At 39.3% G+C, this 229,387-nt stretch overlaps 2 protein-coding genes across 3 annotated transcripts; one reads left to right on the top strand and one right to left on the bottom strand.

The window, feature by feature from the left end:
- Positions 1–98,119: 98,119 nt before the first annotated feature.
- EIF3H (eukaryotic translation initiation factor 3 subunit H) lies at positions 98,120–220,811 on the bottom strand. 2 transcript variants are annotated; one of them, XM_050801499.1, is made up of 10 exons: positions 220,071–220,811; positions 207,406–207,473; positions 207,120–207,251; positions 176,845–177,001; positions 115,628–115,795; positions 114,035–114,134; positions 112,679–112,828; positions 102,035–102,155; positions 99,721–99,853; positions 98,120–98,391 (listed from the first exon to the last, which is right to left on the bottom strand). In XM_050801499.1, exons 2-10 carry the CDS (start codon positions 207,445–207,447, stop codon positions 98,294–98,296), a joined length of 1,101 nt encoding a protein of 366 aa, XP_050657456.1. In that variant the 5' UTR covers positions 207,448–207,473; positions 220,071–220,811; the 3' UTR covers positions 98,120–98,293. The 2 variants fall into 2 exon arrangements, with proteins under 2 accessions (XP_050657456.1, XP_050657457.1); XM_050801500.1 differs by lacking the exons at positions 207,406–207,473; positions 220,071–220,811 and having other exon boundaries at positions 207,179–207,262.
- Positions 220,812–221,049: 238 nt separating this feature from the next.
- UTP23 (UTP23 small subunit processome component) lies at positions 221,050–227,408 on the top strand. The gene is made up of 3 exons (XM_050801504.1): positions 221,050–221,345; positions 224,718–224,892; positions 225,989–227,408. The coding sequence occupies exons 1-3, from the start codon at positions 221,158–221,160 to the stop codon at positions 226,373–226,375; spliced, it is 750 nt and encodes a 249-aa protein (XP_050657461.1). The 5' UTR covers positions 221,050–221,157; the 3' UTR covers positions 226,376–227,408.
- Positions 227,409–229,387: the final 1,979 nt, after the last annotated feature.

The raw sequence follows: 229,387 nt of genomic DNA, 5'->3' as shown, positions 1-229,387 counted from the left end.
GTGTCAATTCAAGAAGAGATTTGGGTGGAGACATAGAGCCAAACCAAATCATGAGTATATCAATGGAAGTTTGAAAAGTGGTTGGGTTCTAGATATATTCTGAAGCTAGAGGTAAGGTGTTTGCTGATGGGCTGTGAGAGAAAGGCTTATTTCCACACTTGATATTTCCACACAAACTGCCTCACCCTTCTGGAACACAACTAGAGTTCATTCTTACACATCTTCCTAGTGCAAAAGCCATGCCTGTTGGCAGGGGCAGCCCCCTTCTATGCACCTCTGGGATTCAGAACCTGCCTGTTCCTCCATCCAGTCCCTATTGAGGAGAGAGCAGAGACAGACTTGAGGAAAAAGCCTTGAAGAGGTGTGAACTTTGACATGAGAAATATCATTCACTGAATGTAAAGAAAGCATTAAAAGCCAACCCTATCTCTTCAATTGCTTTTATTCAAATCCACAGAGATTCTGAAGGGAAATTCATCGTCGTCTCCTCCATCTCCACCCCTGCATAATAATCAAATATTTGCCAAGAGGAAGAAGAGAATTGTGCAACTAAACACAATATACTCTTTGAAAACTTTATCCCTTTCCGTGTTTCTCTAAAAGACACATTGCATGCATCTGCCTTACCAAGCCTATTCATAGGCACTAATTATTCTGGCAAGAGAAATAAAAAAAAATAAAAAATAAAAAAATAAAAAAATAAAAAAACACTGGCTCCATTCCTATCTGGTGTGAGCCTCTAAGTTTCTTCTTCCTTACTAAACACTCTGGCTAACTAAGGAAGGGAATCTTTTGCCCCAAACCCCAAGCCAGATCTCAGTAGTTTGAACAAAATTTATATTCTAAAGAAAAAAAATCACACCATCGTGTTGTATCTCTTTCATCTGAAAGCATGCCCTAAAATGGACCAACTAGCCAACCAGTTTAATATTTCAGGGGAAAAATAAATAAAATACAAAGAGCCATTCTAGATAAGTTGGGTGGGTTGTGGGGGGAATTACTCCAGGTTGCTGGCAGGCTGCCACTCTGTGTTCATTTTTACATGTTTAAACAGTACTTACCCAATGCTCTCCTTAATCCCATTAAATGAAAACATTTTCTAATTTTAAAATTAAATTTCCTGTATTTCCTGATAGGCTTCCAAGTTATTCTCCTTCCCTCCTCCTCTCTGAGTCCCTTGGTATTTCTACAAGAAGAGGGGCATTAGCCCTCTGGACAGATTCCAGTTGGCACAATTGCCCTCAGCCTCGTTTGACTCCCCTGGGGTTTTCCTTTGGACAGATTGGTTCCTCACTTCCTGTTCCAAAACAGTGGAAGCGTTGCCCTAAAGCACGTGGCTCATGGCTGTGACCTTCCCCTCCCCCCACCACATGAGGGCATACTTCAGTCATTTACTCTTCAATAATCTAAGCATAGTACTCCAAACTTCTTTGATTACTTACCCCAAACCTAAGTAGATTTTGAGCACATACCTTCAACATGCATATATTTATGAACTATGCCTTTTGATACTATACAAATAAGTTGCATAATTTTATAAAAATATGACCAAAAATAGAAATTAAAATAAGAAATATTCTTTTAATAGTTTGCATTTTAATAATAGAACAAAATAATTAAATTATTATTATAATATTTTAGTGCAAAGTGACAGAATATCTGGCAGCACCTTAAAAATCTCGGTGATGTCACAATTCAATGATGCATTTTTCAGAGCTAAGAAGGATGACTCCCACAGATTGTACTTTCCAGTGGAAGATAGTCATCACTGGCTGTACTTATATTGCTATGCTTATGTATTAAGCATAAATTATGCTATGCTGTTGGTTGAAATTCATCTGGTAAGTAAGTTTCCATCTGCCACATGCTACTCATTTTTGCTTGCAAAGTAACTGGAAGATGCTTGATTCTGGATTTCCTGTTTTTTAATGTGCAGATATAAAAGTCTCTGTAGACAAATACGTAATTGTTTTTGAAGACAAAAACACATAAAGCACAACCTAGTTTCTTTTTTTTATATATATATATATATATACTTTAAGTTCTAGGGTACACATGCACAACATGCAGGTTTGTTACATATGTATACATCTACCATGTTGGTGTGCTGCACCGATTAACTTGTCATTTACATTAGGTATATCTCCTAATGCTATCCCTCCTCCCTCCTCTCACCCCATGACAGGCCCCGGTGTATGATGTTCCCTTTCCTGTGTCAAGTGTTCTCATTGTTCAATTCCCACCTATGAGTGAGAACATGCGGTGTTTGGTTTTTTGTCCTTGTGACAGTTTGCTGAGAATGATGGTTTCCAGCTTCATCCATGTCCCTACAAAGGACATGAACTCATCCTTTTTTATGGCTGCATAGTATTCCATGGTGTATATGTGCCACATTTTCTTAAGCACAACCTAGTTTCTAAAGTTGCATCTTTAACGTTCTTTCTTCATAGCAAGAATTTATTTTGAAATGCAGTATTTCTTAATTATTTTCCAAACACCACATTTATCTGATGGGACAGTGCTATGGTTTAAGTGTGTATCCCCTCCAAAATTTCTGTTGAAACTTAATTCTTTTTGTGGTGATATTAAGAAGTGGGACATTCAGGAAAGTGGTTAAGTCCTGAGGGCTTCAGCCTCATGAATGGATAAATGCTCTTATAAAAGAGGCTTCAGAGAGAGTTCACTCCTTTTTGCCCTGTGAGAATGCAACATTCCTCCCCTTCAGAGGACACAGTAATAGGCGTCATCTTGGAAGCAGAGACCAGGCCTTCACCAGACACTGAACCTTTCAGCACCTTCATCTTGGACTTCCAGTCTCCTCAACTGTAGAAATAAATTTCTGTTCTTTATAAATTACCTAGGATAAGGTATTTGTAATAGCAACATGAGTGGACTGAGACAAACAGATTATACATTTTTTCTAAAAAAAAAAATCTCTTGGGTAGCATTCTAGTGAGACCCACTCAATATCAATTCAGAGTATTTGTGATTTTAAAAAGTTAAAAATCAGCAATTTATCTTTAAGTTTGCTAACTCAAGAAATTTGTAATAAGATCGTAGTTGTCCTGTGCAGTACAAAATATGGACACTCACCAAGTCAATACAAAATGTTAAATTTCTATTCTGGTATATTTTCCAGAGGAACAAAACCAATAAGACATACAGAGAAATAGAGAGAGAGAGAATTTTAAGGCTTTGGCTTACACAGTTGTGGGATTGGCAAGTCTGAAACTCATAGAGCAGGCCAACAGGCTGAAAATTTAGGTAAGGTTGATGTTGTTCCCTTGAGTCTGAATTCCAGAGGGCAGCAGCTTGGAGGCTCAGGAAGGATTTTTATGTCACAGTCTTGAGGCAGAGTTTTTCCTTTGGAAAATCTCAGCCTTTACCTTTATGGGCATTAACTGAATGGATAAGACCCACATCCCTCATGGAGGGTAATCTGTTTTACTCAGATTCTACTGATTTAAATATTAATCACCTCTAAAACATACCCTCACACTATCATCTAGACCAGTGTGTGATGAAACAACTGAGCACCATTGCTCAATTGATATATAAAATTATCATCATATGTGTAGAAGTCCTTTTAAAAAAAAAAAGTTTATTTATTTATTTTTTGAGATAGAGTTTCTCTCTTGTCGCCCAGGCTGGAGTGCAATGGCGGGATCTCAGCTCACGGCAACCTCCGCCTCCTGGGTTCAAGCAATTCTCCTGCCTCAGCCTCCCGAGTAGCTGGGATTACAGGTGCCTGCCACCACGCCTGACTAATATTTGTATTTTTAGTAGAGACGGGGTTTCACCATGTTGGCCAGGCTGGTCTCAAACTCCTGACCTCAAGTGATGTGCCCATCTCAGCCTCCCAAAGTGCTGGGATTACAGGTGTGAGCCACTGTGTCCAGCCTAAATTTTTGTTTATCTAGAGACAGAGTCTCACTCTGTCACCCAGGCTGGAATGCAATGATGCAATCATATCTCACTGCAACCTCCAACTCTTGGGCTTAAGCAGTCCTCCTATCTCAGCCTCATTTGTGGCTGGGACTACAGATGTGCACGACAATCCTAGCTTTTTTTTTTTTTTTTTTTTTTTTTTTTTTTTTTTTTTTTTTTTGAGACAGAGTCTTGCTCCATCACCCAGGTTGGAGTGCAGTGGCACGACCACGGCTCACTGCAGCCTCAGCCTCCTGGGCTCAAGCAATCCTCCCACCTCAGCATCCCAAGCAGCTGGGACTACAATTGTGCATCACCATTCCTGGCTAATTTTTGTGTTTATTGTAGAGGTGTGGTCTCACTATGTTACCCAGCCCAGTCTAAAACTCCTGACCTCAAGTAATCCTCATGCTTCAGCCTCCCAAAGCACTGAGATTAAGGTGAGCCACTGCCCTCGGCCTCTTTAAAAATAAATGTATGTGTGTGATTTTAGAAATGTAAACACTTTCATAAAATCCATGCAATTAAAATGCATCATTTGGCAACCCTCTGGAAGCAATTAAGGCCACCATTGTCAACCACCTGTATTGAGAAATTTCCAGTCTCATTCAAGATGCCATAACCGTCACATGTAACCTGTGACTATATGACCTAAGTGTGCAGAGCCAAGCTATGTACTGAATGTAAGTAATGTTCACTTTCTCTCTTAATTAGATCAAAAAATGTAAACAGAAATTGAAAAATACTCTTATACATGTCCATCTAGAATGCACTGGTCTTAAACATGAGGAACCTATGAGGAAGAAGATCTCAGACCAATAATTTCAAACTTTAGAACACCAAAAAAACACCTAAAAATTATAATAATGCATATTTCTGTAAAAAAAATTGTACCCCATAAACATGTACAAACATGCATTAATTTTTAAAAATTAAAAAAATAATAATGTCTATTTCTAGAATAGAGATACTAAAATTCTGAGTCAAGAGAACTGGGGTATGTCCCAGGGATCCGCGTTTTTTTTGAGATGGAGTCCCCCTCTGTTGCACCCAGGCTGGAGTGCAGTGGCATGATCTTGGCTCATTGCAACCTCCACCTCCTTGTTTAAGTGATTCTCCTTCCTCAGCCTCCCCAGTAGCTGGGATTACAGGCACGCGCCACCACGCCTGGCTAATATTTTTTATTTCTTTTTTTAGTAGAGACAGGGTTTCGCCATGTTGGCCAGGCTGGTCTCAAACTCCCGACCTCAGGTGATCTGCCCATCTCAGCCTCCGAAAGTGCTAGGATTATAGGCATGAGCCACCGCACCCACCCAGCATCTTCATTTTCAACCACTGCACTAGGGATTCTGATAAAACTGTGTGGTCCAGCCATCACCCTCAGCCTGCATTGTCATAGACTGAGAACTTAACAGCAAGTTCTGATTGAGTGTCCGCTAAGGCACTGCGCCAGGAGAACATGATGCATTCCCTCCCCTCCAAAGGCCTCAACTGGGACTACTCTCAAAGAATTAAGTTTTATGGGATTCTTGTCTTTTTTAAAGCACAAGCCATTGTGAAGAAAACTAGTAAGTAATCTTTTGGAATGGAAGTCTAAAAGGTGGCAATTGTTTAGTAAAAATAGTTCTCACTTTTCCACCCTTCCATGCGGCAGCCAGAGAAAGTGCCCTGGTCAAGGACAGAAATCCTGGCTTCCAGTTTCTGCTCTGCCACCAACTAGCAATGTGACCTTCGGCCAGTTATTAAATCTTTTTATATCTCAGCTTCCCCAAATATAAAGTGAGGGGGTTGTGCTAGATTATTTGTACAGTCTCTTCCAACTCAAACAGTCTAAGACTCTGCCTGCACTTGAGAAATCAGTGTAGATCTTTCCTCCTAACAAAGCAAGATACATTTTCAAATAATCAAAAAGATGGATGTCTTCACTTGAAATTTGTACTCTTCATTCATTCAATTCAAGTTGATCTGATTGGTTTAAAATGAACCAGGCTAGCAATGCAGGTCTGGCCTATTTCAATAGGGCGCCTGTTTTTCAGAGTTCAACCATGTCTCAGTCAAATCTATGTGGAATAAAGTGGAAAAGTGCAAACTACTCAAGGCCAATCTAATTCGCCAGCCTAAGGTGTGGATACTTTGTTCTGAGTTAACCCCATGCCAAAATAGGTGAGCTTTATCAATTCCATGGGTGGTAAAAATCACCCCACATTTTTTAACATTCTAGATATAAAGCTACCTCATACATTAAATTGTTTTTTAATAAAAATAATCTTTCCATAATGGGCCCATTTGTCCCACCATGCACATTCATTTTAACCTTTCTGCTATTATTTGCAGAATTATATAAAATGCTCCATGTAAATAAAGACTCATCAGGCTGTCTTTGTACTTACAAGCAGCAGCCCAGAACAAACTTTTAAAGTGAGCAATTTGTCTCCAACATTCTTCCATTTTTTACCACACTCCAATAATAATAGCTATTATGATTATTATTATAAATACAACATGTCTGGTTAGTTCTTAAATGATGTAAAGCACTTTCATTTGGTTCTGACAGCTACCCTGTGAGTTAAGCAGAGGAGATACTATCGTCGTTGTACAGATAAGAAAGCTCAGTTGCAGAGAAGTAGCTTATCTGAAGTTACATCGCAAAGAAGCTACCTCTGACTTGCACACAGCTTCCCTGACCCCAAGAATTAATGGAGTCCCGTGGTCATGGTGCCCCTGGCTGATTAGTTCATGCATCTGTCCCCACCAGCATTTCTGCCAATGTGAAACCTTGCCCTCACATCCAGACTCACTTCTTCTTTGTCCCATTCCCTAGAGTCCTTCTTTCTGAGGCCAAATAACTAAGTGAATCCTCACTAAAATGTGAATGGAGACCACTGAGTTTGCATTTTTCTCCACCTAGATAACATTTAAAAATCTAATAAGGGCTATCTGAAGATAGTGTCTTCACTCAGAGTGCTGTATTCTAATGGCAGAAAACTTCTAGACCAGTTAGGAGCTGGAAAGCACACATACTTTAGAGCAAGGGAGCTTTTGTTAGGGCCTGAGTTATAGTCACAAAGGTACACAACTTGCCCTAATATTGCCTCATGAAGGCAGACCTACCAGGCAAACATTAGTACAGATAATGTCCCATATCACTCAAACCCCAATTCTGTGTTCTGTAAGTCAACAATTATTGAACACCAACTACCTATAAAGCAATGGCCCACGTGCTACTGAAAGTCAAGCAGCTAAAGAGTAAAAGCTTTCATCAGCTACATCCAAAGAGGTTGTTTAACAATATTGCAGGAAAAATGAGAGCGTTAGAGTTTGTAAACGATGGGGAAATGCCATTATTAGCATTAACACATTCTGACAAAATAAGAGGCAAAATAAGATTCCCTCCCAAAGCTGTAACTTGGGCAGAATATGAGATGCAATGAGGAGCATAGAGACAGCAGGCAGAGAGCCCACAGAGAGAGACAATAAACTGCAGGGCCTCGAGGGAGAGGCCACAGCTGGAAAAGAAGTAATTAGTGGGAGCATTAAGCAATGAAAACTGGAGGAAAGAAGTTTCTTTTCAACAGAATTGATTTGATAAAGCTCTTGTACTTAAAGTATCAACTTTAAACAATAGTAAACCAAGACACTGAGAATTAACTTCCAGTAGTTATAAAGGTACCAACACAAAAAGCAAACCTGATCTAGGTATCATAAAATATGCAGAAGGAGGTCTGTAGAATTTGGATCCCAAAGAAAAGAAATCTAGACTTAGAACAGAATAAACCCAATTCTTAGAAGAACTGCCTACGGGCTAAGGGTTTTCACCAGATTCACAGTGAGAAAAACTTGGAAATTTATATCAAGCCCTCACTGTAATTGTACCTAATGATGCTTGCATTAATATACAGCAAATTGTATATATTTTCTATTACATTATATAGGGCCCTGTATGAAAGAAGCCTTTCAATTGATGTCATTGATAGATCTCAGGACTAGATAGATTTTATCTGGCTACTGCAGCTCAGAATTTAAGACCCCAAAACACTTGAACAGTCGCGTCTCAAAAGAGAATATGAAAAAAGCCAATAAACATATGAAAAGATGCTCAACTTCATCAGTCATCAGGAAAAAAAAAAAAAAAAAAAAAAAAAAAAGCTAATTAACACCATAATGAGATACATGACACACTCACCAGAATGGTGAACATGTAGAAGACTAGTCATACCAAGGGTCAGCAAGAATGCAAAACAACAAGAATTGTCTTACGCTATGATGGGAGTGTAAATTGGAAAACTTTTTGTAGCACTTATTAAAGCTAAATATGCTTGTGTCCTGTAATCCAATAACTCTCTTCTGGATATAGTTCCTACAGAAAAGAGTGTACATGTCCACTCTCTTAGTTCATTTTGTGCTGCTATAACAGAATACCTGAGACTGGGTAATTTGTAATGAACAGAAATTTACTGGATTTGTGGTATGAAGGCTCAGAAGTCCGAGATCAAGGGGCCAGCAACTGGTTAGGACCTTCATGCTACATCGTCCTACAGCAGAAGGCAAAGAGAGGGCAAAAAAGCAAGAGATCAAACTCACAACTTCAAGCCCTTTTATAACTGGCATTAATTCATTCATGAGGGTAGAGCTCTCATGACCTAAACATTTCCCTTTAGCTCTATCTCCCAACACTGTTGCATTGCAAATTAAGTTTCCAACACATGCTCTTTGGGGACACATTCAAACCATACCATCCACCAAAACATATACATATACAAGGATGTTCACAGCCACTTTATTTGTAACCAAAATCTAGAAACAATTTAATTGTTCATAAAAAGTAGGAAGTGTAAATAAATTGTGGTGTATTCATACAGTGGAATACGACTCAGCAGTAAAAAGCCACAAACCCTACTGATAAACGGAACAGTGTAGATAAATCGTACCTACATGAGGTTAAGTGAAAAAGTAAGACACATTCAAGTGTGTACTGTATACTTCTATTATATAAAGTTCAAAAATAGGCAAAAGTAATCTGTGGTAATGGAAGTTAGAATAGTGGATGTCCAGGGTAGGGAAGGGGAATTACTTACCAGGAGGGTTCCAAGGGAGAATTTTGGAATTCTGACAGTGTTCTGTGTATCCTAGTTTGGGTGACAGGATAGACAGGTAGATAGATGTACAGACAGATGTATATACGCACATATATGTAAAAATTAATTAAGTTATACACTTAAGATTTGTGTACTTTTTAATATGTAAGTTACTAATGATATATATATCATATGTAAGTTATATATATAACTTAATATGTAAGTTACATATTTTATATATATATATATATATATAGCCCAAGATGAACAAACCTAGATGAGAGTACTTTAATAAAATGCTCCCTTGGCTGGACTTTTTTAGTCTAGGTGGGTCTCACACCTCTGTCTTTAAGAAGCCCACAATCTGGCCAGACGCAGTGGCTCACACCTGTAATCCCAACACTTTGGGAGGCCAAGGTAGGCAGATCACCTGAGGTCAGGAGTACAAGACGAGCCCGGCCAACATGGTGAAACTTCATCTCTACTAAAAACACAAAAATTAGCCAGGTGTGGTGGTGGGCTCCTGTAATCCCAGCTACTCAGGAGGCTGAGGCAGGAGAATCACTCGAACCTGGGAGACAGAGGTTGCAGTGAACCAAGATCACACCACTGCACTCCAGCCTTGGTGACAGAGTGAGATTCTGTCTCCAAAAAAAAAAAAAAAAAAAAAAGAAGCCCACAATCTAATCATGCATGAGGGAAGGGATGAATTCACTGTTGGGATGACACTGGACTGTGATATATAAAAGAAAGGCTATAGAAGAGAGTAATCTTCACCGTAGATACAGTAAAGCCTTCAAAAGAGGTGACACTGCAGCAGGATCACCTGGATTATGAGTAGAATTTAAGGTGGGTTTGAAAGGTAGGGCACCCCAGCAGTGAGCACAGCATAAGCAAAGCCATGAAGGCAAAAATATAAATGGCTTCCTCTAAGGGAGAAAAACGTAATTTAGTATGGTAGAAGCGTGGCTTGTGAGGCCAATCAGAGAGGTATAGGAGACAGAAAATAGGGATGAGGGACACACATGGTGGGCCTGGAATGCTATGGTTAGGCATTCAGCCTCTGGACTTGGAGCATACAGCCAGGGACTGGTTTATGGAGAGTATATGGAGTGAAGACAGGGAATACATGTAGGCAAGTCTGGGAAACGAACTGCTTAGTTTAGCTCCAAACCAGCTTATTCACTCCAAAAATTTCTTCCATTTCTAAGATCAAACAGGACTCATGACTCTGTCCTAAAAGAGGCACAACCTTCCTATCCACCCCATTCCCCCATTAAAGGAGTGCTGAGCCCATCCCTCAGCCAATTTTCTGGGAGTACCAAAAATGGCTTTGAAACTGATACCTTCAATTCCAACATATACCCAAGGGTTCAGACCCAAAGGAATGACCCACCAAATACAAAATTAGCTTCACGGGGTTAACATCAGACCCAGTCGAAGCCCCAGTTCTCAGCGTGTTCATTAATGATGTCTCTATAGAGAAACATAAACAAAGATGCTTTTAGCAATTCAGCCCAAATGCTGAATTTGGGAGTTGTTTATATTGAGTAAAAAAGACTTTGCTACTGCAATGCATGTGAGCAATTTCTCTTACTCAAAGTATGTGTTATTCAGAGTTGCAGCACATGGTAATTAGCATGCCCTTTAATATATGCTTTATTTAAAAAATTTCAGAGGTGGCAATTTTCTAGCATTGGCCAGTAAGTCTTCATGAGAAAAAAAAAAAAAATCCTGTGAGTTTCCAGCTTTAATAAAGCTCTGAGAATTATTTGTTGATATTTTTAGTAACAAAGTTAGAGTAGTAATTTGTTATCATATAGTCCCTTTCATACCAACAGAGTTAAAACCTATAATATTACTGTGGCATAAGTTATGCTCATTCATGAAACATCAACATTTACACGAAATAGATCATGGAAAGTATTCACTGAGAAAGTACATGAAATGGAACTAAGGCTCTAAAAGTTTAAACCAAGTTTAAACCCAAGAGCACATAGGAAGTAAGAAAAAGCACTGGGATTTTCACCCCCAATTTCCCAAGGCTGGTCTAGTTGTTATTCCACTTGAAACACAGAACACCCAAGTCACTGGACTAAGGTTGGCTAGCAATGACTGAGGCTGAAATAAGCTACAAGGGTCTCCTGTCATCTTTTTCTTTCTTTGAATTTCCTGTCTCCTTGCTTCCAGGTACCTGATGCTTTGGTTCTGCTCAGATACTACCCAAAGCTGCAGGTGAATCCCATTAAAGCCTCTTCTTCGCTCAGCCCTCAAGGGGGTATCTCTGGTACACAGTGAGCACCAAATGGAGCCCGGGACTCATCAGAAGGCCACTATAGGGTCAAGGATCCATTTATCTTCCTCTCATTTGTTTGAAGTCCTCACCTTTTCTATTTCAGCAGAGTAACACTTGGCTCTCCCATGACTAACTCCATTATAGCACAAACATGCTATCACTGCTTACTTGATCATCTTCCCCAACAGGCAGTTTCCTTCCAAAAGGAGTTTAAGGGTTGGGCACAATGGCTCATGCCTGCCATCCCAACACTTTGGGAGGCCGAGGCAGTTAGATAGCGTAAGGCCAGGAGTTCGAGACCAGCCTGGGCAACGTAACAAGAGCCCAACTCTACAATAAATTTTAGCTAGGCATGGTGGCATGTGCCTGTAGTCCCAGCTACTTGGGAGGATGAGGTGGGAGGTTTGCTTGAACCCAGGAGTCTGAGGCTGCAGTGACCTATAAATGCACCCCTGTACTCCACCCTGGCCGACAGAGTAAGACCCTGTCTTTTTATTTTTGTTAAAGTGGTTTTAAAACCAAACAAAACACTCTTACATTTCTCCTGTAAAACCTCTCATTGCTTCTCAATTACCACCCTCCTGTTAAGAGATACATTGCAGTTATTCACAATACTTGAGTGTATATCCTATATTTCTTTAGAAAGCATGTGGTACAAAGAACGAAACATCACTCAATGACCCGAACTTTTAAGTTAGCAAAGAAAAAAGGAGAGGGGGCAAGAGAGGGAGACGAACAGGGGGTGAAAGAGCAGAGGCAGCAAGCAAACAAGAGCAGACAGCAGAGAGGAGAAAATGAACTCCACTCGGGCTGACCCCTGTCTTCCTCCTGCGTGCACAAATACACAGCTGTGACTTCGCATCCCACCAAATAACCCAGTCCCACCAAAATACTTGTGAATAATGCCTATTTTGCTGCAGAATTCACAGGGAAGAAGGAGCGAGGTGGGGGTAGAGGGGTTTACATTGCACGCTCCACAGCGCACAACTTCGTATGTTCAACATGCCTGGTCCTCCAAGCCTCTCTTTCTTTAGCTATACTGTATTATATATGTATTTTCTTTTTCTTTTTTTAAAGGCGTGGTCTTGCTCTGTCACCCAGGCTAGAGTGCAGTGGCACTATCATAGCTTACTGCAGCCTCGAACTCCTGGGCTCGAGCAGTCCCCCCACCTCAGCTTCCCAAGTAGCCAGGACTACAGGCATGGGCTACTATGCTCAACTTATTTTTAAAAAATATTTTGTAGAGACAGCATCTCACTATGCTGCCCAGCCTGGTCTGCAACTCCTGCCTCAGCCTCCCAGAGTGCAGGGAGTACAAGCATAAGCCACCATGCCTGGCGTTACATATGACTTTTCTGACCCCACCACAGTCCTAGATACTTGCTTTCCCTCTAGAGCAATATGGTTGTACCCAACACTTTCTAAACAAGTGTTATCCTACTACACAAAGAGCCCTCCAGTACCAAGATCTATTCTCCCTTGAAGGTCATAGGAGATTATAAACAGCATTTTTTTCCCTTGTCACTGATGAATAGACCACAGCTTAAGTAATTAGAGAAGGAAGCCAAAAACTTGAATGTTCAAGCACTTACTATGCACCAGCAACACACTAGAGCTTTTATATATATCTTGCCAATTGCAACACTTAAGATTCCTACACTTGGTGAAGTGGACACAACAAAGGAAAGACATTATCCATGTTCTCATTGTCTACCCAAGTGGAATTTCCATCTCCACCCCTCTGAGAGATGTGGAATATGCCTAAAACAAGAAAGTATGTAGCATTAATTTAAAGAGAAGTGTTGACATGACAGAGAGATGAGGAATGCATCCTGAATCCAGCCAACTCAGACCATCCTTTGAGGCTTCAGGATAGTTTGGGACAGGCTTCCAGTTATATGTGAGATGTTGAACAGAAGAAAACGAAAAAGGGTGGGGAGCTGGACAGGAAGGAGATGCCATATTGAAATCTATCATTTTCCAGTGTTGAACAAGACTTTTTTTGGTCGACTCTGAATGACAACTAATTCCTTCTGCTTAGAGAAGTTCTATGATTTGCCTGTGACCACCCTCCACGTCGACATTTGGTGGAGCCTGGGAAATACACAGAAGGAAACACTGTAGTGTTGGCAGGGCGGGTGGGGAGACTCTGGGGCCACAGATGAATGACCTAATACACACATGGCTTTGGTGGACGGAATAAAGACCAGTTCTCTGGAAGCTGGGACAGCAAGCTTAGCCTTAGAGTAAAGGTTATTTTATCAGGAAATAAATCAGAGGCCTGTAGCATGACCATTTTTTTCCAGGCACATCTTGGTGATGAGGAGGGTGTGTGTTCAGACCACAGGAATCTCCAAACCACCCGGCCGCCCCATCGGCTCTCAGGGACGCCAGGCGCAGGGCTGTTGAGAGCCCCAGACAACAGCATTTCTGAGTCTTCGCGTTGTGTCTTTCTGAGTGCATGTGGTTTCTTTCGTTTGTGTTTGTATTTGGCCTTTTTTATTTGTTTGTTTGTTTGGACGGTCTCATTTGGAGGCTGGTGGTTACCGTCCTTCCCTCTGTGTGAAGTTGCTGCCAAGAAACCTGGTGTCTGCCATGCTCTGCCTCAGCTCCTCTGGCCAGCAGCCAGGCCTGAGGTGCCGGCTGGAGTTTCTGCCGGCCTGGCTTGCAAAATGCATTCCGGTGGGCACCAGGAAGGCAAGAAAAAGAGGAGCACTTAGGGGCAGGGAGCGAGGCAGGAGCCTACCAACCTGCTAAGCTGTCCCGGGGGAGAGGCAAGTGTCTGTCATAGAGATGTCCATTGAGAGGGCAAAAAACACCAAGGCTAATAAAAGTAAGCAGAGGCAGGGAATGGCATGCTCTGGCTGGGAGTCCTTTTATATAAAAGTAACCCACACTCCTATGGTAGGGACAGAGAGTGGGGTTTGGAGTTCTAGTAGAATCTGTGAAAGGACAAAGGGAAGGGATAGAGTTGCAAAGGCAGTTGGACAGTTTCCCTCGTTGTGGCCCAGAGGTGTGTCCTACCTCAAAACCTGAAATAAACTCAAACACCCCACCTTCAGAGAGATGGAAGTTATTTTTTAAAAGACAGGCTTTCGCTTTGAAGCTATTTCAAAAGACTAAGATATAATTTAGTTTGGGGTGACGGGGCGGGGGGTGGCGCAGGGAAGCAATGAGAGGAAAAAAAGTAAAAACACAAGTTATAAAAAACGAAAATAAAGTCCTAGAATTAAATTTTGCAACGAAATATAGGCCTTTGGGTTCCTCATCAATCACAGCTCTGTGTTGCTGTTTTGGTGAATAGATTTCTGAATTTTATTTTGAATGGTATAATTTTCAGATTAAGATTTTAAAAGAAGTACCAGCCCAAAGAAGGATAAAAAATGGAAACTAGTCCACACAACTACTTCATACAACTGAGGGCGTGTACACGAGATATCCCTAAATGAATGTTTCTTAAAATTCTCCACTATTTTCGTGCTCTGTACTTTCTCTATACTCTATAAGTTTTCTTTGCTCCAAGATCTGGGCCTGTCTGCATATTCTCAGAGATAACATCAGGTCAGTGCTTCAATTACCAAATCCCTGTTTGCAGAGACTTAACTCAGGTATAAAATGTGTTTGGGACTCAAACTTGGCAGATAACATCTCAAGTCAGCCGTTAATTCTCTAACATGTTTTCAAGGGCAAACATCTTTTAGCTGCTTATTTTCCAATCCCAAAGTGCAAATAAACAGAAGGCCCTACAGCAAAATTATCCATAGTATGTCCCGACCAGGCAGGCCCTACCTCATTGGATTCTGAGAAGGCTGTCTGTAGAACAATGCTACTTTTAAAATTGAACATTCTTTGTAGAAGAACATTCTACAAGCAGAGAAGGGTGGTAGACGGAAGATCAGAGCTGCTGTTATGAACATTCTTCATAGTTTGTTTTGGGAATATTAAGAGTCAACCTGAAAGGAAGGGGGAAACCAACGTCTTCTTCATTTCTTCTCCCCTGAAAGCTGTATGAGGTGTTACTGTATTCATGTATAGAGCTGTCTGGTTTTTAAGAGCACAGAATTCATGTCACGAACACTGACTACCTTTGTGTTGAGCATTCGTGCTGGGGCTGGGGTCACTAAAAGATAAAAGTCATGGCCACTGGCTTCCTGGTCTCAGGTCGAGAATATAAAACAAATAAAAAGGTAAATAGTGTGTGGTAGTATCAGCCACATACTAAATATATTGGCAATAAGTGCCAAGGCATGGGGAGGTAGAAAAATAAAACAGTCTATGAGGCCAGGCTTGCTAAACAGGGTTGTTAGGGTGGGCTTTGGAGTCAAACTACCTGAGATTTAAATTTGACCCCACCTTGGATAATTTACTTAATCTCTCTGTGTCTCAGTTTCCTTGTTTGTATCTCAATTTCCTTGTACGTAATATGGGGTAAAATATAATACCAGCCTCTTTGGGCTCATAAAGAACTTGGAACAGTGCTTGGTGCACAGGAAGTGCTGAGGCTGATGCTAGAGAAACCTGAAACTAAGGGACGAGAGGTGAAAGGCCCAGTGACTGCACTGCTGTGGTCCTTTATTTTGTTTTCTTGGATCTACGATTATCCCTAACCTATTCCTGAAGGTTTCTCAAAGATCCTGGACAGCTTTCACATTACTTTTATGGTCTTAACAGGGCACCTAAGAAGAAGGCCGCTGGAGACAAGGCTTTCTCTCCTCCCTCTGGCTTGCCATACTTGGAACAGATTCAATCCTGCAAGTACAGGGTCATGTGGCTTACAAGACACCCTAGCTTTGCTGTTCCCAGTTTCCACACATTATAGGCAGGAGTCCAGATTCTTTTGGACGCAAGTAGCAAAACTCAAACTAGACTTTGCAGAACGATTTGTTGGAAGGAAGCCTGGTAGCCTTCAACCTTGAAGCTTGGGAAGGCAGGGACAGAAGCATCTCTGGAGGCCTGGGAGCCTCAACTAGTCAGGCTTTCCTTCACCTCATCTTGCTGCTCCTCTCTGCTGTTGGCTTTGGTTTCTTCAATCTGCTTTGTCAAGGGGTAGGAATCATGTCCACCGGCAGCACCTGCTCACATCTGCCTCCTCTGTAATAAGAGAGAAAGGGGCCTATTGTCTTCATTTCAAGCTGCAAAATTCCAGAGAAGGACTCTGGTTGGACTTGGATCACATATCTACCCCCTGGACCAATCCTTATGGCCAGAAGTAGGGCTGAAATACTGGGGTTGACCCAAATTTCTTCCCTAGAGCAGTTTTTATGGCCAGGTACCTGAACATGGTAGCTGCCTTCACATTCGGACAACCTGTTGCGATTGGAGATGGTAGAAGCCGTTCCCCAATACAATAATGTGTTGTTCCCTTAAGGACAGAGTGGTGCCAAGAGGACAAACCCATGACCATCTTTGACATTATAGAATGACATTGTGGAAATAGTATTTTTATAGATAAGATTTGGCAGAACTGGATAAAGTAGTTGTTACCTCTTTCAAAGATTCCTCATGTCCTTGCTGCATGATAAATCAATTATTTCCTTTTATTTCAGAAAAACAAATTGTTTCTGTGTGGTGATACATCACACAGTTCCAAAGGCCTTCACTTCCTTTGTTTTGTGGAAGTTAGAATGTAAAGTCAGTGGTATTCTTGGATATCTATTTTGTGCCTTGTCCATGGTAGCCATTCAATAAATGCTTGTTGTTTGAATATATGAATAAGTGACCATAATGTAATTTTCTTTCTCAAATACAACAATGAAATTGCAGATAGATCAATCATATGCCTATGTTAAAATATAAGCTCTTGGCCTGGTGCGGTGGCTCACACCTGTAATCCCAGCACTTTGGGAGACCGAGGCAGGTGGATCACCTGAGGTCAGGAGCTTGAGACCAGCCTGGCCAACATGGCAAAACCCCGTCTCTATTAAAAATACAAAAATTAACCGGGTGTGGTGGCACATGCCTGCAGTCTCAGCTACTCGGGAGGTTGAGGCAGAAGAATCACTTGAACCCAGGAAGCAGAGGTTGCAGTGAGCCAAGATTATGCCACTGCATTCCACCCTGGGTGACAGAGTGAGACTCCATCTCAAAAAAAGAAAAAGCTCTTTTGCCCTAGCCTAAGGCAAGTCATTTAATTAATGTAAACCTCAGTGTCCCCATTTTTAAGACACAAAGATGGCCAGGCGCAGTGGCTCACGCCTGTAATTCCAGCACTTTGGGAGGCCGAGGCGGGCAGATCACAAGGTCAGGAGATCGAGACCATCCTGGCTAACACAGTGAAACCCCTCTCTACTAAAAATACAAAAATTAGCCAGGTGTGGTGGCAGGCACCTGTAGTCCCAGCTACTCAGGAGGCTGAGGCAGGAGAATGGTGTGAACCTGGGAGGCGGAGCTTGCAGTGAGCCGAGATCATGCCACTGCACTCCAGCCTGGGCGACAGAGTGAGACTCAAAAGACACAAAGATAATTATTCCTTCCCCTAAGAATTTTCTCAGGATCTAAACAAGGTAACAAATACTGCAGTGAACACATATTGCTTGTATAGCTCTTTTCCTATTTTTTTGTTGTTGTTGTTGTTGTTTTTTCCTTCACCACCACCTATCTCCCTTGAGGAAAAACAAGGTAGCATCTTGATATTGAAAGAGGAATTTTAAATAACTTGGTTCAATATTTTCATGTACAAATCACTGACTACTTGCTGGCTATAGAATGTATTTTCAGGAGCCTTTGAAAACTAATAAGAACTTATAGAAGACACTGTAGTGATTCCTTAAGGATCTAAAACCAGAAATACCATTTGACCCAGCAATCCCATTACTGGGTATATACCCAAAGGATTACAAATCATTCTACTATAAAGACACATGCACATGTATGTTTACTGCAGCACTATTTATAATAACAAAAATTTGGAACCAATCCAAATGCCCATCAATGATAGACTGGATTAAAAATAATGTGGCACATATATACCATGGAATACTATGCAGCCATAAAAAAGAACGAGTTCATGTCCTTTTCAGGGACATGGATGAAGCTGAAAGCCGTCATCCTTAGCAAACTAACACAGGAACAGAAAACTAAACACCACATATTCTCACTCATACGTGGGAGTTGAACAATGAGAACACATGGACACAGGGAGGGGAACATCACACAACATGGTCTGTTGAGGGGGTGGGGAGCAAAGGAAGGGAGAGCATTAGGACAAATACCTAAGGCATGCGGGGGTTAAAACCTAGATGATGGGTTGATAGGTGCAGCAAACCACCATTGCACATGCACACCTATGTAACAAACCTGCACGTTCTGTACATGTATCCCATAGCTTAAAGTAAAATAAATAATAATAATAAAATCATTAATTAGAAAAAAAAAACTGAGAACTTTTAAATTTTGTCTGCCTTCCTTTCAAGAATAATGTTAAAATTAACAGAAGCATATTGTAGATAAATTGGATGACCATCTTAAAAGCAAACATTACCCCCAAACTCATGTTGGTACTTAGGACATTTTGGTGATAAATGATTGTCTGAAGAGACTAAACTTAAAGATTTTCTTTGACTCTCGTAGCAATAGATAGATGGGTGGATAGATAGATACAGAAGATACATGGGTATAGACAGAGAAGTAGACATACACGCATACCATTTGTTAAGTGTCTTCTTTGTGTCAAACTCTCTCCTGTAGACTCCACCTACATGTTAGCTCAGTTAATCCTCTCTACTACACTACAAAAATAGATTTATTACTCAGATTCAGATTTATGGAGAGATAGAGGCTCAGAGAGTTTAAGTGACTTGCCCAGGGTTTCAAAGGCAGAAGTGGGAAGCCAGGACGACCCTCGTCACGAGTACTATCAAAAAGATCTCTGGGACTGTAGAGAATCAGCTCTGTGTTGCTACCAAAGCTCTCCAGCTTCCTCTTTTCAAAAAGTCTCCTTTTTCTCAGTCTTTCAAAATCTCATCTAACACAAGGAAGAAACTACCACTGAAGAAAGATAAGAAGAAAAGTTGTGTGAGGGGCCTGTAGTGCAATGAATAATGTGCCTTTTACAGATCAGAAAAAAAGTTCTGTGCATGTGCAGGTGTGCTGGCTGGCTGGCTGGATGAGAAAGTCAATGGAGTTTTCGCTATACTCTTATCTTCGCTATACCTCTTATCATTTGCCTCATTTTCTACTTTTCTGTCTATGGCACTTGTTCCAGAAACAAAAGCCTAGAATTGCCGATTTAACTTTAAATCGCTTACAAAAATTGAGAGGCTTATTAGACTTGGTATTATACCTGTTAAGCGCTTCTTAGAAGCCAAGTACTTTTAAAAAATGATTCAGAAGGTTCGCAATTACTACTCGCCTCAGAATGGAACAAAGCATTTTCAAAGGGAACTAACATATTCTAACATATCTTATAATTTAGCACCACAGAGCCAAATGTGCTAATGTGTTTTCCTGTTTAATCCTTGCATCAAGGCTGCAAAACTGATACTGTTATCCCCAGATATTATTATCTCCATATTTTGCAAACAAGGAAACAGAAATCCAGAATAAATAACCTGCCATAAGTTGGATATCTAATATTTGACAGAGGATTTAAACAGACTCTGCCTGGCTGTAGAGCCTACATTCTTTCTATTTAACATTGAATCGGTCTTTGTCACAATTGCCATCTTTCTCCATGAAATTTACAGAAAGTTCAGTCCTCTCACAAAGAAGAAAGTGAAAAATTATTCTGCATGCACAAGATCACTAAATAGGATCATCATTCACATAACAGCATGTGTTACAGGAGAAATTCCTACTCTCAGGAAACGTTTATCTTAAAAAAAGATGAACAGATTTTTAAATAATTTCTTATAGCATTATATGCGAAGAATGCAGTGGATTGCATCAGCAGATAGAAGTTAAACCCCTATTTTAGATCTACCATTTGATTGCTGGATTCAGCAATCAAATGGTAGATCTAAAATAGGGGTTTAACTTCTATCTACTACTGGGTATCTACCCAGAGGAAAAGAAGTCATTATGTGAAAAAGATACTGGCACATGCATGTTTATAGAAGAAACCTGGATGGAATTGGAGACTACTATTCTCAGTGAAGTAACTTGGAAATGGAAAACCCAACACTGTATGTTCTTACTCATAACTGAGAGCTAAGCTGTGAGGACACAAAGGCATACGAATGATACAATGAATTTTGGAGACTCAAGGGAAAGGGTGGGAGGGGGGTGAGGGATAAAGGACTACACATTGGGTACAGTGTACACTGCTTGGGTGACAGGTGTACCAAAATCTCAGAAATCATCACTAAAGAACTTATTCATGTAACCAAACACCACCTGCTCCCTAAAAACCTTTTGAAATAAAAAAATAAATTTTTTTAAAAAGTTAAATTTCTACTTTAGAGAAAGCACAGTGTGAAAACTACCAGTCAAACCTCCTCATGACGCCAACACAAGGGCTTTTGTCTTTTGGCCTCTCCTTTTCTCTCCAGCTTCATCTTTGGATATGCTTCAGCTTGTACTCTATGTTTTAACATTGATTTTCACATCTCCAAACATTCCATGCTGTTCTATGATTCTGTGCCTTCCTTTACTCTGCTAGCTCTTCCTGGAACAAGTTATACACTTAACCACATAACCTACATTCCCTTGTCCATCTGGAATACTCTCAGAAAACCCAAAGGGATAAGTCTGTGGAACTTTCTAGACCCTCCCCTTTCCCTACCCAAGTCATGCCTTCCTACACTACCTCTAAGCTTCCAGCATCTTCTGTAGAGTTTATTATGATGTCCTGTAATTATCTTTCTCACAATTGTGCACTGTGCTAGACTGTGGGTTCTTTTAGGGCAGATAATAGTGTTTTATTTACCTTGATATCTCTCACACAGTGCTAGATCGCTAGGGATGCTTAATACATGACATTGGATTGAAACAAACTGAATTGATTAAAAAACAACTAAAATTTTGTAAAGTGTAAATTTGAGATTTTCAAAACTTAAACTCCCTATAGAGCCATCTTTTCATTTCATGTGTCCCCTCTGCACACCGGCTGCCCCCTGGGCAAGTTGTCTTTGCAAGTGCTCTTCCCTCATCAGTTTTATTCCTTCATTCAACAAGCATTGATTGAGTGCCTGTGGTGTTTCAGGCGCTGCATCAGGAGCTTGGGATAGAAAGAAGGATGAGCCAAGACTCCTGTCTCAAAGAACCGACAATATAGCAAGGTTTTCTAAAAGTTCAGGGAAAAAAAAAAAAAAAAAAAAAAACATAAAACAAAGTAAAGAGGGATTATTACCATGTAAGAAATGCAACAACATGCCTTTGGGGTGGGAGGCAGAGAAGAGCAAAAGCATTCAGAGAAGGGCCAGGGGACACCACCCAAACAAAAAGATGTTTGCATGAGGCCTTGAGTAGAAAGAAGGGTTTTGAAAGAACATAGGCATTCTCTAAGTTCCCCTAAAAAAAAATTCCCAGCCATTTTTTATAAGTAAAATTGCCCTTACCTGAAAAAATTTTAAGCCACATTATTGCCAAGTTTCTTTTCTATGTCTTCTAAATCTATCCTGAAATCCCAGAAGACATTTCCCGCCAACTTTGACAGTTCTTTGGCAGAAATGATCTCCATGTTAATAAGCTAAAAGGATATGACAGCACTGAAATAGCCATTATGGTGTTGCTGTCTTGCTGGGATTGGTTATATCGTGTTAACACTGCCAGAGGACATAGCCAGAGTGAACTAAACTTAGAAACAAATGTTCAGGAAAACAAAACAAAACCAAAAAAGGCTTTAAAAAAATTACATTCAAGGAAAAAAGAGAAATGATGAAGACACCAGCCTATGAATGGGAGAAACAGTGTCAACAGGTGACAGAAAACATGAAACTCTGGGTTTTGTAATTAACCCAGAGTTAAGAGCTTTGCTTATATCTTCTCTTAAAAAAAATGCATTATAAATAGCAGAACAAAAATGAGGAGACAAATCACAAACCTGGTGGCTGTTCTAGGTAATTCAGGTCTCCATGAACAATGAATTTTATAAGGAAACTAAAAAAATCCCCTAGGTGAATGCCATTGGGGATTTCTGGGGAAAATAGAAGTGGGGAAAAAAAAAAAAAAAAAAAATGTCCATGGGCCACAATTTGGTCTACTGGTGACATACTCCTGTAGTCTCAGCTACTTGGGAGGCTGAGGTGGGAGGATATATTGAATTAGAATCTTCTAAAAAATAATTTATTGTGGCCAGGTGCAGTGGCTCACGCCTGGAATCACACCACTTGCACCCAGGAGGTGGAGGCTGTAGTGAGCAGACATCACCATTCACCATTGCCCCCCAGCCTGGGCAACAGAGTGAAACCCTGTCAGCACACAAAAAAAAAAAAAAAAAAAAAAAAAAAAAAAAAAGAAAAAGAGAGAGGAAAAGAGGAAAGAGAGAGGAGAGGAGAGGAGAGAAGGGGAGGGGAGAGGAGGGGAGGGGTAGGGAGGGGAGGGAGAATTTATTGTAAGAAAAGAAGGAGTCATCAGACAAAACCTGGTCCAATAAAAAAGCTTTGGCTATTGAAAGAAATGAGCAATTGCTAAGTGTTAGCCTATCACCTGCATTTGATCAGGAAATTGGCAATCTCATATTTTGATGGGAGTGTGCACAGGCACAACCACCAGTTTGGAATCTATCTTCCCTTTCAAAGGAGTAGGGTCCAGGAAAAAGTAAGCCTGAAGGATGGTTATATGCTTGTTTGTTGGTATGTGTTTAATGAATCCTCTTTCTGAACTTGGACTTAATGCTAACCAAAAGACAAGGATTAGAACCCTGAGCACTGAGGGGAATGAAAAAGTGCTAGTTGTGTTAGATTCTAAAATTTGTAAAGAATGGCAGAAAAATGATGATGCAATTAATTTATTTATGCTTGTTCCAGATGTTTTAAATTTAGCTTTCACAATTTTTCCTTCTCATAGGAAAATGCTCTAGTCCACATTGGTAGTTTCTCTCGAAACCCCAGCACTGAGCAGAGTTTTTGTTGATGGTTTTAGCATGCAGTGTTGAGAGACATGAGCAACTGAGCTGCAGGAGGAGTCATTTTGCTCCTTTTTGGAAACGAGGGCCATTTGGAAATCCGCTCTCCCTCCTTCCCTTCTCCTAGAAAGGGCAGAAACTCAATCACGCTCAACAGCTTTAAGTGGGGCTGATATTTGTCAGATACACCTGAATGCTAGGTCTGTTGTGTTTCTTTAAACTCAATACTTCTAAGAGAATGCAGTGAGAAGGTGCTAGCATTTGAGCTTTGCCTATGGGGTTAGACTTAATGACCTTCGAGATTCTTTCCAGATCTGCAATGTGTTTATTTTGAAAGCTTTATAACCCCTGATGAGATATATAGTCATCATAGGGGGATTCAGAACCATTTATAAATTTGCGTTGAACATGGTAGACCAAAGAATGTGGGCATTCTTATCAATAAGTAATGTGCGAGCAAATGGTGGAACTTCTCTTGGGATTTGTTAGAATGAATCAAAAGTCTTTAAAATATGCCTAAGCTTTGACATAGCAGCACTTCTTCTAGAAATCTAACCTAAGGAAATATTTAAGAGTGTTTTCAAAGAACTTAGCTCTAAAATGTTCTGTTTTTTGAAATAATTTTTAGAAACCAGAAAGTATTTAAATGTCCAACAATAGCAGATGACTGCAGTAAATTGTGGCTTGTGCGCACTAGTATACTGTGCAGTCATCAAAAATGAGACAGTACATGTGTATTTATTCTAGTGACAGAACAGATTATAAAAGTAGCATTACATTATGATTTCGTATTTGTAGCAGACACACATATGGACATTCAAAAAAATTCTTGATAGAACTACATCAAAATATTAACAGTTATATGTTATTACCTATGGTAAAAGCCGATTTCTATTTTCACCTCTTTATATGTATTTTTTTCTAAATCTTTACTGTGATTAAAAATTTGTATTGCCAAAAAAGTTTCAAAGACCTACGTATGTATCAATATATGTATCCATTTTTGCATTCAATAATTATTTATCAAATGCCTCTTATTCAGCATGCTTTGTGCGTATGTTAGCCTTTCTATCAAATTCGTTGTTAACTATTTGATCATTTTCTTAGTAACGGATGAGCAGAAGAAGCCTAGTAAAGTAGGGGAAAATCAACAAAAAGGTTGAAAAGCTTATTTAAAGCCACATAATGAATTCAAAACAGCAGCCAGGACTTGTAACCTCAGATCCTCAACATTGAACCCCTTAAGCAGAGGCTGTGCCCCCATTCATCCTCATTTGTGTTCACTGTCTGTTGGGACTGAAAGGTACCTTGAAGAGGTCATTTGAAGAAAGCATGATGGTTTTAGCGTGCAGCATTGAGAGACATGAGCAACCTAGCTGCAGGAGGAGTCGTTTTGCTCCTTTTGGAAACGAGGGCCATTTGGAAATCTGCTCTCCCACCTTCCCTTCTCCTAGAAAGAGCAGAAACTCTGCACAGTACTCTGCAGCTGCCCCCATGAAGAAAAGTAGTACATTTTCCACCCCACCTCCAATCTGGGCTGGTCCATGACTCGATCACGCCAGTTCTTAGCCTAGGCCACCAGAGACCTTGCGTCTTTCACTTTTTTAGAACCTTTGACCAGCACATGAATCACCCTGGGTTACCCTACTGGAGAATGAGCAAACTAGTGAAGAAAAGTTCCGGTCATCCCATCACCCAGACAAGGCCATCATAAACCAGCTGACCAGAGACACATGAGTGAGCCCCTCTGAGGTCAGCAAAACCACCCAGAGGTATCTAGTCCTAAATGCCAAGCCACAGAACAGTGAGCTAAATAAATGTTGGCTGTTTTGAACCGCAAAGGTTTTCGGGTGGTTTGTCATGCAGCAAAAGCTGACACATACACCCAAGCTCATCTCATCCTTCTCATTTTTCAACTGAAGAAACCAATGACATAAAGGAGGTGTCCCACTTAGAGTCACACTGTAAATCCATCAAACTGAGAGAAGTGCCAGATTCTCCTGACTGCCATGCACTGAATGCTTCAGGAAGGAAAAGGTTAACACAGTTCACACACTGTTCACAAACACAGACAGAATTAAAACCTTGGCAAAACAATATGGCAAATAGGCTCAGGTCACCATGTGCTCCGTGTCTTCCTGCCAGTTCAATCATTTGGCTGCAGGAGAAAGGAAAAAATACCACATTCTGTTCTCCTCCTGTCCCACCCCAGTCAATTCCAGTATTTCCCCGACGCACAGACCACCTGGGAATTAGGCCCCTGGAGCCTCTGAAGTGTCCACTCTCCTGCTGTCTCTTCTCTTTTCTTCCTTTTCCTCCTCTCCTCCCTCCCTCTTCTTCTTTTCATCAATCTTTCTTCTCCTTCAATCTCTCTCTCTCTCTCGCTGTTTCTTTCAAAAACCAGAGACCCCCCCAACCCATTCCTACATCTTTTTCTGACCTCACCGACCTCCTACCTACACAGAAAAATCAAACTGACAGAAAAACGAATCAAAATTCACAACCTCAACTGCACCTCAGGATTGCCCTAACAACTACTCATCATATGTGCCAATTCAAAGTGCTTGGCCCCAAACGTTAGCCAATTAATCCTCACAGCCACCCTGTGTGTTAATTAGGCCTCATTATTCATGAGTTACAGACCACAAAAACAAAGCCAGAAGAAATAACTGCCATACCCAAGGCTCAGAAGCAGGAGAAGAGCCCTGGCCCTCCTGGCACTGGGGCGGAGGCCGGACACAGCCCATGAAGCCACAGCAGTCCGCCTGGTGCAGACCCAGAGGCCGGTGCCAAGAGGCGGCTCAAGCCTTTCCTTTTCCATTAGCCACAGGTGTGTTTTACCACAGCCTAACTAGCAACTACTATTTATTCTCTGGGATTTTCTAAAAACGTGCTTTTGCAGATTTTCAAGCCAAAGGCATTCCCAGCATCACTCTTTATTAAATCAACCCACAGAAATGTATTGAAAATCACGAGCATTTTGAAACATACTGAGTCCTTTATGGCTGGAATAATCTAATAGACAAGCTGTTGTTAATTTACAACCTTAATTTTCAGACACACTTCTTGAGTCAAAAGTACTTCCTGCTCCATAATTCCTGTAGGGATACAGGTGGCCTAGGACTAAGTACACATCTACTGTACATTAAAATGTATTTCTTACTTAACTTAAACATTTCTGAAATCTCAAGTTTATGTCTAGACTATTTTAATCAGCTAAATGTCATAATAAGCCATATGTTGGTCTTGATCGGTTACATACACCAGCCCTACTCATAAAGTATCAAAAGGTGTTTTTAAAAAGAAGTCTGTGTTTGTTTTACCAAGAAAATGGTACTTTCAGTCTATCATATCAGACATGCTGGCAAGCAGAAAAGGACCTTACGTAACTGGTGGAAAAAATGGGGTTTTTTTCCCTCTTTCCTCTCATTTACCACGCCATCAATACCACTTTTAAACTTCAGAGTTTAAGAGCAGTAAGCTTCTATTGGTTGAAAATGGCACTTGACCACTATCCACAAAACATCAACACCAAGAGAAAGCAGAATGGTGTTGAGCAAGTATTTTTGTTGCTGCTGTTCTCATTTTTACAACGGCTCTCTGCTTTCAGTTTCTTCCCACCTGAGTTGGCCTACAACTCTCAACCCCCAAAACAGCTACCAAGTCACCCAAACATAGGATGGGAAAAAGTAAAAGCATTGCTGACTAAATCAATATCCAAGTCTTTAATGAGCAGCTTTCAAGCCTAACATGTTGTGTTAGAACCTGAAGCCACAGCCATGACCAAGGGGGTCCTGGCACCTGCTTCCACAGAGCCTGCAGTTTTACTGGAGGAAAAGATATTAAACAGATAATTCCACAAATACTCATAGACATGCATTTTCACTAGAGTTCTGAAGAGAAAGTGCTAAATACCATAAGAGTTCACACCAGAGACACAGACAAGTACAAAGGAACGGAAAAGGGTTCCTCAAGGAAATAGTAGGCTTTGACCTTAGGAATAAGTAGGAGTTGGTCAGGTAGAGAATTCAAATCTGTGGCTGGGTGTGGTGGCTCACACCTGTAATCCCAGAACTTTGGGAGGTCAAGGCAGATGGATCATTTGAGGTCAGGAGTTTGAGACCAGCATGGCCAACATGGTGAAACCCTGGCTCTACTAAAAACACAAAAATTAGCAGGGCGCACCTGTAGTCCCATCTACTCGGGAGGCTGAAGCAGGAGAATCACTTAAACCTGGGAGGCGGTGGTTCAAGTGAGCCGAGATCACACCATTGCAATTCCACCTGGGCGACAGAGTGTGTGAGACTCCGTTTCAAAAAAAAAAAAGTTTCAAATCTGTCAGCTTCTTACTTTTATGACAAGCTAGAAAGCATCAGAAACTGCCTAAAGTAACTTGTTTCCAGTTCTAAAGAAGCATAATTGAAAGAGCACTTATTAATCAAATTAGAAAACACAGGCTTTCTTATCAATCTAAAGAGGGCTCTTAACCCAAATTACGAAGTCACAAACACACACACACACACACACACACACACACACAATGATACTTCAGGGAAAATAAGTAAATTGGGTTTTAATGTTGACACTTGATAAAACTTTATGAACTGTGGATTAAGAATAAGAATTCTTGCATGTAGACTTTTTTTCTGGAGATGAAAATGGTCCTAAAGTTTGGTTATGTTAAGCCTAGACAGAAACACAGGGAGCGTTTGTTTCCACCATACCACGCAATCACATAATTGCTCTTGGTTCACATAATCTGAAGAGTAGGAAATACTTTGTAATGACAATTTTTGTAAATGATGATGTTTCTCTGGGCAACTTCTCAGTGCATGCTCTTCCTCAACTGGAACGAGTCGAGTCACGGTGGGGAAAGCATGTGATAGTTCTGTTTGTGTCTCTCAGCTGTGTCTGCAAACTGCATTTTGAGTTCATGGTCATCCCCCCAACTGAATCAGGATCTACACTCTGCTTTAGCCTGCTCAGCCATTGGAGGAGTTTCAGTGCCGTTCATCAACTCTTTCTCATTCCTCTCCTTCCAGACAGATGACTGTACTTCTCCGCACTCTGGAAATGAGGCTTGCCCATCTGACTCACTTTGTCCAATGAATTATCAACAGAAATGATGTGAATCACTTCCAAGTGGAAGCTTCAAGTGCTGGTACAAGATTTACCTCTCTGTATTTCCCTGTTGCTGTGATCTTCTAAGTACAGTTGGCCCGCCGTCCGTATCTGCAGATTCTGCATCCACAGATTCAGCCAGCGTTGGATTGAAAATATGAAAAATTAAAAATAGATGGTTCTGTCTGTATTGAACACATACAGACATTTTTTTTCTTGTCTTTACTCCCTAAACAATTAGGAATGACAACTATTTACATAGCAGTTACATTGTATTAGGTATTATAAGTAATCTAGAGATTACTTAAAGTATATGGGAGGATGCATGTAAGTTATATGCAAATACTATGCTATTTCATATAAGGGACTTGAGCATCTACAGATTTTGGTGTCTGGGGGCATCCTGGAACCAATCTCTGGAGGATACTGAGGGACGACTATACTTATCAACATAGAGCTGTGTCATTCTGAAACCTGAGTGATTGTAGAGTGCCATTCTGGCCTACACTGCACATGTAGCATAAGAAATAGAGTGTATCCTGTTATGCTATAGAGATTGGGGGGTTATTTGTACTTATACTATAACCCAGTCCATCCTGGCTCCGTAAGAATTAATGTTTGGATTTTTCTTTTCTTTTTTATTTTTTGTCACCTAGGCTGGAGTGCAGTCGTGCGATCATGGCTCACTACATCCTCGACTTCCCAGGCTCAAGTGATTCTCCCACCACAGCCTCCCAAGTAGCTAGGCCTACAGGCACATGACACCATACCCAGCTAATTTTATTTTTTATTTTTTGGTAGAGACAAAGTCTCACACTTGCTATGCTGCCCAGGCTGGTCTCGAACTCCTGGGCTCAAGTGGTCCTCCAGTCTCGACCTCCAAAAATGCTGAGATTACAGGCATGAGGCACCATCCCCAGATTTTTTTCACTTTTGCCATACTACCTTCTCTTATGTCACCCTTGCACTCAAAATTATATTTACCCCTTATATAAATGCACCTGGAAATTCAGTGCCAAATGGATATTTTTTGAGACTCAAAAATTACTGCTTCCAAAATAGCTATCCCTAGAAAATAGTGAATCACCAGTAATTGGTAACTCTTCCACTTTGGACCCTGCTCAGGGTGGAATGGGGAACATTCCAGGAGATACAGATCACATCACCTCCAACCTAAAGCTATAGAGAGGACTGGCTAAAAGCGCACATATACCCAATATGTGTGGACTCAATTCCTGGTTCTGTCATTTATTGTCTATAACCTTGGGCACATTGTTTATGCTCTCCCTGCCTCAATTTTCTTATCTGTAAAATGGGAGATCTTCAGAGTGCTTTATTCGTAAGTTTCATGAAGGAATCAAATAAGGTGGTGCAGGTAAACCAGGAACAGTGCCTAGCAAATGCTTAATCATTTGATCCATCATTATCATAATGTTAAGTCTTGCAACACTCTCCCCTCACTTCTCGTCCTTGCCACTACAGCATACCACATAGATCATTACGTGGCTCATATATCATTTTTCACAGTCGGTATAGAAGACTCATACAATCTTCAACTCATTAGAGTACCTGAAAACTATATTGCCTCCCCAATCTTCCTCAACTGCTTTCCCTACAATTTCCAGAGTAATTTCTCTCTGCTACAGTGATGACTTCCCACCTTCTAAGGAAGACAAGATGTTGTGTTCACACACTAGGCTAGCAGTCCTCAAATGTCCAGCTGAAGATGGACTGCACTGAGACAACGAGGCCAGGGGCACAAGAAGAACCAGCAGAGGCAAGCGTGAACTTGTGGGCAGGAAGTTTTGAGAGGCTGCCCTGCTCTGATCAATAGGACTTTGAAAGAACTACATGGGTAAGAAGAGTGCACTGTGATTCCCTTTTCTGATTATTTGGAACTGAAGTAAAGACTTTAATTGCTTGTCAGTGTTAGATATCAAATTTATTTTTTCTGGCAGCCACACTCAGACTGCTCACAATGCAAACCCACTGTGTAGGGGCTGTGCCCACAATGAGGGCTTCCACAGTCGTCCTCTCCCTAGGTACCCCTTTGATGTTTTCCTTTCATCCTCACACTCCATGAATTTTCTAAGGGCCTGTCATGTTTAATGTACTTCTTATCTTACTCTGCTCCGGCTGTTATCATAAAATACCATAGACTGTTGTGGTTTTAACAACAAACACTTATTTTCCCACCTATATACACCCAGTCTGGGTGGACTCAATTCTTGGTCATGCCGTTTATTGTCTATAACCTTGGGCACATAATTTACGCTCTCTCTGCCTCAGTTTTCTTATCTGTAAAATGGGAGTTCTTCAACATGCTTTTTTTGTTTGTTTGTTTTGTTTTGTTTTTTATTTTACTTTAAGTTCTGGGATACATGTGCCAAGCATGCAGGTTTGTTACACAGGTATACATGTGACATGGTGGTTTGCTGCACTCATCAACCCATCATCTAGGTTTTAAGCCTCACATGCATTAGGTATTTGTCCTAATGCTTTCCCTCCCCTTTGCCCCTAACACCCTGACAGGCCCTGGTGTGTGATGTTCCTTCAGACGTGCTTCTTTCATAAGTTTCATCATGCTTCTTTCATAAGTTTCATGAAGTCATCAAATAAGATGATGCAGGTAAACCAGGAACAGTGCCTAGCAAGTGCTCAATTGTTTTATCCATCATTATAATAACATTAAGTGTTAAGTTGCACCTTGCCTCAGTGCAGCCCATCCTCAGGTGAACATCTGAGTGCTGCCAGCCTACCATAGTATTCCAGTTCTGGAGGCTAAGAAGTCCAACATCAAGGTACTGCTCAATATGGCTCCTGGTAAGGAACTCTTCCTTGTTTGCAGATGGCCTCCGTCTCACCGTGTTCTCACACAGCAGAGAGAAATGTCTCTCTCTCTTCCTTTTCATATAAATCCCACGATCGCAACATGGGAACCCTGCCCTCATGACCTCATCTAACGCTAATTACCTCCTGAAGCCCCATCTCCAAATACCATCACATCAGGTAATAGGGCTTCAACATATGAATTTGTGGAGGGACATAAACATTCAGTACATGATCTCTCTGAGGACAGAAATCCAAATTGTGGGCTAAGTCTGACCTTCAAGATTCAGGAAATCCAGCCGGGTGTGGTGGTTCATGCCTGTAATCCCAACACTTTGGGAGGTCCAGACAGGCAGATCGCTAGAGCCCAGGAGTTTGAGACCAGTCTAGCCAACATGGCGAAACCCCATCTATACGGAAAATACAAAACTTAGCCAGCCATGGTGTGCACACCTGTAGTCCCAGCTACTCAAGTGGCTGAGGCAGGAGAATTGCTTGAACGCAGGAGGCAGAGGTTGCAGTGAGCCAAGATTGTGCCACTGCACTCCAGCCTGGGCAACAGAGAAACACTCTGTCTCAAAAAAAAAAAAAAAAAAAAAAGATTTGGCAAATCCATCTGATTCTAAGCATTTACAAAGCATCAACTACACAAAAGACACTGCTAGAAACCAGTAAGAAATACTAAGGAGATGTGATCTTTACCCTCAAAGGGCTTCACGGTCCAACTGAAAATCAGAGAAAAGTACAGAAGAAAAACTAAAAATACTACAAATTTCTTTAATTAAAAATAAGTCTATTTAAGTAACAAAGGAGTGAAATAAAAGAGTACTACAAGGGGTTCAGAAAAAGCAGCAACATATGAGAGGTGAGAACACAGGTTTTGGAATCAGGTGGAGATAGATTAGCATCCTGGCTCTGCATTTTCTTGCTTCTTGAGAACATTAGCTATTGAAAACCTGTTTCTCTACCTGGAAAGTGGGTCTAATGGCATTACCTACCTCATAGGGTTGTGATGATAATGCCTGTTAAGCGCTTAGCACAGTGACTCGCATGGGGTAATCACTTATAACCATTCATTTAAAAAGAAATGTGAGGGCCGGGAGCGGTGGCTCATGCCTGTAATCCCACCACTTTGGGAGGCCGAGGTGGGCAGATCACCTGAGGTCGGGAGTTCGAGACCAGCCTGGCCAACATGGAGAAACTCTGTCTCTACTAAAAATACAAAATTAGTCGGGCATGGTGGCACATGCCTGTAACCCCAGCTACTTAAGAGGCTGAGGCAGGAGAATTGCTTGAACCCGGGAGGCAGAGATTACAGTGAGCCAAGATCATGCCATTGCACTCCAGCCTGGGCAACAAGAGCGAAACTCCGTCTCAAAAAAAATTAGTTAATTAAAAAAATAAAAAATGCATAAAAAGAAATGTGAAGAGGGAATCATTTCCAAATAAGACCTGGGGAGGGATGGGAATGATTCCCAGAAGGTGGCAAGATCTTATCTGAACATTAAATCCTGGGGTTAGGGGAGAAGTTCGGTGGGCTGTGATGGGTAAGTGTATCAGGCTAAAAAGCACTGAGTTTGGAGAACTGTAAACAGGTGTGTCTGGGTGGAATGTTAGGGAGGCATAGGGGGATGGGCTTGGACCCTGGGTATCCTTAAAATCCAGACCACTTTAGGTTTTGTCCCATGCTCTACCTTATTCAATAAAATGCATCACCTCGTCTTCAGTGCTCATGAAAAATGTTTTAACTCAAAGTACGTTGTTCCAATAAACCCAGATACAATCATGAAAAAAAAAAAAAAAGTCTGCTTTTCCCTTCACAGTGTTCAGGAGCAAATCCCAGTTTGATTTTATACTCAGGAGCTTGTTCTGCCCTAATGTAAAAAATACATAATGGGACTCAAGTGGAACATAAAACTATTTCAAAGGAATTTTTTGATCAAAACAAAGCCCCCTTTAACCCCTGAGACACCGAAAGTTAAGCTAATTATTAGGCTTTTTTCCCCATATTTCTTCTTTTAAGATAAAAGTTTTTCTTAAAAAGTAAATGTTGGCCAGGCATGGTGGCTCACGCCTGTAATCCCAGCACTTTGGGAGGCCAAGGCAGGTGGATCATTTGAGGTCAGGAGTTTGAGACCAGCCTGGCCAACATGGTGAAACCTGGTCTGTATTAAAAATACAAAAATTAGCCAGGCATGGTGGCAGGCGCCTGTAATTCCAGCTACTCTAGAGGCTGAGGCAGGAGAATCACTTGAACCTGGGAGGCGGAGGTTGCAGTGAGCCCAGATCATGTCACTGTACCCCACTCTGGGCAACAGAGTGAGACCCTGTCTCAAAAAAAAGGTAAACATTAACATCACACTAATCTAATCTAATAGGTAAAGTGATTCTGAGTTAGTGAAACTTACGTATTACTCAATATGTTTAAAGCTATCTTAATACTTTCTAGAACAATGAAATCATAGATTAGCAAAGAGTTTGCCAGGTAAGCATTTGTTGTTGTTGTTGTTGTTGTTGTTGCTGTTGTTGTTTGAAACAGGGTCTCATTCTGTCACCCAGGCTGGTGTGCAGTGGTTCACTCATGGATAACTGCAGTTTCAACTTCTCAGGCTCAAGCGATTCTCCCACCTCAGCCTCCCAAGTAGTTGGGACTACAGGCATAAACCACCACACCCAGCCTATTTTATTTTATTTTATTTTTTGGAGAGAGAAGGTCTCACTATATTGCCCAGGTTGGTCTCGAACCTGAGGCTCAAGTGATCCTCCCACCTTGGCCTTCCAAAGTACTGGGATGACATGCATAAGCCTGGCCATTAGGCATCTTAATGAACAGATAATCATTAGTAATTTTGCCTGAATTAGTTCTATGTAAATGCATTCTGCCAAAATGGTTTAAAGAATGAATGAAAAAACTCTTTGTCCCCTTAAATACAATTATACTTCCATTTAATTTGTATTACACACAAAAATGAATTAGATACACTCCCTACCCGCTGGTATCACACAGTCTAATTTAAGCAAATGGCAACAAATAAGCTTCAGAATGTTGCAATAGAAGTAAAATTGAGGTCTTACCAGAGTACTTAACAGAGAGTCCCCTCGGGTCTTTGCATTATTATTTTGTTTAATAAATCCTATTTTTAAGAGTAACTGAAAGTGATGCTGCTATTCAATTTAACTAAAATTAAATCCCACTCCCATTAACCCCAAATTAGTGGATTCCAAACACAAGAGATCTCAGTGCATATAACATATGACACACATTTTCTCGTAGACCAACAGAAACAGTCTTCTGTTCCAAATTTCTTTCTTTGCACTTGCCTTACTTGAAGACTGAACTTTGAAAGCTGTGAGGGAAAGTAATCATCCGTTTATGTATCATGAAGATGAGAGTTTCTTGATGATGAGGATTACAGCTTTAGTCGTCTTTGATTCCCTAGATCCTAGAACAAATGAATAGAAGGTGAGGGAGAAAGAAAATGAGTGAGTGAGTGAATAATTCATAAAAAGGTTTTGTTCAGAAAACACCCATTTAGTGGAAGAAATGTCATTTAATACTGCAACAATCATAAGATAATAGGTAATGATTGAGTATCTACCATGTGCCATGTTTTCTTCTAAGCACTTTATTTGTGGTAGTTCATTTAATCTTCCTTGTCCTGGGGGCTGCCTTCATTTCGCAAGTGAGGAAAATGGACACAGAGAGGTTATATATTGTAGGGAGCTGGGACTCTATTTAAGAGCTCTTTACTGAAGTGCACAGAACCATAGGGACTTGTGGAAACCTGTTCCTATATGTGTATGCTATTGTGTGTGTGTGCGTGTGTGTGTGTGTATTTTCTGGGGAGAAGGGTCATAGTCTATTCAGATACCCAAAGTGGCCTATGACATCCCCTCTCCCAAAAAGTCAAGACACTGGATGTGTTTCCATTTCAACTTAGATATTAATATTCAGTGAATGAAATAGTCACTACACTAAATTGACTATAAATCTGGCAGTCATGTTGTAAAATAAGGGTTTTCCACACTCCAACTCAATTTCCTCCAGGTTTTCTCTAAAAACAAATGAAAAACAAAAAGACTCTTAGAGAGACGAATTCTACCAAACTTCCCTGAATGCCTGTCAAACTTTTCCACAGGACAGAGGAAAAACTAGTAACAAAATCAGGAAAGTGCAGCGGTGGTCACGTTTGCCAAACCCAGCAGCATTTCCTCCGGTCTCCATTTTTTGGTAGTTCCAGATCTTTCCCCACCTGCCTAGAAATCCTGTTCCCTCCTCATTCTCCTAGCTTTACTCCTGTCCAAGTCTATGCCTTTAACTTTCTACTCTTCCTTTTTCTCATATTTTGTCAAAGCTGTCATCCAGTCTCATGACTTCAATGTGAACTGCTAACCCAGCAAACTCCAATCTTTGCAGGTCATTCATGCCCTTTCTCCTAAAGGTTGACTACACACTTTAAACCACACACTGCACATTTCCAGGGGATGTCCTATTCCCATCTCAAATTCGACACATCTGAAACTTGACAGCATCTGCCCCATCGAACCAACACTTTTACTGGCTTCCAGTTCACCGATGATGTCAACATAATTGAGATAATTTGTGCTCAAAATCAAGAAACCACTTGGTATGACTTTCTCTCACATTTGCCCATATCTAAGACTTATCTTTCACAATATTTGCCTTACCTGCCTCTTCCTTTTAATTCCTCCTGCACTCCTCCTAACCCAGAAATTCCTCATCACTTCCTCCTCCCTATCGTGTCTAGTCTCTTAGATTGGTATGTTGGTTTCTTTATGATATTCCCTATGCATCCTTTAGGATTTAAGTCCCATCTCTTCCACAAAGTCTCCTCTAAGAACACTACAATGGTACCTTTCCTCACCGAGTGAACAAACTACTTAATTGACACTTACCATCAAAATTCAACAAAGGCCAGCCCTGATGGCACGTGTAGTCCCAGATCTTTGGGAGACTGAGGTGGGAGAACTGCTTGAAGCCAGGAGATCAAGACCCGCCTGGGCAACACAGTGAGACGCCCCCAAACCTCTTTTAAAAATATTTTTTAAATTAACCAAGCGTGGTGTTGTATGTATATAGTCCCAGCTACTCAGGAAGCTGAGGCAAGAGGATTGCTTGAGTCCAGGAGTTCAAATCCAGCCTGGGCAATATAGCAAGAGCCTAAACACACACACACACACACACACACAACAAAGTTTAGAAAAGGGTGGAACAACCTTGTATGGCTTCCAATGTTATGGATAAGAAAACTGAACTCAAAAAATATTCAGTGACTTGCCCAAGGTCATACCACTGATCTGTGACAGAAGCTCTGGAACCAATGATTACTCCTAGCCTAAGTGACAGTCTCCAATACCAAGCTCTCAGCTCCTCGGAGGGCAAAAGCAAGCCTTTTACCTCTTTGCGGCCTCCTGTATGGCCAGCACAGCATTGTGTACATAGTAAATGCTCAATAAATAAAAATACCATCTAAGGGGAGAAAGAGATCAGGAATAGGAAAGAAGGGAGAGTACAAAGAAGGCACAGCTAGCCTGGCAAATCTAAGAAATCCACTGCTGGGTGCGGTGGCTCATGCCTGTAATCCCAGCACTTTGGGAGGCCAAGGCAGGATGATCACGAGGTCAGGAGATTGAGACCAACCTGGCTAACACGGTGAAACCCCGTCTCTACTAAAAATACAAAAAATTAGCCGGGTGTGGTGGTGGGTGCCTGTAGTCCCAGCTACTCAGGAGGCTGAGGCAGGAGAATGGTGTGAACCCGGGAGGCGGAGCTTGCAGTGAGCCGAGATCGCGCCACTGCTCTCCAGCCTGGGCGACACAGTGAGACTCCGTCTCAAAAAAAAAAAAAAAAAAAAAGAAAGAAAGAAAAGAAATCCACATACACCCCTGGCTGGACGGGCAGCAAGGACCCACCACCCACGCCAGCACTCTCCTGAGAAGAGGAGGAAAAGCGACATCTGGATCACACCTGGAGACCACAGGAACATCGTGTTCCAGCCTCCAAATTGCCAGCTGCCTCAACCCAGCACGGAGGGACTTTCGCAAACCTCTGGCCTGCTGTGTGGCTGGTGACTCAAAACTGTGCCTGTTGTCTGAGGTATCATTTGTAAAGTGCTTTCTTGGAAGAGAAAATGTTTGGGACAGCTGGAAGAGGAGCTCCCTGTCCTGGAGCCACAAGTGGCCTTGTTGTGTGCCGTATGAGAACACAGGCTTCTTATTTCTCTCCCTCTTCCCCTAGCCTGTGTTTATTTAAATCTTCCACCACCATGGTTGGGGGGAGGGGGAGGGGTGTGCCCAGGACTTCAGGCGAGGTCCTTGGAACCACCAGGGAGCAGGCCCAGCACTTACTGCAGGGACCACAGTAGTCAAGGGCACAGGCCCCGGGCCAGGAATCAGGGAGTCTGGCCAGGACAGTGGGAGGCATTGGGAAAGAGTTGTTATTGTGTCTTTGGCAATCCTGTAATTATTGTGTTTGCTGTTATGATTTCTGTCTCTGGTGCCATTTCTCTTGGTAAATCTGTTCCTACTGAGTCTTCTACAGAGAGTCCTTTTAAATATATAAATATGTGTACATTTGATAGCCAGGCTGCTGTGTTGACTTCTCGAAGAGTCAGTGGTAGCTCAAGGGGAGAGTAACTGAAGGGAGGATAGATTCTTCTCATGAAGACTTGCATTTATTAGCAAAACAAAGACCTCAGGTGGGCTCTCACCGCCCCCGAAACCTGCCCCTTTTGCTTAAGTAGCGCCACCCAGTGGACCTACTACTACCAACATCCTGCAACCCAAGAAGGTGTCCAAATCACTGGGAATCCTCCTCCAACCCCACCTACTGTACACCGGCTTCTGCTCAATCAAGAAATCAGAAGAAAGACAGAATGGGCTCCAGAGTGACTTTCCACTCCCAGCCGAGGGGCCCAGGCGTTCCCCTGATACATTTTGGAACAAAGGACAGAGCAACAAAGATATCCCTGACTTACAAGAAGTAGCCAGGCTATTCGTTGCCTGGGAGAGACATATCCACACACACAAATCATGGTGTATATTTATAAAATCATCAAGGTCTCCTTCCTGAGGCACCTCTGTTTGCCAGTGGCAAACATTAGTGAGGCTTAATTGTTTTTTAATCTTTTTTTTTTTTTTTTTTCTGTTGCCCCAAGAGAAGCTCCAAAGGCAAGCAGGATTAAGGTTTTTTAGGGTTAGGAAAATTGTCTTAAGAATCACCATAGTGTACTTTCTACACTAGAGGAATGAAAAAAACTTACATTTGTATCTGCAAAAAGGATATGATTCCACTATGGTGAGAAGATACTTAATTGTAGCCATGCTCTGCATCAGCTTTTCCTAGTCAATTTAAAGCAAAATTCTATTTTTCAATTCTTACTCTACCAGTTTCTGGTAAGGCGTTGGGTATTTATGAAAAGAAGGCCCTGGCCAGTGCGGTGTGGTTCATGCCTATAATCCCAACCGCTTGGGAGGCTGAGTTGGGAGGATCACTTGAGGCCAGGAGTTCAAGACCAACCTAGGCAATATAGCAAGACCCTAGTCTCTATAAAAAATTAAAGTATCAGCCATTGGGGAAGCTGAGGTGGGAAGATCACTTGAGTCTGGAAGGTAGAGGGTGCAGTGAGCTGTGATTGTGTCACTACACTCCAGCCTGGGCAACGGAGGGAGACCTTGTCTCAAAAAAGTAAATAAAAATAAGGCCCTCATTTAAAATAACGTCCTCATTAAAAATAATGTAGTAGATATTTATAAACTTAGCACTAATTTTTTTTTCCTATTAAAATTAATAATGCAATGAACATAGCCTTACAGAATGGCTATTCTTAAAAAGCTGAATTCCGGCTGGGCGCGGTGGCTCAAGCCTGTAATCCCAGCACTTTGGGAGGCCGAGACGGGCGGATCATGAGGTCAGGAGATCGAGACCATCCTGGCTAACCCCGTGAAACCCTGTCTCTACTAAAAAAATACAAAAAAAACTAGCCGGGCGAGGTGGCGGGCGCCTGCAGTCCCAGGTACTCAGGAGGCTGAGGCAGGAGAATGGCGTGAACCCGGGAGGTGGAGCTTGCAGTGAGCTGAGATCCGGCCACTGCACTCCAGCCTGGGCGACAGAGCAAGACTCCATCTCAAAAAAAAAAAAAAAAAAAAAAAAAAAAAAAAGCTAAATTCCTTCCTTGAAATATAGTTCTAGGATCAATATTATTGGGTCAAAGGGTCAGAAAGAATTCCTGCTTGTTATGTGTTGTATATATATCTCCTCATACAGCTTTCTGAAAGTGTCGTACCAAATGGCAATGCCACTAGAAGCGTATGCACTTATTAATTTGTCCAGGTCAATTTAAGACCTGTTGGTGTTAATGGTATGTCAGGTGCAATGCATTCTTTTATGATCCTGTCTGATATCTGATGGAAACAGGTTTCCCGCCCTAACAACTCTTCCCTTTCAGGGTGATCTTTGGTCATATGCCCCATTACTTTTCCAAATTAATATCTTAGAAAATTTTGAAGATTTCCAGGGCAATAATCCTATAGTTATTTTGGTTAGAATTGTGCATCTATGAATTATAAATCTATAGATTAAAAATAATAGACATATTGAAAGATTGTATGTTCCCATTCAAAAGCAGCATTCGTGTATTATGTTGATTTTTTTTCCTCCTGCTCTCCTGGTCATGTCTGCAGCCATGTTGACAGCGTAAGGGTGTGTCAGAGAAAGCCATTGCTCTCCAGGACATTAGCTTCTCCTCTCCTTCCTGGGCCCTCCCAGGAAGACTCCACGTCCTAGTGCCCTTGCAGCTAGGTGCACCCATGTGGCTGAGCCCTGGACAGTGGAATATGGAAAAAATTCATGTGCTGCCTGCGGGCCTGACCTCTCATGAGATACCTCTCATGAGAGCCTCTACACTCTCTCACTTCCCTCTTCACTTGCCAGCGAGATGTAAAGGATCCCAGATAGAATCACTGCGTGGAGGCCTAGTTCCCTCGTCACCATGGAGCAGGCCAACCTTCCCATACTTTACTGGACCATCATGTAAGTAGAAAATAAAAATTTTGCTGTGTTAACCCACTGAGATTTGGAGGTTATTTACCTGATTGTTACAGCAGGTAACCTACTTTAATGCAATAGGGAGACTCCCTAAACTTCTAAGCCAAAGACTCATATCTGTTAAGTTTCTCCAGGGAAACAGAATCAATAGGATTTTACAGAGAGAGAGAGAGGGAGAGACAGAGATGGAGACAGAGAGAGAGAGAAAGGGAAAGAGAGAGAGAGAAAGAGAGAGAGAGACAGACTTATTTTAAGGAACTGGTTCACATGGTTGTGGGAGCTTGCAAGTCTGAAACCTGCGGGGCAGGCCAGTAGGCTGGAATTCAGGTAAGAGTCAATGTTGTATTCTTAAGTCTGAAATCCTCAGAGCAGGCCAGCTGGAAAATCGGGAAGGTTTCTACATTGCAGCCTTGAGACAGAATTCCACCTTAATCCTCAATCTTTGCCTCCTTGATGCCTTCAACTACTAGATGAGGCCCACCCACATTACAGAGGGTGATTGGCTTAACTCAAAGTCTACTGATAATAAATGTTAATCACATCTAAAAAACACAAAATCCCTGTCACAGCAACATCTAGACTGTTGTTTGACTGAACAGTTTGGCCCAAAAGCCCAGGTAAGTTGACATATAAAAGTAGCCATCATAGAAACCTAAGCAGTAACATTTCTAAAAAATAAACTAGAGAGATCATAATGTAATAAAAACAATATTGAGCTTAGACATAGGCAGATCTATTTGAATCACAAGCTCTTATAATTGCTGTGTTCTCTTACAAAATATATATATCATCTGTATAGTTATCTCATCTATAAAATAAGGATAATGTAATACATCATTAAAATTTGTGGTAAAAATTTAAAAAGATGTTTGTGACTGAGCATCTTTGGGAGGCAAAGCGGGCAGATCACTTGAGGTCAGGAGTTTGAGACCAGCCTGGCCAACATGGTGAAACCTTGTCTCTATTAAATACAAAACTTAGCCAGGCATGGTGGTGGGCGCCTGTAATCCCAGCTACTCAGGAGGCTGAGACAGGAGAATCACTTGAATCCAGGAGGCGGAGGTTGCAGTGAGCAGAGATCACACCATAGCACTCCAGCCCAGGTGACGAGAGTAAAACTCAGTCTCAAAAAAAAAAAAAAAAAAAAAAAATTAAAGAAGTTGTTTGTAAAGTTCACAGCCCAGTACTCAGCATGTGAGAGCAATGGTCCTCCTCTTGTTCCACGCAGAGGGGAGTGGTGCCCTCTCTTTTAGCAGTGGGCTTAGAATGACAGCTCAGCTCCGAAGTCCTCTCCAGCCCATTCCTCAGAGGTGATTCACTGGATTTTCCAACCACTTAGTATACTTAGTCTATTTAGGCTGCAAGAGCCACTTCATTATTACATGGAAATCACAAGAACTCAAAAACAGAAAATCTATTTACAGATAGGTAAATTACAGGGACAGTAAAACTAGTGAGATCCTCCACTTGACCAGCTTCACAAAAATGTATATCTTCAATTCAGAAGCTCATCCTGTTGAATCCACTTCTTAGCTATGCAAGTTTGCTGAGGCTGCCATGACAAAGTACCACAGACTGGTGACTGAAGCAACAGATATTTATTTTCTTATAGTTCTAGAGGCTAGGTGTTGGCAGAGTTGGTTTCCTCTGAGGCCTCCCTCCTTGGCTGGTAGACGGCTGTCTTCTCCCTCTGTCTTCACATGGGTGTTACCCTGGGTGTCTGTATCCTGATCTCCTCTTTTTATAAGGACGCCGGTCAGATTAGATTGCAGCCTCACCGTGATGATTTTATTTTCACTTAATCACCTCTTCAAAGGCTCTGTCTCCAAATACAGTCACATTCTGAGATATTAGGGGGTTACGATTTGAAAATCTGAACTCGAATTTGGAGAGAAGACACAATTCAGCCCAGAATACCACCTAATTTACCAAACACCTCCACTCCACCCGCCCTCATACAATGACACGCGCACTGACAAGCTAGGCTCTGCTCTCCCTCTGTGGTGCTTAAAGGGACCTCCCCCTGCCTGTTCTGTTATCGACTTATACCACAAGAAATCATGAAAGATTGGAGCTGATACACACATACACACACACACGCACACACATTCTTTGTGATCAGTCTTCTGCATCCAGTCTTTGACCTGGAACTGAGCCGTATAGGAATTGAATTGGTGACCTTGTTATCAAGATTTGCTAACCACTCACAAATGGAAAGGGAGCATATTGTGAACTAGAACAGGTCAGGGAGCTCCTCTTAGCCTACTTATCTAGGGACACCGAGCATATTGCAGTTTAGCAGAAATAACCAATATCTAAATTAAATGGTCCAGAGTGCATGAACTATATCAATAATCAGCCTGCATTTCAGATGAAAGAAACATAAGCATTTAATTATCACAAAAGGCAAAAGAAAAAGCATCCAAAGACTGTTCTAACAAAGAGGTAGACACCCCTCTGAATTTTGAACAGGTTTCTAAATCAAAAAGGGCAGTAAATCGTGTTACTTATCATTTAAAAATAACGAGGATTTAAGAAATGAAATTAGACAAGTGATTAATGCATCAGCTTCAACCAGAGTTCCTTTGATAGTTGGAAGAAAATAAAAGCCAGCCAAGAAATAAACATTTCAAATTCAGGTGCTTTGCAATCTGTGCTCCAAATGTTTTCCCTCAGCTTGTGAAGAGGTGGCTTGCTCTGCATACACAGCAGCCAAATTGCTGGCTTGAGTCAATTATCTTCAAAATAAGAGCACTGGCAGAAAAGAGGAGAAGCTACAGTCACAATGGTCAAAATTCCATTAGAGAGAAATAGTCTTTCTAGGGCAGGGACCAGGAAATATGCTGGCTGAAGAGGAGGGGTCGTCAAAGTGCTGTTGAGAGATGTTTGAGGTTTTACTTTTTTTTTCCCCTTGCTATTTCCATTTATATTGGGACTCCAAGGATGGGGTAGAGTCTGCTGTACTGAAATTGAAATATGTCCATGATAGAGTAAGAAAAAAATATAGATAACGGGACAGTATGTATAAAGAGAGAAAGAGAGAGAGACAGAGAGAGAGAGAGAGACAGAAACAGAGAGAGAGAGAGAAGTGCTTGGTGGGTTAGAAGGAGCCAAGGCTGCCTGGGCTCAAATTCCAACTCTGCTCTTTACCTCCCCTGTGGCCTTGGGCACTTTAATTCTATGCCTCAGTTTCTCCATCTACAAAATGGAAACAATATAAACAGTACCAATTTCCTAGAACTGTTACTGTTATGAGAATTGAGTTAACAAAGGGAAAGCAAGAAAAATGGTAATTCTGTAGAATTAAATAGTAGGAGGCCAGACACAGTGGCTCACACCTATAATCCCAGCACCTTGGGAGGCCGAGACAGACGCATCACTTCAGGTCAGGAGTTTGAGACCAGCCTGGCCAACATGGTGAAACCCTATCTCTACTGAAAATACAAAAATTAGCCAGGAGTTATGGCACATGCCTGTAGTCCCAGCTACTTTGGAGGTTGAGGCAGGAGAATTACTTGAACCCCGGAGGTGGAGGTTGCAGTGAGCAGAGATCACAACACTGCCCTCTAGCCTGGGCCACAGAGCGAGACCCTGTCTCAAAAATAAATAAATAAATAAATAGATAGATAGTAAGTGCTATCAAAGTGTAAACCGCTCCAATTACAGTATGATTCTTTATTTTGTAAAACAAGCTTCCACCCCATCCCCCACGAAAAAAAAAAAAAACCCTTTTTAATAACAAGCTGTATTTTCCAGGGTCAAGGTTAGGGTGAGATTAATGAGGGACAATAACAGAATTCACCTCAGGTATAAAATTTAAGAAATGCCAAAAAATTCAGTAATCAAGATACATAATATTTCAATGCAATGTTTTTAAAAAGTAAAGCAAAAAATTGATGATAAACAAAACATTAAAATTGTAAATAAAGGCAAGATCTGTGTTACTGATTTTTTTCTTCTGCCTCAGGCTTCACTATGGCTTGTCATGGGGTATATTCCTTTATATCACAGGCAAACATTTGGCAGGTTATAGCCCAAACTTTTATTTTTGGAGTGAGACATTACCTAGGTGTGGTGAGCAGCCAAGGTCAGACACAACCAGATCTGTGCTCATTTGTGTTTTTCCATGAGGTCAGAGTTTTACCGATGCTGTTTCAATCATAAAAGCCATGCACTTGGCTGGGCGCGGTGGCTCACGCCTGTAATCCCAGCACATTGGGAGGCTGAGACTGGTAGATTTCTTGAGGTCAGGAGTTTGAGACCAGCCTGACCAACATGGTGAAACCCTATCTCTACTAAAAATACAAAATCAACTGGGTGCGGTGGCGCATGCCTGTAATCCCAGCTACTTGGGAGTCTGAGGCAGGAGAATCACTTGAACCCAGGAGGTGGAGGTTGCAGTGAGCCGAGATCACGCCATTGCACACCAGCCTGGACAACAAGAGTGAAACTCCATCTCAAAAAAAAAAAACCCATGCACTTCTTGGAGTTCCCAAGGAGGCAATTCTTAGTGTTAGTCATTCACTTAGGCAGTTCTCCTTAGTGCTACTCATTCACTCAGTAGTCAGAGCCATGGGCATACAGACCCAAATCTCTCCATAAGTCAGTCAATATTGCAAACCACATACATGTATATAGTATAGTACCATATAATAGTACGCCTAATCAATATATAAATGTCATAGATCACACATTCTACATCAAACAAAGTAATCTTTAACTTCAAGAGAAAAGGGGGTAGGAAAAAAGGGGTTAACGAACGAACCAGTCCAAGGCGAGTGACCTGTACAAGGATAGTGTCCTGCTCTGATCTGGACCGACGTCACAGTCTTGCAAGGGAGAGTCTTTGATTTGGGCATAGCCTTTGGTGGTAGATGCTGGGCACTGATCATAAGTGATAGCGAGACAAGGTCTATAAAGATGGCCATCGCAAGCTGATAATTCTTGCTCTTTTTATGACCACAGAGTCCTCTGGAGAGGACTGAAAGCTAAGAATTTGCCTGGCTATTGCTTTATCCGGTTGGGTTCTGTCTCTGTTGATTAGGCAAACATCTGGTCCCTGTTGTCATGATGCCTTTTGAAATGTGAGATGGAGCCTTTTTCTAAGATGGAGTTACTTAGGTCAAGGGTTCTCTATACACTAGAATTTCATTTTCTGTTTTACATTTCTGGTTTTGTTTTGGTTTTTTTACTTTTTTGCTATGAGAACATACACTAAATAAATGAGGATTCTTACAATTTAATTTCTCCATGAAACCTTGAAAGAAAAACACAGGATGATACTAAGTACTCATACGTCTAGGCAGTCGATTAATAGACGTGAATGAGGCCTCACTGCCCACAGAGACTACCTTCCTGCATTGCAGAGCTTGCTACTTCATTCTTTAAATCGACAAAAAGAGACTGGGCATGGCTGTAATCGCAGCACTCTGGGAGGCTGAGACAAGTGGATCACCTGAAACCCATGCACTTTACTAGTTTATGGTGAACTCTCCTTGCTTTCAGTGTGTTTGGTAAACAAATGGTCTTTGAAAAACTTCTATCGAGTGTCATGATCCATGGTCCCATCCCCATTGTTTTCTAATATTATAAAATTTTCTTGAAGGTTAAGCTATATTAGGAAAATGTTGTGCCTTCTTTTTATTGGAAATCCAGAAAGAAAAGGAGTTGGAGACCAGCCTAGCCAACATAGTGAAACCCTGTCTCTACTAAAAATACAAAAGTTAGCTGGGAGTGTGGCGGGCGCCTGTAATCTCAGCTACTCAGGAGGCTGAGGCAGGAGAATTGCTTGAACCCAGAAGGCAGAAGTTGCAGTGAGCTGAGATCACGTGCCACTGCACTCTAGCCTGGGTGACAAGAGTGAAACTCCTTCTCAAAAATAATAACAATAATAAATAATTTTTAAAAATCTACAAAGAAAACAGAAATTGAGAACATAAATAAAAGTAAAATTTACTAAGCCTTTCTGGGCCTCATTTTTTTCATCCTTTGTAAAAGGAGGACCTAGCAGGAACCTATCCAAGAGCAACCCTCTAGGTTCTCACCAATGTCTCTCTTGGGCCAAGTGAAGAGTCCTCTATTTTCCTGTTTCCTAGGGAAACCCAGGCCTTTGGGCTGCTGTCCTGCCCCATCTCACTAAGCCCCAAAGCCTGGGAGCTGGAGGGCTCTTCAGAAACTTTATTGGTGAACTGTTGGCAGAAACTGGGATGAGTATGCACTTGTGAATCCAAAGGTCTGGTAATGAGTTTACTTCCACCCATACCCAGCTGCTAGACTTTGAAAGTGTTCCTCCATCTCTCTGACTGTTTCTTATCTGCAAATGAGAAATAATAATACTCACTTCATAGGGTAACTGTGATGATCAAGTGAGAGAATATGTGTAATGCATTCAGTACCTGGTAGGCCCTCAATAAATATAAGTTCTTTCATTTCTTCTTAGGTCAAAGTTTTAAAACATTTCAATTTAAAGGATTTTTGCTGTTAGAGGGAAGCAGAAGTATGTCAAAACCAAGGAGCAAGTGATAAAATAATATAGAGATTTCACTTTGGAGAAAGGTGTGTAGCATCTCATTTGCAGTAGATTTTTCCTCCTAATCTCATTTCCTTTGAACAAATATTAAAATTCTTGGACATCCGATGAGCACAGCTGTTGATCTGAGAAGGTGACCCAAGAGCCTGCTGGTAACAGAAGATGGGCAGTGATTAATAATTTGCTATGTTTAATCCCAAAGCAGATCAATAGAAAGTAGATAGTCAGAAATTTGCCGTAATTTTTTTTTCTGGATTATTTCCAATAAAAAGAAGGCACAATGTTTTCCTAACATAGCTTAACCTTCAAGAAAATTTTATGATATCAGAAAAAAATGGGGATGGGACCATGGATCATGACACTTGATAGAAGGTTTCAAAGACCATTCATTTACCAACAACACACTGAAAGCAAGGAGAGTTCACCATAAACTAGTAAATCTCCCAATATACATGTTGCCCATTTCCCCTCAATTATCTTGTTATTCCTTTTTTAGGATATATCTTTTTATTTTAATAATATTAATGAATTTTTCCATCAGAAAAATTAAAGGCAAACATTTTTAAAATCCCTAATCCTGCTATCCAGGTAGCCTTTGCTGACATTTGAACAATAAAATAAAAAGCAATGCTTTCACATGATTAGAATATTAATTATGGAAAGGTATAAGAGTAAAATAGAAGTTTAGCCTCAACCACACTCCCAACTCATTCTGCTATTTTACCCCAAAAGTAAGCCTGGAGTTCCTTGGAGAGGAGCTGGGCACAGTGGCACGCGCCTGCAATCCCAAGCTACTCAGGAGGCTGAGGTGGGAGGATCCCATGAGCCTAGCAGTTTGAATCCAGTCTGGGTGTACAACATAGCGAGGTTCTATCTCCATCATTATAAAAAAAAAAAAAAAAATGTTAAGAGTTCCTTGGAGAGCATTGCAGAAAAAAGTTGCAATGCCTATACCAGTCTTTTCATATCTTTTAAAACTTTACATAAGAGATTATGCTAATCCCAAAGTTACCCAGCCTTCTTTTTCATCTATATTATAGGCTGAATTGTGTCTCTCCTAAAATTTGTATGTTGAAGTCCTAACAACCAGTACCTCAAAAATTCTATTTGGAAATAGGGCCTTTAAAGAAGTAATTAAAATGGGCCATCGGGTGGGCCCTAATCCAATCTAACTTGTGTCCTTATTAGAAGAGGAAATTAGGATACCCAAAGAGATCGCTGTGTGTCTGCACAGAGGGAGACGTGTGAAGAGCCAGCCAGGGAATGGCCATCTGCAAGCCAATGAGAGTGATCTGGGAGGAAATCAACACTGCCAGCACCTTGATCTTGGACTTCCAGCCTCCAGGACTGTGAGAAAATAGATGGCTGTGATTTAAGCCACCGTTGTCTGTGTTACTCTGTTATGGCAGCCCTAGCAAACTAACACAACCTATGAGCCTGTGTTTGTGATATATCCATGTCGGTGCTCATGGACCAACCCCCTCATTTCATCGTATGAATTATTATAATGGATTTCATCTTTGCCCTATCTATTGACATTTACGTTGACTCCAGGTTTTGAAGTTTTATTTACTAATTCAAATAATGCAGCAATAAACATCTGTGCACGGATATCTTGGCATAATTTTGTTTTATCAGTAGAAGTGAATGAGGCCACATTGCCCACAGAGGCACCATCAGCAAACTACTTTAAGTAGTTTGCTGTTAAGTACATCGATAAAGTAAATTCTCAGAAAGACAATTGCCGGCTTAAAGTATAAGTGCATACATACTCAATATTGATAGTGAAAACCTGCCTTTCAAAAGTTTCCACTTCCACAAAGGTGCATAAAAATGCCACTTTCTTTGGGGCTGAGCATGGTAGCTCATGCTTGTAATCCCAGCACTTGGGGAGGCCAAGGTAGGAGGCTCACTTGAGACCAGGAGTTAGAAACCAGCCTAGGCAATATAGTGAGACCCAGACTCTACAAAGAAATAAAAGAATTGGCCAGGTGTGGTGGCACACGCCTGTAGTCCCAGCTACTCAGGAGGCTGAGGTTGAAGGATTGCTAAGTCCAGGAGTTTGAGACTGCAGTGAGCTGTGATAACACCACGCCACTCCAGCCTGGGTGGCAGAGCAAGACTCTGCCTCAAAAAAAATTAAAAATTTAAAAATATTTTTAAATGCCATTTTCCTTATATGCTTGCCAGCACTAGATATATCAAGTTTTTTCATTTTTAGCAAGCCAACAGCTAAAAAATTGGTGTCTTCTTCTGGTTTGTACCTACGATTAAGCCTAAGTATCTTCGAGAGTTGTTGAGAGCACAGGTTCAGGGCCAGATGCTGCCTTTTCCTAGCTGTGTGATCCTGGACAAGTTGTCTGACTTCTCTGTGCATTAGGCTCCTCCTCTGTCAAATGGGATAACAATGGAAACTACCTCATCGAAAGGGTCCTTACAAGAAGTACATGAATAAATAGATAGTAATCTAAGTGCTTAGAACAATCCTTGGAATATAGTAAGCCCCAGATTAATGTTGGCTACTATTGTTGTTGTTTTTTAAAATAATAATACAAGTATATGGACCATTTGTATTACCCTTGCTGTGAATGCCCTACGTTACAGACTGAATGTTTGTGTCCCACTCAGAATTCATATGTTGAATCCATAACCCCTAGTGTAGCTGTATTTGGAGACGGGAACTCTAAGGAAGTAATTAAGGTTAAAGGAGGTCATAAGTGTGGGGCCCTGATCCAACAAGATTAGGATCCTTACAAGAAGAGACATCAGGCCAGGTGCAGTGGCTCATACTTGTAATCCCAGCACTTTGGGAGGCCAAGACAGGAGGATCACTTGAAGCCAAGAAATTGAGACCAGCTGGGCAACATAATGAGACCCTATCTCTACAAACAATAAAAGAATGAGCCAGGCATGGTGGCATGCACCTGTAGTCCCAGCTACTCTGGAGACTGAGGGTAGGAGGATTGCTTAAGGTCAGGAGTTTGAGATTACAGTAGCATATGATCTCACTATGGCACTTCAGCTGGACTCTGTCTCTAAAAAAAAAAAAAAAGAAAAAAAAGAAAAAAGAAAGAAAAGAAAAGTCATCCGACCACACTTTCTCTCCGTGCATGCTCAAGGAAGAGCTCATGTGAACACACAGCAAGATAACAGCTGCCCACAAGTGGGAAAAAAAAAAAAAAAAAGGCCTCAGAATAAAACCTACCTTGCTGGCACTTTGATCTTGGATTTCCCAGCCTCCAGACTGTAAGAAATAAATCTCTCTTGTTGAAGCCACGCAGCCTGTGGTATTTTGTTATGGCAGTCCTAGCAGGCTAACACTTCCTGATTACATCTTTTATCCATGTTTCTGTCCAGCTAGTCTTTTTCTTATTGTATTAACTTCCCTCAACCAATGATTTCTTAATCTGACTTACAAGGACAGACATGCTGATCAAAGGCCCTGATAGGCAAACGAAGGCATATGGGATTGGCTTCTGCTTGGTCTCCCAACCAGGAGCTGAGCAGAGAACTGCTGCAACCACTGAAGACAGAGAACATGGACCAGACAGTGCCTGAGGTAAAAGGTTGAAGTTTCAATAGTCTGGATTTAGGATGCCATGTGTAAATTCTAGTCCTAAAGATCAACACAATGATGGAATTCCACAATCCCCTCCAAAGACCGAACAAGCAGCAGGACACCTTCTGACTCTGAATATTTTTACACAATCTCCCTCTATTAAAGAAAAGTATAAAGGGCATCAGTTACTTTTTACCTTTGTTCATTTCCACATCAAAACCTTGGTACTGAAATGTACTTTTTCCAATTTAAGTCCAAAATTGTCATTTAATGCAGAGCAATTATAAATAACAGATGCTGGCAGGCTTGTACTTTTTGCCTCCACAAGAAATAAATAAATACACATTGGATCCAAAGTTTTGGATATGACATCCAAATGAAGTTAGGGACTGAAAATGAGAGATTGCTAAAGTTAGGTCCATGCAGATACACTTTACAACTTTGGAAAGTATGGGGAAACATGGGGAAATTGGAAGACTACACACATAAAAACCGCACTATATTTGACAGACAATCCCATCTGATGGGCACATAAGACTCCAAAGTTAAGGCAGTAGAGTGTCATGGTAGAAGCATGGACCTCAGAGTTGCAACATCACTGAACATTGCAGTACTCAATATCCAGTCCTACATCTTAAATAGCTACGTGATCTTGACCAGGGTAATTCACCCTCTAAAACTCAGTTTTCCCAGCTATGAAATAAGAATGATGTCATCTAGCTGATTGAGTTGTGAAGATTATGTGGTTAAGGACTGAAGTTCATGCCTAACGGCTACTAAGAGTTCTGCCAATGACTAAATATCTCTAAGACTCTCTCAATATCTGAACCTTTTGATTTATAAGTTTCTGTCATCCGTCCAATTCAGTTCCATATTCTTCAACCAACTCCTAAGTAATTATTGAGTTCTAAGTGCTACCGGCACTTAGAATAAAGGAGAAGAATAACACCCACAAGAAACTTGCAGCCTGATTAAGGAGACAACATGGGTACATACGGAACAATTAGTGACCAATATAAAACAATGAAAATCAAGTGAGACTGTAAATGCCACTGAAGCTTGAGTTTGGAAGTGTCTGGGTAAACTGGGAAGGGAAGTGGCTGCAAACGGTCCAGGTGGAAGCCATCACCAGTTCTGCATTGCTCACAAGGCTGTACCTGTGGCCAGTGCTCAGGTGACCATAATACCCGTCCTCACAGACTGCAAAGCAGCACTAACAGAGAGTGTCCCAGGTACAGAGTGTGGCAGGGTAGATTCAGCCAGTAGGGTCCCCTGGAGTTTTCTTTTGCATGTGGCCTTCAAGAGGGGGTCTGGCCGTATCCTTTCCTCCAAAGTATTCTGTAGATTCTTTTCCTAGGGCAGTACCTTATGGTATCATTTGTTGCTCTACACATGTCTCCAGGGCAATGGTGGGTCTTACAAGGGTAAAGATGCACTTCCTTGTCTTTCATTCCTCACTCCCAGGTGTCCAGTCTCTTAGTCACTGTCACACCTTTGACAAAACAACCACATAAATATATGAATGAATGGAATTCACATGCTCTTATATCTTGTGTCAAAGAGTGAAACAGGTGGAAATGGGGTGAAATAGGAAGTAAGGAAGCAGAGATCAAAAATCTGCTTGTTTAAAAATGTAGACACCACTTACCAGTGGTCTATTACACTGAAACTTCAACCACACTGTATTCTTTGTTTTCTCCATGTCTCTAGTTCCTGGAAAAAATGTTGCAAGAAGCAAAAGAGCAGTAAGCTGGAGTTTTGTTTTCAGAGGAAATGGCAGGAGGGGAGAGGGTGTTTCAGTTGTCATTGCTGCGTAACAAACCACCCCCAAAACGTGGTGGTTTGAAATAACAATGTATTGTTAGCTCTCATGGCTCTGTAGGTTGACAGGCTCCAGATGGACAGTTCTGGCTTTGGGGCTCTGGTGTGGATAGAGGCAGAGTCTAGATAGGGCTAGAGTCTTCTGAAGGCTCGACGCCAGGGCTGACCCTCCGAGACAGCTGTTTCATTCAGGTGTCTGCACCTTCCATGCTTCTTGGCCTCTCTCCTGGCCTCTATCATGTGGTATCTCATCTTCCAGAGCCTTCTCACTTGGCTTGTGCCTCTCAGAACACAGATGTCCCAGTGGAGTCTCGCTTCCTCCATGGCCACTGACCTCTCAGTGGCTAAAAGCGGAGGCTGCCAGGTGAGGTCAGGGATATGCCTGGAAGTGTCAGTGTCACTTCTGCTATATTCTATTGTCAGAGCTATAATGGGACCCAAGTGAGCAGAGAAACGGACTCCGCCTTCTGATGAGGGAGCGGCAAGTTCGCATTTTAGAAGAGTGTGCAGGAAGAAGATATTGCTGCAACCAAGTTTGGAAAATACAGTTTGCAGGTTTGTTGTCATTGTCATCGCTGAGGCTGTTGTTGTTGTTCTGAAGAATCCCTGCTTGGCCAAAGTAATGCAGAAAACTCCTCAGTCCCTAAATCCCACTGCCATGGTGTTTGATGACTAAACGCCAGCGAGACTAAGATGTTCCTTGAGACTAAGCTTCTCCCATGGGCCCTCAGTGCTTCTCGCCAGAGCCGTGCATTAGCCGATGGAGCTCCTTGGTGTAAGCCACACGACGGTGCCCTTTCCTCCAGGTAGAGGCATGACTCAGGAGGGCAGCTTCAGCTGCCTCTGCCAGCAGCCTCCCGCAAGGCACACCTGCATGGACCATGGCCTTCCTCCTGACCTAGAACTCCACGTGTCAGAGGCTTACAGCGAAACACCGGTCACCTAGTGAATGAATGAGCAAGAAATTACTATGCTTTCCTTTCAACGTGTTAGCCCAGTGAGTGGACAGGAGAGGGCAACAGGGGAAACTAGACCTGAAGAGAGAACCCCAAAACCACTCAGCTCCCACACGGGCAGCTGAAATCCATGTCCCGAAACGTCTCCTCTAGGTGACAGTGAGGATGAGTGATAGAGCATGTGCAGCTGAACAGAACATCATTCAATCACAGCTAGGAAGCCAGAGCTGGTGGCAACCAGCTAACCTCAGAAACTAGAAGTAGAAGGGAGAAGTTTCCTACACCATATTTGGAGCCAAAAAAATTTTTTAAAGACAGAGGAGCAGGTGATTTGTAACCTTATTGGGGTGACATGAGCAAAAAAATATTGTCTAAAGTATTATCAAATCACATAATTTTTCAGATACGCAACATTTTTAGATACAAAATTCACTAGGATGAGTCTTTTTTTTTTAATTTTTATTTTCAGTTCAAGTGTATGAGTGCAGGCTTGTTACATAGGTAAACTTGTGTCATGGGAGTTTGTTGTACAGATTATTTCATCACCCAGGTATTAAGACTAGTACCCATTGGTTATTTTTCCCGATCCTCTCCCTCCTTCCACCCTCCACCTTCCAAAAGGCCCCAGTGAGCATGGTTCCCCTCTATATGCCCATGTGTTCTCATCATTCAGCTCCCACTTTTAAGTGAGAACATACAGCATTTGGTTTTCTGTTCCTGTATTATTTTGCTAAGGATAATGGCCTCCAGCTTCATCCACGTTCCTGCAAAGGACATAATCTTGTTCTTTTTCATGGCTGCATAGTATTCTAATGTATATGTACCACATTTTCTTTATCCAGTCTATCACTGATGGGCATTTAGATTGATTCCAAGTCTTTGTGCTATTTTGCATAGTGCTGCAGTGAATGTGTGTGCATGTGTCTTTATAACGGAATGATTTATATTCCTTTGGGCATATACCTAGTAATGGGACTGCTGGGTCAAATGGTATTTCTGTCTTTAGGTCTTTGAGGAATCTGCGCTGTCTTCCACAATGGCTGAACTAATTTACCCTCCCACCAACAGTGTATAAGCATTCCTTTTTCTCCACAACCTCTCCAGCATCTGTTATTTTTTTACTTTTTAATAATAGCCATTCTGACTGATGTGAGATGGTATCTCATTGTGGTTTTGATTTGCATTTCTCTAATGATCAATGATGTTGAATTTTTTTTCATATGATTGTTGGCTGCATGTATGTCTTCTTTTGAAAAGTTACTGTTCGTGTAGGGTGAGTTTAAAACTCTGCCCTTTGCAGTTGTAAATCACCATTGGTGGGTGTTTGGCTTATCCATTGTCTTATTAAGTCAGACCTTTCCCCCGTTTCCAAGTTCCAGCTATCAATTTATGATTAAATTCTGACAGAGTGTTTGCTCTGTCTCCGTAGTGGCTCAGAATACCAACCCGCTGAAAGTAGAAGCTTTTCGAAGCTATGTGTCTTTAAAATTACTTTTTATATAAACAGAACATTTAATTTTATTTCTATGAATTTCTCCTACTCCAGTTATCAGAAACTTGAATGACTGTTCCCTCCAAGTGCCACAGCAGCCTCTACTGAAGCTCCCCCAGAGCTAATATGGTCTCCAGCCCCCGCCACTAGGAATAACTCAAGCATAAAAATGTGCTTTCCATAGAATCCAGAGTATCGGTTTGCATCAGGTGAAGCAAAACCAGAATCCCCGAAGCTTCAGGGATTTGGAAATCTACCAAATCACTTCATTCTTACCCACCCAGGACTTCTGGGTATGTAAAAATGTAAATATTTTATTTTATAGTTTATATGGGGTGTTTTATAGAGCAGAGAAATCAGAACACCCTTTACGTGACACTGTAAACCCACCATGCTCTCATATCACTCAGCTGTGTTGCTCTCCGTATTCCCCTTATCAGGGATTAAGGGCAGCTCCTACACGCATGAAAGCTTTTGACATTCCTCACCGAAGATCCTGGAGAACACTGGGTCATGAGAGCGAGTTTGTGGAAGTGAAAAAGGCAGTACGAGAGCCCTCCCTTTCCTAAACTTGTAAACTTCAGCTTAAGGAGTTCACATCGAAGTTAGTGCGGGAGCCTCCCATCCTCAGAGCACAGCATCATTGTTAGATGAATAGGAACTCTGGCTGAAATTCAGCAGACACCAGGCAAGCTCTTTATTGGTATTGTATCCCATTCATTCTCACAACCACCTACATCGTGGGCATTAGCAGTAATAATGTCAACAATCGTAGCAAATAGGCATGCAGTGCTCACCATATGACAGCCACCATTCTGAGTGCTTCCTGTGTATCAACTCACGTAATCCTCACAAAAACTCCATGAGGTATGTATATTATTAGTGTCAGCATTTGACGAGGAAACCAAGGTACAAAGAGACGAAAGAACTTGCTGAAATTCTCAGAGATCGTAAGAGAGGGAAGCTGACTCAGAAGCCAAGCACTCTTAACTATTCTACCCATTTCACAGATGAGGAAACTGAGGCACAGAGAGCCAATGTGGCCTCTAGGTTCATAAACCTAGTAAGTGATCAGATGGGATTTCACATCAAGCATGCCTGGCTCCAGAGACTGTGCACACTTGGTTGTTACTGAGACAGAGAAACCCAAGTGTCTTTTGACTTGAAAGTGACTTACCAGGTTTTGCTCCCTGGCACAGCTGCTGCTGTTTGCTTCCGTTCCACCTGCCTCAGCACTACCAAGCACAATACCATGAAAGAATAGTTAAGCATGGGTGAAATGAGGAGTCGCCTGTATCATATGGTTTCAAGAGCATCCAAGAATATGTATGTCCCTTCCTATATTTAGGGAGCTCATCCCTCAATTCACACATTTGTCTCCTGCAGATGTAAAACACTCTGTTGCATCGGGAATCCATACCTCAAACACCTTTACCAGACTTCTCTTCAGAGAGGGAAGAGAAAATAAGGGCTTTTTTAAAAAGAGGAAGAAAAACAGAAAGTAGCCTCATATCTAGTGGGCATCCCAGTCTCAGCCTAAGCTGTATCCACATCTGGACTCAAATACCTCTAAACAGCTTTAATGAACTGGTGGGCTGGGCTGCCAGCAGGACATTTGCATAAGGGACTGAGAAGCCTCCTGGGAAAGCTCTCACCCTAAAGGAAAGAGGGTCAGCAGACCAGCTTGGCGCAGTGACAAAACCTTAGTCACGGGGAAACATGCACTTCTGAGTGCAGCACTTGGTTCTGTCACTCGCTATTTGTTTCCAGTTTGTGTATCAGAGAGGTGGGTTGTAAGGAGAAACCCAGGACAGAGCATGTGGTGGCAGTCTCCACTTCAGTGGAGGGACAGCCCAGGCCAGCAGCATTGGTGGTATTGAGATGAATTGGCAAAAGTGATGGTGTCTGGTGATGCCGCAGCTCCCAGAAGATGTCCTGGCCCTGTGCCCTGTAGAAGAAAACACCCAGCACAGGGAACTGGTATGCAGAAGGATAAAAAGAACCAACCAAACTAATTCACGGGGTGAGTTCCACATTGCCAAGCCCATGAGAATAGGTCCAGGTGCCACAGTCTATAAGAAGACAAAGAAATGTACTCCAGGAAATTCTTTCTTATCTTGTCACATCCCATCTCTTTGTTGAGCATCAGGACTGATTTCAGTCTTTCAAGTATGTATTCTTTCATTCAACAAGTGTTTATTGAGCAACTATTATACACCCTGCATAGGCAAAGAGGATACAGCTATTCACAAGAAAGCTCTTCCTCCACACCCATCCCAGAAGGTTCCCTCTTGCTCCCTGTCTCTCTGCCATGTCAGCTTTCCTTCAACAGTTTCCGTCACTGGCTCTTTCCCTCAGCTCCAACTTTCCCTTCCCATGCCACCCCCACTGCTTAAATCACTTTATCCAACCTTCACATGATTGGCTTCTCTTTGTCCTTGGTCTCAAATAAAAGTCACCTCCCGGAAGAGGCCTTCCTGGCCACCCTATTCAATGGGTCCCCTGTTACTCGCTCTACATCATATATTACAGTTTTGTAATATTTGTGTGTGTTTCACTGTTTGTTCCTCCTTTGCATTAGAAGCTTCCCATCATCCCTAGTTTCAGCTTAGTGTCTGGCACACAGTAGGACCTTGATAAGTACTTATAGCATAAATGTTTCGAATGAACTTAATTTTATAGAGGAAAACCTAAAGTCAGATGATAGTAACTGATTGAATGGAGGATGCAGACACAGGCATCCAGATGGCATGTTAAGAGCAGCTTCCACCTTAAAATACCACCTCCAAGACCTCATCATTGAGTTACGAGACCCAGAAACAATATTTGGAATCCTGTTACAATGGAGGTTTGTCCAAAGCGCCGTGGAAACAGAAGACAGCCTGATTATTTTGGCTAAGGAATAAGGAAAAGCTTCCAAAGAGATGACCCCTGAACTGAGCACCGAAGGAAGAGGAGGACTAGGGGTGTGGAGGCACGTGGAGCAGGTCGTTTGTCCCAGAGGTGTAAAGGGCACGTGGAGTTCTCAGTCTTATCCCCATCAGCAAGCGTTGCTTATTTTGGGCAGCTGCACAAAGGTTCTTCATTTCTTTATTCAATAAGAGTCGAATAGCACTGACCAAAACAGCAGAAAAACCAGACGTGGTCCCAGCCCTCTGAGGGAAAATAGACAAATGAGGAAGGTTGGTCCACAAGGCTCACGGCCAAAGGATTGAAAAGATAAGCAGAGGCTGCATCACAGAGGTCCACACTGAGGAAAGTCAAGGTGCCTCTGTTCACAGACTGTCAACCACCAGACGTGCTCATGAGGCTGACTGACAGCTACTATCCTGCCTGCCTGCTATCCGCACACACTCAGAAGAGACCAGCAAAGATCATCTTCCCTCGCCTACACCAGAGGGACCTCCCAGACAACCCACGGACCCCTGAGCTATAAAAAAGATTTGTTGTTTTAAGCCAGTAAGTCTGGGGAATGGTTTGTTCCTAGCTAAGCAAAAGCTAAATGATCAGTGCATGACGGCACAGTGCTAGGCACTATTGGGGTGGTACCAAAATAATAAGACCCTAACCTCCTTTGTGAGATGATATGGAAACAGAGTTGTATGTAAGAAAATATGAGACACAATGGACCAAAATGAGTTCTCCAGAGAGGCACCAAAATTTGCTCTGGGAGCATGGAGGACAATGAGGTGATCTCTGCCTGGGGATGGGGGCACATTGATGGAAGCGAGCAGGCGATCTGAGCGCAGAGGCACAGAAGTCATCAGGCAGAGGCTGGGAAGGGGGGCAGGCACTCCCAGGTGGTAAGAACATCCTGCTTAAAAGCCCAGAAAGTAGGACAATAGTAAGTAATCTAGGATGCTCAACTGAAATATTTCTTGCTTCTTGCCCCAACCTCTCCCCATACTAATCCACTCTCCCCAATAAATTCCTTCAGGAAGTCCAAGCTTAGACTTCACTTCCTCCGGAAGCTTCTTGCTATGGACTGTTGTGTTTCCCCAAATTCATACGTTGAGCTCAAACCCCCATGTCATGTTATTTGGAGATGGGGCCTTTGGGAGATCATGAGGGTTAGATATGGCCTTTATGATAGGATTAGTGACTTTATAAGAAGAGACACCAGAGCTCTCATGCACTCTGTCTCTCTGAGAGGACACGATGAGAAGGCACCATCTACAAGCCAGGAATAGAGTCCTCACCAAGAACAGAATCAGCTGGCACCTTGATCTCAGACTTCTAGCCTGCAGAACTGTGAGAAAATAAATGTCTGTTGTTTAAGCCACCCACTCCGTAGTATCTGTGATGGCAGCCCCAGCAGACATGCTCACCTCCACATTGGCATCAGGCACCCTTCTCTCATTTCCTCTCCAGAAGCACTTCCTGGATTGTTCGTGATTGGCTCTCTCTTTGTCTGTATCTCCCACCAGGCTGTGACCTCTATGAGGGCAGGGAGCTTGTCTAACTTGTCGGCTTTTAAAAAATCTCCAGTGCTTAGCCCAGCAACATATAGTCAGTGTTCAATAAATGTTTATTGAATAAGTGCTCCAAATTTGTCATTTCATATGACATCTCAAAGAATACACGAAAATAAAACATTAGCTAACTCTAACTTGGCTACAGAAATAACTCACATCCTTTTGCAAAGTTTGCTTTTTCTCTATCATTTCAATTAAAAGAATTGATTTGGAGGACATTTTTAAATTTACTGTTTGTAAACACAATACGGAGCTTGCAAACTAAACCAAATTCCTGAGAGAATATTTTGTCTGATGATCCAGAACAACCTGGTCTCTCGAACCTCCAAGTGGCTTTCCATATCCTTTATAAGGACTCTCCATTCATTTGTGTAGACTTTTTTTTTTTCTTTTTTTGAGGCAGAGTTTCACTCTTGTCACCTAGGCTGGAGTGCAGTGACGTCATCTCGGCTCACTGCAACCTCCGCCTCCTGGGTTCAAGCAATTCTGCCTCAGCCTCCCAAGTAGCTTGGATTACAGGTACCCACCACCACACCCAGCTAATTTTTGTATTTTTAGTAGAGATGGGGTTTCACCATGTTGGCCAGGGTGGTCTCGAACTCCTGACCTCAGGTGATCCACCCACCTTGGCCTCCCAAACTGCTGGGATTACAGACGTGAGCCAACATGCTTGGCCTTGTGTAGACAATTTTTACAGAATCTCCACAGAGTTCTGGAATATTCACTAACATTTACATCATCCGTCTCCGTCTCCCATTTTTTTAACTGATGAAGAAACTGAGGCTCAGCAAGCCTAAATGACCTGCTCAAGGTCATCAGCCACCAAGAAAAAAAGGCTAGAACGTGGGTCTGCTATGGATGAGAACAGACTTTGTTGAAAGGAAAAAAATGGAAAATATACAGAATTCAGAAATGTCCTGGTCTGTCACATAGAATGTGTATTTCTTCCTATTAAGATGGCACACAAGTATAAATATTTTAACGGCTTTATATAGGAAGGAAGAAAGGGTGGGGAAAGTCCAGTGTTTATTACCAGAAGCTCTCCATCCACATTTAGGTTTGTCAATGTCCATTAAGGATGTCAATGTCCATTCTCTTGCCTTTTACGGATGTCAGCACATGACACTTCTGCCTGGACCAAAATGTCAGCATACTTCACATGTTGAGTTAATCACTATATAGGTTTCCTTGCAAGATAAATTGCCAATTTCACTTATAATTTGGATTCCAAGATGACTTGTTCCATGATCTCTGATCTATGGGATTAACTTGAGGGCAAAATTATATATTTATATTCATAGGTGCCATCTTGATTGAGGGATGGAAAGTAGAGGCGAGATAAGGAAAGGCAAAAATTCCTCCTTTTTGGTCTGTCATACACACTCTAGTGATCCTTTGTTTCTATACTTGTTTAAGGTCAGTAACTGAATTAGCCAAATATTCAGAAGAAGGCATCATGCCCCAAATGTCTCCAGTCACAATGAAGCTCCTGGCTTTCCTTCTGCATGGAACTGGGTTCATTGCCAAACACTCCTGTTAAGTGAGGTGAGGAGGCTTTCTCTTAGCCAAATGCCTTACTTTCTTCTTCAGCTATCTGTCTTGTTTCTTTCTTTCCACAGTAAGTCACAGGAAATAGCTCTCTTGTGTGAAAATTCAGTCTTAAGAGACTCCTCCATTGTTCAATTCAGCCAACAGAAATACTTAAGAAGCATGGGCTAGATTACCTAATTATGGACATGTTTGAGAAGCAAAGCATACAGATGACCAATAACAATGAGGAACAAGATGAAACTAAATAGTTGAGTAAAATGATGCATGTCAAAAGCTACCAGCATGTAGCCTGGCAGGTTTTCAACATGCCTGTCTGAATTCTAAATGTAGCACACTCAGCTCTGTTTCTGCCTCACTTCTTGGTCTCCACCATCTCTTCCTTGGTGATCTCATCCAGGCTGCTGGACTCAAAATGGCCTGGAAGTCTTTATGACTCCCAAATTTACTCTTAACCCTGACCTCCCACTCTGAGCTAGAGACTCATTTGTCCCACTGACTACCTGACATCTCCACTTGTGTCTCTTGCAGGCAGCTACAAATTCAACGTCTCCAGTGGAAAACTCACGATTTCCTGCTCTGCTTCCAAAGATCTGTCCCTCTTCCAGCTCAATAAAAGAAACCATCAGGAATCCAAAAACCTAGGAGTCATCCTACGTCATTCCCTTTTGCTCAATCCCTCCCTCCTCCTACCTTTCCAAACACATCCAATCTGTCACCTAGACCCATAGGCACACTCTTCAAAGGAGGTTATGAGCTGGATAATTTATATCCATCTCTCTCCTAGGCCTATGGGATTAGGTCACTCTCCTAATCCAACCACCATTATCTTTCCCTGGACTACTAGAAACAAGCTGAATGGATCTCCCTGCTGCCATTCCTGTTTTCCCATGATCCATTCTGCACAAAGCAGCCAGCCAGGGTCATATTTGTGTTTGGAAGGGGCAGGGGGAAGATGCCGAGTCTCACTATGTTACCTAGGGTGGTTTCAAACTCCTAGCCTCAGGCAGTCCTTCCACCTCAGCCTCCCAAAGTGCTGGAATTATAGGCATGAGCCACTGTGCCCAGCCATGATCATATTTTAAAACAAACTCAGCTAATCTCTCTCTCCAGTGTGAATAAATCTCAGTGGCTTCCTACTGCACTTAAAATAAAATCCAAACTCCTTGTTCTTCCCCTGCATCATCTAAGGTCATCATCAACCGACCATGGGCTTCTCTCTCTCAGTCATGCACCTCCTTTCTCACTAGCTGTAGCCACGTTGGTCTTCTTTCAGTTCTTCAAACATCTCAAGCTTTTTCCAGCTTGCAGCTTTTTGTACTTGCTATTCCCTCTGCCTAGAATACCAATACCAAAGCTCTCCAGCACCTCAAGTAACTGGTTCTTTTGAAGCCTTCAGGTTTTGGCTTAAATTTTACCTGCCTTCCCTGACCTTCTCTAGCCACCTTATTCATAAGGACATCCCAATTTACCCTCAATTACCTCATTACACCCATTTCCTTCCCAGAACTTCATGACAATCTGATACGATGTGGGCTGTGTATTGACCTGCTGGTTTAGTGTCCTCTTGCCCAATAGAATGTAACCCCATGAGAGCAGGGCCATATCTGTCTTCTTCATCATGCTATCCTCAGTGTCTAGAACACTTCCTGGAGTATAGTAGAGGCCCAATAAATAATTGTTAAATAAATGTATAATCTATAAATGTTCTCGCTGATTATAACTTTATTATTAAAATGAAATAAAATAGAAATGTAAATAACTCTGGGAGTGGTAGAGTAAAATGTGAGGGTGTACAGGGCCCCCAAACTGCCTATCTTTGTTTGGTTACCACATGCAATAGACACACACAACATCAAAAGCCCTCATCCACCAGACTCCATGAAGAAGGAACTAGTTATAAGCAGAGATGTGCTAGGAGACATACTTGAGAGACATTGAGCTTGATTGTGAGCCTGACAGTAGTGGATTATTTGAGGGGCTCGATATCGGTAAAGTTAGGGAATAGGTGTGTTAGTTTCTTATTGCTACTGTAACAAATTACCACAACCTTTAATAGCTTAAAATACCACAAACGGCCGGGCACGGTGGCTCACACCTATAATCGCAGCACTTTGGAAGAACGAGGCGGGTGGATGACCTGAGGTCAGGAGTTCGAGAACAGCCCTGGCCAACATGGCGAAAACCCATCTCTACTAAAAATACAAAAATTAGCTGGGCATGGTGGCTGGCACCTGTAATCCCAGCTACGTGGGAGGTTGAGGTAGGAGAATCGCTTGAACCTGGGAGGCGGAGGTTGCTGAGAGCTGAGATCGCGCCATTGCACTCCAGTCTGGGCAACAGAGCAAGAGTGACACTCCATTTCAATAAATAAATAAATAAATAAATAAATAAATAAATAAATAAATAAAATTTAAAAAGCACAAACTTCTTATCTTGTAGTTCTGGGGGTCAGAAGTCTGGAAATGGGTTTTACAGGCTAAAATCAAGATGGCAGCAAGGCTACGTTTTTTTGGGAGACTCCAGGGGAGAATCTGTTTCTTGCCTTTTCCAGCTTCTAGAGGCAGTTTGTATTTCTTGCCTCTTGGTCTATTCCTCCATCTTCAAAGCACATCACTCAGATCCCTGTTTCCATGGTCCCATCCCTTCTCTGACTTTGACCCTCTTGCCTTCCTTTTACAAGAATCTTGGGACTCCCTGGGCCTGGAGAATCCAAGATAATCTCCCCATCTCAAGACCCTATAGCACACATGCAAAGACTTTTTTGCAATATAATGTTACCTCTTCACACTCTCAAAAACCTATTGGTAGGCAGCTCCTGCTGTTACAGGATTTGCTTCTTCCCATCTGGCCCAGTCCCAAGCAAAGGCCTTTATCATTTCTGCTGGGTGGCCATGCTCAATGTACACGATTTCTGGTCCTGGAGAATGCTGGGTAGCTGCTGAGCAGAGGAAATGCCCACAGCCTCCTGAGAGTCATGAGTCTCCCTGTCCTGTCAGGTGTTCTGCAGTACTTTGTGGATGCCATGTGAGGATCAGGTGGCACAGGACAAAACACATGTTTAATTCCCCATCTACCTTGCAGTCCTGGCTTAAAGGAGCAAGCAGAGAAACATCAAAATCCAACAATGAAGAGTGTTAAAGAAAAACATTATTCAAAGATTATTGTTAAAGCACAATAATATTGTTAAGGCAGACTTTATTCAGGACCATTGTAATAGGTATTGGAACCAATACAACAGGATTCTGCAGCGGGAGAGAGAGATTGAGCTCAACTCTGAACACAGCATGGGCAAGTGGAAGTTCATAGCCAAAGAGCATCCAGTTTTTCAGTAGGTGGAAAATTACTGCGATAACATTGCAGTAAGAAAGATTCTGGCTAAACTGACCTACCAGAATTCTTTCTGAAGACAGGCCAAGGTGATCCTTCATTACCTGTGGGAAGGTGGAGGATGGAAAATCTGATCAGATATCAAAAGTGAGCAGATATCAAGAGGATGGATGCTCTTGTTAAACGGATTTAGCAGAGTTCTTGCTAAAACTGGATTTTATAAGGAAGCCCACAGATGGACCTAGCAGAAGCTCAGGAGCCTGACTAAAGTGTGGTCAAGCAAATAATCTTTGTCAAAAGTTAGCTACATGCTTGTAGTTAGAATTTGCATAAGGTCTGAATACAATTTCTAGAAAATGTCAGTGAGTTTAACCAGCAATTCTGTTTACTTGCACCCAAGCAAATGTGGAAAAGACAGGTAATGCATAATTGCTTTCATTTCGTGGTTCACATTTGGGTCCATATCTATGAAGTTCAATGAGTGGACTTCTCCCCCATCAAAGGGCATCTTGATTGCTTCAACTGCATGGCTCAAAATCCACATAAGTCTCAAGAAATGGAAGATTCAGCCATGTCAGGCCTCACACAAAAAGGTAGCCTAAGTAACCATTCATAACTAAGAAACTCCTCATGTACCTGTCTGCCTACTAGTCTATCAAAACACTAAATTAGATGCATACAATTATAAAGTATATTCCAGGGCATAAAAAGGTTGGCAGAGGAACAATGCCAGGTGTGGCAACCACCAAAAATGCAACCCCTAACTGGGAAGTGTAATTGACCAAGTGACTCAACTCTGAAATCCACGGCTGCATTTGTGTTGAGACCATGCTTCTCATGGGCTGTTCTGGTATCAGGAATACCATGGCCAATCTATTTCTTGGAGACACCAAACTCCTATGATAGCTAACTGTGGTTCCGAGACTCACCAGCAGCCTTAATGGGCCTTCCTTAGGCTGCACAACTACGTAGGATGCTTCCACCTGACTTTCCTCCCCTCTCCTTCACCTGTGGGCAAACTTTGTTTCATCGTCTGTCAACTGCCCCAAGATGTTCCACCTCCCTCTCCATTTTTTCTAACACAGGCCTTTCCCCTAAGAAAATTCTTGCACATTTAATCCTGTCTTGGCATCTGCTTCTTGGGAAATCTGGACTAATACGCCAGGCAGGATCAGGTACCATGTTTGGGAAAGAAAAACAAACTGAAAAATTGTCACAGCTTCATCCCTTTCTAGTCATGTCAAGCTACTTCTAAAAACCTCATTTCCTCATCTGCTGAATGAATTAGCAGGATTAGGCATCTATAAAGTCTCTTCCAGCTTCAACCTCTTGGATTCTATAGCTCCCATTCTGCCATTTATGACCACAGGTTACCAGCATCCTAGGAGACAGTGTCTCTCAGCACAGTTGGCCTACTTACTGAGTCTCAGGTGAGGAGTTACATTTCCATACGCAGCTCTTGGACAAGAGAAAGCTGTGAGGTAGCCAAAAACTCAGCAAGTAGAGTAAGGGCATCCCTGGCTAGGCCCCCACAGAGAATCAAGTGAGTGGAACACACCTTTTATAGTCCAAGTTGCAGTATTAGAGCCTCAAGGCCAAGAGCTCACCTTGAAACCAGAGGCAAGGTATACTAGCCAGCTTGAAGAGATCCTACCACATCAGAAGGAGATAGTGTGCTCTCTTCCAAGCCCCCTAAACTCTGTGTCAGACCTTCCTCAAGGCACTTGGCACATGGACTTAACAAGCACCTTGGAGTCTGACACATGAAAGTTCAAATCATTGGTGAGCTAGTGAGAAGTTACGTCAGTTAAGATTAGATATGGCTACCTGTGAAGGAAACTCAAATTAACAATGGCTTAAAGACATTCTATATTATTCTCTCACACACAAAAAAAAGTCCAGAGGTAGACAGTTCAGAGCTGAGAGAGTGGCTCCACAAAGTCAACAAGGACCTAGATTCCATTCGCCTTTCCACTCCACTATCTTTTGATTCAAAATGACTGCTAGAGCTCCAGCCATCACATCCATGTTCCAAACCACAGGATGGAGGACAGAAGAAGGGATCTCCTTTCTTCCTTTCAACACATTTCCTACATTTTTCACCAACACTTCCATTTTATCTTATTGGCCAAAACATAGTCAGGTAGCTTTACCCATCTACAAGGAAGGCTGGAGAATGTAGTCTGTTAGCTGGTGGCAATCTGCTCAGCTGAAAATCAGGGTCCTTATGGTCAAGAAAGAAGTGGAGCTGAATATGAGGAGGTAATTAGTTGTTTCCATCAGAGACTAACAGGAAAAACAAACCTGGCGAGAGTGAAGACAGAGGGCTCGCACAGCAGGGGAATGAATCAGGCATGGAGAGGATGGTCTATCACCATCCATGGGGTCATAGTGTGCATATGCCTCAAATTTTTATCATAACCAAAAATAAAAACAAAAAATTGGCAGTATTTAACCCTATCTAAAAATAAATACACACATGACTTACACTGTACTACCTATACAGCTAACTCAAGCCCCATATTATTTTATGCTGTTACAATTCAGACATTTGTGTGTGTGTGTGTGTGTGTGAGACAGAGTCTCCCTCTGTCACCCCGGCTGTAGTGCAATGGCACAATCTCAACTTACTGCAACCTCTGCCTCCCTGGTTCAAGCGATTCTCATGCCTCAGCCTCCGGAGTAGCAGGGATTACAGGTGCCTGCCACTATGCCCTGATAATTTTTGTATTTTTAATAGAGATGGGGTTTCACCATGCTAGCCAGGCTGATGATTCAGATACATTTTTTAAATGCTTTCTCTGAGAGTCAAGAGTGAAAGTTGTGGCATGAGTTGAGGTAGATCTGTGATTTTAAAAGTAGACCATGCCTCCCTACCACTTTTGCCAGGAAGTGTGATGCCATTGGCACTCAGATTCCCTGGTGCTCATGTTTTTCACCTGCCAGATGAAGACAGTAATGCCTACCAGGACGGGCTATCATCAGGATGCAAAGTAAAGCCCGAAAAGCATCCAGTCTAGAGTCTCGTTCATGATAAAAGCTCGATAAAGGCTATGGTTATTTGTGGTCTCCACTGCTAGCAGGAGGTTTCCAGGGAAGAAGCATCTGTCTTCTTCCTCTTTGCATCTCCTCCTTTTCTCTTTTAAACGTATTGAATTATGGGATTTCAAAAAACTGTCTTTCCATTAAAAAGCCTAGTTGTGTTCTATTGAACATTTGTAATGCTATATGCAGAAATAAATTATTTTAACAAAATTCAAACAGGTTTGAAAACAGAGACTATCAAAATAGTTACTTGTGTGTTCGCTTATTCAACATTTATTTGAGGACCAAACATTGAAGATACGAAGGTGAAAATCACATAGTTCTGTATTCAAGATAATCAATGTAAGAGGAGGACAGAACAATATTATAAGATGCAATAAGAACTACAGTGAAGATGCGCAGTTACTGATGCCGGCAGGAGGGGTCAGCTATGCCCAGGAGAATCAGAGCTTTACAGAAGACGTGAAATTTGAATTGGTGTTTTGAGGGATGAATAGGAATTTACTAGGTGGAGGGAAAGATTAGTTACTAATTTTAAATATTATATCTAGAAATCATGAATAAGCAGGAGGGAAAGTTTGTTTAATGTGTGAATCAGCAGATGAAGAGAAATAAATCTTATAATAAAGAGATATTTCGATTTAGAACAGTACAGATATGGGAATTATGACCTCTCTCTATATATATGTATATAATATATATAAAATATATATCTAATATATATAAAAATAAAATATATACACATACATATATACATATATTCACACATATATATACACATACACGCACACACACACATATATACATATATCTCCAAAGCCAGGTTAGTGATGCTGAAGGCAGTTTGCCCCTCACTAGGAAACACCATGAGGGCTGGATTATTACATGTGTGGCCTGAGCATTTGCTGGTAGAGTGAGAAGGCCCATGTCATAAGAAGATTCACAACTAAAACCTCTTCCAATTGCAGGTATCAGAGATCCATATAGGAGCCCAGCTTCAGCAACAACCTGGTGGCGAGGAAGAAGAGTCCTCAACACAGACATCATAGGTGAACTCTTCCAGAATGAGATCAACAGGATCAGAAATGCCCTTCCACTTCCATTAAGCCCCACAGTTAAGAACACTGAATTGGAGTAAGGAATTAATGGGAGGAGACCTGTGAAAACTCCTATATGCTGCTTGAGAAGAATGGCAGACCAACTAATTAACTCATCCAGTAATTTGTCATATTAAATTATCACAGCAATTTGTGAGAAGCGGGGAGGTTCTCTGGGAAATAGGATCCAGGTCAGTGCCTTCTTACAGAGCTAAACCTCTGCAGTGTACGAAAACCTTTCCAGGGCGGCCCATGTACAATGAATATGGTGCACTGGGGCCCAGAAACCACCCTTCTTCTAATACAGGGTTTGTCAAACTTGAAGTTACAAACACTTAGGAGATCTTAAAAGTCTATTATCGCAACTAGCTTTTTAAAAACATGAAATAGAATGGAATGGGACAGAATGGAACCCAATGAATGGATGAAAGGATAGAATAGAATAGAATAGAATAGAATAGAATAGAATAGAATGAATGGAATGGAATGGAATGGAATGGAATGGAATGGAATGGAATGGAATGGAATGGAACGGAACAGAACAGTGCATTACACTAGTAGAGTTAATATAGTTTTGTAAAACATCGTAAAACCATGCATACATGTGCATGCACACACATACATACACACACACAGACAATCTGGCTTTTATTTAAATGTATGTTTATTGGTTGCAGGCCAAAACCCCACTATCCTAGCATGCCCATTACCCTAGTGCGCCTTCCCAAACTGAAAGACTGAGAAACTTAAAGTGGTATTTCCCATCATCTCTTGCAGTTAAAATTCAAATAGGATTTAGGTTGGCCAAACATAAACAATTGCATGAGATTCAGAAAGTGTGATGAAGGTAAAAGTCTCTACTTGGGTCCGTCCAACGCTGCTGTTGACCGGCTGGTTCACAGGGGCCCTGGGTTTTCCTGCAGTAACAGTGGCAGAGGTCCCAGTGTCCAGTTGCTGATTTCATGGTAGAGTAGGAGGTCTGTGTTCTGCGAAAGTGGACCTGGCAGCTGCAGCACTCTTCTGGAGGCAATGGCTGCCGTGGCCTTCTCCCCAGCCATGGATCACAGCGGGGCCGTTGTATTCCTGGATGTACCATTTGCCATGTCTGCTTCCTGATTTTCCAGCTTCAGGATTGTGGCAGTGGCGGCAGCTCCCCAAGTGGGCTGATGCTGTGGCACTGTTCTGGAAGTCACTCTGGAACACCCAGCCCACTCCTCCAGCCTTCCCAGGATTTTATGAGTGCTTAACTCTCTTCCTGATTAAAAATTGCTAGAGTTGTTTCTGTTGGCTGCAACTAAACCCTGTTGGGTAATAGAAAAACAGATATGGAGGGTCATCAAATGATGCACCCAAGTCTCCTCTGTAATTAGAGTCGAATTAATGGCAAGGCTGGAACTGAAACCCTGTTCTTCGAACACTGAGTCCTCAGTGAGGAGTGAGGTTTGGGGTCCCCTCAGCTGCAGTTGTGCAGGAATGGAAAAAGAGGATGATATTAAACCTAAGGAAGGGGCTTAGGTTTCAGATGAAGTTCGTGCTCAAATCTCACTCTCAAGGTCCTCCTCTCCTCCAGAGTTACTAAGGAAGCAGTCACAGAAGGAACAAACACCAAATAATAAGAAAAACATTATCATTTAACAAGCAGCACAAGCCCCTGGCACTCCCATGATGCAGACGACTTACATGATCTGCAGAGGTGCATGGAGTTGGCCTTTCTCCCACTCGAACATAAATGGTAAGATCTGAACAGCAGACCCCAGGCTTCTGACGCAAGCAGTCAAATAGATGAGGCTGACCAACCTGTAATAGGGACTGTCAGGGATGGTTACTGCACTGTAGGCAAAAGACTTGAAGTAGGAGACTTAGGAAGCAGGCAGAGAGAGGACAGGGAATAGGTTCCATCAAGGCTTCAGCCTCTGTCTACCCAGATTGGAGGCACTTTCTTTTGTATCGGGATGAAGCTAAGAAATGGAGGGTGAGAGGCTGAGCACAGTGGCCCATGCCTGTAATTCCAGCACTTTGGGAAGCCAAGGCAGGAGGATCACCTGAGGTCAGGAGTTCTAGATCAGCCTGGCCAATATGGTGAAACCCTGTCTCTACTAAAAATACAAAAAATTAGCCGGGCTTAATGGTGGGCACCTGTAATCCCAGCTACTCAGGAGGCCGAGGCAGGAGAATTGCTTGAACCCAGGAGGCAGAGGTTGCATTGAGCCAAGATCCCGCCATTGCACTCCAGTCTGGACAACAAAAGTTAAACTCTGAAGAAACAAAGAGAGAGAGAGAGAAAGAAAGAAAGAGAGAGAAAGAGAGAGGGAGGGAGGGGAAGGAAGGAAGGGAGGGAGGGAGGGAGGGAAGGGCGAGATCAACAGAAAGGATGGAAAATTATTCAACTCCATTAGGCAGAGGTGAGACTACAGAGAGAAGATCCTGTACATTCCCCTCCTGCTACAGAAAGCTGACCTGAGGCAGAATTGAGGGTCCTAGAGTCTAGGGTGTCTGGACAATCAGGAAAACATGAGGGGACCATGTTTTAGAAGAATTAGGAAAGAATTCGAGGAAAGAAAGGCCAACAGGAAGATGCAAGACATTAGAGAGATCTTATGCCCTCTTTCATTCTTTTCTCAAAAGTCTTTCCGAATTTAGAGGGTTTTTTTTTTTTTTTTTTTTTTTTTTTTTTTTTTTTTTTGAGATGGAGTCTCACTCTGTCACCCAGGCTGGAGTACAGTGGCACGATCTCCACTCACTGCATCCACTGTCTCCCAGGTTCAAGCGATTCTCTTGCCTCAGCCTCCCCAGTATTGGGAATACAAGTGTGCACCACCACATCCAGCTAATTTTTTTTTTGTATTTTTAGTAGAGATGAGGTTTCACCATCTTGGCAAGGCTGGCCTTGAACTCCTGACCTCAGGTGATCCACCCACCTTGGCCTCCCAAAGTGCTGGATTACAGATGTAAGCCACTGCGCCCAGCCCAAAATTTAGAGATCTTATATGAACTTTGCTGTAATTGCTCATAAATGCATAGATGACCGTCTCCTGTAGATTGAGGCTGGAGGAGGCAAAAGTCTCTCACCTCTTACCGGGCCAGCATAGCTCCATTCCCTTCTAAGAGAGGCTTTTTAATAAGTTGGCATTCATCTTACTCTGGTGAGTTTATTTTATCACAGACTCTCTGAGAAGAAAAAAAAAAAACATTGCGACTTACCACAATAAAGTAAATATCACAAGATAAATGACAATGTTGGAATGGAAACCACTTAGGGACTCAGAACGGTCAGATGCAAACAGTTTCAAGACTATTAGCTGTTAAAGGTTATGCCTTATGTCACCCAAAAGGGTTTTCCCCTAGATTTATAGCACAAACTCATGGAAGATTTATTGCCATCTTAATTTTTCCCCCATTTTCACTTTACGAACAGTCAGCCTGGAATTCCTCCTAAGTCATTTAGAAATGAGGAGCTGCTGGTTTTAAAGAAATGTTTTGTGCCACATTTTCTGCAACTTTAATGTCTTTCTTATGAATTCGATTATGATCAAATCATCTCATGTGCCTCTCCAGATTCACCCTCTGCCCTTTGCCACCCACCCTGTTCTCTGTCCCAGGAAGCTGGCCTTTAAGAGCCACAGAACAAAGTCTCTTGCCTTTGGCTTTCAGATGGGTACAGCCACAACGGGGAATGACCAGAGACTGGCGAAAGGGAAGAGATGGGCTTGAGCTGTTCGTTCCCCCAGATCCTTTCTGCATGCTCCACGGTTGGCTGCAGCCTTGGCAAGGTCTCAGCTTCTGTCAGGCCGCCTTCTCACAATGCTCTCTGCCTCCAAGTTCCAGTAACCACTCTGTCCCAGTGATAGAGTGTACATTTGCTCACAATACTGATTCTTTCTCTCAGGGCCCACCCCACTTATTGTGGCTTGGCCATTTGATTTGAGTTAGTCCATGGAATGTTAGCGGGCGTGACATCTATCTCACGGGAGCAAGAAGCTTCAATGTGCTCTTGCATGGTGTGGCTCTGCCCCTGGTGCTTCTGACCTCTATCATGAGAAGAGCATGTCCCAACGTGAGACCACTGTGAGCCTGCGCTCTCAAATGAGAAGGCATGTCGGACCCAGCCAAGCCCAGCAGAGTCCAGCAGAACCACAGCCAAACTACAGCCCTCATGCAACATGCATGAGAAATGATGTTTGTTATCATAAGCCACTGAAATATCGAGGTTGTTGGTTATGACTGCAAAAGTCAACAGATGCAGCCAGGCGTGGTGGCTCAGGCCTGTAATCCCAGCACTTTGGGAGGCCAAGGCGGGGAGATCATGAGGTCAGGAGATTGACAGCATCCTGGCTAACACGGTGAAACCCTGTCTCTACTAAAAATACAAAAACTTAGCCGGGTGTCAGGGCGGGCACCTGTAGTCCCAGCTACTCCGGAAGCTAAGGCAGGAGAATGGCTTGAACCCGGGAGGCGGAGCTTGCAGTGAGCTGAGATCGCACCACCGCACTCCAGCCTGGGCGACAGAGCGAGACTCCATCTCAAAAAAAACAAAAAACAAAAAACAAAAAACAAACAAACAAAAAAACTAAACAGATGCACTCCCAGTGCCTCTTCAAGACCTAGGGGATACCACTGACATCTACTGCTACTAGGCACAGAGTTTCACTATATGCCTTGTGAGTTCCCTACTCCCTTCCCAAACCTTTATGAATGGTTCCTTTATTAAAGACTCTTCAGTATATCCAATTCAACTATGTCACCTGCTTCTCGTTGAGACTGTGACTGAAACATGTCATATTTAGAACAGCGAATATTAGAACGAACCACAAAGAGGTTTAATATAGCGTGATATTGACTGAACTCTCTTTAATAGCAAACAATAACTAGGAGGAAAAGGAAGGGGGATAGGGAGGAAGCAGAGGGAGACAAACAAAAGGAGAGGAAAGAGAAAGATAAGGAGAGGAAAGGAAGAAAAAGAGGAGGAGGAAGAGAAAAAGGAAGACATGGAAGTATGGAGTGGGAGAGAAGAAAGTAGTTATTGAGGGCTTACTATGTGCAGACCTTGTGAAAAGAACTTAAAGATAATCTTGACAATAGTAAAAAATAATTGAATTGTTCATTTTTAAATGATTAAAAAGTCTAACTGGGTTGTTGAAAACACAAAAGATCAATGCTTGAGGGGATAGATACCCCATTTACCCTGATATGATTATTATGCATTGCATGTCTGTATCAAAATATCTCTTGGAACCCATAAATATATGCACCTACTATGTACCCACAAAAATTAAAAATTAAATAAAAGGTGATCTCATTCTATCCTTACAACAACGCTAGGTACTATCAATTATGTGCATTTTGTAAATGAAGAAATAAGATAAAAAGAAGGTGGGGTGTTTCCTCAAGGTCACCCTCAGAAATGTCCAGAAAAACTGCTTTACAGCCTCAAGAAAGAGAGAACACAAAGTGGGTGGTAGGAAGGCCTCGTGGTGATAACATCTTCGAGGGCCATGAGGGGTGACAGAGTGATGCTAGTTATTCAAAACTCTTGGACAACATATGCCAGGAAATCTTGCTGGCCAATGGAAATACATCAACAACTACAGCTTGCAAAACACCAACAGGCTCTAAGTAGCTCCAGAGTTCATTTGGATTCTGTGCTTTTTTAAAAAGAAGCTCCATTAAATGGCCACGATGAGCTTCCCTGATGCTGGGATTATGCATTGTAGTGCAAAATAAAATCAATTATGAGGCTCTCCTATGAGTGAGGAACTAACACGCAAGTTCCCATTTTCTCTTGGGCTTCATTTCTGTTTCAAGATTGTCAAGCAAAAGTGATCATTACAAAGACGACTCTATCTTGCACTGATTTTTCACACCAGTCACCTGTTGTTCATTCACAGGTCTTGCATGGAGGTCGATCTCTACAAATGCATGCAGATGTGCTATGATTCAATTCTAATGAGCCTTTCAGAGGAAGCCACACACAACTCCACTTTTACCACTTTTACCACTTACCAAAATGATCAACACACATCATTTCTCTTAATTGTTTTATGCAAACTTAATACATATGCTGAAAAGTAAGAAAAATATAACTCAAATTCGGAAAGAGGGGAAGCAAAGTAAAGTTTATTGACTGATTAATAGGTTCAGCTCTCTATCTACAATCTCCTTTGAGAGGAAGATATCATTACTCTCATTTTATCAATGAATAAACAAGATCTCAGAGGCTGAATGTAATGCTTAATATTGAGTATTGAGTATCAATTTGATTGGATTGAAGGATGCAAAGTATTGTTCCTGGGTGTGTCTGTGAAGGAGTTGCCAAAGGAGATTAACATTTGAGTCAGTGAACTGGGAAAGGCAGACCCACCCTAAATCTGGGTTGTCACAATCTAATCAGCTGCCAGCACAACCAGAGCAGCAGAACGTGGAAAGCCTAGACTGGTTAAGTCTTCTGGCCTCCATCTTTCTCCCGTGCGGGATGCTTCCTGCCCTTGAACATCAGACACCAAGTTCTTCAGCTTTTGGATTCTTGGACTTACATCAGCGATTTGTCAGGGACTCTTAAGCCTTCGGCCACAGAGTGAAGGCTGCACTGTCAGCTTCCCTACTTTTGAGGTTTTGGGGACACAAAACCAGGTTTTGGCTTCCCAGCTCCTCAGCTTGCAGACGGCCTATTGTGGGACTTCACCTTGTGATTGTGTGAGTCAATTCTCCTAATACATTTCCCTTCACATATACATCTATCCTATTAGTTCTGTCCCTCTAGAGAATCCTGACTAATACACTGAGTAAGCCCAGAGTAACATAGCTGCTTCATGGCAGAAGCCAGGTCCTAACAGACTCTTGCAGGCTGTCTTCCTACTGTGTGCTCCTGTTCCAGCACAGACCTGGCATGGGCCCATCATGTGCCAGCCACGCCCAAGGCCAAAATCGTCTCAGGGAATGATGAAGCCCTGAGAATATGTACTAGCTGTCTGTGGTCAACCATGTTGATATTCAAAAGCATGCAAAGCCCTTCTTAGGGAAAGATTTGTTTATCTCCGTATTGGCAGCAACCTTGGTTGGACAACTTGATTTTGCCAGAGAAACATGAACAGAAACACGTGGGCTATTTCCAAGTAAAGCCTTTAAAAGCCAGCTCAGAGCTCTTCATGTTCTCTTTTCCTTTCGCTACAAGTAACGTGTCATTCAAGGTAGAGGCTGTTCCACCAGCCTGGGTCATGGAGTGAAACCCCCACCATGGATATGAATCGTGAGTGCAAGATAAACCCTTAGACTGGTAGGTCACTGAGATGGGGTCCTTCATCACTGCAGTGTGACCTAGCTGGGGTTCAGGGTTCTGAAGCCCCAAGGGGCACATCCACTGCCCAATGTTTGTATCTTTTTAAATTTATGACAAATACCAGAGAGGGGAAAGAACAAGTTGGGTTTGAATCCTGACCTTGCCCTTTAGAACCTGAAAATGAGCAATCTTGTGTCATCTTTCTGCACCTTCATTTCCCCATGAGTAAAAATAAAAATCATAATGCCTACCACTCTGATATGGTTTGGCTGTGTCCCCACCCAAATCTCATCTTGAATTGCAGCTCCCACGATTCCCATGTGTCATGGGAGGAACCCAATGAGAGGTAATTGGATCATGGGGGCAGGTCTTTCCTGTGCTGTTCTCATGATAGTGAAGAAGTCACATGAGACCTGATGGATTTATAAAGAGAAGTTCCCCTGCACAAGTTCTCTCTTGCCCTCCGCCATGTAAGAAGTCCCTTTGTTCTTCCTATATCTTCTACCATGATTGTGAGGCCTCCCCAGCCATACAGAACTGTGAGTCCATTAAGCCTTTTTTTTCTTTATAAATTAGTCAGTCCTGGGTATGTCTTTATTAGCAGCGTGAGAACAGACATACTTGAGGTGGAAGAGAAATGAGATGCCGAGGCCCTCACTCTGTTTCTGGTACTCCATAAGCACACCTCAACCTTTCTCTATCTTCTCCCAATTCTCACCCCCTTTCTCCATTCCCTGTGAGCCCTGTCCCATCCGTAAAGATGTGTGTTCAGGCCACTTCCTGCCTGTCTCCACACTTCTGCACTTTCTCTTCTGTTGCCCTTCTGTCTTCCCAGCACCCGGCTGTCCCCCTGCATGCACACTCAGATCTTCATCTTCCTTCTGATGCTTTCACCTCCTCCTGCCTCCAGCAACTACAACTGCCTCACTTGAGAGCCTCGATCTCCTTCCCTGCATCTGTAATCATCAGTGAAATGTTGAGCACAGCTGGATTTTCTAAGCCAATGGTTAATTGCAGGGAGCTGAGGGTGACCCAATGGCAGTTTCAAGTATTTGGAGTGTGAAATAATGAAGACGCTGGTGAGCAGACCAGCTGAAAATCAGCAAACAGGCCCCCTGAACAGCTTCCAAGGGTTCTGATGAAAGTGGCTGTCTTTCCCCAGCTGGCGAGGCTTGTGCTTGAGCCGGAAGCAGACAAGAGTCAGAGACCACCCCAGGGAGATGTACACTGGGAAGACTGTGTCCTCAGACCTGCAGAAGGATTTTGATAACTTCTCCAGTTACCATGGCAGCTGGGCTCACAAAGGATTACACAGGAACTAAGCAGCAAAATCTTTAATGAAGTAGTGACCTCAAGAGCCTAGGTCTCCCCTCAGCAGCAACAGTGGCCCCTCGATCCTCATCTCTGCTAATGAGGGACTCACTAACACCCCTCACACAGAGGACAGTCTGTACCGCCCCGAAGATGAAGGGGACACCCAAACACATATGTCATGACCTCAGCTCAGGGCTGTGAAAACCGTGAGAACAGTCCATCTGTGCCCCCTACCGTCTCGTTCTTTGCCTGTCCACAAATCCAGACAAGGGATGGGCAGAAAAATACTCCAGGAGGCCACTCTGCAGGCCACTCTGTGGTCCCATGGGTTTATCTGCACTGAGGGAAGTTTCTTGAAAAGTCTTCAATTTTGAAAGTGTAGCATTTTAAGTGCTTACTCTATGCAGGCATTGGGGACTAAGCAGTGAAAAAAATCTAAGCACCTACACTCAAGGAGTTTATAGTCAAAGTGACTGAAATACAAATAAACTAGCTGTTCTAACAGTGAGAAAAGCTTAGGGTTCTGGGAGTTGGGGAGTGATGAAAAATGCATATCACACGATAGGTGCACAATCAATACTTAAATGAATTTGTTTATTATAAAAATGATCAATAAATTGAATCAACAACACACCAGGCACCTTCCTATCCCAGAATATTTGTGCTTACTATTCTTGTACTTACTATTCTTTTTTAAAAAAAATTAATTTTTAATTATTTTTTTTTAGCCCACCTGAATTCACCAGCACTGTCTGGAACATTTTTCCCACAAATACCCTTGTATGAATTTCGTGCTACTGCTGTAATAAATTACCACAGACTTAGAGGCTTCAAACAACACAAATCTATTCTCCTGCAGTTCTGGAGTCTGAAATCTAAGATCAAGGCATCAGCAGGCCTGCATTCCTTCTGGAAGTTGCAGGGGAGCATCTGCTTCCTCAACTTTTCCAGCTCCTAGAGTCCTCCCGCATTCCTTAGTTCCTGGAGTCCTCCTGCATTCCTTAGTTCCTGGAGTCCTCCTGCATTCCTTAGTTCCTGGCCCCTTCCTTGCCTCACTCCAACCTCTTGCTTCGGTCATCACATCTCTTACTACTGACTCTGACTTTCTTGCCTCCCTCTTACAAGGGAAGACATTGGGTCCACCACCAAGAAAATCCAGAATAATCTCCCCATCTCAAATCCTTCATCACATCTCCAAAGTCTCTTTTACCAGGTAAAGTAACATATTCACAGGTCTGGGCATTGGGATGTGGATATATTTGCAGAGGGGGTGGGTCACTATTCAGCTTGCCACAACCCTCAGGATGCCTGTCCTTAAATTCTTTCTTTTTTTCTTTTGAGACAGAGTCTCGCTCTGTTGCCCAGGCTGGAGTGAAGTGATGCAATCTTGGCTCACTGCAACCTCCGCCTCCTGGGTTCAAGTAATTCTCCTGCCTCAGCCTCCCAAGTAGCTGGGATTACAGGTGCCTGCCATCATGCCTGGCTAACTTCTTTGTATTTTTAGTAGAGATGGGGTTTCACCATAATGGCCAGGCTGGTTTTGAACTCCTGACCTCAAATGGTCCACTCCCCTTGGCCTCCCAAAGTGCTAGGATTACAGGTGTGAGCCACTGTGCCCAGCCACTCTTCATCTGTAAGGCATTCTCAGTCAATCTAGCATAAAAGAGATACACCAGCCATACCTGGCACTCCGTCTTCCTTACCCTGCTCAAGTTTTCTCCATTTTATTGATTCCCGTCAGAAACACCATGCATCTGCTCATTTATTATTTATTTCCTCCCTCGACTTCACTGGAACGTAAGCTCCAGGAAGGCAAAGAATGTCCTTTGTCCACTCTTACAGCACCAGAGCCCAGAACAGTGCCTGGCACTTAAGTGCTCAATCATATCTGTTAAATAAATGAAAAAATTCAGCCCATAGGTGAGATGGCATTGAAGATGAAAACTCAGCCAGGCAAAGGAGTAGTAGAGAAAAAGGGGTGAAGAGGGCCCCAGGTAAAGAGAAAATATGAACAAAACAAGAAGGTGTGGTAAGTTCCAGAAACAGAAAGACATTTGGTATCAGTCGGCGGTGCTCACTGTTGGTTGCCTGGCCAGAATCCATCCACCTACTCCTCTTCTAATAGAACCCCAATTTTGAGCATATGCCCACCACCCCCATACACTCACATCCCACGTCACCCAGCAGAGTCTGCCCCACGCGTTGTTGTTATCACACAGACGCTGGTCCCATAGGATGTATTTCCTAGGTTCCCATGGCAGCCACTGGTTTGACCCATGGGAGGCGCTGATAAGAGATAGGAGGTGGTATGGACTGAACTGTGTCCCCCCAGAATTCACACATTGAGCCCCTCCCCCCACTGTGATGTATTTGGAGACAGGACCTTAAAGGATGAATTAAGGTTCAGTGAGGGTGTAAGGGTGGGTCCCTAACCTGATAGGACAGGTGTCCCTGTAAGAAGAGAAAGAGACCCCAGAGTCCTCTCGCTCTGCACACACACAGAGGAAAAGCCACGAGGACACAGTGAGCAAGTGGCCGTCGACAAGCCAGGAGGAGAGCCCTCACCGGGAACCAACCCTGCTGACACCCCGATCTTTGGCCCATCTCCAGAACTGAGAAAATGAATGTCTGTTGTTGACGCTGGCCACTGTGTGGTATTCTGTTAAGGCAGGACAAGCTGACAAATCCAGGAAGTGAAGGAAAGAGCCAGGATATCCCCCTCCCTTCTTCCTTGACTCTAGCAGCTCTGTCTGGTGGTGGATCCTGCTTTCCTCCCCGCCCTTTCCCCCCTCCCCTCAGAGGCCCACATGACTCCTGTCCTTGCCAGGTGACTGAGGCCCAATCTTCAATCTTCCGCCTATGTCCTGACAGCTGTGCCTTGCTGCCTGCTAACCTCTGGGTGGCCACAACTTCCCTTGCTGGCTTCTCAGCCCTTTGTGACCTATGTGACCAATTCCCTTCATTCAATCCCCTCTGTATCAAGAACTCACACTGATTCCTGTGTTCCTTGCTGCACCCTGCCTGACACCTTCTATGGAGCATAAGGTGCCTGAGGGGAAGGCAGCACCAGAGCAGGTTCAAGGGCATGCAGGGGCCAGTTCACCAGACTCCTTGCCCATCTAACTGCAGAGTTGGAATCATACCTAGAGACCAACGAGGAGCCATCCCTGCAGCCTTTTCAGCAGGTGGAGGGACATTTTTAGGACTCCAGTTTAGAAAGATCAAGTCACAATGAGCATCTACCAGCAACGCCTGGAGAATAATTCTTTGCAGCCTATATTTTCCACGTGGTTTCTCTAATGCTGCATGAACACAGCCCAAGACTTTTTTCCCAAAAGAAATGATAGTGGACAGAGAACAGAGAAACAACAAAGAATAGAAGGTGAGAGCTGGCCTTGCACCTTCCCTAGAGCTAGGCCTTCTGGCTTCTAAATTATGTCTAACTCCTAAATTGTGTCCAAATCGCAATTTGGGGGGACTACTACTGAAGCAACAGTGTCCCCACTCACACTCATTCCCTTTACAAACCCCAGATTCTTGCATTTAAAAGGGAAGAAGGGGCCAGGCATGGTGGCTCACACCTGTAATTCCAGCACTTTGGGAGGCCAAGACGGGCAGATCACTTGAGGTCAGGAGTTCAGGACCAGCCTGGCCAACCTGGTGAAAACCCATCTCTACTAAAAATACAAAACTTAGCCAGGCATGGTGGCGTGCGCCTGTAGTCCCCACTACTTGGGAGGCTGAAGTGGTAGAAATACTTGTACTGGGGAGGCGAAGGTTGCAGTGAATGGAGATAGCACCACTGCACTCCGGCCTGGGTGACAGTGAGACTTCGTCTCTAAATAAATAAATAAATAAATAAAAGCAAAGAAGAGTGGGGGCTGAGAAAATGCAAAAGAGAAACACCCCAGGCAGCACTTTGCATATAGGATTTATCAATTCCAAATAAGGGTGTCATATGGGGAATGCCAGCTGGTAGCTGTAATTCAAAGGGCCAGGAGTTTGGTCTGTACCATTAGTCACATGAAGCTAGCAGAAGCCTAATTGTTCTTTGTCATTCTTCAGCAAAACTTCTCTCTCTCTCCATCTTTTAGTTGGTTTGCTTTTCTCCCTTTTCCCCTTCCTTTTCTTCTTCTTTTTTTTTTTTTTTAATATTCTTGGAAACCCTTTTCTGCCAATCACTGTCAGCGGCTACTCAGGCCTGAGCAGAGCAGCAGCAGATGCACAATGAGATGTGCAGACTTGGAAATGAGCTGTGGAGGGTGCGTGGGAGGGAGCATACCTCTCATGAGAAAAAGCAGGGAAAACACTCAATGCAAATACAGCCTTAGACAAATTCTAGTCTAATAAGAATCATTCTTCAGGTGCATAGGCGGGCAGAAAACAGAAGTAAACACTTCATCATGCAGAACTGATTTCTTTTAAGTAATAATAGAAATGTAATTCTCCAAGAGAAGGTCGCTGAGATTCATACATATTGCTAATATATTTAAAGCTGAAGAAGAAAAGACAGCAGTCCCCAAACGGCGGCGCAGAAACTAAATGGAAACAGACAATGTCAGAGCTCAAGGTGAGGCCTCCTGTCCCGAGTGGCCAGGAATCATCAGAGATGCTCTTATGACAGGTATCCTTAATTCTCCAGGTCAGAGGGTCTGGCTGGGCCAGTTAAGGGAGGGGAGACAGGTTTTAAGAACACTGGCTTCTTTTACAAAACAGCAAATATTTCCTAGTGCTTGAGAAATGCCATGGATTTCAGGAAAAGGCTCACAAGGAAATTCAGAAGATCTATTTCTCTCCCGGCATCTCTCACTCATCATCAGCCTAGATTCACTTCTGTTCATCGGTGCGTGCAATTGATCCTCCGTCATCTTCACAGTCACCTACATAGAACCACTACACAGGGCCTACGGCTGGGAAGCAGTGTGGGGTGGGGTGGACAGGACGCCATCAGCCTTCCACTTAGGCTCTTGTGGCTAATCTGGGAACATTAAGGTGACATATGTGGTCCTTGAGATACACTTGCAGGACTAGTTTTATAACCTGTTTCAGCATTTCATCATTTTTTAATACAGTGGAGATGACTGGGACTTCACTTCAACTCTAAGACAGCCTTGGAATTAATGACTTGATGAAGAAAGTCTTCATCCATAAGGCCAGCGTGCCCCGAAGTCCCCCAAGGAACAGATAAATCCTGATTCCTTTGATATTTTATGTGCAAGGTTTCAGTTGGATCTCCTTAGAGTGTATGCTTTGGGGTGGGTGGAAAGCCTTTTGTTCTGAAAAAATACACAACCATTGAATTCAAAGGAAAAGAACATTAAAACATTAAGAACAAAAATGATCCTTTTTTAAGCCTCTAGAACTTTACGACAATTTGTCAGACATCAACTGTGCCTGCATGCTCTCACCCTGTCTGCCTCTGTCTCTCTCTCCGCTCCAGCCTCTCACTCTCTCTGATATATTCTTCCCTCCCCTCTTTACCTGGCCAACTCCTGCTCGTCTTCCAAACCTCATCCCTGAGGAGTCCCTTCCTCAGGGAAGTCCCTACCTTTGTTAATACAACCCTCTATGATACTATCTCATGGCCTCCTGCACTCCTCCGTGGTGCCAATCACAATTGCAAATCACTGATGGTTGATGTCATTATTTGCTTAATGCCTGTCTCCCCTCCCTGACTGTGAAAATCATGGGCAGTATGACAGCCCTAAAAATGTGCCACTCAGGTCTCCTGCTATAGGGAAGATAAGTGAACAAATGGCTCCAGCTGCTCTACTCTGAACCCACCACTGCAATGTGCCCACATCACGCTTCCCAAGGGCTACTCCCAGCCACTGGCTGAGCCCAGAACTGAATGCAGACCCTTCTGTCCTCTGGGACTCCTCTGACAAGCTGCCTTACATAGAGGGCTCGGTGGTCACCTAACCAAAACCTTGCCAGCATGGGGCTTCAGCCTGAGACCCTTCCCCCCCACCACTCCTTCCTGCCCGGCCTCCTTCACAGGGGCAGACTTGAAAGGCCATTCAATGGCTTGTGCCACTTCCTCTGGCTCCCTTTCATGAGGATCTATATCTAGGATTTGCACTGTTGCAAGCAGCAGTTTCTGCTTATTCCCCTCTGTTTCCTCAGGGCCTGGCACAAAACAGGTGCTCAATTAAGATGTGTAAAATGCATAAATGCTCGCAGACATGGGGGAAACCAGTTGAGAGAGGATGGACCAGTCAGAGCAAACAGGACTCAGCCTCTGGGAAACTCCTCCAATGGCATTCCCTACAGAATCAATAACAGTGCCCCAATCCTCAGGGCATTTGTGTTATATGAATGACCACACCTAAAGGAAACAACTGCAGGCCAGGCACGGTGGCTCACGCCTGTAATCCCAGCACTTTATGAGGCCGAGGTGGACAGGTCACTTGAGGCCAGGAGTTCGAGACCAGACTGGCCAAAATGATGAAACTTTGTCTTTAATAAAACTATGAAAATTAGCTGGACGTGCTGGTGCACGCCTGTAATACCAGCTACTCGGGAGGATGAGGCATGAGAATCGCTTGAACTCGGGAGGCAGAGGTTGCGGTGCGTTAAGATCATACCACTGCACTCCAGCCTGGGAGACAAAGCCAGATTCTGTCAAAAAAAAAAAAGAAAAGAAAAGAAAGAAAAAAGAAAACAGCTGTTCTCAACATTGTTAACATCAGCACCAACATAGCTATCTTTTACTGAGCACTTAGTATGTGTTAGGCATTGAACTATACAATTTACAGGCATTAATTTGTCTGATTCGAATAGTTTAAGTTTTCCTGTGTTGACAAAAACAACAACAACAACAACAACAAATCTTTATGGCTTAAAACGCTCATCTGTAAATCTGAAATCTGTTTCGGACAGCCTGTATTGTCCTCCACATTTTTCAAAGACAGAAGCATTATTAAGGCTTCTGAACACACAAGGTATAAAGATGGATCCCCATATCCAGAGGAGGGGAGGCCCTGGTTGGCTCAGGCCTCACTCCACTCAGGAACACCTATGACATATTTCGTATTTGCTGGAGTTGAGATTCAGGGACCTGAGGTCATGTCTATAGATTTGTTCTTGTGCTGAAACTCCCTTCTCTCACTAGTTCTGGCAAATCCAAATCAGTTGGCTTTCCTAGCACCATGCAAAGCACAACTGCTGACCCACTCTTGTCCCTGATGAGAGCTGGCACTCAGCCCTTTTACAGACGTGACATCTTGTTATTTTCAGTCTTTACCTTATCTCCATGACAGTATCCAGAATTCCTTGCTCTGGGCTTACTGTATCAGCCAGGCATCTAGAAAAGAGTCTGGTTTTATTTCATTCATCCTCTTTTTTGTTTTTAAATCCATGTTTCCTTTTCATAAACATTAAAATCTTCCATCGTCCCGACAATGTTTAGAATCACTGGTTATCCCAAGTGGCCAGGAAAATGTGACTGAGCTCCACTGTTGGTAGTTCACTTTTGGCAGATGCCGAAGTAGGCAAATTACAAAACCAACAGGTTCTTTTTTTTTCTCTCTCTCTCCCTCATTTCCAAAATACAAAATTGAACTATAGCATTAAATAAAGGTATTCAAACTGTACCTAACAGTCCCAATCCCCCAACCTTGCCCCCACTTTTGGAGATTCTGATATGCTCTCCTGCTTGGTAACCTCTGCCATGGATGGGGGTGAAGGGCTAAGGCATTTTCCTCCAACACTGGATGGGCTCAGAAAAATTGACAGTGGCAGATGATCCCAACCATCTCAGCAGGAATCCATTTTGGTACCAGGACCCTTCTCCACTGAGACCCAGTCTTACTACAGGCCACACATGGCACAGAAGTGACCGGCCCACGAAAGGAAAGAGAGAGGCTGCTTCCGTACTGTGCGCTCATCTCTCACAGATGCAGCCTCCCGACTCACAGCCCAAGGCTGCCAAAGTTCTTTCGCCCTGAAGCAGCATCTGGTTTCCTGATTAGAGCCTCTCCTTTGTCAAAACGGGTTCCCTCCCGGCAGGACCTCGAGTCTTTCTAATGCTTCTTAGGTTTAATTGGAGTAGTGGGTCAGAGAAGTCTCAACTGCCCCGGAGAGTAAGGCAGTCCCAGGGAGAGAGGCCTTCAGCCCAATCCTAGGGCTTGTCGCATTGGCCTGAGTCCTACATCCAGCAAGCTGTGATCTGAGTCAATTCCATAACCGTTTCAGTACCTCCGTTTCCCCACCCATAAAACTTAGCTCTGGGACTTGGGAGTCTTAATGAGCATTGGCCTTTCCTGAATAAATTAACCAGGTGCCGGAAACATCTGTGGCTGGAGGCAAATCTACTGTATAAACAGAATATGGTATTCTTATACACACAACTGTAGCTAAAGCTCAAATACTAACCAAGCCTGACTTCATCCTAAGTCCTGTGCAGTGGGTATCTGGGGAAAAGCCAACCTCTTCTCCTCTAGTTAGGTTCTGTTTGGAGAACTCACCTTCTCCTTTACGTTGCTCTGTTCTACTCAGGACAAAGGGGTTTCTGTCAAAAGTAAAGGAATCAATAGTTCTTATAGCATCACTTTTCATTTAAATCATATAACAATACTCCAAAAATAAACACCCCCAGGAGAATGTATGCTTCATCCAGACAAAGCCAATATCAGTCTTATTCACCACCATATCCTCAGAGCTCAGCACAGCACTGATTCATGCTAAAAATAAATTCATTGAATGAATGAATAAAAGAAATGATAGCTCTAGAAAAAATGTTATATGTTTGAATAGTTGCTTTATAGCAGCTCCTTCCATGCTGTCCTCAATATATGAGTTTATTAGAGCAGAAAATACTGAGCAACTTGGTAAACCAGTGAAAGCTTTAGATTGAGCCTTGAGTCAGTGGCAGAAGTGGAACCAAAAGCTAGGTCTCCAAACACCCAATTCTGTATTCTCGCCTTAACAACTCACTGCTTCCCTTTATCTATAGTTAGGGCCAGAAAACTACAGCCCTGAAAGCCAAATCCAGACCAATACCTGATTAATAAAGTTTTCAGAACACAGCCACACCCATTCACTCAGAGACTGTCTATGGCTACCTTTCCACTACAGTGGTAGACTTGAGTAGTTGCCATAGAGAGCACATGGCCCACAAAACTGAAAATATTTACTACCTGGCCCCTTACAGAAAAAAAGTTAGCTGATGCCTGCTCTATATTCCCCTTCCCCTAGAATCCCATATCAGTCCCAGGAGCTACCTTTAGAAACACGGGCTCTATGGGCCTGGTGCGGCAGCTCACACCTGTAATCCCAGCACTTTGGGAGGCTGAGGCGAGTGGTTTACGAGGTCAGGAGTTCAAGACCATCCTGACCAACATGGTGAAACCCCATCTCTACTAAAAATACAAAAATTAGTTGGGTGTGGTGGTACACTCCTGTAATCCCAGCTACTCGGGAGGCTGAGGCAGAAGAATCGCTTGAACCCAGGAGGCAGAGGTTGCAGTGAGATGAGATCATGCCATTGCACTCCAGCCTAGGTGACAGAGTGAGACTCCATCTCAAAACAAAAACAAAAACAAAAACAAAAACAAAACAAGGGCTCTATGGTTACATTGTTTTGGTCACATAGTCCCCACAATCAGTGACCACTAATGAGTACTTGCTATTGTGAGATCAAAAAGCTTTACCACATCATCTTATTTAATTCTCCCAATAACCCTATGAGATGTGCATTATTACATGCATACATAATGTGATACTAGAATTGGCCTGAACCGTATGAAATTGTCTTTTTTTTTTTTTTTTTTTTTTTTTTTTTTTTTGTCGGTTGAATAGTGGCAATTTCATGTAGATGAAGAGAATACCATTATCTCCATTTTAGAGCTGAGAAAACACGAGAAAGTGGTGCATCAGCACACAGTTAATAAATGAAAGAATGTTTTTTCTTCTTAAAACTTTACACTCCACTTTATTTATTCAAAGTTTTGCTAATTTTGAAGTAAAAAAACTCAGTCCAATGATGCTTAAGCAAGCCTTTCCCAAAATTTATTTTAGAAAAGTTTTCTGTTTGTCTTTTTATCGCCAAGTAGTACCTATGAATATTCCACAAAACTACAGTTCCTTAGGACAGACTTTGGGGTTTCACTGTGTTAGCCAAGATGGTCTTGATCTCCTGACCTCATGATCCACCCGCCTCGGCCTCCCAAAGTGCTGGGATTACAGGCGTGAGTCACTGCTCTCGGTTAACACAGTGAAACCTCGTCTCTACTAAAAATACAAAAAATTAGCCAGGCCTAGTGGCATGTGCCTGTAATCCCAGCTACTTGGGAGGCTGAGGCAGGAGAATCGCTTGAACCCAGGAGGTGGAGGTTGCATTGAGCTGAGATCACGTGTCATTGCCTTCCAGCCTGGGCGACAGAATGAGACTCCAACTCTGTCTCAAAAAAAAAAAAAAAAAAAAAAAAAAAACCAACAGACTTTGGGAAATACCTCCTCTTCCTTCATCCCCCTCGAATTGCCCGCAGCATTTCATAGGTGCTGCCACCTCTGTCCCCCTGGCTGCAGTCATCTCCTGCCTCCCCAGAACACCCACACATGCCCAATTTGAAACACACGGTACCTTGCTCCACTGGCAAGTGAAACTCCATTTTCACTGAAATAACCTGAATAGTCCATGCTACTGCTGCAGGCTAATTCCATTTACAGGAATAACGAAGCTCTATCCTTGTGTGGCCTCAGATGTCAATTTCATACACTTGACCCATCCCATACCTCCCATTTGTGATACAAATAAACTGCATGTTCCATCAAGACTGCTTGCTCTCCCTCTAAGCTCATGGTTCTTACGATTTATGTGCCAAATCAGTCGTAGACTTTTTCTCAGTAGTAGTGTCCAAAATCTGAGGCTGCCCTCTAGCCCAGGTCTATTAAGCAACATAATACATGCTTAACTGTGCTTTTTCTTCTTTTTTAAAAGAGAGAACAATTGCTTATATATATAAAGCTTACCGTCAAGGTTCCCTTGATTCCTATTTTCCTTAGGAGTAATACAAGTCCATAATTTGTCATAATCCTCCTCCCTACCCCCTCCTAAAGTATTAACTTGGTAGGGAAGTTGGAAATCTATCACAACCAATGACAGACATCTGTGCACAAAAATAGCAAGTCTCGAATTTAATATTTTACTGCCATATTTTGAAACAACTGGTTAGGCAGCTGCTACTGTTATCTTCCAATTACTTCTCATTTTTCCAGAGACTTAAATGCAAGCTGTAACAAATTAAATCTAAATTTCTATATTCTCTTTTAAAAAATAAAAGACTTTCAGAAAATACTGCAAAAAAAAAAAAAGTCATAGAGAGGAAAAAAGGAATATTGGCGGCAAGACAGAGGACTTTATTCTCAGTGCCTCCAATGATTTATTTCATTTGCCTTAAGGTATGCAGATATGCTGACCCCTAAGTGATCCAAATCTTCTCCATTCTACATAGGCTCTTAGAGCTGAGACTTCGCAGTTTGCTAAAAATGTACTTTTCCCTGCAATTTTGTAAAGATGCCCAAGAAGAAATTTCTTCACCAAATGTTAAATATTCTCTGCTGTACCACTCTATCAATGGTGTTTAAATACACAAGAAATCTCTCAAAAGCCTTAATAGGTCATATTTTGGAGATACCAATTCAAACAAAATTGCACATGATTCCAATTGAACAGCAAGGCGGAGAACAGTGTAATTATTTTTTTTTCCAACATCAACATGCTTTTCACCTTAAATTATGAGGCTGGTGCTTAGAAATTATATTTTTGCTAGAAAAATAACACATTTTCTAATCTCTGTTTTCATTTTTCATCTGACTCCTTGATCCTAATTAGGGGGCGCTGAGGGTGAGGGTAGGAGGCCCACTGTCACAATTTCTCCTTCCCACTGCCAGGATCCAACATAGATTTCAAAATAGAACTTACGTCACTGAGGCTTTTTTCAGTGCAAGGTTCTGAAGTGGAACACACTTGCTGTCCTTTCGGATGCGGTACCTACACTACTGCTGCACGGTGGCTGCTGCAATCAGCACAGCCAGGTAAACAACGCTCCACTATTATCTCAGGCTTATGGCATATGAGGCTTTCTGGACCTGGATCCTTCTAGCCTTCTGTGTCCCTGTTCCTCCTCCTCCCTGTCCTTGTCCTATTCTTCCACAGCCCGACATAACTATTACTCTTAACCTCTCCATAGAGCTGGCTACTCTATAATGAGCTATTAAATTATGTCTTCCCAATATCATCTGGTAACTTAAAAAAAAAAGTCCAGGCGTTATTGCAACATTTAGTTTAAAAGAAAAAACTCGGCTGGTTGCGGTGGCTCACACCTATAATCCTAGCACTTTGGGAGGCTAAGGTGGGTGATCACCTGAGGTCAGGAATATGAGACCAGCCTGGCCAACATGGTAAAACCCAGTCTCTACTAAATATAAAAAAATTAGCTGGGTGTGGTGGCATGCACCTGTAATCCCAGCTACTCAGGAGGCTGAGGCAGGAGAATCGCTTGAACCCAGGGGGTGGAGGTTGCAGTGAGCTGAGATAATGCCACTGCACTCCAGCCTGGGCAACAGAGACTCCATCTCAAAACAACAACAACAAAAAACAAACAAACAAACAGCAAAAAAAAAAAACTCCCTTGGCAATACAGTCAGATTCAGGAACCACTGTATGGATAACTCCTGACTTAGGATGGCTTAACTTAGAATTTTTCAACTTTACGATGGTACAAAAGCAATGCACATTCAGTAGAATTTTGTTTCATGGTTGCCTTTTCTTTTTTTTTTTTTTTTTTTTTTTTTTTTGTAGAAGCAGGGTCTCGCTGTTTTCCAGGTTGATCTCAAACTCCTGGGCTCAAGCAATCCTCCCGCCTTGGCCTCCCAACGTGCTGGGAGTAAAGGCATGAACCACTGCACCCAGCCTGAATTTTCAATTTTGATCTTTTTCTTGGCTAGTAATAGGCAGTGTAATACTTTTTCATGATGCTGGCAGCAGCAGCCAAGTTACAGCTCCCAATCAGCCACCCAGTCACAAGGTGAACAACAGATACAGTGTATTGTATTCAACAAATCACATGAGATGTTTACCACTTTATTACAAAATAGGCTTTGTGTTATTTTGCCCAATTGTAGGCTAATAATATAAGCGTTCTGAGCATGTTTAAGGTAGGCTAGGTTATGCTATGGTGTAGGTTAGGTGTATTCAACGCATTTTTAACATACAATATTTTCCACTTACAATGGATTTATCTGGATGTAACTGCACCTCAAGTCAAGGAGCATCTATACTAGAGCAAACTTCACCAAGCAATAGACTCACCTGGGGTGCTGGTGAAGACAGGTGCTTGGTTAAGCTTCATCCTCAAAGCTCTTGATTCAGTTAAGTCTGGGTTGAGGCCTGAAAATTTGCATTTCTAACAAGTTTGCAGATGATGCTTACCCAGGGACTATACTTTGGGAACCACTGCGCTTAGTTAAGTCCCATGTGGGCCAGGACTGACTGTCTTTTCACCCTGTGTTGAGCAGTGTTTGGCACATTTGTTTGTTGAATGAACACCAAAAGGTGCTCTAACACTACAGAAGAAGAACCACCACCACGATCACCATTCTGAAAGTGTAAGTTTGCAATTCTACTTTCCCCTACAGTGTGCTCCATTTGCAAAGCTAAAACCCACTCATCAAATCAGAGATAGAGATTCAGAAGGGCTGAACTGCCAAAGTAAGCAACACATACTTCTTTAGATGGAAAAGTGCCACTTCTGTTGGTTGACCGGCTAGTCTTTTTTTCCTAGAGGCAATGAAACGCAAGCATCCAGTACGTAAGAGCATCAGCAGAAGATAATCTTTTTGTCCAAGTGTGCTTTAAATCAGGAGCAATGATTTACTGCTAACACCAAATATATTTGGAATTCACAGAGGCTTTGCATTGCCAGCCTCTAATCACTTCTCAGCAGAGTACCCCAAAATTGCTACAGTCCGTCAATACAAAATGGGAGATTGTCATCTGAGATTTGCCACATCAGGGATTCATCAAAATGCAAAATCAACACCTTCCCTTTCTCTCTCTCCTACTCCAGATGATTTCTGAATTTCTGTACATTTGTTAATTCACAGAAGCATGAACAGAATGACACGAACATTACAAATGCAAATGTCTTTGTTCCTAACAAATTACTCCAGTTTTCCCTTCTTCCGTAAGTCTGGGAGTGGGAGGGAAGGGACTTCACATTACCATTGCAAAATCACCATACGTTTAGAAGCCAGAGGCAAAGGTAAGATATAGTTTTCCAAAGTTTTTTTTTCTTTTTGGTCAGGGATAGCTTTTAAAGACACACAACCTCAAATATTATTTTTCCAGTGCTGATTTGTACTCTAATAAACTGACATCTGCATCTCTAAAGAAATACTTCACTGTCAAAAGAATCTAGCTTAATTTTGTTTGCTTGAAATGTTTTCATCTCAGACCAAATTTAGAATACCCACCACCTGTTTACACCAAGCTCCAGCAAAGCAGCAAAAGCTCACCTCTTCGATTCACTTCCCAGCTGGAACAGTCAAGGTGATGGGAGTTGTGAGATGTTTTAAATTAGCCTCCAACTCCTTGTTCATTTCTGAGACAATGTGCTACCCTTGAGCTCCAAATGCTACACACTTCAACTCCAGAGTACATCAGGGATCATCTTTGCAAACAGAAACCCTCAGTCATATAAGGGACAACATTCTGCAGGAAATGTTGGGGCACAGAACAGTACAAAAGAATGGTGAATAGGCTATTTTGGAAACAATACTTAAAGCTCTTGGTACCTCCTTCCACATCTGTGAATGGGGGCATTAGTGGTCACAGAGAGATAGGGCTAGGTCCTCTCTTGCTCTAAAGTTCTGTTAAAATATTTGCAAAATACAATAGCTCTTATTCTCCAATTCCCACTTAAGGCTGCACCTTCTAAAATCTTTTGAGGCCTAATAGCAAATAAGCCTTGGCATTTACATGAGTTGGGTTAGGTTTTCTTTTTTTGTCTTTTTTTTTAGGTTGAAAGCAACAGAAACCAATTCCTACACGCTGAAGAAAAAAAAAAGGCAGTGTTATTAAGAAGACTCAAATGTTTTCATGAGGTTCAAAGGCAAGATTCTAAACAGGCCTCAGAAAGATACTGGAAACAGAAAACGCCAGTGTTAGGAACCCAGGCAACATTCTTTTATTCTTGCTCCAGCTGATTCTTCCCCTGTGCTCTGCTACTCAGCCCTGAATTACAAAGTAGTCAAGAGGTTAGACCACCTCTACTCAAGAAATGAGCCTGGATGGACACTAGCATCCCTTAATTGTTGTTTATCTGAAGAGGGTAACTGACTAAGATGTTCACCTTGGTCCAGTTATAAACACAGACACTGGGAGCTCACTACTGGGATCCTGTGAATCTTGGAATCAGGGTGAATTAGGAGGTCAAACAGTTCCCAGAAATTGGTGGGGAAGGAGAGAGAGTAACTCACCACAGAAGAGATGATATCACATAAATAGGAAGATATCTCAAAACAAGAACTATTTTTCCAGTCCTGTTGAGAAGGGAGGTTGTGCCACATATTGGTAAGAGTACGATGGCACTGACACCCAAGCCTTGAGCTCCAGTCCCGGTCCTGCCACCTCGGGGTGGGTTAGCTTTAGTCAATCACAAACTTTTTGAAGTTTGGTTTCATCATTCCTAGGCCGTTACTGTGTCAAACCCTTAGTATTTTCTGTATCAAATGCACTGGCTTCATAATGCATTTTACTCTTCTCTAATTCCAAATGAGAAGATACATGAGCAAGTACTTTGTGAACTGTAAAATATTAATTTGGAGATTGCTCTTAAAAAGCTACTTGAAATATAATTTGTCTACTCATTTTCTTCTCCAAGTACCTGGGTCTTTTGCCACCATAATGAGGGCCCCCTTCAGCAGGTATGGAATATCAGACACTATAAGCCAAAACAATACCTACATTAAGACTAAGCGAGATATTTTATATAAGCAGCACATGCATTTTGGTTTCTTTGGCCCATTGCCTCCTGAGTGTGCATTTGTTATAGTACAGTGGGCTAGAAGTAGAAGTCATCAGCTGCAATTCCTCTCTGTATCTCATTAGAGGTCTAGTTTCCCCTTAATGCACATGAAGACCTTTCATTAGCAATAATGGGAGCTGCACGCATCAAAGGGAAAAATAGACCTTCTCCATTGTGATCTAGGAGATGAGGTTGACACTTGTTTGCCTGATTGGAGAATTATGACATTCAGAGATGCATGATTAGATCATGGAAAAAGTTAAATCTTTGTTTAATTTGTTTAAACTGTTTAAATTAAAAAATGCAATTTTAAAACCTCAAAATGGAGGTCAAGAATCAACACTAAAGAATCACAGGCATATTGAAATTAGGAATGAGTTAAGTAAATGAAAGCCAAATGACAAGATAAACAAAGGTAGAGAAAGATCACCCAGGGGATTTGACAAAATAAGAACTGTTTCCAGTACACACAAAGTAAGACACTGGCAAGAGAGACTACAGTCCAAGAAGAGACGGCAAGGACCATTTGCTGTCAGAAGCAGTAAACACTGCTGAAAGTTAAACAAATCCTTTGCTTCCATGTCCACAAAGGAAGATGGAAGATGCCAGAAATGGCTGTGCCCTGAAGAAGGGTCAATGAAATAAAATATTACTGAGGGAAATAAAAGTGACACCTGAGTTTGTCTTGAGGTTGACACAAATGCCAGAAGCAGTATTTTCCTACTGCAATCAACGTTAAACAAGGACACTTGGAAACTGGCCATTCTGCATTGTTAAGGGTCTGAGGAAGAAGTGGCAGAGTCCTTCACTTTCGTTCGAATGTAAAAACAGTAATCTGTGGATTAAAGGAGCATATATTTTCTTTGCAGACAACATCAGACAATGAGACCTATTTTGGGGGATGGGGGGGTGGGGGGATAGGGAATGCTTAGGAAAAGAAAGCAAACATGTACCTGAATCCTATTTTAAATGACTTCAAGCAAGTCCTAGAATAAGCATGAATTCAGCAGTCCATCTCCTATCCCCTCAACTCACGATGGTTCCAGGGAATACTCAAGTTAGTAAGACTCTGAGGATGTATTCAATCTGTAGCAGACTGCTTGCCATTGATCCAATGAAAAGATTGAAAATTGGTTGCCTAACTCATACAAAAATGCAATTGGCCTCAACATCTGATCTCATGGAATCAAAAATTTTTTAGGGATAGGTGCAGTGGCTCACATCTGTAATCCCAGCTCCTTAGGAAGCCAAGACAGGAGCCAAACCAGCCAGGGCAACATGGTGAAACTCCGTCTCTACAAAACACACAAAAAAATTAGCCAGGTGTGAAGATATGTGCCTAGGGTTCCAGCTATTCGGGAGGCAGAGATGGATCAGCTGAGCCTGGGAGATCGAGGCGGCAGTGAGCGGTGATTGTGCCCACTACGCTCCAGCCTGGGTGACTGAGTGAGATTCTCAAAAAGAAAAAAGAAAAGAAAAATGTATAGAGATGCAGTCTTTACTATGCTACCCAGGCTAGCCTTTAAAAAAAAAAAAAAGTCAATAGCTTTTGGGAATATAAGGGGTTTTTGGTTACATGGGTAATCTCTATAGTGAAGTCTGACATTTTAGTGCACCCTTCACCTGAGTAGTGTACTTTATACCCAATATTCAGTTTTTATCCCTCATGCCCCCCTACTCTCTTCCCTTCTGAGTCTCCAATTATTATTATACTCTTCGTGTGCCCACAGGTTCACTTAGAATAATGGCCTCCAGAGCCATCCGAGTTGTTGTAAAAGTCATTATTTCATTCTTTTTTACGGCAGAGTGGTATTCTATGGTGTAGAAATCAAATTTTGAGTCTAATAAATTGATCACATGGCAACTACATGAGGGCTTAACAGCTGATAAAACAAGAATGCAGGTACTCAGACAAAGCAATGTCTGGGAAACACCAAACTCCTACCGAATGGCCCAAACTCCCCACATTGGAGCAGGGGTATAGCACTTTAGAAAGCATTCCTTGCATACCTGGACTATATCCCTAAAATCACCATTGAGGCTTACGCAAAGCCAGTTCAGGTTCTGCCAGGAGCCGTGGAGCCAAGCAGGCTCAAAGTGCATTACAGGGAAGTGTCTATTTATGTAAAATGAAGTCTAAAGGCAGTAAGTACTAGGCCACAGCAGTTTGCTCCAGCAAACTGTAATTTCCCAATAGCTCTGGCTTCCCATTTCTCACTCCCTGTCTCAGGTAATTTGGAGTCAAATGAACCCCTCTTCCAATCCATCCAAAGAGGTTCTGACTCCAACTTGGGAATCACCACTTTTCAATAATAGACTCAGATCTTTATCCTCTTACCACAATGACTACTAACCACTGTCACCCCTTCTGTACACCCCAATTGCAGAAGGATCCTCTGTTGAGATGGCCCAAAGCATTCTCCAAGGCACTTATGACTTCATACTCTATCGGCTTGTATGACTTCATGTTCCCCTCTTGGGTCATATGCTGATTAGTAAGCTCAGAGGCAGAATCTGTGTCCTGTCTGCTTTGGAACATCAAGAGTGCTTGACATAGTAGGTATCTGATAAATACTTGTTAAATTAAAAAAAAAAAAAAAGAGAGAGAATTTTAAAAAGTACAGAACTAGCATAGAAAAAGATGCCCAGTAAGAATTTTTTTTCAAAATGACAAACAGTGTATTACATACTTAATTTGGTTGAGAAATGTTTATTGTAAAAATGGAGTTTATAATGAAAATAAAAAATTATTTCGTAACATTCTGATACCACTACACCTGAGTTTGATGCCAGCATGGTTTGAAAGTGAAGCTGATACAAGTTTTGTAAAGGATGTTAAAAAACTATAGTATGAAGAATGTAATAATGTTTTAGAAGACACTAAAACTTAAATATTTAGATGCTGTATATGAGAAATCACACCAAGCTCTCTTAATTGGGTTAACATTAGATAACCACATCTCAATTTCCAAGCTTCCAAAAATAGGTAAAAAAATTATTTTAGTTTGATATTAAAAAGAATAATGCATTGGGAGCAGGAATCCATTCTTTCAGGTTTTAAGAATAATGTTATGACTATTAGATTATCATCAATGACTATAAAGTTAATGTCAAATATCTTCTATTTTCTTGGTGTTTTAACATTCGATTCATTAGATTAACATGCTAGCTTTTCCTGTCTTTTCGTTCTTGCGTAAGTGAATGATTTATTAGACCTGGTGCTCAATTTACGGGCTTTTCTCATTTCAACTTGAAGAAACTGCAAATATTTATAGAAGATGAATCACATGTATTTGTTCCTGAAAAATGTCAGAATACAGCACTCAAATTAAATGCCGAACAGAAGCTATTCCCTAACACTACATACTGTGGCGATTTAATTTCCACTGACATGTTTTCCTAAACAGTTTTTCCCACTATGATTAATCCCCCAATCAAAAATTACTGAAATCTTTCATTAAGTGTGTATTCACGTTACTAAGTTATAGAAATCTAAACAATCATAAAGAATTTACAAATCACACCTCTAACAACATAGTTGAATTGATTCAGTTAAATTACTCTTACATCCTAAAAAATACGTAGGTTATGTTCAAACTGATTTTCTTTGCTTTTATTTTGCTTGCTTGCTACTTTAAGAATGCTGTAACTCCACAGTAAGATCCCAAGTCTAGAAAATTAGAATGCAGAGGAAATGAACCAACAGAGCATACACTCCACAAGGGCAGGGGCCATGGTCAGTTTTACCTGTTAATATATCCCTTCCATCTAACATAGTCACCCTCAAATTTGTGTTGACTCCAATTTAAGGTATCACCATGGGTAGGAGGGCAAAAGAGCAGAAACTCTTCAAGGCAATTTGGCAATACAGGTAAAAGGGCTGACATTTTACATACCCTTTGGCTCCAAGTCTACATCAAAGATTATCCTAAAGAAATAATTATGTATGTGAGCAAGTGCTTGGATTCTAGAATGTTCTAGGTCCTGAGCTTTTTAAAGTAAAACCCAGCTAACAACCCAATATCCTGGATAGGGTGCCTGGAGTGCCTCCCTCATCATGAATACATGCTGAGTGGCTGCCGCATACCAACCAGAGTTTTACACGCTTCACCCCGGCTCCCAACAAACGTCTTCAACACTCGCAGCTACCTTGTGAGGTAAAAGACCTGCTCCCATTTCTCATCTCATCTGGTTGACAAAAAGTGAGGGCCAGGGAGGTTAAGTAACTCATGAAAAGGAGGAGCCAGGTTTCAATCTGGCTGCCTGATCCTAGAGCCCCAGTAGTGCCTTCAAAACAATGTTGTCCAAAAAATGGATTTCTCGACTCTCCTGATCTTTCACCCATCTCCTTTTTTGATAACCCTCCCAGGGGACCATCATCTAAAATTCTCAAAGGCACACCACCACCAGCTGGCAGGTCTCACTGATTTGGCGGTGCACAAACAGCAAAATCTGTGATAATCTTTAAAATAGAAAAATTACTAAAATATATTTTTCCCAGTGTACTACTATTCTCCTCATTCCTCATTCACAACACTTGCTGTTAGCAGAATTATATTTCATGGTTTGGGAAGACAAATGTGAAGTCCTAAATAATATAAACAAGATGAAGTTTACTTGTGGTGACATGATTCTTTTCATTAAAATTTCTGTGTCCTGTCCGGGAGTGGTGGCTCATGCCTATAATCCCAGCACTTTGGGAGACAGAAGCAGGCGAATCACTTGAGGTCAGGAGATGCAGAGCAGCCTGGCCAACATGGTGAAATCCCATCTCTACTAAAAATACAAAAATTAGCCAGGCGTGGTGGCACATGCCTGTAGTCCCAGCTACTCTGGAGGCTGAAGTGGGAGAATCGCTTGAACTCGGAAGGCGGAGGTTGCAGCGAGCTGAGATCACGCCACTACACTCCAGCCCGAGAGACAAAGTGAGACTCTGTCTTTAAAAAAAAAATATCTTGTGTCCCATGGCCTATGAGTACGGAGACTGGTTGACCATCACCTGCAGAAATGAAAAGGCAGAATGACCGGAATTACGCCAGGTGATTCCAGGTCCGGAGACAAGGAATTCCTGGGCAAGTACAGGAAGCATGGACATCTCTTGGGGTGCTCATTTGGGAGCAGCGAAGTATAAAAATTCAAAAAAGGGTCTCTGAGTCAGGAGCTGGGATAAGTAGTTGGGAGAAGTGGATTGAAAGGTGGCACCTGAGAGGCAGCAAAAGTGGTGAAACTTCTGGTCAAGGCTTGTTTTAGCTTTCAGAAATTAAGTATAAGCAAACAAAAGTAAGCTAGAGAAAAAGAGAAAATACATCTAAAATCAAATGAGCAAGCAGTCAAGATTTTGTTTTATTTTATTATGGCTAGAAAGACACTGTTAGAGCCAAAATCGGCAATGACACTAAAGAAATCCTCTGTGCTTTTCAATATGCAAATATATTTCTTCCAAGAGTTGCCCTGGTGTGATTTCAAGAGTTCATGTCAACTTCTTTTCTGGAAACTTCCTTTTCTTAGTTGTTGTATTCTTGAAGAGCCTGGGCCATGAAGAGCTTGCCTAAGTTTTGGGCAGTGAACTCCTTGATGTTCTGGCAGTAAGTGTTTATCTGGCCTGCGCATTTGAGAAAGAGATAGAGCCATAATGTTCCACAAATTGTAAAATGATCCAGAAAGCTAGTCAAACAGAAAAATCAGCATAAAACAGAATCACCTGTATATTGTTTTGAATCCAGAGTTTATTTTTCCATAAGGGATAAGAAATACAAGTTCTCAAACTACTCCTCAAAAGCTTATCAGCCCTAAGGACATAAGAGCTGTCAGTCAAAAGGACTGACTAAGTAGATCAAACCAATGCTGTACAACTGAGAAAACAGAGAAAACAGCATTGACTAGCCTTCACAGATAGAAAGGAGATACTAACAATACATCACAGAGCTGCAAACCAGCCAGACCCACTGGACCCAGATGTGAACAAGTATGGTTAGGTTTTCAGTTTGTGCTTTGAGTATGTTAAGGAGTTTTCCTATGAGTCAAGACAGAGTAAGAGTAGAGAGTTCACTTGAAGAAAGGGCTCCATCATTGCTTTTTATGTCTTTAATGATCTAATCCATCCAACAGTTACATCAGTTACACGCTTCTTCAAAATATAAGGATTTCAATTCTGTTTGAATTGGACCTTTGGGAAGGAATTGTGTCTCATTTCCAAATTTAATTTGTATGTACACTAGAAAATGTTAAGGAATTTGGAATTTCCTCCCACATTACAAACGTATTAGTAGAATTGAGAAACTTCCAATGAGCTTTTGAGTAGGATTTTCACTTTGATAAAATCTTCTCACAGGTTAAGTCTGATTGAATCAAATGGCATTTAGCATTTCTATAAGATTATAGCCAAATAAGGGCATGAATGCCATACATTCAAAATCAAGTCCTAGCACAGGACACAGGACCGCTACTAATTAAAGGTGCTATTAAACATTAAGTATAACCAGAAAAAGTTCATCCAGAAATATATTCGTGCTGCCACAATTTAAGTCCAAATAAGGGAAATAATTTCCTAAATTCAAGTCAAGTACCAACTGTACAGGGCAGGGCTGGAAGAGGAATAGTAAGAGGCCTGAGCTAAGTGATCTTCTGCATTAAGACTGTAAACAATTTTTCTGGCTTTCCCTGAAAAAGGACTCATTTTACAAAGTTTACAATGCCATCTCAAAAATGTTTAGAAACATAGAGTGAAGCACTGAAAGGATCTGGACAAAATAACAAACTCTTAGAAGTTCTTAGATTTCAGATATTACAGGTGCTAGATTCAAATTCATCCTGCAACTATTTCAAATATACTAGCTTTTATGGCGTGCTTTTCTGTTTGTAAATTTCTCACTGTCTTCTGCTTCCCGAGCAATGAACAAAACCAGCCAGGTTTTGCACGGGGCAACAATACCTGCAATGAGCAGCGAGTCCATCCTGGCAGGGGGCTGTGGCGGTTTGAAGAGTTTGGACAGGTCCTCCTCAGGGAGCGGGGGTTCTCCTCGGCTCTGGCGCTGCATATTCTCCTGCTGGCGACGCTGCTGATACTGAAATTCAAAGGGAAAAGGATTTGGTTATATTTCTCTGAGGAGAAAAAAAAAGACGTCCTTCCGCTACACAACCAACAGAACCCTACTGCTCTGAATTACAACCTCAGTTTTTATCAGCGGCAACACTTGGTAACTTACGTGTAAGAAGTTAAATACGCCAATAGTAGAAGAAAATTCCTTTGCTGAAAACTCTAGTGTCTAGAGTTTTCACTCTGAGCTCTCAGAGTCTATAACTAATGATTCAGAAAACAAAACTAGTTATGTAAGTAACAGGGGGCTTAAAGGGAAAGCTCATGATTAGTAAGGTAAAGGGAGTTTCTTTACCATTTATGACAATGGGGTAATAAATGATTCATCCTAATTTTAATGACTAAGTAATGAACTACCACACTGGAAATTCTTTCACCTTTACTCCTATTGACCTAAAATAACAATACAGACTGCTATGTTCACTACTGTTACAACTTTTTTTTCTTTTTGACAGAGTCTCACTCTGTCACCCAGGCTGGAGGGTAGTGGCACAATCTTGGCTCACTGCAACCTCCGCCTCCCAGGTTCAAGCAATTTTCCTGCCTCAGTCTCCCTAGTAGTTGGGTTTACAGGCGCCCACCACCACACCCGGCTAATTTTTGTATTTTTGGTAGAGATGGGGTTTCACTATGTTGGCTAGGCTGGTCTTGAATTCCTGACTTCATGATCCACCCACCTCAACCTCCCAAAGTGCTGGGATTACAGGCAAGAGCCACCACTCCTGGCCTATCGTTACTACTCTTAACAGATAATCGTCTGTACCTTAGCTCCATAGCTAAGGATGGATACTATTAATAGCTCAGATAATGCTTCAAATACTTTCAAACTCTGGATTCCTATGATTCGCTGAAGAGAAAGTAGGGATATATATAAACTTTTACTATAAACTTATAGATCAACTACAATAAGAGCTAATAGCTACGACTGCTCGCAACAGTGAAGCACATAATATCCCATACACAACCTTAAAATGTCAGGTAATGAGAAACCAAGGTGGGCTAGTAAAAATTTAGTCTTTGGATTCCTAAGAAAATCAAGGGAAACAACAATTCTTTCTAGTGAAGGAAAGTAACTTGCTTTGTGAAGATTCCTGTATTCATTATGGGGTATTCATAGGAAACAAATATTCAATTTGATACCCTGGGTGAGTCCTTCACCTACAGGAAAAACCAGCAGGAAAATGAAATCCAGCTGAGATGATTGTTTTCCTTCTCAGTTTATCAGACATTTGTAACCACTCCCATCTTTTCAGTTAAAAAAAAATATATATATATATATATACTGATTTACATATGTTTTCTCAATTCTAAGCTGGCAGAAACAAAGTACTTTAAATTTCACTATATATTATATATGAACTCTGATATTAAGAAAAAATTAAAATACAACATTCTCAGAATCACTTAGTTGTGCTTAGAATTCTATATTTAACAATGCTCTGTTTAAAGTACATTGTAATGAACAGAGTAGTCATATATAAATACTACTTTCACAGATAAACATTCTGGAATCAACTTATCTATGAATCAAATGCTAAGAACACTTTAGAGCAGTATAGTCCAAATACAATATTCCAGGAACTGTGAAAACCATGTGGCCTGCAGGCAATATGAATAAAGGTTAAATGGCCACAGCCATAGATGTGTGCATATGAGAATATTCGGATAATTTCAGGGTTTTTGTCTGTATTATACTATCTACTTCACAGCAGTTGGTCTATTATTTCCTATCAAAATTGCTTGCTCTTAATCACAATTGCTCAGTTTTTTAAATGAACTGAAGATTGCTAACTATGCCGCAATGAGCCACTGCCATACCAATTATAGTTAGTAAAGAAATGTGCTGTGACATTCTGGAATGTCTTTGCTTCTATTTTCTCAATAAATGTACCTCTTATTTGCACAACCTTGGCATTACAATCTGAGTTTAATATAATAGCTCTTTTTAACACAGGTATGTTTATGTATAACATGTAAATAACATGTTACGAACATGCCATATAAATAATAATCTTTTAAAAATATAATATAGAGTAACTAGCTAACAGTCAGTGCTTTACCAAAGATAATTTAGGCCATTTTGAACATGACTCTTGAAATACATGAAACTTAGAAATACATGTTTGTTGAATTTTTCCACAATACCAACCTGATGTTTCTGCTGCTGTTGTTTACTAGTATTCCTCATGTATGTATTATATTTAACTATATCTTGGCTCATTTCATCCACTCTGTCCATCAGCAACTGTAGATTCTTCCCCAAATGATTGCTGAAATGTAAAGTAAACATACTGACAGGTCTTACTTTAAGTTATAGCTTTGCTACTGCTCTAAACAGTTTTAAGATATGAACTTGAACTGGCTTTTGCTAAAAGAATGAGAGCACACATATGCATAAGAGCAAGGGCAGAGGAAAAAATCTGAGTCAACTTGTTACTAAACTTTCCATACCGAACTTCCAACTATAATCTCAGGGATACCTGAAACAGCTGAGTTTCTTATTGAGAGAGCATAGGTATGTGAGGGTAGGAACTGTGAAACATACTTAGTGAGCCATCTATAATACATATTTCTTACACCAAGTTCAGTATTCCCAAACTCTTTTCATTAACTTACCCCTGCCCAAATGCATTCCATAACATTTAAATCAGTAGTCACAGGAAAGAACCATACAGATTATGACATCTGGCACATGATTTCTCTATCTAGAAGGTTTTAAATGAGCAATGGCAACCTTTATTCTACAAAACCTGATGAACAGGCTCCTTTCCTCTTACCTTTCCCAGAATCTGTAGTACAGTCTTTCATATTTCTTATTCTCTCCAGAAATTTCTATTGCAGCTCAGTTACCAACATCGCTTTATAAAGTGATGTAATGATTGACACAATGACCAGCATATTCATTGATTTCTGCCTGCAACTTACCTCCTACCATGGTAACGCCTGGACAGCTACTATATTTTTAAAATAGCGAGCTTCTAAAGAGTAGTGCCCATTCATTAACTGCCAAGAGATATTTACTAAACTCCTATTATGTGCCAGCCTTAGTACTAGAAAACAGGGAGACAACAGTGAATAAGACATACATTACATGTTCTGTATCTTCATTGATCTTATAACTGATTAGGGATGGAGGAGAAAGAGAAGGGGGAGGTGAAGAGACACTTACTTTAGATAGCACAATCAGAATATCTCTTTGAGGAGATGACAGACTGAAAGTGAAAGATGAGCCAGCTATGCCAAAAATATTCTAAGCAAAAGAAAGTACAAGTCCTGAATGCCTGAGATGAGCAAGAATTAGGCAGATTTGATAAAAAGAAGAGGCCTGGCATGGCTAGAGCACAGTGATTGGGTCAGGAAGACCAGACAAGCACATGTGGGAAGCTCATTAGCACCATACAGCTCCCCAGCAATGTAGTTTGTTGTGAATGAGACCTCACAACTGCAATGTTAATGATACCCTGGAGTTGCACATGTTTATGACACATTTTGCTTAAATTTTAAAATGATCATTTTGCTGCTATGCAAATAAACTGGAGAGGAGAAACCAGGAGGTTAGTTAAAAGTCTACTGTAGGGTGTTGGCGAGGATGTGGAAAAATGAAAACACTCATACATTGGGGTGGGAAGGTAAAGTGATACAGCTACTGTGGAAAACAGTTTGGTGGTTCCTCAAAAAGCTAAACCAAATTACCAAATAACCCAGCAATTCCACTCTTACGAATATACCCTATGAATATGTATATACCCTAGGGAATTAAAAATATATACTCACACAAAAACTTATACATGTATGTTAATAGCTACATTATTCTTAATAGTCAAAACTAGAAACAATGTAAAATTCCATCGAATGATGAATATTATACATCCATACAGTAGAATGTTATTTGGCCTTAAAAATGAATAAAGTACTGATACACCCCACAATATGGATGAACCTTGAAAACATCTGCTATGGGAAAGAAGGTAGACAAAATTTTTTTTTTTTGGAGACAGTTTCACTCATCATCCAGGCTGGAGTGCAGCAGGCGACCTTCACCTCCCAGGCTCAAGCAATTCTTGTGCCTCAGCCTCTCGAGTAGCTGGGACTACAGGTATGTGCCACCACACCTGGCTAGATTTTTTCTATTTTCAATAGAGATGGGGTTTCGCCAGGAACTCCTGACCGCAAGAGATCCTCCCACCTCGGCTTCCCGAAGTGCTGGGATTACAGACATGAGCCACTGCTCCTGGCCAGGACTCTGTTTTATAAAATATACAGAATTGGCAAATCTGTAGAGATAGAAAGTGACTAGAGGCTGCCAGGACTTAGGGGAATGGGAATGACAGCTTAATGGGTTTGGGTTCCTGTTCAGGGTGATGAGAATGTTCTAGAGCTAGTAATAGTTGAACAACATTGTGAATATACTAAAAACGACTAAAGTGTACGTTTGAAAAGGGTTTAAATGGTCAATTTTTTCTCTATTTTAAAAACTGCACCTCTGGCAAACAATCTATCGTGATATTACAGAGAGAAATTGTGGTGACTTGAACTAGGATGGTGGCAGTGAGCATAGAGAAAAGTGAGCAGAACTGAGAGAGATTCTGGAGGCATAGCAGGCAATCTTTATTTGCTAGGGGGCACAAGAGAGGAATGGAGGGTGACTCCCAGTCTTCTGGCAGCTGGTTATTACATTTACCGAGAGATTGGGATTACTGAGGCGCCCGGCATAGCAGGCAATCTTTATTTGCTAGGGGGCACAAGAGAGGAATGGAGGGTGACTCCCAGTCTTCTGGCAGCTGGTTATTACATTTACCGAGAAGGATAAAGGGCTGGGATTACAGGTGTGAGCCACCGCGCCCGGCCGTAAATTTACCTTTTAATCCCAGCCTGGCACTACCTAGATAACTTTCGTCCAGTAAATGGTCTGATGACTTCACCTGTTGAGGAATCAAGTGCTTCTTTCTTATTTATTTTATTGTGTTGTAATTTTTAAAATCACTTTTAACTTCAAAACAATTCTTCTCTGGATACAGTGTATTTGCTTCTGTTTTACCCTAATTTCTAAATAGTTGATTTAAATTCACTCAGACTTAAGTATTTGAATTGGGCAAGGCTGGGGAAAAGAGAAGCAGACAGCGGTCAAAGTGCAATGACTTAAAAACATACTACAAGTCTGGAATCTATCTTCAGGACAGTGGGAAACCAGCTAAAGATTTTAAGCAAAGGAGTAACATGAGCATCTAATTTGCATTTAGCAAGATCATTACAATTTTGAAAGAGGAAAAGGCCAAAAACATGAAGTCAGGAAACTGTGAAAGTAATGAGGAAGAGAAATAAGGTCCTAGACTAAGGCGTTAAAAGTCACAGGAGTAAGACAAAATCGTCCCATGAGTACATGTGTGAGAACACAGACCCTGAGGGACACGGACAGAGATGAGCGGAGGGTTCACTGTGGAAAATGAGGGGAAACCCAGAAGAGCTATAGTTTCACAGGCTCCTAGGAAAGGATCTCAGGAAGAAGGCCTTATCAACATATTACGTGCTGAAGAGTCTAAACTACTCAGTGATGTAGTGACATCAAAGTCTTTTGTGACTTTGGAGGGAGGTCTTACTACATACAATGGGTGGAACACTACAAACTGTTGTCAATCACTGGGAAATCAGTGGGAAATGAGGAAACAGTGATATCAAAATTCTATCGAGAAGTTTGATTATGAAATAAATAGAAAAATTCAGCAGAAGACAAAAGGAGATGGACACTAATGGCATGAGATCAAAAAGTATTCTTTTCATAAGTTTTCTTTTGAGATGGGGGACATAAGTTTAAATGTCTTTGTTTTTAGGAGATGCATGCTGAAGTATTTAGGGGTTAAAAGTCATGTCTACAATTTACTTTCAGATGGTTCACATAACTAGTCTCTGAAAGACTTTAAACCATCAAAGATCAAAAGAGACAAAGAAGGCCATTACATAATGGTAAAAGGATCAATTCAACAGGAAGAGCTAACTATCCTAAATATATATGCAAAAATTCAATAAAGCAAGTTGATGGGAGACTTCATCCACTGTCATTAGAGTGATCAAAGACAGAAAGTGGAATTGAACTCATCTCTGCAGCAAGCAGACCTAATAGACATCTATAGAACTCTCCACCCCAAATCAACAGAATATACATTCTTCTCAGCACCACATCATACTTACTCCAAAATTGACCACGTAATTGGAAGTAAAGCACTCCTCAGCAAATGTACAAGAACAGAAATTATAACAAACTGTCTCTCAGACCACAGTGCAATCAAACTAGAACTCAGGACTAAGAAACTCACTCAAAACCGCTCAACTACATGGAAACTGAACAACCTGCTCCTGAATGACTACTGGGTACATAACGAAATGAAGGCAGAAATAAAGATGTTCTTTGAAACCAATGAGAACAAAGATACAACATACCAGAATCTCTGGGACACATTTAAAGCAGTGTGTAGAGGGAAATTTATAGCACTAAATGCCCACAAGAGAAAGCAGGAAAGATCTAAAATTGACACTCTAACATCGCAATTAAAAGAACTAGAGAAGCAAGAGCAAACACATTCGAAAGCTAGCAGAAGGCAAGAAATAACTAAGATCAGAGCAGAACTGAAGGAGATAGAGACACAAAAAAAACCCTCCAAAAAATCAATGAATCCAGGAGTTGGTTTTTTGAAAAGATCAACAAAATGACAGACCACTAGCCAGACTAATAAAGAAGAAAAGAGAGAAGAATCAAATCGACGCAATTAAAAATGATAAAGGGGATATCACCACCGACCCCACAGAAATACAAACTTCCATCAGAGAATACTATAAACACCTCTACGCAAATAAACTGGAAAATCTAGAAGAAATGGATAATTTCCTGGACACTTACACTCTTCCAAGACTAAACCAGGAAGAAGTTGAATCCCTGAATAGACCAATAGCAGGCTCTGAAATTGAGGCAACAATTAATAGCCTACCAACCAAAAAAAGTCCAGGACCAGATGGATTCACAGCTGAATTCTACCAGAGGTACAAGGAGGAGTTGGTACCATTCCTTCTGAAACTATTCCAATCAATAGAAAAAGAGGGAATCCTCCCTAACTCATTTTATGAGGCCAATATCATCCTGATACCAAAGCCTGGCAAGGACACAACAAAAAAAGAGAATTTTAGACCAATATCCCTGATGAACATCGATGCAAAAATCCTCAATAAAATACTGGCAAACCGGATTCAGCAGCAACAAACATCAAAAAGCTTATCCACCATGATCAAGTGGGCTTCATCCCTGGGATGCAAGGCAAATGGTTAAACATTCGCAAATCAATAAACAAATCCAGCATATAAACAGAACCAAAGACAATTATCTCAATAGATGCAGGAACAAAAGGCTTTTGACAAAATTCAACAGCCCATCAAAAAGCTTCATGCTAAAAAGGCTGGTTCGCTCAATAAATTCGGTATTGATGGAAAAAGGCGTACCTCAAAAAACGCTCAATAAATTCGGTAGAGCTATTTAAAATGACAAACCCACAGCCAATATCATACTGAATGGGCAAAAACTGGAAAAATTTTCCCTTTGAAAACTGGCACAAGACAGGGATGCCCTCTCTCACCACTCCTATTCAACATAGTGTTGGAAGTTCTGGCTAGGGCAATCAGGCAAGAGAAAGAAATCAAGGGTATTCAGTTAGGAAAAGAAGAAGTCAAATTGTCCCTGTTTGCAGATGACATGATTGTATAAGAAAACCCCATTGTCTCAGCCCAAAATCTCCTTAAGCTGATAAGCAACTTCAGCAAAGTCTCAGGATACAAAATTAATGTGCAAAAATCACAAGCATTCTTATACACCAGTAACAGACAAACAGAGAGCCAAATCAGGAATGAACTTCCATTCACAATTGCTTCAAAGAGAATAAAATACCTAGGAATCCAACTTACAAGGGATGAAGGAGAACTACAAACCACTGCTCAGTGAAATCAAAGAGGACACAAACAAATGGAAGAACATACCATGCTCATGGATAGGAAGAATCAATATCGTGAAAATGGCCATACTGCCCAAGGTAATTTATAGATTCAATGCCATCCCCATCAAGCTACCAATGAGTTTCTTCACAGAATTGGAAAAAACTGCTTTAAAGTTCATATGAAAGAGCCCGCGTCTCCAAGACAATCCTAAGTCAAAAGAACAAATCTGGAGGCATCACGCTACCTGACTTCAAACTATACTACAAGGCTACAGTAACCAAAACAGCATGGTACTGGTACCAAAACAGATTTAGACCAATGGAACAGAACAGAGTCCTCAGAAATAATACATCTACAGCCATTTGATCTTTGACAAACCTGAGAGAAACAAGAAATGGGGAAAGGATTCCCTATTTAATAAATGGTGCTGGGAAAATTGGCTAGCCATAAGTAGAAAGCTGAAACTGGATCCTTTCCTTACTCCTTATACGAAAATTAATTCAAGATGGATTAGAGACTTAAATGTTAGACCTAATACCATAAAAATCCTAGAGGAAAACCTAGGTAGTACCATTCAGGACATAGGCATGGGCAAAGATTTCATGTCTAAAACACCAAAAGCAACGGCAGCAAAAGCCAAAATTGACAAATGGGATCTCATTAAACTAAAGAGCTTCTGCACAGCAAAAGACACTACCATCAGAGTGAACAGGCAACCTACAGAATGGGAGAAAATTTTTGCAATCTACTCATCTGACAAAGGGCTAATATCCAGAACCTACAAAGAACTCAAACAAATTTACAAGAAAAAAACAAACAACCCCATCAAAAAGTGGGCAAAGGACATGAACAGACATTTCTCAAAAGAAGACATTCATACAGCCAACAGACACATGAAAAAATGCTCATCATCACTGGCCATCAGAGAAATGCAAATCAAAACCACAATGAGATATCATCTCACACCAGTTAGAATGGCAATCATGAAAAAATCAGGAAACAACAGGTGCTGGAGAGGATGTGGAGAAATAGGAACACTTTTACACTGTTGGTGGTGGGATTGTAAGCTAGTTCAACCATTATGGAAAACAGTATGGCGATTCCTCAAGGATTTAGAACTAGATGTACCATATGACCCAGCCATCCCATTACTGGGTATATACCCAAAGGATTATAAATTATGCTGCTATAAGGACACATGCACACGTATGTTTATTGCAGCACTATTCACAATAGCAAAGACTTGGAATCAACCCAAATGTCCATCAGTGACAGATTGGATTAAGAAAATGTGGCACATATACACCATGGAATACTATGCAGCCATCAAAAAGGATGAGTTTGAGTCCTTTGTAGGGACTTGGATGCAGCTGGAATCCATCATTCTTAGCAAACTATCACAAGAACAGAAAACCAAACACCGCATGTTCTCACTCATAGGTGGGAACTGAACAATGAGATCACTCGGACTCAGGAAGGGGAACATCACACACCGGGGCCTATCAATGGGGAGGGGGGAGGGGGGAGGGATTGCATTGGGAGTTATACCTGATGTAAATGACGAGTTGATGGGTGCAGCACAGCAGCATGGCACAAGTATACATATGTAACAAACCTGCATGTTATGCACATGTACCCTACAACTTAAAGTATAATAATAATAAATAAATGAAAATTTAAAAATAAATTTTTAATTGGAAAAACAAGCCTATAAAGATTTAAAAAAAAAAAAAAAACTAGTATAGAAAGAAACTGAAAATCTATGAAGAAGGAAGGAGTACATCAATCTAATGAGGTCCTGAGAACGCAAGAAGACGGGGGGCACCGGCTTCAGATTTCTGATCCTTTCATTTTTACCAATGAGGAACGTGAAGCCCAAAGGGCTATGTTAAGTATAAGAAATGTCATTAGCTACGTGATTAGTTGTTAAGTCATTTATGTCATTAATTGCAAAAGGAAATCAAAGAAAGAAAAGATCGTCACCAATGCTGTGGCTGGGAGGTTAAGGGGAAAGCAGTGACAGTAGGGAAAAAATAACAGCACAGGAGAGGTACTGTCATATGCAGAGAAAAATCTATTATTTATACCCAGACCTTAACTCTTGGAGGTTGTTTACAGTAATGAGAAAGGCACTACTAAAACAGACCCACTGTTTCTACCAGAAAAGTCTTTAATATAAAGTACTAATACTATCTGCTGCAAGTATATGAAGTTATTGTGAAAGAACACTGCCACAAGCACAAATATGTGGACTTTATGTATTTCATAACTTTTATATTATGATAATGCTCTTCGGAAAAAACAAATCAGAAACACACACACACACACACACACACAAATCTGTGTACTACAGGCCTTAAAGTGGCATCAGAAATTAACACTGACAGAAAATCAGACCACTACCAAGACCAACTTTGTGAGAATCTTTTCAGTACCAGTTTAACTAGGATGCTGAAACAGGGACTTACTGTTAGGAGTTTCAGTAACATTGCCTTTTCTTTTATTGCCAAGCAAATAAAGAACTGAAAACAGATAACTTAAACAGATGTGAACCAGCACATGAAGTGTTAAGTCTGCTCTGGCTACAGTATCAATTTATGCTTATAATCCTTAATGTACGATGCCCACCCTTAGTTTACTTTTTTTAAAAGAGGAAATAAAAACAGAATTGTTTTATATGTGTGAAAAGCTGAACGCCTGTGTTACACATTTTTAAAAACTAATAAAGGCTGTCATGGAATAACTATTGTTAGAACTTCCACCTAATAAAATGAAAATCAAAAATTAGAATTTTTCAACAAAAGCAAATGCAGTATGTTTTAGTTGTCACATAGAACAAATTTATCAGTCACATCAAAGAAACCAGTGCCCATGTATAGGCTCTGAAAGGAAAGACCAAGTTTAAGCACCTGCATAAGAAAGATTTCTGATGAGGTTTCTTATAAAAACTTTAATGGCAACTGGCCTGAGCCATCATCACACAACTACTGTTAGAAATTAAAAACTGAGATGTACAAAACATATCTTTCTGTCTTCTAAAATACTATAATCGATTTGGTTCAATGTAAGAGTCTAGTAGCAAAAACGCACTGCTTCAAGGTTGCTTCATTCTTCTTCCTCCTAACAGAACACGAATTTACACTTTCAATAATTTCATATGGAAAGCAAAGAAATGGGGCCTCTTTTCCTCGTTTACATAAAAATACAGAAGACAAAAACTATAATAAAATATTTGTCTAGGTCTCAATTGCTAGGGCAAACTCAGAACATTTTCTTGGTTATTATAAATGCTGCTTTGGACAAACGGACATTACAGACCAGCTCATTGGTAAAGTTAAAGCACCATCAGGGATGTATTTCTTTTGTATGCTCAATAAAGGAAGCCTGGGAAAAGGTGAAGACATGAATTATGTAAGCAAAAGCTTTCATGCAGTAAATTTAAAATTATTATATAACTATATACTTAATACATCAAATTGTAACCTTGTATGCTGAAAAAGGTTCTTAGCTAAACGCTTTAAATACAGGTGTGCCGAGTGTGTTTGTAAAAACAATAAAGAAAAACATGACCTTCTAAAATAGACAAATTAAAGGACTATTATGAATATATGTTTGCAGTCAAACAGTATACTCTTCGGTGCCAAATTAGCCTTGCAACCTGGCTGTGTTACTCAGCACTCCATTTACATTCATCGTCCATCTCCCTGCCCTGTTAAGACTTTCTTGTGGCCTTTTGATCGATTAATGCAATGGAAGGTGGCGCTTCACCCACAGTCCTACCCATGCCAGAGCATGAAGAAGAACACTGATATCTCTGGCCCTTCTGGGTTCATCCCACTTGCCTTATCTCGAGGAAGTACAACGTCTGTACACTTTTTTTTTTTTTAACAAGTCTCTAAGATAACTAGAAATCTGATAAATAATTTAGTCTGCTCCAAACTGGTTGCTTAAGAAAACACACCTTGTTTCTTTCAGCCAACAAGCATATATTGATTCGTTACCTACTCTGACCATTTAATTTCATTCCACAGGTCTGCTGCTAGCCTCCTTCCACCACAGACAAAATAATCACTAACATAACGCTCAAAGGGCATTTAAGAGGAGCTATACATGTGGCTCTATTCACATTTCTGTTAAGAGTAATAGATGAAGGGGGAAATAAACATTAATTTCACAAAGGGAACAATACTTCCTTTTGGAAACCTCAGTCTGCATTTTACAAATATAATAAACATTATCTCAGCAACTAGATAGCTAAGGCAGTTATGCTGGAGGAAATCGTATCACCAACTAAAATAGCTGAAGCCAGTATAAGGTTCAGAAAATTCAAATTTTAGTTGAAAACTCAAACAACTGGAACTTTACAACTGCAAGAGTCTGCATCTGAACAAGGGCAAGTACAGCCAGTAAAAGAAAAACGCATTTCTGTTCTTTTCCTGAGCATTATTAAACATCCAGACATAATACCCTAAGCCTCTTAGGATTGTGTACAAGAAATAAAGCTGAGCCATATAAAAAAGCCCTCCCTCATGGGCACTGACCTTATCAAAGCACAAATGATACAGCAAAGAAGGCAGCAGAGGGTTCTTCTAATATGAGCAATTAGTATTCAAACAATGTGTTGTTTCATATGATCAGTTTGGCGTTTTTCCCTGAGATCCTAACAAGGCCAGACTATTACTCCATGTTATACAGGTTTTAAGAACCTATAAATGTTCTTAAGTAATTGTTTTCTTGTTTCACAGGTAAAGTTTATGTGAAAGAATCTTTTGCAGAAAGTTCTAAAAAATGGGACTTTTGATTAGGCAGGGCCACTTACCTGCTGGCAAGGCTGAGCAACTCATGTTTATCTGCAACAGCTGACTTCTTTTCAAGTTCCCACATTAGGACATTGATCAGATGTGAATTTTTAATTACAATCGGCACTTCTTCAAACATGTACTCAAAGGTGATATTTGCTTTTTTCAAACTGTGAAGCATGTTAAAAATACTTTAGTCTGATGGTCAAAAGTAGGTGCTAAATTGACTATTTCATAAAATTTACCTAATTATAGGCCCTATCCAAGATCTTTGTTTCATTAACACTCTTAAAAAAAAAGTAGAGAAACTAGAGTTTTACAGAGTCAAGCATAAGTTAGGTCATTTGAGTAACTTTGAAAATGATCTGAATTTGAGCTAAAGCCCAGAAAATAAGATTCTTGGCAGAAGAAACTACTCATTCTTTGTAATCAGGTATCTTTAAAATTTCACTGATACTAAAATGTAAATGTCACAGTAAGTTATGCTACACAACCTACATCTACAACTTAATTTAAAATAGCTAGAAATGAGAAATACTCTATTTCTTGAAAAGTTCATTTTAAAAGCCTCTTCAATTAAGAGTTTAACAAGTAGCAGAACACTCAAGGAGACTCCAGATACAATAGTTAGAACACGCCAAGAACACAGTTTCTCATAGTTTAGTTATAGCTACCACATCCAGGAATTGTCCATGAGGATTTTTCTTTTAAAATTCTCTGTACCTTAACTTTTTAGGAGCCAAATGGGAAACTAGAGATGAACTGTCCTGCATGAAGTCAAAGCCATTAATTTTGATTCAACAGGAACTAAAAATTTCTATAATTAACAGAAAATGGAAGAATTCTAAGTATTTAATTGATTTAAAGTAAATATTACAATGCCATTAAATAGGATCCCAAAACAGCTCCATCCATTAATTCTCTGCATACCTGTCACCCATAAAATTGCCAATAAGCCACATTCTTTAACAAATTCTTAAAATATTTATATCTTTCCCACCCCCTCATTAAACAAGGGTTCGGAAAATAAGACACACAGCTCACAACCAGTCTGACACAGAGCTTACAATCGGACAGCCACTGATCACTCTTTCCACCTCCCTTTATTCAATCATTTATTTCTTCGAATCCAGTAGCTAATTAATTCCCATTCTAACTGAATTCACCCTTGCTGAGAACAACAGATGAGACATTCCCTAAAGAATAATTTAAACACGGAAAGGGATAGAGCAAGCAGCACTTGGCATGCAGAAAACTTCTACAGTCCACATGGCAAAAGCATTACTGCACCACAACCGAGGATGCAAGAGACGTGGCAAAGAAAAATCTTAACAGAAAAATACCCAACCCTTTACCAGATGCCCCCAAACACTTACGCTTCAGGGGAAAAATCCTTTTCTTTACAAACTTCCATCAGTTTAGGAGTCAGTCTGTAAGCCTTTAGTGAGAGAGACCCTTGGGCAGTTTTTATGGGATCTCAAACAAGGAAAGAGAAACAAATTACTAAGAATTTTGTCACTACCATGCTTGAAGAGCATTGGTTCTAGGCACATTCTGTTGCATATCACACAATCTTTGCAAAATAAAGATCAAAATAAACAACCAGAACACAATTTGAAGCAGACTCAAACCACTATATAGCAAGTAGCACTCGAAAATGCAGGAATACCTCTATCTATGCTACTTATGATAGAGTAATTTCCTCTGTCAAAAACTAAACATACAAGAGTTATTTTCAAATTCATTCCTCAGCAAGAATCAGTAATCTTGCTGAAAATTAAATGTATCATATGTTCTAGACATCTTGTATAATTAGGAAATCACTGATAAATATTAAACATGAAAATCCACTGCATATACTTGGGTAGTTCTTCATTCAACTTAAAATGAATAGCCCTGCACACAAAATGTATCCATCCTAATAATCACTGTTCACATTTCTTCGTTAAAACAGATTGTAAAAACCATTCAAGTTAAACTGCTATCACAGAAGTGTCTTTTTGGAGAAACTAATTTTGTCAAAACTAACCGCTGAAACACTCCATGCGTAAGGGAGCTTAGCACTTGCTGCATGATAACAGCTCTGGCATGCCAATATTCGCCTAAAACCTGTGTTAACATTCATGTTGTCTGAAACTTAACACAGTGAAACTTTTTGCAATAGGTGATAAAATGAAAACCAAAATAGATTGAAACAAGTGGAAAATTCATCAAGGTCTGATGATGCAATGTTTCCAGCCAATATAAGTACACTTTAACAACTTGTTCTTTACTGTAATCCAATTGTTAACATACTGAAACAATTTTGGGGCAGCTCATAAGATTGATCGTATTCATTAGTATTTTTTCTGACAGATACTCAGGACGTTACATTTACTTCTCAGCTGGAAACTATATGCAAGTCTGCCAGATATGGCAAACTGTGAGTGTTTGGGGAGGGGGAAGGCTATAAAGCTGTTAAATTGCCTACAGTTCTGATACAGCACAGAACATCTGGTCTGGAGAGCTTGAGGAAACACCATTAAATAGGCCGAAAAGAAAAAAATCTTTGTGCTAAGAAACAGTCCAGGTTTTGTACACTGTTGTCAGAGGTATAAAAAAAACTTGGCACACTGTATTATGATTGGTCAGTCACGTACAGAGCCAGACACTCTAGCAATCGGGGTTTGTTAAGACATCTGGTCTAGTTCCACCAGCCCCTTCAATGAGGGAGGGGAGATGGAGGAATAAAAATGAAGCAGCTACTCCAGCATTCCAAAATGTACACATCAGGGCTCTGATAGCAAGAAAAATAAACAGAAAGAAGGAAACCCTGTCTAGACTGAGCTGCTGCTGAGGCTGCTGCAGAAACAGGGTTGGTATTTACTTGAGAAGGCCTGCCAGACTGCTCTTAGAGGCAAAAAAGACAGAAAGCAAAAATAGTAGTAATAATATTAAGGGAAAAAAAGAATAATAAACCTCCTACTAACCGTAAATGAGAACGACAGATTCTTCAATGGCATGCTGGTAACTGAACTGAGAGTCCAGGAGCGCCCGGGTAACGAATGAGCCATAGTATGTGGACTGGTACCAGCCCACATGAAGATGATCAATGTTTACATGGCGAAGGCTCCGCATCATTTCCATCTGATATTGGACTGGATGATGGGGAAGAGGAAATTAAAAGAAAAAACTTTTTAATGATGTTACTAACATTAAAAACAAGCCTTTTTGGAAACAAATGTCTACATAACAATTTATTAGCATTAGGGAACAGGAGTCCAGATTTAAAATTCATTCAATTCATATATAAAGCAAAACAAAATTAGGCTTTTAAATAATCAGGTTTCCTTTTATTCTTTAATGAAAAAATATTTTGCAGAAAATGTATAACACACAATATTAATGCCTTGTTGTAACAAAAGAATTATTAAATGTGGCTTCTACTCCCCTTTTTGAAACTCTCAAAATAGTAAATGTTTAAGAAAAATTTGTATAATTACTAAATTGGTTGGTTGTAAGAAGTTTCATTTGAATAAAAGAGGAAGAGTTATTAATCTCTTGTTCAACACAGCTTTTAGAGCTGAAAAACTAAAACCATTAGGAAAACTAAGGGGAAACAATTAACTACCAACCACACTGCTTATATATGAAGAGGATACAGGCTGCAGCTGATTCAAAATACAAGAATACATTTTTGCCTTCATCTGGTGCCCCCTGCTGCATATGCTAAATTTTTTAAAGAATTATTTTTTCTTGTTTGTGTGTTCCTTTGTTAAGTAACAGACACTATTTTTTCCTTAGAATAAAGTTATATTTTAATGACCATGTATAGAATGAAAAGCTTTAGTGACTTTTACTTTTTGTCAAATTAATGACTACAATGTATAATGACTATAATGTATACTATATTAAAGCAGCATTACCAGAAAAACAGATTAAAACAATATAATAAATGACATTTTAAAAAGCAATATAGCACAATAATGCACAACAAATATATAATACAGGAGAAAGCTTTATAGTCAACATAATAGCCATGCTACTTCTATTATTATTAATTATTATTATTAATAATTAATATTATTATTTATTATGTTTCTAATTATTATTAATTATTAATGAGACAGGGTTTCACTCCCGTTGCCCAGGCTGGAGTACAATGGCATGATCTTGGCTTACTGCTGCCTCCGCCTCCCGGACTCAAGTGATTCTTTTGACTTAGCCTCCCAAGTAGCTGGAACTACAGGTGGGTACCACCACACCCAGCTAATTTTTGTATTGTATTTTTGTAGAGATGGGGTTTCACCACGTTGCCCAGCCTGGTCTCAAACTCCTGGGATCAAAGGATCCACCCACCTCCGCCTCCCAAAGTGTTGGGATTATAGGCATGAGCCACTGGATTCGGCCTCAAACTCTTTCTATTATAATGAACACATGACCATGCTGAGTAAATGTATTTGCTTAACTTGAAACCTGTTTCATTTTCAAAATTCTTACTCAAGTTTTAGCAAAAGTAAAGTTATACATCTGTCATTCTTTTGGTTAGAGCACTATAGTTTTACAAAGCCAACAAGACTCAGGATCATAAAGTATAAAAGAGTGTTCCTCAGATGGACACAGTCTGATTTTTCATTACTTGTAGGGGAAGAAGTTATAAATCTGCTTATCCCAAGGAAGGTTACAGTTCTCCTGCTAAAAGATGGCAGTCAACTCATCAACTGCTCAAGAATTGTGTGTTTTTTGAGGTTTTTTTTTTTTTTTTGCTATGTAGAAAAGCTAAAAAAAAAAAAAAGTTATTTTGCCACTATCTGAAGAGACTTTCTTAAGCCTATGGCAATGTTGCAACAGAGCTGGAAGCTGCACTATTGTCAAGATGCACACAGTTTAAGTGCCTGTTTTGAAAGTGGGCTCATTCATTCATAAAAAGAAAAACCAGTGTTAATATAGAGGAAGTTAGGCTACCAAGAGTATGGGGGAGAAGGTGATACTAATATACCAGACACTTTATATACTAAGCCAGTGTTTCTGTATATTTATGAATAAAATACAAAAACAAAGTCATATAATCTATGCTATACTCTAAACCACCATTTCTACCTTAGAAATCTATTTTATACATAATATGATAGCTTGAAAAAGCACTATGAAATATGATAATCTTACACCAATTATTTTTTATCTTCATATTTTATTTCTCTAGCATGTGAGAGGAACCTCACCCCGCCCCCCCAGCTAGTTTAACAGATTCACATCAACCACATAAATTTGGCAAGTGGGACAGAATCATTGCTATGATCTCCTTCTGTTTTGAAATTCCATAATTCTTTTAAATCAGAGTAAAATCACTGATTTGGCTAATAAATTTTAATTAAATTTAATTTACGAGAGAAAAGTCCCAGTTTATTATAAGTAAAATGGGAGCTGAAACTAAATTTGCTATTTATTTTAAAGGGAAAGGGAAGAGGAGAGATTATTAAACAACTGACAGAACAAGTAAGATTTTAAAAAATCTTTTTTTTAAATCAATACTTACGAAACATATTAGTATTCAATTTAGCTACAACATAAGCAGAGGTTAGAGTCTGCCAACGTGTAATAGCAGAAAAGAAAGACTTGGAATATAGAGGTTGAGGTTCTCATGCCAGCTCTGAGATTTCCCCTGTGAGGATCTTGCTGTACAGTTAACAATTCTTCTCTGATATTTAATTTTCCCATCTCCAAAGAGATCTGAGAACCCAATCCCAGTCAAAACGCTATTATTCCACATTGTTCATTGGATATACTAATTATAAATAAAGAATTTTATATTAGCTAGAGGGGCTTCCAGCATGTATTATGATTTAAAATAAAAATACATTCCTCTGAAAAATATTCTATAATCTTGCTAAGTCTCTCCTCAAACAGCTTGAATACAAGAAATTCTCTAACGGCATTTCAGGATACATGAGGTAAAATCTCCAAGATTAGTAGCAAACTTCCAAATTTCTTCTTTATCCACAGTCTTACCTATTCTGCAGCACCTCTGATAAGGATAAGAATGAAAATGAAGTGTTCCCCTAAACTAGGGAAGAAAGTCAAGAAAACCTATAGCCATGTGGAGATACCACTGCTCCAACATATTTCTGGGGACTGAGGAGTAAAGAGAGATCAGCTTCTTTATTAGGAGGAATGAGGTGAGCATTTCCATTTCCTCTTCCATGGTTTAGAATATGACAAAACATTTTGCAAGATTTTGGACACATTTATAAGTCGTTAAGAGTTTTTCATATCACCTAAATATCAGAATAAAGGGGCTAAGAGCAACGATTGGTCAATTAAGAAAATCACTTCAAAAATGTACAATGTACTAGAATTTCACTAATAAACAATGTATGTGTTGGCCTAATCTACGTAAAGTGCCAGGAGATTCTTTATCTTGGTTTGGACTTACCACTCCAGTTTTAAAATTAAAACAAAACTTTTTTTTTAAGTGCCCTCTCAGAGGCATTATATAAAGAAAGGACCTAAACAGTCCACAAGTGAGTCTTAAAAAGGTGGGGCTGCGGATGCTAGAGCTCCGAAATGAACCACAGTGCACACAGGCCCAGTTCTCACCATGACTGCTCACATGAAGCGCCAAAAAATGCAATATTTGAAGAAAAGAGCTCACTTTGATTTAATAAGGTAAAAAAAAATTATAATACTGTTTCTGTTTATTATAAGTCAAGGAACAAGAGACACAACTCACAAACAGCCATGTGAACTGCGTTATCTCTGTAGACTTTCAGGTCTGTGTCCCCATTCTTTGAATCCCATCTCCCTTCACCCCCAGTTTCTCCTCCTCTTCCCATTCAAATTTTCAAAAAGTAGAAAGCCAACTCCTGCAAAAGCTTCCTGGTAAACCTAAGTAGGGATACTAAATGAACAGCAACTGTCCCAGTGACCTGTGTCAAAACCATGCTCCTGGCAGGCACCATCAATGGAGCTAAGCTGCCACACCAGCTGACATGTATTTACCCCTCTGGACTATGGTAGGGACAAGGGAACAATCGTGAAATGATGACATGCCGGTTAAGTTTTACACAGGAAGTAAGAAATGGTCGTTCCAGATTCCAATCTCCTGGATGAACACCCTTGCTTTTGCGGCTATGCTAGTTTCTCTCAGGAGTTACACTGGGTGGGTATGTAAGGTGAGCACAAGAGACCCAGTTTGGCTACAAAACAGATAAAACAAGGGAGGGGAGAAGCCTCTGCCTACCTGGAATTGTCTTGTGATGATGATGCCATGTCACAGCCCACAGGCACTGGTGACTGTGAGGTAATGCTCTTTGCCTCTTCATATGCAGGCAGTCCTCACATTTCTGGCTGATTTTAAAAGGAGGGTATTTCACTCCTGAGAAATAAGGCTCAGGAGTGGCTCACACCTCAGAAGGAAGAGAATCATGTCCAAAGAAACAAAAGGAAAAAGGAGGAGGAAAAGAAAAAAAGGCTCCTTGACTCGAAGTGCCAGTTGCCTACTGCTGTGTTAATGCAGACCAATGAAGAAACAGGCACTGATTGGCAAATTTGCAGAGTTGGTCCAGGGTTAGACAAGCTTCAATTTTTGTTCTAAAGTTCTCATATTTAATGGAAGTCAAAAGAGCAATTTCAACCAATGACATTCTCTTCTGAGTTAATGTCTAAATATTCCTGGAGAAATTTTCCAAAGATGAATGGCAAGAGGATAATCCTTTAGGGAGGGAGAACTATTTTAAAATTCATAATGTTTAAGAGAAGGACTTAGTAGAAAATAACCTTTTAGGCATTCTTAGTACAAAAAAGCAAACATCCCCACTGAGGAAAAGTAGTATGCAACACATAAATTTCAAAGACAAACTGGTCGGCTGGGCCGTGGCTCATGCCTGTAATCCCAGCACTTTGGGAGGCCGAGGCAGGTGGATTACTTGAGGTCAGGAGTTTGAGACCAGCCTGGCCAACATGGTGAAAACCCATCTCTACTAAAAATACAAAAATTAGCTGGGCATGGTGGCAGGCGCTTGTTAATTCCAGCTACTTGAGAGGCTGAAGTGGGAGAATTGTTTGAGCCCAGAAGGCAGATGTTGCAGTGAGCCAAGATCACGCCACTGCACGATACTTGGCAGTAAGCCGAGATCATGACCAGTGCACTGAGCGATAGCGCGAGATTCGGTCTCAAAAAACAAACAAACAAACAAACAAAAAAGACAAACTGGTCTTTACTATTAAGCCAACTGAAACTACTAATACAAAAAGTCACACTTGGATGCAGTTGAGCTGGTGCTATAAAATTTGGAAGGATTATAAAAATGAGAAGTTTTATAAATCTCTTCAACTTCTGCAATTGTTTTAATTGGTACACATGTCCCAAGCAAGGAAAGCCTGCTTTACAACACCGAATAACTGCTTGAAGTTCAGCACCAGTATATTCATATTCAGTTTTTCCAGATAACCTCTTTGCAAAACAGTCCATTTTAAAGTGCCTAGAGCTAATCTGTCTTAACTGAGGTGAACTGTCCAATAACTATCCCTTTCAAATATCAACCACATTTGTTGGGATTTCTCTTGTTTGACCGTCACATATGAAAACACTGAAAATAATATGCTGTCTTACATTTAAATGTTATATATATCTGGAGTTGCAATGGCAACCAACCAAGCAAGAGTATGAGATCCAAGTGCTCCTGAAGATCACTGGAAAGGACAACAGAGTAGACGCTTTTCAGTTCAGCAGAAAAACTAACCAGCATTCTTCTCACCTTCAATTCTTCATCCTCATTTTTAAAAAATCATCTTTTTTATTGTATTATTTTAAGTAAGCCCTCGTGAAATACAATTTCTCACTGAAAAACAGGAACAAAGAATTGCCACCGATGGATAGGCTGGGATGAGGATTAAGTAGAAAACTAAAAATGGAGCTTATTCAAACTCAAAAACTCAAGATATGTCCAGTAGATCAAGAAAAAAGAAGTGTTTTGCAGATATGTTATTAGGGAACTCTTAATGAACAAAGTCATTTAACTTCTAAAAATTAAAAACAATTTAAGAATCTACCATCTAATGACTTAATATTTTACCAAATAAATCCAAATTATTTAAAAATACAATAAAATTATTTCTAAAATAAACAGAGCCTGCAGGGAAAGAGTAGAGCTAGGCACAGAGAAATAAACTACCACTTAGTGAACACTTCTTATGTCAGACTTCCTGCTAACTGTTCCACATGTTATCTAACTTTGTATTTCTCACAATAACTCTAATGAGCTAATCATGATTATTGAAATCCTTTTAGAAAAGCTGTTTACCATAGCTATGACTTCAGACTCTGACTCCAAAGGCTAGCCAGCCACCCATTTTGAGAGCCTCATTACTTCCTATTGGGGAAGTATACAGTAAATTATTTCTGAATCATTGAAGCACAGCACAAATACAAGAGAAATACACAAATTTCTAGGTTTTCAGAAATCACATCTTGTGTATATTTGACATTAAATTAATCAATAATTTAGCAGTACCAGTAAAATTTTAAGTGATAAAACCACCACCAAAGATTGTTAAATACTACAGTTGATAATTATCACAAATACATAATCAAACTCCTAAAACGCTGCATTCTATGTTACTATTTGAGGCTTGTGCCATGACTACTTTGTAACTAAATACTGGCTTAGATCAAAGATGACCTGTACAGGTATATAGACTGAACAGAGACCAGATCTAGTTTTTTTTTTTTTTTTTTTTGCAGCAAAAAAACAAAGCTCAATCAGGAGATGCAAATAGCTTAAAAAGCAAGCAAACAAACAAAACCCCACAATGTCCCAGAAACAAACCAATGATCTCAACAAATACGACAGGGAGGTGGAATGCATAAAAATCTCCTATCTGTTCTGGCATGAGAGCTAACCAAAGTAGGACTTTTAAGAATATAATTAGAGGCCTCCTTCCCAGCTGCAACATGGGACACGAGTGAGCACTAGGCTGTGAACAGTGAAGGCTCTGTGCCATTATTTAACAAGACAAACTTTATTCTGTGCTTTCCTCTTCATATCAGACTTTTTGCCAAGCTGCACATACGTTTCAGGCAATATTCAAAGCTACTAGCAGATGTAGACTTAGGCAAACAGAATGTGCATTTGAAAAAAGAATTAAATAAGAGTCTACTTTGGGTGGAAAGAATTATGGAGTACACAAATTTCTTAAAACGTCCATATTCTCTGCATCCAGTCTGTACCACGTATTCATCTCGTTTCAATTAATACATGTTATTAATACCAACCTGTGACTGCTAAAAAATTTTAGTAACAGTTCAATTTTTCACAATGAAGTGTCCAATGTAAGTTCTATTCTACCTAGATACTAATCTGTTGTATTGTAAAAGAAGTAACAAAAATACTGCCTTTCTTAATAATCTTACAGAAATTTTTTTAAAATCGTGGGTGGTTTAATGTCTTCTTTGAAGTGTTTATGAATTCTGAAAAAAATTTTTTTTTAATGCCAAGCTGGGGGATAATGGAATGGGAATTGGGTGGGGGCAGGCACTGTTGCCCTATTTTATCTTTAAAACTAGCAATAACTTTGACAATTATTAGAAATCAGGTATTTTGAGGTTTTCCTGTGTCTCAAGAAGTCTTCTATGAAACAAATTGGATTCTTCACACAAAATAACACTTACATCCTATAACAAATTTATATTATCTTCTTAACCAAATCATGAAATAAAACCATGAGATCTTATTTCTTTGAGGTTATATGAATCTGAAATACATAAATATATTTATGGCCTTGGTCATGAAAACACATATACACAGTGGAAGATAGAGAGCCATCAGGAAGTTAATTGTGTGTCATTTGAGATGTGTTTATACAAACAAACTGAATTTACCTGGAAGGGCTCACCATGAAGAACTCTCACATAAAGAACAGCTTACTGACCAGTGCTACCTCTTGCTACAATTAAGAGCATGGTATGTTAGAAGACAAAATGAGAATCTTTAGTGTTAGACAAAAAAAAAAAAAAAAATTACACTATGTAATAGGCTCTTTCACGAGGACAAGTAACACCTCCTGTCATATTTCCCAGGTACTAGATTAATGTTAGGACAGAGGTGCTGAAAATATTCCCAAAGAATGGAATATTTCAAAAACGTGATTGCTGTTAATGTACTTGAAAAAAGTCACAACTATTGGGAAAGTATACGTGTGTGTGCATGCACCTGTGTGCATGTGTGCACACTCTGCCCCATCCACAAAGGACCTGAGGTAGCTTGCATTAAACGATACAAGTGGTAAGTAGTACCAGAACCACAAAACATCTAAATTAGAATATAGAAAGTAGAAACTGAAGGAGAGGCAGAGAGAGACCTGAACAAAGTGAATCAGGCCATGGATATTCTGCTTAAAACATACAATTCGGCTCCAAGCCAAATCAAAGCAAAAAGGAAAACATGGTCATTCATATCCAAAGGGAGACAAATATCAGATCTTAAAGCAGGTGAAACATTTCCTAGTACTTAACCCTAAATGAAATTAGTTTAACCCTAAAATGAAATTTTCACGTGGGGCTTCAATGAAAACTATTTTAAGACATTTCTGTTATAGAAAAATCATGCTTGATTTGCCTTTCCTATAAATCTCAGTTTCTAATGTAAATCAAGGAGAGAACAACCTGAGTACTTTTGTAAACACAGAAAACTGCACAATTTTACAAAAAAAAAAAAAAAAAAAAAAAGATTAAGGGGCTAACAAAATGAATTAACAGGTTCTTTCTATCTACAGAAACAATCTGTAATCAAATTTATAGAAACAATCTGTAAATTTCAAACTCCACGTGTTTACAAAATAGAATAAGATGTATAAGAAATGAGCACTAAACATTCAAGAGAACAAATGAATCACTTTTTGGAGGTACAGTTTGTAGTGTACACACTAAAGTGTGGTGATAATAAATGACTCACAAAATCACTTCACTTTATTTGTTCTGAAATCATTTACTGGGCACTGCTTGCACTAGGAGCCTGATAACGCTATAGTGGCCTCATCTTCTAAAAGATACCCTCTTCAATATGGTTGTCCAATGAACTGGTGGTAGTTAACACATTTGTCTCTCTAGGCCTTCATTTCCTCACCTAGAAAATAATCGTTTCAACTTCCAAACACATGATGATGGCAATTTTAAAAACTTTCCTACAAGCCCAAGGGCTCTTTGCTTAATGAGCATTTTCAAAAGTCCCATAGGTACCACACACCATAAAGGTATAGACTGAGTTTATTAACCCCACCCTCAAACTCTACTACTTCCATATTTTCTCCCTCAGGTAGGAGATTTGTGCCATCAGTTGTGACTACTTCTCCACCACCCGGCTTATAACAGTCAACTACCTTCTGAGTAGAATTCGTTTTCCTCGAGGCAAAATCATTTAGAATATTTCTAAAAATTTTAAATGGCACATAAAATGCTCGTGAGGTGCTAAGAGAAAAAAAGCAGAATATAAAACTGTAAACCATCTATAAATGCCAATACGTAAGCAATGTGGACTGCAGTCTCCTCCTAAGGAGAAAGACTGGAAAGAAATATGCTAAAATGGTAACGGAATTGTTCTCCAAAGAGTGAGATCATACAAGGTTTTTGCTTTCTCATTTACTCTTATCATTTTCCCATGTTTCTTTGGCAAAAGCATTATTCAATGTATACGATGTTAAAAGAAGTACATACATACATACTTCCATACATACATACATAGTGACAAAAGTTTTCTATTGCTTGCCAACTTGCTGATTTTCCCATGGTCACCTATAGCCTGGTTACCAGTGCTCCTAAACTGTGGGAGCAAGGAACAGGATAGGGTACCAGACTACTCTGAATCTGAAGCACCTAACCTGGTCTGAATAACATCTTTACCACACATTAATTGTGTGACTGGCGACAAATTAACTACACTGGCCTCCTCTGTTGCCAAAAGAGAAAATGTGGGGAATGTGGGGGATGTGGGGGCTGAGGGGGTGGGCACGATACTATCTACTTCATAAGGCAGTTAAGATTAAATGAAATCATTTACATCAAAAGCTTGGTGCACTGGAAACCTCAGGAAGAGCTCAAACACCACCATCACCTATTATTCAGAAATGTTACTTAGAACCCAGGGACTATGATACTCACCTGGGTCAGAAGGAAATATATGTGTAGAATTGGACTGGATTAACTTGGTCTCCACGGAGTGTTACGCAAGCTCCCCTTTTCTCATCTCCATATTGGCGATGGGGGAAATCAGGAAAATGGGGAGGGGGACTGGAGACTTTATGTGTCACTACAAAAATCAAAGTCTATGCATTTCTAACATTCATGTCATGAAACAGAATTCATATGTACAAATAGGAATATGATCAAAAAACAATCTACCATGAGAAAAAAATACTTCTAAGATACTAAAAACACTAAGCTAATTATATTCAGTACAATAAAGAACAGATTCAATAAAGAAACAGACAAGCTACAGAAATTAGATTTCAAGAAAAGGTAATCTTGGGTGTTCTATTATTACTGTGCATATAACAATATAATTGCATTGTGCCATATAAGTTTCTATCTCCTGATTCCATTAATAACTCTTCCAAAGAGAGGAAATAAGCTCCCTGCCCCTATCCCCAACAGGTGACGTTTAAAAAAAGAAAAACATTGAGAACAGGGGTGGGGATGGGAAGGAGGAGTGAGCAGTAATGCCAGCTTACTCAGGGGACTGGGTCAAGGCTATCTGGAAAAACTGCCCACCCAAGTGAATAGCTAAAGTCAGTTAAATACAGCAAACAGCTTTATGATACACCATGTATTGCTTAGGAGAAGGGTCCACTCTAGCAACCTCAACTGCCCAAAGATAAGCTCCTTTACCTTCAAACATCAGGATGATTTGGATTTTAAAAAATAGTATTAAAGACATTATAAAAGCCTGAGGAATATAATTTTTGAAGACTATCCTTAACTGCAACCTAAAGTGGAAGCTGCCAAGAATGGAAAGTGACAGGAGTTATAGACAAGGTTAGGAAGAGCAAATAATTTCCTATGGTTTACTTAAACCAGAAAAATAGAAGTTTTTATAACCACACACTCCATCCATCCTTTCTTGTCCTCCCTCACTTCTTTCCCTACACACTCTGCTTCTTCCAAACACTTTTCGTAGGACAGGAAATACAGCATTCCAAGCTAAGAAAAATGACCAAGCAGAAACCTTCATTGCAGCCCATGATAAACGACAAATCTGAGGTTAGGAACCTATGGTGTATTTTTAAATGGGGCCACGTTACGTTTCCTGTTATGACAATATCTAACCCAGGAATCCTTATCCTGGGATTTCAAGGAATCTGTGAATTTCCTATAATCAAATGCATACGCACTACTGTGGAGACAGTCCAAAGCTTTCACCAAATTCTCAAAGAGGCTCAAGATCTAAAAGGGTAACAAGTACTGAGATGCAATGGAGAACAAACCAAATGTGCTCCTGGAACTCCCAATGCCCCACAAGTATGTGGGGAGAACGCTGAGGTGAGGCTAGGTGTGAGGCAGTTATCAATCCGGTTCCGGGGCAGCTACAAAGTAGCACGGATCAGTACTGAGATCACCAAAGATACACTATCAGGATGAGTACAAATGACAGACCAAGGGTTCAGAGAAAACCCCAGCTTTCAGCAGGAGAGTCAATAGAATGTGACTGTTACCCTTGCTCTCGTCCTACCAAAAACACAAAGTGCGTGATGAGGGAAGCTGGATGGAGGTTTCACCTAACTACTCTGTGATCCAGACTATTACTTTCCAAGGTGGAGAAAGAGACAAAGCTGTGCACGCCCTTACCCACCAGGTGATATGACCAGAGACTTCTACATTTGAGAAGAATATATGTTTATAATTTGGGGGGAAGTTAGTCTCTAGCAAAAATATCACATTATCACATTATTGAAATACTCTCAGGACAAATTTTATTCTATGTTAAGAAATGTACCTTAGATATAAAGAGCTCTACAGTCACATACTAAATACTAACTTCAAGCAACCATCAAACAAACAAAATTTTTGGAGTTTTTACACACAGATCTCTTGAAGTCATTACTGAGATCAGCCTTACCAGCTGTCATTAGGTAATCTGAAGCTCATGAAGATACTTTCCTATGGAGGGCCACTAGGATTAGAGGAAGGTGAAACACAGTATATATAGGGGAATTAAAGAATATTGGACGGCAAAAACATTACTACAGAAAGATGTCCGAAGGCTACAAAACAGGCCAAATAATTATCTTCTGCAATTGGCAAACAGGCTCCTGTCAGATGTTTAACATGGAATTAACTTCTATGGGCTATACTGATAGAAACAAACTGTACAACTATAAATAAATAAACATCTAGGAAAGCATAAATAACTGCCTAGGAAGGACTATCTTTGTTTTACTTTCCCTAAACTTATTTCAGATTGTTTGTCATCCCCTAACCCAGCACAAAAACTGTCCTTCAATGTAGCATCCACTAATACTAAGCCAGCAGTGTATCCCAAGGCTTTTGAGAATGTGTCAAAGGCAGACCAAACAATATCTGCATAGGGAGCTAAGTTTAATCAGAGTATTTGCAATGTTTCAAAGCATTTCAAAGCAGGTAATAATATCATCTTAACAACAACAAAATCTTCCTTTTCCCCTGAAGAACATATATCTTTTCCTTGCAGAAAAGATTATGAGGCTCAGTTAGACCAATGTGTTAAATGGCTTACATGCTTTCTCCTTATATTTTGGGAGAGAAAAATCTGAAAGAATGAATTCATGCATTCATTCTCATGAGAATTATTTATTCTGTGTTCTAATTGTGCCAGACCTTCCAGGTGCTGTCCAGCATAGGTCAGTAAAGACAGAGAAAGCTCCTGCAGCTGACACAGTAGTGTAGAGCAGTAGACAGGGCACACAGGCTGACAGCATTCTAGGGTCTACGCAAATGCTTAATGTTTGTTCCCTAAAGAAAATACTTGGGTGATCCCACAGAGTTCTCCACACCTTTAAATTAAACAAACTATCTCTGTCAAGAACCACCAAAAAATCAAGCTTGGAAGTCAAAGGCCTGGCTTCAAACCTTGTAAAATAATACAGTGTAAAAGAATAGTTGCAGGCTGAGAAAACAGAAGATCTGAATTGTAATTTTGGCTCTGCCATTACATGTAATAAACCAAAGCAGAGAAAAACCTCCCCAAAATCTAAATGCCCTTTAAAACACTTTAAAAATAAACTAATTTTTAATTTATTCCAAATGAAAAAATTGTCTGGTTTAATGTTTATTACAATTGTATGGAGACAAAATAGTAAAACAGCAACGAGTATCCTTGTTAGGTAGAGAAAGCTGACATTTCAAAAGAGTTAAAGCAGAGACCAGATAAAAATCTGCCATGAATAGAATTCCATGTATGTCTTTGCTAAGTTTTGGTATTAGAATCAATTATCTCTACTGTATGTTCAAAAACTTATATTCCATAGAGATAAGTGGAAAAAGGTAGCTTTACTAAAAATATGGTTTAGAAATCCTAATAACCTGAAATGAACAGAAAATAAGACTCAAAACAGGCCAGGTACAGAGGCTCATGCCTGTAACCCCAACACTTTGGAAGGCTAAGGTGGGAGGACAGCTTGAAGCTATGAGTTCGAGACCAGTGCAGATGACATAGCATCTTTAGAAAAAAAATTTTTTTAATTAGCCAGGCATGGTGGCACATGCCTGTAGTCCTAGCTATTCAGGAGAATAAGGTGGGAGGATCACTTGGGCCCAGGAGTTCGAGGCTGCAGTGAGCTATGATCATGCCACTGCACTCTAGCCTAGGCCACAGAGTGAAACCCTGTCTCTTAAAAAAGAAAGAACAAAAAAACCTGAAACAGTGGTCAGTGGTCAAGAGAGGGGGGATAGCAACAAGAATCACAATTTAAGAAATGCCAAGAGTTCTAGTCTAAAGATGACACCAAAAAGCTTATGTGGGTTCCCTGACAGAAAACTGGCCTCAAGCTAATCTGAAGAGGAGAAGGCTCAAAAGGTGTCATCAGATTTTCCTCCCGACACTTTCATTTTTATTTCAAACAAACAAGAATGTCTCTCTCAAATGTTTATCATTTGCAGACCCTTTAACAGACATATGGCATTCATGAAATCCACTGAGTTCAAGTTTTAAAAAGTTAAGTTATCCCAGTCTTAATTATATAACTGAAAGTTTTAATAAAATTACAAAAAAAAAAAGAAACACGAAAAACTGCTGTGTGCCAATGACAGGGACAAAGATGATGTGTACCTCTCCCCCGGGTTTCAATACACAGCCAGGAGGCAATGGCTTGCACTATAGCCTCCATGTCTAGGAAGCTTATTTTCTCGATTTCTACTCTATTAGAAGCTCTTTACTCAGACTTTTAAAACATCAGCAAAAGCAGCAAGCATTTGGTCACTGCTGGAGGATCCCAGATATATAAACAAAATAGGGACTCCAAAATTAAGATTTCACCCTAAATGTCTAAGAAACACGCTATATCTAAAAATTAATATTTCAATCATGGGGATTTGATTCCGATCCTTTAAAGCTCATGGGGATGGGGATTCCCAGAATATCCTTTAAAGCAAGAAATAAGCTGACTCATATCAAATGTGGTATTTAGATGTGGTTTTCAAAAAATATGCCCAGATCTCATCAAAGCTCTGGAAACAGCCTGTTCTAATAAAAATTATCAAAGCTTGGTAAAGTAAGAAGCTCTGGAAGCTGTTCATATCATACTGTGGTATTTAGATGTGGTTTTCAAAAATATGCCCAGCAATCTCATCAATTTCTTCCTCTAATAAAATTATCAAAGCTTGGTAAAGTAAGAACGTCTTACTAACTCCAATATGATAACCTCAATGTTAAAAACTGTGATATTTTTGCTCAGAAATAATGCTGTCAAGCTACCCAGAAAACTGTATGTTTAGCTAAGAATGTCACTTTGGCAAATTATTTACAAAAATAGAAATAGCTTTATTGGCATTAACTGTGTCATAAAGAAGGGGTAAAAATGTAATCTCTTCTCTAACGTCAAAGATTCATGCAAGTCTCTCTCCTCACAGGCAGTATGGAAAAGCAGGGTCAGACTTAAGCTCATGACACATGTTTTTCATTCAGCACGCTATAAAGATGAATACTTAAAGGTGGAAATTTAAAATTTATTATTTTGACTACTTCCTTCCACAATGAATTAAGATTAGAAAGTATAATACATTATTTCATAAAGCCCAAGACTCTACTGAGTAGAAGAAGGAAAGAGAGCTGGTAATTTTAATTCTAAGACATCACAGATTAACAGATGCATCCCAATTTCATAGAGTTCAGGTGCAAAAAAGAGGCCTGGGGGTGGAGGTGGGGGTGGGGAAGGGATTCTAAAACAGATAAAGCTGTTCCCAGCAAATGAAGTAGTGGATGGGTAGGCACTGTGGTAGCAATAGCCTTTTCTTGAAGCACAGCTGCATTCTATCATATGCATTCTACCCATCCCACTTTTTCCAGTCTATGTCATAACTCAACACAACTGTTAAATACAAAGTCTCTTCCCTTGAATCAGGTATTTTCCATTATGAATGAAAAAAGAAAACACCTAGTACCTCTCCATACAAGAACACACATGCTCAGAATGAACGCTCCTGTGCAGATCAACTATGAGCCTGAATATCTAGTAACGTGCACAATTAAAATAAGTGCTTTTGCGTATTGTATGTGACTGATATTAACCAGTATTATCCGACAGTCATTTTGTAAAGGAAATATAATTACTCTACTTTCTCTCCAAATAATATTGGTCAGTAACTTTGGAGATGTTTCTACAAGGTTCTCTGCTATTATAGTGAGACTTCTGCTTTTTTGTGTTAAACAAAGTGCTACTTTGAACAATGCTCCTGTAGTTGGGACTCCTGTCCATCTTTAAAGACAAGACTCATTCTTTTTGGAAATAATCCTTTAGAAAATATAAAATATCTCATTTCACATCTGTCCTCAAAAACTTTATTGACTTACAAAAAATGTCTTTGTAACTTATTTTTAAATCACTTATGTTCTGATGGCATTGTGCTACCACTTGATAAAGTCATAAATACACAAAGATTCTTGGAACTAGGATCAAATGACTCAAGAAACCAATAAAACCTATTTCAGATATGGGTCATTGTAATTCCTATTTACACACTTCTTTTTCAACTGCCTGCGTAAATCATCAAACTCCTAGATTCTTACTCCCAGTATATACAGATCTACATTCCATTTTGACCAGACTTTCCCATCCGGGCCACTAATGATGATATTTCGGGTAGGCTAATTTTTTGTTGTGGAGGGCTATCCTGTGCATTGTAAGATGTTTCATTCACAGTGCCCCAGCCTCTATCCTCTGTATGCCAGTAATGAGCACACACACACCTCTTCCCAAGTTGTGACAACCAAAAGTGTCTCCAAACACCTCCTGATGTCCTCTGGGGAGTAATCCCAATACCGCTCCCGCCCTAAACACTGATTTAAGCACTGGAATTCTGTTTAAATGTCAAATTTATTTCAGTCAAATAAAACAGTGCTATGTTACTATTTTTATGATTGGATAATCTACTGCTGATCCACTTTTGAAAGGGGATTACAACACAAAGAGAATGAAGCATCTGAATGCAACAAAATATGTAATTGATGTAAAAATGTTAACCAAAACAAACTACCCTATTAATTGAATATTATCTGACACATAGCAACCAACTTACTATCCTTTATGGTACACATACAACCTTTAAAAAGTTAATAATTACTAAGAACATAAAAAAGCATTCTAGAAAATGCATAACCAATCTTATATTTCAGTGTGTAAAATGTGTATGAATAAGATTATTTCAATGTCTTATCCTCTGAAAACATCAAAATATGAGGATCTTTTAGAAAGTAAAGGCCAAGTTAAAAAAAATTAACTGCTATTTTAAATAATAAGTATTTAACCTAATTCACTACCATCAAAATGTGATATAGGCCCAGGAACATGCAGGAACCTTTAAAAGGTTAGATAAACTAACAACAGTTACATATACGCAGTTAAGATCTTGAAGCTGGTTGTCAACTGCAGCAATTAGGACTTCTCATAAAACTTGTCTCTTGTTATAATACTATTTACTAATACTAATGAGAGAAAGAATACAGGCTGGAGAAGAACATGTATTAGTCTGTTTTTATGCTGCTATAAAGAACTGCCTGAGACTAGACTGTGTAATCTAGAAAGGACTTTTAATTGACTCACAGTTCAGCCTGGCTGGGGAGCCCTGAGGAAACTTACAATCATGGAGGAAGGTGAAGGAGAAGCAAGGCACCTTCTTCACAAGGTGGCAGGATGAAGTGCCGAGCAAGGGGGAAGAACTTCTCATAAAACCATCAGATCTCGTGAGAACTCACTATCATGAGAACAGCATGGGGAAAACTGTCCCCCATGATTCAATTACCTCCACCTGGTCTCTCCCTTGACAAGTGGGGATTATGAAGATTACAATTCAAGATGAGATCTGGATGGGGTCACAAAGCCTAACCATATCAGACCACAAGCCTGAATTAGTATGACAGTACTACTAATATAAACGGCAAGGAAGAGAAAGGTTAAACATAGGATGCTCATCCTTCAGGTCTTGGCTTAGAAGTCTCTTCTTTCTAGAAACGTACTTAGTTCCCCAAAATTCAGGTTCAGTTCCTTCACTTGGTGCACTGTATTTCTGCTTTCATAAGTTTAGCCCCTTATGCTATAATTGTCTTGTTTTGTCTACATTTTCCCAAATAAGCCATTGTGAACCCAGCACCATGCAGGCGATTAGCACCAGTGGGTGCTTTACTAAGTCCTTGCTTAAAAAAAAAAAAAAAAAAAGATTCATATGAATACTGTGATAGCTCTCCTTACGTAATGTAAAAGAAATAACATATACAAATTTATCCAGCATAATTAAGAATATCAAGGGGGGAAATTCCTGATAGCAATCTAAAACATTGCAAAGACTCCAAATTTTTACAAATCTCAATGAGCTCTGTGTATAACGGTTGTTATATTTAAGAAGGGGTGAACTGAAATTATATAGCTAATTTTACTTACGTCTTTTGCAGAAAAATACACTGTGCAAAAATAAAGATAATATTTTAGATGATGTTTAAATTCAGAATCTTACTCCATTGGGCTTATCCAAATAAGCAGCTTACAAATCAACGTATTTTGCAATCAAATACATTTTCAACTAAAACATGTAATTTTCACCTGAAAAATGTGCAACTGAAAAAAAAATGTTCAATGACGGTTAAGATGTGTTTTAACCATAGAGGGACATATGTTCTAATGTGGCTGGATCCCCATTTTTACTTGTCCTGATGTCCCACATGATTTAGCATTTACTTGGGAGTAAGGCATTCCAGTTTGTGTGGTAAATTATATGGTCACAGTTAAATGCCATTCTCATATACTGAGAGCAACAACATTGAAGAAGAAATGCTGGCACCAACAATAATAGCTTCCATTTACTGAGCACTTATTACACTTCAATCAATAAATCTGATAGTTTCCATATTGTATGTAAGGTAGGTAGGTTTTTCCAATCATCATATGTGTAACTTGCCCATATAATAGTGACAACTACAGCTCAAGGCTAGACTTTCTCAGTCACCAAGCTCATGTTCCTTTCAATATACCATAAAATGTTTATGTCCTGTGATTCTCTGATTCTGTTGATAGAAATCTAGAATAAGGTTACAATTCTAATTTGAAAGAAAAAATATTTGTTTTTAAACAGTTACCAAAAACTATGTATACTAATAAAAATATTAGAAATTACCTAACAGGTCTTATGACAGGAAATGCTAAGTAAAATGTAATATATTCACACCTTCAAGAGTTTACAGTACAGCTTAAATAATGATGGTGATGAGATCATTCAATAATACAAAAATGTACTTAATCTGAAATACATACATAAGGTAAAAAAAACTGGCCAGGTGCAGTGGCTCACACCTGTAATCCCAGCACTTTGGGAGGCCGAGGTGGGCAGATCACCTGAGGTCAGGAGTTCGAGACCAGCCTGGACAACATGGTGAAACCCTGTCTCTACTAAAAATACAAAAATTAGCCAGGTGTGGTGGAACATGCCTGTAGTCCTAGCTACTCAGGAGGCTGAGGCACAAGAATTGCTTGAACTGGGAGGCAGAGGTTGTAAGTGAGCCGAGATTGGGCCACTATACTCCAGCCTGGGCAATACAGCAAGACTCTATCTAAAAGAAAAGGTACAAACACTACGACCGGGCACGGTGGCTCACCTGAGGTAGGGAGTTCAAGACCAGTCTGACCAACACGGAGAAACTCCGTCTCTACTAAAACTACAAAATTAGCCGGGCGTGGTGGCACATGCCTGTAATCCCAGCTACTAGGGAGGCTAAGGCAGGAGAATCGCTTGAACCCAGGAGGTAGAGGTTGTAGTGAGCCAAGATCGTGCCATTGCACTCCAGCCTGGGCAACAAGAGCGAAACTCCGTCTCAAAAAACAGAAACAAAAAACAAAAACAAAACAAAACAAAACAAAAAACACACAAAAAAACCACTCTAAAATTTTAAAGCATATTTTAAACATTTAGAAAGAATTATACCAACCTAATAACTACTGTGTTAAAGATGACGCAAGATAAACAATTCTTTTCTAAATTCTATAAAATACTGTTCTGATAATTTTATTTTTCAAAAAACATTTAAAATAGAAAAACTTACCAAGGGCTGAAAGTTCAGAGAGAGTACATTCTGTTCTCTAATTCATAACAAAATTCACATGCTCACAAAAGTGATAGTTAAGTTTAAAGATACAGATAAGATAGGGAGAAAAAAAGCAAATGAGAGATGCAAGAATTTAAGGAGTTCAGTAACGGAAGCATTTCAAGAGGTAAACCAGATGTTCCTATGGAATTGCAGCATAGAATCCAGCAGACAGAAAATCATAATGTCAATAGCTGTACTCAGATCAAAGAGCATAAAAGTAGTGTCCATCCACTACAGAAATGTCCATTATACTCAAAGGATCAGGCCACTCTATGCTCTCAGCAAAACCCAAAATTAAAATCAACTGAAGGCTGTTGATTAAGAAAGTACTGGAAAGATGAGAAGATTGCTTCCTCAAACATTTCACTGGTAAACGGAAGCTTGGCAATCGGGTCAATACATAGAGGTCAAAAGCATAATTTAAGTCAATAATGTCTCATTTGAAGCTTTAAAAAGTTACTAACAGTGATTCGTATAGATCCATTTTACTTGCTTTTGCTGCCATCATCATGCCTTCCTTTCCAAGCATCTCTCTCCTGCTTTACTTTTACAAAGGCAATGCTGTAGATAATGTTGTAGACGCTCCCTCCAAAAACCTCTCAAAACCAGATGAAAAACTCCTAAAGATATTCCTGTCTCCAGAGGCAGTACAGTTCAAATGCCCTCACAAAACACTTCCTAGGTCTGTATCACCTTTCAAGAGGATAAAAGATGCATACTCTGGTTAAATTACTCACAATAGGTAAAAAGTAAAAATTATTCCAAGTGGTCTGTACCTATTAAATTTACCTTGCTTCCAAAATTAAAATGGAATTAAGGCTATACAGAGTAGTATGTAGCTACTTAATCTGGGAATGTTTGGTTTTTTGAAGGGTAAAAGTCTTACTTTCCAATTGCCTGTTACTTCAACAACCTAATCAAGAGAACATATAAAATGAAATGTTGTAATATGTGGTTTGCTATGGTTGTGACCCATGAACTTTTTCATAGAGAAGTATGCTTAGATGATAATCATCTGACACTGAATTATGACTAGTACATTAAGTGCCTGTCCAGAGAAGATCAATTAAATTTCCATGAATGTTAAAGGTCAAAACATCTCAGGCTACCTACCACCTACTAAACAATAACATTTTACAGATGGTGTCATAAAACAAAAATTTCAATAGACATCTGCTCTTCTATCAGGAATAAAGGCAGATAAAGCTATACCCCACACATTAAGCAGAATGCCTTTCATTGTTTCATGTTCTATATAATGAATTTATCTCCTTCGTATAGACAGAGATCAGCCTGCTTCATACATATTTGCTCCAATTTTCAATTTCACTTGGGTATTGCTCTGCTCTGGCTGCCATTACAAAACACCATAGGCTAGGTGGCTTAAATAACAGGATTGTATTTTCTTACAATTTCTAGAGGCTGAGAAGTCTAAGATCAAAGCTCCCAACCAATTATACTCCTTTTGAGAGACCCTTCCTGGCTTGCAGATGGCCGGCCATTTTCTCACTGTGTCCTCAGGTGGCAAAAGGAAGAGTCACGCTCTCTTGTGTGGATGACATAAATTAAAATTTTTTATTTAAACCATAAATTTTGGAATAAGAAATGGTTGATATCAATATTCACAAAAAAAGACTATATAAGAAAATAATACCAAAGCTGGGTAAAGCAAAAAACAATCTCTGGTTATGAAGATGCTATTTTATAAATGCTAAAGGTCACATTAGTACTTGCTGATTCATATAATCCAGGCAAGTTACATATGTTCAATTCTTTCTAATTCTAGCTATCATTTTTTTCTGAAGCCACAGGCATGATTAACAGTAGCCCATATTTATTCATAGTTCACTACACAGTAGCCACTTAGCATGTATTTATGTTAATCTTCCCAATAGTTCAAAAATAAGGCTACTGTTTCTGACCCCATTTTACAGATGAGGAAGTCTAAGCATTGTCTCCTACAGTAGTACAACTTTAAAATACAGAGTTTAGAAAAGAGAAAAATAAGCCGTGTCACTAATAATTCCATTTCTGCAAAAAGAGCTAGTCAAAAATCTGTAGCTTTTCATTTGACTATTAATAAAAGGAGCCTGTCTTTGTTCTATGTTTTAATCTCAAAGAGATGCTCTTATACAACCACTGGAGAGGGCCAAGATGAAACTGGGCAGAAAGGATCAAGTTCTCCCCAGATGGAAGTCCTGCAGACGTGAGGGCTTTTTCCAAAGTATTTGATTGAAAGTAGAAAAAACAGAGAGTGAATCTTCTAAAATATATCCACTGTAAAACTGTTCTTTTTGGATCCCCCCTAAAGTGAAGATCTAGAATGAACAGTTTTAAAGCAGTTTCCAAAAGACACGTGATTCTTCCCTTTCTTCAATTAATATAAACTTTAAAATCACCTTGCAGCTATTCTATTCCTATTATTCCAAAGAAACAAGATGATGCATTTCTCCTTAACTACTACTGCTATTTTTTTAAAGCAACAGTCCTTAATGTTACATAAAACCGCTAGACAATTATTGATGGGAAGGAAAAACACAGAAATCTGGAATATCATGAAATCTTTTCCAGACTCAGAATTATGACCAGTGCTAAAATTCAAAGATTGAAGGAAATAGATAAGAAAATAATTCTTTTGAACTGTACACATACACTACAGGAAATATGCATAGCATCAAAACAACACAGTATTTTACAGTGTTTATAAATCAACATCCTGCAGATGTTATCATTAGGAATATCCACAATTTGTTCAATTATAAAATGTTTTAAATTGTCATATTAACAAGAAACTCATATCTGCTTCAAATGCTTTTTTGGAAGGCATATGTAAATCATAAATATTTGCTGTACAGTCAAGAAAGAATACTAATTTACTATTTATTCGTAAGGGGTACTTCTTAAAAGGTATTTTTTCCCCAACGTTTTCATACAGAGTATAGATGCAATATGAATCAGAAAAACATTTATAAAATGTAGCTGTAGCACAACTTATTTGATATTATGAAAATCACTCAGTCTTTAGGTTATAAAAGACTGTGTGTTTTCGCTCTCCTATCTGTTTAAGATAAACTTCAAATTCTGATTTCTTATGATGTCTGATGTAAGAAACTAACCAGGAGGATACCCTACAGAGAAACAGAACATCTGGTGAAATGTGTAACATGCCTCAGGATTATGTCTGCTACTAAGGTTAGTGTCCAATGTGAGAGCTGCAGTCTCCGTGTTAAACAGTAAAAGCATAACAAAGAACCAGGCAGTAAGAAGCCTGTTCTTCAGCCACAGAATACTTCCTTTTTCTCAGCAATGTGTTAACACTGAGCCTCACACAGTATTTGGAGAAATAGATCCGTAATAAGTATACACTTTGGTTCAGAACACGTAGCTGTTCAATAGACTGCTTCTCTCATATGACTGCTGATTACATCCCTTTCCCCAAATATATTAACCTAGGCATTCATCAAGACAGGATGTATGCTGTTGCTTGTCTGTGATTCATCAATGTATTCTGCTTTTATTTTTCAACCCACAAATAAAAGAATTTGGAGCAGAAGAAATAGGAATGAAAAGCTGAGCAAGTCCAGGGGACCAGGAGAGATGGCATTATTAACTCAAAAAGGCACATAATGCTCAGCAGCCTTGCTCCTCCATTTGTTTTTAACTTTCAATTTTCTACCATAAACAGCAACAACCAAATTCTACACTTACTTCAGTATAAACTGCCTTACTTCTGTGACATTTTTAAAAGCCCCTACTGCATCATGAAAGGCTCCCAAACAAGGAAAGATCTGCACAGCAGGAGAAGAACCTACTTGGATTTTCTGACAGCTGTGAAGGATCAGTCTCCTACAGTAATAGAAATCAACCCCAAACTGAAAAGTGTTTGGAAATAAAATGTTTCCATCACCTCACACTATCAGCTACTTCCATTAGTACCCATGAAAAAGACACTGGATTTTACCCAGCATTTTAATACAATAAACTTTACTGACAGTAGAAGAGAAAATACAATTACAAACTAATCCTGTTATTAAACATAGGAAGTAATCAATGAAGAGAAAGAATACTTCTACCTCTTCCCTACTGGACTATACTAACCACAAAAGCCTTACAGAACAGTTTACAAATGTTACTCATGAAGCTTATTTTGGGCTCCATATTCTGAATCAAAGCATTATTACTTAAAATATAAAAGCATCTCATCAGGAGTTGATTTTACATCAAGTTCCAAGTCAATGATAAGCCCCATGGAATGAATTTTGTCTGTCTGTGGCTATCTTGACTACCTACTTAACAGAAAGAATAATACAATCTACATACCCTGGAGACTAAATGTGCTCGAGTTATCCATATTACAATAAAAATAAAAAGGTTGTGGAAAGATATTCATCAGTCATTACAGAGTCAGTCCCTAACTCCAGTTCTTGATTTCTGCCAGTATTTCCTGAGCGCTTAGCTCTGTTTCTAGGATCTATGGTAAAAGCTGACACAGCCAGCTAAATTAAGGCATATTCCTTGCCTCCCAGCAGTTCAGAGTATGTTTAAAAAAAAAAAAAAAAAGTCACATAAACAATACTAGGTGATCAACAGGTTGTAGGGTACAGAATTAATGCAAAGGGGATGACTATGGGGACAGGGGAATTAGGAAAGGCTTTGCAGAGGAAATGATACCTCTGGTAGGTTTTGCAGGATGGGCAAGAGTTTGCCAGGCCAAAAAAAAAGGGAAAGCAGTATTTCAGCCAGAGGAAACCACTGTGCAAAGGCATAAAAATGTAAATAAATTTTTAGGGTAATCTTCAAACAATCTTATACTATATACAGGAGAAAGAATAAAAAATAAAGCTGGGAAGGCAGGCCTGAGCCATATCTCAAAGGGCCACAGGCCAGGGAAACTTAGACTTTACTGAACTAGCAAGGAGGTGTCAGCGAAGGGTTTAGTTGGAGAGTGACACTCAAACTTCTGCTGTAAGACATTACCTAGGAGGAGAGGATGGACTAAAAAGGAAAAGACTTGGATAAGGAAACCTATTAAGAGGCTACGGCAGTAATTCATGCACAAGATGACAATGAAAGCCTGGAGTTAGGAAATGTGAATACAGAGTCAGCAATAAAACTGGAACATAAGCAAGAACTGTATGTGTTACCTTTAAAAGGTGCTCACGGAAAAGTGCTTCAACAAGAAGTGAGGGTAATGTTTTAGCCCCATCTGTTTAGAAATAATAATGCAGATAGAGCAATTCAAAGTATATATTTTAATAACTACAGATTTCTGAATTAACTATATAAAAAGCATCCATGAGCTGAATGCAGAAACAGGTTTCATTCTTTTCATCTAACAATTAATTACAATTAATTACAATTGACTATTTTTAAGAACCAAGAAAAACTAAAGCCAAAGAAAATAAGTGTAATATAAAAGAGCTCAGTAATACGGGTTGTATGTAAGTTCATTAATGAAAGTACTAAAACCAATGCATTGCTATTACAACATCATCAAGAACTCTGGAAATCATGTTTATATTTATTAAAAACCCCAATGTAGTCAGAGGCTCTATCCATTGAAAGGTCAGATTTCCTTGATTTTAGTTAACTAATATGAGTAAAATGAATGGCACAATAGGAAAAGTATACATAAAATGAACACAAGCCAAAAGATGCAAGGGGTTTGACAGCTGGTGGCCTGATAATGCCGTATCTACCCCTCCCATATATAATAACATATTCATATCTATAACAATCCCTATCAGTTTAATATCTGCTTAAAATAATTTCTACATTTAGAATTATTTCTAAAAGTCAGTCACATCTGTCTTTTCAGAGGATACCAAGCTTCAGGTCCTTCTCCATACTGGCTCTCCGTTTATTCTTTTCTGTTTCCTACTATTATACTCTTTTGTGTTAAGTGAAAGCAAAGAGCTGGTAGATCTTAGAGATGACAAACCTCTGATGGACCACACAACAGAAACTACTAGAGTCACGTGCTCTATTACTGAAAATACAGCAATATAAAACTATCAGATTGAAGGGCTAATATAATTCAAAAGAAAAACAGCTCCTCTGTTCCTTTATCCCTCAACCCCACCAGTAATAATGGTTATTGGAAATAAACTAGAAAAAAAAAAAAGCCATAAAGTTTGAAAAGAATGGGCTGGACAGAGAGGCTCACACTTGTAATTCCAGCACTTTGGGAGGCCAAGGAGTGAGGACTGCTTGAGCCCAGGAGATCATGACCAGCCACGGCAACATGGTGAGACCTCATCTCTAAATAAACAAAACAAAACAATTTGAAAAGAAGTTCTAACTGAGCTAAGGCACTTACTGAAAAGGCTGTAATAGCAGACATTTAAGCCTAGGAAAAGGGGCATAGAATGTATTAATCCTTGTAGACTGCTATAACATTACTTCGATCCTAACTGCCATTTCCAGTTGTGATTTACATTAGGATCTAATTATAAAGTATTTTTCTTATAATTCTCAGAATGCAGAAGAAAACATGCTTACTATAATGAGACACAGCAAATATTCAAAGATTATCTCTGCTCTCTGCACTCAATTTAAATAAAAAGTAAAAACAGGCAGAAAATACTTTTCCTCTGTTTGTTAAATCAAGCAAATGTATCAGAAACCCATTATTCTCAACATATTAAAGGCTCTGATAAGCAAAATGAACATGTTATCATGGCTAAGTCTGTACTAATTTTCACCAAAATCAGTGATACTGCTGCTGTGTCTCTGGGAATACATTCAACCCTAATGCTTACTGTTCAGTCAACTCTGTTGCTCCTCGGTATTCTTAGATCAAAGACCTAAGCTCAAACACATTTTATAGACCTAGCTCAAACACATTTTACTGCGTTACTAAGTTTGATGGCAACTCCCAATGAGAGCAAACATTGGTTAAACTACTTAGTTAGGAAATGTAAAAACAACTTTAATTTACCATTCATAAATAACAATCCATTTGTAGATGGCATCCATGAGAAACACACATATACCACACTTTGAAAGAAATGTTGCCAGCAGTACTAACAGCTGACTGCAGTTCAAGACCAAATGCCACCTTTTGGTCTTGACTCACTCCCCAAGCTCCTACAAACCTGGAGGAAGAGGAGTGCGGGGAGGTGCTGGGTATGATTCTGTCTAAAAAGCCCCAAGACATCCCAAATATATGGACTCTCAAGTGTTATTTCCTTTGGTCAGTTAACATGTACTACATAATCTCCATGCATTTTCTGTCTGACATACCATGTTCTTCAGTCATCTAAATTTTGCCTCAAAATACCACCAACAGAAAGCTCTATTTTAGTTGGGGGTGGGGGAGGCCTATAAAAGAAATGCCCTTTTAGGCCGGGCACAATGGTTCACACCTGTAATCCCAGCACTTTAGGAGGACAAGGCAGGAGGATCACATGAGGCCAGGAGTTCGAGACCAGCCTGGCCAACATGGTGAAAGCCCATCCCTACTAAAAACACAAAAATTAGCTAGGTTTAGTTGTGCACGCTTGTAATGCCAGCTACTTGGGAGGCTGAAACAGGAGAATCGCTTGAACCCGGGAGGCGGAGGATGCAGCAAGCAGAGATCACGCCACTGCACTCCAGCCTAGGGGACAGAGAAGGACTGTCTCAAAGAAAAAAAAAAAGGGAGGTACAACATTTAAAGTTTCTATAGACACAATTACCTTTTATGTTATTCCTCCTGGAAAAGAGGTTTTCTGACAGCTTGTCCAAACACTAATATAAACTTCCATCTTCCCAAATGCTCACTGTTTCACATTGTTGTCAGTTTAAGTACGGCTTTCTAGATTACCAATCTCCCAAGAAATCCTTCCTAGGATCCCACTCTGGCACTACCTTCTTTTACTTATTGGACTGAACTAAATCTAACAGACTACAGGGGTAAGCATAGACAGATACACATGCAACTCTGCAGGCACTCTGAAAGGCTCCCTAAGTCCAATAATTCCACAATTTCAATAATATGAAATAACCCAGAAGAAACTGGAAGAAAAGAACCATTACTATTCACTTTATAAAGACCTTCTCAAGATTCCTCTCAAGAGCAAATTCTCAGCACATTTAAAAGATTATACATTTACAAAAATACAAGCTGCATATTTTTCTAGGACCTTGATTATACAAAAAAAAGCATCGATATGATAAAGACCAATTAAATCTTCTAATTTAGAGAGAAGACCACCTGGCTTATTAACTTTGAATAAAGGTAAATACTGTTTTAAAATCTAACCTAACTGGAACTTGGGCAAAACATATAGAGAATGCTTTCATATGATAAATGACTGAGACTTACTTAATTAAGACAGGATTTCACAGCACAATTAAAGAGCACTCAGGAAAAGTACAGTCTGTCCTACAGAAAGCAAACCCCTTTCCTTCCACTCACATTATATTTTCACCTTATACTGTGGCACTCAGACATTTATTTTAAAAGACTTTAAAAGACATTCGTAATGTTCAACGAGTTTATTCTCCAAACTAAAATATTAAAATAGGAGTTTAATATCAAATTTGAGACACTAAGAAAACAAGCCTTCGGCTGGTTTTCACAATCTGTTGAGAAGCTATTTTCTTAATAAGCCCCAAGTTCTTCTAACTGGCACAAAGCTTAAGTTAATTTTATCTTTGTATCAATATAAATTAATTTTATCTTGTATCAATACCATACTTCCTGCTCTCTCTACTTGGGAATAAAATGGAATTCGTTTATATATACCAGAGTAACTTACTTTGTAGAGAAGATTTCTTATAACTCAAATCTTTAAATATGCAAAGTTCATATTCTGAAAAGCATGTAATTAAATAAAAATGTTATCCTTCCTGAACCCTAAGTAAGTTTTTCACCTTCAGTGACAATAAAGCAGGAATATATCTGGAAGTCAAATTACTAAATTTGGTTATATTAAATAATCAAATAGACCTAAAGTATAACTGAAATATAAAAGAACGTTCAATTTTTAGGAAACTACATTCTTAATTTTATAACTAAGTTAGTATCATTTGAAATCAGAAAATTTTAGCAACGGCTTGTTAGCTCAACAGACAGAGCTCCCTAAGAGTGAGGAGTGCTACTCTTCAGGGACTTTTTTTTTCCGGAAATAAAGTTTTAATCACTTTGAAAATGGCACCACCTACATGGTAACAAATAGAGAAACACACTGCTGCATTGATAAGTGGATGTTGAATGCTGAACTGGAAGGCATGCTAAGCTAATTTCACCAAATGGTTATACATTCTGACACCATGCTGGAAGTAAGAATGATAAATTTATTAATGTCAACAGTCCACTGTGGCACTTTAAATGGAAACCTGTTTCAAAATTCAGTACAGACTGAAAACTCGGTCTCCCTCCCGCTGGTATCTCTCTCATACAGAGGTAACCACGGTTTCCAGTTTATGTATATTTCTTTTTTTTTTCTTTTTTCTTTTTTTTTTTTTAAAGACACAGTGTCTTGCTCTGTCTCCCAGGCTAGAGTACAGTGACATGGTCATAGCTCACTGCAGCTCTGAATTCCTTAAGGGATCCTCCCGCCTCGGCCTCCCAAAGAGCTGGGACTACAGGAGTGCACCACAACGTGGCTAATTTATTTTGTGTAGAGTCAGGGTCACCCTGTGTTACCCAGGCCAGCCTTGAGCTTCTGGCCTCAAGGGATCCTTCTGCCTTGGTCTCCCCCAAAGTGCTAGGATGACAGGCATGAGCTGCCACGCCTGGCCAGATGTATCATATTTCAATCATTCTTTTGATATTAAACATTCCTATAATACTCTTGTATGTATATCACTTCACATATGTATATGAATATGAGTAAGTTAAATTCCTTTCAGAGAAACTGCAAGGTCAAGAATTATGAGCAAACTTTTTTTTTTACATTGCCAAACTTCTCTTCACACAGTTTGTACCAATTGACACTCCTATCAGTAATCAGCAGTACATGAGTGTGCCCGTTTCCCTCCAGTGTCTGTCAAATTCATCATGCTATAAAACTTTTAATCTTTGCAAATCTAAAGTGTGAAATGTCATATTTTGTTATAATTTGAAACTGTGTTTCTTTCATTATGAATAAGGTTGGGCATCATTTTGCATATGTAAGTGCCATTTCTATCTTTTCTTGTGAACTGTCTAAACCATCTTTGGTCTGTTGTGGCCACTGGTACGTCTGTCTGTTTTCCTTCTCGATTTGATTAGTTAAAAAAATCATTTATATATTAAAAATTCAGCCTTTTGTCAGTGCTGAATTGCTAATATTCTCTTTCACTTTGCCATTTGTTTTTATTTTTATTTGTTTTAGGTATAGACCATTTATTTGGTGCCTTCTGGGTTCTGTGTCATACACAGAAAGGTCGTATCTAGTCTCATACTGCAGTGAAATCATTCATTCATGTTTTCCTTTAACTGTTTCACGATTTTTTTGTTTCATATGTTGAAATGTTTGACCTACAAGTAAATTATTTTTGAAAAGATTTATAACTTTTACCAAAAGAAGTTTTCTTAAAACTAAATTATGTTCAGGAGAGATGGAGATACATACTACAGGAGATGGAGATATATACTAGCAAGGCAGATAGTGTAATCCCTTGAAGAAGGAAGAATGAGCCAGAACTGACTTGTATAGCTGTATTCCAACATAGCAACAGAGAATAAGAAAATAAAAATGTATCTCCATACTTCCTCTGTTTATCCCATGGTCCTGCCCACTGTCTTTAAAAATAAAGCAAAACAAAGCAGCAGCAACAAAATGATGTAGTGCAAAAAAAACTAAGGTAAACTTTCTGACTTTTTTTTTTTTTTTTTTTTTTGAGACCGTCTCACTCTGTTGCCCAGGCTGGAGTGTGGTGGAGCAATCTAGGCTCACTGCAATCTCCACCACCATGTTCAAGCAATTCTCATGCCTCACCCACCCAAGTAGCTGGGCTTACAGGCATGTACCACCACGCCCGGCTAATTTTTGTATTTCTTAGTAGAGATGGGGTTTCACCATGTTGACCAGGCTAGTCTTGAACTCCTGGAACTCCTGGTCTCAAAGGATCCGCCCACTTTGGCCTCCCGAAGTGCTGGGATTGCACAGCCACCATGCCCGCTACTCCTGAATTCCTATGCATAACTTGGAACACAGGTACATTTTTTTCTGAAGAAAAGGTCTATAGCTTGAGGGGAGAGGAAAACACAATGGCTCAGAGCAGTGTTGCAGCCCAACTAGGTAAGCAGGGTATCAGAGTAGGAGGCCTGTCCATTTTAGAGTGTCAGAGACCAGACCACGCAAGAAAGGAATCCCCACAAGATGGTGGTTGTCATAGGGATTCAGAGATTCAGTAAAGTGAGGAAGGTATTGTGGGTAGGAGGAGGAATAGCACAAGGAGTCAGCATCTGAACAGGATAAGGAAGGCAGGGCAACCCATGCATGGGTGCCCTGGCACAGGACTTCAGAGCCCAAGTGGGATGGTATGTGGAATCAGAGACTGAGCAAGGTGAGGAGGGCATCTGAACAGGAAAAAGCTTGGGAGCAGAAATAAATTAGTTACATGAAAAGGAAATTAACTAAATAAGTAAATGTATTAAGAATAATATGAACATGTGTTTTCACTATCGGAGAAGGGAATTACAAATATGAAAAGGGAGAAAAGTAGAATAAACTCTGTTGTAATGACCTGGAGTTGGAGTTATCAGTGTAAACTCATGGTTTTCAATATAAATAAATACAGAAATACAGATGTAAATGTGTTTATCTGTGTGTGATTTGTATATTCAAATACATGCTCAGTCAGCTCAAAAGGCCTTCAAGTAGTAATATCCCAAGAGCAATGAGCACACTCAGGGTGTTCTTGGCATCTAAATACCATTCTTCTCTTGGAGGATCTAGGGCTCCTTTGAGAAATGACTGAATCCAGAAATGGGACAGGGAAGGTACAAAATGAGCTTGGAACATTACATTATGCCAAAGAGGGAGGAATGTTCAAGTAATTGATGGAAACATTGCAAAAGGGCACAAGCTACCTTGAATGGGATTCCACTGATCAAACTGGGGATAAACTGAACACTAAATAATGACAGTAACTTGTAATAGCCCACTGAATAAAACAGGAAACCATAAGTATATACAGATATAGAACATTTATAGTTCCCCTACAAAATACTTGGGAATGGTTCTCTCCTGAGACTACTTAAAGTTTACTAGCTCTATAACACAACTAATAATTAGGAATAATGATTGAGGTTTGAAAGAAGATAAGCATACTTCATGACTGCATCAAGGATCAGATTCCAATGCATTAAATATATTGTTTATGAAAATAATTTATTCCTGCCTAAAATACAGAGTTCAATGACTAAGGCTTCAGAATACTTACAAAATAGCAGGGGTTTTTTGTTGTTGTTGTTGTTGTTAGCGTGATATTGAATCTCTACTGTATACTCATTTATTTAATCCCTGTACCATGCTTAGTCTTCTCGAGGAATAAAATCTAAATAATTTGTAAGGGCAAAATAATAAAGTACAAGTTTGACTACAAAACATACGAGGTAGAACAGCCCTGTATGCACAAAAAAGTCAAAAGCACAGGTGACAAAACTTTTGTAAAAGAAAACAACACAAAACCAACAGTTAAGGCAGAACATGTAGGCAAACAAAAAAAGCTAGGACACCAACCCTCTCCACATTACATGTTAATACAATTAGGGCACAGAGGTAATAGTAGTCTCACTGTGGACAGCCCTGGCTCACCTCTCCAGCTGGGATCTCTCTCCTGAGAGGTCTCCATCACCACCCAGCTGTCCCTGGTGAATTTCACTCTCTCAGTGTCCAACCGAATTCTGCTTCCCTTCCCTCCCAAACTTGTGCCTCCTCTCCTGTGTGTGCTTGTCCCTTTCTTCCAAGGGGTTGGCAGACCACCCCAAAGGAAATACTGGGCCTAGATGAAATCAGAAGAAACAAAAAAAGAATAGATTTTTAGGGTTTTTTTTAAAAGTGTAAAAAGAAAAAAATTGCATGCCTGCTTGCAAACATATGGGATACTGAAGAACTATTGCTGCTTTCACCAACCCAATTGCTGGTGTCAGTGCTGACAAACTTGCTTGCTTTCCTCCTCTGTTTTACTACCTGCATCTTCTTAATGACTGGGAACAAAGGGGAAGTCGAGTCCTTTCACCAGTCAGCTTTTGAATTAAATTGAAATTGTAGGGATGACCACAACCTACTCTGTACTCAAGCCGCTATCCCTATATTCCTTAAAGCCACTATAAAGAGGTGAGATTCCCACTGTATTATGTTACAAATTTATGTTTACCCCCCTTACCAGAAACCTCTAGCTGAGCCTGTCCTCTTCACACTGAGTAATGGTTTATGTTTCTTCCCTCAGGGCCTAAACTTTTATTTGTTCCTATTAAATATTATTCTGTTTTAAAAGCTTCTAAATTTCAACTTGCCCTGATTACCTTGAATTATGCAATGCAAATTAGTCTATTGAATAAAGATTGGTTTTGAAATCTGATGAGCATCTCAACTGATTAAGTTAAATTATGCTTTAGTGGGGGGCATACCCTATATACTTCAAATACCTCCAGGCACACAATGAACTAATAACTGTACCAAGACTTCTGTGAAAAACAATGACAATATCTACTACACATTAAGTGCTTACTAAAAGGCAGGCATTGCCTTAATGCATTAGATGCATTCTTTCTTAATCTTCAGAACAACTCTAAAGGGTAGGCAGAATTATCATGCTCAGGATCAGACTGGATTCAAATGCACCAAGTCTGTTTAACTCCAGAGAATATGTCTTGATCATTATATCAGAGGGCCGTTATCATGGCTACTAGGTAGCTACAATTTCACAAGAAAGTAATTATAAGAGCAGTTTTTTTTTTTTAACCATGACTTTAACAGGCTGATCAATATGATGTAAAATAAATTTCACAAGACGGATTACTCAAAGAAGTAAACCATACACATTTCATTCAAAAGGGGCATAAGGTACAACTTTCCAGATACTTATGAGCCTAGCCTGCAAGTCATGAGTGACAAGTTAGATGTCACTCATGAATGAAAATTACCCGTCTCCTCAGTAGACACTACATTTCTCATATCTACCACATCTTCATTCCCTCCACCACTAACTTGTCTTCTTGCATTCAACTATTATTTTTTTCTTAAAACAGATCTGAATATTGTCATGATACTTACAAAAAGTCTTCATGGTTGCCCACTGTCAATATATAAAAGCCAAACTCCTGACCAAAATGATCACAACTAATACAGGTTATGCTGTAGATATCAATTGTCTCTGTTTTACAGATAAGGAAACTGAAGCTGAAAGAATAAATTTTAATATACCCTGCATCTCTCAGCATCTTTGCCCATGCCATAGCCTCTATTTCAAAACCTCTTGCCACTACCAATCTCTTTCTCCAACTTAATGCTGCCAACTACCAACTTTCATTGTTTAAGATGTTTTTTCTTCTATTGAGACATAAATCACTGTTAATACCAGTGGCTCATTAGAGCAAGAAATAGAGGTGGCGCTGTTAAAAATGTAGTATATATAGGCAGACTGCAGTGGCTGACATCTGTAACCCCAGCACTTTGGGAGGCCAAGACGGGCAGATCTTTGAGCTTAGGAGTTTGAGACCAGCTTGGGCAACATGGCAAAACCCCATCTCTACAAAAAAAAATACAAAAATTAGTTGGGCATAGTGGCATGTGCCTGTATTCCCAGTTACTCTGAAGGCTGACGTGGGAGAATGGTTTGAGCCCGGGAGGCGGAGGTTGCAGCATGCTGAGATCATGCCGCGGCAACAGAGCTGGAACCTATGTCAAAAAAAAAAAATTGAATACACATATATCCACATATTTACTTGGGTGTACATGCCTAAACCCACTGAGTTATATATAGGTCCACCATTCTTAAACTACCCAACTGTATCATATGAATTACAAAAAATTACTGATATCATGACATACATTTCAATCTTCACCCATTTCAGAGTTCAATTTCTCAACAATTTTTGTCAGACGAATTTTAGACATTTGACTCAATTCAACAAACTTTTTATTTAAATCTTGCTAAAATAGGTAATCTACATGAACACTGCTGCATGCCATTATCCTAAGCAAATTAATGTAGGGACAGAAAACCAAATACTGCATGTTCTCACTTGTAAGTGGGAGCTAAAAATTGGGTACTTATGGACATAAAGATGAGAACAGAAGACACTAGGAACTACTAGAGGGGGTAGGGAGGGACGGTGACAAGTACTGAGAAACCGTTGGGTACTATAACGGCTACATGGGTAACAGGATCATCCATATCCCAAACCTCAGCATCATGCAACATACTCATGTGGCAAATCTGGACATTTACCCTGTGAATCTAGAAGTTGAAATTATAAACATAAATATACATATAAATGAATGCATGGGTGCTCTAATTATTCTCTTCTAAGAGAGAGGGTCTTAATGTCAAATGACAAGCCGGTTTTTTTTTTCTTTGTTTTGTCTGTTTGTTTAAGACAGAGTTTCGCTCTTGTTGCCCAGGCTGGAGTGCGACAGTGCGATCTCAGCTCACTGCGACCTCTGCCTCCTGAGTTCAAGCGACTCCCCTGCCTCAGTCTTCTGAGAGCTGGGATTACAGGCATGCACCACTACACCTGGCTAATTTTGCATTTTTTAGTAGAGACACGGTTTCTCCATGTTGGTCAGGCTGGTCTCAAACTCCCGACCTCAGGTGATCTGCCTGCCTCGGCCTCCCAAAGTGTTGGGATTACAGGCGTGAGTCACCGCGCCCGGCCACAGTTTTTTTATTTTTATTTTTAATGGAAACAATAAAATATAAGACAGTATTTTTAACAGTGCCAAGTGGCCACTCAGAAGTCTGGCACTGGAGCAAGAGCTCCTTAAATTAATTGTCTAGGGAAAAATGGAGGTAGAGAAAACTCAATCTTCTTGGGATGGTGGCAACAGCAGCTGAAACAAAATATTAAAATCCGCCTCCTAAAGCAAGTGTGTACAACCTGCAGCCCAGGACAGCTTTGAATGCAGTCGAACACAAATTTGTAAACTTTCTTAAAACATTATAAGATTTTTTTTTCCTTTTTTTTTTTTTTTAGCTCATCAGCTATCACCAGTGTTAGTGTATTTTATGTGTGTCCCAAGACGATTCTTCTTCTTCCAGTGTGGCCCAGGGAAGCCAAAAGATTGGACGTCTCTGTCCTGAAGTCTTCAAGTTATTAAGGGAAAATCCTCCCTACTTTTTACCTACTACTTAGCAAAAAAAGGCAAAGATCAAATGCAAGTACGGCTTACTGTTCCTGTTTCTAGTAAGTCAAGCAACATAGAGAAAAGAAAAAGATTTATACAGTTTGAAAACTGGCAACTACTATGAAAGTTAAATTTAGCATGGTTGGGGTTCACGGAGTCCATTTGTAATGCAAAAGTTAGGGTAAACATAATAAATTGATACTTTTAAACACCTTTTTTGAGAAATGGGAAAGAATTTTTCTATCACTGCTAATTTACTTACAAATTATATGCTTTCCCAAGTCAGTCCACCCTTCTAAATACAGGGTATACTCAAAGCATTGAACTAGCTATCTTTAATCATAAAGTAAGACTTCTGGGTCTAAATTTACATTGTTAAATTACTTTATTCTAATCAGTTCTCCAAAGCCAGATAGAAAAATTACTTTCTAAATAGTGTGCTAAATTTAGGAAATAATATATTCCTTAATTTCAAACAAATTTGACACAGTAATTTTTTGGGGGGTTGGGGGGGTCACATCATTCAGTTAATATTGTTCTATACCTACAGGATTAAATGTAGCTACTTTAGCTTTGTATGCAATTCACAATCTCCATTTAATCCATTCAACAAATATTTTATTGGGCATGTATTATATTCCACTATTCTAACAATAAATATTGGGGATAAATCTCAGTCCCTAAGCTCAGTGAGCATCCAGTCTAGCAGAAGTGAATAATAATTGATGATATAGTGTGATAGTCCCCATAATATTAATTGCTAGGGTGCTTTTCATATATCTCCGGAAATTCTTTGTTGTTCCTCCCACCAAGCAACAGAATTTAACTCCCCTTATGGGCTGGACTTAGTGACTCAATTCTAAGGAAAAGAGTAGGGGAAGGAATAAAAAGTAACTTTTCAGTGAAGAAACCTGGCAGTCACCACCTAAACCAAGTAACCAAGGTTAACATCATCATCATTAAGACATGTTGAGATGATGCAATGAAAGGGCCAGTTCACTTGTATACTTTCCCAAATCATGGTGATTATTCTTCCACATAATCATGAGAAAACATCAGACAAACCCAAATTGATAGATAATGTATAAACAGCTGACAAGCACTCTTCAAAAGTGTCATGGCCAGGAAAAACTAGAAAAAGAAACAGACTGGAACAGACTAAAGAGATACATGAAATTGAACGTGGCATCCTGGACTACATCCTGTATCAACAGAAAAAGAACATGAGTAAAAACTGGAGATATGTGAATAAATTCTGCATTTTAGTTAATGGTACTGTACCAATTCTAATTTCTTACTTTTGACAAATACACCATGGTTACATGTTAATGGTCTTTCCAAGTTCTGTAAATCTAAAAATTTTCTTAAATAAAAGATTTAAATATATACAGTCTGATAAGAATCATCATGAGATAAGCATATGATCTACGAGACATGCAGCCAGGGTCAGCATCAAGGGTTATGTGTGTGAAATCTGAGAATAATGTCTCAACTTACTCTTGAAATATGGGAAGGAGTTGATCAGCTGGAATGAGGAAGGGGGTAGAAAAAAACAGAATAATCCACTATCCAGGAACAAGGCGGTTTTTGGTTTGTGTAATTAACAAATGATTCAGTATGGCTGGCAAAATGGGAGAAGAAATCGAGAATGGGAGAAGTAGCATCAAGAAATAAGGTTAGAGAGAAAAGCCGGAATTACCTGTCTTCAAGATCCAGCCTCAAATCCCACATATATCATATCAATCTAGTGCTGAAGTGACTTCCTCTCCTGACATCATTTTCTATACCAGTCATTTGGCCATAACCAGGTATCGCCTTGTGTTAAGTTTGTCCTATTATTTTAATTTTCCCAATTTAAATCTTACTCCACAGAGTGAGATAGTAGGAACCAAGCTTCACACACCCCCTGAAATTCACTTTACTGGTTTCTACCTTATATCATGCCTTAGACACTGTCTAGCATAGTAGGGACTCAATGGATGAGCAATATATAATATAAACTGGTCATGAGAATTAATCTGAAGAATATGGTATCAATGAGAAGCTGATTTTAATCATCATAAGCTGATTCACTGGGGAGGGGGAGGGTGCACAGGGAACAACGGTACAGATATTTCCAAAATCGAGTACGAATAACAAAAGACAACGTACTAAAAACCTTAGAAATCATTTTAGGGCAGTGGTCCCCAATCTTTATGGCACCAGTGATCAGTTTCCTGGAGGACGTTTCCATGGAAGGTGGGGGGGGTGACGGCAGCGGCAGTGATTTTGGAATGAAACTGTTCCACCTCAGATCATCAGGCATTAGATTCTCATAAGGAAGGTGCAACCTAGATCACTCACATGCGCAACTCACAACAAGGTTAGCGTGTGGCCAGCAAGCCATCCAGGTGCCAAGGCAAGAGACTGAAGGCACAGGCTGTTTGAGTATAATAAAGAAAACACTTAAAATCAGAATAGTTATATTAGACATATAGATATGATTATATATAAATATTACCAATCATTAGTTTATAGTATTACTCTTTATTCCAGTATTATAATAATCTCTGTTCTACAATTATAATCTAAGAAAAACCAGGGCATGCAGAGATAGGAACTGAAGGGACACGGTGAGAAGTTACCAGAAGACAAAAGCGTGAGCCATGTCATGCTCAGACAGGGCCACTAGAGGGCTCCCTGGTCTAGCAGTAACACCAGTGCCTGAGAACGCGCCCCTTACTTAAGCAGACCTTGGTCTAGCCGTAGCACCAGGGCCTGGGAAGCACCCATTACTTAGCAGACCGGAAAAGGGAGTCTCCCTTTCCCCGGGGGAGTCAGAAAAGATTCTGCTCCACCACCTCTTGTGGAAGGCCTGACATCAGTCGGGCCCGCCCACCAGAGGCCTGACATCTCCCTTTGATGCTGTACTTCAGCGGTCACGCTCCTGGTCCACGTTCATGTTCCACCCTGTACACCTGGGCTCCGAGGCCTAGTTCTAGATAGCAGTAGCAGAATTAGTGAAAATACTAAAGTCTTTGAAATACATAGAAGAAATAATGACGTAAGCTGTCCTCTCTCTCTCTCTCTCCCCGCCTCGGCTACCAAACAGGGAAGGGACCCCTGTCCAGCGGACATGTGGCTCGCGTGACCTTACCTATCATTGGAGATGGCTTACACTCCTTACCCTGCCCCCTTGTCTTGTACACAATAAATAACAGCACAGCCAGGCATTCGGGGCCACTACCACTTCTCCACATCTAGGTGGTAGTGGTCCCCCCAGGCCCAGCTGTCTTTCCTTCTATCTCTCTGTCTTGTGTCTTTATTTCTACAATCTCTCGTCTCCGCACACGAAGAGAAAAATCCACAGGCCCAGGAGGGCTGGACCCTAATTAGTGCTCCTATGAGAATCTAATCCAACAGCTTTTCTGACAGGAGGCAGCATTCCTGGTTCCTAACAGACCAGTACTGGTCCATGGCCTGGGCATTGGGGACTCCTGCCTTACAGGACTTAAGGACTAAGAAGATAAAAACTGTTCCACATAACATCATTTCTGCCTATCATTCTGATACTCTGCTCCATTCTACCTCCTGACAATTAACAATCAACAAAAAGGTGTCCTATAAAGTGGTTAAGAACCCAGGCTTTGAATCCTGATTCCATACACTATAGCAAAGGTTCTTAGACAAAGTACTTAGCTTCTCTAGCCTTCAGTAAAATGGGAACAGTAACAGTACTCAACTCTTAAAAGAACCATTGGATTCAATGCATGCAAGTCTTCAACACAATCAATGTTTGACACATGACAAGTGCTCAACGAATGTTAGCAACTACAACTGTGACTGTAATGTTATCATCACCACTATAATAATGGTGAGGACGATGATACCATTCAAGAGTACTGCCTTGCCATTGCTCACTTCTAAGTCTTCTACTTTTTAATCACCTTCTCTAGTTTAAAAGATAGAGGGGAAAAATTCCTTGTTGCTGTGTTCTTCCTAAAAGCTAGTAAAAATATCTATTTTACTAAAAGTAAAATCTTTATGTACAGTTGGTGTTTTATTCCACATACAGAAGAGTAAGGTTAATCGACAAACAGGAAGATATCCTTGGCGTCAATAATCAAATAAACGTTGAAGAACAACTGCATAAAAGGGAAAACAAAGGAACAGCCCTAAAATTTTACTGTTTCCTTTCCTACTAACATTTTTAACTTCAACAGTTTAAAAGAGGTCAAGCTAATACATGTCAAATACCTAAAACACAAACTACTTATGGCTATTTGAAAGCAACTTATTTCAACCATTTTTTTCCTTCAACTATTTAAATAATTTCATAGATTGTATGCAATGTGTAGCTCTCACGTTGATAACGTACTCTATGATGGTGGCCAAAGGTACATTATACCAAATGTAAAAGTCTAGATAGTTCCTCTGTACAAAAGGTACTTTGCAGTAGAAACCAACTATGCCAATAACACTTTGTAGCACTGCCCACAGGAAACACTAACTGCTGTATCCAACATTCCTGATGCTGAAGTGCTTATTATCTACAAAGAATGTTCTTCAACATCTAATTCATACTTGGTAAGAGATGGATCCTAATCCACCCATATGAATTTAGATAATCAACAGTATGACCAAGATACTACCTATATACATATTTTCATATGATATTTGTGAAAAGTTATAGATTAAGACACAGAATATATTTATAGCAAGAATCAGTATAAGGAGAAAAGTTGTTCAAGCTGTTTTATCCAAGAGAGATGAATTGCTAATTTTTTTTTTTTTTTGAGACAGAGTCTTGCTCTGTCGCTCAGGCTGGAGCGCAGTGGCTGGATCTCAGCTCACTGCAAGCTCCACCTCCCGGGTTTACGCCATTCTCCTGCCTCAGCCTCCCAAGTAGCTGGAACTACAGGCGCCCGCCACCTCACCCAGCTAGTTTTTTGTATTTTTTAGTAGAGACGGGGTTTCACCGGGTTAGCCAGGATGGTCTCAATCTCCTGACCTCGTGATCCGCCTGTCTCGGCCTCCCAAAGTGCTGGGATTACAGGCTTGAGCCACCGCGCCTGGCCGAATTTCTAATTTCTTAACCAAAAGATTCATGTCCTAATGCTTCCTTAGGTTATAAAGATCCACAAGATAGTAAGGTAACTCAGAAAGACATTAGACACTACCTTCACCAAGTGACCAAGGTTAGCATCACCAGTGATGTCATGTGGGTATCATGTTACACCCCCCCCTCCACCCGGCAAGAATGCAATGAAAGGGGCACTTCAGCACTGAGAGTCCTCCTCAAAAATCTGCAACTTCAGTTTAATCATGAAAACACATCCAGCATATCCAAACTGAGGAACATTTTACAAACTACTTCACCAGCACTCTTTAAAACTGCCTAAATCGTGGGAAACAAGAAAAGACTGAGACAGTCACAGACCAGAGGGGCCTAAGGAGACATGACAACCAGCACAATGTGGTATTCTAGACTGGATCCTGGAAAAGAAAAGGACATTACTGGAAAAACTGGTGAAATCCAGATAAAGTTAGCAGTAAGATGTCAATGTTCGTTTCTTCAACTAATGTATCTCAGTAATATAAGATGGGAATACTAAGGGAAAACTGGTTGAATGATATAGGGGAACTCTCTGTACTATCTTTGCAACGTTTCAGTAAAATCTAAAATTATTCCAAAACAAAGTTTATTAAAAAAAAAAAAAAAAAAAAAAGACTCTAGACACACTTGTTTACAAAGGTTATCTAGTAGCCATGGATAAACTTTCTTGGAGTAAACACTACCACCAATAAATCCAATCACCAAGCTGAGTTCCCATAAATATTTCAAATGTCAAGTGAAAAGCCCTAGATTAAGTCACAGAATTATGAAGACACTGATGACAGTTGATGACAGTCATCAATTCAACTAGATTACTACAGATAGCTTAAAGCTTTTAGTAGTCTCTTACAGTTTACAGAATAAAACCTAAACTCCTATAAGCTCTGAAGAACACAGCCACTTGGTTTTCATTCAGCAGGATTTACTCAGACAGATTAACCTTCTGAAAGTTCCTGAACAATGTCAAGCTCATTCCCACCTCAGGGCCTTTAGCACTTGGTTTTCCTCATCTGTCTCTTCACACAGCCAGTTTCTTCTTATCTTTCAGTTGAGCATATCCCCATTCCAGGGACTCCCTAAACACTCCATATAACCACTCTGTTTTTCATGTTTCAATAAATTACATGAGATATTTAACTACTTATTAATTTATTTAGAGACTGGGTCTCACTCTGTCACCCAGGCTGGAGTGCAGAGGCACGATCTCGGCTCGCTGCAACCTCCACTTTCCGGTTTCAAGCGATTCTTGTGTCTCAGCCTCACGAGTAGCTGAGACTACAGGTGAATGCCACCACACCTGGCTAATTTTTGTATTTTTAAGAGACGGAGTTTCACCAGGGGTTTTGTCATGTTGGTCAGACTAGTCTTGAACTCCTGGCCTCATGTTATCTGCCCGCCTCAGGCTCCCAAAATGCTGGGAATACAGGCAAGAGCCACCACACCCAGCCAATACTTTATTATAAAACAAGTTCTGTGTCAGATGATTTTGCACAACTGTAGGCTAATGTAAGTGTTCTGAATACACTTAAAGTGGGATAGGCTAAGCTACGACGTTTGGTAGGTTAGGTGTAATAAATGCTGGGTTTATCAGGATGTGACCCCATCATAAGTTGAGAAGCACCTGTATATTATTGGGTTAACTAATGTCTCTCTCCTCTACGTTTTCATCATGTTATTCCGGAGACAAGGCAGAATTATCCATGGAATCCCATCCTATAAAGGGAATATTTTGTTGAAAAAGTATCTTATTTCTCTTTTAGTAATCTTAGTTCTGTCTTTTGGAGCTTGATAATAAAAATTAATCCTCTCTCCAGAAAACAGGCCTAAAAAATATCAGTCCGCATACGTATTACACTGACTCACTACTCCACATAATGAATGTACTTTTTAAATGATCCAAAAAGATATCAATAATTTCTGAATTGAAAAACCTTAAATATTTCATATTTTAGTGAAGCTGATATTGTTACAAGTACAGGAATTCCCCTGCTGGTTATCAGCAGCTTACATTTACTAAATTCATCTGCTCTGTAATACATACTATCATCACAGAACAGGTGCTTTTCACAAAGTATTCAAGATGGAAGGGAAGGTAAACAGGAATTTAATTCTCTATGTGTGAAGTATTAAAGTTATTTGATAATAGTCAGTCAAATATCTCTTATGTGAGATATTAAAGTTATTTAATAATATTATTCAGTCAAGCCCCCAAAACATGAGTGTACTCGTCTACTCGATCTTTTGTCATTTCTTCCACCTCTCTCTAGTGTTCATCCTTTCATTCTCATTGCTACTGTTCATATTTCAGTAAAGCCCTCATTATGTTTTTCCCACCTTCAGTCACAAAATATTGGTTTTATATCAACACACCTCTGCCAGAAAACCCAGAATGATTCACAACTACTTCAAATCTAAGCTTCATTTTCGAGAGTTCAAAGTTTTCCATAATCTGATCCTATTACTTCAGACCATTTCCCAAACTAAGTCTCTGATCTAACTAATCTCATTTTTCTATGCTTATAATACATGCTTGTTTCTAATTCCATACCTTTGTCTCATATAAGTTCATGTTTCCTGATTCAATCAGTCACGAATTTCTAAAACTTTGAGTACAGTCCTACTCTCAAAAAAATAATATTACAAACTCTTGGTAAGCAGTATTTGCATTATTCAAATCTTTTCCTTTTTAAAATACTCTTCTCCTTTGTTTTATCAGGAGAAGCAAAAAGGCTGTTGATGCTCACTTCCAAAAAGACTACTACATTCTTAGGTGTCTTTAAGTTACACTGGAATTTGGAAACTTCAAGCCAAATCACAACAGTATAACAGAGTACTCAAAAATCAAAACAGCAAAAAATAATGGGCACATGAATAAAAGTACAAAGCAACTTATTTGTAAATTTTCAAGATGTCACCTCATTATTATTATTATTATTATGCTAAGGACAACAGTATCTTAAAATTATAAACGTTCATAGTCTTCCATTTACTAGTCAAAATGACTATTTTTCCAAGACAAAACAGTCACTTAAATACATCACAAAGATACCAATAAATACCTGTAAAAGACTATTTCTATAGTAAAGAAAATTAGTAAAAGTGTTGATATTGATGACTATAAATTTCATTCAATTATATTAGGCTAATTAAAATGTAAAGATTTCAAGTTTAAAGTCCAAGTGAGATAATTTACCAAGCAAATTAAATTCTGTGATTAGTATAATTCATTCACTATGGGTAAAGTAGTTAAAAATCTTTCCTAATTCTCAAAGATGTTCATCAAAACCACTTAATACCAGTTGAAGGGAAACCGAGAGCAGTACTTTATTCTTAAAACATGAAATATACATTTTAAATGCACATATTTATATCAAACGGTAACTAATTGAATTATACCAAACATCCTTATGGTACTCACTACCATATGATAATCATGATCCAAGCAAAAAACTAAAGAAAAGCAAGGTCGGATGAACTTAATATTCAACTGCTGTACTTTCAAGCTTTCCATTTTTTTATGTTGAACAGGTTTTCTAGTTCTAAGGTTTGCCTAGATGTTGAACTTGTACCTCCTTAGAATTTTGGTTAAGCCAGAGGCTTTCTTTAAAAAAAAAAAAAAAAAAATTGCAATAAAAGAAATTATGGTCTAAACCGCAAAGATGACAAGAAACCTTAGCAATTTAAATAGACAAGCCTTGAAATAATACTGTGATCAAAGTATCAAGCAGCCTAATATAACCCAGCTGGCTCAGGCTTATCATATATGGTACTCATTACCACAATTTCACTATTTAATCTACTTCCTGGTGTCAACAAAAACTTTGTTATTAATTCCTCCCAGTTATGGATCTCCTTAAATTATTGCACTTTCTGATAAGACAACTCTCTGTCCAAAAAATTTTTTAAAAAGGAGCAGGTCTTATTTTAAATGTTTTAGAAATGGAACCCCGGTTAGTAAAACCACAGAAACCACGGTGGCTTTGTATTATTAGCCGTCTACATAAGGGTATGTCGATTTCTATGGAGGTAATAGATGACTCATGGTTAACACAATTTTGTAAGGGATCACATGTTTTATCAAAAAGGTAACCATATGCACGTATGCAAAAAGAACTATTCTACAAATTGTTAAAATTGAAGTAAGAGATGTATCCACTGACAAAGGTATACAGGTTAGATTCTGCTAGCCCGTCCTCTTATCCATACAAAACTTCTCCATCACTCATGTAGATCCTTGTTGGTTACAACTTGTAAGATTTTGAAGCTATAGATCTTACTGCCTTTAAGTAATTAAATGTTTCTTAGGAACTTGTTTTTACACATAATTTGTTTCCAAAAAGACTCCATTTAGGCAAAGTAAAAATGCTAGGATTATTAAATCTACCTCAACACTTGTACCAAACACTGAAGCAGCAAAAAACTAAATCAAAAAATACAAAGAGATACATAAGAAAAGGGCAGTGTGATCATGATTACTGTCACTGGATTTACTGGTCTGTCTCAGCCACAGGTACCAGGACATTGAAAAGATGAATTGTGAGAGTTGTTCACGGTGCATACCTCCATTTTTTACAAAGAGCTAGTTGGACTGGTTACAAAGGAGTCACTAACTGCTCAGTGTTTCATGAGTGGCACCCAGCGTTCACACAGATTCCTTACAGCTAACTGATCCATTTCCTTTCCATGCTCTCTTCTCTTTCATTCTGCTTGCCCAGATGGCAGCCACAGCAGATTGGAAGCATTGCACAACATACTACTTAACCATACTGTGTACTCAGTAAAGAAGGAAATTCACATGACAGGTTTTATCAGTATTGTCTGTTTAAGTCATCTGCAAAGCAATGTATTCTAGAAGGTCTTCCTGTGTCATCAGTCAGGCACTGATTTCCTAAGTCAAATTAAACCATCTATTCAAACTATTATTTGTAATTGCATTCAGTGATATTTAATAAGAACATATTTTTCTTCCCCTACCCCACCCAGCTTGGTCTGTACTTTCAGTTAGTTTCTCCATTCCATGTAGCAAAATAGTAGAGGCTGTGCTGACTTTCAGCAGTGAAATGGGTTTAGTGTTTGTATATATTCAACCACCGCTAATCTTCTGTTGACCTTCATTTTTACTTAATATAATACCCAGTGTACGCCCACAAACTTAACTTTCTAAAAATCTGGCGTTAAATTTAATACTCGTTTGATTTCATTTGTGTTGATAATAAATGATAATGTCAAGAAGCAGCCTTTTAAGTAAATACAATATGTCTACAAGTCACAACTGCAGGCAACTGCATCACTCGCTGTGCTTCTGAAAACATACTGGAATTACTGCCACCTCCCTAAATTGTGATGGATTATATATTAGATGGGCATACTGGGGTTTCTGGTTCTGCATTTGCCATTAATTTTAAACTTGGGCATCTCTGGGACTCAGTTTCCCATCTGCTAAAATAATTGCAAAAGTTCCTCCTGTGATTCTCTTTGTAAATATGAAAAGTAAAGCTGTAGAGACTCAAGATTCCAATTAGCAGTAAAGCCAGAACTTTGTCAGTAGCCAGAAGTCAGTCTAGATTTCCTGTTATGCCTATCTGAAAGCTTCCCATATATAAGAAATATATAATATTTGCTATATATACATTTTAGAAATATATTCTATTTTAGAAATTTTCTCAACTAAGAACTGTAACGGTATACGTGTATACACATTGCTTCCATAATTGGATACTAGCATCTTTTCAGGTTGCCCAGAAGATGAGGAGACAATTTAAGACAGAAATGTAAATCTGGATTATGAAAAAAACATCAGAGTCTCACTGTTGGTCACATCAAATATCTCCGAAAGGGGCAGGGAGGCAAACCATACACAGCTTAACACTGCATATAACGTCTATACCACCCCATTTTCCATTTTATCAACAGAGAAAATAGCTCATACCCATCAAGGTATTTTATTATCCTTTATACAACCCCTCATCCTCTTCTAGTACTGAATCTTTTTAATGTTTTATCTTTTTTCATGGGGTTGGTGAGGCTGGTAGTTGGAGGAAGAAGAGAAATTAAAATATTAAGAAGAAACAATCCACATTACCAACAATCCTGGTAATACTTTTTTAAAAACTGAGTACATTTAAAGTATTGGGAGTTGCTACCAAATGACAATGAATCAAAAATGAAAATAAAATACTTCTAATATGACAAAGAAATAAAGATGATCAACATAAATTTTCAAGAACAAAAGTATCGTATGAAACACATACATTCAGAATCACTTTGAATTACAAACTTGGAGACTCATAGTTTTGTAAATACGTGTTTATAACCCCAAGACATCCTCCAGCTAAACAAAAATATGTTCCAGACATGTTCACCTGCATATTAACATAATATTCACCTTTCAATAATCTGATTCACTAACATAATGCACTAAAACAAGTCTCCTCATGCTTCTCATGTTCAAGTCAAATACACTGCTTAAAACCGCTAAGTTCTATAAATAACAAACATTTCAAAAAATATCTGTAGCAGAAATGTAAGTTAGCAAAGGCCAAAGTGCCCAGCACACAGTTTCCACTCAAATACTGGTGTGATGAATAAACAACAAAAGAAGAAACAAAGAAAAGCAAAAAGGAGACACTGAAGTGAGCGCAGATGAGCCTGGAATCTACAGTGACTTGAGAGCAACTGGAATTCGTAGGACTGTTGCTGTTGCTGCTGCTGCTGCCGCCGCTGCTGCTGCTGCTGTCACTGCTGTCTGCTGAGGATAACAGCATGCCACAAGTCTAGGGAGCCCCATCAAGGGCTCTGCTGCCAAACTCCTTCTACCACAGTTGCTGGTTTGTGAGGTTAGTAGCCTACCGCCAAAGTATGTCTCCACAAGCCCATTCAATTCTATAAACCAGAAAAAAGATGAATACATTTCTGCAAAGACCACTGGAAGAACCGTATGGCCCTGTCATCCATCACATAGGAAAGAAGGGCTGTTTGTATATCAAACGATGATGTCTGTAGGTTAGATGTTAGAGGGCAAAAAAAAAAAAAAAACGGTAAATACGTATATGGGGTAAGGAAAGAGGGAGATGTCGGGTTTCATTATAAACCTATATCATAACATTATTACTTAAAGTCAAAATAAATACTGCCTTTGTTTTCAACTATATCAGAAAGCATCTAAAACGTACTGAGTAAAAATTACTGGTAGAAAAAAGCATTAAATAATACTCATGATGGAGAAGCGTTAATGGTATGAAAACACAATTCTGAAACTGCTAATAGGTAAGCCATGAAGAATAATCTCAAACAGATAAAAGAACAATCTCAAAACAGATAAAAGCTCCACAAACTGAAAATTTCACCTGGAGAGAGATGAATATAAAGCAAACAGAACACTTTACTGGCATAACTAAGATAGCACTCTATTAGGATAAAGGGCAATTTGGAAAACTCAGTATTAGCACCAAAACATCAAATGTAATTATAATTAATTATTGACTTGTAAAACATACATTAGGTAATATATTTAATTGGGGGAATGAAACTGAGTACCATTTCTCCTGGGCAAGATAGGAAGCAACTCTGAACTTGAAAAAAACAGAAATAGCAAGGATCTTTGGTTACATACTGTAATTGTGACTTTTTGACATTTTAATTAGTACTAAAGCAGTTCATTTTAATGGTTATTACCTTAAAGTTTAGTAATAAATTCAAATATCTTTACCTAAAGTTGTTGTGGGTCAAAAGTAAGACAGTTTTTATTTAATTAAAATTTAAACCACTGGGAACAATAATTTAAGGATTACATTTTTAGACTTGGGAAACTTAGGAATTTTAAATACTATTTAAGTACTGTATCCACCTGTAATTTTCAAATCTTACAGTATTACTTTAAGTCTGCACAAAATTTGAACAGGTTTTACTTGGCTTCTTTCCAAACCATAGCACTTACGCTTTGGGGACTAAGGGAGAATAGAGTGTAAAGCGCTTTAATTTCTTTAAGCAGAAAAATCTTTTACCTTGACTACATTTTCAAAAGTTTATCCTTCCACGCACAAGAGTTTCTCAACTTATTTTTATAAAAGAAAAGAAAAAGAACTAAATTGTAAAACACGAAGTAAATGCAAAAATATTTTTCAAGCTTTCAAAATGAAGCTAGACTTTGTTCCTACTATTGTATTTAAAATCTTGAGACACTCAAACTGAAAGAACCAAAAAGCCATGAAAATACAGGAACTGATGCTTCCGATTCGGATTTTGCTTCTCGTATATTCTAATCACCTTAATAAACCAAAAGCCAAACACATAAAGTAAATTTAGGTTTTTACGTTAAAGTTTCACCTCACAAATCAGGCTTTTCTGAGTGATTCAAATAAATGTAAGTGAGCAGAAATCTAAAGTTCATTGCCCTGATTATTTAGCAGTAAATCACTAAATGTGAACAGTTTAACATTTTCAAAATACTATGTGAGCAACAAAAAGATGAGTACAAAGAGGAATTATATAATTCAGTGTACAGATTCTCTCTAGTTACCTGCTTACATAATGCTTCTAAAATCAAGTATCTATTAAGTATTTTACTAAATATTTTAAATAGAACTGCAATATGGGCCCCAAGGTTCTATAAACATGACACTAACATCATTATTAGGAGAACTTTCATGTATAAAAACAAACGTCAAAAACAACTTCTCTAACTGAATACTAAAGCAACAGCAATATCTGAAAAGTATTTTCAAGGAATCTGAACAATAAAGATATCAAATTAAAAATATATACATATCAGTTTGTTCTTGATTTCTAGAGGTGTGTGTGCCACTTATGAGGACCCAGATAAACAAATAATCAGAACACATTCAAAGGACACAACTTTCTTGTTTAACAGTTACTTAAAATTGCAACTGACATCTATCTATAGAATCAAACTTCACCTCTCCTGTGAAGTCATCCCCCAAAAGGAATTAGTGGCTGATAGCTGGGTGTTCCCATCATTTTTTCCTCTTGTAGTCTAGACTTACATCAATTCTGTTTTACAATTTTTTTATGTACGCACTTGTCTCTCCCACTTAAAATCTTTTGAGGCAGTAACCAGATTTGGTGTCTTTGTATCTTTTTTACTTCCCACTCAAGTAATTTGCTGGCTAAATGCTGAAGTGAATTAGGGTGGACTAATTTTTTTTCTGGATATTTGAAACATTTTATCATACCTCCACACCTGACCACAATGATATGAGGTCACTAGGTAAACATGCTATTTCTCCAGTAAATTTCAAAACATACCCCGAAATTGTCTACATATCGTTTCTAACATTTCTACCAAAAATATATCATTTAAAAAAAAATGTAACAAAAGAAACAGAAGTTTTCAAAAAAGGAATGTGTCAAACAGACCACAATGATCACTGACTATTCATACAGATGGGGGTAAGACAAAATAATAAGTAAACACATGTCTATTCACAAAATGTCCCCATCTGTCTAAAAAATATCAAATGCTTTCTCTGTCCAAATTCAATTCTTCCCTGAGCTTAAAAGCAATACAAAGGCGAAGTAGTAACTACAGACTAGGTTTCCAGCAGTTTTACCCTGGGTGTGGGCTGCAGGAAAACTAAGAAGAGAAGGAAGGTGAAATTTGAGGAAGCAAGTAACTAAGCAGAGATTTTCTCCAATGTAAAATATGACTAACTCGCACAGAGAGCACTGCAAATAACATCACCATACAAATTTATTCTCTCCAAACTCAGTCACACAAAAATAACCCTATGCTGGGAAAAATTACTCTAAATACATCAATATTTTAATTACATTTTTGTCAATTCATATTTTAGCCTCTGAAAGGACTGATTCTACAACTCTGCTTTTCTTTTGAAAACATAAACAAAATATGTAAACAGTTGACGCCAGTATTTCTTACTGCAACACCAAACTTGATTAATACAAGAGCAAATAATTTTCAAGTAACAATTTTCTCCTACTGAAAATGAACAAAAACAGATAAAAGCTATGTGTTGTATTTATCACTACAATGTGTATTATCACTTTAATAATTATACATGGTGCACACATGAATAGTGTCTGAGTAAAAAGACATTATTTTATTCCCCTAACTGAATTTTAGGAATACAATGCACTCTTCGTGCTTCGTTTTGAAATCAACCTATTTTGAAGGCTAAGGATCATCCTTTGTGTGTAATAAGCAAAATTGGCCACTCCAAATATGAAAATTATGGATTTGGCTCTGATGCAAAATAAAGTAAGCTTCTTACAGCACCTGAAATATTAAATCAATTTAGTCTGCTGAAAAGCAAGGCAGTGAGTTATCGAATCTGTGTTTAATTCAGTGCACTTTATAACATATTTAAGGAATTCAGTTGTATAAAACAGTATCTGAATCTTATCAGATGAAAATATTTTTCCCTTTTAGCAAGCCTTGGGTTGCATGTTTGAGAAAACAAATTAGTCTTCAGTTCTGCTAAGCTTGATAATAGTGCCCCCTAATGGGAATTTTAGTATGAGTTTTTCTACTCTTTTTTTGTTTTGTTTTGAAAAAGCATATATTCTCTAATATGATCAAATTATCTCACTTTCAACTAGAAGGTAAATTCTGTAATACAAAAGTTTATGAAGACTGAATCCACTCAAAGGAGTTACCACATGTACAAAAAAACAAATTGTGAATTAAGAGAAACAAATAGAAAACTTATAACAAAAGTTTTCTAGGTTTTGAATCATCCAGTAACATAATCTAACACAGCACAATACAAAACATTACTCTCATAAGGAAATTATCATTCTCATTGTTTCTAGGACTCAAGTGAGCAATTAATACGTGCTAAATAAAAGATACCAGAGTCAGAAAAAATTGGTTCAGAAGTTATTCTATGTTGCACAGCTCCAAAGTATAAAGCTAAGATTTCCACCCAGGTTTTCTGGCCTCATACCATTATCTTCCCACAATGCCTAGTCACAGGTCAGCAACCACGAATTACAACTTCATATGTGTTTTCTTTTTCATGAAAAAGGCACTAAAACTAAAGCAAAAACTACCTATTCTGATACTTTCTAGGTGTGCCAGTGAAACAAACATCCTATAGTATCAGTATGTTCGTTTCAGTGCTCAAAATACATTCTGAGCTCAGCCAAGATTAAAAGTAACATCAAGAACAAATATCGCACAAAAAATTATCAATTTATGATGAAAGAGAGGATTTATTGCCTTATTCTTTAACTTTACAGGAGAGGGAGAACAATGAGACATGAAGTTATATAAATTACAGGTGGTCAAAATTTCTTTAAGGATCAGACAGTAAATATGTCAGGCTTAGGACCCATATGGTCTCAGTCACAACTACTCAACTGTGCCACTGTATCAGGAACGAAGCCACAAAAAAATATGTGAATGGGCATCGCAGTGTCCCTACAAAACTTTATTTACAAATCAGATCATTGTTTGTCAATCTCTGACTTAAACCATTTATTAATATTTCACTTTTGGACAACAGATTAAAAATATCCTCTTTACATGAGACACCAAAACAAACAAACAAAACACCTGAAATATATACTCATTAAAATTTTGAAATATTTGGTATATTACCTCCCTGAGGCAGATGGCACAAAAAAAGACCTTTCTCTGAATAAATGCTAGTTTTAGAGAGCACAAAACAATAGAAAAGCAGTAAGAAATGCAATGGGTCTTTACCATGATTTTAAAAAATCAACATACAGGACTATTCCATATAACAGAAAATTATAGTTTTTATCTAAGTTTAACAAAAATCTACTGGTGACTACATTTTAATGCCCATTTATATTAATGAGTATATGAGTTAGCACGGAAGTGAAAAACCTCTACCAGGAAAACTACAAAACACTGCTCAAAGAAATCATACATGACACAAACAAATGGAAACACATCCATGCTCATGGATGGGTAGAATCAATGTTGTGAAAATGACCATACTGCCAAAAGCAATCTACAAATTCAATGCAGTCCCCTCTCAAAATACCACCTCATTCTTCACAGAACTAGAAAAAACAATCCTAAAATTCATATGGAACCAAAAAAGAGCCTGCATAGCCAAAAGAAGACTAAGCAAAAAAACAAATCTGGAGGAATTATATTACCCAACTTTAAACTACTGTAAGGCCATAGTCACCAAACAGTATGGTACTGGTATAAAAACATGTATATAGTCCAATGGAACAGAATAGAGAACCCAGAAATAATGCCAAATACTTACAGTTAACTGACTTTGACAAAGCAAACAAAAACATAAAGTGGGGAAATGACACCCAATTCAACAAATGGTGCTGAGATAATGGGCAATCCACATGTAGAAGAATGAAACTGGATCCTCATCTCTCACCTTATACAAAAATCAACTCAAGATGGATCAAAGACTTAAATCTAAAACCTGAAACCATAAAAATTCTAGAAGCTAACATTGGAGAACCCCTTCAGTACACTGGCTTAGGCAGACTTCATAACCAAGAACCCAAAAGTAAACGCAACAAAACAAAGATAAATAGATGGGACTTAATTAAACTAAAAAGCTTCTGCACAGCAAAAGAAATAATCAGCAGAGTAAACAGACAACCCACAGAGTAGGAAAAATCTTCACAATCTATATAAACGACAAAGGACTAATATCCAGAATCTACAACAAACTCAAACAAGTCAGCAAGAAAAAAACAACTGCATCAAAAAGTGAGCTAAGGACATGAAAGAAGATACACAAATGGTCAACAAACATACGAAAAAATGCTCAACATCACTAATGATCAGGGAAATGCAAATCAAAACCACAGTGCAATGCCACCTTACTCCTAGCTAGAATGTCCACAATCAAAAAAAAAACAAAAAACAAAAAAACAAAATTATAGATGTTGGTGTGGATGGGGTGAAAAGAAAACACTTTTGGTGGGAATGTAAACTAGTACAACCACTATGGAAAACAGTGTGTGGCAATTCCTTAAAGAACTAAAAGTAGATCTACCATCTGATCCAGCAATTCCACTCCTGGGTATCTACCAAGAAGAAAAGAAGTCACTATGCGAAAAAGATAGTTGTACACGTATGTTTATAGCAGCACAATTTGCAATTGCAAAAATATGGAACCAGCACAAATGCTCATCAATCAATCAGTGGATAAAGAAAATGTGATGCATACATATATTATGGAATGCTATTCAGGCATAAAAAGTAACAAAATAATGGCATTTGCAGCAACCTTGATGGAATTAGAAACGATTATTCTAAGTGAAGTAACTCGGGAATGGAAAACCGAGTATCATATGTTCTCATTCATAAGTTGGAGTGAAGCTATGAGGATGCAAAGGCATAAGAAGGATACAACAGGCTTTGAGGAATTGGGGGAAAGGGTTGGGGGGTGGTAAGGGTTGAAAGACTGCACACTGCATACAGTGTACACTGCTCAGGTGATGGGTGCACCAAAATCTCAGAAAAAGAACTTATTCATGTAACCAAACACCACCCATTCCCCAAAAACCTATTGAAATAGAAACACATATATTAAAATTAGTAATAAAACCTGCTTCCCCCAAAAAAGAAAAAAAAATGTTAGGAGTTACATTGTATTGAAAATGCTAATTATAATAAAAACACAAAAGAATAAATAAAAATTACTATGGTGGGAAAGAAAATGAAGACAGAAATAATTATGTCCAATATCTGTATATCTAGAAATACGTGAACAGTACATTCAAGGCCAGGAGGAAATAAGCCTTAGTTTAATAACTGACCATTGGATCATATCAGAATTCATTGTTTTTGTGAGGACAATGGATTGAGAAACAACACTTGGCAAGTTTGTAATCTCTCAACTCAGAGTTGGGTGAAATATCAACTGCATAATTATGGGCCTTTTAATTCTGAATAAAAGAGTTCCTAACTTTGCATTTTTTCAGAATTATAGTTAGAATGGAAACTGTGGCTATCACCATCAAGCCTGTCATCTCACCAACTTCTTAGAGAAACTATGGCAAGGCTCTGGAAGACAGAAAAACTAAATTTTTATAGGGAATGAATAATCTAAGATGAAAAAGAAAAAGAGGAAAGGATAGAAGAAGGGAAACTTAAATGGAGAGAATGTAATATGGGAAAGTCTACCCTCAAAAATGTTTGAATGGAAAGCACAGTCACCCAGGAAAAAGGCCAGAGGACAGCACACAAATAAAAAGGAGGGAATGTTACCATCACCAAGTACACAGTCATTCTAAAGGGTTGAGGAGTAAATAGTTGTCAGAAAAATTTATGAATATTTTTTAAATTCTCATGAAAAATAAAATGGAGAGATCAATGCAAGTATTTTTTCAAAAAGAATATATGGGTTAGGTGAAAGAACCTAAAATTTAAATCTATCACATGAGGTTATGAAAAACTAAAGAATACTATTATCTTAGATTTTTCACATGTATAAGAAAAATGACAATTCCCATTAATTTCCAAAGGTAGACCAAGAAAAACTTATTTACTTGTTTTACACAAAAAGTGGATTTCACATACGGAATAATGACCTACACTCAACACCCTTTAACTTCTGGCATACACTTCACTAAGAGTCTAAGAGCAACAAATTATAGTAGAAAAACCATGGTATTTGGAACTCAGCCAGCTACTGGTTATAATCCCTATATTACCAATTCCTAGTTAAGATTTCTGATAAGTTATTTATGTCACTAAACATCAGTATCCTAATTTCAGAAAATGGGACTGAAAAGACCTTCAACTGTGCAGATTAACAACTAATCATAGGCAATTTATATACAGTACACAGAATACAATGCCTATTTTTTATTATTTAATGATAAACATAAGTCTCTATCTCAGGGCTAAAATATTTTTCTACATTTACAACTGTTTGATTTAAATTTAAAATATATTTTAATTGAAATTTTAAAAACTTGAATTGTTGTAGTGTTCTTAAATTTAAATTTTTACACTGACAAATATTAAATGTTTTCATTTAAATGTTTAATGTACATGTTCATGCTCATTTTCTCTCTTGCCTGCCACCATCTAAGACATGCCTTTTGCCTTCTGCCATGATTGTGAGGCCTCCCCATCCACGTAGAACCATTTAAATCTCTTTTTCTTTATAAATTGCCAGGTCTCGGGTATGTCTTTATCAGTGGCATGAAAACGGACTAATACAGTAAATTGGTACCAAGAGTTGGGTGCCACTGTAAATATCCAAAAATGTGGAAGCAACTTTGGAACCAGATAGTAGGCAAAGGCTGAAACAGTTGAAAGGGCTCAGAAGACAGAAAAACTGTAGGAAAGTGTGGAACTTCCCAGAGACTTGTTGAATGGTTTTGACCAAAATGCTAATAATGACATGGATAACGAAATCTAAGCTGAGGTGATCTCAGATGGAGATGAGGAACTTGCTGGGAACTGCAATAAAAATGATTCTTGCTATGTTTTAGCAAAGAGACTGCTAAATGATTTGTGGAACTCTGAACTTGAGAGAGATGATTTAGGGTATCTGGTGGAAAAAATTTCTAAGCAGCACAGCATTGAAGAGGTGACTTGGGTACTGTTAAAATCATTCAGTTTTAAAAGGGAAACACAGAATAAAGTTCAGAAAATTTGCAGCCTAACAATGCGATAGAAAAGAAAAGCCCACTTTCAGAGGAGAAATTCAAGCAGAAATTTGCGTAATGAGAAGCCAAATGCGAATCTCCAAGACAGTGGGGAAAATGTCTCCAGGGCATGTCGGAGACCTTCACAGCTGCAGCTCCCATAACAGGCCTAGAGGCCTAGAAGGAAAAAAAGGTTTTGTGGGCCCTCCTGCTGTGTGTAGCCTAGGGACTCGGTGGCCTGCACCTAGCCACTCTAGCCATGGCTAAAAGGAGCCAAGATACAGCTCGGGCTGTGGCTTCAGAGGGTGCAAGCCCCAAGTCTTGGCAGCTTCCATGTGGTGTTGAGCCTGCAGGTACCCATAAGTCAAGAATTGAGGTTTGGGAACCTCTGCCTAAATTTCAGAGGATGTATGGAAATGCCTGGATGTCCAGGCAGAAGTTTGCTGCAGGTGCAGGGCTCTCATGTAGAACCTCTGCTAGGGCAGCACAAAAGGGAAATGTGGGGTTGAAGCCCCCACACAGAGTCCCCACTGCGGTACTGCCTAGTGGAACTGTGAGAAGAAGGCCACTGTCCTCCAGACCCCAGAATGGTAGATCCACCAACAGCTTGCACCATGCACCTGGAAAAGCCGCAGACACTCAACACCAGCCCATGAAAGCAGCCGGGAGGAAGGCTGTACCCTGCAAAGACACAGGGGCAGAGCTGCCCACTTCTCGCATTAGCTTGACCTGAATGTGAGACATGGAGTCAAAGGAGATCACTTCTGGAGCTTTAAGATTTGACTGCCCCACTGGATTTCAAGATTTGCCTGGGGCATTCTGCCCTTTCATTTTGGCTCATTTCTCCCATTTGAAATGGGTGTATTTATCCAATGCCTGTACCCCCGTCATATCTAGGAAGAACTAACTTGCTTTTGATTTTACAGGATCACGGGTAGAAGGAACTTGCCTTGTTTCAGATGAGACTCTGGACTGTGGACTTTTGAGTTAATGCTGAACTGAGTTAAGACTCTGGGGGACAGTTGGGAAGGCATGACTGGTTTTGAAATGTGGGGACATGAGATTTGGGAAGAGCAGGGGTGGCATGATACAGTTTGGCTGTGTCGCCACCCAAATCTCATCTTGAATTGTGGCTCCCATAATTCCCACATGTTGTGGGAGGGGGCGTAGTGGGAGATAACTGAATCATAGGGGCGGTTGCCCCCATACTGTTCTCATGGTAATGAGTAAGTCTTGCAAAATCTGATGATTTCATAAGGGGAAACCCTCTTCGCTTGGTTCTCATTTTATTTCTTACCTGCTGCCATGTAAGACGTGCCTTTCACGTTCCATCGTGATTGTGAGGCCCTCCCAGCCATGTGGAACTGTGAGTCCATTAAACCTCTTTTTCTTTGTAACTTACCCAGTGTGGGGTATGTCTTTATCAGCAGCATGAAAATGGACTAACACAAATAACATACACTTGTGTCCTTGCTACCCAACTTAAGTAATTTTACCAATAAAGCTGAAGTCCTCTGTGTCCCCTCTATACCTCCCCTTCCAGAGGTAACTATTATCCTGAATTTGGTGTTTATTATTCTCATGCATGTTTATACTCTTACTACATGTGTATCTTTTATCAGTATGTAGTATTATATTTTTTAAAATTTCACACAAATAGCAGCATGTAGTACATATTCTGGAACTTGCTTTTTCTCTAACCCAAGAAGCAGAGAAAACTGGCAGGAAAACCGAAGAATTGAGGTTTTGTTTTTCTTATCAGTTAAAAGGCCCTAAATGATCATTTTTTTAAAAAAATCTATTCTCACAAAGTCTTCCTACGTAAATCCACACAGTTATTCTTCTGTTCTCTGTTTTCCAATTTGTAAAATTAGGATAATAATCTGTGCTTCTTACTCCATGTGAAACTTTTGAAATAAACATTCTTTTAAGACTTTGAAAATAAAGAGCTTATAGAAATTTTAAAAATCAAGTGCATGTTCGTGAAATAACATACTGGTCAATTCAAGTATTTCAGGCTCATAAAAGAAGTTGGTTTCCAATGATCTAGCATTAGTAATATATTTTGTTTCATTTGCCTACCATAATTGCAATGAATATTATTTCTTCATATTCTAAACCAAGAATATTATTTAAAAAATTAATTACCTGAAAAAACCATGTGACAGTGTTAACTGTTCTGGAATAGATTTTATTCTCAACTGTGTCACCAACCCAATAACCAAACAAAAAACTTAAACCTCTCAAACTCCTCAGTTGTAAACCAAAGAAACTGCATTAACAATCTCTTCTTTTCCAGCGCTAGTGATTATTTAAATATAATTAAGTACCCCCAGATATGTACATGTATAGAGAAAGAGATATTCTAATACTGCCAGAATGAACTGCAGAGAAATCTCAACCTTAATTCTGTGGGAGGTAATTCAGATGAAATAGGGAGAGCACAGCCAGTTTTTTTTAAAGAAAAAAAAAAAAAAAGATGCACACTGCATAAAGGCTTAAAAAATCCAAGTATGCTAGTATTCAGGTGCCTAGAACAAAAGTAGCCCTGGTTAGTTTCCAGAGGAATTCGTTAATGAAAAACTGTTTTGCAGACAAATTGCAAGGTATTTCACTTTAGCAAGCATATACTTTGTGTCTATCATATGCTCAAGGTATTATGAAGGTATGAAGTCAAATGAAGTAAGTAACATTCTATCAAAGTTAAAGTGATCAGTTAAAAGTCATATCGAAAATGACAAAAAGGAAATTAAGAAAAATCCAATTTACAATAGCATCATGAAGAATAAAATACTTAGGAATAAACTTAACCAAAGAGGTAAAACACTTTGGTTAACTACAAAACGCTGCTAAAAGATGATGCAAATAAATTGAGTACATCAAATGTAAAAACTACTGCCCAGCAAACAATCAATATAGTAAAAAGGCAATCTACAAAACGGGAGAAAATACATATTGCAAACCACATATCTGATAAGAGGTTAATATCCAGAATATAAAGAACTCCTTCAACTCAACAGGAAAAAAAAAAGCTTCCAATTTTAAAATAGGCAAAGGACTTGAATAGACATTTTTTCAAAGATAAACAAATCACCAACAAGCATATGAAAAGATCCTCAACATCAGTAATCATCAGAAGTGCAAATCAAAACCACAATGAGATGATCACCTCACATCTGTTAAAATGGCCATTATCAAACACACAGAAAACAACAAGTGTTGACAAGGATATTAAGAAATTGGAACCCTTGTGCAAGGTTGGAAATGTAAAATGGTGCAGCTGCTACTAAAAAACATACAGAAGTTCCTCAAAAAATTAAAAATAGAATTACTATGTAATACCACTTCTGGGTACATATCCAAAAGAAAATGGGAACAGGATCTTGAAGAGATATTTGCACAACCATGTTCACTGCAGCATTATTCACAATAGCCAATAGGTGGGAGTAACCTAAACTTCCATCGACAGAAGGCTGGATAAGGAAAAGTGGTATATATAGATGATGAATTATTATTCAGCGTTAAGAAAAAAGAAGAAAATCCTGTCATTGCTACAACATGCATGAACTTTTAGGACATTATGCTAAATAAGCCACTCACAAAACAATAAATGCCACATGATTCCACTAACATGAAGTACCTATAGTCAGACTCTTGGAAACACAAAGTAGAATAGGGGATGAAGGGATGAAAGAGGTGGAAAAAGGATTGTTCAATGGATACACAGTTTGAGTTTTGCAAGATGAAATAGTTCTAGAAACCTACTGCACGATATGCATATACTTAACACTACTGTAATGTATACTTAAAATTTTTATGTGCTTTTTACCACAATAAAAAGTTACACAGAAAATGAAACCTGAGAGTTCAAATAAATGAGAAGTTATTTTCAACATGATTTTTTTAAAAATCTTTTAGATGCTGACTTTAGCCTTTGATGTGAGCTTTTAACTACTCTCAGCCTTTGCTAATGAAACAATTACACCCATAGTACAAAAACAGAATATTTCTGAAATGCTTGAGGAGTATCTTCTTTCTGAAGCAGAAAATGACTCCATCTCTTTCTAAACACTGACTTAATCAAAAGAAGATAGAAGGGAATGGATACCAGACACGTAAGGATGATCTTTGTCCCTCAAATCTTTATTTAGTAAGCTGATTTCAGGTTGACAAAGTCAACATCAGCAGAGTTCCTATCCAATCTATTACAAATCGGAATCACAAATTCCAAATAAGTAAAGGCCAAACTAATGATGTCTATGGTATAAACCCTCATTTCCCAGAATTTATATAATTTTCCCAAAGTATCAGATATCAAGTGAAGTAGGCTGGCCTGACAGACTCCCAGCTCACATAACTTTATCAAAAGTTATGGTGAGACCTGTGTTAATATCCATTTGTATGCACTGCAAAGACACACTTGTGATGAACACCCTTACCTTCATCAAAGTCAGCATCATCCTCTGTGTGCTGAGGGAAAGGAAAGCAGTTGGTAATTTCAAGCCGATCTTCTACAACCAGGCCCAAAAGCACTCCTTGAACAACTTCAGTTCCTTGTCCTTCTTCTTGATAATGTTTGATTATCTTTAATACCACCTAAAACACACACACACACACAGAAAGGAGCTTAACAACCATCCTAGTTTATTATTTCCTTTATTTCTAAGAAAAAAACAAAATAAACTGCACTAGGTTTGCAAAACCACAAAATTAAATAAGAGGAATAAATAAATGTCTTACAAATCCTTTCCTTTACCCTTACATAAATAATAAAGCTCACATAATCTAAATGTAGATCTGAAACTCCAGGAATTGGACTACATGTCAAAAACGTCCATGTACAGCATTTGTGCTCTTAAATCAAAGCTCCCCCATGGTCTGGCATCTAGGAGTTCCTTCAGCCAAATCAAACAATAAATACTCCCCTCAACCTGCGGCTATTATTGAGAAAGTGATCATGTTAATAGACACGTAAATGACAAAAATCAATAAGATACAGAGATAAAGGTCTCAATTATTGGGACACCTGAAAGCAGAGCCTTCTGATAAATTCTCATTTTGTCTTTCTCAACAGATCATCTCCATAGTCAGAGGATGCAACAACGGGAATCTGGTTGGTACAGTCTCCAGCATGTATCCAACAAGAATCTGGTTGGTACAGTCTCCAGCATGATCTAGTTTTCCTCAACCAGAAGGATTCACTAAACAACCTCTCATGGAATAACCGGATCTTATACTACTCTCTCCTTTAATATTCCCATAAAGATAAGAGGTAACACCGTGCATAGGCGGACAAGCAATTAAAGTCTGCAATAATAATAATACTAATAATTCCTACAACATGGGGTTAATATATGTAAAGTGCTTTTTATAGTGCCTGACACATATTAATAATAACATTAATATTTCATATAAGCCCATGGCCTGAAGACCCAAAAGGCAACACATTCAAAATTGTAATGTAAAGTTCTCAGAGGGAAAAGAAGTCTAACAAGAAAATGACAATTTATTTGTATGTTATTAGTGCTCCATTAAAACAAATGTATTACTGTTAGAAATTAAGTAATGGGTGGGCCAGGCACACACAGGGCGGGCAGCTACTTCTGTGCGCAGCCTGAGTCCACAGGTCAGCTCAGCCACAGGGGTGGTGAAGAAACAGCCTAAGAGGGAATCAATGCGGTTGTCAGCTAAACTTGCTCCCGCAAAAGTGGAAACAAAGCTAAAAAAGGCAGCAGGAAAGGATAAATCTTCAGACAAAAAAGTGCAAACAAAGGGAAAAGGGGAGCAAAGGGAAAACAGGCCAAAGTGGCCAACCAGGAAACTAAAGAAATTTACCTGCACAAAACGAAGAAACCAAAACTGAGAAAAGTCCAGCCTCTGATGACACCAGAGATAAAGAAGCCAAGTTTAACTAATATCATAATACATTGCATCTTATCAGTAGTCCCTATTTCCCTTCTTGTACAACCCAGAGGAATACTGTTATCAACTATTTTGTAAACACAAGTTTGTGTGAGATATTGAATTATGGGAGAGTTTGACTGTCTTGTCAGCTTAACATTCCATAGTTGGGGGTTAGTTTTTATATCCTGTAATACAAAGCATATTAAATGGCAATATGGAGTTACGGTCCTGCATTTAATGTCCTGAACAGTTTAAATTACTTTCACTCCCACATTATTTTTAGTAGAACTATTTCCTAAAGAAACACACTCTTTGATCATGACTCTCCCTGTCATAATTGTATGCACTGTAACATCTTTGGTAGTGGGAGTCCTGCTTTTCTAATTAACTTTGTTAATGTGCTGTGGAAGATGGAAAATTTGAGTATGTAGTCCATATTATTATATTGTGAATTGGTGAGATCTATGTAACAGCTTACTAACATGTGAAGATACTGGCACTTGATAGCCTCTTATGGAAAATTTGCTTCCCAATTTTAAGCTGGAAAGTTACTGAAATAACTTTAAAAATTATAACACATGGCTTTTTAGATTTTCAGTATATATGTTAAGAATTGCGAACAAATTGAAATGTCTGTGTACTGATCCTCAACACAACCAATAAACCAATTATGAAAGAAAAAAAGAAACTAATTAATGACCAGTTAATAACAGCACATTACATTTACTAAACATTATATAATAGGCAATCACCTAATTATTTTGCATGTATTACCCTATCATGTAATTTTTATAACAACCTTAGGGGAAAGGTACAGTTATACTCATTTTATAGATAAGAAAACTGAGGCAGAGAGAAATTAAGTAAATGGCTAACGGTCACACATCTAGGAAGTAGTGGAGCCAAGATTTAAACCTAGTTGAAGTTCAAAGCTTGTGCGTATACTTTAATAACAAGGAGATGATTTTCATATTACTAACTAAATTGATAATTAAAATAACCGGTTAGTAATAGACAACACACATGCAGTAAAAACTGTGTTATGAATAGATCCAAAAAGACTACACCAGTAAGATACGGAACTCCAAAGGAGAGCAAGCAGTCAGCAGAGAAAAGAGCTCAAAATGGATTAACACCAACTAAGACTGGCAGACCTTCAATACTATGAAATGAAAGAAGTACACAACCTACACATTCCTGTATGAAAGACCTCTCCACTTCTTGAAAGGCACAAAAATGGACTTGATGAGTCATACAAGTATGGGTATGAGTTCCAGCTCCAGCATTTACTAGCTGTGACCTTGAGAAAGCTATTTAATCTTCTCAAGCCTTAGATTCTAATTTGCAAAATAGCACTATTCATATCATTACCGACACTACTAAAAATGACACAGTATAGAGTTCTTTGCAGAGTCTGCCACATACTTACTAAGTGCTCAATAAATGACCAATATTGTTGATTTTTGTCAATAACTAATGCTTATTCAACATACCTCTCTGCCAAGAAAAATCATTTTTACACTTAAAAAACAGAGCAAACACAGATGATTAAGAAGGGATAAACTAAACTGATAGTTATTACAAACACATCTACCAATTCATCTAGGTTACCTAGATTCCTTTATACTAACCCCTACTAATGAGATTGCTGAACCACTACTGAAATCAAAGTAAACAAGAGATACTAGAAGATATATATGAGCTTAACACAGTTCTTCAGACAAATTCTAGAAGTGATTCCTAAACAGCTGATTCCTACATATGCAAAAGAGAATACTGGTGACTAGTACCAGCACAGTTTCATAAAGAAGCCAGGTGAAAATAACCTCATTTCCAGTAACGAAGAAAATAGCAACAAAAAAATTAATATATTTTAAAACAAGTTTTTACAGTTCAAACTATATTGAAAACTGTCTTAACTCTAACAAAAGTGAATTCTAAAGGGATCAGTAAGGATAACGTAACCAAACAGCACACCAGGCTTGACGTGCTTGCCAAAGAGCCAATGCAATTTTATGTATTATCAATAGAATACAGTGCTCCAAGTAAAAGAAATAATTATCTCACTCTTTCAACATCACTGAACTGTTATCCTCAGTTCTTCACAATGACCCAAGAGAAAATTTACCAGTAACAGTACCCAACTAAGAAATGAGAAAAACACAAAAAACAATCAGTATGAGTAAGAATCCATAGAAAAGGGTAATTACAAGAGAGAAAGCTTAAAATCCTATGATGAGAACCAGTAAAATTAATGCAAATCTCTCTCTACGCAAGGGACACTCAAAAAAAGCACTTTCCAAACACTGAAGAGCTCTCTGGTTGCTAGAGGATTAGTCTTACTTTGAAGGTAAAACCTAAGGACCACAGGTGATAGTTTCTGGAAAGAAGATTTCAACTCTAAGGCTGTCCAAAAAAGAAAGCATTCAGGAAAGACTCGATCACTAAAATAATTTCCAACTTTAATATTTATGATCTTGTCATTTTAATATAATCTGATAAAGTACTCAGGAAAAAAAACCATTATTATCAAAACTAAGCTAGCTCATTCTTCATTGTGACATATTATGATCGTCCTACTTCCTACATACACACTAAAACCTCAATTCTTTAGTTCAAGAAGTAATGTCGTGGAGATGCCTTAGAGGAGGATTCATTTGGAGCAGGGGTTCCCAACCCCCAGGCCACAGACGGGTACTGCTCCGTGTCCTGATAGCAACCTGGCTGCACAGCGGGAGGTAAACTGCCTAAGCTCATCTCCTGTCAGGTGACCAGTGGCACTGATTCTCATAGAAGCACAAACCTTTATTGTGAACTGCACATGCGAGGGATCTAGGCTGCACGCTCCTTTGGACAATCTAATGCCTGATGATCTGAGGTGGAACAGTGTCGTCCAGAAACCATCCTCTCATCTCCCCACAACTATCCCTGCGTGGAAAAATTGTCTTTCACGAAACTAGTCCCTGGTGCCAGAAAGGTTGTGGACATTGATTTAGATGTTAAAAGGAAAGGAAATTCCTGATTCAATAGAACTAAATGACATACATACTTCTGCTACTCTACATAGATAACCAAGAATTTCCCATGTATATGTATTTCAAAGTTTCACAGATTTGAAGTATCTTTAATAAGAGACAGAATCAATGCGCTCATTGTCTCCCCTTGTAAAGGTTCCCATAAAAATGAAAGGATGATTTACTCACCACGTCTTCAACACCTAACACAGATACTGGCACATAAAAGATACTCAAAACATATTTTGCTGAAGGAATGAACGGTAAACACTTATCAATCACTCATGATATGTCAAGCTAAGACCACTAAGTGTCTTACACGCAATGACTCACTGAATCCTTACAACCACCCTATGAAGTCAGTTATATTATTTTCCCATTTTACATAAGGAAACAGAGATAAGCTGACAGGGAATCCAGCCAGGGAAGTGAGATCTGACTTCTGAGTCCAAAGCACTTCTAATTACTTCACAATAAATGAGTGACACCAAGCTGAGCGCACCAAACATGGTGATAACAGCAAAGGCTGAAAAAGACACATGGAAAGCTTAACCATTCTTCAAAACAAAAACACTCTCCTGTTATATTTTGTTTACATGTATCACAAATGACCCCGCATTTGTGATACATATACACTCACGAGCCCTATTTACTCATTCTCAGCTAAGCAAAATCACCTAAAGAGCTTTTTTTAGATAAATGAAGAGGGGTCCTCATTCTGGATACACATTAGAGCCATCTGGGGAGCTTTAACGTATACTAATGCCTGAGCACACTCCTGAAATTCAGCTAACTGATATGGGGTGGGTTCCTATACTGGGTTTGGTGGGCAGTGTCTGTTTTCAGTTTCTCCAACTTACTCTAACATCCTATTTAATTCTAACTTTTAATGAAGTTGTACGGCCTAGCTTTCCTTTGTTTTTGTTTTGTTGTAACTCCTCAGGTGACTACAATACACTGCTGGTCAAACCCCAATTTCCTTTCCTCTGTTTTAAGACTTTGTGGGGCGCTGAAAAGTGAAGGCACTGAGAAATACAGACCCAAAAGTGAATATGTTGTTTATAAATAAGCATAAATATTACCCTAATAAGAGGAATTCAAGCCATACTTGGAAGAATCTCTACAACATATAAACAAGAGGGAAGGTAATACCAGCAACCCATCTTGAAATATTCATGTTTTCTGCAGCACAGTAAGACACCTTAGGATCTGACCCCATATCTAAGACTGTTATGAACCGTTGCTGACTAGATTTGTTTATCCTATAAATTAGTGGGTAAATGAGGATTCTACTATGAATTATGCCTCAAGGGACAGAAGCAAACTTGCCAGTAGAAACCTAACTCATCAAATTCTTCTACACCTTCTGAAACTTTGTCACGTTCTGGGTCTAAATGCTTAACGTACTCTATGCGCCCTAAACAGTAAGTATTGTTCTTTGATTAGGTCAGTTGCCTCTCAAACTGTTTCCCAGATTTCTGAAGTTTACACAGTCTCAAGTTGGGCAGATCTTCAAGGAATCCCAACCCGTAAGACAGTAAACAGATGTCCTGTCTGCTGAAATTACCCTGAAGGGAACAGTTTTCTACTATTGTTCATTATTCAGTGAAACTATTTGAAAAAGCAAAGCAGACTATTACGCAATCTCTAATGAACACAAAGCTATTTTTTAAAGTGTCTGGCTTTAAAAAAAAAAAAAAAGAAAAAGAAAAGAAAACCTATTAGATTTTAGTTTTTAAATCTAAAAATCTAAACATATTAGATTAGATTTTTAGATTTTTGCCTGAAAATCTAAAAGTAAGAAAGGATTTAATTTCTCTGACAAGTATTCTCTGTATTATAGGATAAAACATAAATGCCAATCTAAAATAGCCAAATAAATAACACTATTAATTCAATAAATCTAAAATTTAGAAGAGTTAAGAATGGCAGGTAAAATCTTCCATCCTTCCTAAAGGAAAAGATTTAACAGAATCTCTAAGACCTCCCTATCAAAATCATATCAAAGACTCAGTTCCATGGCAGGGAACAGTTCAAATTTGACCAAAATAAATATTATAGTTTTTTGATGAACTAGAATAATTTCCCATCAAACATAATGTCTGCATAGACCAGTAACTACAGAAAGATTTGAAATCTTTCTGCATAGAATCACTAGGCTTCTGTTATTTTGACTTCTTTCATTCCTTCATCCATCCATCCATCCATCCATTCATTCATTCATTCATTCACTTAGATATTTACTGAGTGACTTTTCAGATCAGTCACCTCTGCCAGGCCCTGGAAATATGAAACTAAATCAAACACATAGGTCTTACTTTCATGGGGCTCATATTTTTTAGAACAGCAAGTCTCAAACACACTGTTTCTCTTTACTCTCACACAACTGCTGACACCAGATGTGTGGGTTCCTTCTATACCATGTAATTCTTCAATTCGCCAAACACCAGCTGGGTATCTTACAATTTAATTCAATTTTTGACACTATCTTCCTGAAGTTAGTGTCAGATTCCAAAAGTTAAGGGCACAGTCCTACAAGACTGCCCTCACTTCAGATGCCAATTCCAAATCCAGGCCTCCAGTACGTCTGACCAAACAGCGATAAATCGGGAGTTCCCACAAAACCCTCCTCAGATTCAATAATTTGCTAGAATGACTCACAGAATTCAGAGAAACACTTTACTTGCATTTATCAGTTTATTATAAAGGACATGACAAAGGATACAAATGAAAAGCCAGATGAAGAGATGCACAGGACAAAGTATTTGAGGTTAGGGGGCAGAGCTTCTCTGGGCCTTCATCCTTCCAGCTCCTCCAAGTGTTTGGAAACCCAAAAGCTCATCAAATCTTGTACAAGAGTTTTTACAGAGCTTAATGGACGGAGCTTAATCTCCAGGCCAGCTACCCTCCTTTCCAGAGGTCAGTGGGGCTGAAGGTTCCAACCCGCTAATCACTTGCTCTTTTGGGTGACTAGCCCCATCCTGAGGGGCTTGACCCAAACCATCTCATCAGCATTAACTCAGGTGTGACCAAAGGGGAAGCATTACGAATAAAAGACAATCCTATCACTCAGGAAATCCTAAAGGTTTGGGGAACAGTGTGACAGGAACAAAAACAAAGACTAAAGATATTTCATGTTATTTCAAGGCCCTTTAAAATTTAAAAAAAAAAAAAAAAACTCTTAAAACATTTTAAAAATCCCTAAAATTTTCATGGACCCCTCAAAAATCTTATACATTGATATCTGCATATCAGAAATTCAGACCAAGAAATCTCTGAAATATTTATTTCTCTTAAAAATAACTTCTATTGGAAGTTTTGAAAAAAAATAAAAATAAATGCATTACATGCTAATATAAACTATGTTTTAATGAAAAAATATTTTATAAAACAAGGTAATTTTATCAGGATATAAGAACAACAACGTTTCACATTTTTGTAAAAAAATTTACATTTTCAAAAAAAAATTTAACCCAGGAGAGGAGAGACGTAGTTTTACATTTTTGTAAATCTTTTTAATATCTGGTTTAATAGAAAACAGATGGATAATCATATCTGTTCTTGCAGTCAATCCTTTATGATATCACACACATCATGTAGCATCTGGAAACCTCCATCAAACAGTTGTGAAAGAATGAGAGTAAAAATGACAAATTATGTGTTATTATGAAAATAAGTTTTGACCTTGGAGACTCTCTAAAAGGGTGTCCAAGATCCTCACACTTTAGGAACCACTATTCTAGAATGACAATTAGGAAAATTAATGTGATTACAGATTGTGGAAATTGCTAAGAAGAAAAGGAGAAATGTAACGAGGATGGGCAGGGAGGCAGCCTTAACTGAGGGGAATCCAGGAAGGGCTTCTGAGAGGATACCTGACCAGAGAACTGAAGAACAAGCCATCAGCCCTAGGAAAACTTGGGAGAAGAGAATACTTGATGACTATGGATTTTTAATCTTTTAAATAAAAATGCTAATATTTACATTTCATAAAGCACACAAGTTGTATTTTAGGGGAAGAAAAAGGTCTCTAGACGGATAGCACTAGAGTGGGAGTGATACACATTCACATTTTTACTAAAGGAACTGTTAGATAAATAATAGCCCCACTTACTGATATAAAGTTGTGTTTTCGAGACAGGATCTCGCTCTGTCACCCAGGCTGGAGGGCAGTGGCACAATCCCGACTCACTGCAACTTCTGCCTCCCAGGTTCAAGCGATTCTCCTGCCTCAGCCTCCCTAGTAGCTGGAATTACAGGTGCCTGCCACCACACCCAGCTAAGTTTGTTTCGTATTTTTAGGGGAGACGGGGTTTCACCATATTGGCCAGGCTGGTCTCATACTCCTGGCCTCAAGTGATCTACCCGCCTGGGGCCTCCAAAAATGCTGGGATTACAGGCGTGAGCCACCATGCCAAGCAGGAATAGTTGTATCTTAAAATAACATTAAGTAATTCAAAACTACCAATTTCATTTATGTTTTGTTAATGAATTATAAAATACAATATACTAGTAAAACCCTTTCAGGAAAAGTTACCATAGCTTTCAATTAGCAATATGCATATTCCTGATGCCAGGGTCAGGGTCAATCTTTACCTAGTAGGCATGTCTATGGAAGCTAACACCAGAATTCCTCTAATAAAGGCTGCAACTCCAATAAAGTTCAGAGGTAAAAAGAAAACGATTTAAGAAACATATGGGACTTTCAGGACCTGCAAGTTGATGCTGTCACACCCCAAAATACATCAGACTAGATACAATCAGCAAAATCCAGGGGCCGAGTAATAATCCAATCTCTGTTCTTGGGCCAGGATACGGAGTTTTGAACTTGTGTGAGCCATGAAAGTAGAAAGTGAGACCTTTCTAAAAAGCTTCAACTCTATGAAAATTGCTAGTGTGGAAGCAGAAAACAGTAACTACAATATCTTATTAGCTAAACATAAACGCACCAAATGACTATACCTAGTCCCAGGAATCTACCCAAGAGAAATAAAAACATCCAAAGACATAAAAACATACAAATGTTCATGGTAGACATTCATAAGAGCTAAAAACTGGAAGCAACCCAAACCACCAAATGCAGATGAATAAATAAACTGCAGCACAGGTTGAATATCCCTCACCCAAAATGCTTGGGACCACACGTGTTCCAGATTTTGGAATATTTGCATTTTCAATCCTATCTTTACACCACAGGGCAGAGAATAAGCAAAAACACCACCACCACCACCACACAGTGAGTAATGCAGACAGGTCATCTTGGCCCCATGTGGATCATCATGGGGAATCTGCTGTTGATGTATCAAGCCCCCACTTTATCATGCTCTGCAGGTATGCTTGCAGGGGGCAATTTGGGCATACAGAAAAAAAAAACTTCGTAACATAGCTGAAGGAGACTGGGAGGGTCTCTTTCCCCTTGGAGACCCCGAATAAACTGTGTGGTGTGCACCTGTGTTTTGACAACGATCCATCACATGAAGTGAGGTATAGAATTTTCCAATGTGGCATCATGTCAGCGCTGAAAAAGTTTCACGGTTTGGAACTTTTCAAATTCTGGATTTTCCAGTTAGGGATGTTCAACCCGTATATCTGTTCTATGGAATTATACTCAACAATAAAAAGGAATAAAATATCAATAGACAAAACAGGAAGGAATCTCAAAAACATACCAAGTGAAAGAAGTTAAACAAAATGTTACGTACTACGCATATAATTTCATTTATATGAAATTCTAGAAAAGGCAAAACAATAGTAACAGGAAGCTGATAGATAAGTGGTTGCCTAGGGCCAAGGTGAGAAGGCAAATACCGACTGCAGAAGGATACCAGGAAACTCTCCAAGTGGGAAACTATTCTATTAATACATCTTGATTGTGGTAGCAGTTAAGCAATTGTTTACAATTACTAAAGTTCATCCAACTGTGCATTTAAAATGAGTGGAACTGCCAGGCGCAGGGGCTCATGCCTGTAATCCCAGCACTTTGGGAGGCTGAGGCCAGAGGATCACGGGGACAGGAGATTGAGACCATCCTGACTAACACAGTGAAACCCCATCTCTACAAAAAAATACAAAAAAATTATCTGTGCGTGGTGGCACGTGCCTATAGTTTCAGCTACTTGGGAGGCTGAGGCAGACGAATCGCTTGAACCGGGAAGGTGGAGGTTGCACCTTTGCACTCCAGCCTGGGCGACAGAGCGAGACTCCGTCTCACCAAAAAAAAAAAAAAAAAAAGTGGAATTTGTTGTGTATAAATAATACCGTAACTGAGCAAAATCATACACACTTTAAAAGTCTGATGAAGAAACAATTCATACATGCGCTGACTCCCAATTTTACTCTCAATTTCAGAATTCAAAGATCCCCTGAGATGCTATAATACCCAAAGAGCTAAGCTAAAAACTACAACTACAACCCCACCTATTATGTATAATATAAAATAAATTTCTATTGACTGTTTTTAATAAACCTAGGTCACCAAAAATAAATTGTATTATTGTAGAAGACAAAGTATGCTACTTAGAATTTTCCTGTTTACAGTATTTCGGAATTTAATGAGATTATTTAGACCATAGATAATTTGTTCCTAGAAAAGCCTGCTTATGTAAAACAAATTCAGAGAAACTGGAAAACGTTAAAATACTTACCATCCCCCTGCCCAAAAAGACATGATTTTTTTTTAAATTCACACTACCCAATATTCTATATCAAAAAGCGTACTTCTCAAAGTATGCAAGCCCTAAAAGCAAACATTCAAACCTGAAGGGCAGATATGTGCTTGAAAAGATCTATGAACCTCTTAAAATCATCAGCAATATTTTCTATATGGGTACTTGAAGGCATTTCCCTGGGGGGGGAAAAAAAAAGACTTTGTCATTCTTCAAATTCCCAAAAAAGCCCATAACCCAAAAAGAAAGTTTTAAAAATTAATAGGGCCGAGTGCAGTGGCTGGTGCCTGTAATCCCAGCACTCTGGGAGGCTGACAGGGGCCGATTACCTGAGGTCAGGAGTTCCAGACCAGTCTGACCAACATGGTGAAACCCATCTCTACTAAAAATACAAAATATTGGCCAGGCATGATGGCTGGCACCTGTAACCCCAGCTGCGCAGGAAGCTGAATGCAGGAGAATCACTTGAACCTGGGAGGCGGAGGCTGCAGAGAGCCGAGATCCCGCCACTGTACTCTAGCCTGGGCAACAGAGCAAGACTCTGTCTCAACCAAAAAAAAAAAAAAATTAACGGTAATAAAAACTTATTACCTACATGTAGTTACGTGTTTGAATGAAGAAGAATGATGCAGGATGTGGGTGGCTCATGCCTGTAATCCTAGCACTTTGGAAGGTCCAATTGGGCAGACTGCCTGAGCTCAGAAATTCAAGACCAGCCTGGGCAACATGGTAAAACCCCATCTCTACTAACACACACAAAATTAGCCAGGCCTGGTGGTGTGCACCAGTAGTCTCAGCTACTCTGTAGGCTGAGGCAGGAGAATCACTTGAACCCAGGAAGAGGAGGTTGCAGTGAGCCGAGATCACGCCATTACACTCCAGCCTGGGCGACTCCAGAGTGAGGCTCCATCTCAAAAAAAAAAAAAAAGAAGAATGGGTATGGACGGACATACTTGTTACTTTATATATCTGTATTTTAGTTATAATAGAATAGAGCATGTGTTTGTTTTTAATTCAAAAAGCATCAAATAAAAAAACTAAGGAAAAAAATTTTTAAAATACAGCAATAACTGTGATTTGCTATGTGGAGTTTCACAAAATAGAACAAACTAATGTTTCATTTTTTTCTGACAGTGCTACTGAGGTTGACAATGATGGACACATAATATATCTTGATTTTAGCAGGTCCCTTTACATCTGTAAAATATGAGCTGAATGAAGCAGTTATGACTTGAAAGGATAAGAAAAAGAAGCCCACACACTACAAGCCAAAGCACCTGCTGATTTTAAATTCTCATGTCTTATTAACCTGACTCCTCTTCAACTCTGTGAATATCACTGCACACACATATACAAATTGCCAGAAAATATGCACACATACACACACCATCAACTTAAAGAGGTAACTAACATCTGGCCTGGTTTTCAACAAGCAGAGAAGCCTGTTTAAGAGAAGCCTAACCTATGCTTCAACAATTGAACAATTTGTCCAAATTTATTACAATAAACCTTCACCAGGAAAAGCAGGCTTCCCATCATCTTTGTAACAGACACGATAAGGATCTGCTGAAAAGCCCTACTAAAATAATTAGGGACAGAAGTAACTTTAAACTGTTAGAACCATACCACCTATCATTTTTAAGCCTGCTTTATAAAGCTGAGCTACGGAATGCTGAGGTTACAACCTGTTGATCTTTTTAAACAGTTCACAGTATTCGGAAACACTGAATTATTAAAATGTTTTACCACTAAAACTAATTTAAAAATTAAGTAAATCTAATGGTATTCAGTGGTCACAATACTATTTTAAACACAGTTCAATTAAATTCTTAAATTATTACTCTTGCTGGGAATAGGCCCCAAAATCTAGCCATAAACTGGCCCCAAAACTGGCCATAAACAAAACTTCTGCAGCACTGTGACATGCTTCTGATGGCCTTGACGCCACACTGGAAGGTAGTCAGTTTACAGTTTACTGGAATGACAGCAAAGAATACCTGGACCACCCAGGGTGGAAAACCCCTTAAGGCATTCTTAGACCACAAACAACAGCATGAGCGATCTGTGCCTTAAGGACATGCTCCTGCTGCAGATAACTAGCCAGAGCCATCCCTTTATTTCTGCCCATCCCTTTATTTCCCTTAAGGAACACTTTTAGTTAATCTATAACCCATAGAAACAATGTTTATCACTGGCTTGCTGTCAATAAATATGTGGGTAAATCTCTGTTCTGGGTTCTCAGCTCTGAAGGCTGTGAGACCCCTGATTTCCCACTCCACACTCCATGTTTCTGCATGTGTGTCTAATTCCTCTAGCACCACTGGGTTAGGGTCTCCCTGACAGAGCTGGTCTCAGCAACTCTGGTTACAGAAAGATGCTATTAGCCAAAACAGACACGAAAATAGTTTACAACAATGCTTCTCAAGTTATCAGTGGTGAAGAACCCATTTTCCCCCAATCTAGCACAGACCAATACTTTAGTAAATTACAATAAAAATTACTTACTACAAAGATGAAAATTAAAAAAAAAAAAAAACACACACACACACAAGTCCAGGGATATCACTTGGATATCACAGCAGTGTCAAACTACTATAATAAAAGTTTCTAAACACTCAGTCTTAACCCTGTGTTTATTCTGTGCGGGCCAGTGTTCTCAAACCATTCCTCGTACTTTGAACAGCACTGGTTTACAGAATCCGTAACATTAAGCAGGTAAACAGTTCTTTCCCAACTCCCAAAATTGAGCATTTAGACTACAGAATCAAACACATTTATGTCACGAAGTCTCTCAAAATACATGAACACAATAGACGTGAGCTCCAAACTGTGTAATATCAAGCACTTATGTAACTGTAAGCCCAGTAGCATAAGACTGTGGCAATAGTTGAGAAGACAGTAAGAAATAGTTTTCTCTGCCACTCCTTGCTGCTTCTACAGGAGATGACAGGCATACTCCTCCACTGAGGTCAAATCACAACTCCCTTAGCTCCAATTCTATTCTGAACATTGTATTTTTAAGAATGGTAAAAAAATAAATAAATAAATAAAATAAAATAAAATAAAAACTTGTTTCAGCAGCAGGGCCCACTTTGAATCACAACGTCTATAAGACAGTGATTTATTTATTCAGTGAGTAAGCCCAGCTGAAACCCCAACATTCAAACCTCTCACTGTTGTCTTCCATTTGTTGTCTAGTACACAGAATTCTAGAAATCTTTATTTCTTTGTAAAAATGTAATGTTTGAGTAAAAGAAAAAAAACTTTAGTAAAAGCTTAAACATGAATTCTTATGAATGTATACACCAGTGTGACTGACTCCCCAACCCTGTAGTCTACACAAACAGAAAAATCCTATAGCATAGTAGTTGAGGGGCTGGGAACCAGAATCCAAAATACAGTTTGAGTGCCAGCTCTGCGGCCTTAGGTAAGTTACCTATCTACCCTAGCCACACCTTCCTCCTACAGAGATAAAGACAGTACCAATCTCAAGCACTGCTGCAAAAATTAAAAAATAATACACTCAAACTACCCAGCACACAATTACTAGTAAGTCTTCAGTAAATGTTAGCTACTATTATAACAACTATTAAAACAAACATTTCACCTCTTCTCTTTTTTCTCTCTTTTTATTTTTTAGAATCATCGAGTCTGATTTCTTTAATTTTTTTCTATCTTTTTTTTAGAATTGTCATATTTCACCTACTCTCATTCATTCATCTATCCATCTGTCCATCCAAGGAATATTCAGTGACTAAAATATGCCTAGTTACCCTTATGGTACAGACACTTCTCTCCCCAGAATGTTTACAGTTCATTCCGCAGAGAGGTTTTTTTCAGCCTAATAAGAGGTGAATTATAACTTATTAACCCAACTGATGCCAAACTTCCATTTTTTTTAAGACGCATCAATCACCTGGACATGCTATCCTTATAACAACCCATACCACAAAGTTTTACAAGAAGATGCTTTAAATCTGCATTAAAAAGTCAAGAGTTCAATTAAATTTACTCAAAATATTCTGTATACATGTGTGTTTATCTGTATGTAATTTTCCCTTAAAACATCATTAAAGACAAAGTACAGTCCATAAGTTTCTTAAAAGTCTGAAATAAAAAAGACAAAGCTCAAACTGTACCAGTCACTGCCTAGTTGAAGAAGAGGTCAGGCAGGATGCACAATTCCTACTTGGCTTTATTACAGTTTTGTAGCTTCTGGGAGGTAAGTCCCACAGCCTGAATTTCTCACATCAATCACCGTAAAAGAACAGCTATTGCTGTAGAAGATTTTTATTCTCAAAGAAACTGTAATGCTGTAAAATCTCCCTTCAGCATATTCTGCAAAGTCAGTATCTAGACTTTCATTTAATTCTGGCTTTTTTCACTGACTGATCGTGAACTTGGCAGTTTTCTTATTTCGTTAAGCCTAGATCATTTTTTCTAACACTGAACAAAGATGGTAGTTATTGCCAAAATGTAAATTCAAAAAGCAGAAAGCTGCATTAGTCTTAAATTTAACACATTTTATGGCTCAAGTGGGATAGGGTTCCATTTCATAACTGGCTGAGTCAAACAATAAATGGGATTTAAATCACTGCTGTTAAGTTTTGATGTGAAAGAAATTTAAGTTACTTCAATAGGGGAAAAAAAAAAGATTTTTTGCTTCTGACACATATGGTATTAGTTACAATGCTCCAATACACTTAATCAATATCAACCTCTATAATATTTCAGTTTGAAAGGGCATAATTCATTATTATTCTCTTGGATCTAATGCTCACTGATGGTCCACATTTTTAAAGTTAAATCAACTAATAATTGTTGGGAAAAAGAGAAGGTAGAGAATTTAGCCTCAAGAAATTCAAAAGAATGGTAATAATCTTATAAAAATTAGTCACATATAAGTATAATGATGCAATCAAATGTACAAATATATAATCATAATTAAGAATTAACTGATAAGATGTTTAATTTATAAGTTTCTGCTTTACCAATTCAATATACATAACCAACCAGAAAATTTTCTCACATGTACCTGGTTGGTAATTTTTCTAAAATAAAAATGAGTGATTAAGAAGCTTAGCTGAAACAAAATTCATTTCCTTTCTCATAAAACAAAAAAACTGTTCAGAATTGTTATGAACTATCTACCTTCTAACACATTCTAAGTTTGTTACAATCAAGTTTATTACATTCAGGAGCACTGGCCACTGCTTAAATAGAAGGCAGGGCTTTAGGTGATTTGGGGGCACTCTCATTATAATTTGTTCCTGCCTCCTGATGCAGAAGGAAACACGTGAAAAGTAACTATGATTGCCTCTGGGAAGAGGGTGGTTGGAAGACAGGGATGACAGTGAGAGTTTCTTTTCACTATATACTTTTACTTTGTCTTTGATTTGTGTGCCATAGGCATATATTACCAGTTTAATGGTTGTGTTTAAACAGGCTTAATAAATTAAAAGGGTTTCCATTTTCCTGTATAAAAAGCGCACCACAGTAAGTCCACAAGGTGGTTATTCATCTTCTTTCTGGTCAAGAGGGCCTTCAGAATGAAAACGAAGCTGATGCATTTCTGTGTAAAATGTAAAATGGGAGTTTTCTTCTCTCCAAAAGGAAAATACTTCTATTTTGTTTTAAAGGCTACCGGTAAACCACACTTGAAAACACCATCTACAAGCCTTCGTTTGGAGGATGAAAACAAAAGGTGGCAGGCAAGGCCAGGTGGTGGTGGCTCACACCTGTAATACTAGCGCTTCAGGAGGCCAAGGCAGGAGGATCACCTTAAGGCCAGGAGTTCAAAACCAGCCTGATCAATATAGAGATGCCCCATCTCTACAAAAGAATAATAAAAAAACTAGCCAGGCAAGTTGCCCACACCTGTAGTCCCAGTTACTAGAAGGCTGAGGAGGAGGATCACTCAAGCCCAGGAGTGTAAAGCTGCTGTGAGCCACGACCGCACCACTACACTCCAGTCTGGGCAACACAGCGAGATCCTGCCTCAAAAAACAATAACAGGCCAGGCACAGTGGCTCATGCCTATAATCCCAGCACTTTGGGAGGCTGAGGCAGGAGAATCATTCGAGGCCAGGAGTTCAAGACTAGCCTGGCCAACATGGCGAAATCCTACCTCTACTAAAAATAGAAAACAAAAACAAAAATTAGCTAGGTGTGGTAACATGCACCTATGGTCCCAGCTACTAAGGAGGCTGAGGTGGGAGGATTGCTTGAGTCCAGGAGGTAGAGGCTGCAGTGAGCCGAGATCACACCACTGCACTCCAGCCTGGGCGACAGAGCAATACCATCTCAAAAATACATACATACATATATACACACACGCACACACACACGCACATATACACATACACACATATATAAATAAGTTGGGAATTAAAGTTTGATTTTATTTTGTGTGTAATAGTGATTTTCCAAAGGGTTGAGTTTTAGGACTACAGCTGTCCATTGAGAAGATAACTTAGCAGCACTGTACAAGTACAAAATAAAAGCTGTTAAGACCAGTTATACAGGCTTTGGTGATAGTTGAGAAAGGCAGCAAGAACTGAACAGTACAGACAATGTAGTTATAAACTCAAAGAACTAAGTAAGTGATCTTAGGAAAACCTCAAGAAACAGTCAAAGACGATACCAGAAGCCTGCATGACTTGGGTAGACAGTGGTATCACTAATGGACAGGAAATAAAATTAGATGGTGACGGGGAGAGGTGGAAATATAAAAACTATTTTTTTAAAAATTCATAGTAAGCCTCAAGATACAACAAACATCTGTGGCACTTAAGTGCTAGTTTAGGTACTATTAAGAAAATCTTAAAATTTTATGCCAAAATGCAGCTGATGTTTAAAGGGTCAAAGACTCAAAGGATTAAAAATACATATTTTTTGACTAAGTTAATACTGAGTTATCACTACTTTTCCTGAACCCAATTTTTTTTCTTCTATGCCTTAGCATGGTACCAACATTATCAAGAATATGGCATACTAGTCCAGCAAATTTAAGTATCCACTTCAGCCCTTTCAGTTTTGATGAAACAAGTACAGTTTGTCATCAAACAGCCAAGTAAATTACACTACACTTTGCTATTAAACCTAATCTTTACTGGATATAACCATTTTAAAGAATGATCTACCTACCAGTAGTAGTTTACAAAAAAGGAAGCTATATTCTCTTTAAGATATTATCTAAAACCCTGCCAAATAAAATAACATCCAAGTACCATAAATTAAATATTTTACCAAAAAAATTATAAACTAATTTTGAAAAGAAAGCAAATGCAACCAAGTTTTCTGTAAGTGCTAAAATTACGAGCTTTTATCTAAGAAATGACCTATGGTAGACTTGAAGTAAAAATAAGAAAATCTTTACACAAAAATAAGAACTTGCAAAGATTCTTTTCAAAGCTTCATGCTTTGTAGAGGCTTTTGTCTCCAAGGTGTGGGTTAGGACTGAGCTGCAAGTCCAGAGCATTGCTGCCAAGACTTAAAATACCTGGAGTTGCTCAGCCAAACCAATGAAGTCTGAGATACTGAACAAAAGATCCGAATTTATCATATACAGAAACCAAGTGAAGCAAAAAGTGACAAGAGGCAAAAGATAAAAAATGCTTATAGTACACCCACACCTTTTAATGTTAAATAGATATTTGGGGTGTTAACCATATAAATCCAGGCCAGATTTGCTGTAACAACTAAAGTTAAAATTTTTTAATCGTATTCCATTTACTTGGGAAACCATCCAGTTTGGAATTCAACAGTAACTATTACCAACTATTAAAATCAATACCTACTACTAAAAATCATATCAACAATGTAAGAAATTACCCATTCAGGTTCTGTTTATTATAGTAGAAAGGTCATTCACTATCTTCATATCAAACATATCTAGGTTTCATATCAAACCTAGAGATCATAACTGATTTAAGTTATCTCCCCCATGAGAAGTACTGTGTATGCTGCCTTAAATTATACCCAAGAAGACAGCTACAAGAAACAAATGACAGATTGTCATCACTAGCATATATGTCACAAACAAAGTAAGCACTGTCAAAAAGCTAACTGCAATGAATTTCAATAAAGTGTCTGACCCTAAGGAAAAGGACCAATGGCCCAGGATGTTTGCAGGTTTATCCAAATCTTGGGAGGAACATAAAAATGGAAAAGTCTGGCCCAGTGTGGTGGCTCTTCCCTATAATCTCAGTACTTTGGGAGGCCGGGGTGGGTGGATCGCTTGAGGCCAGAAGTTCTAGACCAGTCTGGCCAACATGGCAACACGCCATCTCTACTAAAAACACAAAACTTAGCTGGGTGTGGTGGCACATAGCTACTTGGGAGGCTGAAGCATGAGAATCACTTGAACCTGGGAGGTGGAAATCGCAGTGAGCCAAGATCGGGCCACTGCACTCCAGCCCGGTCGACAGAGCGAGACTCTGTCTCAAAGGAAAAAAAAGGAAAAGTCAGATGGACTAAGAATTACCACCTACCTAATGTAGGTAAATTACCTTACTTAGGAACACCTACCAGTACTCTTCCCAATGCTCCTTAATATACTGATTTTCTTTACTATTGATCCCCAGTATCTTAATATGTGAACTCAGCAGTTTAAGGTTGCATTTTTCCAAACTTGAGAATATTTACTAAATTGACTTCTTAAAGCTACAAATCTTTTACAATATGACTGACTATTAAACATAAAGATTCTAATATCTGTTTTCTCATGCATTTTAAAGTTAGAAGTCTGTAAGACACCTGAGTTTTGAAAAATGTATTTCCCAATGCTCAAACAAGAAGCACTAGATTAACTATTCTGTACACACCTTAACTTCTATTTCCTCCAACTAGATATTAATGAAATCACATAAACTATTTGTACCGACGTCTCCTCATTGATAAAATAGGGATGTATCAATGAGTTGTTGTATTGCTTCAATGCCCTAATAAATACACAATACTTAAAACAGTACCTGTCACATAACACGTAACAACTACTGGGATCTTAAAGTGTATGAAGCTGCTATAAAATGTAAAAGAAAATGAGTCAAGGATGGCTGGATGTGATCTGAATTCAAGTTCTAGGATATATTCACTCTATGTCTTTGAAAAGCCATTCAGCTTCCTGGAGTGGGAGAATCACATGTATAATCCAGATAATACTAGTCTGCCCAGTTCCTGAAGCTACCAAGATATAACAATGTATGCTAAATGATTTTTCTATTATAAAAAGTCACTATTTGTAAGCAATAATATCTTACTTGCCTAAGCAAAAAATATAACTAAGCGATCAAAATGTCAGACTGCATAATGAATTTAATCCTCACTCACAAATACTCAGGTTAGAGATAATCCCGCATAACTGGTTTTTCACTCACAGCAAATAAAAACCTGAAAAGCAAGGGGATAAGAAACAGATAAATTTAACAACCAAAAGAGGCACCAACTAGAAATATAAACTACTCAAGGCACCTAAAATTAAATGACGGGGGACATTTATTATAGATGTAACAGGCTACCTGAAGGGATTTCTTGACAGATCTACTGTCTCGTCTGGTTCAATAACATGTTCTTTCTTTTTTTTTTTTTTTTTTTTTTTTTTTGAGACAGTCTCCATCTGTCGTCCAGGCTGGAGCGCAGTGGTGTGAGCTTGGCTTACTGCAACCTCTGCCTCCCGGGTTCAAGCAATTCTCCTACCTCAGCCTCCTGAGTAGCTGGGATTACAGGCATCCGCCATCACACCCGGCTAATTTATTTTGTATTTTTAGTAGAGACAGGGTTTCACCATGTTGGCCAGGTTGGTCTCAAACTCCTGACCTCAGGTGATCCGCCCACCTCAGCCTCCCAAAGTGCTGGGATTACAGGCAGGAGCCCGGCCCAATAACATGTTCTTAATGATAATACTATGCAATCAAAACATGGTTAGGTTGTGTTCAATATTCTCTGACTAAAGCAGCAAAACATTATGTATTACAATTCAGAAAGACATATAATTAAAATAGCTAAAATATGCAAGTTTTAGTGCTTGAAAGGATTTCAAATTATCTGACTGAAAAAATTATCTGACTGAAAAAATTATCTCACATGTGAAACAACTTACGTATGTACCACTCAAGTCAGAAAACTGAGAGGCCAAGAGTCATATAATTGTTTTGCTGTTAAAACATTAAAAGGCCAAACTATATTTTACTTCAGAACAGGATCTCAGACAAAAGCTTCCATTTCAATGGAATTTAACAAACTGTTGTCTAGTCTCTTTAACTTCCTAAGAGTATCACAAAAAATCTACAGTGACACGTGATAGCCTGGCATTACAAATCCACATTACTGTATTCAGGTCACAAAGCACTCCCACCAGCCCACTGCGGTGGCTCACGACTGTAATCCCAACACTTTGGGAGGCCAAGGTAGGTGGGTCACCTGAGGCCAGGAGTTCGAGACCAGCCAGACCAACATGGCGAAATCCCGTCTCTACTACAAATACAAAAAGTTAGCCAGGCGTGGTGGCACATGCCTGTAATCCCAGCTACTTGGGAGGCTGAGGCACGAGAATCGCTTGAACCTGGGAGGCGGAGGTTGCAGTCCCCAAGATCGTACCATTGCACTCCAGCCTGGGCAACAAGAGCAAAACTCTGTCTCAAAAAAAAAAAAAAAAAAAAAAAAAACAAAGTGCTTCTACCAAAATTTTTCCATTAGATTTGAATAACCATCAGGTAGGTAAGGTAGCAATAACATTTATCCCCAAAGTTGTTGTGAGGATCACAACATCTAAAATTTAACACAAAATTTAACCAAACAACACAAAGTTTAACCAAACATCCCTGTACAGGGTCTTATAATAGGTGCTCAATTAATGTTAGTGATTTTTCAAACAGATAAGAAATCAACAAAAAGATGGAGACAAACGAACAAGCCCAGAAAGCTAACTAGTTTATCCTCAACTGTGTGCTCTTTTCTCGCCAACACTCTATTAATTTCTAAAAAGCATTTACTAATCCAGTTTCTTAATGATTGATTTTCAAGAAAATTTCCACACAACAGCAGTATATTCATTCATTCACAACATCTGAGTGCCTTCTATACACAACGTACTATTCTAGATACTTGGAAATACTGCAGCGAACAAATCTGACGTGGGTGCCACTCTCAGGAAGCTGATATTCTAGTGAAGAAATAAGCAACAAGTAAAAAGAGTTTTAGACAGAAACAAGGACGAAACTGGATACCACAATTTGCAGATGCTCAAGTCCTTTATATAAAATGGTATGGTATTAGTAATTACATGTAACCTAGGCATATCTTCCTATATATCATCCCTAGACTGTGTATAATATTTAATACAATATAAATGTTATGTAAATAATTATACTGTATTGGTTATTTGTATTTTTAATTGTTTTTTCCTAGTATTTTCGATTCATGGTTGGTTGAATCCATGGATGTGAGATTGCTGGATTCAGAACCCACAGATATGGAGAGTTGACTGTATATGTAACTCACACTTTTCCATTTATTAATAACATACTCTACCTTACTTACAAAACCAGGGGAATAAGGCATCTAATAAGATAACTTACATAAAGGGGAAAACAAAATTTAAAAGGTAAGAAATTTCAACAGCAATGAGTTTCAAGCACTGACTTGTGGAGGAGACAAATGTTTTACATTTTAGCCTTCGAAACGGTTATTATCTCAATGAGAAGGGGGAAATATACTAACAGTATGGATCACATACCAAGGTGAATGATAGGAGCTGTCATAAAAAAGTTCAGAGAAAGGAAGACAGCAATGTTTCTTCTCAAACATTAATATGCTATAAATCACCTGACTGTGTAGGTCAGGAGAGGGGCCTGAGACTCTGTGATACTGTATGTCTGCATTTCTAACAAACTCAAGTGTAGCTAGCATTGCTCATCTTACTGATCATGGATCATACTTTGAATAGCAAGAGTCTCATGAACATAAGAAAGGTAAAATTCAAATGTTCTAGGGAACAAAGTGGGTTCCACATGAAAAGTTTAATGGAAAGAATTAGCTTGATCTTGTCTAGGAACAATGAGACCACCTGACAGAATGAAGACCCATTCTTTCATTTATCTTTGGTTTTTTTTTTTTTTTTTTTTTTTTTCTTTTAACTCATCTGTATTTGTTACAACTTTAAGCAGAATGTGACTCAGGCACTACATTTCCATCCACAAGACTAGCTCTGAGTTACTTTTGAACAGCTTTATGATATGCTTAGGTAGGCTTATAACTTAGCTCCTCCAAATGATACTTTTATTTGGAAAACAAGCCCTCTGGAGAGTTCCTTCCATCAAGTTCCTTCAGTTTAAACCATTCTCCCATTTCACAAGGAAGTACCCAAGCACTGACTCTTGCAAGGTACACAGTAAGAGACACATTGACAAGTCTATTGGAATGGACAATTAAAAGATTATTGAGAGAGAACATTTCAACTTAGTGGACTGACAAAAATGGGTATCTATCCATACTAAAGATAAAAGAGATGTGAAGCAATGGGATTCCTCATAAAGTGCTAGGACAAATGTGAAATGGTACAAATAGGAAAATAATTTGACATTATGGTACTTAGTATAACTGTCGAGGAGCATCCCTAAGTCCTACCAATCATGGTGTGAGACAGACATATCAAGACTCAAAACACAGGAGAATATAAACTATGATTTAATTCATATTTATTCATATAGACAGGTGAAAACAATCAAACTGTTTAATACTCCATGTGGTAAAGCCACAAAAGAATCATTAAAACAAAGCTCACCAATAGTGATTCATATAGGGGGAGAAGGGATTGGAGGAAGGGATGAAAAAGAGGAAGGGGTTTCAAAGATACTTCTTATGTTCTATTTCTCAAGTTGAACAGTGGGTAACTGGATGTTTAGACACTATCTTCCATGTATAACATTTTGATGTATTTTACAGTTCTTTGCTGATGTTATCAATAATCTTTAAAAAGTAATAATAATTTGGGGAGTCTGTGGTGGCAGATTCTAACAGCAATAGAGGTTCAGAAAGTATGAAAGACTACAAATATAAAATAGTCCTTTATTAACTTAAAGAGGAAAAAAAGTCAGGGCAAAAAAAAAATGGAACACAGGGAGCTAAAAGAGACAATGCTGAAAATTTTAATATGGAAAAGTCCTGATGATGTTTATGTGCTAAGGGAACATACAGTTGACCTTAAACAATATGGACTTGAACTGCACAGGTTCAGGGAGTGAACCTTGCATATAGGAAAGGCCAACTTTTCCTATATGTGAGTTCCACAGGGATCCACATGGCCAACTGTAAGACTTCAGTATGTACAGATTTTGTATACACAGGGGTCCTGGTTTCCCTGTGGATACTGAGAGACTGCTATATTACAGAGACAGAGGAATTGATGAAATAGGTCTAAGATAGGAAAGGAAGGGTTCAAGAATATAAGAAAAATTGGTCTTGGCCACTATCAAAGTGCCAGGAAGGAAGAAATGTGTTAAAACATCAGGCTAAACACAGGATGAGACTAATCTCTGGGTTCATCTACATCTACATATGGCTGAGAATGGTCATGAGAGTCGGGACTGTGCTCTACCTTGCTCATCTATATAATATCTCATATAGGTTATTGTAATACATCCCAGCATGTAGCAGAGCTAGACCTGACATATGGTCGGCAATCAATAAATATTTGTTACATGAATGAAGAACAGAATACATCTACAGATTCAAGTTACACTATATGGAGGATTTTTTAAAAAACAGTAAGTCGATTAAGTCAACATTTTTTATTCAATATGTGATGATGAAAGAGAGGAATTTCAAAGAGAAAGAACTTCATGAACCAAAAGCAAGGTCATGCTTACTGCTTGAATAAGGATGTGAATCTAAGTCTGTCTTTAGCATGACTTTATTTATTTATTTATTTATTTATTTATTTATTTATTTTGAGATGGAGTCTCGCTCTGTCGCCCAGGCTGGAGTGCAGCGGCGCAATCTCGGCTCACTGCAAGCTCCGCCTCCCAGGTTCATGCCCTCCTCCTGCCTCAACCTCCCGAGTAGCTGGGACTACAGGCGCCCACCACACCCGGCTAATTTTTTGTATGTTTAATAGAGACGGGGTTTCACCATGTTAACCAGGATGGTCTTGATCTCCTGACCTCGTGATACACCTGCTTCAGCCTCCCAAAGTGCTGGGATTACAGGCGTGAGCCACCATGCCCGGCCTTTAGCATGACTTATTAAAGAAAACAACAAGTAGTCTGAGTGGCTGGAATTTACAGTTCCTACAAAGCTTGGAAAGAAAGGAAATAAACCTGATCATAAATGCAAGAAACAAGAACAACATTTTGGTGGGCTTTAAATTCAATGGAAAGTCACTGCAAACATCTAAGGAAAGAAGTTAAAATCTGAATGCTCACATTAAATGAACGTTTTAATAAAAGTATGAATGGTAGAGACACAAGAGGGCAGGGGAAAACAATATTAAAATAAGCTATATCAGATACTAGAACATAAACTAGGAGTAGTATAAATAATAAAATGGAATACATACTCATTCATTTACCCTACTCTGTCAATTAACAGGTTCAGCATTGGAGATAAAACAGGTGAAAAAGCATAGTCCCTGCCCTCAGTAGCATATATTCTGATGGAGAAAACAAAGAAGAAAACAAACAAGATAGTTACAGGCTGCGGAAAATCCTAGACAGAAATACAGGGTGCTGTGATGGAAAAGTAAGGAGAAGAACAAGTCTATAATTCTATTTTGGACATGTTAAACACGAGATGCCTATGAGATATCCAAATAGTGACATCAAACAGGCAATGGGTAATCAAGAGAAGCATTCAAGAGCCATTACTGGCAGAAATATAAATCTGGGACTTACCAGCACATAAATAATATTTAAAGCCATGAGCACAGATAAGAATACCTTAAAAAATACTACTATAATTACTGCAAATAAAGCAGCAGCTACACCTAAATGGTGACTTATTCTGTCCCAGATATTGTTCTACTTATTGACATATATTCAGTCCATTTAAAGTCTCAAAACAATTCAGATGAGGAAAATGAGGCACAAAGACTTGCCCAATGTCATTCAGCGAATTTCAGAGCTGGGAATCAAACCCAAGCAGTCTGGCTCCAGAGCATGTACTTGTATTAACTTCATTACACTACCTATGTCAAGCAGAGACTAAAAGAAAAGCCAAAACCTAAACCATGAGGCATTCCAACATGCACAGATAGGGAAGAAACATAAAAGGTGAGGAGTAAGTGGCCTAAAAGGAAGGATAGTGATTGACTGGGGTCATACACCAGTAAGAACCCTCAGGATTTAGGTATGAAAGCAAAAGAAAGAAATCATAAACTATTAAAATTGATAGGGATAGTGGCAATCATTTTGTGGATGAGAAAATGTACCTTTGGAGTAAAACAATCATAGAAGTGTTGTTAGTTACTGGTGGTTGCAGACTGGAACGCATGTCTCCTGATTACCAGTTCAGTGCTCTTTCTACAATTCTAATCTACATTAGCAAAGTTAGCTTTCGGAATGATTTGAGGAACATTAATAAGGATGAGAGTGGCAAAGACACTGACAGTAATCTGACTGTTTACGACGACACAGGTACTAAACACTTTAAATACCTCAGAATTTCATTCTCACAAGCCTTATGAGTTACTACATTATCATCATCCCCATTTTATAAAGGATAAACCTGAGGCCTAGAAAAATTAATAACTTCCCCAAGGTCATGCTTACTGCTGGAATAAAGATCTGAATCCAAGTCTGTCTTCAGGATCCTCTTGGCTAATATATAATACCGCTTTCCTAAGAGTAACACTGTTAATCAAGATGAAAGAAAGAAAGAGAGAGAAGGAAAGAGAGAAAGAGAGAGAGAGAGAGAGAGAGAGAGAGAGGTAGGGAGGGAGGGAGGGAGAGAGGGGAGGGGAGGGCAGGGGAGGGTGTAAGAGTTTTTTTAAATTGTATCTGGGCAAAGGTAGGTATACTTATAAGACATCCATGTGGAGACAGTATTAAAGATGGATGATTCTTGGTCACTCCATGTACAATCATCCATTAATAAAATTTAGAGTAACCAGTACTCCTTGTATCTAATAATGTATAAGGCATAAAGAACATACCATTTCAATGTTCCCTACATGATTTATGGTAACTGGAAAACATTCACAATTAAAATATGAGCAACCAAGATAAAAGAACCTTGCAACTGCATTATAATCTAGCTGCCTAAAATTATATAAACGACAGAAAAGCAGATGTCCAAAGATAGGGAAACTTGTTAGGAATTTATTTTGTTAATATCTACCCAACCGGTGGAGAAAAAAGCAGAGAGGTACCCACTACTGTGAATGAGAGATAATTCACTAAGTTCATCAAGAATCTGGATATAAATAACCCTCAAGTAAAATAATCCTTTAGCTGCTCTTATTATGATTGATTTTGGAGTCACTAGTAAGCTTCTGATTTTTTATCCGATTTCCAAGGTGCTTTGGTAATCAAAAAGGGTCTTTTTGGTGGTAGATATGAGCATTTTCACCACTGAAAAGGTATGTCTTCCACAGTAAATGAGTAAATCAACATTTACATGTATATAAACCAATCTCCTGTGAGAAGGATTAATCGGTTCCTTAGCATTAATCAATTCTGAGAGAGCTGATTAAAAAAAAAAAAAAAAAGCAATTTGTGAAACCACAAAATTGAGAACCAGTTTCTTAACCTTCCTAAGCCCACTGCCTATTTGTGAAACTTGAAGTGATCCAGTCCATCTCCACCTGCAGAGGTCTCTTTTTAATTCAACAATCCCTCTTAAAGCTGCCAGGACATTGTTATGGAAGTGCTTTTATCACTGCCCTATGTTAGACAGTATTTGGCACTTAAAAGAATGTCCTAAAATATTTGCTGAATAAATGACCTCCAAATAGATTTATGCCACCGACCTGTTGCCTTTTTCAACTCTGGAAACTAAGTGATTCAAAGAGTACTGTTGTGACATAGCAAATTTAATAAGAAATACGTTTCTAAGAAATAAACATTTCCCAAGTGTATAAGTGGTATTTATTTTATTCTTTTTATTTTTTTATTTTTTTGGTTTTTGAGACGGAGTCTCACTCTGTCACCCAGGCTGGAGTGCAGTGGCGCGATCTCGGCTCACTACAAGCTCCGCCTCCCGGGTTCACGCCATTATCCTGCCTCAGCCTCCCAAGTAGCTGGGACTACGGGCGCCCGCCACCACGCCCGGCTAATTTTTTGTACTTTTAGTAGAGAAGGGGTTTCACCGTGTTAGCCAGGATAGTTTCCATCGCCTGACCTCGCAATCCACCCGCCTTGGCTTCCCAAAGTGCTGGGATTACAGGCGTGAGCCACCGCACCCGGCCAAGTGGCACTTATTTTAACAAGTGTAATCTAAGTTCACCCACTAACTTTAGAGATTTGCAGTCTCTAAAGACACGTCATTTATTCCTGAACACACATCTGCCTCCCATGAGCCAGGGAAAGCCAGAGTGCCAGTACGCAGACCAAACAGTACGCCATTTTCTTTTCTGTTTTTTGTTTTTGTTTCTGTTTTTTGAGACGCAGTCTCGCTCTATTGCCCTGGCTGGAGTGCAGTGGCACGATCTCGGCTCACTGCAACCTCCGCCTCCCAGGTTCAAGTGATTCTCTTGCCTCAGCCTCCTGAGTAGCTGGGATAACAGGCGCTCGCCAGCATGCCCGGCTAATTTTTGTATTTTTAGTAGAGACGGGGTTTCACCATGTTGGTCAGGCTGGTCTCGAACTTCTGACCTCGTGATCCACCCGCCTCGGCCTCCCAAAGTGCTGGGATTACAGCCCTGAGCCACCGCGCCCGATCTGCATTTTCAAAGTATTGCACAAGTGGCATTTAGAACAAAACATTCCAAAGTTAATCTCTTGCCTGCATCTTTCAAACTCTGCTAACCACAGACATTAAACTCATAATAATAACCATAACTAACATTAAATGATTACATTGTACTACAGGTCACCACATAAATTTTTTCATTTAATCCAAACAACTCTGTGATATAGATACTTATCATTCCCACTTGACAGATGAGGAAAGCAAAGCTTGGAAAGGCTAACTTGCCTAAAGTCACAGAGCTGGTTAAAGTTGAAGAGCCTAGAAGACTGAATGAGCTCTTAATCACCAGGCTACACTTTGGTATCCAGTTTAACTAAGTCAGTTCAACTGATTCAGTTATACGCTGGGTTTAAATTATCAATAGTTTCCACTTAAAAATACCCCCTTGCAATTACAATTTTCACATGAATTTAAAAATACTTCCTTATTACAAATATCTAAGATCTGCATTAATAGGAAATAACCTTTAAAAAACAATCAAAAGAAGAGAGGATGCTTTTTAAAAAGAGAGGCAGGAAGGATGCTTTTAAAACTAGAACGTCGTACAAATGCATTTTGCTTCGAAACAACAGAAATAAAATTTCTCATTCTAGATTTTCCTTTTGCCAGCTAAGTCCATTTCCTTATCGAGAATTTCCTTGGTGTCCTAGTTCACGAACATTAACTACTAAACACATCTAAGGCCCTTCTCTTTGATATTCTTTTGTTTTTCAGAATGAACACTACAAAAGAGTCTATTTTAAATTATGCGGTTTCAGATAAAGCACCGAAGTACAGGCTCAAAAGAGGGGCTACAAGGTACACCTCCACTTGGGAAGTTATAGATGTCAGATCCCAGCAGGAAAGCAGTGGAGTTTCCTTACTCTCTCCTTCCCAGAGCCCTACTAGGTCCCTAAATCCTACTCGACACCTTTGTTAGCTGCTTGTCTCCAGGAGTCTTTCTCCAAATCCCCCCACCGGGCATGTCGAAACAAGACCCCAGGAACCTGTCACTCACACCCCTATTCTCAGTCCCCTTCCTGAAGCCCCAACTGCCCCGTTAGAAGACAAAAGAAGGTTCTCGCCTCTCCTGAACAAAAAGTGAAGATGAAAGAGAAAAGTACTAGGGAAAAACTTTGGCCCAGCCACACCAAGCCCGGGGGAGAGAATGCTGAAAAGTACGGCTGGTGGGACGGGGTTGGGAACTGCGCTCCCCACGTGGGCCAGAGGAAACGGAACAGCACTCACGAGGCCATCTATCTGCACTTGCTTCACGGCTGAATCTCCGGAGCCGCCTTTGCCTTTGCCTTTCCCTGCTCCGCCGGTGGTGGAGCTGGAAGAGGTGGCAGTAGAGCCGGTGCCTTCCTTGCGGGACGCCATCTTTCCAGGCAGACAGGAAGAAAGAGAAACGTGAGTTACCGGAAGCGGAAGTACAAGTCTCGCGTGACGTCACTCGCAGGCCGGCGTTCGAGGGGCGGAGATGGAAGGAGAAGCCAAAATTGGGCCCCGCCTCCCTCCTCTTCTCTAGTTTTACCTTATTTCCAAGCGTTATCCTTTGTGCATGCCTACTGTACATTTTCGACCTCTTTCCAATGGAATGATCTAAGATGAAAATAAACTTTTTAAATGTTTAATCATTCACCATTAGGCAAACGGTCATAATAGCATTACAGTTCACATTATTTCTGTAGTGTCTCTTATGTAAAAATGCTTTCATTTCTGATCTCGCAATGAAGTGCTGTACTAACTCGCATTATGCATATTAGAAAACTGAGGAGTGTTTTGTCCGACATTATTCTGTTAATTAGCGGTGAGCCAGTATTGGTCAACTTGTTTTATGTAATTTTAGATAGCTACTTGTAACCACTTAGATTATACAGAAATTAAGACATGGAAACTTTTATCAGAATTACCAGAAATAGTAGCCTTCTGCTATTAGTTTCATGTAGAGATTTACATGAGTAAAGTACCAAAGAAGTTATTTTAGGTATTGTTGAAGGATGATACAGAACATATTTTCTAAAAATCATGCTGATTTATGACACATTACTCTGAAATACACATCTCAAGTCCTTAAAAGAATATGTGACAACTGTAAGAAGCCATTTTAGATAAGTAATTTAAAACATTCTTTTCTACTTCCAAATGACTTTTTTCCTATCCCTTATTTTTGAAATGTTTATTCATTCAATCAGTATATATACAGAACTGATGAAATAGTTAAATCAGTAAACGGCATATACTGCCCTGAAGTTTTTTGTTGTTTTATCATTGGGATCTGGTGTTATATTTCAATCTGGGAGAAGAAATAATTACATGTTACAAATTCTTAACACTACAAAATGAAAAGTTAATATCCACTCATTTCGAGTGTATATGAAATATTTATCAAAATAGACTACATCCTAGGTCACAGAGAAAGTCCACAAATTTAGAGGTGCTAAAGGTTGATCCACGTAGAACTACACTAGAATTTGGTAATAGAACATTAACAAAAAGAAAAAAAAGAAGAAAGAAAATCTCTCATGGAAGAACAGACTGGAGGTTTTTGCCTACCACTAGGTAGCTGGAATGATGAGCATTAGAAAACAGCTAGGCTACTTATGAACAATAACACATTTATTTATTGCTTTATCCTACAACATAGGATCCAGAGTTCATTAAAAAAAAAAAAATACCCAAATGTCCAAGTTTCAATTAAAAATCTTTCATCTCCTCAAGAACCAGGATGTACATGCACTAGAAGATTTCAAACTAGATGAAACAAGACAATCAAGAGATGCTGCTGAAATGACAGAGAAGTTAGAATTAGCTGACAAAGATTTTAAAGCAGCCCTCACAGAATGTTTCAATAAACAATTACGAACATGCTTGAAACAAATAAAGTCTCAACAAACAAATTCAGCTTATCTAAGATACACAAGATGTAAATAAGGACCAGCAAAGGACATAAATAGACACTTCACAGAAGAAGACACACACGTGGCCAACAAGCATATGAAAAAATGCTCAATATCACTAATCATTAGGGAAATGCAAATCAAAACCACAATGAAATACCATCTCACACTGGTCAGGACGACTATAATTAAAAAGTCAAAAAATAACATGTTGGTGAGGTTTCAGAGAAATGAGAACACTTGTACACTGCTGGTAGGAAGGTAAATTAGTTTAGCCACTACGGAAAGCAGTCTGGAGATTTCTGAAAGAACTTACAATAGAACTATCATTTGACCCAGCAATCTTATTACGTATATATGGTCAAAGGAATATAAATCATTCTCCATAAAGACACATGCACATATCTGTTCATCACAGCATTATTCACAATAGCAAAGACTTGGAATCAACCTGGATGCCCATCAGTGGTGGATTGGATAAAGAAATGTGGCACATATATAGCATGCAATACTGTGCAGCTATACAAGAAATGAGATCATGACCTTACAGCAACATGGATGGAGCTGGAGGATATTTCCTAAGTAAATTAACATAGAAACAGAAAACCAAATACCACATGTTCTCATTTATAAGTGGGAGCTAAACACTGCGTACACATGACAAAGAAAGGAACAATAACTGGGGCCTATTTGAGGGTGGAGGATGGGAGGAGAACGAAGATTGAAAAACTACCTATCAGGTATTATACAGATTACCTGGATGACAAAATTATCTGTACACCAAACCTCCACAACACGCTATTTTCCCATGTAACAAACCTGTGCATGTAACCCTTAAACCTAAAATAAAAGTTGGAAAGGAAAGGAAAAAAAAAAAGAACCAAATGCCAATGGAAATTTAGAACCTAAAAAGTACAATAACCGAAACCAAAAGCTAAATGAATGGGCTTAACAGCAGAATCAAAAGGAAAAAAGAAAAAGGTCAGTAAAATAGAGATAGAATGATAGAAATGACCTAGTCTGTACAGCAGCTTAACAGAATGTAAAATGATGCACCATTGTGGAAAACAATATGGCAGTTCCTCAAAAATTAAGCATAGCATTACCAAATGATCCAGCATTTCCCTTTCAGGTATACATCCAAAAGAATTGAAAGCAGAAATTCAAACATATTTGTACATCAATGTTTATAACATCATTATTCACAATAGCCAAAAAATGGAAACAATTCACATGTTCATCTGCTGATGAATGGATAAACAAAATGTGGTATATACATATGATATGGTTTGGCTGTGTCCCCACCCAAATCTCATCCTGAATTGTAGTTCCCATAATCCCCATGTGTCATGGGAGGGACCCAGTGGGATGTAATTGAATCATGGGGGCAGTTACCCCATGCTGTTCTCATGATAGTGAGTGAGTTCTCATGAGAACTGACAGTTTTATAAGAGGCTTTCCCCTTTTGCTCACCACTTCTCTCTCCTGCCATCATGTGTTTGCTTCCCCTTCCACTATGATTGTAAGTTTCCTGAGGCCTCCCCAGTCATGTCGAACTTCTTTCCTTTATAAATTACCCAGTCTCGGGCAGTTCTTTACGGCAGCCTGAGAACAGACTAATACAACGTACAATGGAATATCATACAGCCTTAAAAGGAATTAAATTCTAATGCATGCTACAACATAGATGAACCTTGAATACATTATGCTAATTGAAATAAGTTGGACACAATAGAACAAATACTGTATTATTCCACTTATGAGATTTCCATAATAGTCAAATTCATCAAGAAAGTAGAATAGTGTCTACCAGCACCTGGGATGAGGGAGAACTAGGAGTTATTATTTAATGGGTACCAAGTTTCAGTTTGGGATGATGGAAAAGTTCTGGAGATGGATAGTGATAATGTTGAACAACAATGTAAATGTACTTAATGGCACTGAATCATACACTCAGGGGTTTAAATGTTAACATTTATGCTACATATACTTTTTTTGATTTTTCTAAATTTTACTCTAGTTTCATGACAGATTAAATGTTACATGTATCTTACCATAATAAAAAAATAGGCTGGTACAAAAAATGAACAGAGCCTTGGGAAACTGTGGAAGTGTAAGAAAAAAAAATCAGGCCAGGTGCAGTGGCTCACACCTATAATCTCAGCACTTTGGGACGCTGAGGCAGGTGGATTGCTTGAACTCAGGAGTTTGAGACCAGCCTGGGCAACATGCGAAAAAACATTCCTACCAAAAATACAAAAAATTAGCTGGGTGGTGGTGGCGTGTGCCTATGGTTCCAGCTACTAGGGAGGCTGAGGCAGGAGGATCACTTGAGCCTCGGAGGCAGAAGTTGCAGTGAGGCAAGATCATGCCACTGTACTCCAGCCTGGGTGACAAAGTGAGACCCTAACTTAAAAAAAGAAAAAAAATGAAAAAAAATCGAACAATCCTATCATACAAACCTCAAAAGGAGAAGAAATAAGAACAGGGATAAAAAAGTATTTGAACAAATAATGACTGAAAGCATTCCAAATAGGGCAAAAGTCATCACCTACAAATTCAAGAAGCTTAGCAAACTCCAAAAGGGACACCCCCTAAAGAAATTTACACCAACACATATCAAAGTCAAACTTCTGGAAACAAAGAAAAAATCTTGACAGCAGAAGAAAGAAATAACACCTTACTTATACAGGAAAAACAATTAGAATTAAAGTGAGTTTCTCATTAGAAACCACAGAAGTCAGAAGGAAGTTACACATTTTTCAACTGCTGGAAGAAAAAAATGTCAATCGAGAAGCAAATATTCAGCAAAAATATCCTTTAAGAATAAAAGGGAAATCAAGACATTCTCAGATGAAAAAACATTGAGAGGATTTGTCACTACCATACCTACCCTGGAAGAACAGCTAAAAGAAGTTATAAAGAAAGGAAAGGACAAGAACAAAAAACAAACAAACCAAACATTGAACTATTCTTAAAGAAGAAAGAACACAGTATATTAAAATACAGATAATTATAGTAGCCTTTCCTTCTCTTCTTGAGTTTTCTAAATTATTTTTTATGGTTAAAGCAAAAATCATGAGATTGTCCAGCATGGTTCTAAATGTCTGTGGAAGAAATAGTTAAGACAATTACATCTAAATGGACGTGTTTAAGGGCCTATATGGCCCTTAAAGTAAGTTTCTTAGTTTCTTCTACATGTCTGCATTGAAATTCAGCTGCTTTCCCTCACTTGGCTAAGAGGTAAAGTTTCTACATGTCACTCATACTGGTAAAATGACAAAGCGCTGAACCGTGATAAATTATTTAAATATAATGTAAACCCTAGAGAAACCACTAAAAAGCTTTACAAAGAGATACACTCAAAATAACATAAATAAATCAATATATGATTTAAAATGTTCAAATAACCCAGAATAATGAAGAAAAAGAAAAGAGAGAAATGAAAACAGAGAGAATGAATAAAAAATAACTTAAATGGCAATCTTAAGCCCAAATATATTAATAGTTATGTTAATTTTTTTTCTTTTTTTGGGGGGGACAGAGTCTCCCTCTGTCACCCAGGCTTGGAGTGCAATGGCGTGATCTTGGCTCACTGCGACCTCCACCTCCTGGGTTCAAGCGATTCTCTTGCCTCAGCCTCTCGAGTAGCTGGGATTTCAGGCACCTACCACCCCACCCAGCTAATTTTTGTATTTTTAGTAGAGACAGTGTTTTGCCATGTTGGCCAGGTTGGTTTCGAACTCCTGACCTCAGGTGATCTGCCCACCTCAGCTTCCCAAAGTGCTGGGATTATAGGCATGAGCCACCGCGCCCAGCCAATATAAATGTTTTAAATATACTAGTAAAAGGAAAACAATTGAATGAATGAATAAACGGATAAAAACATGATCTATCCGTAGGCTGTCTATAAGAAATTCACTTCAAACATAGTAATATAAGTACAAAGAAAGTAAAACCATGGAAAAATACATCATGTAACCACTAATCAAAAGAAAGCAGGAGTGGCTATATTAATATCAAATAAGGCAAAATTCAGAAAAAAGAAAATAATCAGAGACAGAAGGAGACAACAAACAATAATTGAATGGTCAATCACAAACAACACTTGAGAATTCTCAATGTGTATGCCCCTACAGAAATCAGAACTTATGTGAAGAAAAATCTCATAGAGCTGAAAGGAAAAAATGGGCAAATCCATAATTATAGTTGGAGATGTCAACTCCCTCTGTCAACAATGGATAGAGCAACTATGGAGAAAATCAATAAGGATATAAGGATCTCAACAATACTATCAACCAACAGGACGAATCAGTATTTTTGGAACCCTCAAAGTACAAAATACATACTTTTTTCGACTGTCCATGGAACATATAGGTCATATCCTGAACCATAAACAAACCTCAGCAAGCTTAAACCTCACCAAATTTAATGATTTCTGAATTGAAATTATTCATAGTATGTTCTCAAATCACAATATATTTAAACAGGGAATTAAAACATAGGATAACAAAATTTTCTGAGTATTTGGAAACTAAAGAACATACTTCTAGTAATATTAATCCACAGATCAAAGAGGAAGTCTCCAGGAAAATTTTAAAACATACACACAAACTGAACTAGATGAATATGAAAATATAAAATATTAAAATGTGTGGGGCACAGATACATCAGTGCTGAGAAAGAAGTTTATAGCTACCTGCCCACATTAGAAAAAGGAAATGTGTCAAATCCATCATCTAAGCTCTCTAACATCCTAGACAAATAAGAACAAAATAAACCTGAAGTATGCATAAGAAAGTAAATAACAGATTGTAGAAGAAACTAAATATATTTAATCACTTAAAGATGGTTGGTCACAACCATAAAATTGTCTTTCTGGCCTCCCATAAGGAAGTTCAATATTGTAGATATTAATTTCATTGTGGACATTTATTTATTATATAAAATAAATTTATCCTGTATTCACAACAAGATGTTCTTCATTCTCTTTGTCACAGAAACTAATGCTTTTAGCATACTTCTCCAATTGCTGGAAATATTTCTAATTTAGTTACAGGCGAAAAGAGAGGCTGATGAGGGCCTTCCAAACTAAGCTGTGTGTGCTGCCCATGTGTGATTACTGCATGAGGACAGGAAGCAGAGGACAGCCTGTCACACCTGAGTGAGCAAATAAAAAATAAACAGTCTAACTAGTTCAGCTTTTGTGGCATAATAACTCTACCCACTAGAAAAACACAGCCCAGTAAAAGTCAGGCTGTGACCATTCCATGCCTCAGAACCACCCAGTATTGGAGCTGCTTTCCCTCACTTGGCTAAGACACTTAAACCCCTTTCAATGCAGTAAAATGAGAGTCAGGACACCAAAGATGAACCCCTAAATGTTGTTAAATGTCATTTTATTATGATAGAGAGCGTTCACTTACAACAGAGAATATAAATTTGGGGGTTCATCTGGCTCGTTCTATATTCAGATGAGCCAAAAGGTGTGTGTGTGTGTGTGTGTGTGTGTGTGTGTGTGTGTGTAAGCGCTTGCCGTGTCTTACTCTGTTGCCAAGGCTGGAGTGCAATGACACGATCTCGGCTCACAGCAGCCTCAACCTCCCCGGGCTCAGGTGATCTTCCCACCTCGGCCTCTCAAATAGCTGGGACTCCAGGCACAGAGCACCATACTTGAATAATTTTTATACTTTTTGTAGAGAACCAGTTCCTCAATGTTGCTCAGGCTGGCCTCAAACTCCTGGGCTCAAGTGATCCTCCTGCCTTGGTTTCCCAAAGTGCTAGGATTATAGGTGTGAGCCATCATGCTCAGCCTGCCAATTTTAATTATTTTAAATAAGAGGGAAATATATGCTATCATGGATCTGGATGTCTAGAGAAGGGCATATTCCAAGTGAAGCAGCATAAAGACTCCAGTTTATTACTTGATGACTCTCTGGACTCTGTCTCCTGCCATGTTTGGGTGCTGACCGCAGACTGGCTACCACTATAATCTCAAGTTCTCAGTAGCAATGGAAACAATACACTTTTTGTTTTGTTTATTTCAAGAAAACTTCTCCCCCAGCCATAGAAAAAAGGTCTTTCTCATTAGCCTTATTGAGATCAATTTAAGTCATAGGCGTCCTTTTGTGTACACATGTGAAACGAGACTATGGGAGGTTATACTTTGAAGAGCTAAGTAATTTGTTCAATGTTATGAAAGAAACAATAGAGAGTATAAAGTTGGAGCCAATAAAAAGAAAATAATATTCATTTAGACATAAGAATTAGCATGTGGGCATTTTCTATATGTTTGCTAAAATAATAATAATTTTTAAAATGACATTGGACTTTTCATCCCAGTATTTTGATTCATCACTTACCAACTAATATTTAAACAAAATAATCTTGCAGTAAAAAAAAAAAAAGCAATTTGAGAGGATTCTAAGAGTTACTTTTATTTTGTATAATATCATGCAATTAATACTTCATATTGGTGTAATTCAATTATAAGTACTAGATTTTGATATAATATTCTATTGAATTATTGAAAGCATGCTTAATTTCTTGCCATCAGTTCAGTTTCTGCCCTGAGTCCTCCTGCTGCTTAAAAATATATACAAAACCATGTGTGAAACAGTTGTCTTCAACATTTTGTTAAATATAAATAGTGTTTTTTAGAAAATCCTTTTAAAGCTGTAATCTGACATAATTTCTAATCTTTAAACTTCTTTAAGTAACAGTAATAATATTTGGTTACCTACAGTAATTTTGTAAGGATTCATTAGTCTTCTAAAGTGCTTTGATAGATTAAAATGAAAGACCCATTTAGTGTGAACTTCTCTATCAGTTTCAATAATAATGTAATTAAATATCAAATGGCAGTTTGCTTTGCATTACACTAAAACATGTTTGCCATTGGTACTACTTCTTAACTTTTTGCTCTGCTCTACTAGTTTTTATTTTTTAACCATTTAAATTAATGCTATTAAACATTTTGTAGTAAAATGCCAATGGAGGGCACTATTTAAATCTGTTAGAGACAGGCTGGGTGAGGTGGCTCACACTTGTAATCCCAGCACTTTGGGAGGCCGAGGTGGGCAGATCACTTGAGGTCAGGAGTTTGAGACCAACATGGTCAACATGGTAAAAACCTGTTTCTACTAAAAATACAAAAATCAGCCAGATGTGGTGGTGGGCACCTGTAATCCCAGCTACTCCGGAGGCTGAGGCAAGAGAATCGCTTGAATCTGGGAGACAGAGTTTGCAGTGAGCCGAGACTGCACCACTGCACTTCAGCTGGGGCAACAGGGTGGCACTCTGTCTCAAATAAATACATACATACATACATACATATATCTGTTAGAGAAACAGATATATTTCAATTTACCTAACATGGCAGTATTTGTTCTAAGTATGATTTCATCCAAATACATTATTACAGAAAGCAAACTTGCTAGTCTAATTTTATAGTGATCTGACAATAGTCATCTGATAACTAATGATGGGCACTTCCTGTTTACTGTCTAGTTTAGAAATATCCTCGAGAAACAGAAATCTCTTGAAATCTTTTTCTAAGAGACAGCTTCTCCTTTGTCATTTGACCTGAAAGAAGAGCTCACTGATACTGGCAGGACTGACATACATGAATTCTGCTTGCTTTCGTTAATTGACAACTTGGTGACACTAACATTTCCTTGATATTCCTTACCCAAGCAGCTGGGGCTCTTCACATTTAACTAACTTTCCTCAAAAGGAGATATATCCCACTGACATACCAAATTCAAATTAAATTGTTTATACTTCCAAGAGAAACAAATGTCAAGACAGTTTCTATACTATGTAAAGAAAGATGTGGTTTATTTAACTTTGAAGACTTTCTCCCTTTTAGAGGAAACGTATAAACTAGTATTTTGAACCTGTTCAAAGGAACGGCAATTGTATTGACTAACATGAACTAACATCAAGGTTTCATCAAACATATTTGCCCATATAAAATTATCTAATTCTGGCAAGTAGTTTTAACTTCCTCTATCAGTTAGCATTGAGTTTGGCTACATATAAAATAAACTTATGACATTTTTTAATAAAAAACCAAGGTAGAAGTTTATCTTTCTTCTCATGTAAAAGAAGTCCAGAAGTAGAAAGTCTACATTTGGAAAGACAGTTTCACAGTTGCAAGCGATCCAAGCTCCTCTTATCTGCTTTGCCAGTGTTAAGCGAATGACCTCCATTCTCAAAACCTCATGGTCTAAAATAGGTTGCTGGAGTTAAGTCTATCCCATCCAAATTCCGGGGAGTAGGAAAGAAGGAGATATAAAACACAAAAGTGTCCACTGCCAAGCTAAGTTGACTTCCTTTAAGCCGGCTTCCCAGAATTCCATGCAACACTTACACTTACATATCTTTGGCTAGAACTTAATCCCATGGTTCTACCTAACTGCACAGAATGCTGGGGAATGGGCTAGGTGCTGTGGCTCATGCCTGTAATCCCAGCACTTTGGGAGGCCAAGTTGGGCGGACTACTTGAGGTTAGGAGTTCGAGACCAGCCTGGCCAGCATAGTGAAACCTGGTCCCTGCATAAAAATACAAAAATTAGCCGGGCATGGGGGCCCGTACCTATAATCGCAGCTCCTTGGAAGGCTGAGGCAGGTGAATTGCTCGAACCCAGGGGATGGAGGTTGCAGTAAGCCAAGATTCTGCCACTGCATTCCACCATGGGCGACAGAGCGAGACTCCGTCTCAAAAAGAAAAGAAAAAAAAAAAAGAATTCTGGGGAATGGATTTGCTTATCTGGGCACATTACACTCCAGAATACAATCAGGAGTCTATTCCTACAAAGAAGAGAAGAGATATTGGGTGAAAATTCATAGTCTGTGTCATATCTATTATGTTATACTTGGTGATTTTGTGAGAAATGTCATGCAGCCATGAAAAATAATGAATGAGAACTCTGCCAATTGACTTTGGGGAGATGTGTGTAGGGATTTCTACAGGATTGTTAGGTGAGAAAAGCAAATGTATAGAATTGTAAAATATGATTCAATTTTGCATAACAGAGTATCTCTACATAAATATTAAATTGTATATATATGTATATGATATATCAATATGTGAATATGGAAACATTGCAGAGAGATACATAATAGATCATCAAGGTGTTATCTGGGAAGGGGAGAAGAAATTACTATCTTCGTGTTGTTCCACTTGTTTTAAGAGGCATATGTTATTTTTGTAATTTGAAATACATAAAGTTTTTTGTTATTTTATTTTATTTTAAAGATTGTTTAAAAAGGTGACAGCCTCCATATCTGACCTTCATAACACCTTCTGACATATATGAAATTTCGCAGTAAGGCATTCCATGACAGCGCCTGTCCTAGAGGATCTTAACGAAGAACCTCATAGGACCTCAATACAAAGTGCTTTACCTAAGTTGTCTTAAAATATTTATTTAGCTAAATTATTTATTTAGACAGTATGTTAGATAATGTCAGGAAGAAATTTTTTTTTTGAGCTAATGAATGTTAACAAATGTTTATAAATATTTAGATATGAATATAAGGCAGAATACTACAATAGATATGTTAGCTAAATTGTCTAACATTTATGAAATTAAACAAAATTATACTAACATTGATGAAATTCAACAAAGTAACCTTTATGAATTATGTTTAATGTTTACCTCTTTAATTCCATTTAGGCCATGAATCTTTCATGAGAAAGTCCTATTTGGGAATTAGTCACACATTTCAAAAATAAATTATTCTCATGTCAACTTGGCTTCATCAAAATTTCATGAAGAAAAAAACTTCAAAATCATGTACAACAGCATAATATTATAAAACTATATTTGATCCAGACATAATAAAATGAAGAACATAAAAAATAAAGAAAAATAAATTAATCGCCTGCTTACTCCAGCTGAATGTGGATTTCTATTTGGCATGGAAAATGGCCAGTGGACTGACCTGAGAAAAAAGCTAAAAGCCAGCAATGCTGTTATGAATTATTGTTCCTTCAGTATAAGGTCAAAAATTTTTCAACGAATATTAAATATTTTAATAATGACATAATTTTCAAAATAAAATTTCAGATTTAAATTTATATTCAAATAGTTCATTCAATAATGGCAGTATTTGTCTTCCACCTTGGTTGTGGCTAAATATTGATTTTCCATTACAGATCATTTGGCATCTAAACAAAAGTATATTAAGTGGACCAATTAATAAAAATATCTTATTGACTAAACGATGCTTTATTACAAAAAAGGTCCTTCAGGAACACTAATGAGCATAATAATGACTTGGGGAGATGGTAATAAATGTCACTTCCTCTCTGAACAGTACCCCTCTCCCTCAATACTTATTCTGAATCAGAAATGGGCATTTTAAACAAGCACACGAAGCTTTTTCTGCATATCTCAGGACCATGTTTTGAGAAACACTGCCATAATACAAAACTCTATTTTTTTTTTCTCATTTCGTCTTTTTTTAATTTAGTAGAGACAGGGGCTCCCTATGTTGCCCAGGCTGGTTTCAAACTCCTGGGCTCCAGTGATCCTCCTGCCACGGGCTCCCAAAGTTCTGGTATTACAGGCATAAGCCACCACGCCCCGCCGAAAACTTTGTTTTAAACTTGATAATCACCATTATAGACCATCTTCATGTTTTCATAATAAAGATAGGGTGCAAACTGGCACTGTCATATACATGGAGCTTGGGGGGGAAAATGTGCTGTAGTTTGGTAAATTAAAAAACAGCAACAAAAAACTAAGGTAAGACTAAAATCCCTAGTGCTGCACCACATTTTTCTTAGTACAGAAAAGTGGCCAAGGAGCTGGTAGATAAATCCGAGGCTATTTAAGAAAAAATGTTTTAACTGTTTTGCAAGACTCAGGTGGTATCTCGTTTCTCTGTCTGTGGTAGGCGCATAGTCGGAGTAGAGAGTTGGCATACAGGGATAAAAAGAGGATTCAAATTGAAAAGTACTGAGCAATTACACTCAAAGACCATGAATCCAACCCTGCAAAAGTTTTCATGGCTTCCAATTCCTAAATTTATTTTAAGTTTAAATGAAAGCAACCATCTAAGTGATGTGCTGGGACTCAGGGCAGGGCTAACATTATAGATCTTAGTTCCAATTTCATAAACCTATATATTGAAATAAAACCCCAAATGCAAACAATGCATTCAATCACGTTGTAAATCATTTTCTGTGCTGGTTCTTTCGATCTTTAGCCAAAACTAGATCTGGGACAGATTCCAGGCCAGGACAAAAATGCAAAATTCCATACTCCCCATTCTTTGATTATTTTGCCTTGAAGTAGAGACTCGACAGTTAGCCATGGGAGAACTTGAAATTTTCTGATTCATTCTCCTCATTAATCAAATTGACCAAGTAATTTTTAAACCTTCAGTCAGCTTTGTGCCTTCCTGTTACTGGCCCAGTATGTAGTCTTCCTATGTCAGAGACTCTAGCCATAAAAAGAGTCCTTGAAACTCATCTAGACCTATAACCAGTTTGACAGTGAGGAAGTTGAACCCAGCTTTCTTGGGGAGTTGCCCAAGATCAAACGGCTTGGGTTTGTGGCAGAACCAGGACTCAAGGTTAGGAATTCTGACTCTAGGCAAACGAAGCTCTTGAGAGTTCTTTCAAAACACTCCGTGCGAATGATTTAGGATAGTCCTAAGGCAGGAGGAAATACAAAATGGTGGCACCCCTTGCCCTGACAAATGGTTCCTGAGTGACATTAGTTTCTATGGTGGTGTAGCAAGAACATTTGAACTTCAGGCACGAAAAATGTGTTCCAAACACTAACAAACTACGTGCTCTTCGTGAACGAGCTTAATTTCTTTATGGGAAAGCAGCCAGTACAAACCTCCCCACTCATAGCTATCCAATATATCATTTCCTTCTTTCACTTGGGAATTATAAACATTCAAGGGAATAATGTAAGGTAAATCACTTAGGACAGTGTCTGGAACATATTAAGGTTCAATATTATCACTGACTACTACGATACTGTCAGTCTTTCAGAGAAGCTCTTGATACGTGTCTCTGAAACGTAGGTAACACACTAAATGTATTCTGTAATTTTCTTCTACCGTGGCCCCAGACTGCGCATGTGCGCCCCCATGCGGACTCGCTCAACCCAGCGATTTTCCCGCGTACGCATAAGTTCCGCCCTAGGACCGCCCCTTTAAGCGCGGGCACCGCGGTGGAAGCGCGCGCTAGTCTGGACATGACGTAAGCCAGTGGGCAGGCCCGGAAGACAGGGGCGTTTGCTTCCGGCGCCAAAGGCACTTCATTTCCGGGCGAAACTAGCGTTGAGGGTACTGGGTTGTCCGTGAGGGCGTTTGCTGATGCTTCCTGGTCCGGTGGCCTCGGTCCCGGTAAGCCAGGCATGAAGATCACAAGGCAGAAACATGCCAAGAAGCATCTTGGCTTCTTCCGCAACAATTTCGGAGTCCGCGAGCCGTACCAGATCCTGCTGGACGGCACCTTCTGTCAGGCGGCGCTGCGGGGCCGCATCCAGCTGCGGGAGCAGCTGCCCCGCTACCTCATGGGGGAGACACAGCTGTGCACCACAAGGTGGGCCCGGGGGGCCGGGGAGGAGGCAAAGGGGATCCGTCGGGTGTTGTAGAGACGAGGCCATTGCCCACAGACCTTCACTGAGAGCTCAGGAGGGGCAAAACGCCCCGCCCACGTGGAGTTGACAGTTAAGTGGAGAGGTGAAGGTGGTCCGGCGAATACCTATAATAGAGGCAGATTGGACAGTGCCCTGTGAATATCACGTGTCGTTAGCCTGGTGAATGAGAGCACATTATAGCAGAAAGATCTGACTTCGAATGTTAATCCCAGTCCTACCAGCTCTGTGATTATATAGCCTCTCTGAGCCTCGGATTCCTCATTTGTAAAATAGAGATCGTAACTGCTTGTAAGATCGCTGTAAGCTCAAAGGAGTATAGCGTACTAGAGCGTTTTTCGGTATCCAAAGTGTACCCCTCTTCAAATGGTTGCCGTCATTTGCATAACATTTCTTAGTTTAAACCAAAACTCTTCAAGCCTCACAGTGAACCTATGAGTTACCATCTTTGATGTCCAAGGCAAAAAGTCAGTACTTGAGATTAAGGAATCTGCACAAGGACATTTGTTTATTCAACTGGTTTTATTAAGTACCGCCTATATGCCACACACTGCTCCCTCATGGTCAGTAAAGTGCATAGGTCAGTCTGCAGTGGATGTGTTTTCACTCTAGGTCTGATGTTTCCCCACTTCATTGAAATGTGGGATGGAAGCTTGTGGGGATGAAGAGTGGGGAGGAGAGAATTGTGACAAATTTCAGATAACATTTGAGCCCATTCACTTGTTCAATTCTGAGGGGAAGAACTATTTTGAATGACAGAAGAGAATGACACTTCTTCTTGTGGAGACCTCTTCACACAGAATGGAGTTGTGAAATGCCTGGGAAAGAGGTTGCAGCACAGAATATATTTGAGAATGAAACTCAAATATATTTGAGGAAGAAGGCAAATTGAGGCTAGACCATGAAGAACTATTAAGAAATTTAGTAGTTTTTTCATTGTAGAATATTTACTTTTTAAAAAGCAAAAAAAAGAAAATTAAAATGAGTCATAATGCCACTACTCACGAATAATCACTGTTAACATGTGCAGTGTCATCCATCCAGTTATTTATACACACTCACACAAGCACAAGAATGGACTTTTAAGCCAGGCAAGGTGGCTCACACTTGTAATCCCAGCTACACAGGAGGCTGAGACAGGAGGGTTGCCTGAGTCTAGGAGTTTGAGGTAAGCCTGCGCAACATAGGGAAACCCCCATCTCTAACTACAACCATAACAACGTATGGGCTTTTTCTGTGTATACAGTGTGAATAGTCTCCTTTTCTCACATACCACTACTTAATGAACAGCTTTCTGTATTTGTTCAGAATTTCTCAAGCAGTGTCTCAGCTGGGTTACAGATACCCCCAAAGTTTTGATCCTCTTAGTCTTTAGGGCTAACAAATCCTTCAGTAGTCTTTGCCCCTCAATTGATTGCTTTTGTCTACAAGCAATTTGTCCATATACTCCTGTGTGCCATAGAAATATTAACATTTTAAATACAGTGCTATGATATTAAAAAGGTTGAGAAGTGCCACATAAAATTATGTTCTACAGCAATTTTTCTAACAAATTTATTTTAACTCTGGAATTTTTCAGACAACTCAAAAGTAGAATAATATAATGAAATCTCTCTCCAGCTTTTGCAGTTACTAACATGGCCAATCTTGTTGAATCCCTCACCTCTCCTTACTGATGGGTTACTTTGGAGTGTATTATTCTATCAGTTCTTTGGCATGTATCTTGAAAAGAGAAAGAAGCCTTTTAAAAATCAGGATTCAAACTAAATACATATATTACATTTGATTTATATGTCGCTTATGTTTTTTTAAAAAAATTATTTTTGAGATGGAGTCTCACTTTATTGCCCAGGCTGGAGTGCAGTGGTGCAGTCATGGCTAACTGCAGCCTCCGCCTCCCGAGTTCAAGCGATTCTCCTGCATCAGCCTCCCAAGTAGCTGAGATTACAGATGTGTGACAGCATGCCCTACTAATTTTTGTATTTTTTAGCAGAGACAGAATTGCACCATGTTGGCCAGGCAGGTCTTGAACTCCTGACCGCAGGTGATCCACCCATCTCGGCCCCTCAAAGCGAAGGGATTACAGACCTGAGCCATCACGCCAGGCAGTTTTTAAGTATATTAACAGTTTTCTCTCCCTTTACATGTTGCAATTTATGTTTTTAAGAAATCAGGTCGTTCGTTTTTCAGTGGAATATATTCCTTAGCCACTAGTAGTTAGGTCTCTACAGAGGTAGAAAGTTTGAAGATATGTGGAGTTAACTGATGAAGTAGAACAGGAGAATGTCATCAGGCCTGGGTTTTATTTTAGAAAAGGTAACTGCAGTGATGTGAAGGGTAAATAGGAGAAACAGGAGAGCAAAGGCATGAATTGCGGTTGTTCAGTCAAGAAGTAAGGGGAACCTAAACCTGGGAGAGGAAAGGCAGGAACCCAAGGGTTCTCCAAAGAAACGTTACGTTACTGAGATAGATAGGTCGAGCAACTGATGGCGTAGGAGTATGGGTGAAGAAGGGCAGGAAGGTCAAATGTGATTTCTGATTTCTGTCTAGGGTGTCTGGAAAAATAATAATTTCAAAGAGATAGCAAGTCTTGGAGGATAAATTTGGTTGCAGGAAAGTGGTTTGATCTTAGACATGGTGAATTTGAAGAGTTGATGGCGGGATGCCCACAGGCTGGCAGTACTCAAAATAGAGGTCAAGTCTAATGACTAAAGCAGCAAAATCTTAAAACAGAAAGATGATAAAGGAGATGAGGCGAGAAAGAATCTGGCAAAGGCTGGCTAGGGTCAAGGAACTCTTATGACTAAATATTTTTTTAAAAACAACTTGATGACGTGAGAAGTTTTACTGTTCTGAATTGAAAATATTTTGAAAATGTACCAATTTGTACTTGAAGCAGAAGCTTATTACGCTATGGTTGGGACAAGGGAGCTGTTGTCAAACTACAAGTCTCAGTACCACTTACTAGTTACTCGAACTTTGGCATGTGACTTGAAATCTCAGAATGAGGTGCTCTAAAATAAGGATAATTTCAAGGTAAGCGACCTAACTTCGTAGGGTTATTTTGAGATTAAGCAAGAATTATGTGAAGAGCAATTTGCATGCTGCATGGAGCATAATAAGTGCTCAGTAAATTTTAACTATTGTTCTTCCTACTTGGTAAATGCATTTTTCAAGTCATCTTTTAAAGTAAATGGTTACCAGGTGACAAATTTAGATTGTAACAGCATAGTTTTATTTTAACAAAAAAATTGACTATTGTTTTTTACACTTTATGTAAACAACTGAAATGTATCTGCTGTAATTTTTCTTTTCAGGTGTGTATTAAAAGAGTTAGAAACGTTGGGAAACGACTTATATGGGGCAAAATTGATTGCACAAAAATGCCAAGTTCGAAATTGTCCTCATTTCAAGAATGCAGTGAGCGGATCAGAATGTCTGCTTTCTATGGTTGAAGAGGGAAATCCTCATCATTATTTTGTGGCAACACAGGTGATACTACTTTTAAAACCACAGGCAATTTTAACCATTTCTATTTATACTTCATATGCAGCTATTTATAATCAGAAAAAAGTTAGAGTGATTAGACGTTTAAAAATACAGGCTTCTAAGTTAATTTGCAGTCAGTAAAAGCAATTGTCATTTGATAATTTGAGGAAAACTTTAAGCATGTGATATTCTTTTTAGTAGTGGAAGGTTGGTTTTTTGTTTTTAAATGATTCCTTTGTTTTGCTTTTTTTGTTTGCTTGTTTCTTGAGACTTTGAGGGTCTCACTATGTTAGCTAGGCTGGTCTCGAACCCCTGGGCTAAAGTGATCCTTCCACCTCAGCTCCTGAGTACCTGGGATTACAGGTGTTTGCCATCATGCTGGACACTGGCAGGAGTTTCTTTTTTTAAGACGAGAAATTGTTGACATGAGATGTGATGATTTGTTGTAGGATTCTTGAAGGGAAGATAAGTAGAGCAAAGTTCCTATATTCTGTTAATGTTTGTTCATATTCCTGGATTTCATACTGTTTCTCAAAGTCATGGTTCATACTGCTTAAGACTGTACCAACACTATGAAATATTTCAGGCTTTTAAAGAAAAACATTCCCATCTTATTGAAGGCAGGAGAAGAGAGACTTTCGGGGGTGATATTAAGTTCACATACATACAGATTTGATTATCAGAATTATAAAATTACACAGAGGCAGAGCTGAATTTAGAATCTGAGTAGCTAATTACTACACACTTTCTTTTCCTTTAACCTCTTCAAGCATTCTTGACCCTTTCCAAAGAATATCTTAGAGTGGAAACAGGAGAAACCCACCTAACACATTTACCTTTGCATTAGTTTGTAATTTGTGGCTCTAGAGTATCAGTAAATCCAATTCACACAGCTGCTACTAACACTGTGCTCAGATTTTATGTTTTTCTTCATTTATCATAAAATATACCCCCATTACTCAAATGAATAAGTGAAGCTTACTCATTTGAAAAAAAAAAAAATCTGTGATCTCTTTTATTTTTAATACAGTTCTTGAAAACCTATTTAAGGTACCTTAATTGACATTTGAACTAAATAATTCTGTTTTCTTTTAAATAGGATCAGAATTTGTCTATGAAAGTAAAGAAGGAGCCTGGAGTTCCTCTCATGTTTATTATTCAGAACACTATGGTTTTGGACAAGCCTTCTCCCAAAACAATTGCCTTTGTAAAAGCGGTGGAGTCAGGTCAGCTTGTCTCAGTGCATGAGAAAGAAAGTATCAAACATCTCAAAGAGGAACAGGGTTTAGTAAAAAACCCTGAACAGAGAAGAAGAAAAAAGCGCAAGAAAATAAGTGGTCCCAATCCTCTTAGCTGTTTGAAGAAAAAGAAAAAGGCACCAGACACACAGTCATCTGCTTCTGAAAAGAAAAGAAAAAGAAAAAGAATTCGGAACAGATCTAACTCAAAAGTACTTTCTGAGAAGCAGAATGCAGAAGGAGAATGAATCCTTTAGATACTTTTAAGGACATTCAAGTGTGCAAATGAATTTTTTACAACTAGAAGTATTTGTATAAGAAGGCCAAACTTGTTTTTGTAAATGAACCCATATGTTTTAGCTAAAATTAATTATAAAATAAAAACAGTGACCAGTCTAGGCAGCACGGCAAAACCCTGTCTCTACTAAAATACAAAAATTAGCTGGGCATGATGGTGCACAGTTGTAATTCCAGCTACCCAGGAGGCTAAGGCATGAGAATCGCTTGAACCTGGGAGGCAGAGGTTGCAGTGAGCCGAGTTTGCACCATTACACTCCAACCTGGGCAACAGAGTGAGAACCTGTCTCAAAAAAAATAAAAATAAAAACAGTGAATGGGTTTAGGTATGATGGTATTCACTTTACTTACTAAATGGTTTTGGGGGGTTGTTTTTCCACGTAAAATTGTCGCCTCTCTGGTCCCATTCCCACCTTCAAACATGTGCAAACAGTTTTAAAAAATCATATAGTTAGTTCTAAAAGGCTTGTGACAAAAAAGAGGCAGTCCGTCTTTCACAGTGACAGAAGAAACTTCCTCTTTCAATTCTAGTAGTTGAAGAATTTATATTTCCAAATTATATGATCATACTGCTACTTTTTGATACATCTATTATTTATTGACTTCCTACTAGAAAGAATGAAATTTTGCCCATTTATACTGCACCATTTTTTCTAGTACATGAGTATTTTACTCTTTGTACATCAGAAACTCAGTATTTTCATTATTATGACTAGGGTTTTTTTGTTTGTTTGAGTTCCACTTGTCCAATAAGGATGATGATTTTCTTTTAGATGTAAATGTTAACTTCAATAGCAAGAATTCAGAAATAATATTTTCTTTAAGATTGACTGTGAATATTATTGGAAAGTGTCTAAATGAGTCTGAGGATCAATGAAGGTCAATTCGGTTAGGAATTGAATAATCAAACCTGTCTCTCTCAATTCCCCCAGCAATTGTTTTAGTCATTTATCAGGCCAAAATTAAAATGTTTTTGTACTACAAGATGGAAGTATAAAATTATTGGACAAGACAGTTCCTGACTGGCAACTTCTGGAGTTGCCCTAGAGCAGTGATTCTCAGTCTAACATTAGGTTATCATGATGAGGTATGAGTAAGTTCTTAATGGTTAAATGTGAGAAAATTCACATTTATTCCCATAGAAATGTCATTCTCAGTTGAATTCAGAGATACTTCTTCGTTGGAAATTGGAATTAGAGCTTTACACCAAAGAGTAAGACATAGACTATTCAATCTGGCAAGCCAAGGTAGTGTTTGGATTGCAGTGTCATGATTCTGTTTTAAATTCTTGACAGTAGAAACATTTTTAATAAGGAAGGCAAAAATACTGGAAAAAACTGAATACTGTAGTTTTTGTGAGGAAAGTTAACATTTGTCAATAATGACAAGCGTTAAGGCCACCTAATAAAGTGTAGACAAAGTGATAAAGCAAATGAAATACACACTGATGATGCTCATTTCAATATGCTAAAATACATTAATTTTAGGTATTACTCAATCTATTTCTACTTAATCAGTGCTATCTGATTACCTGTTAATAAGCATCTGAACTGGAGAGCTGGAAAAATTCACTTTTTTATGAAGCAGTAATTATAGAAGTACTAAAAATTACAATGTATTAGAAAGTATGTTTAATATTTTGGTAGGGCATGGTGGCTCACGCCTGTAATCCCAGTACTTTGGAGGGCTAAGGCTGGCAGATCACAAAATCAAGAGATCAAGACCATCCTGGCCAACATGGTAAAACCCTGTCTCTACTAAAAATACAAAAATTAGCTGGGTGTGGTGGTGCACACCTGTAGTCCCAGCTACTTGGGAGGCTGAGGCAGGAGAATCACTTGAACCCAGGAGGCAGAGGTGGCAGTAAGCCAAGATCTTGCCACTGTGCTCCAGCCTGGCGAGAGTGAAACTCCATCCCAAGAAAAAAAAAAGTATGTTTAATATTTTAAAACTGATTAGTCATTTGTGTATTTTGCCAGTAAAATTACTTTAAAAGATATTTTAACAAAAGTCTCATATCCTTGTGCTTCAGTTTTTTTGTGTGTGAATACTGTTCCTACACCACTACCCCTAAAATCCTCATAATTATTTGCTTTATTTTTTCATACAACTTGGGGAGGGGAACCATGGGAGTATGCACATGGGATATCCATTCTGTGGTTTGGAAAAAGAAAATGTTAACCTCTGCTTTAGAGGGTAGCTACTAGCTTTGTTGGGGATAAAAGTGTAATACATTGACTTTTGAACTCTGAAAGTTTGCCAGTCTGAAAAAGGGTGTTTCTGAAGACCAGAAACTTATTTTTAAGTGTTTGCGGTTGTGTATGGGCACGATACTGTATTCCTTACATTTTTATAGCCCTGCATCTACTTCTCATCCCTGCGAGTATATAAATTAAAACCAAGTCACTTTAGAACAGCTTTGAAACTAGAGTTTCAAAGGTAAAAGGATTTCATGTTTCTGAATCTGGGTAAAGCAGGATGACTGTCATTTGACAGGTTTAATTACTAGTTTTTGTTTTGTTTTGTTTTGTTTTTTGAGATGGAGTCTCGCTGTGTCACCCAGGCTATAGTGCAGTGGCACGATCTCGGCTCACTGCAAACTCCACCTCCCGGGTTCATGCCATTCTCCTGCCTCAGCCTCCTGAGTAGCGGGACTACAGGCGTGCGCCACCATGCCCGGCTAATTTTTTGTATTTTTAGTAGAGATGGGGTTTCACCGTGTTAGCCAGGCTGGTCTTGATCTCCTGACTTCGTGATCCACCTGCCTTGGCCTTCCAAAGTGCTGGGATTACAGGTGTGAGCCACCATGCCTGGCCTAACCCTAATTACTAGTATTTTTGTGGGTGGATAGAATGAATAGTTTGGAATATTTAAAATGTTTTTATAAATGTTTGCTTTCTCTCTCTCTCTCTATATGACATTATTCCCAATTAGTTTTATATCTCCAAGATATATGTATTTGG

This window comes from Macaca thibetana, chromosome 8, assembly GCF_024542745.1.
Source record: "Macaca thibetana thibetana isolate TM-01 chromosome 8, ASM2454274v1, whole genome shotgun sequence".
NCBI lineage: Eukaryota > Metazoa > Chordata > Mammalia > Primates > Cercopithecidae > Macaca > Macaca thibetana.
The sequence above is the reverse complement of the archived record's forward strand: the minus strand, read 5'-3'. Positions and strand labels throughout refer to the sequence as shown.

Bases quoted from the DNA above. Each gene is read 5' to 3' on its own strand.
- EIF3H (XM_050801499.1), bottom strand. From the start codon at position 207,447: ATGTACAGTAGGCATGCACAAAGGATAACGCTTGGAAATAAG. The intron at 177,002-207,119 runs GTGAGTGCTGTT...TGTGTGTTTTAG, and splicing joins AAGTGCAGATAGATGGCCTC to GTGGTATTAAAGATAATCAA. The intron at 114,135-115,627 runs GTTAGTAGGAGG...TCCTTGTTTGAG, and splicing joins ATCTGTCGTTCTCATTTACG to ATCCCATAAAAACTGCCCAA.
- UTP23 (XM_050801504.1), top strand. From the start codon at position 221,158: ATGAAGATCACAAGGCAGAAACATGCCAAGAAGCATCTTGGCTTCTTC. The intron at 221,346-224,717 runs GTGGGCCCGGGG...TTTTCTTTTCAG, and splicing joins ACACAGCTGTGCACCACAAG to GTGTGTATTAAAAGAGTTAG. The intron at 224,893-225,988 runs GTGATACTACTT...TCTTTTAAATAG, and splicing joins ATTATTTTGTGGCAACACAG to GATCAGAATTTGTCTATGAA.